Source organism: Jaculus jaculus, chromosome 4, assembly GCF_020740685.1.
Source record: "Jaculus jaculus isolate mJacJac1 chromosome 4, mJacJac1.mat.Y.cur, whole genome shotgun sequence".
Lineage (NCBI taxonomy): Eukaryota > Metazoa > Chordata > Mammalia > Rodentia > Dipodidae > Jaculus > Jaculus jaculus.
Window position 1 is genome coordinate 19,675,644 of NC_059105.1, and position 286,290 is coordinate 19,961,933.

General features: G+C 47.6%; 4 protein-coding genes, 2 non-coding genes and 1 pseudogene across 11 annotated transcripts in view; all 7 read left to right on the forward strand.

The window, feature by feature from the left end:
- The first annotated feature begins 2,433 nt into the window (after nucleotides 1–2,433).
- On the forward strand, nucleotides 2,434–130,977 carry Inpp5d (inositol polyphosphate-5-phosphatase D). The gene is made up of 27 exons (XM_045148158.1): nucleotides 2,434–2,657; nucleotides 22,423–22,486; nucleotides 59,713–59,863; nucleotides 62,610–62,781; nucleotides 68,816–68,956; nucleotides 80,125–80,212; nucleotides 86,422–86,502; nucleotides 86,626–86,697; nucleotides 88,023–88,146; nucleotides 99,481–99,587; nucleotides 103,619–103,721; nucleotides 105,678–105,874; nucleotides 106,531–106,648; nucleotides 108,048–108,144; nucleotides 108,776–108,914; nucleotides 110,357–110,465; nucleotides 110,644–110,732; nucleotides 112,683–112,764; nucleotides 114,045–114,134; nucleotides 116,265–116,378; nucleotides 117,503–117,585; nucleotides 121,723–121,810; nucleotides 122,707–122,856; nucleotides 123,858–123,954; nucleotides 125,376–125,651; nucleotides 127,311–127,911; nucleotides 129,743–130,977. The coding sequence occupies exons 1-27, from the start codon at nucleotides 2,515–2,517 to the stop codon at nucleotides 129,743–129,745; spliced, it is 3,579 nt and encodes a 1,192-aa protein (XP_045004093.1). The 5' UTR covers nucleotides 2,434–2,514; the 3' UTR covers nucleotides 129,746–130,977.
- A 31,744-nt stretch (nucleotides 130,978–162,721) lies between these two features.
- On the forward strand, nucleotides 162,722–203,324 carry Atg16l1 (autophagy related 16 like 1). Of its 3 annotated transcripts, XM_004662262.2 has the most exons (19): nucleotides 162,722–162,871; nucleotides 167,124–167,217; nucleotides 174,613–174,718; nucleotides 175,317–175,390; nucleotides 176,003–176,254; nucleotides 181,756–181,821; nucleotides 184,414–184,500; nucleotides 185,107–185,163; nucleotides 185,378–185,428; nucleotides 186,067–186,169; nucleotides 189,445–189,550; nucleotides 190,303–190,373; nucleotides 192,224–192,295; nucleotides 195,873–195,993; nucleotides 196,236–196,341; nucleotides 200,347–200,496; nucleotides 200,584–200,631; nucleotides 201,210–201,311; nucleotides 201,963–203,324. In XM_004662262.2, the coding sequence occupies exons 1-19, from the start codon at nucleotides 162,757–162,759 to the stop codon at nucleotides 202,054–202,056; spliced, it is 1,875 nt and encodes a 624-aa protein (XP_004662319.1). In that variant the 5' UTR covers nucleotides 162,722–162,756; the 3' UTR covers nucleotides 202,057–203,324. The 3 variants fall into 3 exon arrangements, with proteins under 3 accessions (XP_004662319.1, XP_004662320.1, XP_004662321.1); XM_004662263.2 differs by lacking the exon at nucleotides 185,378–185,428; XM_004662264.2 differs by lacking the exons at nucleotides 185,107–185,163; nucleotides 185,378–185,428.
- LOC123460533 lies at nucleotides 187,199–187,471 on the forward strand. The gene has a single exon (XR_006637077.1).
- Nucleotides 194,227–194,488, forward strand: LOC123460532. Its single transcript, XR_006637076.1, has one exon.
- LOC101615753 lies at nucleotides 202,941–211,281 on the forward strand (annotated as a pseudogene).
- A 2,787-nt stretch (nucleotides 211,282–214,068) lies between these two features.
- On the forward strand, nucleotides 214,069–257,881 carry Sag (S-antigen visual arrestin). Its single transcript, XM_045148352.1, has 15 exons — nucleotides 214,069–214,134; nucleotides 218,022–218,082; nucleotides 222,466–222,510; nucleotides 224,778–224,971; nucleotides 228,516–228,575; nucleotides 230,326–230,402; nucleotides 233,037–233,172; nucleotides 234,893–234,977; nucleotides 241,856–241,928; nucleotides 246,116–246,253; nucleotides 249,159–249,236; nucleotides 251,318–251,341; nucleotides 254,174–254,229; nucleotides 256,948–256,957; nucleotides 257,630–257,881. Exons 1-15 carry the CDS (start codon nucleotides 214,069–214,071, stop codon nucleotides 257,739–257,741), a joined length of 1,215 nt encoding a protein of 404 aa, XP_045004287.1. The 3' UTR covers nucleotides 257,742–257,881.
- Nucleotides 257,882–268,753: 10,872 nt separating this feature from the next.
- Dgkd (diacylglycerol kinase delta) overlaps nucleotides 268,754–286,290 on the forward strand; it is a 102,906-nt gene continuing 85,369 nt past the window's right edge. For 3 of the 4 annotated variants that reach the window (XM_045147125.1, XM_045147126.1, XM_045147127.1), the window contains exon 1: nucleotides 268,754–268,909. In XM_045147125.1, coding sequence (XP_045003060.1) covers nucleotides 268,754–268,909 — 156 coding nt within the window. The remainder of the gene's footprint in view (nucleotides 268,910–286,290) is intronic. The other variant, XM_045147128.1, reaches the window with a different exon arrangement.

The following is a 286,290-nucleotide window of genomic DNA, read 5'->3' on the forward strand; positions in this document are numbered from 1 at the left end:
TTTTTAACACACTTTAATTGGATTATTGATAGAGACAAGAACTTGCACAAGCTCCACCCATCATCAGGGCGTCTCTGGTAGAGATGTTGGAGTTTTCTGGAATCTGGGGGTCAAGGGCAGGGGATAAAGAAGTTGGCCACGTTCATGGCTCAGGCTTGTGCGTAGGGAAGGAAGTGAAGTTGGGGCAGGGCTTGAAGAACAGGGAGCCGTGATATGTCATGTGTGGGTCAAGCAATCTCGTTGAGTTCAAAGGTGACTATGGTGGGAAGGAAACCTGGGAGATGGAGTGTTTGATTAGTTAGACTGCTCACCACTGTGACAGAATGCCAGGCACAAACAGCTTAAAGAAGGAAGGTGAACTGTGGCTACATTTTCTGACGTGTTAGTCTATCAGGCCAGGAAGGTGCAGCAGAGCGAGCGGTCTACCTCGTACTGGTGGTATGTTGGAGGAGCTTTTTATGTTGAACAGGAAGCAGAGAAAAGGGATACAGGAAGGGGCCAGGCTGAGATAAAACCCCTAAGGGCATGCCCCAGTGACCTACTTCCTTTAACTAGTCCATACCTTTCACCATCTCCCAATAATGCCAGGATAATATGAATCTATTAAGGGATTAACACATTCATTAGGTCAGAACAGAGTGATCGGACTCTGGAAATACCCTTGCAGACACAGGTGTGCTTTTTCTGATCTTAGGGGTTCCTTTAAATCCAATCTAATTGAAAATCACATCCCATCACAGGGCTGGGAAGCTGAGGAGTGTGGAGGGAAGCTATCTATATCAGTGGGACTGTCGTGAGGAGTCACTTGAGATGAACTGGTCAAGGCACAAAGGGGCCAAGTTTGTGTTGTGTCTAGAACCGTTTGGTAAACACTGGAGACTTCCAGGCTGGAGTCAATGAAGGAATCACCAGAGGCCTGCAGGGAAGCAAGGAGAAGCCGCAAGATGCACACTAGTGCTTGGGCTAGGCGGAGATTCCCTACAGAGAAGATGGGCTAGGTGTTATGTTTACGCTGGGCCTGTTACAGAGCGGCCTTTTTAGGGCTCAGCTGGCTGGAGCAGGTCAGGTTGTGGAAGTCAGCTCTTGTCACCATTGGGTCCTGCCATTTGGCTCAGGACCCAGTGGGCTCGTGGGAAGCCATCTTGACAAAAAAAAAAAAAAAAAAAAAGCCTTGGCTCACTCTGTGACCCCCTCCCATGCCTGGCCTGTAGGCTGTGGAGACCCCGTTCTGAGTTGATCCTTGTGGAGCTCAAAACCCCCACACACCAGGTCCACTTTCAGGGCCACGCCTGCAAGTTAAGAGAAGAGGAAACCGAGGCTGAGTGAGATAAGCAGCTTGCTCAAGCTCCCACAGCTCCAGTGTGGGGGAGCTGTTGGGCTACAAGTTCACTGTCATGTCTCTGGGGACAAGGCTTGGCTGCTGGGGTGGAAGACACACCTTCTGCGGCAGGCCAGCATTTGCCCCTTCGTCTTTGGTGGGCCCAACCTGAGGGCACCCAGCTCTGGGATCCAAGAGACAGCGCCTGCCTTAGACCCTTCAGACTTCTCCTGGCACTGAATGATGGCCTCTGTCTGAGCAGTGGACAAGATGTGGCCATGCCCAGCCACAGAGGGGCAAAAATCTGATTGCAGTGCAGAACTTGGGAACAAATGGCACTGAAGTCACCAGCTTGCCCTTTGAGGATGTGTCTTCTCAGAGCTTGCTTCCCAAGTGCCTGTGAGGGGTCCAGAGGAAACGTTCAGGCTGCATGGGGGCCGTAAGGTTCGTATCCCCAGCCCTTCAGGCTCCCTGCACGTCTGCAGAGCAGGGAAAGGAAGTAAGTGCTGCCCCTGGAGCCTGAGAAGCCCTTGGAGTAAAACCCAGTCACCCCTGACCCCTTGGCATCCTCGGGGCTGGTAGCCAGGGTCCTCCAGCACCCAGGTGTGGGTCTGGAGTCACAAGTCTCCAGCGTAGGAAGGGAGAAGGAGCGACTATGCCTCCTCCATTTTGTTTTGCTCTGGGGACAGACCTTGGTCTAATTTGAGGAGATCTGTTTCCTGGTTATGGTGGGGGTGGCGTACAGTTGGAAGGCCCAAGGACTGCCCATGCTGGCATCAACATAGGCTTCCTAGTGACCACTCCTTTGGCCCATCCACACTCGGTAGAAGCCAGTTGTGAACCCTGACACTAAAGCAGCCGATGCTTTCCCCGGGCACAACTTTGGCTGATGCTGGAAGCTTCTGGAAGCTGAGGGCCACTCAGAGGCCAGCGAGGGAGAGGGCAGGGTGGGCACACCGAGGCTTGGCCCCAGTAGGAAGGTAGCTGACGCCAGCCCCCACTCCCTTGGTTTCTGTAATGAGGAAGTTCTCCACAGCTCGGTTTCCTTTCCCTCACTGAGCGCCTGAAACAGGAAGTCAGTCAGTTAAGCTGGTGGCAGCCGCAGAGGTGACAGGCTGCGGGTCTCGCAGGGCCCTCGGCCACCCGGGCGACAAGCCAGCGCTGGGGGTTGTGGCCAAATCCCGCCCAGAAGAACCATGTCCACCATGGTCCCCGGCTGGAACCACGGTAATATCACCCGCTCGAAGGCGGAGGAGCTACTCTCCAGGACGGGCAAGGACGGGAGCTTCCTCGTGCGTGCCAGCGAGTCCATCCCGCGGGCACACGCGCTCTGTGTGCTGTGAGTACCTCGCCCTCGGGCCGCCTTCCGAGCCCCAGATCACGGAGGGGAAAGCTAGCCAGAGGCCTGGCACTGGGCTGGGGGTTTTATGTCACGGGATGGCATGACCTGGCTGGCACACTGCCATTCTGCGTGGTCCATCTGAGGCCCGCCTTGGGCCTTGGCCCTGGCCCTGGAGGAAACCTGTGTCATGGCGGTGGTCTCGGAGCCTGCTACCTCTCAGAGCCACTCTGGGTCTGACCCACGTTGCAGCCCTCTGTGAGCTGCATTGCAGGCTGGTGGGGAGCCTTGCTTGGGCTTCTGGGTTAGAAGGAAATCTGGACTCTTGAGCTTCCTAGGAAGCTCGGGGATGTGGCATAGAGGGTGTGTTAGAAATCAACTTGATCAGCGCAGGTGTTGGTCAAAAATGCCCAGTGAGAAGCGAAAGTGCCAAGAGGGAACCCTTCCCACGCCCAGGCTATGTAGGTCCTATAGGTCCATTTGGGGACCCAAGTCCGAGGTGAAATTAGTAAAGAAAGGGCTTTCAGTTCATCCAGAAGTTGCATTCTGAGCCCTGAGAACAGAGGGAGCCACCACACAGCTGGTCTTTCTCCCTTGGGCCTTTCTCCCTCCTCGGCACTCAGCTGTGTCCCCACACATCTGGACTTCTCCTCCCGTCAGCTCTCCCCACGGCCTGGCTGGAGGACGTTGCTGAATGAGCCGGTTGTCCTAACAACAGAGGCACAGGCCATTTGCTGGAGATTCCCTTTTAATACCCAGCCCATTCCACATTAGTGGGAGGTCTTGGCCCTGCAGCCCTGTGATCTGTCCACATCTTGGTTCCAGTCGTGAGCAGGGCTGGGCCACAGTTAGGAAGGGTGTGTCTCCTCACACGTCTCAGGTAGCGTCCTTGGGCTGGTAGCAAGGTCCCACTGAGGAGCCAGAGCCGCTCTCTCCAGGCAGGAGGGAAGTGGGTGACTGGCCATAGATGGCTCTCGGTTCTGACTCACCCTGGGAACTGCTGTGCAAGGCGTTTGTGGGCTAGTTTCATCTTCAAGAGCTCAGCTCTTGTGAACACCTTGACCCACACATGAGAAAACTGAGGCCTGCACAGGTTAAGCAAGTGATGGTAATCAAGGTTAAGGTCATCTGCCCCCAGAGACTACTAACTGGGCTGCCCACCCCCTCCTGTGTCCAGTCAAGCTGGGCATGTGATGGGACTGGTATAGAAGCAAGAGAGCCATTACATTTACAGAGTTAGCTAGGTACCAGAGACCAGCCCAGATGCGCTCCTGGCTCACCATTCCACGCTGGTGGACTGAGCTGCTAGCTTCCTTTTCTCAGGAGAAGGGCTGCAGGTGTTCAGGACATCCCTAAGGCAATGTCCATGGAGACCAACCAATGAAGGGTCCTAAAGCGGCAGGACGCTTCAGCATTTCACAAGTTTAGCTTGACTCCACTGGCCCATGTGCGTTTTTCACCCTGCTCCAGTGTGACCTTAGCCAATGAAGATTCTGGTAGGAGTTGGCTATGTGGGCTGACAGCCTTTAGTGCCCTATAAAAGTATGTCCTTCCTGCATTGTTTCTGGTACTAACAGAGAACCAAGGCCTAGGGTGTGTTTGAGTTACAGATAATACATCTTGAGAGAGGGCTCTCTTATTTAAGGCTGGGAACAAGATCTTGGAGTCTGGGGCCAGATCAGGAAGAGTCCAAGCCTGAGGGGCCTTGCAGGACCTCTAAGTGGACAGACTCTAACTTTGTGTTCCTTCCACCCCCCACCCGCCACCACCCCTGCCTTGTCTGCCCAGAGTTCCCACGGAGCCAAGGTGGTGTGCAGAGCTGCACCCTAGGGAGGTGTACGTGATGGTCCCCAACGATGGTCACTACCTTATCAGCCCAGGCCTTAATTCTCACCAACCTCCCAGAACCTACCCCAGGCTCAAGGGTCTCCTTTGCATCCTGCTCTGCTGTGGGGACCCACCCTTTCTGCAGGGCCAGGCTCTTTTGTAGACCATGGGACACCCAAGACCACCACACTCTCCTCTGCTTATTCCTCATCCACCACCCTGGTGTAAGAAATAGAACATCTTCTAGCACCAAGAAATGTGTGTGTGTTTTTTTTTTTTTTAAAAAAAAAGTAAAATGTTATTTTTTAATTTGAGAAATCATTAGGAGCCAGTCCTTTAATACAAAGAGACTTAACTTCCTGTAAAACAAAGCCCACATCCTTACTTTCTCCGCCGCCTGTGGATGGTGGGGTCCGGCCCCCACCACTCTGCCCCCACCAGTGTCCGGACCCCTGGCAGTGAAGATCAAGGCGTCAGCGTCAGGGACGAGATGGGGTATGGGGCTGGAGAGCTTTCTGAGGTTCTGGAAGTGACAGGTTTGACACATTAGCTGTCTCTCTGGACAGCAGCCAGCGTATGAGGATACTGGGTCTTGTAGCTGTGGGTTGCGGTCCTTAGTAAGCCTGTTTAATAGTGAACAAGGGCTGTGAAGACAGCCACACGGCCCATCTGCTCTGGAGCATGCGCTGGAGAAGGACCTCACTACCTGCTCCACATGGCACCTGAAACTCTTCTGCCTAGTCCCCTGAGACTTCATCCCTGTCCCTTCTGGTGGGTGAGGGACAGTGACAGGACTTCCACCTGCTAGTTTAGGTGTGTTTGGAGCTTCAGGAAGAGCACACCCTTGTCAGGAGGGCCTTCCTGCTAGAGAATTTGACTAGGTACAACTGCGGGAGGGGGAAAGACCATGCAGAAAGACAAGGCAACAATTCAGTGCTACCCACGTGACTTAGGAGCACAACACATTCGCCCCACGCCTTGCTTTTTATTTCCTCGAGAGAGGTCAGCCCTGTCACCTACCAGGAAGGCTTTGATCTTGCCTCAGCCACTCAGAAAGCCTTGCTTCGGGGGAACTTGGACTGGCATCTGGGGCCCAGAGTGCTGGCCTAATGAGACCCCAGCAAGAGAACGGCACTGTTAAAATCCAGCCGTTTCAGCAGCAGAAGGGCCGTGGGCTCCTCGGAACGAAGCCTATGTCATCTTCACTGGTCCCTACTCAGATCCCTGTGCTCCAGGAAGCCTGTGGGCCCTGAAAGTGACATCGGCCATGGTGGACAGAGACTACCAGGCTTGGACCCTCCTCCCCTGCTGAATAGGGCCAGCATGGTCACCCAGTACTGCATTCTGCAGATGCCTTCCAGGATGGGCCAGCCAAATGGTCTCCTCCTGCCCAAGCTTCACAGAGCTAGAACTGTGGCCCAATATTATTGGGGTGTAACCTCTCTGCTCCCTGAAGTAGCAGATGGAGCCCATAATCAATAAGATCAGTTGGCTCCAGTCCACAGGGGAGGTGTTCCCCCTAATCTGCTCTGGAGATGTCTAGCCTTTCTCTCATGGAGCCTGTGTCTGGCTTTGGTCTGCCTTACGGATGGTTTCCCTAAGCGCACGGCATTTCACAGCACAGCCTGGCTTGATGGTGGGATCAGGCTCTGACCCAGGGACAGGCCACGAGATAGCCTGGGCTCAGTGACCCCATCAATATAGCATGAAGAAGCACAGGACATTTACCACAGAAACCTACCACCCCTCCAAGAAGGCACTCTGCTAGTTTGGAAGAAATCATATGACCATCCAAATAGCAGAAGGTGCGCTTAGCGCTTAGAGTTTACCAAGTGTCACCAGCCGCTTTAAGCTCTTCACACACAGTGACTCCACTGTGACATTCAGAGGAAGTACTACCTTTCTCACAGATGGGGAAACTGAGACACAGAGAGATGGTGGCCCATTCCAAGTTTATAGGACTAACAAATGGCAGGGTCAAGACGTCCACTCACACTCTTCTTAGTAGGACAGTCAGAAGTAGGTGGGGGTCAAAGGCCTGAAACACCAAAGAAGGGACTTGGGGAGGCAGACAAGTCCATCTCAGGGATGCATGTACCGTACCGTGGGGGAGCGGGGTGCGTGGGCTGATATCTTCCTTCCTCCAACCTCCTTCTGTAAAATATCCACAGCTCATTAATGACTTTTCTGCAAATGTAGGAAGGTACTGTTTTCCATATCTGGTATTGACCGCAAGTAGCTGGAGGCCCACAGGTGTCTCAAGTCAGCTTGACGTAAGAAGACAGGCCAGGGCTCTGGGGAGATGGCTCTGTGGGTAAGAGTGCTTATTGTGCAAGCACAAAGACTTGAGTTTGATCCCCAGCACCCATGTAAAGAGCCAGGTGTGGCCATGGAAGCTCCAGTGAGGAGGTAGGCCGAGGCAGGAGAATTGCTGGGACTTGCTAATAAGCCAGTGTAGCTGAAAAAAATGAAGAGCTCCAGGTTCCATGAGAGATTGTCACAAGGAAATCAGGCAGAGGAGCAGTAAGGAGACACCCATCTCCCTCTGGCACACACACACGAACATGCACACAAAAAAAAAGAAAGAAAAATAACGGGCCATTATCTAAGGATGGCTCTCTTGGGGTTTGCTTCTGTCCCCAACACCAGGAGGAAGCTCTGTGACCATAAAGATCTATGCAGTCCACTCAATTGTCTTATCAGTGTGAAGTGACTCAGAATGACTCTGTCACAGCTGAGTGTCTCTGGGCTTTCTGTGCCCATGGTCAGCATCCTGGGAACCATCATCCAGGTATGTGGCAGACACTCAGGTGCCTTTCACATGTTGGCCTATCTGATAGGCTAAAGTCACCGGCTCATGGACATCAGTTCTCACTTGAATGATCCCATCTCTCTGGGACATGAAGTCCAGTGTCTTGGCGAGCTGTGGTCTCCAGCAAGGCCCACCTCCCTGCCCCAGAGATGCAGTGAAAGGAACTCTGCTACTGCTCCACAATTCACAGCAAGCCTTGGGGTCCTGGGGAGCAGAGCTGTGGAGCTGCCCAGATCCGATGTGCTACGTTGGCAAGATGCTAGCCTTCCTGACAACCCAGAATCCATTCATTGGGCTATAGTTCTATAATTGAAGCATAATTCACATACAGAGAGTTGGCCTTCCGCGCTCTAATGGACCACTCAGTGGGCTCTAGAACAGTCAGGGTGTTGTGCACCCAGAACCATTGTCTGACTTGAGAGCATTTTCGCTGTTCCCCAACGACTCTGTGAACCCTGAGCAATCACTCTCCACTCTCCCTCCCCTAATCTCTGGAAACAACGAATCTCCTTTCCATCTCTGACTCTGGGCATTCTGTGCATGTGGATTTATATGACATGTGGCTACTGGTGCCTAGGTTTGTTCACTTGGCAGAATGCTGTCAAGGTCATCTGCGCTGTAGCACGAATCAGTCCTTTGGGTGGCTCACTAGTAACCACACCTGGTTTATCTAGTCAGCAGTTCAGGGACATTGGGTTGCTTATGTTTTTTGGCTGTTGAGAACAATGCTGCTGTGAATATCTATGAACAAATCTCGGAGTGGATGCACGGTTGCAGTCGTCTTGAGGATGAAGCTCGGAGTGGAACGTGGGTCACATAGAATGCGTTTCGCGTTTTGGGAACTGCTAGACTGTGGTCAGCAGTGGTACCCTTCACCGTCCCACCAGCCAGAAGTGACGGGTCCAGTGATCCACGTTCTCACCAACACTGATGATCATCTGCCTTTTGTTTGCTTGCTTTTATTTTCACTCCCTTTTTTTTTTGGCTGGACATATGTGTGTGTGTGCATGTGTGTGCGAGTCAGCATACAGGAGCCATGACGCATGTGTGGAGGTCAGAGGACAGCTCTCGGCATCAGTCCTTACCTTGACTGAGGTGGCATTTCTTGTGCCCTGCCTGCCTTCCCCCAACGCTTTACACAGTGCCGCCATTACAGACGCTGGAGTCACAGAACCGACCTCTCGTCGATCCAAACAGGGATCCCACTTGCACAGCAGGGCCTTTGCCCACCGAGCCTTCTCCCGAGCCCTGGGTTTCAAAATGGATATGTTTGTATTTATTTAATTTAGAGAGATAAAGGGGCAAACAGAAGGGGAGTATGGGCACACTAGGGTCTCCTATAACTCAAACTCCAGACGCGTGTGCCACTTTATGTTTCTGGATTTCAGCCCAGTACTAATGAATCAAATCCCGGCCATCAAGTATTTTTGTCTGTTTGTTTTGGTTGATTTTGTTTTTGAGACTGAGCTCATATAACTTAAGCTGGCCTTGAACTCATTATACAGTCAACGCTGGCTTGAATTCCTGATCCTCCTGCCTCGGTCTCCCCACCGCCATGATTACAGGTGTGCACCACCACACGCGTCTGGCTCTGTCTTTTTATTTGTAATCATCCCAGTGGCTGTGAAGTGGTATCTTACTGTGGTTTTGACTTGACACCATAACAGTTAATGACGCTGAGTCTTTTTACATGCTCACTCGGTGTTTATGCATCTTCTTTGGAGGGCTGTCTATCCATAGCTAAAAAGCAAGGTTGAGGAGAGAAAAGTAAGGGGATAGGAGTACTGTGAACAGCCTGAGACCAGGCACATAGCAGGTACTCACTGAATGCATTCTTTATGCCAAAATACTGCTTATGTTATTTTATCTTATTTGTTATTTATTTATTTATTTTGGTTTTTCGAGGTAGGGTCTCACTCTAGCTCAGGCTAACCTGAAATTCACTCTGTAGTCTCAGGGTGGCTTTGAACTCATAGCGATCCTCCTACCTCTGCCTCCCGAGTGCTGGGATTAAAGGCGTGCGCCACCACACCCGGTATAATTTTATTTTTAATATGTATATGTGTACATGTTAGTCATACATGTGTATGCATGTTCACATGTGTGTGTGTGCATGTATGTGTGTGCACACATAGGCATACACATGTGTATAGGCCAGAGGACAACCTTGTATACCATCCATCTCTTTGTGAGAAAGTGTCTCTCATTGGCTTAGAATTCACAAATTAGGAAGGACTGGCTGTCCAGTGAGTTCCAGGGATCCACTTGCTTCTGCCTCCCCAGATCTGCGATTATGGGTCTGCACCACCATACTTGGCATTAAGATTTTTAAAAATTTATTTACTTATTTATTTGCAAGCAGAGAAAGAGATAAAAGAGACAGACAGAGAGAACGGGCCACCAGAGTCTCCAGCAGCTGCAAACAGCTCTGGAAGCATGCGCCACTTTGTGCATCTGGCTTTACGTGGATATTGGGAATTCAAACCTAGGTCATTAGGCTTTGCAGCCAAGCACCCTCACCACTAAACCATCTCTCCAGACCCCACACTTGGCATTTCTACGTGGGCTCTGGGAGTCAAATTCAGGTCCCGTGCTTACTGACTGAGCAGTCTCCCAGGCCCACTGGCCGTAAAAAGTGACTAGTGACATCTGTGACGCAGAGGCAGAAAGAACGTGTCTGTGAAGAAAGCCCCACAGCAGGAGAGGAGAGGAGAGGAGAGCAGTGTCGCTTCGGGGACTTCCTGAAGGCCTCGGGAGACGCGGAGCTGTTGTGGGGGGCTCCTCAGAGGAAGTGCTCAGCAAGATTGAGACAGGAAGAGGACTTGAATGATGCACGCAGGAATGACCAGTGATAGCTGGGCCCAGGGCTGAGCACTGAGAAGCCTGAGGGGGAGAGAGCCCAGTGTAACCAGGGAGGATAGGGAGAAAATCAAGAGGAGAGCCACACCGGCACAACCTTTTGAGGATGAGAGGGCAGAATCCCATGGCTCTGTAAAAGCTTGCCAGCAGCAAAACTGCATGTCTGGTGGGTGGGGAGCCCCGTATAAACAGTGGCAGCAGGCTCCCGCCGTGTGGGCAAAGAGGTGGGGAGAAGGAGGCTGTGGATTCCCCAGGGTCCAAGTCTGACTCTGCCATCTTGTGAAGTCATCTCTGCTCCTTGCACACAAATTCCATCGTATTACTATAGCCCAATAGTCATATTTTTTTCATTTTTCTTATTTGAGAGAGAGAGAGAGAGAGAATGGGCATCCAGGGCTTTCAACCACTGCACGTGAACTCCAGATACATGCGCCACCTTGTGCATCTGGCTTACATGGGTCCTAGGGAATTGAACCTGGGTTCTTTGGCTTTGCAGGCGAGCGCCTTAACTGCTAAGCCATCCCTCCAGCCCCAGGTCTAGTTATAAACCACATTGTGGAAGACTGACCAAAGGACTGGCTGGGCCAGCACCTGTTCTGCAAAGAGGAGGTGCTCACTGGCTGCAGGTGGATGTAGGAATAGACGGAGCCTCTAACAAATGGTGCAGCCTTCTTTTAGGTGACATAAAAATGGTACTGGCTGGGTGTGGTAGCACATGCATGCTTATAATCCCACCACTTGGGTATTTGGTGCAAGAGGATCACTATGTTTTTCAGGCCAGCCACTCTCCCCCTGTCTCTCAAAAACTATTAAGCATAAAGTACAAAGTATATAGAAAAAATCATCAATGTTATATCTTCTCATTTTGTCTCTCCATATATGTATACAATCTGTATTTCATATATACATATTATAAAGACATCTTACTACAGTCTGAGTTTTCCAGTGGCAACATTATTATTTTTTTTTTTTTTGCACTGAGCTAGAATTTATTCCCTGACACCAGACCTCACAGATGTACTGAATTCTATGACATGACACGCCATGCTTTGTTGAAATGATTCTTCTGTTGTCAGACATTTGTGTTATCCACAAGGTCTTCTTGTTATAAACATGACTGCCATTTAGATGTTTGGGCAGAAATATGATACACACTGCTGATTATAGACTCCCAGGGGTGAAGTGATTGGATCACAGAACAGGCCCCTGTTTAGGCTCTTGATACAGCAGGGCAGAGCTATCCAGGAGTTTTGTTCCAATGTATGGCCCTGGTGAGCAGTGAAGATGGTGCGTGTCCTCCTCATTCCCACACCCTGTTCTACATGCCCAAAGTCACAAGGTCAAGGTGGCTGGGCTCATTTTGATCTATATTCACTTACGCTGAGCTTATTGGACAGGCCTGTTGGCATTCAGACTTCCTCTTTGAGAATGGCCTTGTCGTTTTTTTCTAACACTTTTCTTTTATAAGCACTGTATAAAGCTGAGACGGAAAAGTGCCATGTGTTCCAGGGAGGCTTGGGCTACAGAGGGAGTTCCAGGCCAGCCTGGGCTAAAACAAACAAAGAAAAGGCTGGTGATATAGCTCATGCGTCAAGTGCTTCCCTCATATACCCAAGTGCTTGGGTTCAATCCCCAGGTTCACCAAAGGAAAAAATAAAAAAGTAAGGTTGTGGGAGTTATGTGACCTGATTGCATACGTGGCTTGGATCTCATTCATTGCAGTTATTTTCACTGTCATTCATTCATCTTCATGCTCTGTATTTTTTGACATGGAAGGTTTATATGTTTTTGCAAAATCTACACATCTTCTTGTGTGATGTCTTTTGTTTTTCAGTGCAAGAATCCCCACCCCTGCACATAGAAATCCCTTGCTTCTTCCTGTGGGTTGCAGGAGGTTCAGGATTGGGCCTTTGTAGCTAATCAGTTCAGGCTAAGGTATGAAACTCCAACTGTTTATCTAAATACATCAAGCCCTGGCCACATTTGGAAACCTGGACTAAGAGGACCTATGTGGTACTTGTTGGGTGCACTAATGGACGAATGGGTGTCATATGCTTATCATGGTGTAATAGATACAGACAGATGAAATGGTCATGGACTATTGATTCTGGGGTCAAGTTTGTTTTCCATTAGAACCCTTTGATCTTGCTAGAATTAATTTAATGAATGGCAAATGGTAAAGATTTAGGCATATTTTCTCAAGTAATCATTTTTCTCAAAACCTCTTACTAAATAATTTATTCCTTTCCTTTTCCTTGTCCTATACACTTAAGTGTCTCTCCTTTGCCTGTTTACCTGCTCCAAGGATGCCTTTTTATACCAGTATCAGTACAAATGCACTGCAACTGTTTAACAAAATGTCCTAGGAGTTTCAGATCTGTCATGTCCAAGTACTCTTTCAGGTGAACGAGACGGTCATGTGAAGTTGGAGAAAGTTTACTATTGTGGCCTCAATTGAAATGGCATAAAATCCAAATATAATTTGTCAGCTTGGTGTTTCATTATCTTATTGTGTTAGCTCTGTGAAGTTACGTCTCACTGTGGCTTCTTCATGTCCTGTTACAGCTGTGAATGGTACCCCAAATTACTGGCTCATGTTAATCAAGTTCCTATGGGGAATTTTACGAATTCATCTTTGATTCTGTCACTTTGACCATTCCTCATTATTTCAAATTATCTTTCAGCTACTTATTTGGTTTTTCTTCACGTGTGTGTGTGTGTGTGTGTGTGTGTGTGTGTGTGTGTGTGTGTGCACATGCATGCCACAGTGTGGGTGGAGGTGAGAAGACTACTTTCTGGTGCACACCACATTTTTGAGCAAGGTCTCTCTCTCCTCACTGTTGTGGGTCACTGATGAACTCACCGTGAGCATCTAGGAAATTCCTCTGTCTTCACTGCCCATTTCGACACCAGCATTCTGGGGTTACAGAAGCCTGCCATGGCTTCCAGCTTCCTATGTGGGATCCTGGGAGTATCAAACTTGGGCACTCAGGCTTGGCTGGCAAGGGCTTTATCCACTAAGCCATTTCCCTAGGCCCAGTTTGTTTATTCTCGATAGCCCTTCACATTTTTTAATGTATTTATATGAGAGAGAGAGAGAGAATGAGAGAGAGAGAGAGGAGAGAGCGCACCCCAGGGCCTCCAGCTGCTGCAAGTGAATTCCAGACATGTGCCACTGTGTGCATCTGGCTTACGTGGATCCAATGGCTAAGCCATCTTGCCAGCTCCCTAATAGACCTTCATATTTTATAATTGACAAATCACGATCATTGTGTGGTTTCCTTCCACATACTTACAACTCCTATTCATTTTATACCTTATTATATTGGCAAGTTTTTCTAAAATAATACAGTGGGAAACATTGGGGGAAGAAAACATATACCTTAGGGAGAAGCATCTGGTTTTTGAAAAATTTTTTTAAAATGGCAAAGCCACTTTTCAGAACGTTTCTAGAGATAACCATTTAGTGCTTACTTCCACTCTTTTTTTTTTGTGTTGGTTTAGTCTTGTTTTCATCTCATGTCACATTTGCCCCATTATAATTTGCAGAGAATTTATCCACTGATGGAGGTTTTCAAGTTTTCTGGCACACAGTTCTGCATGGTTTTGTATTATATAATGGTAAAATTTCTCTTATTACTGCTGTTACCTTCCTTTATTCATTCCTCATTTTGTGCATAATAGGCAGGATCCCAGCAGGAAATAGTTGGTATATTCAAAAGAGGTGAGAAGCAAACTGGCAAGCTACCCCCACCTCCTGGACTTAAAGAAGCAAAGGAGGGAGGGCTGTCACCGGAGCCTGGCACAGCCCCGGCTGTAGAACAGGTCAACTGGCTTAGCTGTGACCTCCAGAGTAGAAACACAGTTCCAGCCACCCCACAGGGGCAGCAACAGGTGGGGTGGGAAGGACAAATAGTAACTGCTCCCACTTTCACCTTCCTTTGGCTGAGGCTGGGTGAAGTGCTCTGTACTTCTTGTACACAGGGCAGGTGGGAAAGAGTGGATGGATCTAGATTGCCCGAAGGACGAAGGAGTCGGCCCAGCTCATTCAGTACCTGTTTCTTTCCCTTAGTGTCCTTGTCAGGGGCTCAGCCATTGAGCTTTCTGCTTTCCAAGCCACAGACTTGGAATATTGGGGAACTTAACTCATCATAAATATTATCTGATTTTTGAAAATATTTTTTTAAATGACAAAGACACTTTTCAAAGTATTTGTAGAGATAACTACTTAGTGCTTACTTCCATTTTTTTGTATTAATTTAGTCTTGTTTTCAACTCATGTCGCATTTGCTCCATTTTAATTTGCAGAGAACAATCTGGGGTTTTCAAGTTTTCTGTTATACAATTACACCACTGAATTACATCCAGAGACTATTTTATTTTTAATTTTTTTCATTTTTATTTATTTATTTGAGAGCGACAGACAGAGAGAGAAAGAGGCAGATAGAGAGAGAATGGGCATGCCAGGGCCTCCAGCCACTAGAAATGAACTCCAGATGTGTGTGTCCCCTTGTGTATCTGGCTAATGTGGGTCCTAGGGAAGTAAGCCTTGAATCGGGGTCCTTAGGCTTCACAGGCAAGCACTTAACCACTAAGCCATCTCTCCAGCGGCCCCCCCCCCCACAGACTATTTTTTTAAGTAAAAAAATAAAAAAAAAAACCAAAAAAAACCTCTGAGCTGGGTGTGGTGGGTTCACACCCATAATCCTGTGCCGTGAGATACTGAGGCAAGAAGATTGCTACAAATTTGAGGCCAGCCAGGGATACACAATAAGACTATCTCAAAAATACAAAACCAGGGCTGGAGAGATGGCTAAGCGGTTCAGGCGTTTGCCTACAAAGCCAAAGGACCTCAGTTCAATTTCCCAGGACTCAGGTAAGCCAGACCCTACCTTAAAAGATGATGGAGACCTGTCTTCCATATATACATTTTTTTAAGGTAGGGTCTTGCTGCAGCCTAGGCTGACCTGGAATTTACTCTGTAGTCTCAGTGTGACCTCAAACTCATAGCAGTCCTCCTACCTCTGCCTTTCGAGTGCTGGGATTACCATATATATGTATTTTTTAACCTCCCCTTCATTAAAATTTTTTTTTGTTTATTTGTATTTATTTGAGAGTGATAGACATAGAGAGAAAGAGGCAGACAGAGAGAGAGAGAGATAATGGGCGTGCCAAGGCCTCAAGCCACTGCAAACGAACTCCAGACACGTGCGCCCCCTCGTGCATCTGGCTAACATGGGTCCTGGGGAATTGAGCCTCGAATTGGGGTTCTTAAGCTTCACAGGCAAGCGCTTAACCACTAAGCCTTCTCTCTAGCCCCTCCCCTTCATTTTAGAACCTGTCTTTTCCTTCTCTGTGACATTCCTCTTCCTTCTCGGTAACTTCCCCGGTACATAGCTCTTGTTTCTTACTCCTGCTGTACATTCAATTCCGCTCTCAGCCCCGCACTTCCTCTTCAGACTGGTTCTCTTCACCCCCTTTTATTCCATTTCTACAATGTGTTCTTCATTTTTTAGACACAGTGGTCTCTCTTACCTCTGCAGAGTTCGCAAATAGAACAGCTCCCTGTGTTTTATTGAAATAATACTTCTATGAAGATGACTCTTTCACGTCCTTAGGTGCCCAAGTTCCCTTAGCAAACAAAAAAGAACCAGCAGGGATGGTGTTGCAGTCAGGTCCGCATTGCTGATAGAAATCACCCAACCAAGAGCAGCTTGTGGGTAAAATAAGAGGTTTATTTTGGCTTACAGGCTCAAGGGGAAGCTCCATGATGGCAGGGGAAAACAATGGCATGAGCAGAGGGTGGACATCACCCCCTGGCCAACATCAGGTGGACAATAGCAACAGGAGAATGTGCCAAACACTGGCATGGGGAAACTGGCTATAACACCCATTAGCCTGCCCCCAGCCATACACCACCTCCAGGAGGTGCCAATTCCCAAATCTCCATCAGCTGGGAACCTAGCGTTCAGAACACCTAAGTTTATGGGGGACACCGGAGTCAAACCACCACAGATGGGAAAGAGAAATCCCTGAGCCAAGACCCAGGTGGCAGCGGGGTGGGTGGCAAGGCAGTGCTGTGACACACAGGTGGTGGCTCCCTTCCAGGGGTTCCCTCTGAGCTCTTTGGTTCCTATGGCCGTAGGACAAGGAGAGACCCCTGACGCCCTGAGCAGCTCTTCCTGCCTGTCGTCCCCCTACTTCTCACCCGGTGGCCACGGCCCTCTCTTGCTTCCTCTCTTCTGAATGTACCCAAGTTAGCAACTCATGACCTCTGTTGGCTTGTCAATCTTAACTTTTAAATGTTAATTAATTTGCCTTGCTGGGATTCTTTGGGTTTGGAGTGGTGGGTATTGAACACCATTGCTTCTTCAAGGCTGTTGTACATTATCTCTTATTTCTGTGTTAGCCCAAATGGTTTATATTTCTATTTATTGTGGGAAGGGGACAGGGTCACTTTGTAGCCCAGGCTGGCCTTGAATTTTCTGTCCTTCTGCCTCAGCCTCCCCTGTACTACAATTACAGGTGTGTACCATCATGCCAGATTCCAAAAGCCTTTTTAAAAATTTTACAGAGAGAGAAAGAGAGAATTGGCATGCCAGGGCCTCAGCCACTGCAATCCAATTCCAGATGCTTGTGCCACCTAGTGGTCATATGTGACCTTACTTTGCTTCACCTTTGTGCATATGGCTTTTGTGGGATCTGGAGAGTTGAACATGGATCCTTAGGCTTCATAGGTAAGTGCCTTAACTAATAAGCCATCTCTCCAGCCCCCAAAAGGCTTTTTGATTGCAGACTTTTTGGTTCACCCCATCTTGACTATCTCTTATCCATCTCCTTCAAAATTATGCAACAAGTATCCAAGGAAAAGAGAAGAGACACACAAACATTACAAATTACAAGTGAGGGCTGGAGAGATGGCTTAGCAGTTAAGGTGTTTGCCTGCAAAGCCTAAGGACCTAAGTTTGATTCTCCAGTACTCATGTAAATCCATATGCACAAGAGGGTACATACATCTGGAGTCTGTTTGCAGTGGCAAGAGGCCCTGGCACACCCATTCTCTCTCCTTCTCTCTCTTTCTCTCCCTGCCTCTTCCTCTCTCTGGCAAATAAATATATTTTAAAAAAAGAAATTACAAGTGATACCTAATAAGATTCATGCAGGGATTTAGAGATAATCCCAGGGCTTTGTAGGCAGATCAGCAGCATGAGCCAGAGGCACTGGTGATGGACTTGAGTTTCTGAGTTTGATTTCTCTGCCTCTCTGGGAAATTGTCAAGGCAAAGGACATTGCTCAGTGGGGTTGGCAGTGTTTGTCTGGCTAGAAATCCTCATGCATTGATAGTGCCACAGACCTCAAAGAACAAGTCGGACACCTCCCTATCTTCTACTCCTAAGGGCCTGCCCTCTTCGAGTACAGCACACCTTCCAGTGCTGCTTCTGGGTTATCGACAGATGCCCTCCCTGCCCCCCACAAGGCACCTTCACACCTCCTTCCCTGCTGGGTACATTTTCTCCTTCTTCTCCTCCTCTTCCTCCTCTATCTCCTCCTCTTCCTCCAGGCTCAGCGCAGGGCCGGTGGCTGTCACTCAGCACCAGTGAAGGAAGTCATGTGAGAATTCTGCTCCAAGGCCCCCTCCATGTAAGAATGGAAATGTCATTTGGTAGCAGGAGGAAGTTCTGTCACCCTGACTAGACCCTGACCGAGGAGACTGGAATTAACCTGAAATGGAGCCTAGGGACACGGGAGTCACTACAAAGAACTGTGAAGGGCTGATGGAATGTGTTGTCCAGACTGTTCTACAGAGACACTTTCCAAACACTATTCAGTGTTTCTTTTCAACATCCGTTTTTATTTTGCAGAGCTGGGTATCAAACCCAGGGCTTCTTACCTGCTAAACCAGCTCTCTACCACTCTGCCCTCGACATGTAGCCTGAAATATTTTGCATGTCTGTGTGTGTACAGAAATATGCTAAGCATGCACACGTTCATGTATATCTTATATACATACACATGTGAACAGAAGCATATGTTTCATGCCTATGTGTATGAGTTGTGCTGTACACATGTATGTGTGTGATGTATGGGCACATGTGTTCTGTGTAGAAGCATGTGTGTATATGGATACGTGTGTGCTGTGTGGGAACATATGGCTGTATGAAGGACCAGGATGGGATAGGTAGGAGAGTCCAGCCTCCCTGTGGAGTCCTCAGCAGCCCCTGGAGCCCTTGTGGACCACTGTTCTCCTGAAGGTGATGGTCACGATGTTGTATGCATACCTAACATGACTCTCCAGAGGTAGCGCTTAGATCCTGCACTGGCCAGGAGGCAGGGTCAGCTGAGATGTTCCTGTTGTATTGGCTAATTATTTTGGTATCTTAGTAATAATGGGGCTGTTTCTTTGTTTCAGTGTTTCTAGAACATCCTTGAAAAAGCCAGGCAGGTTTGTCTGCCATACTTGATTATACTGGGGAGAAGGGGGATGACTTTCCTGTTAGGCGTGGCCACTTCTGTGACTCCCTCCTCTCTTCCTGTCTGTCAGCTTGTGTTTGGGGCTGGCTCATTGGAGCTCTTCCCTGAGTGGCGGCCTGAGCCAGGGAGAGCTGTTCTCACCCTCTCATCTATGCTTATCTGTGGGAGGAAGTGTCAGAGCTCTTGGCAGATAAGCCCCAGCCAGGGTGGAGCTGGCCTCTAGTGTTCCTATGCTCTGCTCAGTGGATGAAGCTGGGAGCCTTGGAGATGCAATGAAGAGGGTTTTGAGCATTCTCTGTGTCCCAGAGATATCTCTGGGAGGGGAGGTAACGATTGGTTGTGGTACCAAGTTGGGCTCTGGAGATAGGATAGTGGGGAGAAAGATGGGGCTAAGCAGTGTGGGTAACAGGAGCCTACCTGTGGGGATGATGAGTCCGGAAACAGTGCCCCAAATTGTCTTGAAGCATCCCTTGTTTCAGAGCCCTAAAATAAAAGGCTATAAAATTGGCTACAGAAAATTGTGAGCCTTCTATGCAGCTACAAAAAGGAAACAGCAAACCCTACTAAAATAAACAACTCCAAAAATGTGTTGCAGCATATATCAGTTTTATAAGTAAGCAAATGATGATATTTTCTTTTTCTCTTTTTCCTTTTATTTACCTGACAGAGTAAGAGGGGGAGAGAGAGAAGAGAACGGACATGCCAGGGCCTCCAACCACTGCAAATAAACTCCAGGCACATGTGTCACTATGTGAATCTGGCTTATGTGGGTCCTGGGGAATCAAACCTGGGTCCTTAGGCTTCATAGGCAAATGCTTTAAATGCTAAGCCATCTCTCCAGCCTCATATTTTCTTTTAAAAGCAAGACAAAGACATGAAAAGGAATTCAGAGAAACAACTAAACATGACACCATGTTGGGCCGTTCTCATAAAGAAAGGCAAAAACAAAAGCCCTTTCAAATGCATGGAGATGAAGAAGTGTGATGAACCAGGGAGCAGGGTGTGGGGAATAGACACACTCATATCCGGTTGGTTGGTTAGTTGGAGAAAAAAATATCACACCGGCTCACTGGATGGCAGTTGGTACTGTCTATCAAAACATAAAAGGCTAGTCAGGCGTGGTGGTTCATGCCTGGCATCTCAGCCCTTGGGAGGCTGAGCCAGTAGAACTGCCTTGAATTTGAGGCCAGCCTGGGCACATAGAAATTGTGTGTGTGTGTGTGTGTGTGTGTGTGTGTGTGCGCAAATAACAGCAGGTAAGCATGGCATTATCATCTCTGTTTTACTGATGGGAAAACCAATATGAGAAATTCATTCACAAACATAAAGATGTAAAAACAGAGATATTCACTCCAGCTTTATTTACAGTGGCAAATGGTAAAAATAACACCTGTCCATCAACAGGGCCTGGTCAGACACATGGCCATATGTTATAGATCCCAGAGGGAAAGGTAATAATGGAAATAAACCAGCTCTTTCAGCTGATGTGGAAAACCTCTAAGATGTATATATTTAATGTTATTTTTATTTAGAGAGGGAGGGGCAGATGAGAGAGAGAGAGAGCATGAAAGCAAAAGGATGCTCTAGGGCCTCCAGCTGCTACGAATGAACTCCAGAAGCATGCGCCACCTTATGCATCTGGCTTACATGGGCCCTGGGGAATTGAACCTGTGTCCTTTGGCTTTGCAGGCAAGTGCCTTAACTGCTAAGCCATCTCTCCAGCCCTAAAATAAATATATTCTTTATTTATTTATGTACTTGAAAGAGAAGGGGGAGAGAGGCAAAGGCAGAGAGATAGAGAGAGGGAAGGGGGAGGTAGAGAATGGGTGCATCAGGGCCTCCAGCCACTGCAAACAAACTCCAGATGCATGCACCCCCTTGTGCATCTGGCTTTGTGTGGCTATTGGGAAAGTGAACCTGGGTCCTTTAGCTTTTCTGGCAGCCATCTTAACTGTGAAGCCATCTCTCCAGCCCCCTCTAAGATTTTTTTTAAAATGAAAAAGGTAAACTTCAGAACAATACAGAGAAAATTATCTGAAATGCATTTCAGAAGGCTATGCATGGGCTGGGGAGAAGGCTCGGAGGATAAGAGCACTTGCGACACAAGCCTGAGGACACAGGCGGCCTGAGACAGGCTCAGTCTGGTTCTGAGCACCACGGCCAGGAGCTGGATGAGGCTGTCCATGTGATCTTGTGGGAAAGAGAATTGCTGGGTCTTGCTGGTCAGCCAATCCAATACACAACGGCAGTGCTGGATTCAGTGACAGACTCGAAGAGATGCGTGGACGGGCAAAGAGATTCGAGGAGGACACTCGACGTTCTCTGGCCCCTGCACGAGTGCTCATGGCGTGCTTGTGTCTGTGTGCAAAAGGGTATGCTGTACATGCAGCACAGTACACGGAACACGCACACGAAAAATAAATAACAAAAAGATAAGCATATATAATCGTATATGTGTGTGTGTTTATGAGAGTGTGCATGAGAGAGAGCAAGACAGAGCAAGAGAGAGAGAGAATTGGTGCACCAGGCCGTCTAGCCACTGCCATCGAGCTCCAGATGTGGTCGCCCCCTTGTGCACACGTGTGACCTCGTGTGCATGCATCACCTTGTGCATCCGGCTTATGTGGGCTCTGGGGAGTCGATCTGGGTCCTTAGGCTTCTCAGGCAGGTGCCTTAACCACTAAGCCATCTCTTCAGCCTGTTATGTGTGTGCTTAATATACTTTACAGATGTGAATAGTAAATCTAATAAATGAGACTATAAAACTGGGTAAGGAGGCATTTATTTTCCATTTCATATCTTTCTGTGAGACAGGGTCTCCTGTAGCCCAGGATGGCACTGAACTCACCGAGTAGCCAGGAATCATGTGCACCCCAAGTTGAAGAAGGTCGACATAGGTGTAGTGGGTGAGAGAAGAGTTCAGAAGATGTAAGGAAGACCAAATGGTCTTGGTGTTTCCTAAAACTACTCCAGATTGTAAGGCTCCACTGTGGGGCCCGTGGTCTCTCATGATCACCAGCAGATTCCAGTGGCAATGCAGGCTGTCAGACTCCAGACAAGTTGGAGGGCCCTCACCAATGCTCCCCTCCCACAGTGAACTCTGCCTGAACAACTCCTTCCTCTCAGAGAGTGTAGGAGAATAAAAAGGACCCAGGGATTCCTGATCCAGAGAAAACAGAGCTCGTAGAAAGAGAAGGAAACCCGAGGTACCCAGCACTTCCTCTTGAGAAATAAGCTCAAGACTCCCCACCCCATACTGAGGTCACTGTGAGCCTTAGGAGACAGAGGCCAACCTCAGGGAGAAGGAAGGGCTAGGGCAAGGTGTCTAGGAGAGGGCTCTGTGGGGAGGATGGGAGCTCGGCAGGAGAGTGCAGGGGAAGCCTCACGTTGGCCAGTGAGGCAGGTGCACTCCCTCTGCAGCATATCTGAGAGCCAATCACCTTGACCTCACCTTGGAATCTTACTTATTCAAACATTCCCTCTTGCTCTATTCTCTTAACCAACATGGCAGCTAAGAGGCCGAGGAAGCCCTTCTAGATGGTGGACACATTTAGACCAAACTCCATAACTATTGAGCCCTGAAGTAAATGGCATGCCTGTGCCCACTCATTGAGTGCTAATTGGTTGGCACACAGTGGCTGCTGCCAGGACTGTGGGGAATCGGGCTCAGCTCCCTCCTGGAGCACCACCAGCTCTGGCGTTTAGAGACATTAGGCTCCCCAAGGAGCCCAGACCGCCCCATTACAAGGCACCTGGCTGTTCCTATATTCTAATGAGTTCTTTGATCTCTTCCAGGTACCGGAATTGCGTTTACACTTACAGAATCTTACCCAATGACGATGACAAATTAACTGTGCAGGTAAGTGCCTGCCCTGGCCGAGAAAGTGAAGGAAAGGAAGAAAACAGTGTACAGCCCCTGACAGAGACTGCTCTTGTCCCCGAAGCCTATGGATTGGGCTAAGTGGTAAACTATGATCCTCCACCATGGTCCTACTTCATGACAGAAGGGAGCAGACATGCCAGCAAACACTGGCTCCATTGCTAGAGAGGGCCATGGTGGTGAAGGTTGCCCAGAGATGAAGAGGGCCCAGGGACTGTAGCTCAGCCCATTATTTTCCTTGGCTCTCTCAAACCAATGACTGCTAGTGTCCATGGGAAGACAAAACGAAGGTGCACTTGTGGGGTGGGGGGGTTGGAAGATTAACATGAGACAATCCCGTCCCTTGTAGACCCTCTGCTGCTGGACATCTGCTTCCCCCACGTACGTTCTAAATACACAGAACTTACTGCTGAATTTTGAAAAGAAAAAATATAATTGGTGTCAATCCAAGCCTGAGTGCACCACCTTACACAGTTTGTGTGACAGATACCAGGGCGTTCTTTGCCCACAGTGCGTGACAGCTGACTGGTGTGGAAGGCAGGGAGGCTATTTTTACCTAGCTGCATTAAGGGCATGTGGGGCTGTGAGGTACCAAAGAGGCAATAGTCTTGGTGGCCTCCATGGGACTGGTATATGTGTGTGTGTTGTGAAGTTCTCAGGGGCCATAGAAAGAGCCCTGTTGCAGTCAGGTTCTCATTGCTGGTAGAAATCACCCAACCAAGAGTGGCTTGTGGGAAAAAGAGGTTTATTTTGGCTTACAGGCTCGAGGGGAAGCTCCACAATGGCAGGGAAAACAATGGCATGAGCAGAGGGTGGACATCACCTCCTGGCCAACATCAGGTGGACAATAGGAACAAAAGAGTGTGCCAAACACTGGCATAGGGAAACTGTTTATAACACCCATAAGCCTGCCCCCAACAATACACTGCCTCCAGGAAGCTTTAATTTCCAATTGCCATCAGATGGGGAACCTAACACCCAGAACAACTAATTTTATGGGGGACACCTGAATCAAACCACCACATTCCGCCCTAGCCCCCATAAACTGATATTCATACATGTTGTAAAATACAATGCATTCAGTTCAACTTAAAAGTCCCCATAGTTTTTATCAATCCCAATGATGTTCAAACATCCCCATAGTCCAAGATCTTTTAACTGAGCCACAATAACAAAAACTTTCCCCCAAATCTCATTATGGCACAGAATAAAACATTCACACTGCACAAGATGGCATTGGACATAGCAAAAAAATATTCATCCAACACAAGATTTAAAATAACCAGGGAAAACATCAAACTCTGTAGCTTCAAGTCCAACAATTCTAGCCAGTGACAAATCTCCAAGTCCGATAATTCTAACCAGCAACAAGTCTATGGTATATCAATTCCACACCTCCAGCTAGGCTACTCACAGTCCTGGAAAACTTCATTGGGGCCAGCAGCTTTCCTTAGCAGCCATCTCATGGTCCTGGCATCTCCACTGGGTCTCCACTGCAACCCACGGTTCATCCTCATGGCCCCACGGGGTCTCCATGCAGGCATCCAGCAAACCTGCTTCACACTGCCCATGGCCATTTTCAAAACACAAGACCGTGTTGCAAACTCAATGACCCTCTTTTACCTGAATTACTTATACTCCACAATACCAGGTAGGGTACCAATTTGCTAATCCAGGGGTAATAAAGCAGACTTTGAAGAACAAGACACCCCTTGAGCACTCAGGCCCCTTCAAAAGAGTCTACATTCTTCCTGTTGCCCCAGTGCAAGTCAGATGGCCCAATCTCAAAGGTTGTAATCTCTCAATTGCAGCTGACTGGGCAGCAATTCACCCAAAGATTTATTTCCTGTGCCATATCCCTCTGTTCACATCAGTTCATTTCTATGCAAAGCAACCCTGAACAACTTCCCAGGACATGGGCATAATAGCAAGCTTCTCACACAAACTGCTAACCTAGTCCAAGCAAAGCTCTTTCTCACCCTCATAAGCCAAACTTCACAGTCCATAGTTCTTACTACGTTCAGGTCTTTCAACTCTGTCCAGAATAGTCCATCAAGCTGTACTTACAGCACTGCAAGACGTCTCTTAGGCCAAGGTTTCAATCCTTCCATATTCCTCTTGAAAATCAGCTCCAAAAGGCCGAAGCCACACAGTCAGGCATCCAGCAGCAACCCCACTCTCGGTACCAATCTACTGTTGCAGTCAGGTTCACATTGCTGGTAGAAATCACCCAACCAAGTGCAGCTTGTGGGAAAAGAGGTTTATGTTGGCTTATAGACTCAAGGGGAAGCTCCACAATGGCAGGGGGAAATGATGGCATGAGCAGAGGGTGAACATCACCCCCTGGCCAACATAAGGTGGACAGTAGCAACAGGAGAGTGTGCCAAACACTGGCATGGGGAAACTGGCTATGACACCCATAAGCCTGCCCCCAACAATACACTGCCTCCAGGAGGCTTTAATTTCCAATTGCCATTAGCTGGGGAACCTAACATCCAGAACACCTAAGTTTATGGGGGACACCTGACTCTAACCACCACAAGCCCCCACCAACAAGTGGCATGGGTCTGAGCAGAGCAGCCAAAGCAGACAAGCATTTGGATGCCATGTCATAGAGGACCAGTGACACAGTCTGTAGAGCGTAGCTGAAAAGAAAGTGGAAGTGGGTGGGGCACAGCACAGGGACAGCTTCTAAAACTTGAAGAGAATGGATTCATTTTCAAGAATGTACTAGGGCTGTAGCGATGGCTTAGCAGTTAGGGTCCTTGCCGGTCCTAAGGATCCAGGTTCGATTCCCCAGTACCCAAGTAAGCCAGCTGCACACGGTGGTGCATGCGTCTGGAGTTCGTTGCAGTGGCTAGAGGCCCTGGCACATCCATTCCTTCTCTCTATCTGCTTCTTTCTGTCTCACAGTCTCAAATGAATAAATAAAACATTTTTAAAAAAAAGAATGAATGAATGAGCTGGTATACTCAGAGCTATGTGTGTGCAAGGGCCTGACAATGGGCAAGTCCCTAGGGCCTCAGTTCCCCAACATGTGTCAAGAGGGAGAAGTTATGTGCAGCCACAATGCCTCTTGGGGTAACTAATTATGGAGCTCAAAAGGAGTCATGTCCACCGGTCACTTGTTGCGGAGCATGAGACCATAATGGGTTTGGCCCACCCCGGGGGTGGCAGAGCTGCTTCTAAGGGCCAGGTGGGCTGGTGCAGGCTCCAAGGGCGAGGCCAGTGCACACTTGGGCAGAATTGTTCCGCCTGACAACCCAGAGCATCATCTGCCTTCTCTCTCCATGTGCATGAGCACTCAAATGGAAAGAGGATCTGCTGGGAGGTCTCTGGCCAGCCTGGGGACCATCTGTCCCAATCTAGTCCTTGGTGGAAGTCACCAGGACAGGTGTGAGTACATCTAAGTAAACTGTCCTTTCAAATGCCTAGGAAGGTGTTTGTCATCAAGAATAGGTCCTCATCTGCCAAGGGCATGGTTGGTCCAAGAGACACCTGTTTGAACAAGCAGCTTCTGTTGTCGCTACTGTTTTTGTTTTGGGGGATGAGGGCAGTTACAAGGTAGGATCGCACTCTAGCCCAGGCTGACCTGGAATTCACTATGTAGTCTTGGGCTGGCCTTGAACTCATGCCGATCTTCCTATCTCTGCCTCCCGAATGCTGAGATTAAAGGTGTACTGGCTGGTCTCTACTGGGTTTTTTTTTCCGGGGCAGGGGGTGTTTGAGGTAGCGTCTCGCTCTAACCCAGGCTGACCTGGAATTCACTACGTAGTCTCAGGGTGGCCTCGAACTCACGGCGATCCTCCTACCTCTGCCTCCCGAGTGCTGGGATCAAAGGCGTGCGCCACCACACCCGGCTTCGCTTCTGCTTTGATCAATTTGAGGACTGTGAATTTTCCCTGGTGGCTTAATGGCCTTCACAGGTGGCCTCCTGCTAGGAGTCTCAACTCTGTTGAGTTAAAAGTTGGTCAGTGCTTTTGATCTTTCTTTCCCCCTTTGTGGTTTTGTCGATCCTTTTAAAGTGAAGAAAACTTTACGTATGACTAGAAAAGATGTAACTTGTGGCTTCTTGTCTAGGGCCTGTGCCCACAGTTGATAAACCTGTAGGCTGCATCTGTCTGGAGTCTGGCCCACACTGTCTTCACACTCTTGCTATGGTGGCTTCCTGTGACCTGTGAATCGCCACAGGCCCCAAACATCCCTGGAACCCAGAGCCTCGGCAGCTTGGGGTGGGGGGGATCGGCTCTTTGTGACTGGGAGAGGGGTGGCTGGCATGGCGGAGGGAGGAGGAGCAAAGAGCGCGAAGGTTCTCAGGGCCCTCGGGCCTTGGCACTGGAGCTTAGGTCCCTGGCCGGGCTTCTCCTCCATGACTCAGCTCTTCTCTGTGGCTCACTGCTCTCTTCCTCACAGCCTCCCTTCTTGGGTCCCAGTCCCCAGAGGGAGTCAGACTGGCTCGGCATACTGCCTTTCTCCGCCTGGCCCTGTCACAGGCCACTGGTCCATTTGGAAGCAGGTGCATCCCCACTACTGGGAGATGGGGACAGAGCATGGCCTCCCAAGGCCACCTCAGCTTAGGGAAGTGGGCTTTACTCTGTAGGCCTTGGTATCTGTGTCTGTGTGGATCGCAAGAGCCTGCAGGACTAGGAAGCCATTGTAAAGCAAGTCTTTAAACTCAGAGAACTTTCTGGACTAAGCCCACATGGCCATCCTCTGGGTGTTATATGAGGCGGGAAGGAGGTGGATTGCTCAGCCCTTCAAACCCCAGGTTCCCACAGCCAGAGAGAGGTCCCGTGAAAGCTCAGGCTCCTCTCCCGAGTTGGAAGGGGAAGTGACTCTCCACTCAAGGAAGTGGCACCCATCTTGGGCCACTGACTTCAGAGTGAGTTGTTCAACGGCTATTGTCATTTGAAATACCCTACCCTTGCTCCCTGGGGACTAAGGAAGGATCTCAGGAAGGACATGTAGTCCTGAGAGGCAGCTATAACACAATGGGGCTAGACCACAGGGTTCTGAGCAGCCTTTAGAAGGGCCATGGCTATGAATGGCCACATCAGGGCCATTGTGGAAATGAAGGAGAAGTCATTGCTGCATCCTACAGCCCTGCACCCTCACTCCCTGCCCAATACCCTTCCTTCCAAGAAGAAAGCAGAAACAGCCACTGCTTGGAGCCCCATCATATGGACCATCTCAAGGAACTTCCTGTCTCTACTGAGGCTGGCAGTATATACAGGATATAGATTATCAGGGCAAGAGCATGGAGGGCTTTCATGCTCATTCAAGTGACCAGGGACTTCCAGCTGATCTCTCCCATAGACTCTACTCTTTCCCGACTCAGAAGAAAACCCCAGTGCCTTAAGCCAACCATAAGCTCTATACATCAGGCTCCCGACTCCAGTTCCTGGTCCCTATGGTAGCTGCCACATTGCTCTGAGAAGCGCTGTTTCTGAAAAGAGAACAAGTCAGCGTTCTAAGAGCAGGTCATCACAAGCGTCTAGGAGGGTGAACGGTTGAGCCCTTGTTATGAGGTTCAGGAAGCGGGTGGCAGCTGTTATTGTTCTGAGCGGTCACCAAGTGAAGTAAAGATTCCGTCTGCGCCGCCGGGCAAAGGATGTGGCTCGAACACACACTTCCTGAATTTGCTCAAGACAGGGAGCAAACCAGGCTCAGAGGACATAAGCTAGAGAGGCCAGGGCCACCGACTGAGTGGGGGCAAGGGACGTCTTTATATCACAACAGCCTTGTTATATGGCCCTGAATTTTTATCTTGTTTATTATTTCTGTCTGCTGCAAACATAGACAGGTCAATTTCCTAAGGGTCCAATTAGCTCCAATGATCTTTCGTGTTTGAAAGAGAAATGGATGGGTGTAAAATGCTCAGGACCAAGTTTTCCCACATTCTGTAGAGATGCGGTTCCACTGCCTTTGAGAATTCAGAAGGGCAGTCTCAAAGTCAGACCCAAGGCGCACTTTGTATACTTTGCAGCTGGTGGGGAGTTTCTTTCCATCTCGGTCACTTCCCGTTCCTGCCTAATGCCTGCCCATGTTCATCTTGTTCACTTTGCACTCAGATCTTTCTTGGACTCAGAGATTCGTTCTTCTGTTTAGATATTTTGTTCCAGCTCATCTAATTTCTCTTCTAGAACCTCTGAGAAAGCCAAGTCCCCTTGTTTGCTAGCCTTTCTGGGGTACCCTTGCTCTGATGACCAAGCAGTCCTCACCTCTCTTCTTGTTTGCATCTGCAGAGGAATCTCATTCTTTCCCGGGTGATTTGGAGACTTCTGGAAAGAGTGTCCGTGCTACTTTCCTTCTCTCCTGTCCTCCTTTACTTCCTATTTCCCAAGCTGGCTTGTCACTGCTTCTCCTTGTTCAGAGCCTTCTGGTATACCTTGCTGTTGCTGGTGGGTTTGTTTCCTTCCTCTGTTGCCGTGCATGGTGCTGACACTCCTTCATATCATGCGGCTGATGGATTTAGACTAGGGAATAAGATGCAGTTGTGATCAGTGAGCTGTGAAGGGAAATGTTCTGTGGGTCTCTGTCTTAGAAACAGACACAAAGATGAAATGGCCTGCTTTCTACCTATTAGGATATGATACCTGGAGCTGCCGCTGCCATTGAAACCATGAGGAGAGGTAGCTGGGGAGTGAGGCTGACATGCAGATGGCAGAGGAGAAAAACGAGAAGGTCCTGGCTCCTTGAATAATGCCATGGAATTAGATAAACAGAACTAGCTAGGCCGGGAGCTACTCAGTCTCTTAACTTCCTGTTTGGTGAGATAATTCTGTCCAAGCACTTGAGTTAGGGTCTCTGATGCCTGAAGCTAAAAGTATCCTGACATACAGATGTCTGCTGTACTCGAGGGTAATTTCAAAGTAGAGAATGTAAACCTTAAACCGACATTAAGTTTCACTGTACCAAAAGCCCACCCATCCTCCATGATCTGACATACAAGTAGCCCCTAGTGCTTCATGGTCATGGGCCAGGGCCATGTTGCTAGGCTATTGCCAGACATTCCTAAGGAATTTTCCTTGTGTCATACATCCTTGGGTTCAATTATCCTTTTCTCCAACTCTAACCAGAAAGGGCACAGGACCAATCATTAGATCAGCAACCTCTGGGCACTGGAAGGTATCTCGATTTCTTGCATTTTGCCAAATAATTAAATTTTTCATCTCAGCTTCACTGCTTGAGAACAGGACCTCTGAACACAGTAGTGCCTTTCCCCTAAGGAAATGGCCTCCTCCTGATAAGCCTGGCTGGCTCACTGCACAAAAGCAGCCTCCTCTCCCTCCACCTGCGGTGTGACTGTTCAACTGGCTGTCATCACTCATTTCTTGTCTGTCTATCTGAGAACTCCTCCTAGCATGTAGTGAGTGCTCAGTGAATAGTGACTGGCAAGGCTTGGGAGATAACTCAGTCCACAAGCACGAGAGTCTGAGAGCAGATCCCCAGAAGACGCACTAAGGAAGCTGACGCAGCCGTGTGCCTATAATCCCAGGGCTGGGGGAGGTGGAGACGAGAGGATCCCAGGGCTTGCTGGCCAGCGTGTCTAGATGAGCATCCACCGAGCTTGACTTAAAGTCTCCAGCACTATTTTTAAGATGCCAAACATACTGCAGATTCTAAAGGTACCGTTTAGAGAAACATTGACGTGAACAGTTCCCCCAGAAGGGAAGCATCTCATTGTCACGGGATTTTACTTGTTTCATGTTTTCAATCTGAATGTCCTTATCCTCGCTTAACCCATTCCTTGGAGAAAAAGCAGAGGTAAGTATTGAGCTGCAGCAATCCTTCCCAGTCCAAAATAAGATAAACTTAATTTAAATTTAAAAATGAAATAGGAGCTGGAGAGATGGCTTAGCAGTTAAGGCACTTGTCTGCAATGCCAAAAGACTCATATTCGATTCCCTAAGGCCCATGTAAGCCAGATGCTCAAGATGACACATGCATCTGGAGTTAGTTTGCAGCAGCTGGAGGCCCAGGTGTACCCATTCTCTCTGTCTTTCATTCTCTCTCTCTTCTGCCTCTTTCTCTCTTTCTCAAATAAATTGATTAAATTTTTTAATTTAAAAATTAAAAAAAAATAGTCAAGTGTGGTGACACACACCTTTAATCCCAGCACTCAAGAGGCCGAGGTAGAATGATCCCTGAGTTCAAAGCTAACCTGAGCTACAGAGTGAGCTCTGTATCAGCCTGGACTAGACTGAGATCCTGCCTCAAAAACAAAACAAAACAAAACAAGAAGAACAAAATATAAAATAAAAAGTTAGACAATAGGAACATAGTGGTCTATCGGGCTGTGTGAAGGACTTAATGACATAGTCTGGAACTCATTATGTGGCTTTCAGTTCATTAATTTCTCTTGTGTTTCTTCTAATGCTCCCATTTTTATCTTTAGGTCGAGATTATTTCACTTATCCTTCATTCAGCCAGCAGGACTTAACTAAGCCCTTTAGGTGCAAAGCATCTGGTGAGGGGTGGAAAGGGCTGGAGAGACAATATTCGGGAGCATCCACAGCTGCCTGGGGTCTGCAGATGGCAAGGGCTGGGCTCAGGGTGGACTAGCCAGTGGAGGTGGAGGAGAGGGGGTGCTGTTGGGAGCCTCCTCCTCCTCCTCCTTCCACATTCCACATTTCCCTTTAAAGTGGCCTTCTTCTGCCAGTGCAACATCCCCTTGACTGTTTCCATTTCCTCTTTTTTGCTCACCCAAGCCAAAGTTCTGTCTTTAATATGCACCTTAAGGGGAGGGATTCGGGGTGTGGCTCAGTGGTAGAGCACTTCCCTAGTATGTGTAAGGCCCTGGGCTGGATTCTTACCACCACAACCACCAAAAGAGAGGGGTAAAAAAAGAGCATCTTTTAAGTTACTCCCCTTTAAGAATAGAATTTAGTAGGCTTGGTTATAGACAGCAATGGCACAGGCTCCTCAGCAATAGAGCCTGCCCTCACCGCCATGGTCCAAATCCTTCATGGCTCCACTGGTCTTGGGATGTCAGAGCTGCCATTTCTGCATTGCCAGAGCCTGGGACATGGGGTAGGCGTCTTTATCTTTAATCATACCCTTGACTGGCACTTCTTTCCAGCCTGCTTGTTTTCTCGTTGTAAAAGTCTCCAGGTAGGCTGGGAGATGGGAGGGATGGTTGGCAGGCAGGAGGATGTGCCTGGTCCTGGGAGCCAACCCAGAGAGGAGAGAAGCTGCCCCCTGTGGGGCCGCATCCAGGGCAGCTGACAGCTCTTCATTCCAGACTCAGTCCAGGCTGGACTTACTGCAGAGACATGGGTCCTGAACACCCCACCTTAGGAATCTTGCTGAATACCATTAGGGAAGGGGGGACCATAGAAGATTAGAATCAATGGCTCACTCGCCTCCTTTCAAAGACAAAGGCATAGAGTTTGTTGTGCCACAAGTTACTCTGTTTACTCGGTCACCTGGCTGATATTTGTTGAGCAATTGCTGCACACAGGCGTCTTGGTCTCAGCTCTGGGAGGGCTTCTTTCCTCGTGGTGGAGAGATAAAAAGTAAGCACGTTGAGAGATCATTAACGTACTTGAAATGACAGCTTCCCCATCTGGTCCCACAGATGCCCCTGTCCCCACCGCAGAACCTATAAATATGCTGTCACATGGCACGGGGGAGTTAAGGTTGCTGATGTGCTGACCAGAGGTGGGGAGAGAGTCCCGTGTAGTCTGTGGTCCTGGTGTAACCTCAGGATCATCTCAGAGGAGGGGAGGAGGGCATGCCATTGTGAGACAGCCCTGACCAACAATTTTGGCTTTGAGGGAAGGGAACACCAGCCAAGGAGTTCAGGAGGTCCTTAAATACAGGAAATGGCAAGAAAAGGGATTTTCCCCTGGGCCTCCAGAAGGGGTCCAGACCTGCCCACACTTTGATCTCAGCCTGGCCTGTGAAGGTCAGTTTTGGACTTCAGTCTTGCAGAACTGCAAGATAGTACAATGTATGTTATTAACTAATTTTACCGTTGTGTGCATGCATGCACATGTTCCTGTGAGTTCAGGTGTGTGTGTGCCATAACACATGTGTGGAGATCAGCAGTTCCTTGCCATCCCCCTTATTTGAGGAAGGGTCTTTCATTGTTCACCATTGCATGCAACCAGGTTAGTGGGCCTGCCTCCCATCTTGCTGTAGATGTGCTGGGATTACAGAGTCAAGTCATCATGTCTGGCTTTGCCTGGGTTCTAGGGATCCTAACTTGGGTCCTTGCGCTTGTGTGGCAAGTGCTTTTGCCAGTGAGCAATCTCCCCAACCCAAACGTGTATTCTTTCCACCCACTGAGTTAGAGCAGTGGTAGGAAATGAATACAAGGCTGACGGCGGTAAGAGAGGACAATGGAGAGTGACCATTGGGACAGGCCATGATTTCAGACAGGAGGCTGGGCGGCGGCTCTGAGGAGTGATGTTGGGGTACACAGCCATTTGGGGATCTGGGGATACAGGTGCTAGCAGATGCAAAGATCCTGGGGTAAGACAGAGCTTGGTGCTGATAGGGGTATCTGTCTCCTCAACGTGGGCCTTTGAGAGTGGAGAGTCATTCTACTGCTTGGATTCCCAAGCAGCAGCTGGAATCTGTCTTGAAATCATCTGAATAGCCTTTAATCTATGTGTTAGAATGTGGGTCTTCTCTACTTCCAGGCATGGATTATGTCTCTGTGTCCTGTCCTCTCTGGGTGAGACACTTAGACCTATTCTTAGGACTTTAATGAATAGCATCTGCCAGAGACATTTGGACTTTGAAAAACACATTTCTCCAGTCCCAGAGTTGAGAGGACTGCAGATATAACTAGCTGGCAAAGTTCTTGCAAGGGGTGCAGGAAGCCCCAAGTTTAACACCCAGTGCCACACAAACTCAGTGTGGTGGCACTTCCCTGTAATCCCAACACTTGGGAGGTAGAGCAGGGAGGAAATTTACAGTCTTCCCCAGCTATATAGTGAGTCTAAGGCTGGTCTGGGCCACATGAGACCCTGTCTAAAGAAAAACAAAACTTGAGAACCTCTTTCCTCCAGCCTCTAGAGACAAATATGGCCGGGATGCAGCGTGGACACTTTGAGCTGTCTGCCTCCCAGGGTTTCTTGAAAGAGCAGGAATGAAAGGGGTCTGGGAACTCACCCTCTCTTGATTAATCTCTTTGTAAAAAATACCTTGCTGTTCATCTTCTAACTAATTCAGCATCTGGGAGAAAGATTTCTCTAGACAAAGTGCACCTGTGCCACAACCCAGAGGGCTGAGGCTGGCAGCTGAGAGGTCTGTGGGCACCGAGTGCTAAGCGGAGGTAATACTTCAAAGCCACACCGAATGACTCCTCTGCCCATGTCCGGTTCTCCACCAGACACAGAGCAAGCGAGACTCACCTGAGTTCTTGAGACGTCTTTAACTCAGGGGAAGGTGGGGGACAGGCATGGTAGCAGATGGGGGGAGGTATTTGGGGAGCACAGAGAGGGAGTAGCCTTTCCATACAGCCTGCTAGAGGGGCTGGCTGGATAAGCCATACATTTCCTCCATTTGACAGGATCTCTTTTCATGGTGGAAGTTCCCAGAAGATCTATAAATGTGGGGGTTGGGGATAACCTGGGGAATTGCCCAACACTCCCTGGTTTCTAGGCTGAATAACCCATGAAGTAGGGACTGTGCCTGTGAGCTTGACTGTCATATATCCACTGCCCCCTGTTCTCTATTAATATCAAATGGATAGATGGATGGATGGGTGTGGTAGATCTCCAAGCTGAATCATTCTGACCTTTAGAATCTATTCAGGGGTTGGAGAAGTTGCTCAGTGGTTAAAGGGACTTGCTTGCAAAGCCTGATGGCCCATGTAAAGTGGCACATGTGTCTGGAGTTTGTTTGCATTAGCAAGAGGCTCTGGTGCTGCTATTTCTCTCTCACTCTCTCTCTCTCCCTTCCTTTACAAATAAACAAACATACTTTCACAAATGAATCTAGTCAGAACATTTGGCTGCATCACTGGCTGGACACAGGTTCCCAGTAGGGTCACTTTGGGCCTTGTTTAAGCAGGATGATGGCTCACATACCCAAAACTCTTGTCTGGCTCCATCTCTGGGGCCAAACATAGTGGTTGTGAAGCCAAGTCCAGAAGCCAAAGAGACTTGGAGCAGGGCTCGCCTTCTACCCCAGGACCCAGGCCATGGGCAGCTCCATAACTACGGAAGTCCAGGGTACCCTGACCTTGACAGCTGTTTGAAAGGCTCCCGCTCTGTCACTTGTCAGTTTAATGAACTAAAGAAAGTGTTACCTTACTTTGTCACCCTGCATTTAAGTCAGAATGACACCCTCTCCCGGGACTAAATGAAATATTGTATCCCAAGTGCTTAGTTAAGGCTCAATAGATGGGAGCTATGGCAACAGGGATGAAATGGTAGGCCCCAGATGAAGTGATGGGATCCTCTTCCGACCCCTCTGTGCCCTCGGGCTCTCTTACTGCTGCCCAGTGGGAGCAGACAGCAGCCTCGTCCCGTCTCTGCCCCTGCTCCTGCCCGTGTCTTCCCAAGTGTTCAAAGCCCACTCTGTGAGCAGGCATAGGACAGTTTTCCTGGAGAGATCCCCATGCAGACAAAATCTACTAGAAACAACAAACAATGCGGCCAGAGGCCTCAGCATCCCCAGGCCCCTCTAAACAAGACCCAAGGCCCTCTCAAGCGGCTAGGCTTCCACCCTGGCCGCGTTTGTTTACGCAGAGACACGGCTTTGTTTTGGCTTGGTTTTATAAATGGAATTACGCCATGCATTTCATTCTGTAATTTGCTTTCTTCTCAACCTGTCTTTGAGATCAGTCCAAGTCACTGCGCACACCCCTGTGCTGTCTGGGGCCTGGGAGGCCTTTCCTCCTTTCCGGTGCTGCAGGGAGGGGGGCCTGCCCGCGGCCCGGCACACCCACGGCTTTTCTCCAGGAAGAAATGCACCTGCATTGACAGAACGCATATGTTTATTGTAGATTGTGACAAATCATCTTGTCTTGTCGGTGGCCCTCCCACCAAAGCCCCCCACCATCTCTGTCCTGGGTCCTGGGTGCTGCTACCAGTGCCTGTCAGTTTCACCAAACAATGGGTGGAACATCCATTTTCAGGATCTGGTTTGCATTTCTCTCATTAGAGATAACAATAGGCCTATTTTCATATGTGCATTCTCCATTTGCATTGCTTTTCTTGTGATCTTATGACTTGCCGTTTATTGGTTTATTTTTGTCGGTATTTTCCCTCCCCCCACCCCCCCCCCCACCCCCCCCACCCCCGCCTCACCATTTCCTTATGTATTTAGTACTTGTCTGTTTGGGAGAGGCCAGGGTGGCCTCAAATTCAGGACTCAGTGGAGGGTGGGCTTGGGTTACTTTTCCTCCTGTCTCTGACCGCTAGTGCCGGAATTACAGGGGAAGAGTCCGAGCCTACTCTTAGTACTTTTTCCTTTAAAAAAGAAATCTTTCTTGGGGCTGAAAAATAGCACAGTGGTTAAAGGTATTTGTCTGTAAAGTCTGACAGTCTGGGTTCACTTCCACAGCTTCCACATAAAGCCAGATGCACAAAGTGCTGAATGCGTCTGGAGTTCATTTGCAGTGGCAGGAGGCCCTGGTGCGCCCATTCTCTCTCTCTCTCTCTCTCTCTCTCTCTCTCTCTCTCTCTCTCTCTGTCCAATAAAAATATTTTTATAACTTTCTTAAAAAATAAGAATAGGGGGTGCTGGAGAGATGGCCTAGTGGTTAAGTACTTGCCTGTGAAGCCTAAGGACCCCTGTTCAAGGCTCGATTTCCAAGTACCCACGTAAGCCAGATGTACAAGGTGGTGCATGCATCTGGAGTTTGTTTGCAATGGCTGGAGGGCCTGGCATGCCCATTCTCTCTCTTTGGCTGTCACTCTCAAATAAATAAATAAAAAATAAGCCAAAAAATAAGAATAGGGCTGGGCATGGTGGCATATGCCTTTAATCCCAGCATTTAGGAGGCAGATGTAGGAGGATCACTGTCAGTTCAAGGCCACCCTGAGGCTACATACTGAATTCTAGGTCAGCCTGAGCTAGAATGAGGCCCTACTTCATAAAACCAAAAAATTAAAAAAAAAAAAAAAAAAAGAACAGGCCTAGAGAGATGGCTTAGTGGTTAAGTGCTTGCCCGTGAAGCCTAAGGACCCTGGTTCGAGGCTCCATTCCCCAGTGCCCACATAAGCCAGATGTACAAGATCGTATATGCATCTGGAGTTCGTTTGCAGTGGCTGGAGGCCCTGGTGTGCCCATTCTCTCTCCCTCTCTCTCTCTCTCTCTCTCTCTCTCTCTCTCTCTCTCTGCCTCTTTCTCTGTCTGTCACTCTCAAATAAATAAATAAAAATAAACAATTTTTTTTAAGAATAAAAAATCTTTCTGAGCCTGGGAGATGCTCAGTTGGTAAAGCACTTGCCATGTAAGCATGAGGACCTGAGCCTGGATCCCCAGCACCCATGTAGAAGCCAGTGTGTTGGCACGTACCTGTAGCATCAATTTTGAGAGGTGGAGGCAGAAGGATCCCTAGGCTAGCTGACTAAGCAGTCCAGCTGGATTGGGGCGCTCCAGGTTCAGCGAGAGATCCTGTCTCAAAAAATAAGGGGTACGCCTGGGGATGGCTCAGCAGATAAGGCACTTGTTAGCAAAGTCTGAGAGCCTGGGTTCAACTCCCCAGGAGTCACACGTAGCTAAAGCCAGATGCACAAAGGGGAGCATGTACTTAGAGTTAATAAGTAAATAACTAAGGTGGGCAGCAATTGTGGGAGATACCCAACATTCACCCCTGTCCTCTCCTGGCACCTCCTCTACGCATGTAGGAGAATATGCACTCACATATGCACATGCAACAAAATGAATTAATCTTTCCAGTTTACAAAAATAGCTTCATATGTTTATAATTAATTTTTCTTTGGTTAGTTATGCTGTAAATATTTTTTCCAACTTGCCATTCTTTCTTTTGGAGGTAGGGTTTCATTCTAGTCCAGGTTGACCTGGAATTCACTATGTAGTCTCGGGGTGGCCTCGAATTTATGGTGATCCTCCTTCCTCTGCCTCCTGAGTGCTGGGATTAAAGGCGTGCGCCATCATGCCCGGCCCATTCTATCTTTAAAAAAAAAAGAAAAGAGGAGAAGAAAAAAGAAGACATTACATATGGACTATTCTGCCTTGTGGAGACATGAAGCATTTATGTAGTCAGCTATTTTCATTCATGGATTCTGTGTCTGGTGACTCACCCATTTCAATATTATTTACCCAGAGAAAATACTATTTTTTATTTTCTGGCACTTTCATCACATGCTTTTATGTTTAGTTCTTTATTTTGACATTTGATATAAAATAAGGAAAATAACTCCCTCCTAGCGGCTCAGCAGCCTCAGATCATACATAACCCCTCCCAGCCCCTCTGACTCCAAGCCTATCGTACCACGTGCTGGTTCCAGCACAGTCCTAATCTAGCTAAGGACGCTTCACTCAGCCCCACTGATTGATTACTCTCTTCTTCGGTGAGTTGCAATGACTGTGACTGTACTGGGTTTTCCTAAGTGGTGACTAAGTGACCATTTATTGTTCTCTGCATTTCTTCATAACCCTCTTGCCAAGTTCACGGCACACTTTACATGGAATCCTACGTAACTACACTGTGTGGACAGGTCAGTCTGAAGCTGACCCATGAGAGCACGGAGGACGGTTTAGCCTGTGTGAGGCCCTGGCCTCCAACCCCAGCACCAAAAAAAGGCAGTCCACTGAGCCCGTAGATTTAAGGTCGCGGCCTCTCATTTGCATGTATTCAGATTTTGCTCATTTCTCTTCCGTGCTGCCTCCATCCAGTTCTTTTGCCTGTCCTGCTGTTGGGTGTAAGGAAGCTTTAGTTACTTTTGCAAACAGGACAGTGGTGTTTGCTGATTAAGTTTTACAGGAGTTTATGAAAATTAAGGTCTCTGTGGGTGGTTGTAGGGATCTCCAGAATTCTCTCATTAGTTTTGGTGTCCTTGAATTCAATCCTGGTTTAAAAAAAAAAAAATGTATGGGAGAGAGAAAGAGTATTAGTGCATTAGGGTCTCCAGCCACTGCAATCGAGCTCCAGACTTGTGTGCCATCTTGTGCACATGCGCAAATTTGAGAATGCGTCACCTTGTGTGTCTGGCTTACATGGAATCTGAGGAGTCAAACATGGGTCCTTAGGCTTAATAGGCAAGAGCCTTAACGGCTAAGCCATCTCATACCTCAAGGCTATTCTACTCATTTACATCAGATGCAAAAAATGATCCAATTTGTGAGGCAAGCAAGCATACACTGGCCTTCTACTACACAAATAAAATACAAGAGAAAAAGCCAGGCATGGTGGTGTGTGCCTTCAATCCCAGCAATGGGGAGACAGAATTAAGAGATCAAGGCCAGCCTGAGACTCCATAGTGAATTCCAGGTCAGCCTGGGCTAGAGTGAGACCTTACCTTGAAAAACATGTGTGTGTGTGTGTGTGTGTGTGTGTGTGTGTGTGTGTATCTCAAACTTAGCTGACTTGACCTGTTCTCAGGGCACATATGCTCGTTCCTAGACTACTGCTGGCTTTGCCTCTTCTCCCAAGCAGTTCTGTTTAAAAAATTATGTTTGGGGCTGGAGAGATGGCTTAGTGATTAAGGCGTTTGCCTGCAAAGCCAAAGGACCCAGGTTTGATTCCCCAGGACCCACGTAAGCCAGATGCACAAGGTGGTACATGCACCTGGAGTTTGTTTGCAGTGGCTGGTGGCCCTGGAGTGCCCATTCTCTCTGTAAAATCAATAAATAAAAATAGGATAAAAATATTTTTTTAAAAAAGCAATAGCTTCACCTTCAAAAAATTATCTTTGTGGGCTGGGGAGATGGCTTGGTGTTTCAAGGCACTTGTTTGCAAAGCCTGCTTGGATTTGATTCCCCTGCCCCCACATAAAGCCAAATGCACAAACATCCGGTGTTCGTTTGCAACGAGTAGTAAGAGACGCTGGCGCACCCATACACACACACACATGTGTAAATAAATAAATGATATTACTTTTATCTTTTGGTAGAATCTCACTCTAGCCTAGGTTGACCTGGAACTCACTCTGCAGCTCAGACTGGCCTCAGACTAATGATGATCCTCTTACCTCAGCCTCCTAAGCACTGGGATTACAGGTGTGCACCACTACACCTGACCAATGAATAATTTTGTGTATGTGTGAGTGCTGGTTCATGCACGCCAACGGCACACGTGGGGGCCCGGGGACAAGGCCAAGTGTCAGTTCCTGCCCTCCACCTTGCTTGAAACAGGGTCTCCTTGTTGCTCATTGCTGTGAACACCAGTCTGGACTCACAGACTTCCAGAATTCTCTCATCTCCACCTCCCACCTGGCCACAGAAGAGCTGGGACCATAGACACTCACTATTGCATCCCATTTCATGTGGGTTCTGGGGTTCGGAACTCAGGTCAGCATGCTTGTGCAGTGAGCCTTTTATCCACTGAGTCTTCAGGCTTTGGTAACCTGATCTAGACTCCTGCTCTGGAGGGGCAGACGCCCACTGAACTGTAAGCTGCAGAATAATCCACTTTTACTCGTTGTGAAAGTCACCACTTCCCTGGTCTGCCCTCAGACATCTAGGCCCCTGCCCTTGGTGTCCCCTGGCCCTTCCCAGTCCCCTCGGTTGAGCGCTGTGGCGCAGAGTTCTTGTTCTTTGCCCGGGATGAACGTGCAGTAGCAGCAGCAAGTGTGACTGTAGCTCTTCTCTGCCTGGGCCTTTGGTCCCAGGTTGTAGGGGGCCTCACTCAGTTCCTCAGAACAGCAGGAGACTTCAACGGTGACTTTCAGTTCCTCTGAGGGTTGATGTTTACCCGAGCTGTCATCTCTGTTACCTAACGGTGTTTCTGTCTCCCAGAGGTCCGGGTTGGGCCCTGCTGGGTAGCTGGAAGGCCCACATTTGTCGTGACAGCCTGCCAAGCAGAACCCTTTGTTCTTGTCCATTTCCGGTGTCTCTCGGCCTCAGACAATCCCACCAAAGCAGGTTGGATACTTCCTGTTTTGATCTGGGTATTTGTATTCTTTGAGTGAGAGTAATGTTTGTCCTCACTGAACACCCTTTGGCCCCCACGGTGGCCCAAGGATCACTAACTGTTCTGTGGCCACCGTACCCCTTCCCAGTCCAACACACTTTCTGGATGCCAGGCAATGCCGGGGGGAAAGGCGGGCAGGAGCTCAGCCCGCAGGTGATGTTGTCCAGCTGGGCAGATATCACTCTCTAGAACATACAGTGGCAAACACTTGATGTCCAGTTTGCCAGGCAAGAAAACAGTGCGCTGATTTGTCCCATCTGCCGACTTCTGTGGTGTCAATATTCCCACCGAAGTGGCCGCTGCACTGGACAGCAAGCTCTTGGGGTTTCTGGGGAATCAGGATTTGAGCCCGTGGGAGCCAGAACCAGCAACCATGTGCTACGTGGTAGAAAGGCCAATCCCGGAGCTCTGGCCAGGTCAGGCTGTGGACTGTGGGTGTCTTTACCAGAGACTTCATGGCTTGCTGGGGGTGAGGCAGGTTCATACTCACTTCCATTTGACATAGAGCCTTTCTTTGAGCCAGTCCCCAAACCCTTATTCCCCAGTTTTCATGCCTCTTTCACTTGCCGAACTTGCAGTCACAGGCAAATGTCCTGCTCCTCTGAGCTTCTGTTTATTTGCCTGGAGAGTGGGAGGTGACCACCCAGAGCTCCAAGGTCATGGTTCCCACTGCACAGCTAGGTCTTAGAACCTGTTATTCATGGGTGAGGAAATTAACGGAGCCCTAGACAATGATCGTATTCCATGTGATGCAATCAGTCGGTGGCTGTTACTTTCTTTCTTGTTGCTGTGACCAATACCTGAAGAGAGGCAACCTCAGGAAAGAAGGGTCCGCCTTGGCTCATGGCTTGAGGGGACACAGTTCGTCATGGTGGTGGGAGTGTGAGGCAGCTGATCACACTAGGTCTACAGTCAGGAAACCGAGAGAGATGCATGCTGGTGTTCAGCTGGCTTCCTCCTTTTCCCTTTTTTTTCTGTATTTTTTTTTATGAGAGAGAGAAGTGCCACACCAGGGCCTCCAGCCACTGCAGTCGAACTCCAGATGTGTGTGCCATCTTGTGTACATGTGTGACCTTGCATGATTGTGTCACCTTGTGTGTCTGGCTCACATGGGATCTGGAGAGTTGAATCTGGGTCCTTAGACCTCACAGGCAAGCGTCTCTCCAGCCCCCTTTTCCAACTTTTTGTCTCTCTCTCTTTTTTAAGATATATTTTTAATTTATTTATTTGAGAGAGCGAGAGAGAGAGAGAGAGAGAGAGAGAGAGTAGCCACTGCAAGTGAGCTCCAGATGCATGCGCCACCATTTGCATCTGGCTTACCTGGGTCCTGGGGAATCAAACCAGGGTCTTTAGACTTTGCAGCCAAATACCTTACCCTCTAAGCCATCTCTCCGCCTCCCTTTCTCCATTTTTATTCAGTTCAGGATCCCAGCATGGACTGGGGAAATGTTCTCGTGCTCAGGGTGAGTCTTCTCTCCTCAGCAGACACCTCTGAAAATGTCCTCATAAAGTCTTCCTAGAGCTGTGCCTCCTGGGGCTGCCTCACTCCTGCAAGGTGACAATGAAGATTAACCATTACAATGATGGAGTTAAGACCGGGAACTATAGCCAGCATAATGCTTAAAAAACAAACAAACGAATATTCACACACACTAAGCAATCTGCAACTTCATCTTACAAGCCTTGGTTTTCACCTTCTCTTGAAAGTTTTACAATCCTGGCAGCTCTGGGCCTTTGTTTTCTCACAACCTATAACTGGAGCTCAATTGAGGTGGTCCCTTGAGGGATATTTCTCCACGTGTCCCAGTCACCACCTCTCCCTACTGATCACACCTTACCTGTCCCGTGCATTACAACCTTCAGATATTGAACACTTTCCCCAGGTCACTATGCTGCTTGTTTTTTGACAACTTCTTCCTCTGTGTTTTAATATTTAAATATTTATTTGCAAGCAGAGAGAGACAGAATGGTATGCCAGAGTCTCTTATTACTGCCAATGAACTCCAGATGGATGGTCCACTTTGTGCACCTGGATTTATGTGGGTACTGGAGAATAGAACCCGAGCCTGCAAGCTTTGCAGATTAGTGCCTTTAACTGCTGAGTCATCTCCCCAGCCCTGTATTTTTTTTAGTTACCTATATTTATGCATAGGGTCTCACTCTGTAGCCCAGGATGGCCTAGAGCTCACTATGTAGATCAGACTGGCCTCAAACCGGCAGTAATGTTCATGTGTGCATGTATTTTTTGACTGGAGTGGTATCATAGCTCTCGTTCTGTTTTCTACCTTTCATCCACATTGCTACATACACATCAAGTCCTTGCTTCCTGCCTCTGGGCACTCCCCGTGCACGACACACCTCACCTGCCCAGTCTCCCAAGGACATGCACTCAAGCTCCCTTCCAACAAACAACTAACCTCTGCTACCTCAGCCCAGCCCACGACAGTGATCCACACAGCCCAGCCCAAACCCCATAAGGAAACAGCATGTGCATTGCACCTTAGAGCTTGTCCTGTAGAGGCTCAGGGCTGGGGTCTTGCACATACTCCAGGCACTTGGCTCTCATGGGTGGTCAGTAACAAAGAACCCTCAGGTCTGCTCAGGAGCTCCCAAGGAGTGAGGGAACTACGGTGCCCACTAAATCACATGTAAGGACCCGGCAGTCATAAGAAGGCATAGATCCAGGATTAAGGATGCCACTCGGTGGTAGAACACTTGCCCAGCATACATGAGCCCTGAGTCTCGTGCTAAACACCACCAGAATCCCAGTACTTTGTACGTGCTCTGCCCTTGGTGAGATTCCCTTTCTGCTCTGCCAACTCCATCCTTTGCAGCTCATCTAGTGCTGCTGCTTTGATGAATACTTCTGTGCCCACCAGGCTAAGTGTCAGTATTAGTTACTTTTATGATACTTATAGCCAAATTCCTGACAGAATCAATTTAAGGAAGGAAAGGCTTAGCTTCTCATGGTTTCTTGTTATCCCTAGCCACCACGGTGGTGAAGGCAGAGCTCTGTCTGCAGGGAGGAACATGAGACTGGGCTACTCACATCCTTGAAGACTTGGAAATAGTTGCAACCTTCAAAGGCCCATCCCTAGTAATGTAATTCTGCCAGCTGGGCTGCACCTTATAAAGGTTCTACAACCTCCTAAAACAGAGCCACCAGTCTGGGAACAAACACTCCCAGCATGAGTCTGGGAAGAACATTTTAAACTTAGCTGTAATAGTCCCCTAACAGTGCTAGGCTTCCCAAAGCTGTTCTCTCAAGCCATTGCCCCCTGCCATGCTTTTTTTTATATAATAACTCTTTTTAAATATATTTTATTTATTTACTTGAGAGGGAGAAAGAGGCAGAGAGAGAGGGAGAGAGAGTGGAGTAGTTTGCAAACAAACTCCAGACGCATGCACCACCTTGTGCATCTGGCTTACATGGGTCCTGAGAGTCGAACCAGGGGCCCTTGGCTTTGCAGGCAAATACCTTAACCACTAAGCCATCTCTCCAGCCCCCACCCCCTGCCATTATTTACTTGCCTAGGGTATCCACTGGTTCTTGTGTGCTATAAGGGCCAGTTAGTGCTTATAGGCAGTCTGCTAACATGTTAAGCAGCCAGCTCTGGTCTCCTCTAACCAACCTCAGGTGCAGAAGGGGAGTGTGGATGGTATGGAAAGACAGTGACTTCTGGGAAGTTGGAATGAATGTGTAGAACTTGGAGATTTGTCCCTAGAGGCAGTCCTGGTGATAAAACAACCCATGTACCATTGGGCCGAATCTCTCACAACCTCGGCCTTCTCAGCACTAACAGGAGATGTTGTGTAGGTTCAATAAGAGAAAGACCTGTGGGGAAAGGTCATTCTTCCTCATCACATTTGTATCTGTCAGCACTTTGCTCCATAACAGACAACTCTCAAACTCTTCATACGTCAACAGTGAACACTAGTTTTCCACTCCTGGGTTGGCAGCTGTGGTCGGCTGACCTATCGCGGCTGGTTTCTGCTCTCTGCTGGGTCGGATCGGACCCCAGGCTTCTAGTCAGGTCTGGGTTTGCTCCTCATGTCTTCTTGGCCCAGGCTGAAGGGTATCTCTTCCCCATCATTATGGACTGAGAGGTTTCATGGCAGGAAGCCACAGGGCAGAAGCAGGAGGCAGTCCCATTGTAACTGTAGTCAGGATGCAGAGAACGATGGATGCTGGTGCTAAGCTATCTTACATTCTCCTCTTCCATCAACCTGAGACCTCAGCACATGGAATTGTACCACCCACATTCAGGTTCTTTCTGCTATAGTCAAACCTTTCTGGAAACGCCATCTTAGACACACTGAGAGGTGTGTTTCCATGGTGATTCAAAATTTACAAGGTTTGTGAGGGCGGGGGAGCATCAAGCACAGACCCATTGTGCTCTGAGCTCAGAACTGACATATTTGCCCACATTGCATTGGCCAGCACAAGTCACATGACCAAGCCCAGAACTGGTGGGACAAAGAGGTAGGTCCCTCACGTTCTAGTGAAAGTTGCTGCAAAGCCCTGGGGTAAGGATGCGGCTGCAAAGTTGTATGACAGAGATGGTCGGCTCTGCCGCAGCCCCCTGTCTCACATGAGCCCTCGGAATGGTGGCCTTCCTGGGATGCTGGTATGAAGCAAAGCGTCTAGTTGTCAGCTGTGACTCCAGTGACAAGACACCCATCTAGTCCCAATGTGCTAGTTACTTCTCTTGTCACTAAGATAAAATACCCAACAAAAGCAACTTCAGGGCTGGAGAGATGGCTTAGCAGTTAAGCGCTTGCCTGTGAAGCCTAAGGACCCCGGTTCGAGGCTCGATTCCCCAGGACCCACGTTAGCCAGATGCACAAGGGGGCGCACGCGTCTGGAGTTCGTTTGCAGTGGCTGGAGGCCCTGGCACACCTTCTCTCTCTCTCTCTCTCTCTCTCTCTCTCTCTCTCTCTCTCTCTCTCTCTCTTTCTCTCTCTATCTCTCTCAAATGAATAAATAAAAATTGAAAAAAAAATTAAAGTGTGTGTGGGGGGAGGGAGGGTATTACCATGGGATATTTTTTATAATCATGGAAAATGCTAATAAAAATTGTGACAAGAAAAAAAAAGCAACTTCAGGAAGGAGGGATTTATTCTGGCTCACAGTTTAAGGGTACAGCCCATCATGGTGGGGAAGTCATGGTGGCAGGGGAGGGAGGCAGCTGGTGACATGGCATCTAAAGTCAGGAAGCAGAGAACGATGAGTGTGGATGCTTAGATCTTTTGATCTCTTTTGTTCAGTGAGACCTCAGCCCATGAAATGGCCCTGCCCACATTTAGTGGGTCCTCCCTTCTCAATTAACCCAATCTAGAAGCTTTCTCACAGACATCCCGGAGGTTTGTTCCCACTGTGACTCTGAATCCCATCAAGTTGACAACCAAGATTAACCATCACACCCAGGGTCCTCACTGTGGACCTGGGGCTCCTCCATGAGGGTGCCTCTGCAGAAATACCCAGCCCACATGCTGACTGAGAGCAATGCCGTCCCTGGTCCCCTTGTTCTTAGCACAGTGACACTGCCAGAAATGCCACACAAAGCATCTAGAGCTGTCATTTCAGTACCAGCCAGGGTTGTCACTTTTCTATCCCCTTGCCTGAAGCTCCTTTGATGCAAGGAGTTCAAAGTACTTCATAGATGTGCTCTCGAAACTGCTTAAGCCTCTGAGAAAACCTGGGACTTACTCCCATGGCACAGATATGAGAGAGTGAAGGGCAGAGATTCGGGGGCCATATGATCTCAGCATCCTAGTGGGGAGCAGAGCCCATGGGTGATTAAAAACTAACAAGTCCACGTCAATGTCAACATCTGCCTCTATCTACACGGAAGATTAGGAGCCAGGCATGGTGGCACATGCCTTTAATCCCAGCACTTGGGAGGCAGAGGTAGGAGGATCACCATGAGTTCGAGGCCACCCTGAGACTACATAGTGAATTCCAGGTCAGTCTGGGCTAGAGTGAGACCCTACCTCAAAAAAAAAAAAAAAAAAAAAAAAGTTAAAAATAAAGATTAGGAACCTGCCAGATCAGCCTAGACTTTAGCTCTGAGAATCAAACAACAGGGGTGGATTGAGACACAGTACAGAGACTGCTAAGGGTGCTGGCACAGCCCATGCCAAGTCTTCCCAGGAAGTCATCCCAAAAGGACAAGTGAAAAGCTAATGAGCCCAGCTTTATGGAGTGGGAGCTGGTTGCAATAAGGAAGAGAAAGAACCCAAAGTGCTGGCTGGGGACAAGGCAGAACCCACGCCTGCCGGTACCAGTGGCAGGATGACCAGACTTGAGCAGCTTGGTGTTCCTTGGGTACATGAGGCAGGAGCAATGATGTTTGCTGGCTCGCCCTGTGGGGTGGGGCCGGGGCAAGCTTAGCAGTCCATGTTGAACTTCATACTTCTCCTGGAGAGCTATGTATCTGGCCCTTCGGCACATGTGCTACTTTCAGGGAGCCTGACAGTGGTTTTCAAGTTCCCTAGATCTGTGCATTGAGAATTCTGACACAGGGTAGGCTAGCCAAGACAGGACTGGGCCCAGAGAAGCAAATGACAGCCCACTCTTCTTACTTTTAGCCCCCCAAGAGCCCAACTTCTGTCCCAGGTGGCTGAAGATGGGGCCAGTCCAGGCTCTAATTCAAAAACTAAGGACAGGGCTGGAGAGATTGCTTAGTGGTTAAGGCATTTGTCTGAAAAGCCAAAGGACCTATGTTCGATTCCCCACATAAGCCAGATGCACAGGGTGGCACATGTATCTGGAGTTCATTTGCAGTGGCTGGAGGTCCTGGCATGCCCATTCTCTCCCTCTCTCTCCCCCACCCTTTCTCTCTTGCTCTCTCAACTAAATTAATTAATTAATTTAAAAAAAACTGATAACAGGCAAAAAAAAAAAAAAAAAGCTCCTAGGGCCTGGGGAGCCTGTGTTCTCCTCCTGCCTCTATGCCTCCCCTCCATGTGCCAGTCATAGCTCACAATGCCCCAAGTCCCATGAACCCATGCAGCCAGCCACCACCATGAGCTATGGCCACTCAAGTTCCCTGCAGCCTGCCCAGGGGGCCAGAAATGGGCCTTCTCGGAAGCTCCCTGGGAGAGTTCTGAGACATCCCAAAAGAGCCGCTCCACAGTCCTTCCTCTCTGTCAGCTCCTACTGTGCGGGTCTCCCATGGGCAAGACCACCTGAAGATGCTCCCACTGGCCCTCTCAGGAACACTGAAGTCCCTGTCCCAGCCCAGGGCACAGAGAGCGCACAGCCCAGCGCAAGGCTCCATGCCATCCACCTGTGGCCCAGAAACTGATTCAAGCCCACAGGGTCTGGGGGAGAAGAGAGCCTTGTCCACTGTCCACTGTCCACACGGACTCCCAGTTCTCTGCCTGCTCTGCCTGGCCTTCTCTCGCTCCACTCCTTGCTCCTGAATGGTGGGACCTGGCTCCACCACCCCCGACAGTTGTCCATGACACCTTGATTCTCCAGCCCCAGCCCAACACTTATGCTGACGAGGACGCAGTCCTTCCTCCCTTGGGCAATCCCAACAATTCTGCAAGTGAGAAAGTAACCTGCACTTTCCAGACGCCTGCCTTGGGCTGTCACCCCCTCACCTCCATCCACTCACGCGGCGCCACCAGATTCCCTGGGGTTGTGTTATATCCTTGGTGCATTTATATTACTGTGCTTAACAGAGCACTGTAGATGTTTCCAGGGTAGCTGCAGAGAATGGTTTTCTGTGTTTAAAAAAAAAAACGAAAACCCAAAACCTTGGCACTTTTAGACAAGATCCTTTGAAAGCTCTCTCCTGTGTATACACGTGTGCAGTAATGTGCATGCCAGCAAATGTGCATGCTAATTAAATGAGCTAGGTTACATAAGCTCATGCTAAGGACCTTTTTATCACTGTGTGTAGCCAAAAAAAAAAAAAAAAAAAAAAAAAAAAAAAAACCACAAAACAAAACAGTGTTTGCATGTAACCAACAAGACAGACCATTTCCAGCCAGGCTGTCTTTTTTTTTTTTAGAATTTTTTATTTTGAAAGTAATTTGAATTAGAAACATTTTCAAAGTATTTTTATTTACTTTATTTTACTTGTAAGCAGAAAAATAACAGAGAGAGAGAGAGTGCACAAGAATGGGTGTCTGACCACTGCAAATGAACTCCAAATGCAAGGGTAATTTTCTATGTCTGGCTTTATGTGGGTACTGGGGAATCAAACCCAGGCCATCAGGCTTTGCAGCAAATGCCTTAACCACTGAATGAACTTCCAAGCCCCGATTTAAGAATAGTACAAAGGGGCTGGAGGGATTGCTTAGTGGTTAAGGTGCTTGCTTACAAAACCAAAGGACCCAGGTTCCATTCCCCAGTACCCACATAAGCCAGATACACAAGGTGGCGCATGCCTCTGGAGTTCATTTGCAATGGCTGGATGCCCTGATGTGCCCATTTTCTCTCTGTGTACCTCTTTCTCTAAAATAAATAAATAAAAATAATTTTTAAAAAGACTAGTACAGCCGGTCGTGGTGGCGCACGCCTTTAATCCCAGCACTTGGGAGGCAGAGGTAGGAGGATCACCATGAGTTTGAGGCCACCCTGAGACTCCATAGAGAATTCCAGGTCAGCCTGGGCTAGAGTGAGACCCTGCCTTGAAACCCCCTCCCCCCCAGAAAAAACTAGTACAAAGAATCCTGTATTCCATCCACTCACCCACTCACTCTGTCCCATGTTTTAGGGGATCATGTTTTTTCTTATTACTGTTGCTATTTTCCCACAAGCAAATGCCTTTAACCTGCTGGGTTGCCTCTCCCCAGCCCCTCACTATAGCTATTTTTCTGAATCACTGGGGAATAAGTTCCTGGAAATACCCCTTTATTCCTAAGGCTTCGAGGAGCTCATCCTAAGCCATTAAGAACTCTCCTCCATAGCCCATCTAGCCATCAAGATCAGGAAGGTAGTGCTGATAAAATACCATCGTCCAATCCTGAAGCACCATTCAAATTTTCTCCCACAGCAATATAAAAATGTACTATTCATATATTTATGTAAATTGCATCTAAGTTTCCTTCTTCAAGGCCAATGTCCAATCTAGAATTACATGTGATATATCACAGTCATATCCCTTTAGTGACCTTGAATTGGGCATAGTGCCTTGTGTTTTCTTTTTCCTGACTTTGATATTTTTATAAATTTTTTTTTTTTGAGATAGGGTCTCACTGCAGCCCAGGCTAACCTGGAATTCACTATGTAGTCTCAGGCTGCCCTCAAACTCACAATAATCCTCCTAACTCTCAAGTATTGGGGTTAAAGATGTCTGACACTGGGCTGGAGAGATGGCTTAGCACTAAGCACTTGCCTGTGAAGCCTAAGGACCCCAGTTCGAGGCTTGATTCTCCAGGACCCACATTAACCAGATGCACAAGGGGGCACATGCTTCTGGAGTTCATTTACAATGGCTGGAAGCCCTGGCGCACCCATTCTCTCTCTATATATATATCTGCCTCTCTCTCTCTCTCTCTCTTTGTCACTCTCAAATAAATAAATAAAAAATGAACAAAAACAATTTTTAAAAAAGGTGTGTGACCCTTTGTCTGGCCAGAAATTGCCTCTTGATTTGGTGTTTCCAGGAGTTTCTTCATGACTGAATCTGGCTTTGCATTTTCAGCAGGACTCCCCAGCAGTAATGCTGGGCCTGTGCCTTGTCCCAGGAGGCACACGGGGTCACTTTACCCTAATATTGATGGGTGAACTTTGAGCATGGGGTTAAGATGGTGTCTGCCAGGTTTCCTCTTTGTAAGATCACTACAGATGTTTTTCCCTTTAAATTAATAACTGTTATTCATTCAAGGCCTTCATTGTTTCCCTTCCTTCCTCCATCCCTGACTTCTAGTCCTGTGGATTGAATCTAGGATCTCACACACACAAGGAAGCATGCAAGCTCCAGGAGAGCCTGGACTACATGAGACCCTGTTTTCAAAAAGTAACTGAAGGTGTGCGTGGTGATACACGCTTGTAGTCCCACCACTTGAGAGGCTGAAGCAGGAGGAACTCAAGTTTGAGGCAAGCCTACGCTACATAGTAAGACCCTGTCTTAAATAATAAACTAACAAGGACTGAGTTCAATTCCCCAGGACCCACATAAGCCAGATGCACAAGGGGGGGCGCATGCATCTGGAGTTCATTTGCAATGGCTGGAGGCCCTGATGCATCCATTCTCTCTCCCTCTCTCTCTCAAATTAATAAGTAAAAATAAAAATATTTTTAATGAAATATTTTTTAATCATTTTTATTTATTTATTTGAGAGTGACAGACAGAGAAAGAGGCAGAGAGAGAGAGAGATTGAGAATGAATGGGCGTGCCAGGGCCTCCAGCCACTGCAACCGAACTCCAGATGCGTGCGTCCCCTTGCTCATCTGGATGAGGTGGGTCCTGGGGAATTGAGCCTCAAACCGGGGTCCTTAGGCTTCACAGGCAAGTTCTTAACCGCTAAGCCATCTCTCCAGCCCTATTTTTAAAATAATAAACAAACAATAGAGTAATAAATACACTAGGGAGCAAAACTCAGGGGCCTAGTGCCTAATATATGTAAAGCCCTACATTTGATCCCCACCAACCACTGCAAGAATTAAGATTTAAAAATGTATAAAATTAAAATACAGCTGGGTGTGGTGGCGCACGCCTTTAATCCCAGCACTTGGGAGCAGAGGTAGGAGGATCATTGTGAGTTCAAGGCCACCCTGAGACTACATAGTGATTCCAGGCTAGAGCGAGACACTACCTTGAAAAAAAAATTTTTTTTTTTAAATATAGCTGGGCATGGTGACACACACCTTTAACCCTAGCACTCAAGAGACAGAGGTGGGAGGATTACTGTGAATTTGAGGCCAGCCTGTCAGTACAGAATGAGTCTGGGTCAGCCTGTATTAGAGTGAGAACCTACCTTGAACCCCACCCCCTCAAAACTAAAAGATATAAAATATAATTCAACTTAACTACAATATAGCTGTCGCATGCTGTTGTTACCTGTTGTTTGGTTGGCTCAAAACAATGTAGCAGTCAGGGATGGTTGGGCTCATAAATGTCAAACACACATGCATTTCATAAATGTGCTTCCAAACACTGACTGCTTCTGTCTATCATTCCTTCAACAGTTATTAGATGGCACTCCACCTGAAGTGATTTTTCCCTTCTTTTGTTGATGTTGGAATAGGCTCACAAACTCTTTGTGCTGGATGGATCATGGCTGATTTCGTTATTCATTCTGATGTCCGCATTATGCCTACTTCTCCCTCCCCCTGTCCTTTCAGTAAGCTTCTGGCTTTTTTTTAGAGGAATTGTCATCATGTTTCAAGCATTTCTTTGCTGCTTTAGGGCCACAGATACTGCAGAGTTTATAGGGACGCTACAATAGGCCATTTCTTCTACAAGAAGCCCTGGGACTTTCCGGTGACGAGTGTTTAGCAGCCAAGATCTGGACGTTAGGTCTGTTCGTCCCTGCAGAGTGGCGCTGCCACCAGAGCCTCTCTCAGCAGGCAGGGGCAGAAAAGACGTGCGTGTGCATTCACCTCATGCCTGGTTTACCTTCACATTAAGAACGCTGAGTTCAAGCCGGGCGTGGTGGCGCACGCCTTTAATCCCAGCACTTGGGAGACAGAGGTAGGAGGATCGCTGAGAGTTCGAGGCCACCCTGAGACTCCATAGTGAATCCCAGGTCAGCCTGGGCTAGAGTAAGACCCTACCTCGAAAAACTGAAGAAAAAAAAGGAACACTGAGTTCACACTGTTTCTTCCAACTTGAATCCAAAGTTAGAGTTCCCTTAGCTCTCCACTGCGTTGTACTTGCAGCTCCTTCCTCTAACAGTGATAGTCTGAACTGGACTCTTCCCCACGAACTGAATGACTTGCTTATTTCCTACTAGCTCCAGTCTCTCATGCCGCTGGCCCCTCTGGCCTGGCCACCCCCAGTGGCTACAAGCTCTGGCCATTTCTCAACCTCGGCCTCCACTAGCTTTGTTCCTTTCTGCATCCCAACCAGACACCAGACCCCAGCCTCAGCAGCTGGCTCTGGCTACTCTAAAGGCAGGGCACCAGTGAAACATTCTAACAAAAAGAGAAAAAGGAGCCCAGGAATGTTGGCCATACTTGTAATCCCAGAACTTGGGAGGCTAAGGCAGGAGGATCTCAAGTTCAGGGTGAGCCTGGACTACATAGTGAGATTCTGCCTCAAAAATGAAACAAAACAGGGGCTGGAGAGATGGCTTAGCGGTTAAGGCACATGCCTGTAAAGCCTAAGGACCCCGGTTCCATTCTCCAGTTCCACTTAAGCCAGATGCACAAGGTGGTGCATGCGTCTGGAGTTCGTTTGCAGTGGCTAGAGGCCCCAGCGCACCCATTCTCATTCTCTCTCTCCCTCTCTTTGTCTCTGGTAAATAAGTAATCAAAAGAAATTAAACAAAACAAACAACAAGAAATGGAGAGAAGAGGGAGAGCAAGCTATCTTTTAAGCAGGGTTCCCTAGTGGAGGTACCATTCTAGAGCTTATGGCTAAAGAGGGATTCCTGAGTCAAAAAGGCCTCAGAAAATCTTCCCAACCTGAGCTCCCCTCCCCCATCCTGCCCACCTCTTAGCTGGCACTGATACAAACCAAGTTTCTGAAGCCAGAGATGCGGGTGGCACCCTCCTTGGGTTCCTCTCATTGACCAGACCTCTTGGTGTGTTGGTAAGAGGTACAGCTGTCCCTGCCCTGGCTCTATCCCTGCCTCTCCCTCCTTCCTCTACCGCCCCTCCTTAATTCAAGAACCACCATGGAGGAAGGGGTCCTCAGCATTGACACTTGCTATACATTGAAGTCTAAGTGGTATTACAGTGTCCGTCTGGCTGGGTATGGTGGCAATGCTGTAATCCCAGCACTCAGGAGGACAATGCATTTAAATACAGCCTGGGCTATACAGTGAGATCTTATATCGTAAAAGTAAATAAAAGGCGGCGCGGGGGAGGAACAGCTCAGTGGATAAAATGCTTGCCTTGCGAGCATGAGGACCTGAGTTTGATCCTCAGAACCCACAAAGTGCCGGGCGTGGTGGCACAAGCCTGTAATCCAGGCGCTGGGGTGTGGAGACAGGGGCAATCCCTGCAGCTTACTGGCCAGCCAGCCCGTGTAGTCTAAGTGTGAGCTCCAGGCCAAGGAGAGACCCTGTCGCACAAAGAGGTGCATGGTGCTCTGGAGGGTAACACGTGAGGTTGTGCCCCGGCCTCCACACACATGCACATTCATGTGCACAAACGTCCCCCTAACACACGTGGCCTCACACGTATAAAAGTAGACATAGATGTGTGCACACAGATACACATGCAAAACATTAAGAAAATAATTTTCAACCTTATCACGCCACATACCTACTACACACCCCAGCTCTCTCAACTCATTCTCAGAAAGAAAGAAAAAAAAATCCAAACATTGTCCAGGCCACAGAGACCCTGATCTCTCTGTCTCCCCTGTCTTCACCCTCACTGAGCCTGTGATTCTTAAGAAGGGGTTAGGGCAAGAGAAGGCTGTTAATGGTTAAGAAAAACCTAGTAGGAGATGCAGAGATGGGAGAGGGCACAGGCGGGCTCAGAAAGCATGGTCCCACCCACATTGAAAACCACACAGAAGGGGCAGACAGGGCGGCCCAGTGCATGTCCTGCTGAGTAGCTCAAAGCAGAAATAACCCAGTGGGCGAAAAACTATTCTAGAAGGTTCCAGAATGCAAAGACCAGTCCTGGACAGCCAAGTTCCACAGTGCCTTGAGCCCTCCCCGGCCGGCAGTACTCTCTGCCTTCCCTGTGGGCTGTATCTGAGGCTCAGTACAGCCCCCTCAACCAGGGCTGAAGCTAGTACGCACCGACCTCACCATCACCATCTTCCCAGGGGTCTACAGGCCAGGGGTCTCTGTGTGGGAAGCAGAAATTGTACCAGCAGCCACCCCATCCGCCTCTTTCCAAAAGCCAAGTGTCTCTTATCACACCCCACCCCCACCCCCGGCTTAAGTCCCCTCCACTGGCTTTCTCACAGAACTTGAACAAAATGCTTTCGTACAGCAGGACCATGAGCGAGGATTTTTGGGTTGGCTTCTTTCCACTCCTACAGTTTGCCATCATTTATAAAATTTCCTTCATTCTCTGAGGCAAGGGTGTCGTGTAACCCACACTGGCCTCGAACGTGCTACGTAGCCGAGGATGCATCTGTACTAGGAATCCTCCTGCCTCCACCTCCTGAGGTCCGGCTCTGGGTACGCCTTTCATCTCAAATGAGAGCTGGCGGAACCTTCAAGAGTGACTGCCCGGTGCCCCCGCTCCCTGCTTGGCCATGTCCGGCTTCCTCCCCTGCGCTGCTCCCATTTCAGTTCTGCATTCAGGGGTGGCAGAGGAGAGGGTGCTGCAGTTAGAGTCACAGCCTAGGAAGCTGCAGCCTGGCCATGGCTCTTCCTCCCCCAGAAGGTGTCCGGTGAGTCAGCCTCAGGCCTGTATCTGGAGGAGCAGCCCACAGTCTTGATACCATCTGTCCTTTGTCTCAGAGAACCCAGCAGCCTCCTCTTCCTTGACCACTAAGGCTGTGGGTGGAACCTTGTCCCTAGCTTTGCACCTTCAAGAATATTCCTTCCTTGTGTGTATGGGGACCCAAAGGACGCTGGGTGAAGGCACAGCTGACAAATGCGCCTCTCTGCCTTCCTCTATCCCTTCAACAGTGAGGTCTATTTTGTGCCACATGTGCCTCTCCTGGAACATTGGCAGGCCTGTCATTATGTGTCAAACCTTTCCACTCAGGAAGGAGACTTGGGGACTGTAGGACTGAGCCTAACAAGGTCTTTTTCCCCCAGCGGTTTAAGAGCCTGTGGAGGAGGCAGGCACAAAAATATAACCTGAGACTGGATGCGCTGTTCATTCTGAGCTGAGCTCCTTGGATTGCTGACTTCAGAGGCTTGTAGAAATGATCTTTCTGGATACTCTGCATAGACCTCTAGAGTTTTATTTAGTTTTTAAAATTTTTATTTGTATTTTTATTTATTTGTTTGACAGAGAGAAAGAGGGGGAGAGAGAGAGAATATGGGTGTACCAGGTCTTCCAGCCACTGCAAACAAACTCCAGATGCATGTGCCCCATTGTGCATCTGGCTTATGTGGGTCCTGAGGAATCGAACCTGGGCACTTTGGCTTTGTCAGCAAGTGCCTTAACCACCAAGCCATCTTTCCATCTGACCTCGTGATATTAATAGCAGGCAAGAGATGAGATTGGCATTTGGTTTCACAGTCAGAACTAGCCCCTACCTCATTTTTATTTTCTGGGTGACTTTTGATTCTGAACATACAGTAATGTCTAGTCTGTTATCAAGCAAATCCCAAGGGGGGTCTGCCCTGTGCCTGGGACCCCCAGTTCACAAGCTTATTTACTTAAAGTAGGATAAGCTTGGGTTGCAGGGATTGCTCAGTGGGTAAAGGTACTTGCTTGCAAACCCTGCAGGCCCAGATCCGACTCCCCAGTACTCATGTAAAGCCAGATGCACAAAGTGGTATGTGTGTCTGGAGTTCATTTACGATGGCAAGAAGCCCTGACTCTCTTTCTCTTTCTCTTTTTCTCCCTCTCTCCTCTCTCTCTCTCTCTCTTTCTCAAATAAATAAATAATAAGGTAGAACATGCCTGGACTAAGGACAGAGGTCGGTGGAAGTGTTTGCCTAGCACATGCAAGGTTTCCAGTTCTATTCCTGGCACCACAAGAATTAAATTAAAAAATAAAAGCTGTGGTGGTTTGATTCGGGCATCCTCCACAGACTTATGTGCTCTGAGTGCTTGATTTCCAGCTCATTGCAGCTTGGGAACTGGAACCTTGTTGGAGGTATGTTGGGGTGGGCTTCCGGGTGTTATAGCCAGCTTCCCCTCTTGCCAGAGTTTGGTGCTCTCCTACCACTGTTGTTCAACTGGTGTTGGCCAGGAGGTGATGTCCACCCTCTGCTCATGCCACGATTTCCCCTGCCATCGTGGAGCTTCCCTTGAGTCTTCAAGACAAAATAAACATTGTCCTCCCACAAGCTGCTTTTGGTCAGGTACTCTTTGCCAACAATGTGAAGGTAGCCACAACAAAAACCATAGAAAATGCTCATGTTCATTTTGTGTGTGTGTGTGTGTGTTTGCCCAAATCAAGCCATCACCTGCTCTAGTTATCGACTAAAGAGAGGAAGAACTCGTCCATGGCAAGCCGGAGAGTCGGCAGAACAGGAATCCCACTGTCTGTGGGCAACACTTCCTGGGGAGTCTGTAAATAACTCGGGGATCATATTAGCAGCGCACAGCTAACGTGGGGATTTCAGGGTCCTTTCTCAGTTTCAAAATGACTGCATACCTCTTTTCAGGAAGCTGGTACTGCAGAATGGGGAACAAAGTCTGGCACCCTGGACGTTAAGAACCCAGGGCCAATTGTCGCTGGTGGGAAATGTGGCCAGTGCCCTCCTGGCCTGAGCCTCATAGCCCATGCCACACACAGGCCTGCTTTCCCACTGCTCATTTTCTGCTTGCCTGCATATCATTCACCCCCAACCCCCCGGCTTCCCACTGGATTTGGCCAGTGGGAGCCCCAGCAGGATGACGGGAGAGCGGGAGGAGGGAGAGGACCTACTGATCTTACTCTGTCCCTGTGAGATGCTGTGGACCCCACCCAGAGGCCTTCACTTCTCCTGGGTGCCTTCCCTGTGTTCTAGTCCTGTCCTCCCTTAGGCTAAGTAACTCCTCTCTGCCACTAGCTCTGGGGCTCTACCACCCTTCTTCCTACGAAATTCTCCCCAAACTTCGGTTTAATATGACATCTACTTCCTGCCAGGACTCTGATCAGTGCATATGACAACGTGCTTGTTCACATTTTGACCTAGTTGAAAAGGTCCCACCTTCAGGATGGCTACAGGAGGAGGAGCTGCTCCCTCCTCCCCACTGTTTCTCTGTATCCCTAGTCTCGAGCCCACAAAAGGTCCCCCAGCCATCTTTCCTCCTGGCTCCAAATTCCTACCTGCCGTCCTGACCAGGGTAGTAACCCAGGGCACTGCTAGCTGTTAAGCATCTCCCATTGCCAGGCAGCCTCTCTGCTTGCTCAGTACACATCATATTCATTCATTGTTGCTTTTTCTTCATGTTTCATATCTCTGAGGGTAAACATGTCTGTGTTCCATACAGTCACATAGTTGGGGTTTCAGCGTTTTAATGTTAAATAAAACAGTGTGCATCTCAGCACTGGAGCCTCCTAAACCCCCAAGTCACATGTACTTTCATGTATATGCGCCTCAGACAACCTCCCAACTGAGACTCCCTCTCCAAATTGAGCATGAGTCAGTCCACCTTAACTTTCTTTGGATATTCTCGCAGCCCTTTCCATATACCTCACAGCATGTCATCCATTAGCCGTAAGTTCTTTGACAGGGTGGAACTGCTTTCACTGAATTGAGTTCACAGGTCTTGCATCTTGTCAAATTATTTTTGTTATTCTGTTCTTGCTTGCTTTTGAACCTACCGAAGGAGCTCTTGGGGAATCCTGGCTGTCGCTGCAGCCCAGGTGTTCTGTGTTTAATGATGCTTGAAAGAGACTGCTCAATGTGGGGCTCTGGAAAAACAAGGGAAATTATGGAAAAAGAAGAAACAGACTCTTGTTAATCTTTATTTACTCAAACAGCTTGAGCCATACAACAGAGAGTGAGAGAGAGAGAGAGAGACCCTATGTATAGATTTGCATGTGTGCAGTGCATCTGCCCACAAGTACGCTTTGGAGAGAGATGAGGAGACATGGAGAGCCCAGGTGGACAATCTGAGTCCCAGGTGAATGTCTCACAGGTGTGTTCATGCAGAAGGCTGTTATGTGTACAATCTGGATTCTATCAGCCGGGGCCAGGCTCGGGGATAGGTCTGGGATCTATGGGTCCTGGTCCTGATGTCTGACTTGGTCCCATTCACCTGTGATCCTGGAGCCACGAGGCCCAGCCTTTGCCCTGCCCCTGTCCCAAGACCTCAAGCTAGTAAGATGACAGGAGTTGGGCTGGAGAAATGGCTCAGTGATTAAGGTACTTGACTGCAAAGCCTAATGACCAGGGTTTGATTCCCCAGCAGCCATGTAAAACCAGGTGCACAAAATGACACACACATCTGGAATTCATTTGCAGAGACCCTCATGCACTTATTCTCTCTCTCTCTCTCTCTCTCTCTCTCTCTCTCTCTCTTTCTCTCTCTGTCCCTGCTTGCAAATAAAATATGTAAGTTTTTGTAAAAAAAAAAAAAAAAAAAAAAAGAAGAAGAAGAAGAAGAAGAAGAAGACAGTGCATCCAGACATGATGGTTACACCTGTAATCCCAGCACTTAGAAGGTGGAGGCAGGAGGATTGCCATGAGTCTGAGGCCAGCCTGGACTACATAGTGAGTTCCAGGTCAGCCAGAGCTACATAGCAAAACCCTGTTTCAAATAAACAAGTAAACAAACAGAAGCAAAGCTGGGACCATAACTCAGTGGTAGAACACTTGTTCAGCACGTGTGAGGCCCTTGGTCTGACTCCCCAGCACCATAAAAATAAATAGGTAAACCATCTGGAGCTGGGAGCATCTGCCCGTGGTTGGGGCTGTGGTTTGCAGGTGCAAGCTGGGATTCAGTCCTCAACACCCAAAATAAAGTAAATAATTTTTAGAAATGGAATTTGTGAGGGAAAAAAATAGTAACTCTCCCTACCCCCACCTCACCCCAGCACCCCCCCCCAGGAAAACACAAATTATTGAAAACAGATCTCTTGGGGCTATGGGATTATAGATGATTTCTTTTTGTAGAGAACCTATAAATTTTCTAATTGTGAATAATAGTATATGAGAATATACTATTTGTATAGCAAAATACTTATGAAAATAAAGTTTTTTTTTTTTTAATTAGGCTGAAAAAAAGAGGCCAGTCTTTAAACTGTCCCTACTTGCGCCTTTACAAAGGACCTTGGGGAGCTGTGGGTTACAGGATGGGAGGCGTGGGTGGAGGACCCAGGCTTTTTCTGGATCACAGTCACTCCCAGACTCTTTGGTCCCTGCTGCAGGTGGCCTTTGTGGCTAGGTGACATTCTAGTCAGCTGAAATGTGCTCTGTCTGGGGCTTCTGTCCTCAGGCCTCCGAAGGTGTCCCCATGAGGTTCTTCACGAAGTTGGACCAGCTCATTGAGTTTTACAAGAAGGAAAACATGGGGCTGGTGACCCATCTGCAGTACCCCGTACCGCTGGAGGAGGAGGACGCAGTGGACGAGGCGGAGGAGGACACGGGTAGGAAGGGGAGAGGGGCATTCTCTGGGACCTTGCCCTCCTACCCCACAAGCGCCTGTGGGTTAGAGGGTCCGTCTGGGATTGGAGAGGTTGGGCAGGGTGGTGGTTAGTTGGGGACACAGGCTCTGGGGTCAGATCCAGGCCAACTGGTCCCTGCTCTCCAGCCTACTGCCTTTGTGTCTTTGGGGGAGTTCCTTAGCTTCTGTGAAAGGGAGAGTACAGTTGGCGTGACATCTGCCTCTCACGATGTCACAGGGATCAAGTGAGTGCACAAATACAGTGCCTAGAGCCAGTATACGGCCAGCGTTCAATAAATACAGCTGCCATCGTTTTTGTGGTGAGGACAGCTCAGGAAGTTGGTACACCTATGTGGAAGGATTAGAAAGGTTATTTCTTCACATATCGTTGTTGAAAAGGGCTACAAAGGGCTGTGGGGTAGTTCAGTCAGCAAGGTGCAAGGCAAGCATGAGTTTGGTCCACAGTGCTCACGCAAACATGGTGGGCTTGTCATCTCAGCGCTAGGGAGAAGGAGACAAGGGGGCTCCAGGGGGGAGAGACCCTGTCTCACCAAAGATAGATGGATCCTGAAGGTTGTTCTGTGGCCTCCACACACATGTGCACACATGTACCCATGCACTGACATGCATGTACCTGTACATATGTGTACACATGCACTCACACACATGCACCTGTACACAAACAAATAAACAAAAAAGGTGGGGGAACGAAGCCAGGTGCATGCAACTTGAAATCCCAGCACTCGGGAGGCAGAAGTAGGAGGAACGCCGTGAGTTCGAGGTCACCCTGAGACTACATAGTGAATTCCAGGTCAGCCTGGGCCAGAGTGAGACCCTACCTCAAAAAACAAAAACAAAACAACAACAACAACAAAAAAAAATAGTGAGACCCTAGCAGGTCTTTAAAGTGTATGACGAGAGGGGAGGGGAGGAATGAGACAAGAATATGGCTCTTTAAAAAAAAAAAAGATACAGCTCTTAAAAATCTGTGGGAAAAAAATGTAGCTTCAAAAGTCTTGTGAGGCACAAACAGCCCTTTCTACAATGGAGGAGAATACCCACAGAGAAAGTCCCAGGGAGACAATTGTGCAGAACAAAAGCTGTGTGGTGGGGCACACCTCTTCTCTGGAAGGTTCCTTCCCAACGGAAGTCCACAAGACATTTGCCTGAGCCTATCAGTGGGTGAGGTTTCTTCCCACAGGCTCCCTTAGACTGCCAACGCTGAGGTTCCTGCCTGCTTGTCCCTGGTGCACATCTGCTAGATACATGCAGGGCACCCTATTTCCCATTCCTATAGGCTGGCATGAGTCACCTGCAACCTGCTTCCTGCCTCCCTTGAGACCCCCTTGTCATGGTTACTGAGCTTAGGCACCCTGTCAGAGGGCAGACTGGACAGCCACCTCACCAGCCCTGGAGGGGTAGCAAGGACCTCAGCTCCATGAAGGCCAAAGTGGACTCAAACAGGTCACTTCCCTCCTTACCTCCTGGTTTGAATGAACAGGGTCAGGAAGGTCCAGCTGTGGCTATAGCCAAAGTCACAGCTGACATAGCCACGTGTGAGTCCATGTCACTCACACGTGTCCCAGCTGTCTCCAGGGACCTCAGGTCACACGATGGCCTTGGCCTTGACCTGGAAGAAACTTTCCTGCAGACGTGCCCTCTACACTTTACCTTCCTCTGGGCAAGCTCTCCTGCCAGCTATGGCCTGAGATGCTGCTGTCAGGAACAAACTATGCCCCCAGCCAGACTTCCTGTAAGGCTGCATAGAGAACCCCAGTCTCATGACCCCAGGCTCCACTTCCCCAAAATGAAGCTCCCCGTGATTGATCAGACCCTGGAACAAAGTGACATTCGGCCCCCAGAAGGTGTCTGATCTGACTCAGGGTTTCTTCAAGGGTATGCGGTTGCCAGGGCTCCGAACTGTCTTCAGGACCCAAGGGAGAGAGGAAGTGAAGGGCTTGTTCATGAAAGAGGAAGTCAGGTCCCACCTGGAGAGAGAAGGGGGGCTGTGGCTGGCCAGAGTGGTCGCTAGGGGTGGGGAGGGCTGGCCAGGGAGCCCTGGACTCAGTGACCTTTGCCTTTTTGTGGTATACATTGAAAGAAATTCAAAGGGTTGAACAAAGGTCACATTGGGTCAAATTCAAGAATTTAACATTTCAGGTCTCTGAATAGAGGGAGACACCCCCCCCCCCACTTTCTTTCTAAATTTGTCACAGACGGTCTAAGCAAAAGAGAAAGGAAGTCTGAGGCTTGAGAGAAAGTGCAGAGAGAGAGGTCAAGTCAAGAAGAGGAGGCAATTGGCTGGGCCTGACTCCCTGGCCTTGGTACTTCTCTAGGCCCTTGGTTCCACTCTGGAGACTGACTTCTACCTGGTCCGCATGACACACTTGCCTTGCTCCCTGAAATCCAGACCAGCCGTCCTGCTGCCAGGATGCTATGGTCTGTCCAAGGTCAGCAGCTCTGCAGGTCCCCCTGCCCCTGGGACCTGCTGGGGCCACCTGACGCCAGTAGGTGTTTGTTGAGTTTTGCAGTGGGACTGACATGGAGTGAGGCCCCAAACTGAAGGATCGTGAAACCAGGTCTTCTGCAAGAGGCTCCCTGTCTGGTCAGGAAAACCTACAAGGACATGAGGAGAAACCTTTTCAGACAGGCATAGCCCAGGACCTCACAGGGCTGCAGAGGAATTACACACACAGCATCCTCACCAACGACATTCATTTCATGTGCAGAAAATACCATGTCCCCACCGGAGCTGCCGCCCAGAAACATCCCCACGACTGCTGGGCTCTGTGAGGCCAAAGAGCTTCCTCTGGCAGCGGAGAGCCCCCGAGCCCCCGAGGTCAGCCGGCCCAGTCTTTCGGAGACACTCTTTCAGCGGCTGCAGAACATGGATACCAGTGGGTGAGTCCCCACCTGAAGGGTCACCTGGGAGGTTGGTCCGTGCCCAGCGCCCAGTACTCAGGCATACCCAGGCTCAAATACTGAGGAGCATGCTGGCTTTCAGCCCTTGGGGATGATGGTTTTATTCCTGTGCAAAGGAAATTGTCTTCATTTCTATTTATTGCATTAATACCAATATTGGGGGCTGGGGAGATGGCTCAGCAGTTAAAAGTGCTTGCTTGCAAACTCTGCTAGCCTGGGTTCAATTCCCTAGTACCCACGTAAAGCCAGACACACACAGTAGCACATGCATCTGGAGTTTGTAGCCACAGAAGGACTTGGTGTGTTCCCCCATTCTCATTGTCTCTCTCTCTCTCTCATAAATAATTTCTAAAAATGGCAAGATTGAAAGACAGTTTCTATGTTAATTGCCCTGTCCCCCACCTGCCCCACAAGCCCAAATGGTTGTTTGCTTATTTTTCTATGTGGGCTTTAATGGTTTTCTTTCCAAGTTTTATGATCTCCTTATATATTAACCCTTTGTCATCATCTTTATGGGGGAAAACTCTGTCTTCTCATTTGTTGCATGCTCTTTAAGCGTTTTGGGGATGATTTTACATGACAAGTTTTGGGTCCTTCAGAAGCGTCTCAGGCATTCTCGTGGTGAGGGCAAAGTCACTGTGAGCTGGGGACAGACAGGGTTTGGTGGGCTGAGTGTTCGCCTGCCCTGTGGGAAGCTCCGGTGGTGCCCCTGGTGGCGTGTGCCTGAAATCCCAGCCCGCCAGAAGTAGAGGCAGAAGGATCAGAAGTTCAAAGCCATCCTGCATTACATAGGGAATTCCAGGCCAGCCTTGGATACATGAAACTGTCTTGAAAAGAACATTGCTTTATGCTGGGTTGGAGAGATGGCTCAGCAGTTAAAGGTGCTTGCTTGCAAAGTCTAACGGCCCAGTCTCGATTCCCTAATACCAGCTTAAAATCAAATGCACAAAGTGGTGCATGTGTCTGGAATTCATTTGCAGTGGAAGTAGACCCTGGTGCACCCATTCTCTCTCTATCTGCCTCTTTCTTTTTGTCTCTCTCTCCAATAAATACATAATTTTTAATTGTTTTATGTTTAGAAAAGTCACTGTCACTCTGTGATCAGACAGCACCTCTCCTGTCCTAGTCACCAATAGTCCTCAAGCATTTTCCACGGCCACGGCTGCTCACCTAAGAGGTTAGGCTTGCTTGGTGTTCTGCATTCCATCAGTGTAGTGCGAGGAACCACTTCCTTTCACAGGCACACCCCGGGGCTCAAAAGGGAGGGGCCCCAGGGCCCAGGAAGTCCAGCACAAGTGTCCAGTACTCTCACCACCACCGCTCCTGATTCCTGTTGGACCCCACAAGGAGACCACAGATTTGGGGCTTCTTTAGTAGAGAGCACAGAGATAAATGGCATTATTCACAAGAGGGCCATAAGTTGGTAGGGGAAAGGCTGGCCTCCAAAAGCAGGAGGCCAGGCAGTACATGGTCCCTGAGGCCACGTGGTGGAGGAGATCAGGCAGCCCAGGCTGAGCAAGAGGAGACAAGTTGGCCTCCAGGGTTGGAAACATGCAGACACAAATAGGCTAGAGCTGTCATTGTGCACTGACCATTTTTGTCCCTGCTGACCTGAGTGTCCTCGGAGCTGGCATGAGGTCAATTGGTCACATCCAGAGTCATGAGTCGCATGTGGGAGGAGCTTGCTTCAAGCGGGAGGAGAGTCCCTGGCCCCTACACTACATTCCGCATACCTTAGAGGGTCTCAACTTCTGTGTTCACTTCTTGCCCCCATGATCGCCCTTAACCCCCCAGCCGCAGACACAGCTCCTTGATACCAAACACGGACACGGAAGGAAACAGAGTACGTTTAAGTCAGAGCTCTGCCAGGTGTGATGGCCCTTGGGAGGCTGAGGCAGGAGAATCACTGGATTCAGTCCAGCTGGACTATAGAGTGAGCCCTTGCCTCCAACAAACAAGAACCAAGTCAGAAGCATTTAACATGGAAATTTTATAGAGGTCGGGTGGGAGGAGGGCATAGCAGGAGCTGCTCAGTGCTGCGACCTGGGTCCAAGATGCCAGACGTGCGTCTCTCCCTCCCCGGCCACCGTCAGTCTTTCTCTGCCCATCCAACTAGAAGCCAAGGGCCAAGAGAGCCCTGAGCTTGCCCTGTGTGCTCTGATGCCCAAAACTTGAGAGACTAGAGAAAGGGAGAGAGATCTTGAATAAATAAATGGAAGCTTGTCCCTAACTCACCAGACTCAGCCCTGACAAGGCTAACAAATTTCTGTCCACTTTGCCTGGGAGACCTCCTCTCAGCTCTGCGGGTCACCAGGTCCTTGGAATCCTTCTTCCTTGTCTGAAGCCAGGGTTGCTGCTCCTAGGGACCCTCCTGATGTCGTAACGCGAGATGGAGCTGCCCAGGCACACAGGTGCAGGCTGACACACGTGTCCGTGCTCCCTCTTGGCAGGCCCGTCCACCTTAGGTCAGGGGACTGTGCAACACGTCCACCTCCTCATGTTGGACCTGAAGGAAACAAGCTGGCAAAGGCACCTCTGGCCTCCCTGGCATTGACGGCCTTACCCCAGTGCCTGTCTCTCCCAAGCCCAGTCATGTGGTGGGAGTGGGCTCTGGAATGATGTTCTCTACCACAGCTCTGCTCCAGAATTCTAGAGAAATATATCCTTAGTCCCTTGATGAATTTTCCAGAAGTTAAACACAGCCTGACTGTCTATCAGAAACACCTCCACAGACCTGAGCACACAGCCTGAGCAGGAGAGATCCTGCACTATAAAATTTATCAGCGAGACCTCTATAAACTTGCCAGGGGGAGCCAGTCTGGACCTGATCTAGACCCATAAGCAGCTTGCGGCCTCCCTGCTCCCTCGGGAAGAGGCCAGAGCACTGTCTCTAGGGGATGGTCTGGACAGTGTCATCTGGTCAGCATGACACTTCTTTGTGGTCACATGAAGTCTGAGGTGCCATCATTCTAGTACTTCACACTTCTCCTCCAGGGTTTGACCCTGGGTTCCAGGATCTGACCCCACATGAAGCCTGCACTTCGCCAGCTTGCTGATGTTGTCTCCTAGTTCTGGGGAAGATGGTCTGCAGAAGATGGCACACTGGAGAGCGGAGCTCGTTGCCTTACAGATCAGGGAGCTTTGCATCCCCGTCTCCAGGGCGGGGTGGTGGCAGTAGCAGTAATAGGGTGTCCTGCTAGGCCCATGCGTGTCTCTAGAGCCCCGTACATTGACTGCCTGACTTAGAGAAGACAATCACATCTAATTCGTGTGCTGGACGAATCGATTCATTAGAACACCTTCCTTTCCATACACTAATCATCAACAAGCAAAGCAGGGCTGGAGGGATGGCTTAGCAGTTAAGACACTTGCCTGCAAAGCCAAAGGACCCAGGTTCAATTCCCCAGGACCCACTTTAGCCTGATGCCGGGCGTGGTGGTGCACGCCTTTAATCCCAGCACTCGGGAGGCAGAGGTAGGAGGTTCACCGTGAGTTCAAGGCCACCTTGAGACTACATGGTGAGTTCCAGGTCAGCCTGGACTAGAGAGAGACCCTACCTCGAAAAACCAAAAAAAAAAAAAAAAAAGTAAATCATTTGGGGGGAGTTGAGAGACAAGTTCCCCCAGCTCCGCAAAAGATAATAATCATGGGGCTGGAGCTGCATCCTCAACTGGGAAGATGAACTTGAAGCCACCAGGTCAGTCACCTGCCCTCTATCTTGGCCACACAAAGGGGACACCTGAAGAGACACGGAAATACCAGCTGCTGACATTGCCACCTAGATACACCTACCAGCTCTTCTCTGGGCACACTGGGTTGCTTCAGCCTTACTAGTGCTGGCATGATAGCCACGCACCACCATGCCCAGCTTGTCTGTGTGGTCAGTGACAGGGCTGGGGATGTGGGACCCGATGGTATCTGTCCAGGTGCCTCCACTTTGCCATCCCTGACCTGGCCCAGTCCCTTTCTTAAAATTTTATGTATTTATTTAGGCTGGAGAGATGGCTTAGCGGTTAAACGCTTGCCTGTGAGGCCTAAGGACCCCAGTTCAAGGCTCGATTCTCCAGGACCCACGTTAGCCAGATGCACAAGGGGGCGCACGCATCTGGAGTTTGTTTGCAGTGGCCAGAGGCCCTGGCATGCCCATTCTGTCTCTCTCTCTATCTGCCTCTATCTCTCTGTCCGTCGCTTTCAAATAAATAAAAATAAACAAAAAAATTATGTATCTATTTATTTATTTGAGAGAGGGAAAGAGGTAGATAGAGAGATTGAGAATGGGCACGCCAGGGCCTCCAGCCACTGCAAATGAACTCCAGACACATGTGCCACCTTGTGCATCTGGTTTATGTGGGTCCTGGAGAATTGAACCGAGGTCCTTTGGCTCTGCAGGCAAGTGCCTTAACTCTTAAGCCATCTCTTAAGCCCCAGCCCAGTCCCTTTAATTAAAAAAAAAAAAAAGATGGAACATATACTGATCTATCAAAAGACAGTGCCCAGGCTGGATCCTACCACTGTGGTCACCCAAGATGTGGTAAGAACGCCACATCTCATCTCCCAGCAGCTTTCTGTCTGGGGGGACTTCTGAGCCTTAGTTCCCATGATAGTCAGATATTTCCTGAGCATGACATCCTAGACACTGTGTAGAGTTTACTGCACTTAACGTCCATGCCTGGGGGAAATGGAAATCTCAGGAGATGAAACAATGGGTGTTTAGTTCCACTGACAGCGACAGTCACCATCCTGTAGCAACCTCTGAACAGCGAGGGCCGTGGAGCTCGTTGGCAAACAGCACAAAGACGCCAGGAGCTGCCAGTACTAGTAAGGCCGAAGCAACACCACAGAGTTCAAGGCTAGACAGAGAGAAACCCCTTTCTCAAACTACCCCCAGCAAACAAAACGGGGAGCTCATCACACAGAGACTTTACCACAAAGCCCGGGGTGACTTCAAACCTTCTACAATGTGGTGTCTAGGTAGCTTCTGACTGAGAATTTGGACTTGGCATGAGGGCCAAAGCTACCTGTTATCTGCAGACCGGATGGTCTTCCTAGCCCCTTGGACTCCGGCTGAATGAGAAAGGAAAATAGGGTTCTTCCTTCTCGTCTGTCTTCCTTCCTTTCTTTCTTTCTTCCTTATTTTTTGTTTCTGGTTTTTCAAGGTAGAGTCTCACTCTAGCCCAGGCTGACCTGGATGGAATTCACTATGTAGTCTCAGGGGGGCCTTCAACTCACAGAGATCCTTGTACCTCTGCCTCTCGAGTGCTGGGATTACAGGCGTGAGCCACTAAGCCCAGTCCCTTCTTTCTTTATTTATTATGTTTATATTTATTTATTTATCTAAGAGGGGGACAGGTAGAACTGGATGCACCAGGGCCTCCAGACACTGCAAATGATGCGTGCACTATCTTGTGCATCTGGCTTACGTGGGTCCTGGGGAATCAAAGTTGGTCCTTGGGCTTTGCAGACAAGTGCCTTAACCACTAAACCATCTCTCTAGCACCCCTTCTTGTTAAAAAAAAATTTGATTTACCAATTTGAAAGAGAGAGAGAGAGAAAGAGAAAGAGGCAGATAGAAAGAGAATGGACATGCCCGGGCCTCCTGCTACTGAAAAGGAACTCTACACACATGCACCATTTTGTGCATGTGGCTTTCCATGGGTACTAAGGAATTGAACCCAGGCCATCAGGCTCTATAAGCAAGCACCCTTAACCACTGAGCCACATCTTCGGCCCTCTGTCTCCCCTTTAAAGGTCAATCACCTCCATCCCCAGCCCTATCACTTCCTTCCCACAGCACCCAAAATTGTTCATCCCAAGAGAATCACTCCTTCACTGAGTTGCTCTGGTCTACCCTTCCGCCTCTGTAGAACCACCCAGGAGACCTTGGCACTGGTCTCAAGCAGGAGCAAATCTCACTCAGAAACTCTGAATGGTTAACTTGTCATGGTTGGTGTGACTGGTGATGGCCAAAAGGAGCAGGTGAAGCAGGTTTCTTTTTCTCCTTTGCATTTTCCAGGCTTCCAGAAGAACATCTGAAAGCCATCCAAGACTATTTGAGCAATCAGCTCACCCTGGACTCTGACTTCCTGAAGACAGGCTCCAGCAACCTTCCTCACTTGAAGAAGCTGACCTCGCTGCTCTGCAAAGAGCTTCACGGGTAACAGAGGCCCCTGGGTACTGGCAGTCAGTGGAGGCGGGATGGCAGGAGCTACATGGTATATCAGACAGTGGATAAATGGTGCCTGGGGGGACAGGGTGGCCACAGCAAGAGAACGTGCCTATTAGAGTGACCCTGGGCTCACCTGTCTCCTCAGATGTCTCTGCTGCACTAGCAGTAATTGGACTGTGGCTGTAGCTCAGAAAGCTCTGTGATTGTTTGCAGCTCTTGTTTTTATAGAAGCTGGGCTGTAATTTGTGTGTAGAGAGGTACTGGGTTTTACGCCAGGTAAATGCTCTACCAATAAGCTACAGACACACACACCCCCAGCCTGTTCTGTTTTTTTTTTTAATTTTTATTTATTTACTTTTTTTTGCCAGACATGGTGGCACATGCCTTTAATCCCAGCACTTGGGAGGCAGAGGGGTAGGAGGATTGTTGAGAGTTCAAAGCCACCCTGAGACTACACAGTGAATTCCAGGTCAGCCTGAGCTAGTGTGAGACCTTACCTCGAAAAATAAATTTTTTTAGTCATTTATTTGAGAGAGTGTGGGGTGAGAGAGAGAGAGAGAGAGAGAGAAAGGCAGATAGAGAGCGAGCATATGAACACGTCAGGGCCTTCGGCCACTGCAAATGAACTCCAGACACATGTGTCGCCTTGTGCTTCTGGCTTACGTGGGTCCTGGGGATTTGAACCTGGGTCCTTTGGCTGTGCAGGCAAGTGGCTTAGCCACTAAGTCACCTCTCCAGTCCCTGTTCTGTTTTCTAACTGAAGTTAATTTGAGGCCACTGGCTCTGGGAAGGCAGAAGGCGGGCGGAGGCCACGCCCACTCTTCCTCACGTGCTCGGGAGCTGGCCCCTTAGGCTTCTGCTGCAGCTCTTCCTGGTGGCTGCTGCCAGGACATCCAAAGCACGGCAAACACCAACAAGCAATCAATCAGGCTGTGCTTTTCTGCGTGGGTGATGATGGCTCAAGGTTTCCGGCAGCAGCAATTTTTAAGGAAGATGATTCATGAGAGCTTCAATTTTCCAATGTTTAATTCATTGAATAACTTCACTGGTAAAAATTCTGATTATTTTTGATTCTTTTGACTTTACATCTTTTAATTTCATTAACCTTAAAATGAACTCCAAACAGAACTAATCTTTCATTGTTTGAAGTGAACAAGAAAGTCTGATGTGCCACTTGAGGAATTAGCAAGAATATTTAAATGCTTAAAGCTTGGGGTGGGAAAGCGTTCCAAAGCATCTAAGGGAAGTCAGGAGGAGCCCAGACAAATTCCTCACGCACAAAGGGTCACACGTTGGCTGGAAAGACATTCACACCCACCGGTTTTGCAGCCTGTGCTTTTTGGGTTTTCATGCACCTGTGGAAGTTTCAAGCGTCTCTTGTCAGTCTCTCAGTGGCTGGATCAATCTTACCTTAGTTAATATTCAGAAAAGAACCTTTTTCCTCATCAGTAATCAAATTCAACTTTGCCTTGAGAGGCTCTTAAAAGCACGGCAGTGCATTTGCTAAATTTGACAAATGGTGTCTTTGACAAATTGAGCAGTCATCAAACTGGCCAGTCACTAATTTCAGTGAATTGGCTCCCAGTTGATGGCACTCTAAAGCCAAGATGAGGCAGAGCTATCATTTTCATAAGGCTCCATGGTATTTTATTCCATTCGACACTGCTGTTACAAATCATTTGTCACCAGGGGACAAGACACACAAATTTCACTTTCATTTCTAAAAACATTTCATGACAGATGATAATAAGATACTATTTCCACACAGACATAGACCTGACCTTTGTCCCATCCTTGTTGAAAAGAAAATATGTTTTTAAGTCTCTACTGGGCTTCTCCAGAATTCCCTCAGACACTTCTGCCCATTGGCACCATCCCTAAATGCTGTGTGGCGTCACCTCATTGCCACGGTGACAGAAGCTTCCCTAAATTTCCTTCTTTTCTGCCACATTGTGCTGCATAAAAACTTCCTCCAGCATCCAGCTGTTCCATGCCTCTACTCAACAGTTAATTTCAAGTTCACTGGAATGTTCTAGATTCCCCTGCACACTTTTCTTCACTTCCGTAGATCAAGTGACAGCCAGACGTGGAGATGTGATTGAACTGTGTGGTGGGGTTTAAAAAAATCTTAGATCACAACAGACTTGGTTGCACAATCCCTGGCATCCCTGCAGATGCTGTGCTGTGAAATCATAAACAAACAACTGTGGTTTCAACAGCATTGATTTCAACAAGCATATTTCATTCATCCATCCATTCACTCACTCACTCACTTAACCTTTAACAAACATGATGTGAGGGCCTCTCAGCTGAGTCCTGTTCTGAGTGCTAAGGCACAACAAAGATGAGTCAGTGTACAGAAAACTGCAAATTAGCCATAGACAGATGTTCTAGCAGGTAAAAGCTTAAATTCTTTTCTAATTTAAATTTTTTCTTTCCTCCCCCCCCCCCTTCTTGAGACAGGGTCTTCTTAATAAGTAGACTAGTCTTGAACTCTCTGCCTTAGCTACCCTAGGCCTGGGCATGTAATGGGGAAATTGGGGTCCTGGGGTGCTTCCTGGAGCCCCAAGCCCTGAGTTCATATCTGCAAACTAACTGAAGAATCGGCAATTCCAGATTCAAGCAAATGAGTTTTAAAATACCACATTTTATTCAGATTTTACAAAGGAGTATGGAAAAGGGAAGGCTGAGGGGTGAAGGGAAACAAAGTGGGGAGAAGAGACATTCATCACTGTGGAGCCCAAAAGCCCATGTGGGCCACATGTAGCTGAGGAGTCTATGTGACCAGATAGGGATCTGGGGAAAAATGTGTGGAAAAACAAAGAGAAAAGAAAGTTCAAGGAACTCCTGCCATGTAGGGAACTGAAGAGGATGAAGAACCCATGTAGAGAGTCAGGGCTACAGTTGGAAGTCCCCAAGTGATCAGAGAGCCAGAGAGCCTGCCCTCCCCTTGCAAAGGTATTTATGACCTTAGGGAACCAGAGGGCCAGGTTAGGACTAGGGGCTGTCTCAGGAAGAGCTTAGCTTAATTTGACTAACCGCAATGTTTAAATCCTATGAAATTCCTCCCTCCCAGGAGTGTGTGGAAAAACAGTTCTTCAGAACTAGGCAAGAGATTAAAAACAATTTTCCTACCCTTTTTTACCTTCAGGGGGCCAGTCACCCTAACTCTACCCCCTTCAGGCATACAGGTATGTACCACCATACCCAGCTTAAAAATACATTTTCTGAAAAGGAATAGAAGGATACTACCTTAAGAATGTAACATGTGCCAGATGTGGAGGCACATGCCTTTAATCCCAGTACTCAGGAGGCAGAGGTAGAAGGATTGCCTTGAGTTTGAGGCCACCCTGAGACTACATAGTGAATTCCAGGTCAGCCTGGACTAGAGTGAAACCCTACCTTGAAAAACCAAAATAAATAAATTTTAAAAAAGTAACACATGAAGCCTGCTGTGGTGGCTTGCACCTGTAATCCTAATACTTAGGAGGCTGAGGTAGGAGGATCACAGTGAATTCAATGCCAACCTGGGCTACAGAGTGAGTTCCGGATCAGTCTGGGCTACAGTGAGTCCTGCCTCAAAAAAAAAAAAGAAGGGGCTGGAGCGATGGCTCAGCACTTAAAGGCATTTGCTTGCAAAGTCTGCTAGACCAGGTTTGCTTTGCCTAGCACCCACATAAACCTAGATACAAAGTGGCATGTGCATCTGTGACCTCAGCACACCTGCCATAGTGTGAGTTGGTGTCAGGAGACCCCAAAGCTTGTGGACCAGACTCCTTTGCATTGGCAAGAGATTTGGTGTCACAGAAAGGAGAGCGGAGACACAAGATGGCCCTCTGACTGCCACACATGCACAGTGGCACAAATGCACCCCCCCACACACACACACGTGCAATACATGATTTTTATTAAAGAATGCAGCATGTAGCCAAGCACAGTAGCTGTAATCCCAGCAGTTGAGAGGCAGAGGCTGCAGCATTGCTGACAGCTCAAGATCTGCATGATACTGGGAAGCTGGATGTTTTTGAAAGCCACAGAGCCGTTCTTGGCTCTTGGTTGGGCTAGCTCAGGATTTAGGGTGCTAGATGCTCACAACCACACAAAACATCCACTGAGTCATGAGCCATCAGGTTCTTGTTCAGAGAATGACGTTTACAGACTGTTGCAGTCAGGTTCGCGTTGCTGGTAGAAATCACCCAACCAAGAGCAGCTTGTGAGGAAAAAGAAAAAAAAAGAGGTTTATTTTGGCTTAAAGACTTGAAGGAGAAGCTCCATGATGGCAGGGGGAAATGATGGCATGAGCAGAAGGTGGACATCACCCCCTGGCCAACACAAGGTGGACAATAGCAACAGGAGAGTGTGCCAAACACTGGCAAGGAGAAACTGGCTGTAAGTTCACCCCCAACAATACACTGCCTCTGGGAGGCGTTAATTCCCAAATCTCCATCAGCTGAGAACCTAGCATTCAGAACACCTAAGTTTATGGGGGACACCTGAATCAAACCACCACACAAACCATAAAGGGTTAAGTTTAGAAAGACTTTATTACAGAGCTGCAGTAGTCAGCTCCATGCTGCTGGGGTGACCCTCCAAACTAGACTCAGTTTATGGTGGTAATGGCATTGATTTCAGGCTTACAGATCCAGGGGAAGTTCCATAATGGCAGAAGAAGCTGATCTCCTTTACCAAATCCACACAAAACCATGGCCAGCACCACGAGCAAGCACACTCTGGGAGCCCCAGACCGAGCTCAACGCTCTACATACCTTAGGCTGGAGTTCCGATCCACCCCCAGTGACACCTTAGGGCTATACTCCAGGATCCTCCCACAGTGACACCTCTTCTAGCCAGGCAGCTGGAAATCCAAGCTACAAGCTTTAATAAAACATCTGAGTCTATTGGGGGACATAAACTCAGACTACCCCAAGAGCTTATAGAGCTGAAGAGATGGGAAGAAGATAGCTCCTGCTAGGATGCAGGAGGGGGTTCCCAAAAATGGGAAAGTCCACCTAGAGGCCCAGATTGGGGTCTTTTGTTTGTTTGCTTTTTGAGGTAGGGTCTTGCTCTAGTCCAGGCTGACCTGGAACTCTGGAATTCAGTATATAGTCTCAGAGAGGCCCGGAACTCATGGCAATCCTCCTACCTCTGCCAACCAAGAGCTGGGATTAAAGGTGTGCGCCACCAGGGGTCTTTATGGGAGTTTACTGGGTGGCAGCTGAACTGTTGGTCCAGCCCAATGCCAGGTGTCTTAGGTATTGCCAGATTTTCAGGAAACAGGGTGACCTCATCTCTTAATTTTCTCTTGGGGAAAAGTAAGAGAAAAGAAAAAGCAGATTGATCCCTTCCAGTCCAGCCTCTAGTAGAGCGGTGGCTGCAAGGAACTCCTGTAGGGAGAAGAAAACAAAGATAACTCAAATTTTCCCCTTACAGGCTCAAGGACATTCCTCACTTCTGCTTTCAGGCTCTGTCAACCCTAAACTATCTCCATAAAGTACTACATAGAGTTAATTCTAGGCCAACCAGGGCTATATCGGGAGACCTTGTCTCAAAACATACATGCACGCATGCACGCATGCATGCATGAGCAGGTGCAATGGAGGGGCTGTGGCTCGAGCTCAGTAGGTAGAATGCTTCTCATCCTCCTTGCCACATAAACCTACATGCTGATGCAGACCTGTAATCCCAGCACTGGTGAGTTGGACACAGGAAGATTACAAGTTCAAGGTCATCCTCAACTACATTGCAAGTTCAAGGATAGCCTGAGATACATCTGACCCTGTCTCAAAGAAAATAAAATGCAACATGTGCCAAAGCAAAATCCATTATACTTGACAAGAAAACATGACATCATCTCTTAAAACTGTTTTTTCTTTGATAGTCTTGCTATGTATGTAGCCCAGGCTGGGCTGGAAACACTGGAGCCTCCCACACACAGTCCCTTGAACATTTTAATAAAAGAACAGAAGTGTTGTTTCTCACCCATTTGCTACTATGTGAGACTTTTCTTTTCTTTTTTTTTTTTGTTTTTTGTTTTTTGTTTTTTGTTTTTTGTTTTTCGAGGTAGGGTCTCACTCTGGCCCAGGCTGACCTGGAATTCACCATGTAGTCTCAGGGTGGCCTCAAACTCACGGCGATCCTCCTACCTCTGCCTCCCAAGTGCTGGGATTAAATGCATGCGCCACCATGCCCAGCTTATGTGAGACTTTTTTTAAACTCTAAATTTAAACATGTATGTATTATGTGTCCATAGACTATGTAAGCACATAATGCATGCTAAGAAAAAGAGGCAAAACACAGGGAAACAAAATCAAAGGAAAAGGTGGGCCTTCCCTCTGAGATTGGAGTCCTGGACTCAAAGGTTCTTGATGTGGTAGAAAGAGGTTGAATGGGAATCTTGGGAAATTAACATGCAGAGAACTAACAAAAGCTTGCTCTCCCTCTGAAATGTGCAGCAGAGAACTTAAGCCTTTCCGAGCAGTCCCTGCACAAGACCCACCAGAGGACCCCACCCTCTTTTTTAGTGCCCTTGGTGTTGCAGGTCTGTGTTCAGGATTGGTACCCCTAAGTTGCTGACCCAAGGCTGGACAAGCTTTCCTGGCACTCTGTGGCCAGTTACTTCCACTGAGCCGCACCCCCACCATGTCAATTTCAAAACCAGTAAGCTAAAAAGCCATCTTTGTATGCCTGAGTTACCAAAATATATTCAAATGCAACATTGCCCAGTACACCAGGAGCTCTGGATTTTTAAACGAATGAATGGAATGGGATCTGAAAACAAATTGTGTCAGGTACAAGAAGAGATGATACTATGGTTGCCCAAGGGAGCTGTGGGTAAAGGACTCCTTGGGTGCAATGGGATACAAATGCCCAGCTCCACTGCATAGGAACAAGAAAGCTTTTGGGCTTGGGAGATAACAAGGCAGTTAAGACACTTGCCTGCAAAGCCTAAGGACCTGAGTTCAATTCCCCAGTACAAATGTAAAGCCAGATGCACAAGGTGGCTCATGCATCTGAGGTTCTTCTGCAGTAGCTAGAGGCCCTGGTACACCATTCTATCTATATCCCTTTTTCTCTCTCTCACGTTCTCTCAAATAAATAAATAGAAAGTTCTAGATGAGATAGGGAATTAAATATCTATAACTACTGCAAGAAAACACCTCATATGTAATCTAGTCTGCAAAAAAATAATTTAAAATTTTTATCTTTATTTATTTGAGAGAAAAAGAGGCAAAGAGAAAGGGAGAGAGAGAATGGTAACACCAGGGCCTCCAGCTGCTGTAAACAAAGTCCAGATGCATGTGCCACCTTGTGTGTCTGGCTTACATGGGTCCTGGGGAATCGAACCCAGGTCCTTTGGCTTTGCAGGCGAATACCTTAACAGCTAAGCCATCTCTCCAGCCCAAGAAAATAATTTAAAATGAGCAAATAATTACTCCCAAGTAAATACTAATGATAGATTTCCAACTATACTACAAAAAGAATTTCTGAAGAGCCAGGCGTGGTGGTGCATGCCTTTAATCCCAGTACTCGGGAGGCAGAGATAGGAGGATCTCCGTGAGTTCAAGGCCACCCTGAGACTACATGATGAATTCCAGGTCAGCATAGGCTAGAGCAAGATCCTACCTCAGAAATCCAAAAAAAGAAGAATTTCTAGAAGGACTGAGGAAATAGATAAAGCTCAGTGGATAAAGTGCTTGCCGCACAGCTCTGATATCTGAGTTTGGATCCCAGACCTGTAAAAGCTGGAAGCCGCGGCAGACGTCTGTCATTCCAGTATGGTAATGGCAAGACAGGAGGCTGAGACAGGAGGATTTCCCAGAAGTTCCTAAAGCAGTGAACAGTGAGAGGCCCTGCCTCAAATGAGGTGGAAGGTGAGGACCTACGCAAAGGTGTCCTCTGACCTCCACACATACACCAAATTAATTGATTGGTTTTTAAAGAAATTACTAGAGATGATAGAGGAATATAAACCACTTTCTAATAGTATCTAGAATAAAAATGTACTACATGGAAAGTATAGCACTTAGATTAAGTGAAGAGCAGAGCAGCGCCAAGGAGATGGTTCAGTCAGGAAAAGTGCACACTTTCGTAAGCGTGACGGTCTGAGTTCGATCCCCAGAACCCATGTAAAAATGCCAGGGATGGTGGCATGTGCTTGTAATCTCAAAACTGGGGACACAGAGACAAGCAGGTTCTTAGACTAACTGGCATCCAGTACAACTTAATTTATGAGCTCTAAGCCAATGATCAGTCCTGTCTCAAAAAGGGGTAGACAGTGCCTGAGGAGGACAACACCCGAAGTTGTCCTCTGGCCTCCACACACACTCACAGAAATGTGCATCCACATGCAGACATATATACACACAAACACAGCAATACATAGTATGTAGCCACACACACACACACACACACACACACATCTCCTTCAAAATTCCCAACAGAAAGTTGGCAAAGGAAATTAACAGTTTATTTAAAGAGAAATACAGTAGAAATCAACCACAGAAAAATACTTAATGGCATTAGAAATTTAAAATAGGCAGGCCTACCCAGAGCCCCGCACATTAAAAAAGAGAAAAAATGCTGGGTGTGGTGGCTTATGCCTTTAATTCCAGCACTTGGGAGGCAGAGCTAGGAAGATCGCTGTGAGTTCAAGGCCACCCTGAGACTACATAGTGAATTCCAGGTTAGCCTGGACCAGAGTGAGACCCTGCCTCGAAAAACCAAAATAAAAATAAAACAGAGACAACACATGGGGTTGGAGTATAACTCAGTGGTTAAAGGAAAATGCTTGTAAAGCCTGATGGACCAAGTTAGATTCCCCAGTACTCACATAAATCTAGACCCACAAAGTGGCACATATGTCTGGAGTTGAATTGAAGCAGTTTCTCTCTCTCTCTCATAAATGAATAAAAATTTATTTAAAAGACAAAACAAGGCTGGAGAGATAACTCAGCAGTTAAGGTGCTTGCCTGTAATGCCCAACCGCCCAAATTCAGTTCCCCAGTACACACATAAAGCCAGATGCTAAAAGTCATGCATACATCTGGAGTTCATTTGCAGTGGCTGGAGACCCTGGCACTTTCATTTCCGTTCATTCATTCATTCACTCATTCATTCATTTATTCTCTCTCTTTCTGTCCTTTCAAACAAATAAAACATATTTTGAAAAGAGAAAACCTCTCTCTCTGTGTCTCTCTCACTCTCCCTAAAATAAAAAGAAATAAATTTTTAAAATTTAAAAAAAGGGGGTTGCTGGAGAGATGGTTTAGCAGTTACAGCACTTGCCTGTGAAGCCTAAGGACCCATGTTCATTTCTCCAGATCCCACTTAAGCCAGACACACAAAAGTGAGGCAAGTGCAAGGTCACACATGCCCACTAGGTGGTGCAAGCATCTGGAGTTCTACTGCAGTGGCTGAGGCCTGACATGCCAATTCTCTCTCTCTCTCCCTCTCTCTCACTTGCTTGATCTCTGTAAAATAAAAATAAATAAATAAATATAATTTTTTAAAAAAAGAGAAAAAACAAGAAAGTGATTAAAACAATGTGGATAAGGGCTGGAGGGATGGCTTAGCAGTAAGGCGCTTGCTTGTGAAGCCCAAGGACCCATGTTCGACTCTTCAGATCCCACATAAGCCAGATGCACAAAAGGTGAGGCAAGCACAAGGTCACACATGCCCATCATGCCCATGCCCACTAGGTGGCACAAGCATCTGGCATTGGATTACGGTGGCTGAGACCCTGGCACACCAATTCTCTCTCTCTCTCAAAAAACAACAACAACAACAAAAAAAACCAAACAATGTGGATATGTGGATGAAATACTGCACAGGCATTTCTGAACAGTGCTGGTGGCCTGTTCAAGGGCTGGCAGTATTGATTCTAACTTTATAGTTGGAAATAAGAAGAGCAACACAAACAAAGCTGCCGAGAACAGTCTTTATTTATAACAACAAAATTCTCAAAATAACTCAAATAGCCAGTAACCAGTTTTGGCACGTTCACTTGACAGAATATTTTGAAACTGTTAGAATATTAAACATGGAAAAACATGGATAGTTCTTGATGAAATAATAAGTTAAAAAAATTCTAATTTAAAATTGCCCATCATAAAAGAAAAAAAATAAGAGCTCAAGAGGCTTATGCCAATGAGATGCTAACAGAAAGGGGACCCAGAGAATTCACACAGCCCCCAGTGTTGGAGCTGTCTCTACGCTTGACACCATTCATCTGCTGTCATACCCAAATCCAAAGACCCTGTCCCCAGCACCTGGAAATCACATGTTTTTAAAATATATTTTTTAAAATTTATTTGCAAGCAGAGAAGAGGGAGAGAGAATGGGTGTGCCGGGGCTTCCTTCCCTTCAGACGAACCCCAGGCACATGCATCGCTTTGTACATCTGGCTCTACGTAGGTCCTGCAGAATTGAACCCAAGCCATCAGGATTTGCAAGCAACCTCCTTTAACCACTGACCCATCTTTCCAGCCCAGAAATTGCATATTTATTTAAAATGTAGCTTCCAGGCTGGAGAGCTGGCTCAGCAATTGGTTAGGGCACTTGCCTGCAAAGCCTAACAACCAGAGTTCAATTCCCCAGGACCCACGTAAGTCAGATGCACAAAGTGGAGCATGTGTCCAGAGTTTGTTTGCAGGGGCAGGAGGCCCTGGTGAATCCCTCTCAATCCATCTCTCTGCCTCTCTTCTATCTCTCTCTGATTGCAAACAAATAAATAAATATTTTAAAATAAAATGTAGTTTCCAGACCAGATCACATTGGAGCCCAGACACTTGCGTTTTTAAATAAGGTATATGAATGTTTCCTACAAGCACTAAAAATTGGGAACCAGGGATTCCTAAGGGATTTCAAAGGAGTCTTGTAATCCAGATTCAAATTTTCTACGGGCTACAGAATGTCATAAGGCAAAGTGAATTTGTTTTTGTACACTCACTCCAGTCTGCTCCTGATGCCAAGGGTTGGGGCGTGGGTGGGTGGGCCGGTGTGGGCTGGCTGGCTGGTCTTTGCCCGGGCTTGCCTTTCTGGGATGTATGACCTGATTTGTCAGACAGGGGTGTGACTTTGTCTCCTGCTGGTGCCTGCACAGCCTTGGACGCTCCTTCTTGTCTCCACTAACCTTTGAACTTCACCTTGTCCACCAGGGAAGTTGTCCGGACCCTGCCATCCCTGGAGTCGCTGCAGAAGTTGTTTGACCAGCAGCTCTCCCCCAGCCTCCGTCCACGACCTCAGGTAGAGTCTTGAGTTAGAAAGATGAAATGAATGTACCAGGAAGGGAGGATGAGCTAGCTCGTGTCCCCGGGGCTCGAAGGGAAAATGGTAACGCTGCCCACGCATGTTTGTTGGGATGTGGGTTGGTAGGACGGAATCTCCAGCATCCTGACCTCCCAGAAACGTGTTTCCTGCTACCAGCTTCTGATTTGCCATTATAGGATTTTGAATTATGCACCCATCAGCCAAACTGCCTACTTGGTGTCGAGTAAAGAGGCAAGCAGGACCCATTCCCATCAGTTCTCATCAGGACCTTAAAGAAAACGAAAATATGAGACACCAAAGTTCTTCAGACATTTGATCCCAGGAGAAACAAGATGACAGTGTCCCTTCCTCATCTATGCTCACTGCAGGGAAGGGAGCTAAGGTCAAATTCTCCATTACAAATAGATTTGCAGGCTGGAGAGACAGCTTAGCAGTTAAAGGCTTGGCTGTGAAGCCTAAGGACCCCGGTTTGAGGCTCGATTCCCCATGACCCACGTTAGCCAGATGCACAAGGGGGCGGAGTTTGTTTGCAGTGGCTTGAAGCCCTGGCATGCCCATTCTTTCTCTCTCTCCCTTCTTTCCATGTCTGTTGCTCTCAAATAAATAAATAAAAATACACCAAAAAATTGAAAAAAAAAATAGATGTGCACCAAGTATGGTAGTGTACACCTTTAATCCTGGCACTCGGGAGGCAGAGGTAGGAAGATCACTGTGAGTTCTATGCCAGCCTGAGAGTTCATAGTGAATTTCAGGTCAGTCTGGGCTAGAGTGAGACCCTATCTTTAAAAAAAAAAAAAAAAAAAAAAAGGTGTGTGTTTAAAAAATAAATAGATAAATAAACAGAGTCCTTGACAAAGTTTTTAAAAAATCAAAATGATAGGGCTGAAGAGGTGGCTTAGTGGTTAAGGCGTTTGCCCACAAAGCCAACGGACCCAAGTTTGATTCCCCAGAACTCACATAAGCCACTGCACAAGGTGTACATAGAGTTTGTTTGCAGTGGCTGGAGACCCTGGCGTGCTCATTTTTTTTCTCTCTCTCATAAATAAAAAAGTAAATAAAAAACATTTCTAAGTCAAAATAAAAGTTAAGGGGCTGGAGAGATGGCTTAGCGGTTAAGCGCTTGCCTGTGAAGCCTAAGGACCCCGGTTCGAGGCTCGGTTCCCCAGGTCCCACGTTAGCCAGATGCACAAGGGGGCGCACGTGTCTGGAGGTCGTTTGCAGAGGCTGGAAGCCCTGGCGCGCCCATTCTCTTTCTTCCTCTATCTGTCTTTCTCTCTGTGTCTGTCGCTCTCAAATAAATAAATAAATAAAAATTAAAAAAAAATAAAAGTTAAGGCCCAGCTCCCTGTATTGCAGCCTTGTTACTGAAAGTAAAATCCATAATGGGAGAGCTGTTGGGCCAAATAAAAACCATAATTGGAGAGCTGTCGGGCCAGATGGAAAGAGAGAGGGAGGGCAGTACCTCCAAAGAAAATATAATTTAGCTGGCCGTGGTGGTGCACACCTTGAATCCCAGGAATTGGGAGGCAGAAGTAGGAGGATTGCCTTGAGTTCAAGGCCACCTTAAGACTACATAGTGAATTCCAGGTCAGCCTGAGCCACAGCAAGACCCTACCTTGAAAAACCAAAACAAAAAAAAAAAAAAAAGGAAAAAGAAGAAAATATAATTTGTGGGCTGAAGAGATGGCTTAGCAGTTAAGGCATTTGCTTGTGAAGCCAAAGGACCCGGGTTTGATTCCCCAGGACTCACATACGCCAGATGCACAGGGGAAGCGTGTGTCTGGAATTTGTTTGTAGTGGCTGGAGGCCCTGGTGTGCCCATTTTCCCTTTCTCCCCCTCACTCTCTGCCTCTCTCTCTCTTTCTCTCTCAAATAAATAAATATTTAATAAAAAGAGAGAAAAGCGAAAAAAAGAAAATATAACTTGCCACGAATATCAGGGATGACCAATAAATATGGGGAATATCTGCAACTCCATTTAGGAGGGCCCCCAGCAGAATGGGGACATGGTGCCAACACATGAGGTAAAAGGGAAAAAAGACAAAGAGGAGGTGAAGGGCCATGCTAGAGTCTTCCTATGCACAGCGCCCAGCACGCTGATCTTACCTGGTGCCAAACCAGGCAGATGGTGGGGGCGGGGGATGGCAGAGAATTCAGCACCACTGCCTCACTAATGGAGGAGGCTGTAGATCTGTCTTGTTTACAAAAGAACATCTTTTTCAGAGCTGTTCCCCAGTCTGCGGTTTCTCTGAATAGCCATCTTGAAATATGCCAAAGAAGAACATTCTGAGGTGGCCTATTTTGGTCTTCCACAGTGTTTTTACAGAGAAAATATATTTGTGTTCCATTTATAAAGCTGAAAAAAAAATTGTCAGGAAAGATTTTTTTTTTTTTTTTGCTTTCTTTGGAGTGAATGATGAGTTAATTTCTAAGAAAGCAAAAGCAAATCAAAACAAAACAGGGGCTCTGCCAAACACCAGGGTTTAGGTCCTTTGAATGGGCGCGCATACCCCCAAATCTTTGAAGTGGATGAAGAGAGACCGGACCTCCAGAGATGGGCCCATGGCAACCAGGGAGAGGGTGCTACCCACTTCTAGTTTGTGCAGAGCAGTGAGAGGATGGCAACAGACCTAGGGTAGAGAGCGTGTTGTCTGAAGAAAAGCAGAGAATGCTAGTGTGTGTGTGTGTGTGTGTGTGATGTGTACATGTGTTCACATGTTCATATATGCATATGGACATACATGGAGATCAAAGACCAACATGTGGAGCCTTAGTCATTCTCCTTACATTTTAAAATTTATTTTATTTATTTAAATGTTTTGTTTATTTGAGAGAGAAAGGCAGATAGAGAGAGAAAAAAAATAAAAGGCACATAGAGAGAGAGTGGGTACGCCAGGGCCTCAAAGTACTGTAAATGAATTCCAGACACATGTGCTGCCTTGTATATCTGGCTTATGTGGGTCCTGAGGAATCGAACCTGGGTCCTTAGGCTTTGCAGGCAAGCACCTTAACTGCTAAGCCATCTCTCCAGCCCAACCTCCTTACTTTTTGAGGCAGGGCTTCTTGCTGAGCCTAGACCTCATCAATTCCACTAGACTAGATAGTTATTGAGTCCCAGAGATTCCCTGTCTCTGCCTTCCAATGCTGAGGTTACAGGTTGAAGCCATCCCAACCTAGCATTTCACATGAGTACTGGGGATCTGAACTCAGGTCCTCATGCTTGAGCTGCAAGCACTTTACCTACTGAGCTATCTCCCCAGCCCAAAAAAACTCATTCTTTTTTTCTTCTTTGGGTGTGTTGTTGTTTTTGTTTTTGAGGTAGAGTCTCACTCTAGCTCAGGCTGACCTGGAATTCACTATGTAGTCTCAGGATGGCCTCAAACTCAGGGTGATCCTCCTACTTCTGCCTCCCGAGTGCTCGGATTAAAGACGTGCACCACCACGGCTGGCAAGAATGTCATTCTTGATGGGCCTTCAGACTTACAGTGGGAGGTAGCAACCCAAGTGTGGGAGCAGGGGAAAGATGGCCTGCTCCCACTGGTCTGAGCTCACCATCTCACCCCCACCTGGTCCTCTCTTCTCTCATCTGTACACTGGGGATTCAATAGTCTGTGTGGTGGGGACAGGAAAGGAGCAAGGATGACTGGGACTTGGCATCTGGCAGAAGGCTGGCTCTTGCCAGTGCCGTGCCCTTCCCCTTGGTTAGGCAAAGGAACCCTACGAGGAAGTATAAAATGGAACATGGTCAAAGAGGTTGCTGGCCTGGGTGGTCACCTGAACCAGCCCTGTGAAGAGGGAGACTCCACAGAGCCTGCAAACCCCTTTGGAAGTACAGCTAAAGCCAGGCCTAGTGACACGGGCCCGTAATCCTAGATACTCGAGGGGCCAGGCACGGGGACCAAGAGTTCAGGGTCTGCCTGGGCTACATAGTGAGTTCCAGGCCAGCCGGGACAACTCACTAAGACTTTAATCCAAAATAAATAGCTAAGTGTTGGAGAGATGGCTCAGTGGTTAAAGGAGCATGCTTGCAAAGCTTGACAGCCTGGGTCTGATTCCCCTGTACCTACCTAAAGCTAGACCCACAAAGTGGTGCCTGCATCTAGAGTTTATTTTGCAGCAGCAGAGGCCCTAGCATGTCTATATTCTCTCTCTCTCAAATAAATAAATAATAAATAACTTTAAAAAATAGTTAAAAGAAGCCGGGCGTGGTGGTGCACGCCTTTAATCCCAGCACTTGGGAGGCAGAGGTAGGAGGATCGCCGAGAGTTCTAGACCACCCTGAGAATACAGAGTGAATGCCAGGTCAGCCTAGACCAGAGTGAGACCCTACCTTGAAAAACCAAAAAGAAGTTAAAAGAGGGCTGGGGTTGTAGTCCACTGGTAGAGTCCTTGCCAAGCATGGGTGATACCCTAGGTTCAATCCTCAGGACCATACTGAATTAGTTTCCTTTCCTGTTTTGGGGGCAAAATACCTAATAAAAATCAGTTTAAGGGCTGGAGAGATGGCTTAGTGGTTAAGGCATTTGCCTGCGAAGCCAAAGGACCCAGGCTCAATGCCCCAGGACCCATGTAAGCCAGATGCACAAGGGGCACATGCGTCTGGAGTTCATTTGCAGTACGGCTGGAGGCCCTGGAGTGCCCATTCTGTCTCTGTCTTTGTCTCTCCTCTCTCTCTCTCCGTCTGCTTGCAAATAAATAAATTTAAATTTAAAAGTCAGTTTAAGGGAGGTGGGGCTTATTTTGCCTTATACTTTGGAGTTACAGTCCATCATGGCAGGAAAGCCGTGACAGCGGGGTTGGTCGCATTGTGTCTGTAGTCAGGAAGCAGGGAGCAGTGGATGCACGCACCTGTCATCCCAGCACTTGGGAGGCTGAGGCAGAAAGATTGCAGGCTTGAGGCCAGTCTGGGCTACACAGCAAGACCCTGTCTCAACCAAACAGAAATCAAAACAAACCAGCCAGAAAACCAAAAGCAAATGTGCCCTAGCTGACCCAGCGAGCAAGGGGTGTGGGAAAGGGGCATCACTCACTTGGTAGTAACTCTCCATCCTGCTTGGTGTTCAAGCTAGCCATACACATGTCTGATCTGCTGGTCCTGCTCATAGAGGCAGGGATGGTGCTTGGTAACTGTGGCTCCTCCACCAGGGCAACCTGTATAGCATAGAGCAGATGTTTTATTGCTTATTTTAATTTTAGTTTTTCTTTTCACAGTATTGGGGATTGAACTGGGGCCTCACTCCTGTTAGGCAAGTGTTCTACCACCAAGCTGTACCCACAGCCTTGTAACTGTTTATTCTGTAAATAAATGCTGGAGATCCTGAACTTGTTGTCAGGCAGACAGGGTACCTACCAATCCTGCCCTGCTATTCATTAGCTGTGTGACTTCACAGAAATGCCCTCAGGTCTCTGGGTCCCTGTGTACACTAAACAAGTCCACGCAGCCCCTTGATTGGCTGGACAGTGTCCTAAGTCCTAGTGATGTACCGCTGAACGCAGTGTTTGTTCTTGGTCCCAGTTCTCAGAGAACCTATGTTCTAGCAGAGGAAACATACGGTGTAGTCATGGTGGTAGGAGATAGAGTGGAATGGTTTGATACAGATGACTGGGTGGTTGTTTGAGCTACAGCGTCCACTGGGGGGGGGGGGGGAGGTCTGAGACCTGAGAGATAATGTACCCTTCCCAGGAGAAATCCAAGTCGCTGGATATTCCTTGACAAGGGTAGCTCGAGGCAGATGAGTGGTGAGGTTGGGAAAGGCTCAGAGTGGAACATCAGAGCATTCAGCACCTTCAGAGGCCGGGGATGGAGCTTGGATGATGTTCTCCATGCTGGAGAAATCTACCGGCGAGGGTTTGAAGCAGTGGGGATAGAGAAATTTGGGAACTGGAGCAAGAACACCAGTGCAGGAGATGTGGGAAGGTAAGAAGGTGGTGATCGAGGCAGCCCTAGAGTTTTAAGCAACTGAGTGGGTGAGGTGAGACGTGCTGCAGGAGAGTGGAGTTGGAGGGAAGAAGTGAAGATCTATTTTTCGGCCATGAAGACTTGGAGGTATACACACGGTGCCCTCATCTGCAGAGGCAGGAATAATGGAACTTGTGGGGTTGTTTGAAAGATGCCAACAGAGGCAGCATGGAGGGCGCTCAGTGCCCAGCCATGGCTCACGTGTGCCCTTGGGCTCATCCCCCAGGTGTCCAGCGAAGCCAGTCCCATCAACATGGTGGCCAAGCTCAGCCAGCTGACCAGTCTGCTGTCCTCCATCGAAGATAAGGTATTTGGTGGTGGGGTCCCCTGCAGCTCCGCATGGCTGTGTTGTGGTCCCCGCTCTGCAACATGCATGCCTAGATCCCAGGCTCTGCATCCACTGACTCCAACCCGTCACTGCTGCCCACAGGTCAAGGCCTTGCTTCACGAGGGTTCCGAGTCTCCCCACCGCCGTTCCCTCATCCCTCCAGTCACCTTTGAGGTAAGTGACTAGGGCCATGGAGCCTACATTGAAGATCCACCGTGTGGCATCTTAGCCCCTGTGGAACAAGGTTTTGATTTGGCCTGTAAAAAAAAAAGGGGCAAGGAACCCAGTGGCAGGAAATGCCAGTCAGTGGTGCCTGAAATCATCCATGAAGTCCCTCCATGAGGAGGTTGTGAGGGAAGTGCTTGTTAATCCAAGATGGTATAAATTCTGTCCTTGAAATGGGGTAATGAGAGGAAGCTGCTCGCTGGTTAAAAGCACTTGCTAGGGAAGCCTTGAGCCTGGAGTTTAGATCCCCAGAATCCACATAAAGCTGGAAGAAAGTGTCTGCAATCCCAAGGTACCTAGGACCACGGGAGGTGGAGCCAGGAGAATCCCAAAGCTTGAGGGGCCAGCTAGTCTGGTATTCACAGCAGCAAGCAAGAAACACCCTGTCTCCGAGCAAGGAGGAGGGCAAGGACCTATGCTCCACGTCTGCCCTCTGCCCTCCGCATGAGGGCCGTGGCCCATGCACACCCATACACACATATGCCACATAGGCGCAATGGGAACAGTGAGTGACACCCAACTAACTGGGGGCCCCGGAACTGCTGAGCCATCTCTCCAGGGTCTTGCCCTGCATCTGGAACTCACTAATTTGGTTAGACTTGCTCGTCAGGGAGCCTCGGGGCTCTTCCTATCTCCGCCTCCCCACCGCTGGGATGCCAGGCCCTAACCACCATGCTATTAGAAGGGTGCTGGGTCTCCGAACTCAGGTCCTCATGCTTACTAAGCAAGCACTTTACCAGCAGAGCTGTCGCTTTGACCCCCTTTTCTGTGTTTTTATTTTTAAGACAGGCTCTCATGATGCCCAGACTAGTCTTTAATTTCTGATCCTCCTGCCTCCGTCTCCAAGTGCACCACCATGCCCAGTGTAGATTGCCATCCTCTGAACATGCCTGGGCTGGTGTCTCCTTCCTAATTATCAGTAAATGTTCAATTAGCAGTTGTAACAAGGGCCAGCAGTGTGAATCTCTTACTAAATGCTTTCTGGAATAGATGACACATCAGATTCGTGAGTGTCATCGCACTATCAATGAATGAGCCATTTTCTACCCATTCATCTGTTTCCTGCACCAGGCATGCGCGGGGACAGCTGGGATGCACAGTGGGAGAGTTGGGTACAGCTGAGTGTGAACCGTTTCCCAGGGTGCCATGAAACGCACATGTGTGAGGTTGGGGCAAAAGAGGCCACGAGGCAGTAGGCCGATGGCCCAAGACACTCCATTCGGCACAAAAGCCCAGCCAGAAAGCCAATGAGCCCCATCTTTTCCTCTGCGAAGGTGAAATCGGAGTCACTGGGGATTCCTCAGAAAATGCATCTCAAGGTGGATGTCGAGTCTGGGAAACTGATCATTAAGAAGTCCAAGGATGGTTCTGAGGACAAGTTCTACAGCCACAAGAAAAGTAAGTCCCCCCACCCCACCCCCGGGCCCAGGCTCTGCTCTGCGGGAGCTCCTTGCACGACCAGCGAGTGAACGTCCGATCAGTGCGGACTGTCAGGGCAACATCTCGCCAGGCATGCTCCCCACTTTCTGAGGCTGGTCCAGGTCCTGAGTGTCCCATGCTGCCATCCTGCCCATGGAATCCCTGCCCTGCTCCAAGGACACCTCTCAGGCCTCCCCGACAGACTCTGCCCCATCCCTGGAAGGGAGCCTCCATGTCACCTGTCATAACTTGGAATAGTGGGTGCACAAGTTTGTGCATGACTGTGTCTCCCCCCACACCAACCACGAGCAGCATTCTGAGCCACCTGGCCCTCACCATGCCTGTTGTAGGCCCCGCACTGATGTAACATGGTCATGACGCAGCCGCTGGCGCCACCCTTAGCAAAACACCGATTCTAATTGGCTCTAAAGATGTGATCCTTGTGACCAAACCCTGCAGATTCACACCCGAGCTCGGCCATGTCATAGCTCTGTGACCTGGGTCCACTCCTCTGGGCCTCAGTGTCCTCTTTTCTGAAACAGAGACAAGAAGGGCTGGGTGACTGACACGGGGGAACATCCCAGCATACAGCAGTGGCCCTGAGGCCATGGGCTCCGCGCCACTGCGGCTGTGCCTGGCATGCTGTCTAACATGCACGTGTACCAGGGGAACTGTCTGCACCACACACTGTGGGCAGGGCACAGGATCTAGGACAGCAAGTGGGACCCATATGGTTCCTGCCCACATGGAATTTTTATTCTGGTACCTTAAGTAGAGGATAAATACTCAGATAATTGTATTGGTGCGGTCGTTTCAGCCCCTCAGAGGCGCTATGAAGAAGAGAGCACGTGATGGGTAGAGAGGCAGACAGGGTGGGCTGGCCCCTCTGAGAAATGGGACATGAGCTGAGATTTCAGGATGAGAAGTGACCAGGCAGAGAGGGGCCTGAGGGAAGAGCATGCCAGGTGTGCAAACACCAAGAGGGGGCACAACAGGGGTCTGGAAAAGGACCCAAAGGGGGTCTTGAGGATGGGGGTGGGGACAGTAGTGGAGGGCAAGGTGAGTGCTAGACTGCAGCCTCCTGGGTATGACAACATTTTATTTATTATTATTATTATTATTGGTTTGGCAAAGTAGGGTCTCACTCTAGCCCAGGCTGGCCTGGAATTAGGTGGATCACCATGAGTTCGAGGCCATCCTGAGACTACATAGTGAATTCCAGGTCAGCCTAGACTAGAGTGAGACCCTACTTTGAAAAACCAAAACTAAATAAATAAATAAAATATTTAAAAAAAAAATAGAAGCGTGGTATGGTGGATGGAAGGATCGAGATCATGCAGGGGAGAAATGGTCTCTTTCTACCATCTGGAGTTGGTGGCAGAAACCAGGCCAGATTGCTAAGAGAAAAGTAAATGGATTCATTTCCTATAAGGTTTTCTGAGTCATGGGAGCCCTCATAGGGAAGTGAGGCCCGGAAGGAAGAGGGCTTGAGCAGTGATGTGGGCCTGGTCTGCGGAAGGGAGGAGAGCTCAAAGATTGAGGACAGCAGGGCTGTGAGCTTTGTGGGGCAGGGCAAGGAGCTCCTCCAGGCCTGGACACTCAAGGCCCTCTCCGATGGCTTTGTCCTGGGAGCTCTTCCCTCCAGGTATGGGCAGGGCTCCTGTCACATGAAGATCATATCACCTGCTCAGGGGAAGGTCACAGAGTCCTTCCTGAACCTCCTGTCCCCTTTCATTTCTCACATTCTTTCAACTTAAAGCTATCCTATAAGTCCAATTGTCATGTTTTGGGGCAGTGGGTCCTAAGCCCCAGTCAGTGGCCAGCACAGTGAGGTGTCAGCAGCCCAGGAGTGATTCCCAGCGGGGCCACTAGTGATTTAGGTCTGGTGCCCTCAATTCCCTCTTCTGGGGCTTCTGTGAGGCTTAAAAAGTGATCATCAAGGTACATGGCACCTGGCATCAAGGGAATGCTTGGTACAGCACACCAATGTACCCCACTGCACATGTACCCGCTCTTCAGAGTGTAGGTAGGATAGCGGATGTTTTTTTGCAATGAGTGGCACACCGTTATCCATGATTATGAGGTATTGCCCACTGGAGTGAGTTGAGCCCATGGGCATCGAGGCTTCTCTGGCCTGCTGGTTACCATTTCATCCATCTTTGTCTGCTTATGGAAGTCAAGGATGCGTGACATCACAGAGCATCCACTGCCTGCGCACCTGCCACAGAGCAGGTGCAAAGGAGACGGATCTAGACACTTAGGGAAGATGCACTCTGTGCAGAAAATAATCAGATATGAACTAACAATGTGCCAGATGCTGGAGAGATGGCTCAGCGGCTAAGGTGCTTGCCTGCAAAACCGAAGGACCTGAGTTCGATTTCCTAGTACCCATGTAAAGCCAGATGCACAAGGTGGTGCGTGCGTCTGGAGTTCATTTACAGAGGCTGGAGGCCCTGGGATGCCCATTCTCTCCCACCTGCTCTAATAAATAAATAAAATATTTTTTAAAAAGAATTTGCCAGAGCAATAAAGTCTCTGGTAGGAGTTTAAATAGGAAGACAGGTGATCATGAGTCAAGACCTCCCAAGAATATATCATTTGAGCCCAGAGCTGAGTGGGAAGAAATCACTGGCTGTGCAAAGACCAGGGACAGAGTCTCTGGGTAGGTGCCGAGGTGGGTCAAATTGAGCATGGTGAATATGGAAGCTGGGACATCAGGGAGCAGAGGATGGACAAGCGTGGGGTTGCACTAAGTTCCCACTGGAAAGTTCTGAGCAGGAGTGTGGCCTGATTCCCCTTGCTATGCTGAGCAGAAATTTTGAAAGGGGAGAAAATGAGGATGGGGACCAGTGAGGAGTCTATGACAATAGTCAGACAGGAAGTGGTGGGTTGGGTTAGGGAGATATGAACAAAGTAAGACTGTTAAAAAATAAAGAGCCAAAGCCAGGTGTGGTGACAGATTCCTTTAATTCTAACACTCGGGAGGCAGAGATAGGAGGATCGCTGTGGGTTCAAGGCCAGTCTGGGACTACAGAGTGAGCTCCAGGTCAGCCTGAGCTATAGTGAGACCCTACCTCAAAAAAAAAAAAAAAAAAAAAAAGACAAAAAGTGAAGAACCAGTAAAGCCTGTTTGTGGGAGGGATGGGTAGGGGCAATGGGACAGATGTGAGAAGAGCTTCTGGTTTTATTTATCTGATATGGGAAAGTGGGCCACTTACTGATCAAATAGGCTGTCACATCCTGGAAGTAGCCAGTGTCCCGTAAACAGATGCCAAGAAAAACTAGAAGTTCAGAGGAAAGGCAGTTTGGGAAGTCCTGGCACATCTGGTTGGCTGTGGTGGGACTCATGGCGTGGAATGTTGGGACACTTGCTGCTGCTGGTGGTGAAGGTGCTGATGAGATCCCCAAACATGCATGATGTCCACCCACCATTTCTGCTCAGTGAGACTCCTGCTTGAGGCAGCGTTGGCGCCACCTCCCTTCCAGATGGCAACAGTGAGACACAAAGAGAATGGGGGATAAAATGGAAGAAATAACTAGAGAGCAGATGGGTAGCAGTAACCAACTTATGGAAAAACAAAACTTGGGCTGGGGAGATGGCTTTGCGGTTAAGATGCTTGCCTGCGAAGCCTTAGGACCCATGTTTGACTCTCCAGGTCACACATAAGCCAGATGTACAAGGTGACTCAAGAGCACAAGGGCTCACATGCCTACAAGGTGGCACACGTATCTGAGTTCAATTATAGTGGCTGGAGGCCCTGGCATGCCAATTCTCATTCTCTCTCTCTCTCTCTCCTTCTCTTGCGCTCTCTCTCTCTCTCTCTCTCTCTCATAAAAAAGAAAACGACTTTCAGCATGCGATAGACACAACAGACACCTGATATCTCACATAACTCACGATGGGCACGAGGGGTCCCTGGAAGTGACAGTGGGCCACACAAGCAAACCAGATGGAATTTGTTACAGAGTGGTACCTACCAGATCTCGCTACTCCACACAGCCAGGGGCTTCTCGACCAGTCTGGCAGGAAGCTGAGTGTCTGCTGTCTTGAAGAGGTGAAGGACTGGAGAGGGACAGGAAATCTTAAAGAAAAATAACTTAAGAACTATGGCTTTCGAATGCAGAGAGCCCAGCCTTCCTTCCTACGTGCTGCTGTAGGAGGTTGGGAAACTTACGCAGCCCGGGGGCCAAGGGGAAACAATACTGCCATCGAATGTTTCCCCGTAAGTCAGCCCATGAGATCACCCAACAGAAAAGTCGTGGTCAGACACCACGGACACCGTGACAGTGCAAACAAGGGTCAGCCAGGCGTGGGGGACCCAGGAAGAACTGGACTGTGGACCAGCTCTAAGTTCAAATACCATGGGCTTGTCTATGTGTGGGCTTTTAAAATATATTTTGTTTTATTTATTTATGTGTGTGTGTGTGTGTGAGAGAGAGAGAGAGAGAGAATGGGCATGTTAGGGCCTCCAACCTCTGCAAATGAACTCCAGACACATGTGCCACCTTGTGCATCTGGCTTACATGGGTCCTGGGGTCTCAAACCTAGGTCCTTAGGCTTCGTAGCAACCGTCTTAACCACTAAAAAATCTCTCCAGCCCATGTGTGGGTCCTTTGAGACAGGGTCTTAATGTGTAATCTAGACTGGCATCTCACTGTGTAGCCCAGGCCAGCCTTGAACTGGCAGTGATCCTCCTGTCTCAGCTTCCCAAGTGCTGAAATAACAGGTATTACCAAACCTAGCTGCCATCGTGGTTTGTTTTTGTTTGATGAGATTTTTCAAGGCAGGGCCTCACTCTAGCCTAGGCTGACCTGGTATTCACTCTGTAGCCCCAGGCTGGTCTCAAATTCACAGTGACCCTCCTACCTCTGTCTCCTGCCACACCCAGCTCATAGTGACTTAAATTATGAGACACAAGGACTTCATCAACCAGGAGAAATAGCCACAACATATCAAGTATCTACTTGATATGAAAGGCTATTTGGCAAAATGATATAAATGGCATACTTCATTTATTTTTTGAGACAAGGGCTCAATATGTAGGTAAGGCTGGCTTCAAATTCACCATCCTCCTGCCTTGGCCTCCTAAATGCCAAGATTAGACATGCACCACAATACTCATCCTAGAATTATGTTTATTTTTAAAGATATTTTCATTTATCTGTGAGCAGAGAGATAGAGAGGATGGGCATGCCAGGGCCTCTTGTTCTGCAAACTCCGGACACATGTGCCACTTTGTGCATCTAGCTTTATGTGGGCACTGGGAAATCAAACTCAGGCCAGCAGGCTCTGTAAGCAAGAGCCTTTAACTGCTCAGCCCTTACGCTTCTCATTAAAAACATGGGTGCTTAATTTGAACCATGCTTTATTTACACTTAATACTTTAAACTAATGGGGTGTAGGTTGCTTATGTAATGTTAGAAAAGTTCAAGAAACTAATTAAGAAAGGATCTCGTGATGACTTCTATTTATCCTTCATACTTTTCGCTCATTTTTCCTGGGTCCCAGTGGCACAAAAAACAGTCTTGGTCCTTTCCTGGGCTGTAGCCAATGGGAAGGGAAGACAGCTTTAAATGAGGGTCCCAGCATTGTGGATGGTGCCACACGAAGAACCAGCATTGACTGCTTCAGACCTGCAACGCCAGCCATTTCTCAAGTCCACCTCGTAATTGCAGACCAGGTCATCCTGACAACACCAGCTCACAGAGCTGTAATGATGGCTTCTTTACTGGAGCCTGTCTTTTTGGTGGGGATGGCTTGGGATTTCATGTCTTGGTTTCCCTCAGGGTCTGACTCTTCTGAGCTGGCAACAGGGGAGGTTCAGTGGGGCACTGAAGCGAAGAGGAATAAAAAGACAAAACCCATGGGGGAAGTAACGTGGATAAAAATTAGACCAGGAGGTAAAAAACAGAAGGGAATGAGCAAAAAAAGGAAACAGAAGGGAAGAAGGACAACTTGGGGAAACTGAGGCAGGAGGATCAGGAGCTCAAGACCAGCCTTGGCTACATGAGAACCCATCTTTAAAAAGGTTTTTTAATTTAATAAAAAGAAATATTAAAAATAAAAACTCAAAAAGGGATGGAGATATAGCTCAGTGATAATGTATAGTACCTATTATGTACAAGGCCCTAAGTTCAAGACCCACTGCCTAAAATAAAATAAAACTTCAGTAGAGGGCCAGAGAGATGGCTTAGTGGTTAAAGTGATTGTCTGTGAAGCCTAAGGACACTGGCTCAATTCCCCAGGACCCACATAAGCCAGATGCACAAGGGGGCGCACGCATGTGGAATTCATTTGCAGTAGCTAGAGGCCCTGGTGCACCCATTCTCTCTCTCTCTCTCTCCCTCTCTCAGTTTCTCTCTCTCTCATAAATAAATAAAATATATTTAAAAACCTCAGTGGAGGGGTAGAAAAACAAAGTTGAGGAAAACTTTCAGAAGGTAGAATAAGAAGACAATTTATGGTAGGAAATAAGAGCAGTGGTGGGTTTTGCTTTGGGGGGGGTGGTAGGAGACAGAATCTCACTGTGTAACCCAGGCTGACCTGGAACTTTCTTTTTTTTTGGCTTTTTGAGGTAGGGTCTCACTCTAGCCCAGGCTGACCTGGAATTCACTATGTAGTCTCAGGCTGGCCTCAAACTCACGGCGATCCTCCTACCTCTGCCTCCCGAGTGAGGGGTTAAAGGCGTGTGCCACCATGCCCGGCTCTGAAGCTTTCTATGTAGTCTAGGATGGCTCCTACCTCAGTTTCCAGAGAGCTGGGATTACAAATGTGCATGAGTACCAGGCTAGTTGGCTCATGCCAAAAATAAATGTCAATAAAAGAAAAGCGGGAAGCAGAAAGTTCACCAAAGAATTCAAGCAAATGTCTTGCTGAAGGCGCACGTTTCCAGGTTGAGACTTTCCCCAGTGCTCTGCACAGCAGAGAAGGGACATCGAGCATGGGGATGTCTCACAGCACCGGGCTCAAAGGTAAAGCCCTACGAACTTCCAGGACAAGGACGCATCACAGGCTGCTTGAAGGGCCCCAGGCTCCGGGATGTGTGCAGAGAACCCACAGGACTCGGCAGGTGAACACATTCGTGGCTGTGACTTACTCAACTCAAAGGACTCAAAGCAAAACCAGCCAAAGGAAAAGACCACATGGGCCGAAGTCTGGATACTTTCATGAGCTTCTGAGAGCTCTCTGGGTGGTCACATCTGATGGACGCACTCAGTCCCCTAAGCAGTTGTGACAAAAAAGTCTACCGGAGACTCTCATTAGAGTCTCATTGCCCAAGGTTTGATTTGCAGTTTTGCACGACCTTGTGCATGCCAGCCAAGCACTCTAGCCCTGAGCCACACCCCCAGTTCCGTGGTTTTAACTGGGGGCTGGTCACATCATCAACAGCCTCCGCCTGGCAGGTGCCCACAGCCAGCCTCCCAGAAGGAAGAGAGAGACTGTCACATTGCACAGTCCACATAGGTGCCATGAGCACTCATCAGTTCTGGCAAGGCGGGGACCCTTCTGAAGCCCAAGTTCCCAGATGCCATCAGCAGGACAGCCTTGCAAGCAAGCCCTTCTAGGGAGAAATCGCGTGGCTGCTGTGTTAATGCTCCTTCACACAGGTGAATCAAAGCATCATTTTATACCCGTGATTATGTAAATTAGAGATGATGGAACAGGGTGTTCAGAGTTGAGAAAAGATTATTTCACATTTTCAAACTCTGCTAGTTAAATGGGAGGTGGGATTCTCAAACACACAAGGTCTCCGAAACTTCATTGCCCAATACAGCAATGGAGGAAAGGTCACACACAATACCTGATTCAAACTACACTAGAACCGTAGTGACAAAAACAGCATGGTCTTGGCACAAAAACAGGCACAGACCCATGCAATGGAATCGAGGACCCAGAAATAAACCTACGTGGCTACAAGCTATCTGATTGTTGATAAAGTTTTCCAAAACACAGTGGAGGTAAGACTTAAATGGTACTGGGAAACTGGATATGCACATTCAGAAAACGAAAAAGACTCCTATCTCTCACCTTGTGCAAAAAAGAACTCAAAAAGGGTCAAAGACCTTGATGTAAGGCCTGAAACTTTGAAATGACTAAGGGAAAACTGGGAGGATGCTTCCAGATTGAAGGACAGGCAAGGACCTTCTGAGCAGACTCCAGTAGCTCGGGATGTGCTAGCAAGAACTGACCAGCGGTGAGCACGGAACAATCAAGCCTCTTCACAGCAAATGAATCTGTTCAGAGTGGAGAGAGAGCCTACAGAAAGGGGGAAATCTTTGCTATCTGTACATATGGCTGGGATTGGAATCCAGAATATATAAAGAACTAAAATAAAAAAAATAGTAATCCCAAAAAAAAGAAAAGAAAAAAAAATTAAAAAAAAATAGTAATCCAATCAGTGAGTGGGCAAATCAATTCACTGGTCAATTTAAAAAGAAGTACAACTAAACAATAAATACATGAAAAGATTGTCAACATCCCTGTCTGAAAAATGCAAATCAAAAATGCACTGAGGCTGGGCGTGGTGGTGCACGCCTTTAATCCCAGCACTTGGGAGGCAAAGGTAGGGGATCTCCATGAGTTCGAGGCCACCCTGAGACTACATAGTGAGTTCCAGGTCAGCCTGAGCTAGACTGAGACCCTACCTCAAAAAAAAAAAAAAAATGCACTGAGATTCTCGATGGATATCTTCAAGAAACCAAAGGAGGAGGGAACCCATGCACACTCTTGGTGGGAATGTGACTGTCACAGGCATGTGGAAATCAGTATGGAGGTTCCTCAAAAAAAATTGGAAGGAAAAAAACTCTGCCATATGGTCCAGTTCTAACACTGAAGGACTGAAAGTCAGCAATGGTAGAGAAAGCCACATACCTGTATTTATCATGGCATTTTCATGATCTCCAAGCATAGACTTGGTCTAGGTGCCCATCGACATATGGATAAAGGAAAACAAAACATATATCCATACACACACACACGCGTGTGCGCGCACGCATGTGCGTGCACAACAGAGTGTAATTCAGCCATAAAAAAATGAAATATGTGCAAGAAAATGGTTGGAGGTGGAGGTCATCGTGTTATGTGAAAAACTAAACATCCCATGTTCTCTCTCATGCAGAATTGAGAGAGAGAAATAGGAGAACTGTTAAGAGGATTGGGAGAGCGGAAGGAGGGTAATGAGCATGAATTTGATAAGATCAAAGTATGTTCTGTGCATGTCTGAAGGTGTCATAGGGAAGACCATTATGTTGTGCAATTAATATTTGCTAATAAAAGATATGTTGAAAACTTATTACCCAGTCTTCCTTTCTGGGAAAGCTACTGAAGATGTTACTTCAACAAAGAAAAGGTTAAACAGGGAAAGAGAATGACAAGGAGCCTGTGAAACAAGCCCCACAAGCGACACGTAGCAGGACTCTGAGAGGCCCGGGAAAGTACTCAGTGGGACAAAGACAGCGACAGAAATGCTGAGTCACGTAGAAAGTGAGTTACAAGGGGCTGAGGAGATGGCTCAACAATTAAAGCACTTGCTTGCAAAGCCTGATGACCCAGACTAAATTCTCCAGTACCCCCATAAAGCCAGATGCACAAAATGGCTAAAGCCAAAGACCCTGGCATGCCCATAATATCTTTTGTCTCCTCTCCTCTTCTCTTGTCTCCTTCCTCTCCTTTTCTTTCCTCCTCTCCTCTCCCCTTCCCCCTCTCTCAAATAAACAAGTAAATTTTAAAAATTAAAAAAAAGAGAGAGATTTTCAAACTGGTCAGAGCGTTTGAAGTAATGAAAACATGTGGCATGGGGCCAGGGTCAGAGCTCAGCGTGTGTGAGGCACCGAGTGAGCCCCCAGCACCACAGGAAGAGGAAGAGGAGGCAGAGGAGAAAAGACCTGGCAATCACACAATTATCAACTCAGGAAAATAAAGAGCAACTTTTCTAGAAAAGCAACAGGACTGGTTTGTCAGAGGCCTCCCCACAGCCCTAGCAAACGACCAAGTATCAGCAAAAGTAAGATGCGGGCATTGGAAAGATGGCGGAGAAACTGAAACCATGCACTGGGTTGGAGTAAGAAGGGAGGTTGGACTGGGTGTATGAAAAAGAGCCAAGCCTCCATCTCCCATAGTGGAAGCCAATGTGTAATAGCAATAGTTAAAATGGAACCTTCAGGGAATGGCAAGCTGAACATCATTGGGGAGTGTGTGTGTGTAACATGGAGGAGGGCTTCAAGAGAAACCATTAGAGGAGTTGGAATCGGCTGCCTTCAGTAAGCAGGGCATTGGAGGGAGCTGGAGGAGAGGGGTAAATTGGTAACAAAAATCTTACTGGGGCTAGAGAGATGGCTTAGCGGTTAAGGCCCTTGCCTGTGAAGCCTAAGGACCCAGGTTCAATTCCCCAGTACCCATGTAAACCAGCTGCACATGGTGGCGCATGTGTTTGGAGTTCATTTGCAAAGGCTAGAGGCCCTGACTCACCCATTCTCTCTCTCTCTCAAGCTCCCCCTCTCAAATAAATAAAAATTTAAAAATATTTAAAATCTTACTGAACAGTTTGACTCAACTGTTGATGAAAATGAAAACTAAACTGTTCTATTAAATTGATGTACATTAAAAACTAAAGCGGGGCTGGAGAGATGGCTTAGTGGTTAAGCACTTGCTTGTGAAGCCTAAGGACCCCGGTTCAAGGCTCGATTCCCCAGGTCCCACATTAGCCAGATGCACAAGGGGGTGCACGTATCTGGAGTTTGTTTGCAGTGGCTGGAGGCCCTGGCGCACCCATTCCCCACTCTCTCTCTCTGTGTTGCTCTCAATTAAATAAATTTAAAAAAAAAAAAAGAGGGAAGGAGAGGGTCAGTGGAGTTGCAAAGAGGGGGAAGGTAAAAAGATGGGTGGAGGGCTGGAGAGATGGCTTAGCGGTTAAGCGCTTGCCTGTGAAGCCTAAGGACCCTGGTTCGAGGCTCGGTTCCCCAGGTCCCACGTTAGCCAGATGCACAAGGGGGTGCACGCGGCTGGAGTTCGTTTGCAGTGGCTGGAAGCCCTGGCGCGCCCATTCTCTCTCCCCCCCTCTATCTGTCTTTCTCTCTGTGTCTGTTGCTCTCAAATAAATAAATAAAAAAATAAATAAATAAAAAATAAAAAATAAAAAAAAAGATAGGTGGACAGACGGTCTCGCTACCTTGCTCTGGGTACCACAGTCCCCACGTGTGCCTTTGGGGCTTGGCGTGGGGGTCGGAAGGGCAGGTACCTGGAACACGGTGGATAGTTGGACATCCTGATGAGGGAGCAGATGAATAGCTGAGTGAGCTTCTGTTTTTCTCAAGTCCTGCAGCTGATCAAGTCCCAGAAGTTTCTGAACAAGCTGGTGATTCTGGTGGAGACAGAGAAGGAGAAGACTCTGCGGAAGGAATACGTGTTTGCTGACTCTAAAGTGAGTGCAACGGGCCTTTTGCTTTCTTCCCTTGCCTTTTCTAAATGTGTGTGTGCGTGTTCATGCATGTGGAAGCCAGAGGACACCTCAGGTGCTCTTCCTCAGGAAGGAACGCTGTCCACTTGTTTGAGACAAAGGCTCTCATTGGCCTGGAGCGCAATTAGGCCAGACTGGCAGGTCACAGAGATCCCCTGTCTCCACCTCCATAGTCGGCCTTGGAATTACAAGCATGTGCCACCAAGCCCAGCATTTTCACATGGTCTCGGGGGATGGAACTCGGACCTCATGCATGTGAGGTGAGCACTTTACCAGTTGTGCTATCTCTCTTGCCCAGTGATGACAGACTCCTAAAATGGGCCATTGTGATGTGCTAAGGGGGCCACGCATCGTGCCGTCAGTTCCCTCTCTGCTCCACTGTCTCCAGCCGAGAGTAGACCCTCTCCGTCACCTGTGCTTCACCCAGTGCCAACCTGGCTCAGAGGCTCTCTGTTATCTGGGCTGGACGTGGGAGTTTTCATCTTGCAAGAGTGTACCTGCCAGTACTGGCTGCTGGAGGAAGAGACACTAGGAACCAGGGGAAAACCCCAGGTGGGCCTCTGTGCAGCCAGAGACAGGTTTTGCTGGCCTGGATCATACCTCAGAAATTCCAGCAATGGGCTGGAGAGATGGCTTAGCGGTTAAGTGCTTGCCTGTGAAGCCTAAGGACCCTGGTTCAAGGCTTGATTCCCCAGGACCCACGTTAGCCAGATGCACAAGGGGGGCGCATGCATCTGGAATTTGTCTACAGTGGCTGGAAGCCCTGGCGCACCCATTCTCCCTCTCTCTCTCTGCCTCTTTCTCTGTCGCTCTCAAATAAATAAATAAAAATAAACCAAAAAAATTAAAAAAAAAAAAAAAGAAATTCCAGCAATGGGCTGAAACCTCACATCAGCACCTTGCGGTCCATATTGCTCCACGGCGCTCACACAAGGCAGTAAAAATGGCTCAGAGAATCACATGTAGCTAACTCGACATGCCAGGCACTGGGAGCAAGGGCAAGGGAAGAGGGCACCCAGCGCAGGCTTATAAAGATAGTCCCACCACGTGCCCAGCCTGATCCTACTTCCACCTGTCCTGGGGATGAGTGTCAGGGTACAGTGGTAGACATTGGCTGTGATGAGATCTGGGGGTGCCACAGCTGGCAGGAACAATAGAATGGGGAGCAGACAGGGGCTAGGAGGTAGGGAGAAAGCTCACTTGGCTGAGCAGCACTCTGGGTACAGGATCATGATTCCAGAAAACAGTTAGCTCTGCCCCAACGCTGCAGACTTGGAGTGGTTCAGACACTGACTCCTGCACCATCCCCATCGAAAGGCAGGTTTCAACAAAGGGCCATCATTAAGCCCTGGGGACTGGTGTCTTCAGAGCGAGGACTATTGACACGGCAGTCAGGAGGCTAAATTGGCTGAAATTGCTGACTTTGTACACCTGAGACAGTCAAACATGAGGCCTTTCATGGAGGAGAAATTGCAATTTCATGTGTCTTCACTTAAAGTCAGCCCACCTACCGATTGTCGCCTAAGAGAGGGACAAGTCAGCCTCGTGACCCACTCTGGACCCAGGAAAAAAAGAATAAGGAAACAGGACTGAGGTAGCTCTCCTCTATGCTCGCTTGTTTTTACTTAGCTTCTTTAAGTTTTCTTTCAACACATCACCTGTTCTCATCAGTGAAAATGTAGCAAACACAACAGAAATTTAAAATAAAAGTACCCACGGCTGGAGAGATTGACTCCGCAGTGAAAGGCACTTGTTTGCAAAGCCTGATGGCCTGGGTTTGATTCCCCCAGCACCCATATAAAGCCAGATGCACAAAGTGATGTGTGCCTCTGGAATTCATTTGCAGTGGCAAGAGGCTGTGGCACGCCCATTCTCACTGTGTCTCCCTCTCCCTCTCTTTCTCTCTCTCTCTCTCTCTCTCTCTCTCTCTCTCTGTGTGTGTGTGTGTGTGTGTGTGTGTGTGTGTGTGTGTGTGTATGTGTGTGTGTCTGTGAGTGTGTGTGTGTGTCTCAAATAAATAAATAATTTTTTTTCAAAAAGCACCCATTTACCACTAGTTAACTCTGGATTAGACCCTTGGTTTTTGGATTTTTTTTGACAACTTCCATAATTACAGACAATAAACCATGATAATTCCCTCCTCCCCCCACTTTCCCCTTTGCAACTCCACTCTCCATCATACTCCTTCTGCCTCTCAATCTGTCTTTTATTTTGATGTCATCATCTTTTCTTCCTAATTTGATGGTCTTGTGTAGGTAGTGTCAGGCACTGTGAGGTCATGGATATCCAGGCCATTTTGTGTCTGGAGGAGCACATTGTAAGCAGTCCTACCCTTCCTTTGGCTCTTACATTCTTTCTACCACCTCTTCCACAATGGACCCTGAGCCTTGTAAGGTGTAATAGAGATGTTTCAGTGCTGAGCACTTCTCTGTCAGTTCTCAGCACCATGGTGCCTTCTAAGTCATCCCAAGTTCACTGCCATCTGAACAGAGAAGCTTTTCTAACCAAAAGTGAAAGTAGCATTAATATATGGGTGTGAACATTAAGAGAAGTGCTTACCGGGAAGTTAGTATATACATTTAGCCACACACCAACAGGTGTTATACTCCTAGGGCTCATGACTTCCCCTGTCATAGGTTTTCAGTATCAGGCAAGTATTCCCTCTAGTAGAGCGTGCCTCCAGTTCAATCAGAAAGCAGTTGGTTTCCCCCATAACAGACATGCCCCTATTGCACCTATTGACTCATTTGGCCTGGCTGGCCAAACTTAAGGCTTGCAGTGTCCACTGTTGTTTATCTCCACTGGTGATTTCTCTCTTTCCCATAGAATTGCATGCGGGGTAGCTTTTTCCAGCTTTCTTTCAGCTAGTCTACATGGAGGAAGTTTTCAGCTCAGCTCCAGCAGGATTTCTCCGTGACCTTGAAACCCAAGTGTGTGAAGTCTTCAGCAATAGGGTCTTAACCATCTATTCCTAAAGGGACACCAAGAGCCTTGGCAATGGTCTATAATGTTTTGGGGGCATCATGGACCTCTCTGACCAACAACTCAATGGAAGGTATCCCATCCCTGGCACTGAAAATTTTTCTAGTAACAATCTCTATCTTCTCAGTGTGCCATTGTCCAAAAATTAGGTTTTCATATGACTTATCCATACCCTCTTAGATTTTGATTAGCCCTGCTTTTGCCCTTCCTTTACTCAGTCTCTTCCCCTGACCTCACTTAGGCCTTTCCACCCCCTAATAATAAGCTTTACTTACATATATACAATACCATCCCCTTAAGGTTTTGGATTCCTGAGGCAGGCTCTTGCTATACAGCTCTGGCTGGCCTGGCACTCACTAGTAGTCCTATCTGGCCTTGGACTCATGAGAATCCACCTTCCTCAGCTTTTCATGCACTGGGATTAAAGGCGTGAGTCACCATCCCTGGTTAGATGATTTTTAAAAAATAAAAATGTAGAGATGCCATTTATACCAACCATGTTTGCCACGAAGCTTTTCACACTTAAGAGACTATATCACAGCCACCTCTTTATGGATATTTCTGCACCATAATTTTAAGATGTTGTGGTATTCTCACTTATGGATGGTCCACAATACAATTATTCATGAGTCCCTTACAGTTGGACGTGCTCTGGTGACGTGATACTGTGATATCTTTGTGCAGCTCCTGATTTTTATCTTTGAGTCACATCCTTTCTGGGTCTGAGAAGCCACTTGCTCTTTTCTTTGGATGCATGCCTCCAGGTGGCCATCCTGCAGGGTTAAACTGACTTACACTCCCTTCAGTCAATGGAACATGCTAACTTTAAATAAGGGCATACAACCTTTCAGGTTGTACCATATGAAGGGGCCAATGTTTGGCAGTTTTGGGTGTACAAAGTCAAAGGACCAAGTCCTTTGCATGTTGTAATGTGCGGGGTGGAGGCCCTTTGTCACAGGGTGTAATGTGCAGGGTTGGAGACCCTTGTCAGTGTGTCTGTCCTTCCTCCCCAGAAGAGAGAAGGCTTCTGCCAGCTCCTGCAGCAGATGAAGAATAAGCACTCAGAGCGGCCTGAGCCTGACATGATCACCATCTTCATCGGCACCTGGAACATGGGTGAGCCCCTTCTGGTCTGCCTTCCTGCCTGTGCATGTGCAGACGGTGTGAGGGGAAGACAGCTGTCCTGCCAGGTCCCGGGCTCCATCCCATCTGTACAGCCTCCTTCAGAAAATTCCACCTGAGATGATGAACATAGAGAAATGAGCTCCCAGACCAATGAACCCAAAGAGTAGCCACAGTGGGGAGCCCCCAGTCTGGAAGAAAGAAATCCAACTCTGATTTATCTCTAGAGTGAGACAGATCAGCAGATGGATAGATGGATGGATGGATGGATAGAGGATGCCCAGTTGAGTTTGAATAGCATATAAATAACAGACAAGTTTTTAGTATACATGCTTAGCTAGAAATCAATGCCTAGAGTATATGCTGATGTGTTTATATACTAAGCTTATAAATACACTAAATAATTAGCTTGGCATGGTGGCACACACCCTTAATTCCATCACTTGGGAGGCAGAGGTAGGAGGATCGCCATGAGTTTGAGGCCACCCTGAGACTCCATAGCGAATTCCAGGTCAGCCTGGGCTAGAGCCACACCCTACCTCAAAAAACAAAAAATAATAAATAAATACACTAAATAATTTAGTATAAGTAATCACCTAGAAATAAACGCTAAGATATGAAATATGTATATTGGAGGCTAAATATACATAGTTCTATGTTAGCATATATTGATATGCTAAAGATGTGCATTGTGAGTTATGAATTATACCGAATAATATTTTGGTTTAAGTATTCAGCTAGAAATAAATAGAAGATGTCCAGTAAATCTGAAGCTCAGATAAAAAGCGGTCGCATGGGGCATATTATTCTAAAGCACTCATTTGTCAGAAATTCACCCTTACTGGGTATCTTAGTCTCTTATGGCCCTCAGGGGTTAATGCATGCGGCACAGGGACCTCTCTATTTTCCCACTCTTGGCAGAGAGCTGTTTTGGTTCGGGCCAGGCCATCAGGGCACCTCGGGGGACATCATTGCACAAGGGCAAGGGCGCTCTTTCCACAGAAGACATGTGGGAAGAGCCTGCTGGGGCTTTGCTACAGAGGGCAGGGTGGGAGGGTGACCTCAATGGTGACCCCAGTACTGCTGTGCCACTGGGAGCCCTGGGGAAGCAGAACTGAGCACTGATTGATCCTCTAACCCTATGCTTCTGACCCCGTGAGTTGAGACGCATCCATTTGAAGGAGGAAATAAGAATTTTCTCATCCTGGGCTGGAGAGATTGCTCAGTGGTTAAGGCACTTGCTTACAAAGCTTAACAACCTGGGTTCAGTTCCCCAATACACACATAAAACTGAATCCACAAAGTGGAACGTATGTCTGGAGTTCATTTGTAGTGGCTGGAAGCCACTCTCTGTTTCTCTTCTCTTTGTCTCTCTCTCTCTCTCTCTCTCTGCTTGCAAGTAGATAAATAAATAAAATATTTTTTAAAAAAAATTTACTCATTCTTCAGGGCATTGCCTTAATGGAATTGCTTTGACTCACAGTTCAAAATAAGGGGTGCAGGAATAGAGGAGGGACACATTCTCCCTTGAACATCTGCTCATCTCAGCTCTGGGCTGGTATGTCTTTTCCAAGAAGCCTTTGTGGCCTTCCTGCAGCAGGACAGCAGCCTCCAACCTGAGTTGTCAACTCACTTGGCCTACTCACCACCTGAGTGACAGGGCCACACTTCACGTGTTACTACCGCCCCTCCACCTAGAATACGTCATCCTGTTCCATTGGTTCTGGTCTCCTAGAGGTGTTTCTGTTCTGGAAAACTTCATGTTTCCTTTACAACGACATTCACTGAGCTCTGACTGCAGCTGGCATTGTGGTCATATTGGCAGTGGAGATATTTGCCTCGCTGGTGTTGCATTACCATGTTCCCCTTCCCTCCCCCATTTTGAAACCCCCTGATGTCCTTAACCTGACATGCCTTTGACTCACTCAGTGTTGGGTTTTGCTGTTAAAGGTAACGCCCCCCCTCCCAAGAAGATCACGTCCTGGTTTCTCTCCAAGGGCCAGGGAAAGACGAGGGATGACTCTGCCGACTACATCCCCCATGACATCTACGTGATCGGCACGCAGGAGGACCCCCTGGGGGAGAAGGAGTGGCTGGAGATACTCAGACACTCCCTGCAAGAAGTCACCAGCATGACTTTTAAAACCGTGAGCAGCTGGCCGTGTCCGGGGTGGGGAGGTAGTGAGCTTTGCCAGGCACCTCAGCCATCAGTCGCCTCTCCACACCCAAAGATGTCTGAGAGCTCCGTGGTCCCACACTGTCACAGCCAGAGAGGTACAAGCCCGGGTTATGTTCCCAAATTGCTGGGGTCACTGGGATAGCCCAGAAGGTGTCTGAGTCCTCCGCCTTCCCCTACTCCAGCTTGGAGGAGGTAATCTTTCCTCTTCTGGTGGCACCAGTTCTTCTCTCTGAGGCGCTCTGTCTGTTTGTTGGACATCAATAAAGATTACAGACAGGGGCTGGAGAGATGGCTTGGCAGTTAAGCACTTGCCTGTGAAGCCTAAGGACCAGGGCTCGAGGCTCGATTCCCCAGGACCCACGTTAGCCAGAAGCATAAGGGGGCACACGTGTCTGGAGTTCGTTTTCAGTGGCTGGAGGCCCTGGCGTGACCATTCTCTCTCTCTCTCTCTCTGCCTCTTTCTCTCTCTCTCTCTCTATCGATCTCAAATAAATAAATAAAAATAAAAAATAAAAGATGATTACAGACAGGGTTCTCCACTAAGAGCAAGGGCCAGGAATATCGTGCTCTGGGTCCCAACCCTGCACGTCAGCAGGGTGCCACAGCCTTGTCCCGCCCTGCCAGGTGGCCATCCACACGCTCTGGAACATCCGCATCGTGGTCCTGGCCAAGCCGGAGCATGAGAATCGCATCAGTCACATCTGCACGGACAGTGTGAAGACGGGCATTGCAAACGCCCTGGGTGAGTGGGAAGGAAGGTCAGCCCAGTCCTCAACCTCAGCCTCCTCCTTACCCTTCCCCGGGAAGCCCCAGGATGTCCCCAGACTAAACCCTGACAGTACCGTCTTGGAATCGTTCAGTCCTGGGCAAACCCAGATGATTGGTTCCCTTGGCTAAAACTTGCCCAGGGTCTATAACAGCTCTGGAGAGATGGCGATGATGGAGATGCTGTGTAGGTCTGCAGGGGCTCCTGGGCTTCCAGATATGACAAGCCCCCAGATGACATCAGTGCCCATGAATTCAGGGACCCCACTCTCAGCAAGAACCTAGCACAGGGGTTTGGCAAACAAGTGCTGGAAAGGGCCAGATGATGACTGCCTCAGGCTTTGAGGGCCTCATGCAATTGCCCATGTCTGCCACTATCACCTGAAAGCTGTATGGTCCACAGGATACATGAATGAGCAGCTGTGGACCAGAGACTTGCCTCACAAGCACAGGCTTGAGTTGGCCCCAGGCTACCAGCCCAGTCTAGATGCCATGCGCCAGGTCAGAGTTGGAAATGATACCAGCACTGACTCGCTGGGTGCAGAAAAGAGAGATGGGCAGATGTGTGAGAGTGTGAATGTGTGGGTGTCAGCGACCAGCCTGGGGGCAACGCGACACTGGAAGCGTGTGTTTGTTTGTGAATCTACGTGAGTGCCAGCCCATATTAAGTGTGCACGCTATCTGTGGACGTGTGCTTATGGACACATGAGTACACATGCCTATTTTGTGAGCGTGTGAGAGCCCATGGATTTGTTTCAGCATGTGCATGGGAATGCCCAAGTACGTGAATACAAATTCAGGGCCGTGGGAGGAGTCCCAGCGAGGCCAGTGGGTTCTGACCACTGAAGCTGGAGATAGGATAAGGTCTCACGGAAAACAGGAAGTAAGATTGTTCCATTTGAACGTGACAAGCTCTGGGCTTTTATACTGATAAATGTCCAACTGTCTGTATCTACACCCACTCATCCCTCTTTCCTTCCTGCCACAGTGGCTATGTGGGCCTGGCTTGCCTTGTTAGGAGCCAATGTCCTGCTACCCAGAACTCCCCTGCAAGGATTTCAGCCCTTTCGGGGCCTCCTACCTCTCCCACTGGCCCCTTCCCACAGCATTGCAAATTACATGTCCCTGTCTGCCTGGTACGGTGACCACAGCAGCTCCCTTCTCTACCTGGAGAGAACCCTAAGGCTGCCAGGAGACACGTGCTTGTCCCTGGTGTGTCCCACCCCGAGTGACCTGACTGCCTTCTTCTCTCGGTCCTCCTCCTAACCTGCTTCTCTCTCACACTCCTTAATACCGTTAATATCCCATGTCCCGCCTCAATCTCCTGCAAGCCTGTCTGTTTGATATCTGATTCTTCTCCTTCTTCCCTCCCTTAGGGAACAAGGGAGCTGTGGGGGTGTCGTTCATGTTCAATGGGACCTCCTTGGGGTTTGTCAACAGCCATTTGACTTCCGGAAGTGAAAAGAAGCTCAGGTAATGGGAGTCACTGTGGGCGGGTTCTTGGCCCAGGCAGGGTTCATGACCTGCTCAGCCCTGGCATTGAACCTCTGGGTCTCTGTGGCCTGTACCAGGACAACTGTAGCATGCCAGGCGCCTCGGATATATCTAGAGGACAGAAATGAACGACTTTTGAGCCTTTAACATAATAGACCTCCAAAGTCTGCCCCATTTCTAAAGGCAAAAACCTCACCCATTGGGGGCATTCTTACAGATCAAAGCCCATATTGGCCGGCCGTGGTGGCATACACCTTTCATCCCAGCACTTGGGAGACAGTGGCTGGAGCATCGCTGTGACTTTGAGGCCAGCCTGAGACTAAATAGTAAATTCCAGGTCAGCCTAGGCTAGAGTCAGACCCTACCTCGAAAACAAACAAAAATATGTCTGCTGGTGACCCGTTCATGATGACAGTTTCCCCTTCCCTGCTTGGGTAGATTCCTGCCCAGCTCGGTGTTCCCAGTTGGGCCTGTCCAGCACACTCAGGTAACCACTGTAGCAGGGTGACTGTCTCACGTCCCCACATGTTCCCCCTGACTTCCTGCCATGATGGAGTGAGGTGCCAGTGTCTCTCACTCCACGTCCCACACTCTTGTTTCCTTGCATCAGGCGAAACCAAAATTACATGAACATCCTGCGGTTCCTGGCCCTGGGAGACAAGAAGCTGAGTTCCTTTAACATTACTCACCGCTTCACCCATCTCTTCTGGCTTGGGGATCTCAACTACCGGGTGGAGCTGCCCACCTGGGTAAGGAGGGTCTGCCTTGGCTGGGGTTGCAGGGGACAGAAGGGTTAGGTCTGAGCAGACAGTCATAGAAAGGACCACCCCTTGGTGCTGGGACAGAAGCTCCCCTCGGAAGCTCTATGGGGTGCCCATCGCTGGGCCTCGCCCTTTCTGGACCCTTCCCCTTTGTCTGCTTCCCCTCAGCTGCTGTGGGTGCCCCTCCCGCCACCATTGCTCAGCCCCTCCGCTTGCCAGGGTCAGGAAAAGCAGGAGTTTGGGGGTGGGCGACTCACTTGTCTCAACAAATCATGGGGCTGCAGCGGATTGAATGCATCTCTCGCCTGCCTGTGGGAAGGGGTGACCACAAGATGAGTCTGGAACCCACATGGCTGTTTCTGCTGCTCCTGAACACAGAGGCAAGGGACAAGAGTATAGCCACGCCGAGCCTTCACTGTCCCCCTGCCCCACTGGGTAGATTCCCGCCCAGCTCTGCGTTCCCACTTGGGCCCCTCAGGCACGTTCAGGTTACAGCTGTAGAAAAGTGAGTCTCACAGACCCCCATGTTCCCTCTGACTTCCTGCCATGATGGAGCGAGGAGCATGTCCCTTCTGCCTAGAGATGGTCAACTCCCTGTCTCACCCCTGCTAAGGGACCTTAAAGATGTTTGCACTGTGGTCCCGTGAGGAACAATGGAAACAAATCAGGAAGTGACCTGACTTTATACACAGGGACATCAAGGGGTTATGACAACTGCAGAGAGTTAATTATATGTCATTGATGTTTAGGACTGAACCCAGACCACACACACACACACACACACACACACACACACACACCAGGGGTCTTTCCACGTGACCCCATGCCCCTCAACCACCTCTGGGCCTTTGGTCACCGCTGCAGCTCTCTGGACTGAGCAGGCGGGAGCATCTATGACCAGAGTGGCTGGTGCCCCACCACCCCTTCCTCACAAGAGGGCCCTGGGAAGCATCTGTCTCCCCTGGGAATGAGTGTGTGCACCGGGTGCATGAACAAGGCTCACAGCCTCACCCTCGCCAGGAAAAGGACATAGTACCTGGCTCAGGTCACCCAGGAAGAGGCAGGAGGAAGAGCCACATGACCCCACGTCCCACCAGTGAGGCGCTGACCCTGGGAGTTAGACCAGCTAGGATCAGGGAGGCCATTGTTTGGAGATTCCAGAGCAGGGCTTCCCCTCTCTCATGGGCTAACAGCCAGCGGTCCCTGTCCTCAAAAAGACAGCCAGGGGAAGCCAGGGAGATGTTCTGCCTGTCTCGCGAAGGACTGCACACAGTGCTACCAAAGCCATGTGCAGAAACAACAGGTCCGTAGGCAAATTTGGAATAGCTGGGAACTCGGTTGCTGTGATGATGGTGCACCAGGAAGCAGCTGCGCAGCTCCCAGGCCCACAGGGCCCCAGGTCGGGGTCTGACTGGGCGTCCTGCTTCCAGGAGGCAGAGGCCATCATCCAGAAGATCAAGCAGCAGCAGTATGTGGAGCTGCTGAGCCACGACCAGCTGCTGATGGAGAGGAAAGCTCAGAAGGTCTTCCTGCACTTTGGTGAGGAAGGCTATCTCTCTCTCTCTCTCTCCCCGCCCCCCCTCTCTCTCTCCCTTCCCCACTGTCTTCTCTCTCCTCAGGTGTCCCAACAGAGGAAGGGCTGGGTGTACCCAGGAGGCAAGGAGGCAGAGGTGAGTCAGAGAGCCCAAACTAAAAGAAAGCTGAATGTCTCTTTCAGAGGAAGAGGAAATCACCTTTGCTCCCACCTACCGATTCGAAAGACTGACCCGTGACAAGTACGCCTACACAAAGCAAAAAGCAACCGGGGTAAGTCCTTCCCGGCGCCTCTGCAGCCCCACTCCCCACCCTCCCTGCTCACTCCACTCCTCTGGTGTCTGTTCCCAGAAAGCACCCTCCATCACCGGGTAACCACAGCAAAAGCATCAGATTTCAGGGCTAGGGAGATGGCTCAGTGGGGAGGAGTGCTTGGGGTACGGGCAGGAGGACCTGAGTTCAATTCCCATGTCAAAAGCCCAACATGGGGCTGGAGAGATGGCTTAGCGGTTAAACGCTTGCCTGTGAAGCCTAAGGACCCCGGTTCGAGGCTCAGTTCCCCAGGTCCCACGTTAGCCAGATGCACAAGGGGGCGCACGCGTCTGGAGTTCGTTTGCAGAGGCTGGAAGCCCTGGCGCGCCCATTCTCTCTCTCTCCCTCTATCTGTCTTTCTCTCTGTGTCTGTCACTCTCAAATAAATAAATAAATAAAAATTAAAAAAAAAAAAAGCCCAACATGGTGTTTCTGGACAAGCTTCCAAACTCCAGGCACAGTCATGCAGGAAGGGATTTATTGAAGCTTACAGATAAAGGGGAAGTTCTGTAATGGCAGAAGAAGCTGGCCTCCTTTCACAGGCCCATGCAGAGAGAACAAGAAAAGGGCCCACCATCAGCACAGCAGACACACTTCAGCAACCCCAGACCGAGCTCCAGTGCTTTGCATCTTCAGCTGGGAATTCCAGATCCATCCCCACACCTTAGAGCTGTGCCTTAGGGTCTGCCCACAGTGACACCTCCTCCAGGATAAATCATAAGCTGAAATTAACTCCTGAATCCATGGAGGGGGCATCCATTGTCTGCAGCATGGAGACAAGAGAATCACTAGGGCTCCGTGGTCAGCTGGTGAAGGACTCTGTCTTAGGGAAATAAGGTGGAAGAGTAATAGAAAATGCCTAATGTCCTCTTCTGACCTCCATACACACGCATGCATCATATGTGCACATGCATGTCAAGACAATTAGAGCACTGGAGAGATGGCTTAGTGGTTAAGGCGCTTGCCTGAGAAGCCTGGGAACCCATGTTTGACTCTCCAGGTCCCACATAAGCGAGACGCTCAAGGTGACACAAGAGGACAAGGTGGAAATGGGTCTGGAGTCTGATTGCAGTGGCTGGAGGCCCTGGTGCACCATTCTCTCTGTGGGTCTCTCTTCTCTGTATCGCTAGTTGAAAATAAATAAAGAAAAACATTTTTAGGGCTGAAGAGATGGCTTAGCAGTTAAGGTGCAGTTAAGGATCTAGGTTCAATTTCCCAAGACCCATGTAAGTCAGATGCACAAGTTGGCACATGTGTCTGGAGTTCATTTGCAGTGGCTAAAGGCCGTGACGCACCCATTCTCTCTTTCTATCTGCCTCTCTCTCTCTCTCTAAAATAAAATAAAGTTTAAAGGGACATTTAGAAAAAAAGCCAGGCATGGTGGTGCATTCCTTTAATCCCAGCACTCAGGAGGCAGAGGTAGGAGGATCACTGTGATTTTGAGGCTACCCTGAGACTACATAGTCAATTCCAGGTCAGCCTGGGCTAGAACAAGACCCTAATTCAAAACACCTTAAAAAATAAATTAAAAATAAGCCATTTAAAAGGAAATTCTGGGAATTGGAGAGATTTCTCAGTGGTTAAGGTACTTGCCTGCAAAGCCTAATGACCTGGGTTTGATTCCGCAGTACCCAAGTAAGCCAGATGCACAAAGTGCTGCACACGGCTTGAGTTCATTCACAGTGGCTGAAGGCACTGGCATGCCCAAACTCACTATCTATATATCTATCTATCTGTCTGTCTGTCTATCTATCTGCTTAGTAATGCATAAAATATTATTTTAAAATTCCATAAAGCTTCAAGAACAGATGTATTTGAAGGTTGCAGACACCACCAGTTAATCTATACTTTATATTTTCTTATTTCTGAAAAGCAGTGGGCACCGTACAAAGCTGTGGTTTTCATTTCCAGATAAAGTACAACCTGCCATCCTGGTGCGACCGTGTGCTCTGGAAATCTTACCCCCTGGTGCACGTGGTATGTCAGTCCTATGGTGAGTGGGACACCGGGGGGGGGGGGGGAGCCAGACAGGTTGGGGACCTGAGTCTGTGTGTCTATAAAAGAACCCTCAGAAGCCCTACTCAGACAACCTGGAAGAGTTCGTGGTTCCCGTCCACCTTGGACTGTTCCATGACGGGAAGCCCTGCTCAGGGTAACATTGGAATCATGGAGTTCTTTTAAGAAAAATTGATCCTAGCTGGGCGTGGTGGCGCATGCCTTTAATCCCAGCACTCGGGAGGCAGAGGTAGGAGGATCGCGGAGAGTTCGAGGCCACCCTGAGACTACATAGTGAATTCCAGGTCAGCCTGAGCCAGAGTGAGACCCTACCTGGAAAAAAAAAAAAAAAATCGATCCTTACTTGTTTTTCTGTTTTTGTTTTTCTGCAAGCAGAGAGAGAGAAAATGGGTGCACAGAGCTTCCTGCCACTGCAAACAAACTCCGGATGCATGTACTACTTTGTGCATCTGACTTTATGTGGGTACTAGGTGAATCAAACCCAGGCCTTCAGGCTTTGCAAGCAAGTGCCTTTAACCGCTGAGCAATCTCTCCAGCCCCACCTTCATTTCTTTAAAAAAAAAAAAGAGCACAAAACAGGGGCTAGAGAGAGATGGCTTAGCATTAAGGCACTCACTTGAAAAGCCTAAGGACCTGGGTTTGATTCCCCAGTACCCATGTACAGAAGACCACACACATTTACAGAACTGAGACCCACGGTATTTCTGAAGCATCACAAATTCCCTGACAGTGGCATCCAAAGATCACCCTGGTCCCACAGTGAGCAACTCACAAGCCAGAGACCCCTGATGTTCAGCCCATGACCCTGGCTGGGCCTAGCCAGCTAGGAACCCAGTCCTGCCCCTCCAAGAGTTAGGAAATGGGCCAGAGGGTCACTGTGATTTTGAGGCTACCCTGAGACTACATAGTCAATTCCAGGTCAGCCTGGGCTAGAACAAGACCCTACTTCAAAAAACTTTAAAAAATAGATTAAAAATAAGCCATAAAAATAAGCTGAATCTGGACAGCTCATCTCTGCCACTTGTCAACTTGACACTCTGGGCAGGGGCTCCTCAGATACGGGTTGGCTGGCTGGCTGTCAGCAGGGATGGTTGAGATGGTGGTAACTCGGGACCCAGTGGCTAGTGGCTTCGTGGCCTCCTGGACTCAGGGTTCCCAAGTGCAGGTCTCGGCCTTCCTTTCTCTGGGTTTGCAGTGCATAGCTTGGCCAGAAGCATTTCTTCTTCGCTACTAAGAACCGCCTTCCCCTCCCTGCAGGCAGTACCAGCGACATCATGACAAGCGACCACAGCCCCGTCTTTGCCACCTTCGAAGCAGGGGTCACCTCCCAGTTTGTCTCCAAGAACGGTAAGCAGTGGGCAGCCCCAGCTCTGTTGTCCTCAATGAGGGGCTCTCTGGTTGCTGCAATTAGTTGTCAGTGCTGGATGGAGGCTCTTCCTCCCTACAGGCTCACAGGTACTCAGTTTCCAGCTCACATCACAATTCCAGCCCATTTCTTGCTCAGCTTGGCTTTTTGAAACTCATTTTGGTGTTGCCAAAAAAAAAAAGTGGGTAAATCAATGTTTGCTAAGGTGCGGGGCTGCACATCCAGATAAACAACCAAGTGCAGTAGTTTCCCACTATGCATGATGGCGTATTTTATTTAATCACATTTAAGTTTAAAAACTGAGTCTAATTAAAGAAAATATTAAGCTGGACATGGTGGTGCACACCTTTAATCCCAGCACTCGGGAGGCAGAGGTAGGAGGATCGCTGTGAGTTCGAGGCCACCCTGAGACTATATAGTGAATTCCAGGACAGCTTGGACTAGAGCGAGACACTACCTCAAAAAACCAAAAAAAAAAAAAGGAAAATATTAAGTAAATGTTAATGTGGATGTATGGGAAGTGGGCATGGTGAAGAGGGTGGCGGTGGGGTGTGGATGGCCGAGTCTCGAGAAACACTAGAGTCAACGATACCTAGAACTGCAGAGAAGTGTTTTAAATTGCCCAGCCCAGCTGTGGTTGCTAGGTTACCCTGGTCTCAGCAGGGACCAGGCATTCCTGGTAACAAGTCCATCCAGCCCGCAGTCTGGGTGATCAGGGAGCCACGTTGTCATCCCCTCTGCCCACTCCCTACTTCTGGGTAGCAGATGGCTTAGCTCATTGAGGAAGGCTGAGTATGGAGGACCCAGATAGGTCTCCAAAAGGCAGGCGAGACTGTAGGCTGGACCACTGTCACGCTCTTCCCCATCACTGGATCGCCTACCTGTGGGCCTGGAAATGTGATCTCTCTTCTCCACCCATCTTGATCCCTCTCCTGTCTCCATCCCAGGTGTGGCCACAGTGCTTTTCTAGAACACTCCCGGCCTCTAGGTTCCACTTCAACCCCTCCTACCCCAAGATCCTTAAAAGGGTAATTCCTATCACCTCCCCACTGTCACTGAGCGGGGCGTCATTTCCCCAGACTCTGAGACAGAACAGATCTGGGTGTTGTGTCTCTGAGCCCATGTACAAACTCTTTGTCAGAACTAGTGGGGAGTGGGCTGAGGAGATGGCTCAGTGCCTAAAGAGTTTTGCCTCATGGACATGAGGACCAGGGTCTGGTCCCCCAGCATGCTCACGAGTGCCAGGTAGGGGCGGAGGCCCACCTATAATCCCAAGGCTTGGAAGGCAGAGCACGAATCCCCAGCACAAGCTGGCTAGCTAGACGAGCTCCCTCAGCGAGCTCTGGGTTCAAGCGAGGGACTGTGCCTCAGTAGATACAGAGCAGTCAACGAAGATAGCCAATGTCAACCTCTGGTTTCCACGCACCTGTGCATGTGTGACTACACACTCACGTGTGCCCACATGCATATATACATATACACACATATGCACACACACATACAAAAACAAGTAATAGAAGTAGTGGAGAAAAATAGGTGTAGTGGTTCATGCCTGTAATCCCAGTACTTGAGAGGCTGAGGCAGGAAGATCAAAAGGTCAAGGGCAGTCTTGGCCAAATAGTGAGTTCCAGGCCAGCCTGGGCTACATAGTGACACTTGTTCAAAAGAAAGGAGGGAGGGAGGAAGGGAGGAAGGGAGGGGAGGAAAGGGAGGAAAGGAGAATGGGGAGGGGAGAGGAGGGAAGGGAAGATAAGAATGGAAACAGAACTAGTGGAGGGTTGCACAGTTTGATGGGGGGCGGGGGTCCCAAGGTCACAGAATTTTGGTGCCAAAGCTAAGACAGAGGCTCTCTTACCTCTACTCTGTCTGTTTGGTGCCTCACGTGGCCAGCCTGTGGCTGACCAGAGCGGCGGTGACCGTCCCCAAGGAAGCTCAGCTTAGGTGGCCGGCCACATCGTGCTCCTTCAAGGGGAACTTCCCCTCCACCTGGCTCTCCGTGCCCTTGCCCTGTAAGAGGACCTCAGCATGGGAAGCAGGCACCCAGAAGAAAGTGAAAGGCCCTCAGAGAAGGTGTCACTGCCCACCTAAAGCCCGTGTCTCCTCCGTCCCAGGCCCCGGCACCGTGGGCAGTCAAGGACAGATTGAGTTCCTCACCTGCTATGCCACCCTGAAGACCAAGTCCCAGACCAAGTTCTACCTGGAATTCCACTCGAGCTGCTTGGAGAGTAAGTCACTCAGAAAAGCCTTCCTTTACACGAGTGGGGCCTGGCATGCAGTGACCGCCAGCTCCCCGTCTCCCTGATCCTCTGCATGGCCTGGACCGCTGCCCTAGAGTTTGGGGTGACTACTAATATTCTTAACCTCTCTGACCCTGTGGGTAGCTGGCTCCTCTCCATACCCTTGGGGTAGACTGTAGCCCACTTGAGTTTCCCCAAGCCAGATTCTCACTCAGCCAAAGCCCTGGGAAAGGTTCCAGAACTCCGGAGATAGAGCAGATCCCCAACATCTGCCCACGCACCTTCATTGCCCTGTTCCCTCTTGCTCTTCCCACATTCCGGGCCCTTCCTTAGGTGGGCCACAGGGTCGGGAGGCAAGCTAAGAATGGACAGTCTCATCCCAGGTGCAACAGTGAGTGCTGTGTTTAGAAAACACTCTTCCTACTTGAAATGTCCTCTGAAGCTCTTCCATACCAGATGCCTGCATGGTCACCAGTTCTCGCTGGGATGAGCTGGAGAGTGGCAAGGAACATATTCTGCATGGATGGGATGTCACCAGAACTCAGGAGGCCCATTAGTTACAATTTTTACCTGTACACCTTCCTTCTCCAGCCCAGCCAGGCCCAGGGCTGCGGATGGCCCAGCCTTCAGTACAAAGTCCCCAAACCCTAGCTCAGTGGGCAGGGTCAAAGCAATGCCAGTAAGAATAGGGGTGTGTGTGTGTGTTTAAGAAGCTCTCCAGACATTTGCATAGATTTCTATGGAAACAGCATATTAGGGAGCCTAAATTAGATTTTCAAAAGGCTGCTATCTTGAGTGGCGTGGGAGAGCCCGACATGTTTCCCAATCTTCTTGCCTGTGATGTGATGATTTCTTTGGGCCTGGGTTGTTGAGAAGAGGAGGGGGAATCTCTTGGATTTTCCTAAAATAACTTGACCGTTGTCAGCAGACGACCATCCCCTGCACAAAGCAGAACCCCAACAAGTCTCTGGCACCTAAACTGTGCTGAGGTCCCAGAGACTTCACGGAGGGGGCCAGCTTCCGTTGTCAGGATCTGGGAGCAACCCCGGGGAGACTTTTCGTTTTGGTCCTTGCTCTGTCGTCTGCAAATCAGGCTTCTTATTCTCCAATAGGTTTTGTCAAGAGTCAGGAAGGAGAAAATGAAGAAGGAAGTGATGGAGAGCTGGTAGTGAGGTTTGGCGAGACCCTTCCCAAGGTAATTCGAGAAGAGAACATGGGCTGGAGAGATGGTTCATTGGTTAAGGCACGTGCCCGCCAAGCCTGATGACCTGAGCTCTATTCCCCAGTACCCACATCAAGCCAGATGCATAGAGTGACGCATGCTTCTAGAGTCCATTTGCAGTGCCTAGAGGCTTTGGCATGGCCTCTCTCTCCTCTCCTCTCGTCTTCTCTCTCTCTGTAAAGAAATAAATAATTTAAAAAAGAAGAACAGAACATGCCCAGGGAGAAGGCTGTAGAAATAGTGGTCAAGGGCTGAGCTGCAACATGTCTGCCCAGAGGGAACAGCAATCCCAGAGCAAGGCCAAAGAAACAGGCTCAGGGGCACCTACTCACAGCTGCTGAGGGCACACTGCCCAGCACTGATATGACCGCCACAGTCCTAAGTGGATTGCAGCCCTCAGTACATCCATCCACTGGCTTGTTGCGTCAGGTGAAGGTTTGGAGAGAAGCCCAGGGCTCCCTGGTTTTGGTTTTCCTTTGTTTTATTTCCAGGAAGAGTCTTTTGTAGTGCAGACTGGCCTCAGACTCACAGTGTAGCCCAGAACGACCTTGAATTCCTTGTTCTCCTGCTCCTACCTCCCAAGTATTGGGGGTCACAGGCCTGTGCCACCTTGCCTTGCTCCCTAACTGTCCTCTGAAGCAGGAAGCCCTGGGCCCGTGGAGGAGGCAGGGGCAGCTGAGTACCGAGTAGAATGGCAAACACACCGACCTGTAGTGGAACACATTTGCCCTTATTGTGAAAAGAGGTTTGCTCCTGGGATCCCAAACGGACAGCAGAAGTGTTTGCTGTCTCGGGATACAAGCTTTTTGGGTGCTCAGATGTAGATGCTGGGTACAGGGTAGAGTGGGACCCTACTGCTCTCACATCTCAAGAAGCGGGTACAAAGAAGGGAGTAGATCTGTCATGGGGTGCTCATAGGAGGTTTTCTCAGAGGTGACACTCATAGTGAGTTGTAAAGAATGACCTCGGGCTGGACAGATGGCTTAGCAGTTAAGCACTTGCCTGTGAAGCCTAAGGACCCCGGTTCGAGGCTCGGTTCCCCAGGACCCATGTTAGCCAGATGCACAAGGGCACATGTGTCTGGAGTTCGTTCGCTCTCGCTCTCAAATAAATAAATAAAAACAAAAAGAAAAAAAAAAAGAATGACCTGTCATCCCAACACTCTGTGGAGACAAGAGGACCATAAGTTTGAAGCCAGCCTGGGCTACACAGGGAGACTTCTATCTAAGAAATGGATGTAAGTAGATACAAGTGAAGTTGTTGCTTCTATTGTGGCAGTGATAAAACAGCTGACAAAAGCAACTTGAGGAAAGGTTTGTGTTGGCTCACAGTTCAGGAATATAGGCCGTCATGGTGGCAGAAGCTTGAGGCAGCTGGTCAGGGATGCAGCCTCAATTAGGAGCCAGCCAGCAATGAATGCTGGTGCTCAGCGCACTTCCTTTTTAGTCAGTCCAGGATCGCTGGCCCACAGAATGGTACCACCCACAGTTAGCATGGGTCTTCCCACCTCATTAACCCAGTGTAGAAATCCCTTCACTGACATGCCCAGAGGTTTGTTTCCACTGTGATTCTAAATCCCACAACTTGTCAAGATTAACTATCACAAGGACCTTAAGCAGGTGGAGGCACACAGCTTCCCCTGGGGTTGGAGCCACTCACTGGCAGGGCACCACGTCTAGGCTTCCCACCCTGGCAATAGACACTGATCGGAACCAGCCCTTGGCTGCACAGGGAGGCCATGTTGCACGTGAGCCCAGACCCTCCTGATTCAGGTCCCAACTACTTAGGGCCCTCAGCCAGGTCATATGGCTGATTGGAGACAATCATTCTTGGGACATCTCAAGCCCTGAGCTCTTAGGGCTCTGCACTCCAAAGAGATATTGGTATCCAGTCGAACTGGATGCCATCCTCTTACTGCTCCTCATAACTGCTTCCACATAGGACCTGAAGCATTCCCTCCTTTGGTGACATTTGGAAAGACACCAGCATCCTGGTCCACATAGCATGTCCATCGAGGATGTCATCTCCCACCACTCCCCACAATTTTAACTGTCCGATTCCTGCCACTCCTCTGTCCTCTCCCCTCTGGACCACTGCCACCTCTGAGAGTCTCCACACCTCCTGTCTTCCTGCTGACGGACCTTTCTGCAGCGCCCCTCTTTACCAGGTTGAACCCCTGGTGCCCAGCTCCCCACCTCATCCTTACACCTCAGGAGCTGGTATCCACTCTCTTCCCAGAACCTTCACCCCACCTCTGTGACATCGTCTCCATGAATCCCCACTGTGGTGCCTCCACGGTGGCTTGGTCCTTTAGAGACAGTCAGTAATTCAGAAGTCTGTCACCACACTGAAGTTGCCACCTAGCCCCAAAGTCAGATGTCACTATCTCTCTGTCATGTGACTTTTCCTGGAGAGTTGTGGGGGGTGACAAATATCTGTTCACCTTAAATAGGGCACCAATAACAGACCAAAAAATAATAATCATTCCATCCAAGTCCAGTTTGATGAGCCAATGAGTTTATTAGGCTGACTTGCAGAAACATGGGTGAGGGGTGGGTTACAGGATGTGGGTGACACTCAAACAGCTATACCACTGGAGAAGAGTTCCACTCCTGCATGGGTGGTGACCTGACATCTGGATAGATGATATCTTCCACTTTAAGTGACCTTCTCCCCTCCCAACACCCTGTGTGGCTGGGAAGAATTACATGCAGCTGCAAGGCAGGTGCAGGAGGAAGGGAGAGGCTGGAATCTAATGACCTTCCTCGACCCCTTCTCCTATGAGAGAACATCAGCAGGCAGGATCTTGTGAGAGCCTCCCATAGGTCATCACAGCCGCTCAGATGAGATGGGAACGGCTGTATGCCCTGTGAATAGCATTCCACAACACTGTCACTGAGTCAAGTGGTTGTTGTAGCCCTGGAACCCCACACTGCCTCAGAGCGCTCAGTGAAATTTCCAGACACTGCTTCTGGAACTTTCTCGATAGACAAATTAGTGAGTCCATCCTGATGTTTGTGATGGCACTTGGAACCCTTCATCAGTGGCCTTCTGGTAACTGCAAGAGAAGGCAAGCGACAGCCACAGGGTGTGACCTTGAGTTTGGCTCTTCTGTGGTGGAGACATCCAAGGGAACAACCTGAAATTCACTCATGGAAAATCACAGCCAGCCCGTAGGGCCAGTGTGTGCAGATGCCCCCCTCCACGGACGGACGCCCTTGCCAGCGAGGCTCGGGAACACTCGGCATTGCAAAGGCCACCGTCAGTCTCCCCAGCCAGCCTGGCGGGGCTTCCCTGAACAACTGCTCTCGTGCTTTCTTCCTTCCTTTCTGTTTCTTTCCTTCTTGCCCTCCCTCAGTCTCTCTCTCTCTTCTTCATTCTCCCTTCTTCATTCGTTTTGTTTGTTCTGAAACGGAATCTTGCTATGGAGCCCTGGCTGGCCAGAAACTTGCTATGTAGAGCAGGCTAACTTGCAGTGACCCTCCTGCTTCCCCCTCCTACGTGCTGGTATGATAGGGATGCACCACCACGCCTAACAGTGTCAGTAGTAGTGATTGTGCAATTGGGAGTTGACACTAAACCCTTATGATTCTAAGCTAGGTGAAATCTCTGCCTTTAAACTGTACCCCTAGCATCTCTGAGCAATTTCTGGAAGTTGGGCACAGGGCTAGGAGATGGGAGTCTGTCATTTGCCAAACCATATCTCTAGCAACCCACAGGGCACTTCAGGCTCAACTGAGGGCTGTGCTGCAAGGGGGCACATCTCCCAGATGGGGCCAGGCCCATGGTGCCGGCTCTGATGCAGCTGCGGACTTAAGAGGGTCCCAAGGGGAAGGATGCAGCTTCCGGATCCAGACCTGACTCCCAGTCGGCTCCTGGAATACACAGAGGAAGAAAGGGAGTCCATGGACATGAGGCCTGGGGAGCAGGGACGTTGTCCCCCACTTGGCTGGACAGAGTGTATAAATGGGCTTCTGCGTGTTCTCGGGGGCACTGAGAGCTGAGGTTTGAGTCTGGTTACAAAAACATCTTCCGTTCTGGTTTCCCTCGCACTCCGCCATCCGCCTACCTACCCCACCTGCGGGCTGTGACGCGGCGCCTCCTCCGTAGCTGAAGCCCATCATCTCAGACCCCGAGTACCTGCTGGACCAGCACATCCTGATCAGCATCAAGTCCTCTGACAGCGATGAGTCCTACGGTAAGCGGCCAGGACAGGTACCACACCTGCCCGCTGCCTGCAGCCTCTGAAGCGAGGGGGACCGTGGCGTCCTTCTGGGAAAGCCTCTGCCGCTCCCCATCCTGTCCCGCTGCTGCCTTTTCGCCCCGTCCCAGGGCTGTCAAAGGGGCATTACCTAGTAGGTCAATGCTCCTGCCCCTTGGGCTTCTGGGCACTACTGCTTCCCTCCCTCTTAGCCTTCCTGGGCATGGTGTCGATGTTGTTTGATTTGATCCCGACCAGACCTTTAAAAGCCAGTATTGTTCCCTAGTGAGTAAATGAGTAAACTGAGGCTCAGAGAGGTCAGCTGACTTGCCCGGGTCACACAGAGAGTCATCAGCTGGGCCATGACTTGTCCTGGGCATGCTGTGCCACCGGGCCTCTCCCGTGTCCCCAGCTCCTCAGCACGCGGCGCATTGCTGCAGACCCACCCTGCTAACGGGTCAGCTCCCCTGTGGCTTCCTTTTCATTTTAGGCGTGTTCTTTGTGCAGACCTTTGAGCCTTACCTAGGCTCTTACCTGCTCATTTGGGGTTTTGTTGTTGTTGTTGTTGTTTTACTGTTTGTTTTGTTTTGCCTTGGGAAGTGATTCCTACGGCAATCAGATTAGGACTCGGTTCTGTTTCTCTGATAGATTTTTGAAGATTTAACTTTTCTTTTCCCATTAATCCCCAGGGAGTTCCTTTTACTATGAGGCTTGAGACATTTGCCCCAAATTGCTATAAGCAGTTTGATCGAAAGGGCTTATCAACTAGTCCCTGCCTGGATGACTGATGGAGGGACTGTCTTCCAGGGGTTAGAGGTGAATCTCCAGGCAGGCTTCCTGTGTGACCCACGCATGCCAGGTCTTGATGTCGCTGTCCTCTTTCCTCTTCCCAGGTGAAGGCTGTGTTGCCCTTCGGTTGGAGGCCACAGAGACCCAGCTGCCCATCTACACACCTCTCACCCACCACGGGGAGATGACCGGCCACTTCCGGGGGGAAATTAAGCTGCAGACTTCACAGGGCAAGAAGAGAGAGAAGCTCTACGGTAGGCCGTCCTCCCTCTGCTCTCCATAGGTGCTGCCACTGAGGGACCAGCGTGCGCTCTCATCAAAGCCCCCACTCTTCTGTCTGCTGTGCCCTCAGAACAGAACCTAGTTGGGAAGTCTCTCAGGCAGCTGAGCGTAGTGGCATACACCACTAATCCTGGGACTCGGGATGCTGAGGCAGGAGGATTATGTCCTGGAGGCCAGCCTAGGCTATATAGTGAGCCCTATCTTTAATAAGGAAAAAAGGGGGGGGAAAAGACCTGTTTCTCACAACAGCCCTGTCGTCCTTGCCTGGCAGGTGGGAAACTGAGGCACAAAGAGGCTAGCTAGGTGACTGGGTGAAGGCTACATAGCCAGGAAGCGGCTAGGCCAAGGGGCAAGTACAGGTCGTTCAGGCCGCACAGGAGTTGGGCAGTCTGATAGGTGCTGTTGTGGAGACAGTGGGATCTGAATTGACTCCATGAGGAGGGGCTCCCCAGTCAGGCAAGGCCTCAGTCCACTGAAGGTGCTGCCTCTGGGCACAGGTCTTTCTGTTCCCTGTGGAAGCTGTTTCTCTCCAGTGGAAGTGTGGACTCTGAGCTGAGAGTCACATGCCAGAGTCAGAAATGAAACTGGAGTCCCAGCTCCCCTTGAAACCCAGAGAGCACATTAGCTTTGAGTACCGAGTGCTCCTGGGCTGCCTGGGTATGTTTGTTGTGTTCTGATCCGACAAAGAAAGATTCTCCTGTGTCGTTCCTGGTTGAGACCAGCAAGCTGGAAACATTTCATGACATGACTGTGTCACAGGTACCGTTTTCCTCCTTCTGGAGCCATGGCAGGCATAAGCAGTCGATCACTGAGCCAGAGGATTCTGAAGCCTGGGAATATTGCTTAAAACACCTCCCACAGTAACCACGATTTATTGCTTAGCTTTGGCCTAAGTGGATACCACTTCGCCACCCCCGGACCAAATTCCAGGGACTGAGCCCTCACGTAATCTTTCCTGGCCCTTCTCTTCCAGACTTCGTGAAGACAGAGCGTGACGAATCCATCGGAGCCAAGTGCCTAAAGAGCCTCACCAGCCATGACCCGATGAGGCAGTGGGAGCCTAGCATCAGGTAGACCAGAAACGGCAGCGCATACTGCAAACTAGCTGGGCAGGCCAGGGCCCAGGGTGGGTGCACAGTAAGGCTTAGGTCGGGGAAGAAGGGGTGCTTTGGCCCAGGGGAGCCACTCTCCTGCCCTCGGCTCTGCATCTGGAGCACAAACCCCTGTTACTGGGCGCCCAGCATGCCTGTGTGTGGCAAAGCCTGGGTTGGAAAGTTCACTTCCCCGCCCCAGCATTCACCGACTCCTGTGTCAGAGACACCAGGGTAAATTCGGTACAGTCCCCCAGCCCAGGAGCTCACTGCCAACTGGTGGAAGGATGTGCTGTCCGTGAGGAAGCAACTATGGGTGACTGAGTGATTCCAAGGCAGCGAAGACTTGTCCTGTCTCCCAGGAGGCTGTGAGGATGGGGCCTTCAGCAGTTACGGTTCCCAATCTCAGACTAACAGGGAGTTGTGGGGAGGGGGTAGATGCATCCAGTTTATTCTGTTCAGAGACTGAAGTGGAAATAACCCAGACATAATTTATCTTAGTAGAAGACAGCAGCTCCCAATATCAGGATTGTCTCTGCTTCATTATGTGGCCTGGAGTTCTAGAATCAAGGTGGTGAGGGCTCTGGCCTTGGCCAGCTCGCCTGCTAAGGATACAGACGCACCTATGCCACTGTGCCCTTCCAGCCCTCACCTCCACTGCACTCAGCAACTCCCATGGCTAGCCCGTTCCTTGGCCGTGGCATGGACATGATGGTGTCTCTTGTAGTCTTCCCTTCCTACCCCTCCAGAGACTGCAGCCCAGCTCTAGGATGTCTCCTACCTCCACCATCAGATTTCTTCTCCCACGGTGATTGGTAGTAGCAGGAATTGATGGGTGGCGTGAGAAAAGACCAAGGAAGGCTGCAGAGGATCTGCAGAACTCTGCTAAGTCAGTCCTCCTGGGATTTTGCCTGGCATAGCAGCAGTGTGGCTGGGCTGCCTCATCCACACCTGGTCTGACTATCCCTGTTGGCACCTCCAGCCTTGACCTCTGTGACCTCACACTCATCTTGCCATACTGATGAACGTCCAAACTGACATGTCCTCATGGACTCTATCCAGAAATGCTCCTCCTTGCCGCCTCTCTGACATCAGGCGTGTCTGTGTGTGTCTCACATCCAGTGTGAGTTCCGTGAGAACAGAGACCGTGGCTGCCTCGCGCGTGACCGTTCTCCCCACTCCTGGCCCCAGGGCTGGTGTTCACCTGGCTCCCAGTAACTAATCACGTTACACCCATGCGTGCGTGCGTGAGTGAGTGAATGAATGAGTGAATCCACTGCCCCAGAAATGAAGGCACTGAGGGAGATGGCATGAGGAACACAAAGACCTCAGAGGACACGATCCCCAAGCTAATGTCAACCGAGGAAAGAGGCCTGAGGGGTTGCTGTGTCTTCCTGCAGGGCCCCTGCCTGTGGTGTCCCCAGCCTTTCTGAGATCATCAACCCCAACTACATGGGCATGGGGCCCTTCGGACAGCCCACGCTCGGGAAACCCACCCTGTCCCCAGACCAGCAGCCCACAGCCTGGAGCTATGACCAACCGCCCAAGGACTCCTCCCTGGGACCTGGCAGGGGAGAAGGACCTCTGACCCCTCCGTCCCAGCCACCCTTGTCACCAAAGAAGTTTTCATCGTCTACAGCCAACCGATGTCCCTGCCCCCGGATGCAGGAGACAAGGTCAGTATCTCCTCTGTTAAGTCGGCCTGCACTCACAGCGCCCCAGGGGTTCCCCTGCATGGCAGCCTCAGTCCGCTTTGCCCACTGCTTTAAGCTTCAGCTAACTGGTTGGCACAACTAGATTTTAAAGGGGGCTGGGGCTGGGAGGTTGAGGACCCTGCCAAGGAAAGCAACGTCCTGTAAAAACTACATTTTGTGAAAAAGACATTGCTAAAACCAGTGGCTCTCGGGCCTGAGTCCACAGAGGCCCCTGTGGAACAGGGGTGGGGATTTCTAAGCAGAAACTTCTCCAACCTCAAATGTCCCTCTGTTTCCTCAACAATGAGAGTCTCTGTTCTCCAGTCTCTTGTGCTGGTGATAATTGGAGAAGCAAAGTCCTTTTCATAGGAATGGACTCTGTCCCCTGGATACTGGTTTACTTATCTAACTATGATCCCCATACAGGACTAGACTGTTTGTTACCTGTGGTCAGGGCACTAAAACTCTTGAACTTGACATGGTCTTCTCCACCTTCCCCTAAAGGCAGCAGAAGTGGACCTCCTGGAGTGAAAAAGACTTCTGGTCTCCCTCCCCCCGGCCCTGCCCCTACTCTGCCAAGAGCCCCTCCTCTCAGATCCTCAGGCCAGCCTGGAGTAGACATTTTTGAAAACTCCAGACACGGGCAGAAGGGGGCAAGATCGAGGGCCATAAGTCCTTCAAAGCCTCTACATTACTAAATAGGCAGTGACCTCCATTTCCCCACTTCAGAAAGAAATGACCTGCGCCCCGAGGTCTCATCTCCCTGGCCATGAGAGCAGGCACCACGTGAACAGTGCTTCCCACACAGGCCCCCTTTAGCTAGAAAGTGAAATCGTTTCCCATCCCTCCCGCTCCTAAACTGCTCAGCGGGAAGTCACCTCCAGTGAGGGCTGTGACAAGTTAGAAAACGGGCAAAAGAAGGCAGCTCTCCTGTCCCTTGGGTTGTGGCCTGGACTTCTTTCTCTGCCCATGGCTCCAGTGGGCGGGTTTTCATGCCAGTGACCTTTGCCTGCCTGGGGTCCCTCTGATTTGCCCCAGCTGTTGTTCCCTCCTGCTGTGAGTGACTGTCTCGGGGTTTGCTGACATAGCACAGATGGTCAGCGGTCCTCTGCAAAGCTTCCATTCCCCGTGGCAGCCACACACATGAGAGGCCAGAGTGGGATTGCTCCAGTGGAGAGGCAGTGAGGGTCTTGGGGTGGGGGGAGCCAGGAGAGGCATCTGTCAGCACTGAGGGAAGCGATGGCTTCTCTGCTGAGGATGGGGTTCGTACTGGGCACCATGTAAGTTGGCCCATCCCCTTCTGCAAAACCTGTGGGGGTATCCCCTTTGCTCACAGATGCCCTGGTAGGAATGCGGGCAGGGGGAAGGTGGAAAGGGTGCCAGGCCAGACCTCTAGGGATGTGGAATAACACAGTACCATCTAAAACTATCAAGGTGATGTTCATGCAGAGTGAACCACTTCCAAGTGAACAGTTGCATGGCGTTCAGTATGTTTACAGTGTCATGCGCTTGTACCTCGCTCTAGAATATTCTAACCTCAGAATGGCAGTAGAGTCATGAAGTATCCACTTCCCAGGTCCCGTCTTCTCAACCAGTTTCCTCCCCTCTGCCCTCCTTCCTCTCCCTCCCTCGTGTTTCCAGGCCTGGTGACCTGGGGAAGAGCCCCACCGAGGCGTTGCTTCAGGAGGACGCGCCACTGACAAAACCGGAGATGTTTGAAAACCCTCTGTACGGGTCCATGAGCTGCTTCCCGAAGCTGGTGCCCAGGAAGGAGCAGGAGTCCCCCAAGATGCCGCGGAAGGAAGCACCCCCCTGTCCAGAGCCTGGGATCTCCTCTCCCAGCATCCTGCTCACCAAAGCCCAAGAGGCCGAGGGCAGCAAGGGGACAGGCAAGCAGGCCCCCGTGTCCGCGTTCGGCCCCACGCCCAGGGTCCGCTCCTTCACCTGCTCGTCCTCCGCCGAAGGCAGGCCCTCCAGTGGGGACAAGGGCCCAGGGAAACCCAAGGCTCCGGCCAGCTCTCCAGCCCCGGTGCCGGCCAAGAGGCCCATCAAGCCTTCCAGATCAGAAGTAAGCCCACAGACAACGCCCAGCCCCGCGCCACGGCCACCCCTGCCTGTCAAGAGCCCGGCCGTCCTGCAGCTGCAGTACTCGAAGGGCCGAGACTACCGCGACAACACGGAGCTGCCCCACCACGGCAAGCCCCGGCCCGAGGAGGGGCTGCTCGGCAGGACCGCGATGCAGGTGTGGTGGCCCACGCGGGCTCGTGTCCGTGCAAGGGCGTGCGTGCGCGTGCATGCAAGTGTAGTTGTCCTGGGGAGGGCTGGACTCCAGGCTTGAACTCGGCCTTTTGTCTGCACCTGCATCCATAACCCTACACTGCCTGGGTCATGGAGGTGTTCTTGTTTTTTTTTTAAAAAAAAAAAATTGGGCTGGAGAGATGGCTTAGCGGTTAAGCGCTTGCCTGTGAAGCCTAGGGACCCCGGTTCGAGGCTCGATTTCCCAGGACCCACGTTAGCCAGATGCGCAAGGGGGCGCACGCGTCTGGAGTTCGTTTACAGTGGCTGGAGGCCCTGGCGCGCCCATTCTCTCTATCTGCCCCTCTCTCTCTCCCTCTCTCTCTTTATCTCTCTCTTTCTCTTTCTCTCTCTGTGCCTCTTTCTCCCTCTGTCTGTTGCTCTCAAATAAATAAATAAATAAAAATTAAAAATAATTAAAAATAATAATAATTATATATAATAATAATTAAAAATAAGAAAAAAAGTACAAATCTGGTTTTACCTTTTAAAAAAAATTACTTATTTGAGAGAGAGAGTAGGAGGGCCAGGGCCTGTTGCCACTGCAAACGAACTCTGGTCGCATGAGCCACTTTGTATGTCTCTTGTATGTCTTGCTTTCCACGGGTACTAGGGAATTGAACTGGGGCCGTCATGCTTTGCAAGCGAGTGCCTTTAACCGTAGAGCCATCTCTCCAGCCTTCTGCAGTGATTCTTGGAAGGGAAGGAGGAGGCGCTGTGGATAAACGCCTAGCACTGTGAAGAAAAGGAATCTAGATCATTTATATTTCATTCTTATCCTCAGCATGTGCACTTCAGGTGGTCCTAGTGTTTTAGAGACTTCACACAGAACACGTCTTTCCTATGAAACAGGCTTCTGCTTGAACAAAACTAACAGCGACTAAGACAGCTTAGACTGGACACGGTGTTATACACATACAATTACAGCACTCTGGAGGTTGAGGCAGGAGGATTAGGAATTCACGGCCAGCCTGGGCTATATAGTGAGACCCTATTTCAAAAAGAAAAGAAAAGAAAATTAATGACACATGCCTTTAATCCCAGCACTTGGGAAGCAGAGGTAGGTGGATCGCTATGAGTTCGAGGCCACCCTGAGACTACGTAATGAATTACAGGTCAGCCTGGACTAGAGCAACACCCTACCTCGAAAAAAAAAATTTTTTAAGTTAAATAATAAATTAAAGCCATACAGAGCCTGGGAGCTGAGGGTGAGCTCAGTGGTAGGACACATGCGAAGCCCTCGACTGAATCCCCAGCAGCAAAAAGAAAAGAACAGATTCTGGAACCAAACTGTTAGTTAGATTTTTCAATCACTTCTTTGTTTTGCAGTGCTGGGGATCCAACCCAGGGCCTTGTGTGTGCCAGGAAAGTGCTGTACCACAGAGTACACCCCCAGACATGTGTTGGATTTAAATCCTATGCCTCTGCTTCCCGGTTCTATGCCTGGGAGCCTCAGTTTATTGATCTGTAAAGCAGGGCGGCTGCTGATGCCTGCCTTATAAATTTATAGGGAGAAATAAGTTGTGTCATATACTATCACTGTCTATTGTGATTTTGTAGTGATAACTCCTGCTCAGCATCTCATGTATATGACTCATATCTATCATTAAGTTCATATATATTGTATGAGCTAGGATATATTTAAAGTATTTAGGATAGTGTGGGTTGGCTCTTCATTGTCAAAAAAAAACCCAAAAAAACCTGACCTGTCCTCCAGAGCTCAGTGTGGCCTGGAGAGAGGGAGGCCCGGAGATAACCCTTCTGTTCTTATCCTACAGTGAAGCCCTTGGTGAGCCGCCCGCGATGGGAGCCCGGAGGAGCAGTGCAAAGCTGGCCTCAGCCTCTCTGGGGACCTCCTGCTGCATCCTCTTACCTGACTTCTGGTGTAAGGCTGTGACTCTTCCAGCCAAAGAAGCGTGCTGGCTGTGACCCCGGGCCAGAAGAGGTGCTGAGGCTAGATGGAAAACACACACCAGCTGGCAACAGACAGCCGACCTGAGCTTCAGGATTTGGGACCCCAGGACCTTGCTCTGTCTGGTTGCCATTTTGAAGAGAGGGACTGAGGTGCTCATCAGAAGGTAGAGATGTGAATAATAATAATATTAATAATAATAATAATGCCACACAGGAGGTACACTAGCCCTGTGCCACAGGCTGTGTTAAGTGCCTTATAAACACTTGCCAGGATGACGTCCTGAGCTGACGTTCCAGCCGATCTGAACAATGTGCCCTGGGGGCTTGAGATGAAGCATTAAGAAGGCCAGTGACCCCCTGACTGAATCAGGCCCAGCTACGGGGACCTGAAGACTCTATATGGCTGATCTAGGGCACAAGGAACCTGGCCGTGCCCAGTTTTCAGCGAAGGCCGAGGTCCTGGCCCAGCCCGCCTGGGGAGCGGGACTCTGCTTGCTTTCTGTCAGCTTTTGAGGTTACAGGAACTGGAGCGTCAGCTCCAAACTGCCTAGTGACAAAATCGAGCCTCAGGCAGAGCAGGCCCCTGTCAAGTCCACATGCCACGCTCCTAATCCATGCCTTGCCACTGGGGTTAGGCAGCTGCCCCCGGTCCTGGGTCCCACCCCCAACAGTTCTGTCGTATCTCTACGTGCTAAGGGAGAGCCTCTGCTGCTGCTCCTGAGGACTGAACTCTTAGCCCGCTGCCGGCGGTGAGTGGGAAGCTGGGTCCCAGGCTCTCAAAATAGCACAGCCTTTTCTGCCCAAGCTCGGTGGTATTCAACCTGCATCCTTGGTTACCAGCAGAATACAATGGTAATGCTGTTTCTTGGTGGGTTTGTTTGTTTGTTTGTTTATGGCTTGGGTGTTTTTGTTGTTGTTGTTTTTTCTTATTTGGAGGTAGGGTCTCACTCTAGCCGAGGTTGACCCTGTGTTGCTTTTATGACATGAGAGAATTAGTGCAAGAAACCAAACCCAGAGGTGTGTTCAAGAGCAGGAGAGCAGGCAGATAGCCTATGCGCCCCAGGCTGTGTGACCAATAAATTGTGCCTTTCTCACCTGGTTCCCGACCATGCGGCATGCTCCCCTGCCACCCAGGGCCACAGTTCTTTTCTAAGTGGATTAATTGCAGGGGAAAAGCGGCAGAGGGGGGCAGCTGAGGGTCCTAGTGGTGATGAGAAAACAAGACCCCCAGCAGACGGAACTGCGGAGCCAGCGTGAAGTTGGACGCGGGAGGAGACAAGGGTACACGTGACCCCTTCTACGCGCGCGTGCACGCACCCTGCAGCCACCCAACTCCCACAAGCACCCCGGACTCCCGAGCCCCACAGTTTATAAGCTCTTCCCAGCTTTCATAAGTGTTGATTGCCCCGGGGACAGTAGACACAAGCGCACAGCCCTTGGGTCCATGGGCTTACACACAAGTCAGGGATAGGCTGGGGCCCAGACACCCCAAACAGATCCTGCTTGCAGGGTGCCATCGCCAGTGGTGCCATTCCTGCCACCGGGGGCTGTTTAGCACCTACCCTGCTCATGTACTGCAGGCACGAGCTCCAAGGAAAGGTGTTCTCAACAGCCACCAAGACAGCCATGCATGGGCTGGAGACATGGCTTAGCGGTTAAGGCACTTGCCTGCAGAGCCAAAGGACCCAGGTTCAGTTCTCTAGGACCCATGTGAGCCAGATACACAAGGTGGTGCCTGCATCTGGAAGAGGCCCTGTTGCATCCATTCTCTCTCTCAAATAAATAAATGAATAAAAATAAATTTAAAAGAAAGAAAGCAAGCATCCACCGCCTGCCATGGCGGCCTTTGTGAAGCGGCAGGGATAGGGCTGATCTCACGCTTGGACCCCAGCTCTTCACCCTGTTCCGAAGCATGAAGACCCTTACCTTTCCCTTCCTGGTCTCCACGCACAGCCTGACACCCCCCCCCCCCAGGCCCTAGCAATCTGACCCAGTAGACCAAGGGCCAAGGTAGAGAGAGGGACATGTGGGCATACCCTGACCTTCATGCAGCCACCGTTTCCCATCGTCGCCCCACAGTCGAAGACCGGACCCGTGCGAAGCTGCCTGCTGCCAGGGTAAACTGGCTTTCTCCACGAGGCGCCCGCAGCCACTCACCCCCAGGGACGACGATGAGAAGAGTCCTCGGCATGGATGCCAGGGCTCACCCCCATCATGTCAGCAGGTCCCCAGGAGAAGAGCAGAGGAACGGCCGCGTGGGGCATACCTGTGTTTTTTTTTTTTCAAATTTTTATTTATTTATTTATTTGAGAGCGACAGACACAGAGAGAAAGACAGATAGAGGGAGAGAGAGAGAATGGGCGCGCCAGGGCTTCCAGCCTCTGCAAACGAACTCCAGACGCGTGCGCCCCTTGTGCATCTGGCTAACGTGGGACCTGGGGAACCGAGCCTCAAACCGGGGTCCTTAGGCTTCACGGGAAAGCGCTTAACCGCTAAGCCATCTCTCCAGCCCCACACCTGTGTTTTTTGTCTCTAGTCACCTGAGGAGATGCAATTGTCCCTGTCCCTGTTCCGCCACAGTAAAAGGCGGCTGTCTCAAGGGCCTGGCTTCACGGTGGCTGAACAACTGGGGGCCCCTAATGTCCAGACCTGGAAGCACTGCAACTGACTTTGCATTTTTGTACTTCTCACAGCTCAGCCTTGCACCTACCCCCTCGTTCCCTGGCTGCTATTCCCCTGGGGGCCACTCTAGCAAGCTCTCTCCTTTCCTGATAATTCTGCCCCACAGGAGCCATTTCTTCCTTCTAGGGCAGGGGGAGGGGGAGGCAGACACTGCCTTTCCTAATGACCTCCATTTTCTTTACCAAGCTCTCGAACCAAGACGTCACATCAACTAACAAGCTTCCCTCTAAAGTCCTCCATTCCTAAGGTGTCTGTCACCACCCCCACAAAGCTGTAGACTGGCAGTCACATTTACTTTTTGTTTTTTTCTTTTCATTGTTTTTTAAATTTTTTATTTATTTATTTGAGAGAGAGAGAAAAGAGAGGCAGAGAGAGGGAGAGAAAGAATGGGTGCACCAGGGCCTCCAGCCACTGTAAACAAACTCCAGATGCATGTGCCACCTTGTACATCTGGCTTACGAGGGTCCTGGGGATGCAAACCTGGGTCCTTTAGCTTTGCTGGCAAATGCCTTAACCGCTAAGCCATCTCTCCAGCCCTCTTTTGGGTTTTTTCAAGGTAGGGGGTCTTGCTGTAGCCAGGCCTCGAAATCACAGAGATCCTCCTACCTCACCTTCCCAAGCACTGGGATTAAAGGTGTGTACCACCACACCTGGCATGTTTGCCTTTTTGTTATTCTTTATGTGTGGAGGAGGGTGGATATGTGGACTCAGAGGAGGCATCTGTGCTCCCCCTTATCTGAGACAGGGTCTGTGGCCTCTGCAAAGAAGTCAGGCTTGCATGTTTCCCATTCTCCTGGCTCTGCCTGCAACTGTCATAGGTGTCCTTGGATCACAGGTGCATGACCATGACTTTACATACATGCACTCAGCTTTGCACGGGTGCTGAGGAATTAAATCCCAGGCCAGCAGGTTTTGTAAGCAAGTGCCTTTAACTGCTGAGCCATCTTCTCAGTCCATTTACTTTGAAAAAAAAAAAAAAGGTTTTTTTGCACAGTTATGTGAAGCTAGTTGAGGACCCCAGGTTTCCTGTTGTCATAACCATGGTCTCTGGCATCAAGACGTGGGCATCTCAATACCAAGCCATGCCCCACAGGGCTGCTGCTGCGCCACCATGCCACCTGTGGGAAGGCCAACCCCTTTGCTCTTCCTCCCTCCAAGGTTTCTGCTTTCCCATGCCATGCCTTGCCACCCATACAAGGGAAATTAGTGAGTCATTGAGAAAAGCTCTCTCCCACAGCTACCTTCCTTAACCTCAGCCTACCAGGTCTGTCTTTGTTTGTCCTTAAAATAGCTCCTTTCTCTCTGCAAACTAATTTCCATGGAGACCCAGTTATGGAAAGGCCAGAAGCTTTCTGCAAGGCAGCGAGCTCACTCCCAGCCTTCACTCCAACAGAGAGACCCTTTTATGATGCAAATTTCTGGTCTCACCCCCCGCAGATATCCCTCAAGGTCCCATTTTGGGAAATCTGTGCAAGGAGGCAGTGTGGACAGTCTCCCTCAGGTTACGCTCTGGCTGGTGGCTGTTCTGAGCTCTAAGCTCAGTCCTCCTTCAGCTCACGGCTGAGCCATGCATGGGGGTCTTCATGGGAGGGGTGTCAGGCCCGGTGTACCTAGCTTGGGTTCTCCACCACCCACCCAGCTGCAAACGTGCTGCACCTGGGAAGCTATTGGGCAGGCAGAATGGGTTTAAATACCTTGTCTTTTACTTCCTGAAAATACAGTCTTGTAAGGCCATGTAGCCTTTAGGAGCTTCAGTGCCCTTTCTGTAAAATGGGCAAGTGGCCTGCCTGGGTAGCTCTAAGAATCCAGGGAGCTCAGGTTGACCTGGCATGGTGCCTGGTGGTAGGGGTCATTGAAGGTTGCCCCCTTCCATCCTCAGAAGACAAGACAGCATGAGAGCGCATTGTGGATATTATCCCTCCAGGGGTTCTGGGGGAGGTGTCCTGCTGAGCCTTGGAGACTGCAGCCACTTCCCAGGAGGTAAAACCTCTCCAGTGTGGGCAGGAGCATGAGTCATCCTCTACGCCAGAAATCATGGGACAAGCAAAGGCTGTGAAAAACCCTGAAGACCAGGGGCTACATGTGGCCAGGGGGACTAGACAGAGCCAGGAAGACTAGGAGAGGTCAGATAGACTAATCAAGACCGAGGAAGGACTAGTTGGAACTGGAGGACTACTTAAGACTGGGAGATCTAGTTGAAACCAGGCGGGCTAGGTCAGGCCAAAAGGACTAGTGAAACCAGGCGGGCTAGTCGAGCACAACTACTTCTCACAACAGGAAGCCACTTGAGGCCAAGTAAGGGGAGGTTGCAAATGAGGCCAAGTGGGCTGGTTGAAGTCAAGGAGGGGTGAGCTCAGGTTGGAGCACCAGTTACAACCAGGAGGACAGGTAAGTGCAGGGCACTGGTTGGGTTCTCTAGCCATAGACCAAGTGGCTTAGATGATCTGAGCCAATGCGAGTAGACCTGAGGCCCGGGAAATGTTCCAAAGTAGACCTTCATTGGACAGCCGTAAACCCACTAGCCAATGCAGCAGCTCAGTGTTCCACAGCCTTCCAGGACACCTGTCCTTACTGACACTCAACTCCTGCTTCTCCCTCTTGCGCTCACCAAGTCAATGACTCAGTCCTGTTTCCTTCTGGAGGGAGCAAGGAGACATACGGCTCCGGAGCAGATGGTGGCCTATTGCACTCTGTGTGTTGGGAGGTCAAGGTCAAGAATCCAGTGAGGCAAGTGAGGTGTCAGGGTGCAAAATGAATGGGCATCACTCTTCTTTGACCTTGAACTGACCCAAATCTCAAAATCCCCAGCCCTGCACCTGTTCTGTGGCCCCCTAAACCTGGTCCTGCAGAGCAGTGGAGAGGTGAGAGCTGGAGACCAGGAGAATGACTTGCCTTGAGCAAGACTGACACACCTTCACAGGGTCTGGAAAGAGAAAGACGGGGTGGAGGTGTTAGTAAAAGAGCTGTCCTCTATATTGGGTGAAAATTTATATTCTTTTACCTATCTTTCTTCCTCTTTTTCACTCTCTCCTTCCTTTTTTTATTTTTGTTTGTTTGTTTGTCTTTAGGGTTTTTTTGAAACAGGGTCTCATTGACTGGCTTGGAACTCACTAGGTAGCCCAGGCTAATCTCAAACTCATGGCAATCCTACTGCTACAACCTCCCAGGTGCTGGGATTATAGGCATGAGTCACTACCCCCAGATCTGGAGTTATGTTTTTGTTTTGTTTTTCAAGGTAGGGTCTCACTCTAGCCCAGGCTGACCTGGAACTCACTATGTATCCTCAGGATGGCCTTGAACTCACGGAGATCCTCCTACCTCTGCCTCTCAAGAGCTGGGATATAAAAGTGTGCACCACCACGCCCGGCTTTGTTTTCTTTTTTACATTTTTACTGGGAACTTTCATATATGAACATACTTTAATTTAGTCTTGGTACCATCATATTACCCTCTCTTGTCCCCTCCCCATTCTACATTCCACTGAGGACCCTTCTCTCTCAAAGAAATCCTTTCTGTATTTCATTGTCTCATTCCTTTTGTTCTCCATCTTCTATGTCAATACATTGATGGACTCAGGACAGTGCAGGTCTCGTGGGGGTTATCAATAACCACCGTGGGATCATGAACACACCAGTCGGTTCAATTTGGGAAGCCAGTGCTTCATTGTTTGTATGCCTTCTCACCCTGTGGCTCTTACATTCTCTTTTTTCTTCTTTTTTTGGGGGGAGGGGGATTTTGAGGGAGGGTCTCACTCTGGTCCAGGCTGGCCTGGAATTAACTACGTAGTCTCAGAGTGGCCTCGAATTCACAGCGATCCTCCTACCTCTACCTCCCAAGTGCTAGAATTAAAGGTGTGCACCACCACATCAGGCTACCCTTACATTCTTTCTGCCTCCTCTTCTGCAATGCTTCCCGAGACTTGGAAGGTGTGTTAGAAATCTCCTTTCATGTTAAGCTCTCAACAGCCTCTTATGTTCTGCTTTGATGAGTTTGGAGTCTCCTCAGTATCTACCACCATCCCCCTGGAGAAAGTTCTCAGGCTAGCAGTGAGAGCAGAATTTCTATTCATTCTGACATTTCCTGAGCCCTGGTGAATGAGATAAAGAGTGCGTGTCCAGTGCTAGGCACTCAGCTTCCTCTTGTTGTTTTGATGAGTCTTGAGTCTCCCTAGTATTTGCCACCATCTGTAAAAAGTTGGTTCTCTACCAAAAGTGAAAACAGCCATAATCAAAGAGAATAAACATATACAATTGGAAGGTATTTTTTTATTTGCAAGCAGAGAGATACAGAGGGAGAGACAGAGAGATAGAACAGGCATGCCAGAGCCTCTAGCTACTGCAAATGAACTCCAGAATGCATGCGCCACTTTGTGCATCTGGCTTACACGGGTACTGGGGAATTGAAGCCAGGTTACTAGGCTTTTCAGGCAAGCACCTTAACCGCTGAGCCATTTCTGTAGCCCTGGAAGGCTTTTTGATGATATAGCACCTCCACTTAGCCATAGCACAGTGGAGGCTTCCCTCTAGGGTCAGTCCCAGGCATGAATGCCCTCCCAATGAAGGGACCTCATATCCAATCAAAGAGCAGTTGAATACCCCCATAACTTATTTGTCGCTATTGTATCCATGGGTATATCTTGCCTGGCTGGTTGGTTTTGCAGCTTGAAGGATGCACGGCTCCGACTATTGATGACTTTTGTCCCTTGGCAGTTCACGTAGCACTTTCCAGCACTATGATCGCCAGCCAGCAGGGAGATGGCTTCTATCTCAGTTCCAGCTTGATTTCTCAATGTCCCGTGACTGTAGCCTGTCACAAGTGAGAACTGCCATAGGTCTTACCATCTAGTTTGGGTAGTTAGCCAAGTGTTTTGGCAATAACCTGCATTGTTTTGGGGCCCGCACAGGCCTCACTGACCAACAGCTCACTGTGATAGTGAGGAGTTGATCGTCTCTGATATTGGGATTTACCTGCAATAACTTATGGCTTCAGGAAAAAGCTTTCTCTGCCCCAGCAGGGCACTTCCACCCAAACTATCTCCCTCTTTCTCTCACTCTGAAAACATTTTAAAGAAACTTATATCTTTTTATTTTTATTTATTTGAGGAGACAGAGATGCAGATAAGAAAGAGAGAAAGAATGGGCATGCCAGGGCCTTCAGCTGCTGTAAAAGAAATTCAGACGCATGTGCCACCTTGCGCATCTGACTTACATAGGTCCTAGGGAATTGAACCCAAGCCCTTAGGCTTCACAGGCAAGCGCCTTAACCACTAAGCCATCTCTCCAGCCCAGTTATGTCTTTTAATTATATAACAAATAGGTTAATATAGTACTTATTCATCCTATCTTTAGTTTTGTGTCTCTCTCCCCCTGCTAACCCTCCCTTTTCCCTGCCCCCGTTTAGATCTTTCTACCTAAGCTATGGAGGGCTTCTGAAATCCCACGACACTGGTGGTGAGTTGGGAAGCGAAGGCCAGAGAATTTCCAGGAAGCTCCAGGGAAGCACAGGAAAGAAAGAATAGCAAACAAAAAACTCCCAGTGTGGGACTGGAGAGATGGCTTAGTGGTTAAGTGCTTGCCTGTGAAGCCTAAAGACCCTGGCTTGAGGCTCATATTCCCCAGGACCCACGTAAGATGCACAAGGGGATACATGCATCTGCAGTTCCTTTGCAGTGGCTGGAGGCCCTGTCGTGCCCATTCTCTATCTATCTGCCTCTTTCCCTCTCTCTCTCTGTTTGTCACTCTCAAAAAAAAAAAAAAAAACCTCAAGAGTGTGAAACCCAGCCTCAAATGAGGTGGACGGCAAGGACCAACCCAAAAGTTTAGTCCTCCATATGCATCTTGTGATGGTGCACACCTGCACGCATGCTCTCACACACACATACACACACACACATGCAAATGATAATTTTTTTAAAAATTAAAAGCCAATATATCTAAGGGTATATTAGAATTTAGAATGTCATAATGTCCATGATTATAAAAGAATCCAGGAGCTAGAAAGACCCTAACCCAAAAATGCAGGTGCCCAGCAAAGTGGCCGTGGCAGTGGTAAAAGCAACGCTGAGGGAAGATTTGGTCCAGGCTGGATGGACAGTTGGAGACACCATCAAAGGTGTCCACATCCTTGTTGTCCTGTAAGAGGGAAAAGAAGAAAAGCTGGGTATCTTCAGGGAATCCTCTCTGCTTTCCTGGTGAGTCACAGGACACATGCCATCAACCTCAGACAGACCTCTGAGAACCACTGCCAATACTCCGCATTCCTCTCCCCTATGTGGGTCACGAGGGCTTAGGGGACCCACCTGGAGGAAGTATACTCTGCACTGTGGACACAAGAGGGGTGGGCTGCTCCCCAGCTAGGTTTGGGGCAGCCTGGAGGTCACAGGTGCATAGAGAGGGATTCCGGAACAGAAAGCCCCCTAGGGTTTCTGTGGGTGAGCTGGGCAGTGTTCTTCAAAAGACACTACAGTGTCCTAAGTGAGAAATAACAGCCAATTCCACTCCCATGTACTTAGAGTATTGAGAGGACAGAAAACACCCGACCAAGAGCAGCTTGTGGGACAAAGGTTTATTTTGGCTTACAGACTCGAGGGGAAGTTCCTTGATGGCAGGGAAAATGGTGGCATGAGCAACATCACCCACTGGCCAACATCAGGACAACAGGAGCAGAAGAGTGTTCCAAACATTGGCAAGGGGAAACTGGCTATAACACCCTTAAGCCCACCCCCAACAATACACTGCCTCCAGCAGGTGTTAATTCCCAAATCTCCATCAGCTGGGCACCTAGCATTCAGAACACCTAAGTTTATGGGGAACACCTGAGTCAAACCACCGCAAAGGAGGAGTAAAATGTCTTTGGGGTGGCTGTCCACTAGGAAGCAGTGTCTGTCCCATGACAAAAGCTATAAGAAGTTCCCTCTTGATTCTCTTTGGAAATAGGAAACCAAAAATGGTAAGCAGATGATGGAGGTCTTTTTAAAAAAGTATTTTTATAGGCTGGGTGTGGTGGCACATGCCTTTAATCCCAACATTTGGGAGGCAGCGGTAGGAGGATTGCCATGAGTTTGAGGCCATCCTGAGACTACATAGTGAATTCCAGGTCAGCCTGAGCTAGAGTGAGACCCTACCTTGAAAAACCAAAAAAAAAAAAAAAAAAAAAAAAAAGAATATATATATATTCTTTTTCATATATATATATATATATATGAAATTTTATTTATTTACTCATTTGAGAGAGACTGAAAATGGGCACGCCAGGGCCTCCAGCCACTGTGAATGAACTCCAGATGCATCTGCCCCCTTGTGCACCTAGCTTATGTGGGTCCTGGGGAATCTAACCTGAGTCCTTAGGCTTCATAGGCAAATACCACAACCACTAAGCCATCTCTCCAGCCCCTGTGGAGGTCTTTTTATGGTAGTAGAATTAAAACAAATGTGCCTGACTCTTTACAGAATGTAAGAAACTCAGTAATCAATGATGGTGTGTGGGCGATCGTGATGAGAAAATCAGAAGGAAAAAAACCTGGTGTTGAGCCTCTTAGATGCAGATTCCTTCTGGCCTATAATCCCAGCACTGGAGAGAATAGGACCAGCCAGGGTCTACAAAGAAAAGCCTGTCAAAAAATGTCCAAAATAAAAAAGACAGGGTCTCATTTTGTATACCCTGGCTGCCTCATCCTCTCCAAGGTAGGAGGATTGCCATGAGTTCAAGACCAGCCTGGACTCCAGAGTGAGCTCCAAATCAGCCTGAGCTAGAGTGCCTTAAAAATATAAAGTGATAATATGATGGAGAATGGAATTTCAAAGGGGAAAGTGCGGGGGGGGGGGAGAGGGAGGGTATTACCATGGGATATTTTTTATAATCATGGAAAATGTTAATAAAAATTGTGAAAAGAAAAAAATATATATATAATGAGGCTGGAGGGATGGCTTAGCAGTTAAGGAACATGCCTGCAAAGCCAAAGGACCCAGGTTCGATTCCCCAGGACCCATGTAAGCTAGATATACAGGGGGCACACACATCTGGAGTTCTTTTGCAGTGGCTGGAAGCCCTGGCACACCCATTCTCTCTCTTTCTCCCTCTCTCTCTCTCCCTCTCTTTCTCCATCAAATAAATAAATAAATAAAATATACATACATATATATATATACATATATATGTATATATACATATATACATATATATGTATATATATATGATGCACCAGGCATGGTGGTGCATGCCTTTAATCCCAGCACTCAAGAGTCAGAGGTTGGAAGGACCGCCATGAGTTCAAGGCCACCCTGAGAATAGTGAGACCCTACCTCAAAAAAACAAAAAAAGTAAATAAAAAATCAATTAAAATAAAATAAAAAAGAAAAGAAAGAAAGATAGAGAGAAGGAAGGGAGGGAGGAGGGAAAGGCTCCTCTACCTGTGGGCTATAGTACCCCACAGTTTGGGGTCCTAGACTGAACAAAAAGGAGAAAATGAGCTGAGCTCCAGCGCTCCCCTCTCCCTACTTCCTGACTGTGGGTTGGATGTGACCAGCTGCTGCCACACCTTCCCTGCCGTCATGGACTGTAACCTGAACCATCAGATGAAATAAGCCCTTTCGCCCCTTCCGCCCCTTCAACTGAGTTTTGTCCCACTCCCTGGACACCATTAATGAAAGGCCATGAGTAAGGCAGACTTCACTGAGAATTCTGGGCGATGGTCCTTTACTCTACCATAGAGTACACAGCCACCAACACGCAAGTGGCTGTTGCACCCTTTGTTCTGAACATTCATTAGCCTTCTGAACACTAGAAATTCCTCTCTGGGGCTGGAGAGACGGCTCAGTGATTAAAGACGTTTGCTTGCAAAGCCTAACATCATGGGTTTGGTTCCCCAGTACCTATGTAAAGCCAGAGGCATAAAGTGGAGCATGCATTTAGAGTTTGTTTGCAGTGTCTGCAGACCCTGGTGCTCCCATATTCTCTCTCTCTCTTTCTCTCTCTCCCATTCTGTTTGCAAAGAAATAAATGGAAATTCATTCTCTGAGCTCCCTCACCACCTGTACTTTCCCACCCTTTCTGTCCTGAGACGTCTCTACCGTCTTTCCGCATGGCCCATGCTGGCTCGGCTTTGAAGTTCATCCTTCACAAGACCTATGGCCCTTAAGCTGTCCTGTTATAAGACAGTTGGTTTTTTCTCTGCAAACTTCCACTACCAGCTTTTAAATCCATGATTTCTCCCTGCTACATGTACATACACCATCGCGCATTCTGGCTCCCTTTGCTCCTAAACAAAGCAACAGAGCTCAGATCCAAACTAGCAGCACCTGCTTTTCCAGGCACTGATGTGAACCAGAGCCTTTGAAGCATCAAGCCGTGGCTATTGTTACTAAAGTCTCGTTCCCGTCCCAAGTGCCTGATTCTTTCCACTGATGATATATATTAATCCCTTCCTACATGCTAGGTGCACAATATTGATCATATTACATGCACAACTGTTCCTCGGGAGCATTTTTCTGACGGCTGCTAAAGTGGATATGAATACGCTCCAAACACCTCCATGCTGATGTAGACAGCACCACCTTCTGGCCACTTGAAGAAACACAAGCCTGACTACACGCTTAAGGCTGGTCATCTAGGGCCCCTAAACAGATGATCTAAAACTGGGCAGCTTAAAACTATCACATGTCATGTTCCCCACTCAGATTCCTGGGGTATGCTTGAAGGACAGAGCTGTGACCATCTTAAGGCTCATCCATTCACAACTGTTCACAAATCTGGAATGATGCTGGCTGTCTGCTGAAGCTTCAGGTGGGCTGGGCAGTTGTTGGAAAACCTAGAGCGACTCTCTTGTGGGATTTCTGGTTTCCTCATTACATAATTCCAGGGAGGGGAGGGAAAGAAAGAGAGATGGAAAGAAGGAGAGAAGGAGGGAAAGAGGGAGGCAGAGAGAAAGATGGAGGGATAGACAGAGAGAAACCAGGTAGAAGCCATATCACATGTTCCGACCAAGGTCTCACGATCACTCCCAACATTTTCCATCACAAACAAGCCCATATTTAAAGGGTTTGGCATGTAAAGGCGAGGGGGAGATATTAGTCTTTACCTTTTGATAAGCAAAATCTCAAAGGACTTGCAGGCATGTTTGAAAATACCATTGCCTCAGAAAGAAATGTGGATAGAAGCTGAAATTTTTCCTGGTGGGTAGGAGGAGGAGGAAAATCACTCCAAAGTATTGACAGGAAGTTTATTTAAAATCCTCATTGCGGGCTGGAGAGATGACTTACTGGTTAAGTACTTGCCTGTGAAGCCTAAGGTCGAGGCTCGATTCTCCAGGACCCATGTAGCCAGATGCACAAGGGGGTGCATGCATCTGGAGTTCATTTGCAGTAGCTGGAGGCCCTGGTACACACCTATTCTCTCTCTCTCTCTCCCTCTCTCTCTCTCTTTCTCTCTGCCTCGTTCTCTCCATCTGTCACTCTCAAATAAATAAATATAAATAAATCAAATTCTCATTGCTCGTTTCTCTCCTAAAGAAGCACAGGCTCACACTTGATGGCAGCCCAGCTTCTCTCTGCTCCCCGCTTTCCATCAACCCTCCCTTACTTTCCTCTCTGTCTAGCTTATACAGTCCCTGTTTCATAAAGTGAAATTTAGACTCTCACTTGTACACCTTCTCCAGGGTCCCTCAATGATTAAGCCAACAAGTCTTTCCTCCTCAGGAAAGTGGGAGGGGCAGGCTGTCACTCTTGAACGTTTTCCATGTGAGTAAGCCCATCTATACACGTATATATTTTTAAAATAAACAAAAATCGTTTTAAATTAGCAATTACAGTTACACATTAGACATCTTTGCATGTAACCCATGAATGTGAAGGCATGCATCTAGATGGAGAGGACACGAGGCACCAGGGAAGACACCTGCCATGGGAGTGGGGGTGCACGCTTGAAACCCCAGCACTCAGGAAGGAAGGAGGAGGATCAGGAGTTCACAGCAAGTTTGAGGCCAGCCTAGGCTACATGCAACTCTTTCTCAAAAAGAAAAAGAAGGGGGTGGGACAATGACTCAGTGGTTAAAGACTCTTGTTTTCAAAGCCTGCCAGCCCAGGTTCAATTCCCCAGCCGAATACGAAATGTGTGCAAGTGTTGCAGTCAGTTTCTCGTGGCTGGACCAAGCACCCAACCAGAACCAGCTTATAGGAAGCTTACAGATTCCAGGGGAGCCCCATCACCACTGGGAGGAGAAGCTGCCTCACTTCCATAGATCCAAGCAGAGAGGCACTGTGCAGAGGGCCAGGGACCCTGAGTAGTGATGCCACCCTTAGGAACTATGCTGCAAGCCAGAGCTCACTGAGAAGAGCAGAGATTGCATGGAGAGGAAGTGGGGGGGGATAGAAAAATAAGCCAACATAACCTGCTACAAAAATGAATATGATCATATTTGATGGCAACTCCTTCAAACAGGACATACACTGGGAATAGATGGGGACGGGGGATGTGTGGAGGACAAGTGTCCAAACAATTAAGGAAATAACAGTAACAGCAATTGGCATGGCAGTCGTTCTTAATTACATGAGCTGACAAAGTGGAATTCCTGGCATGCCTTACCCCAAAGTCATTTATATTTGGCTTGGAAAGCAGAGTGGTTTTTATAGCAGATTTTTCTAATTATGTTTTGCCTTATGTTAATACGAAGATTTTATACCTCAAGTAAATACCACCTGATCACAAAACAGCAGGGCCCAGAAGTACATTGCACGAAGGGTGGCAGCCTGGCTGGGCTTTCGCAATTGGCTGCTGAGACATCAAGGAGGCTTGTGCCCCTACTGTGGGGGCTGCTCTCTCCAGCACATTTGTAAAGGCTGTGAGTGCTGCTACTCCATCTCCCGGGATCCGGGCTTCCTCAAAATAATGACGCTCAGCTGGGCATGGGGAGGCACTGACCCTAATACCAGCTGCAAGGAGGCACAGGCAGAAGGGTCACAAGCTTAAGGACAGTCTGGGATACAGAGAAAGTTCAAGGCCTGCTGCGGACTGGCAAAGCCGAGACCACCAGTCTGAGGGAGAACAGGGCCTTGGGAGGTAGGCAAGGAGTCAGTGAAGTGATAAACAGACACACAGGTGAATGTATCTGAGTGTACTTTACTGAAGTAGAGCATCAGGTTATATACAATTCTGGCTGCATAAGCTTAGCCTTTGTTTATTTAAGCGGTACAATGTCTATGAATAGCCTGTTCCAGGAGAGGCACAAATACATAGAGCAAAGATTACAATCACAAATTTAATAGTTAATATCTCACCAAAATCAGTGTTAGACAGTCAGTGGTTACAAATGACGTTTGGTTTTTAGCCTGCTTCAAGCATCAAGTATTTTTAACAAAAGTTCTAACAGGGCAACTTCATAACTCTAGTTTATTTTCTTCCTTGAACCATGCCATAAAAAGGTAAACAAGCACCAAGGTGGCTTCGACCTAGCAAGTCTGTTCACAAAAGTTAAAGATTACCAAGAAGCATGCTTCCCACCATTGTTTACTAGCATATCCCTATTCCTATACACTCCTGTATAGGGTAATGGTTCATCAATTGATTCTGGTCCCCGGAATTCTGACTATGGCTTGAAACAATAGCGGGGTCTTTGGAGGAAGCGTCACACCATCAGGTGACTCAATTTTTTGGAAACTTGCTCCATATCTAATTTTTTTAAAAATATTTTATTTATTTATTCATTTGAGAGCAATAGACAGAGAGAAAGAGGCAGATAGAGAGAATGGGCGCGCCGGGGCCTCCAGCTACTGCAAAAAAACTCCAGACACATGCAACCCTTGTGCTTCTGGCTAACGTGGGTCCTGGGGAATCAAGCCTTGAACCAGGGTCCTTAGGCTTCACAGGCAAGGGCTCAACCGCTAAGCCATCGCTCCAGCCCATACTTCTGTTTTTCATCTTAGAAAGCTGACCTTGGCTTTCACAGTCAGACGGGAGGGCTTCTGTGACGCATGCACGATGACTCTGAGCGGGATACATGTGTCTCCTTGTCTGTTCAGATTGATTCTGGTTCCGTGTTGGGGACCAGCGAGCTTTGGTTTGGGGCTGCATTGGGCCTGTAGACCTGAGTACAGCAGCAGGAATAGGTCCCCCCGTCAGCCTTGGGGTTCTCCTGAGGGTCCCACACGGTCAAGGTGTGGAGATTGGGAAAGAAGAGTACGTTTCGGAGGGCATGCAGAGGGCACTGAGCAAATACTGAGCATGTGTGTGCTCCATGGTGCCCCCCCCCCCGTCCTCCTTTCCCACAGGAACTCTTAGTGCGGCTGCGGCACCCGTGCACGAACATGTGGATCCAGAGCACCAACATGCCCATCGACGTGCTCCATATCTAATTTTTACTAAATGGCGAAAGAACATCATGCTGCTGTCATATGTCAGGAGCAGAACAGTAGTAATGAAGAAACCAGCTATTAGAGAGCAACAAAAGGCACTACAAGCCTGGAGAATGCACATCCTTCCAGGAGGCGTTCTTCCTTAAAGCTTTCGCCTCGGCCTGGTGAACAAGTCACGCAGACTCCACTGGAATTGGCGTGGCAAAGGCCAACCCATGCAATGTAGTGAGACCTTGTCTAAAAATACAAAGTGCAGGCTAGAGAGATGACTTAGCAGTTAAGGCCCTTGCCTGCGAAGCCTAAGGATGCATGTTTGAATCTCCAGGTCCCACATTGCCAGATGCACAGTGACACAGCATACAATATTGGCACATGCACCCCAAGTGGGCACACACATCTGGCTGGAGTTAGTCATAGCAAAAAAAGCCCTGGTGCACCCATTTTCTCTCTCGCGCTCTGTCTCTTTCTCAAAAAAAAAAATAAATAAATAAATAAATACAGCTGGGCATGATGACACATGCCATTAATCCCATCACTTAGGAGGTGAGGTAGGAGGATTGCCACGAGTTTAAGGCCACCCTGAGACTACATAGTGAATTCAGGTCAGCCTGGGCTACAGTGAGACCCTACCTTGAGAAACAAAAAACAAAACAAACAAAAAATAAATAAATACAAAGTGTAGGCAGGGGGGAGGCAGGAGGCTGAGGATGTGCCTCAGTGGCAAAGCATTTGCCTCTCATGCCTGAGGCCCTGCGTTCAATCCCCAGTGCCAGAGCAAAGCCACTTAAGCTCAGCTATGCAGACAAGTCACTGGGAAGCCTGCTAACATGCAGGTTCCTAAGGCTCTGCCAAGATGGCTAATCCTTCTGGTCTAGGGGTACCTGGGAAGCCTTCTAGATCCTTCTGGTGCCCATGACCAGGACATCCCATTTAGAGAAATGTCATCCAAAGGATTGGACACACGAGTCATACTCGAGGTAAAATGGTCTATCAGGCAGAATCGGAGAATGCGAGCCAGAGCTGGGTTCAGACCACAACCTCAACCTTAATTAAGGTCATTGAGGCATGTGACCGTCTCTGAGTGTCACTGGCATGAAGAGTCATAGATTGGAAGTAATGATCCCAAAGTGAAAAATCAGGGGCTGGAGAGATGGCTTAGTGGTTAAGCGCTTGCCTGTGAAGCCTAAGTACTCTGGTTCGAGGCTCGATTTCCCAGGACCCACGTAAGCCAAATGCACAAGGGGGTGCACACATCTGGAGTTTGTTTGCAGTGGCTGGAGGCCCTCATGTGCCCCCCCCCCTTTCCCTCTCTCTCTCTCTCTCTCTCTGCCTCTTTCTCTGTCTGTCTGTTGTTTCAAATAAATAAATAAAAACAATTTTTTTAAATCAGGTTAAGACAGAGTGGCTTTCATCACTGTGCTAGAAGAGTGTATGCAGAGCCCTCCTCCAGGTGGTCAGGAGTGGTGCAGGGGGCAAAGCTCTCTCCATGCATGGTGATTGGCTCTGTGAGTCCCATGGGGTCAGCACCCGCAAACAGTAGCTCTGTTTCCCTGTGCGTCACTGAGCTGTCTCAAGAACCTACTTTTCAGAGCCCAGACTTTTAAAAAAATATTTTATTTTTATTTAGTTAGTTATTTGACAGAGGGAGAGGGAGAGGAAGAGAGAGAATGGACATACCAGGGACTGTAGCAACTGCAAACAAACTCCAGATGCACGTACCCCTTGTGCATATGGCTAATGTGGGTCCTGGGGAATCAAACCTGGGCCTTTTGGCTTTGTAGGCAAACACCTTAGCCGCTAAGCCATCCCTCCCAGCCTAGAGCCCACACTTTTTAAGTGTCCTGGTTCCTTTGTTATTCATCCCGCAGCAGGTGGACAGCAGGCTTTTCTTCCATCCTCCCTTGTCGTTGGCACCGTACCATTCAACAATATGGTGTTAACAAAAAATATTAAAACTAGCTGTCTTACATTTTTGACTCTTGTTCATAATGTTGCATAATGAAAAGGAAAATCTTTCCCACAGTCCCAGTGGTGCAGAAACATTTAGAAATGACTCTAAATATAGACTCCCAGATGACAGAGAGGTTGTTTTATGTCATTCTATGATTTCTTTTTCACAGCATGTTCTGTGTGCTGGAATAAAAAAGTTTAACGAAGTCAGAATGCTAAATTTAAAGGACCCTTTGCTCTTTGCTCGCTGCAAAACACATTGTGTTGCCATTTAACTTGCTGTACATCTTAGTGTCAGACCCTAGACAGCAGCAAAGCCAAAAGCAGAATGGGACCCTAGTGAAAGCACCAGGCCGGGTTCTCCGGCACATGCCTCTCCTAACCTGTCAGGCACTGACTGACGGTGAACACATGTACAGTTTCCAATTGCTCCTCTTCCAACCCCTAATTGGACATAAGTGTATGATAATATATGGCTTAAAAGATTTGATATTTTGCACTGTGGAATCACTAATCCTAGATGACATATAATTACCTTCCAACCAGCATCAGAATGTTGGTTGTTAAAGAGAATAAAATATAACCACAAGCTGTTCCATGCAGGCTATTCAAAACACTTACTTGTAAGTCAGGTACAAAATCACAGTAACCTGTAAAAGCCCGGTCTCAAACAGCTCTAGTGGGGTTCAGAGCTTCTGTATATTACCTGGGAGGATATTACCTGGGAGGAACACCATTCAAGCCATAGCACATGAATTCTGTAATTACCCAGGAATGAAGCTTTGGAAAAATGCAAATGGAAAGCTTTTCTAAACGGAAGACAGAAAGTTCTATGAGGAAATGCTTCTAGCCCCTTTCTCTTTCATGAAGAATTGGATGGTTTGTCACAAAGTCAGCATGTGGGGTTGCCTGCCCTTAGATGGAGGCCTAGTAAATTCTGTGCCTATTGAGTTTGGTTCCATAGTGGCTTGGGCAGAAACTTATGGGGACACATACCCATCATACCAAGGCTTCCCTGTTGTTTAGAGGACACAGTAGGCAAGCTCTGGCCTTGGGTTTTGAGTGTAATGCCCCCCAAATTTCATGTGTTGAAAGTTTGGACCCCAATATGGCCCTGATGTGACAGGTCACTGTAGGTCTGGCTAAGCCTTTGGGAACCTTTCCATAGAAAACCCTCAACCTTCCAGCCCAGAGGGAACCAGATGGTCTGAAGGTGAGGCTTCCCCTTGCCAGCAACAAGCATATATAACATTTAATTTGATTGTCAATTTTACCTGATTAAGAACTGCCTAGCCAGATGTGGTGGCCCATGTATTTAATCCCAGTACTTAGGAGGCAGAGATAGGAGGATCACTGTGAGTTCAAAGCTGCCCTGAGACTACATAGTTAATTCCAGGTCAGCCTGGGCTAGAATAAGACCAACCAAAAAAAAAAACAAAACTGTCTAGGAGGAGATTTAGGAGATGGGTCAGCAATTAAAAAGGTACTTTCTGGGGCTGGAGGGATGGCTTAGTGGTTAAAGCATTTGCCTGCAAGGCCGAAGGATCCAGGTTCAATTCCCCAGGACCCATGTTAGCCAGATGCACAAGGGGGTGCATGTGTCTGGAGTCTGTTTGCAGAGGCTGAAGGCCCTGGCATGCCCATTCTCTCTCCCTCTCCCTCTCCCTCTCCTTGTTCCTCTCCCTCTCCCTCTCCCTCTCCCTCTCCCTCTCCCTCTCCCTCCCTCCCTCCCTCTTTCTCTGTCTGTCGCTCTCAAATAAAATAAAATAAAATACAACAAAATAAAATAAAATAAAAAGGAAGGCCATTGTGGGCATGTACTTGGGGGCTCTTTCTTATCCTGGCTCCTTTCTATATGTGGTAGCTTGAATGTGTGTCCCCCATAAAGCCAGGTGTTTTACTAAGCTTGTAACTTGGGTCTCCAGCTATCTGGCCAGAGGAGGTGTCACTGGGGGCAGATCCTGGGGTCCAGCTCAAAGGTGCATCTGGGGACAGATCTGAATTCCAGCCCAAAGGTATGAGGAGAGGTGTGACTCTGGGGGTTCTGCTTGCTGCTTTGGGGTGTTTGCTGGCTGGTGGTGATTGCTGTGTTCGCTTGGATGAGATCCAGCTTCTGCCATCCATAGAACTTCCCCTGGATTCTGTAAGCATGACTGACATAAATCCCTTCCTCTCATAAAACCATGCTTGGTTGTATGTTCCTCCCAGTATTGTGGAGCTGTCTACAATGTTGTATGGCCCTTTCCTCTCCTGCCTGTCCACCAAGAAGTGAAAAGGTGCCTCTGCCACAAGTCCCTACCACTGTCATGTTCTAACCAAGTACATGTGGCCAAAAGACCATAGACTTAGCCATTTGGGAATTCTACCACTGAACCACCAAGGCAACAGACTGAACCATTGGAAACCTCAAGCCAAAATAAATATTTCCTCCATTCAGCTGCTTTTCTCAGGTGTTCAGTCACAGCAACATAAAAACTTAATACATTTGGACCATTGAAATGTGAAGTCTACTGGGGGATTCTGGAAAAGATTTTTAACATCTTGAGAGAAAGCCCACTTCTTGATAGCATTTTCTGATTTGAATGTGATATAGTCACTTGATGACTGTCCCAGCAAGGTGTCATCACTAAGAAAGGCATAGAAGGGCTGGAGAGATGGCTTGTCAGTTAAAGGTATGTGCTTGCTTGCAAAGCAAAGTTTGATTCCCCAGTACCCGCATAGCTAGATGCATACACAAAGTGGCACATGCATCTGGATTTTGTTTGTAGTAGCAAGAGGCCCTGGCATGTGCTCTGGCGCCCTCTCTCTCCCTCCCTCCCTCCCTCCCTCCCTCCCTCCCTCTCTCTCTCTCTCTCTCTCTCTCTCTCTCTCTCTCTTTCCCCTTCCATAAATAAATGAAATGTTTTAAAAAAAAAATGGAAGGGCATAGTTGAGAGATGGAAGAGCCAGGTCCTCAGTGGCATGGCACAGTCCACCCACTATACCCTCAATCAATCTGAAAACTGCCCTACTTTGGGATTCTGTTAGCTGAAATAGTAAATATCTGTAAGAATTAACTCGAGGCACCACCAGTTCATCTCCTATAAAGTGTGACAGTAAATGTTTTAGGCCTTGTAAGCTAAAAGTCAGTATCTAGAAACACTTCTTCCCCAGATGCTAATAGTCTTTTGACAGTTAAAGACACAGTGGTCGTTACCTTCTCATTGCCAGGACAAAGCACCTGACCAAGATGTTGGCTTATTTTGGCTTACAGCTTCATGATGGTGGGGAAGCATGGCCTGAGCAGAGGATGGATACCACCTCGGCCACAGCAGGTGGAAACAACAGTAGGAGAGGAAGCCAAACACTGGCAAGGGGAGCTGGCTATAACGCCCCTAAACCAGCCCCAGCCCCAACATCACACCTACTCCAGCAAAATTCCACCTCCTAAGTTGTCATTAGTGGAGAACAAGCATTCAAAATACATGGATTTCTGGGGTACTAAAACTTTCCTTCATCAGGGATCCAAACACAACCAGATGGCTGTCTGGGTTTGGCTGGTAGGCCATATTTTGCTGACTCACGTTAAGTCACCCGTTGAGGACTTGGCTGCTCATGGCCGTGGCGAGTCTGGTTCAACCAGGAGTCAATCTACTGGCTGAGGACTGCTCACTCCACTTCCCACTGCAGAGCAGTCCACTGGGGCTCACGTTCACAAACCTGCAGACTGTGGCTTCCTCGGACTTGCTGACAGAAGGGTGTGTTTTCCTTCTTCCTGTCCTCTTCTACTTTAAGGCTAAAGCAATGATGGTCAGTAAAACTGGCCTTCTCTAATGGAGACTTTTTTTGGAGACAAAAGTAAGTTTCATGGTTCTGAGATGGACCACAAGCTCTTCCACTAAGCCAGATCTAAGTCCTAAGAAATATATTTTTACACCCTTAAAAAGGCCCAGGGAAATCACTGGCAAGAATCAAAGGGCTACCCAGGTGGGGTGACACATGCCTTTAATCCCAGCACTCAGAAGGCAGAGGTAGGAGGATCGACATGAGTTCGAGGCCACCCTGAGACTTTTGACAGTTAAAGACACAGTGGTCGTTACCTTCTCGTCACCAGGACAAAGCACCTGACCAAGATGTTGGCTTATTTTGGCTTACATTATCGCTGTGACATAGTGAATTCCAGATCAACCTGGGCCAGAGTGAGACCCTACCTTGAAAAACCAAAAGAAAAAGAAAAGAAAGAAAAAAAGAATCAAAGGGCTGGATCCTTCCCAAACTTCCTCACTACCCACTTCCTGTCCAGACCATAAAGGTTTCTTCCTCTTCTTTCTAAAACACAATCCCCTGAGAAAATGGATGAAACAGAGAATGGTGGGGTCATGGTTGACACAAAAGAGATAGAGCCTTGAAGGGAAAGAGGTAAAGTGAATGGAGAAAGAGAGAGAGAGAGAGACTGATTATGTACTTTACAGGATGTGGGCAACTCCACCCAGCAGGTATGAATCAATAGTGTGCACATCCAAGGTCAAGGGAAAGGCCAGACCCACAGCAGATCGCGAGAGTAGATTGTAAAGATCAGAGGAGCCACTCTTTATTCTACTTCCGTGTGGGCTCTGTAAGTACAGGGCTGGAGCACTTGAAGCAGAGGGAAGAGTAAACATTCCCAGGATTGCATGTGCCTCACAGGGGCTATCGCCTGAGGCTCATGTGTAGGGAGGAAGGAACTTGAAGAGGTGTTTGGACTCTGCCTCCATGAGGACATTGATCCTGTTACTGAAGGAGTGGGTCTCACACTGTTCTCCCTCCATCATGTGACACTTCTGCTGGGTTATGATGAAGTAAAAAGGTCCTCACCAGTCAGTCTCCTGATCTTGGATATTTCAGCCTCCAGAACCATGAGCCAAATACATTTCTGTACATTATGAATTACCCAGTCTCAGATATTCTGTTATAGTAGCACACAATTCATGGAGACCATATGCTAGAACCTTCTATCCTGAGCTGGACTACCCATACTTCCAGGAGAACAAGGGTGATGCTAGGGTCACCTTAGTAACTGGATATGCCACTTGCCCTTGCGTACTCTTTGACAAAGTTAGAGGACATGCAGGAATTTCTAAGAAATAGTGAGCATAGCTGGGCATGTTGGCACACGCCTTTAATCCCAGCACTCGGGAGGCAGAGGTAGACTGATCACCGCGAGTTCAAGGCCACCCTGACAGTACATAGTGAGTTCCAAGTCAGCCTGGGCTAGAGTGAGACCCTACCTTGAAAAAAACAACAAAAAAAAAATGAAAAAGGGGAAAAAGAAAAGAAATATTGAGCATGGGGCTGGAGAGATGGCTTAGCAGTTAAGACACTTGCCTATGAAGCCTAATGACCCAGGTTCAATTCCCCAATATCCATGTAAGCCAAATGCATAAGGTGATGCATGTGTCTGGAGTCTGTTTACAGTGGCTGGAGGCCCTGGAGCACCCATATTCTCATTCTATCTCTCCTTCTCCCTCTCTCTCTCTCCATGTGTAATAAATAACTAAAAATAAAATGTTAAAAAGAATACAGAAGAAGACACATTGGCAGATGGAACGGTCAGAACTGGTCCTATCTCCATAGGATGCTGTGTCCCTGGACTATTCTTCATTGTGCCTCTGTTTGTCAGGCTTCCCATCGCTGTGACAAATACCTGAGAGGAACACTTTAAGGGAGGAAGGGTTTACTGTGGCTTGTGATTTTAGAGGTTTCAGCCCATCATGGCAGAGATGGTGTGGCATAGCAGAGCAGCTCACATCACAGCAGCCATGAAAGGGGGTAGGGACAGAGAGTGAATTCATATGCTGACTGGCTTCCTCTCCCTTCCCCACTTTTGAAAATATGTTTAATTTAATTTACTTATTTATTTTGGTTTTTTGAGGTAGGGTCTCACTCTAGCCCAGGCTGACCTGGAACTCATTAAGTAGTCTCAGGGTGGCCTTGAACTCACAGCGATCCTCCTACCTCTGCCTCCTGAGTGCTGGGATTAAAGGTGTGTGCCACCACACCCAGCCTAATATTTTTATTTATTTGCAAGAAGAGATAAGTAGAGAGAAGAGAGACAGACACAGGGAATAGGTGCACCAGGACCTGCAAATGAACTCCAGATGCATGGTGCTATTTTGTGCATCTGGCTTTACGTGGGTACTGGGAAACTGAACCTGAGTTGTCAGGCTTTGTAGGCAAGTGCCATAACTGCTACGCCATACCTCCAGTCCCCTCCTTCCCCCTTTGATCCCATCCAAGCCCCTAGCTTATTGGACTATGCCAGTCATATTCAGGATGGGCCATGCCCCGTTAATCTTCTCTGTAAATCCCTTCAGAGACTCGCTCAAAATGTGTTTTGTTAATCTAGGCATCTCTCAATCCAGTCCCGCTGACAATCAAGATTCTCTGTCATTTTGAGCATTATGATTTACAAAGAAGCTCAACAAATTGCTGTTTCAACCTTGAGATTTTTCAAAGACAAAATGTCAACTTGCACTTGAGCTGAGAGCTATGTCTCAATACATGCAGCTTTATTTTATTTTTATTTTGTTTATTTTTATTTATTTGAGAGCAACAGACAGAGAGTAAGAGGGAGAGAGAGAGAGAGAATGAGAATGGGTGCACCAGGGCCTCCAGCCACTGCAAATGAACTCCAGACGCATGCACCCCCTTGTGCATCAGGCTAACGTGGGTCCCAGGGAATTGAGCCTCGAACCAGGGTCCTTAGGCTTCACAGGCAAGCGCTTAACTGCTAAGCCATCTCTGCAGCCCACATGCAGCTTTTTAAGTATTTGTTTCCAAAATCATAATCCCATTCTACTGCCACACTTTCTGGTTCTTACACAAGAATATGGTATTGGTGCAACACCCTGCAGAGCTATAAATATCTCATGACTCATTTGAACAACCCATGTTGAGAGAAGTGGTATTCCTTCACAATCTGCCTAGGCGGAATAAGAAAATAGTTCCAACATATGGAACAGTATTTTCTAATATTCTAGGTTATTCTCATCTCCCTAATAATAACTTTTAGTTTACAATTTTAAAAAATTTCCACATCTCTCTTACCAAGTTGGGCTTAGTGGCTCACACCCATAATCCCAGCACTCAGGATGCTAGGGTAGGAGGATTGCTGTGAGTTTCAGGTCAGCTTGGGCAAGAATGAGACCCTGAATTAAAAAAAAAAAAAAAACTAACTCAGACTTACTTTAGAGTTGTAATACTGCTTGGCTGACTGGCACCAATAGTAAGGACAAATATCTGTACTGAAAATTTTACTACAGTTAAGAAGCTTTACCTAAAAATGCCTGTTGTCGTCAGGTTCACATTGCTGGCAGAAATCACCCAACCAAGAGCAGCTTGTGGGAAAAAAGGTTTATTTTGGTTTACAGACTCGAAGGGAAGCTCCACAATGGCAGGGGAAAACAATGGCATGAGCAGAGGGTGGATATCACCCCCTAGCCAGCATAAGATGGACAATACCAACAGGAGTGTGTGCCACACACTGGCATGTGGAAACTGGCTATAACACCCATCAGCCTACCCCCACAAAACACCACCTCCAAGAGGCTTTCATTTCCAATTGCCATCAGCTGGGGAGACTAGCATTTAGAATACCTAAGTTTATGGGGGACACCTGAATCAAACCACCACAATGCCTTATTGGTATTTCCAGTTTTTCTCTAAAGGCATACATCCATTTCCCACCATTCGTGTCTTGAAGGCCTTGGAGTTAAAGGTCTGGTCACATGACACATGCTGTCTAGTTACAATCAAACCAGATCAATCCAGTTTTAAGATTAGACAGAAAAAAAAAAAAAAAAGATTAGACAGAAACTTGATTTGAACATTGAGTTCAGTTTCTTCCTTTCAGAACAGGGAGATGAAAGGGAACCAGCCACCCCGTTGTCTTGCTGTATTTTCCCCAAGATGCTCTGTGCTGCTTTACTGTGCCCACCACTTCATCAATTGGAACTAACAATTCTTCACCAGGACTCTTCAACTAAACTGCAGTCAGTTCTGCAGGGTGGATCCAATATTCCTACCTTTATTTACAATTCTCACATGAGTGGAATCTACACATTTAAATCCATCAGCTAAAATATATTAAATCAAAATTCAAGATATTCTGAATAAGACATATGAAAACCTACTTTTTTTGGATAATGGCACATTCAGAAGCCATGGATTGTTACTAAAAATTTTTCAGTACCAGGGATGGGATACCTTCCAGTGAGTTGTTGGCCAGGGAGGTCCCTGTTGCCTCCAAAACATTACAGGGTATTGCCAAGGCCCTTGGTTTCCCACCAGAAACAGATGGTAAGCCAGGCCAAATGAGCCAATGGGTGTAATAATGGCATGTCTATTATGGGGAAAACCAGCCACTCTTTAATTGGACTGGAGACCTGCTCCACAGAAGAAGAATACATGCTTGGTACTTAAAGCCTAGTCAAAAGCCTATAGCTGGGGAGGTCATGAGCACTAGGGGCGTAATGCCTGCTGTTGTCTGGCTAAATGCATATATTATGTCCACAAAACTGTTCTAAACACTTGTTATGTTTATACTCATATGTTAGTGCTATTCTCACTTTGGGATAGAGAAGCTTCTCTTTTCAGATGACAGTGACCACTGGGGTAACTCAAAAGTCACCATAGTGCTGAGAAGAAATGATGGAATGTTCAGTGCTGAGACATCTCTATTACACCTTCCCAGACTCAGGATCCATAGTGGAAGAGGCAGTAGAAAAAAACTGTAAGAGTCAAAGGAAGGGTAGGCCTGCTTACAATACAACTTTCCAGACACAAAATGACCTTGATATTCATGCCTGGCACTACCTACACAAAACCTTCGTAATAGGAGGAAAAGATGATGACATCAAAACAAAAGAGAGACTAATTGGAAGGGGGAAGGAATTCAATGGAGGGTGGATTTTAGAAGGGAAATGGAGGTAAATTATCATGGTTTATTGTCTTTACTTTTGGAAGCTGTCAATAAAAAGTTTAAAAATAAAATAAAACTAGGATTGGTGACACACACCTGTAGTCCTATCACTCAGGAGGCTGAAGCAGTGGTAAGATGGCCATGAATTCCAGGCCTGCCTGGCTAGAGTGAGACCTGCCTCAGCAAACAAACAAGTATGAAATTTGAGTGTTAACATGGACATGGACATGACTTTCAAGGGTTCTATGTGCAGAGATTCTTTACAATAAAAACTCCCTTCAGAATGCATGAAGATGCAAAATCAAACACTAAGAGAGTAAAGAAAAACCCAAGAGGGTAAACAATCAAGTGGTAAATGCCTATAAGAGAGCCCCATTACTGTCATATAAAAATAGGACATTTGGAGGGACCATTGGTGTGTGTGTGAAACCCTATGTAAGGTGGTTTCTTGACTATTGTTAAATTTACTCTAGCCAATACTAGGGTTAAACAGTACACAGTTAACACAGTAACATGATTAATTTGATTGATTTCCATTGTCAGTAATATGTTTTAGAAAACAGCTGAAAAGGAATAGAAATAAAACTTAAGAAGTTTCAAAAAGAGGAACTATGTTTTAGAAGAAGAATACATTCAGGGGGAGATGGCTCAGTGGATAAAAGCACTTGTTGCAGAAGTGTGGGGACCTAGGTTCATATCCCCAGAACCCACGTAAAACTTGTCATGTTAGTACATGTCTGTAATCCCAGCACTCTCGTGGTGAGATGAAAGGTGAGACAAGACAATCCCAAAAGCTCTCAGGCTAGCTAGCCTGGCATAGGATGCAGCTAACAACAGAGATTGTCTCAAACAAGGTGGAAGGTGAGGACGAGCATCCAATCTTGTCCCTTGACTGTCATGTGCAGTGGCCTGTACGTGTGCACGCGTGCGCGCGCACACACACACACACACACACACACACACACACACACACACACGATATACGCAAGAGGAATGAAAGAGAACTGAAGTCCTTGGTACTGGTGTGTTTCATATTCTTTACCACCATAAATAACACAATCAGATCTCCTCTAAAGAGAAGGCTCCCAGAGGCCAGGTCCAAGTTTGGAGTGCCTTTTGACTCCCTGGAAATGTTCATCCCTAAGCTTGATCCACTAGGACTGAACTGTGCCTACTTTCTGATTAAAAAAAAGAGAGAGAGAAGGAAATTATGAAGACAGAAATGGCAAGGGAAATCAAATCATGTGAAGGCTGGATCCAGAACATCTCCAAGCCAGAGTGTAGCTAAGGGTATCACAGATGAGATGAAGGTGAGAATCTTCTGGAAGCTTTCAGCAGGGGAAATGCTGCTGTAGAAAAGCAACTATGCTAAAGCTGATGGTGCTCTGTTTCACAGGAACTAGACTTTCACTGAGTGCTTTGATAAGTGGTGCCCCATCCACACTTCCTGTGAACAAATCTGTGCTGATTACCATATTGCCACTAGAATCTTAAGATGTTCTACATTTATCTCACAGCCATTCTGGGTGGTCAGAAGGCATGTCACAGACACTGCTCCCAAGCAAAGCAAACTGAATCCTGCAGACGCTCGGTGTTTACTATAACAGAGAAATGCTCTTCCACTCACCTGTCAGCAGAATATTCAGACAGCCTTATTTCATCCTGCTTCTTACAACTCATCTCTGGTTCAGCCATGTTCCTCAGAGCCTGTGAACACATCAAGGCTACATCACTGCCTATTGGCTAACTGCCAGAATGCTCTACTTATTGACTAAAATACAAATGAATTACATATTATTTAAAATTATTCTCTCATCCTGTGTTGCAGCACATACCTGAAATTCTAGCACTCAGGAGACTGAGTCAGGTGGATTGAGAGTTAGCCTGGACTATAACAGGACTTTGTCTCTAAAAAAAATAAAATAAACATTATCTGTTCTACAGATTCTCTTCAAGCTAAGCTGCAATGCCAGTTGGACCAGAGACTAGAGTAGGGAGGGGTGTGGGAATAGATACTGGAGTCCATCGAGTGTAGTTGAACCTACACTGCTGCCTCTCCAGGCATGTTCAAGCAAAGTACTTACCTTCTCTGTGCCTCTGAGTCCTTATCTGTAAATGAGGGTGAGAATACTAGTCACAGGAACAAGAATTGAGTAAGGGCATTGTGAAGAGTAAATGAGTAACGATATATGAAATATTCTGAACAGCATATGGCTCAAAGTTCTGCGGAAGTATCACTACTTATTAGTTACTCCCCCATAGACCTATCCCCCTGGCAAGTAAATGGTCTTATCAATAAACACGTGTCCACTGATAGAACTTTTCCAGCACACACACACATACTACATGTATAATGTGTCCAGTTATAAAATGCATATGAGGAACATTTAGAAATATCAAACACTTAGGAGGCTAAGGCCAAAGGATCAGGAGTTCAAGGCAAGCCTCCGCTACATACTATTTGAGGCCAACTTGGGCTACATGAGATCTTGTTCAAAAAAAAAAAAAAAGGAGGGTTGGAGATATGGCTTAATGGTTAAGGTGCTTTCTCGCAAAGCCTAAGGACCCATGTTTGACTCTTCAGATCCTATATAAGCCAGATGCACAAGGGGACACAAATGCACAAGGCCGCACATGTGCACAAGGTGGTGCACGCATCTGGAGTTGATTACAGTGGCTGCAGGCCCTGGTGCACCAATTCTCTCTTGCACTCGCTCACTCACTCACTTGTTCGATTGCATAAAAAAAGGCCAATCTGTTGGCCTTGCCTCAAATAAAAAGGAGGAGGAGGGAGAAAATACAAGCCACTTCCCAGAGAATTCTGGTTACTATTTTCACATACTCCACTTACTTTTAAGCAATGTTTACTGAGTGCATAACAGTTCAAAGAGCTTCAGGCACTTGTGGGACAAATAATGAGCAAAATTAGATGGAATTTATGGCCTAATGTGGGGAGACAGGCCTTAATTTACTTGCAAGGAGAGAGAGAGTATGGGCATGCCAGGGCCTCTAGCCACTGCAAATGAACTCCAAATGCACGTGCCACTTTGTGCCTCTGGCTTACATGGGTACTGGAGAATTAAACCCAAGACATTAGGGTCTACAGGCAAGGGCCTTAACTACTAAGCCCCAAATAATGATATAAATACAAATACCTATGAAACTGAAAATGTGGCAGATGCTATAAAGGAGGTACCTTTGAAAGGGATCTGACCTGGTTGTGAAGGTCTTCTGTCTTTGGGAAGTGACTACTGAGCTGAGAATTAACTCCAAGAAGTCAGAAGGGAGGCATGTGGCCAATACCCATAGTGAATCCAAAGGCCCTTCACAGTGAGGAAACCGTGAGTAGAAAGCAGGAAGAGGGTTCAGGGGGCACTACGTAAACTGTGAGTTTGGAAGAAGGGTTCGGGGTGTGCTATGAGCTGTGACTTTGGTAAACGGAAGATACAGCAGAGTTTAGCATACTAGTTTAGTAATTATTCTTCATTCAACAAATATAGATTACTTCTTAGGTTCAGAGCACAGTGGCAGGTACAGGACTGTATTCCCAGCCAGTCCAGTTTGAGGCAAGAATATTAGGTTGAAGGTAGACATGGGTGGTAAAGTAGAAGAGCGTCCCAGAAGACAGGCCAAGCCCTGTTCCTGTTTATACAACCTGTAAAGCTATTGTAAAACCCTGGCCCCAGATTTCATGAGAACGCTTCGATTTTCTTAAACAACAATCATGGGACCTTGAGCAGTCTCATAAAAGTTAGAAACTTGACAACTAAGAAGCTAGAACACTTGGCAGTTGTGTCATGCTCCCTTGAGACTTCAGATAAATTTCTTACTATATAAAAAAATTTAAGGGCTAGAGAGATGGCTTCACGGCTAAGATGCTTGCCTGTGAAGACTAAGTACCCAGGTTTGATTCTCCAAGACCTATGTAAGCCAGATGTACAAGGTGGGGTATGTTTATGGAGTTTGTTTGCAGTGGCTAGAGGCCCTGGCATGCCCATTCTGTTTCTCTCTCTGCCTCTTTCTCTCTCTCAAAAATAAAATATATATTTTTAATTGGGAAGAAAAGGTGGGCGTGGTGGTGCACGCCTTTAATCCCAGCACTCGGGTGGCAGAGGTAGGAGGATCACCACGAGTTTGAGGCCAGCCTGAGACTACATAGTGAATTCCAGGCTAGCCAGAGGTAGACTGAGACACTACCACGAAAAACAAAACAAAGCAAAACAAAACAAAGAGAAAAAAAAACCCTACAGCTCCAGGTCCCTTTCCAATCACGGGGGGAAAAAAATACCCTAAAAGAGGGATCCTGTTCACCGTGATTTGGGATGGGGAGTCACCTTACACATGAATTGTGCCACCACTTCATATATATTCATAAAACATTTTAAAAAAACTCCCCATCACAGGGCTGGAGAGATTGATCAACGGTTAAGGTCCTTGCCTGTGATGCCTAAAGACCCAGGCTCAATTCTCCAGGTCTTGTGTAAGCCAGATGCACAGGGTATCACATGTGTCTGGAGTTTGCAGTGCCAAGAGACCCTGACATGCCCATTCTCTTTCTCCCTCCCTCTCTCTCTCTAATAAACAAATCAATAAATAAATCCCCATCACAGACTCCTTTAGAAAGTCTCTGCTTCAATTGTCTCCAGATTGTACTCCCCCATTTTAAGAAGACAAGAAATGACAGGCTGGAGAGATGGTTTAGTGATTAAGGCTCTTGACTGCAAAGCCAAAGGACTCAGGTTCGATTCCCCAGGACCCACATAAGTCAGATGCACAAGGTGGCACACGTGTAAGGAGTCAGTTTGCAGTGGCTGGATGCCCTGGAGCCCATTCTCTCTATCTGCCTCTTTCCTACTCTCTTAAAAATATAGAAATAAAAAATATTTTTAGGGGCTGGAGAGATGGCTTAGCGGTTAATGCACTTGCCTGCAAAGCCAAAGGATCCAGGTTTGACTTCCTGGGACCCACGTAAGACAGATGCACAAGGGGGCGCATGCATCAGGACTTTGTTTGCAGTGGCTGGAGGCCCTGGTAAGCCCATTCTCTCTCTTTCTTTCTACCTGCCTATTTCCATCTCTCTCTCTCAAATAAATAAATTAAAATAAAAACAAATCTTTAAAAAAAATTTAAAAGCTTCATATAAATAAATATTTTTAAAAAGAAGATAAGGAATTAGAGGAGAAAAGAGGATGGTCTGAGCCCAAGAGTTTGAGGCCAATTTAGGACTGCCAAACCCCCACCACGGAAAAAAAAAAAAAAAAAAAAAAAAGCAAGTCAGTTGAATGCCCCATGCTTAAGCATCCAGGCTTTGGGAAGGTCTCCGAAGGACAGCCTTAGGCCTGCTATGTGCTAAACACAGTAATAATTACATGACGTAGTTTTTTTTTTTCTTTTAATCCTCAGCATAACCCTGTTAAGCAGGTATCATTATCGCCCCTATTTTACAGGTTTGACAGCTAATGTTTAGGAGGGGTTGTCACTCAACCACAGCCGCCCAGCTATTGCGTAGGGCGTGGCCCCCACTTGTGCTTCTAGGCTAAGGAAACGAAAAAAAAAAAAAAAGGCCAACCAAGAAAGAAAATATGAAAATATATAGACGTAGCAAATGAAAACGTATGCAGGTGAGAAGCGCAGACCCCTTCGACCAGCCCCGGACGTCACGCGTCACCGGCACTTCCGGCTTGGAGATGGCGTCACTAGGCTGCGCCCCGCGCCGGCTGCCGACGCGCGTCTGCGTGCGGCCTGCCACCCCGGCTGAGGAGGCAGGCCTTCCGGCCCTCTCACAGCCACTTCCGGCGGGGACCGGAAGAGCGTCCCGGATGGCCTCGGGGGTGGCCCGTGCGTGGAGCTGAGCTCTGCGTCCGCCGGCCCTCCCGCGCCCGCTGCTCTGCCCATGCCGGGGCCTGCGGCCGCCAGCGCCCTCTCGGATCGGCGGCCCTGAGGCGTCGGGGCCGCGTTCGCCGCCATGTCGTCGGGCCTGCGCGCCGCAGACTTCCCCCGCTGGAAGCGCCACATCGCGGAGGAGCTGAGGCGCCGGGACCGGCTGCAGAGGCAGGCGTTCGAGGAGATCATCGTGCAGTGTGAGCGGCGGCCGGGGGCGGAACGTGGCCGGGCGGAGGCGCGGGGCCGCGGGGACAGCTGGAGGCCCAGCCCCGGCGCCGCACGCCGGCCCGCGCGCACGCGCACGCACCGCGGTCCCGCAGCCCCGCGCCTGCCCTGTCGGGGTTCGTGAATCTCGGCGGGGCTCTCACGGTGCTCAGACGCTTAGTCAGGCTCCCGAAACATGAGCTGTTTATTCGCACGAGGAAACTGAGGCCCACAGATGAAGTGACGTCTTTGGGGTCGCACTGCAATTGACGGTGGGGCTTGGGAATAGAATCTAGGTTTGGGGCACTTTTAGATTTCTCTTCCTGCTGAATCTGAAGCAATGGCCCTTTGTCTTCTCCTGCGCTTCTGCTTGTAAATGGGGAAAATGGGAGGCTGTCACTGTAGTGATAACTCCTTGTATTCTATTTCAGTAGCACGGGATGCCCTTAAAGCATCATGAGCTCACAGTTACATAAATTCGTTTCTTTTAAAAATACATTTACTTAGTTATTTACAAGCAGAAAGAGAAGAGAGAGACAGGGGGAATGGGCACGCCAGGACCTCCAACCACTGCAAATAAACTCCAGATGCTTGCGCCACTTTGTGCTTCTGGCTTTACGTGGACCCTGAGGAGTTGAACCCCAGTTGTTAGGCTTTGCCTTAACTACTGACCCATCTCTCTGGCCCATAAATTCAGTTCCTGATGCTTGCTTTTTAATGGTAATACACTCTGAAAGCCAAATTGGGTTGTGGGCCTAACAACCCCCTTACTAATCTTTCCTCTTAGTCTGCTTTGATGCCTCTATAAAATGGAGATGAATCTTACTCTTCCTGCTTCCTAAAGCAGTGCTACATATGAAGTGCCTTGAACGCCTTCCTTATAGTAACGTAGGAGTGTAAGGTGCTGGTCATCTCACAGATACCAAGTGAACATTTCTTCACTTGAACACTGGTCATGATGGGCAGGAGAGTGTAGAGTGTCAGAACTTGCAGTCAGAAGTGCAGAGACTTGTGTCTTTCATTAGCACTACACAAGCTAAGTAGAGCCTGCCTGAGGGACTGGGAGGGCCACTAACAGTGAAGGTTGGCCAATCCACTTTGCTTGTTTAAATCATTTTAGGCCAGAGGACTGTTAATTCCAGGAGATCATTTCCAGTTTGACTGTGAAACTCCCCTCATTGTAGCCTTCTCAAGTCAGTCAAGTTTTGACCCTCCACCTATCCTGTGTTCCCGGTTTAGTCCCTGTATAAACCTAAGGAAAAAGATCAGATAAGCCAGCGTGGTGGTGCACACTTTTAATCCCAGCACTCCGGAGGCAGAGGTAGGAAGACAGCTGTGAGTTCAAGGCCACCCTGAGACTACATAGTGAATTCTCTGTCAGCCTGAGCTAGGGGGATGCCTTACCTCGAAAAACCAAAAAAAAAAAAAAAGAGAGAGAGAGAGAGAGGGAGAAAGAGAGACCTGTTACCGTCAGGATACCAACTGTGATAGAGCCCTTTGGCCCTGCTTTTTGTTCTTGTTTGTTTTTTGAGGCAGGTCTCGCTCTAGCCCCCATGTTTTATTTTCTGAGCCAGGGTCTTACATAACTCAGACTGGCCTACACTTGAGATCTTCCTTCAGCCTTCCCAGTGCTGCAGTTACAGACATGCCCTTCTGCACCTGGCTCTGGTCTTTTTTTTTTTTTTTAATGTGTTTTATTTATTCATTCATTTGAGAGAGAGAAAGAGGCAAAGAGGATGTGTACATCAGGGCCTCCAGCTACTGTAAACAAACTCCAGACATGTGCATCTGGCTTATGTGGGTCTTGGAGAATTGGACCGGCATCCTTTGGCTTTGAAGGCAAACACTTTAACCGCTAAGCCATCTCTCCAGCCCTGACTCTGGTCTTTTGACATGGTGGACCTGTCTCTTCAGTCCTCCTTTCATCAAGTGAGAAAACTTCCCTTGGGTTGTGAGGAGAGCTGTTCTGGTGCCCAGCCCAAGGCCTTGAGCATGCTAAACAAGATGTCTGCCACTGAGCTACATCCTCAGCCCCCAAAAGTACTGAGTCTCATCTTTTGGGGATGTAGTATGTTAGTTACTAGGGCTCAAACCCAGGACCTTGTGCATGCCAGGCATGTGCTCTACCATAACTACATTTATTTTTGAGGTAGGATCTCACTCTAGCCCAGGCTGTCCTGGAATTCACTATGTAGTCTCAGGGTGGTCTGGAACTCTTGGAGATCCTCCTACCTCTGCATCCCAAGTGCTAGGATTAAAGGCATGTGCCACCACTTCTAGCTAGAAAATTCATTTTCTTTCTTAAAGTATTCCTTCCATTGTTCTGTGTGACATTTCCCAACCAGTTGCCTGAGCCAAAAGCCTTAGAGTGGTCTTTGAGGTTATTTCCAGTTCAGATCTGTTCGTGTAATTGCCTGTTATTACAATCTCTTATTTCATTGCCAGTTTAAAAAAAAAAAAAAAGATTGTAAATGTCCTGCTTTTCCTCTGTTGGCTCCAACCTGTATTCAAACTCACTTGTCAGACAACTCTAGTTTTCAGTTTGCTTTGACCACCATCTTTAAAACCTAACTCAGAGCCCAGTGTCTTGTCATACAGCTTTAATCCCAACACTAGGGAGGCAGAGGTAGGGGAATCACTGTGCATCCAAGGCCATCCTGGGAACTAGAGTGAGCTCCAGATCAGCCATGGCTTAGGGTGAGACCCTATCTTTTTTTTTTTTTAATTTTATTTATTTATTTATTTGAGAGTGACAGACACAGAGAGAAAGACAGATAGAGGGAGAGAGAGAATGGACGCGCCAGGGCTTCCAGCCTCTGCAAACGAACTCCAGACGCGTGCGCCCCCTTGTGCATCTGGCTAACGTGGGACCTGGAGAACCAAGCCTCGAACCGGGGTCCTTAGGCTTCACAGGCAAGCGCTTAACCGCTAAGCCATCTCTCCAGCCCGAGACCCTATCTTGAAAGAAAAGAAAACAAAACTCAGGTGTGGCCGCCTATGGAGCCATTCTTCCCTATACCTGTGAATAACTGACCACATTCATCTGAACTCCTTGGTGTTAAGACCCCTCATTCAGTTCTTATATGCATAGTGCCCTGATAAAAGTAGTTAAGGGCTAGGGAGATGGCTTGGTAGTTAAAGGCTCATGCTACCAAAGTCTGCCTTCCCCAGTGTACAGAGTAACATATGGCACGTGCACCTAGAGTTCATTTGCATGGGCCACAGGCCCTGGTGTGCTCATGTTTGCACTTGTCTCTCTCCTCGCATAAAATTAAACAGCCTGCATGGTGACTCACGCCTTTAATCCCAGCATTTAGGAGGCAGAGGTAGGAGTATCACTGTGAGTTCGAGACCAACCTAAGCTACATAATGACTTCCAGGTCAGCCTGTGCTGGCGCGAGACCCTGCCTAAAACAAACAAAAAAAAATTAAATTCATCAAAGTTAAGTTCTATGATACTTAAAGGTGCATAGTATTTCAGTTTGCCATGGAGTTTTAATGTTTTGTTCAAGTTCCCAGGGTACTACTTTGGAAGTAGACAGCAATTTCAAATCCCTTTTGTAAGGGATATTTTTAGTTTATTTATTTATTTGAGAGAGAAAGAGGCAGAGAAACTGGGCACACCGAGACCTCTAGCCATTGCAAACGGACTTCAGACACATGTTGGTTTACATAGGTGCATGGGAATCAAACCTGGGTCCATAGGCTTTGCAGTTTTCTTATATATTTTTGCAAGGAGAGGGAGAGAATGGCATTTTCAAATACAGTTTGTTTTTGCTGTTTCCCATCCCTTCTCCTGCTCCTCTTTCCCCCAGTCCCCCCCCCCCCCGGTATTTTCTTTCTGTTTACATGACACAGGTATCTTTTTGCCATCCCTCTTACCTCTTTTAAGCTTATCTCTTTATAGTCATGTTTGGTTACAGTTCTGTGTTTATAGGTTTTATCCACACTCCCCTCATACAGTCTTCCTGATATTACAGCTTAGGGCCTGTATATCAGCAGGTTTGTCTGTAAGGTTACTGTGTCTGGGCTTCCCAATCTGAGGCTGAGAGGCATCTGAGGAATGTATGTTTCTCTACTGCTACAATGTGTAATAAAAACTACATCTTTCTTTGATACCTGGACTTTGTACATGTCTAGGATGTCTGGTACTTTTTTGGTCCAAAGGTCTTTATAATATAATATAGATATATGGTACAATAATTAATTTTAATTTCTGAACCTTTTTCTTTTGTGTATATATAGATAACAAGTTGCTGGAAAAATCAGATCTTCATTCAGTGTTGGCCCAGAAACTACAAGCAGAAAAGCATGACATACCAAACAGGCACGAGATCAGGTACTCCAAAACAAATCTGTTACTTGTGTCTCCTTGTTTGAAATTTGTCTTGGTTTCACTTCTTAACTTTTTTTATTGACAACTTCCATGACAATAAATCATGATAATTCCCTCCCCTCCCCCACTTTCCCCTTCACAAATCTACTCTATCATATCTCTTCTGTCCCTCAATTAGTCTCTTTTATTTTGATGTCACATCTTTTCCTCCTATTATGAGGGTCTTGTGAAGGGAGTACTTGGCACTGTGAGGTCATGGATATTGAGGCCAATTTCTGTCTGAACAATTGCATTGTAAGCAGTCTTGCCCTTTTTTTTTTTTTTTTTTTTGGTTTGGTTTTTCGAGGTAGGGTCTCACTCTAGCCCAGGCTGACCTGGTCACTATGGAGTCTCAGGATGGCCTCGAACTCATGTTGATCCTCCTACCTCTGCCTCCTGAGTGCTGGGATTAAAGGCATGCACCTCCACATCTGGCTTTGTGCTGCCCTTCTTTGGCTCTTGCATTCTTCCTGCCACCTCTTCCACTATGGACCCTTGGCAGGTATGATAGAGATGTTTCAGTGCTGAGCTCCTCCATCACTTCTCAGCACTAGGGTGCCTTTGGGTCATCCCAAGGTCACTACCATCTCAAAAGAGAAGCTTCTCTAACCAAAAGTGGGAGTAGTGTTAATACATGGGTATGAACATTAAGAAAAGTGCTTACAGGGCAGTTTGGTGAGCATAATATATGCATTTAGCCAGACAAGAACAGGTGTTACAGTCCTAGGGCTCATGACCTCCCCCGCCATATACTTTTGATTCGGTTTTCAGTTCCAGGCATGTATTCCCTCCCATGGAGCAGGCCTCTAGTCCAATTAGAGGACAGTTGGTTTCCCACGTAACAGACATGCCACTATTGCACCTATTTGGTCATTTGGCCTGACTGGCCAAACTTAAGGCTTGCAGTGTCCACTGTTTTCACTGATGATGACTTCTTTCTCCCATAGGGCTGCATGCAGAGTAGCTTTTTCCAGCTTTCTGTCAGCTGGTATACAGGGAGAAGGTTTCAGCTCAGGTCCAGCAAGATTTCTCAGTGACCTTGCCGTCCATGTATGTGGAGTCTTCAACAATAGGGTCTTAACATCTATTTCTGGTGGGAAACCAAGAGCCTTGGCAGTGGCCTGTAATGTTGGGGGGCATCAGAGACCACCCTGGCCAACAACTCACTGGAAGGTATCTCATCCCTGGCACTGAAATTTTTCTAGTAACAGTCTACGGCTTCTGGGTGTGCCATTATCCAAAAATGTAGGTGTAGGAGACAGCTTCAGGTTCACTGAGATGAACTTTCAGACCAGGCACAGTTTTGGAGGAAGGGTTATTTATTGAAGCTTACAGACCCAGGGGAAGTACCATAATGGCAGAAGAAACTGGCCTGCTTTCCCAGGACCAAGCAGAGAGAGAGGAAGCACAAGCCAAAAACCATACTGCACAGCACACTTCAAGAACTCCAGCTAGGCACACTTTGCATATCTTTACATTGAAACCTGATACCCACCATCACACCTTAAGATCTGCCTCTGGGCAGGTGGCTGCAGATGCAAGCTACAAACAAATAAAAAGCTGAATATATTGGGGTCCATCTATTCAAACCACCACAGTAGGTTTCCATGTATGGATTTTTTGTTTATTTTCATTTATTTATTTGAAAGCAACAGATAGACAAAGAGGCAGAGAGAGCTAGAATGGGTGTGCCAGGGCATCCAGCCACTGCAAATGAACTTCAGATGCATTTGCCCCCTTGTGCAACTGGTTTACATGGGTCCTGGGGAATCGAGCCTCAAACCAGGTCCTTAGGCTTCACAGGCAAGCGCTTAACCACTAAGCCATCTCTCTAACACCCATGTATGGTTTTTTCATAAAATCGTGAATTTTGATGAACCTTCCCCTCACCCTTCTATTACTCAGTCTCTTCACATGACCTCACTTAGACCATTGTATTCCCAGTAATCTACTCATCTGCTTACATATATATACTGCCATCCCCACCAGGCATGGTGGCACACACTTTTAATCCCAGCACTTAGGAGGCAGAGGTAGGAGGATTTCCATGAGTTCAAGTCCACCCTGAGACTACATAGTGAACTCCAGGTCAGTGTGGGCTAGAGCAAGACCCTACCTCAAAAAATAATAATGCTAATAATATCATCCCTTTAAGTCCTCCCCTCTCCTTGTCCCTTATCGTTCTTTTCTTGCTTACTGGCCTCTGCTACTGATTTTTACTCCAGCTGACATACAAATCTAAACATGTGTAGCTAGGATCCACATATGAAAGAGAGCATGCTTGCAGCCGGGTGTGGTAGCACACACCTTTTATCCCAGCACTTAGGAGGCAGAGGTAGGGGGATTGCCATGAGTTCGAGGCCACCCTGAGACTCCATAATGAATTCCAGGTCAGCCTGGGTTAGAGTGAGACTCTACCTTGAAAAACCAAAAAGAAAGGTATTTGAAACAGAACATGCAGTGTTTGGCTTTCTGATCCTGGGTTACCTCATGTAGAATAATCCTTTCCAGATCCATCCATTTCCCTGCACATTTTATAATCTTGTGTTTTTAGGATGGGATCTTGCTCTAGTCCAGGTTGGCCTCAGCAGTCTTCCTACCTCAGCTCAGGGAGAAGGATCACAGGAAAGTCTAAGACACTCCTCAGTTGTCACTTCTCTTAAAAGTAATTAAAAGCCCATTCACATGGTAACCCTGTGTTAGGTTCTCTTCATCCCTCCAGGTTTCACTTTTGAATTATCAGGAATGGTCAAGTTCCTGAGTAGATTTAGAGCCTTGTTACTATAGGGTTGACTAGCAAATAAACACAAATTACTTCTCATACAGTAGAGGTCTATTTTATCCTGTTAGCCTGGGAGCTTTCATCAGCAGATTTTGAAAGAAAATCAGGTTGCAGTAGACCTTTTTTTTTTTTTTTTTTTGTTCATTTTTTATTTATTTATTTGAGAGCGACAGACATAGAGAGAAAGACAGATAGAGGGAGAGGGAGAGAATGGGCGCGCCAGGGCCTCCAGCCACTGCAAACGAACTCCAGACGCGTGCGCCCCCTTGTGCATCTGGCTAACGTGGGACCTGGGGAACCGAGCCTCGAACCGGGGTCCTTAGGCTTCACAGGCAAGCGCTTAACCGCTAAGCCAGCTCTCCAGCCCCTGCAGTAGACTTTTAATGTTTTTCCAAGAACTAAATTGGGAAAATCACTGCACCTTAAAACAGGAGAGTCTTGAACCAAACACATGTGCACACCCTGTGGAGTGTTTGGGCTGCTTTCTGGGCCATTTATGTGTGTGTATTATTTATTAGATCATTACCAAGAAGAAAACCTGAAATCCACACTTCATAGCAGCATAAATGTTCTGTAGTTCTGTCCTCTTCCCATATTGTTCATGGCATTTGGGCATTTAGTAGAAACAGTGCCCATTATTGCTTTAAAATATGTATGCTTTTTGTACATTGGCACTTAGCACTTACTAATCAAGGTTTAAAGAAACAGACATGGTAGATGTGGCCTGCCATTTGCTCCTGTGGATGTATCCACCTATCATCCATCTGCGTAGTAATGAGGCAGGAGGAAAAATCCCAGAGCAAAGGTGATTATTCCAGCCTAGATTTTGATTTGCTTAGTAACAATTCGGGAGATCCTGCGTAGCTGTGACCCTAGGAGACCTTCTGCAGTGCTTAAGATATTCATTACGATGCTGTGGTCACTGTTAGTTGTAGGTGATGAAACTATCATGTCCAGTTGAATTCAGTCAACTGAAAACTTAAAAGATTTGCTTTCTGTATGGTTGGCTTTTGATGACTGTATTCCTGTATCTGTCAGCAAACTGATTTGCTTGGGAATGAAATAATATAGACAATTCTTTGAGTTGTCTGAATTTTACTAGTACAGTCATTTAACTGGAAGCCTCTCCTTTTCCACAAACATCCATCAAAGCCTGTCCTCATGGCTGCCTTGATTCTACTAATGGTATCCTCATTTCCACAAGTCATTGAGGTTCCTTTTTCCCTTGGAATCCTGCCTTTCACATGCCACTCACTCACCCAGGCCCTTGGGTCTTTACCCCGTGGTCTCATAATTCTGACCCTGCATTTCCATTTATTTTGCCATCCCCTTTCTGTCATTCTTGGACATTCAGTCTCAGTCACTTTAGGCTTATGACTTTAGTGTGGCTAGGCATAAGAGATGCGGGGGTGAGGGCTGGCGGGATGGCTTAGCGGTTAAGGCATTTGCCTGCAAAGCCAAAGGACCTAGGTTCGATTTCCCAGGTCCCACGTTAGCCAGATGCACAAGTGGGTGCACATATCTGGAGTTCGTTTGTAGTGGCTGGAGGCCCTATTGTGCCCATTCTCATTCTCTCTCCCCCTCTTTCTCTGTCAGATAAATAAATAAATAAAAATATTTTTTTAAAAAGATGTGGGGGTGAGAAAGCTGTAGTCCATTTTGGAGAGATAGAAGCTAAGGGGGAGACTAGTGCAACAGAGAGTTTGAGTGTTCACAGAATGTGGACCTCTGATCGCTTTCTTGCTTCCTTAGCTTTCCTTAGGCCCTGCCCAATGCATCTAATTTACCTTATACTTCTGTACATTACACGACAGTTATCAGATTCGCTGCTTAAGTGTTTTCAGCACTTTGCCTATAGACTAAAGTCAGACTCTAGCCTAGGAATGGCTTTCCCTGTGTGGTTTCTAGATCCATAGCTGCATTTGCTAGAAATGCAGGTTCTTGGCCCCAATCCCTACTGTGTCAGAATTTTGTCTTGAGTACTAAACTTGGGAGTTCTAAACTTTGTTGTTCAGAGGTCTTGTGAAAACCAGCATTCCCATCACCTGAGAGCTGGCTTTATTGTGGATAAAAAGTTGCTGGTGGTGCTGAGCAGTGGAATGGCCTATAGCCTTGCCTTGTCTCCTAGGAGTTCTGACGAGTACTATGCCTTAAGGTCCCTTGATGTCTAGGAGGCTAGTCTACTCATAAATGCCCTCTGCTGAGGTTCTTGACTGCAGCCACCAGTCCCAGAAAATCGCACTAGCGACACTCTTTTTTAAATTTTTCGAGGCAAGGTCTCACTCTAGTCCAAGCTGACCTGGAATTCACTATGTTGTCTCAGGGTGGCCTTGAACTCATGGCGATCCTCTTACCTCTGCCTCCCAAGTGCTGGGATTAAAGGCGTGCGCCACCACGCCTGGCTCGTGACATTCTTGAACTTGAACTAGAACCATTCTTGTCCAGGAGAGTAATTTTTTATTTTCTTCCATTGTTTTTATCTCCAGCGCCAGGTACTGCGTCTCATGTTGTTTCCTAGTGCTTTGCATTTAAGTGAGAACATTGGTGAGGTGCTGTCTCATTGCTCTCCGAGTAATTGAAGGGTGGTTTTGTGACTACAAAGCCTTCCATTTTCTAGTCTGCTGAATTCTACATTCTGGGTTAAGAATTAAGAATTGCCCAGTTGCCCCAAAGTGTAAGATGAATGAACATGTATGCTTAGGTATATGATAAATTCATATAGAAGTGGAGGGTAGCTGGGTGTGATGGTACATGCCATTAATCCTAGCACTTGGGAAGCAGTGTTAGGAGGACCACTGTGAGTTCAAGTGTAGCCTGGGCTAGAGTGAGACACTGCCTGGAAAATACAGGAAAAAAAGAAAAAGTGGAGGATAGAATTAGGAGGAGTTATGCTGTTCCTCCCCCTTCCCTTATTTATTTACTTTAAAAAAGTTTTTCTTATATAGTGGCATGGAATGGGCCTCTCTCCCCTTTTCTTCTACATGTGGGTGTTCCAGTTAGCACCCTGCCTTCTTTTCATCTGTGCTCTTTGCCCAGGCCATCATAATGCCCCTCTGCAGCTCCCACTAAGACCCTTTTCCTAAACCGTAAGTCCACAGTTCTCATGGTCATACCAAAATTGGAGTCCCGGGGATCTCTGAGCTGTTACAGATGCTATCCAGAAAAAACAAAGAGCTAGACCCTGACAGTGGTTGTGAAGCTACCTGGAGCAGAGCCAAGTAGAAGTTGGCAAGTGTGTGTAATCACTACTCCCCCCACCTCCCTGCCCCAAAGCTACTAGCTTTTTTCATGAGCTTTGTGGAAGGGAAATGTTTTGAGATAAGAGAGCTGTCATAGGAGAAATAGTTGTTGCTTCAGGGTTATTTGGCCTTACATCTAGAAAGTGTGTCTATAAACAGAGATTGGTGGCCCTAGAGGTCTGCTATGATGGGATTTAAGTTTTTGCCTGAAGTTGTTAACTTATTAACTTCCCTTATCTCTTCCCCCTCTACCCTCCCACCTTTGTAAATATAAACTGTCTTCTCTTTAACTTGGACTGCCCTTTTGAGGACAGTATGCAAATACCTGACCAAATTTCTAAAACTGGATTAACTGTTGAGTTGGCCTGAGTTCATCCTGCTGCTGCGGGAGCGTTTGTTTGTGGGTTTCTACCTGTGAGCCTTCATCTGGGATGTCCACAGCAGAACCCCTAGGTTTCATCCTCCCCCAGTCTTGCTGTGCACTGAATGATTCCTCTCCTTCACCACTTGGACAGTTCCAAGCCCCCAAGTCATCCTTAACTCCTGTCTCTTTCATTCTCCACCCAAGATCAAGGGAAATTTGCAGGTAAACTCAGCCATCTGCACGACACCACCATAGTATGAGGCATCTTCTTTAGTCTGGGTTCCCTGTTTTCTGTCCCTACACCACCATCCCAACTCAACAGCTAGTCAGAACCCTCCAGCCAGAGCCCCTAGGGCCTGGAAGTCCCACCATAATCTCCTCACCTCCTGGGCCTCAGCTCTCACTCCTCTGCACTCATGCTGTGCCTCGTCCCACACCTGCAGCTCACTGGACCCTCTAATCAGAGGGTCCTTTCTTGGGTGGGGTTGGGCACAAGTCTTGTTATTCAACAGGACCTTGTCACTCTGTTCCCCTCCTTTGTTTGCATTTTCTCTGCAACATGTGTTGTCACACATTTCATCGTCTGTTGTCCATCTGCTCTTGATTGTCAGAGCAAGAGAACAGCTCTGTACTTTTGCTTCTTTTCAGCACTAGCAGTGCCTGGCACAGGGCTGGCATGCAAGTGGATGGGCTCATTAGCAGCTCCACTCACCTACACTTTCTTGGAACTTGTTCCTGATTTGACTGGTTGAGGTTGAGCCTAGTATGCTATCCTGTGTGCCCCACATCTGCTGCCCACTCCAGTGGCACATGGTTTTCCACTGTCCCAGACACTAATAGTTTGTTGGCTCTGTTAGTATGTGCAGGTTTGACATTCTGGAGTTACTGTTTAATGGCCTAGTTGCACAAGTTTGGAGTCTGATTTTTTTTCACCCCCCCCCTTTTTTGCCTTGATGTGGCTGGTGGTGATTTAGTCCTGGACATGATGGTGCCCGGAATGACAGTCAGCTACAAGAAATGGCCCAGCTGAGGATTAAACACCAAGAAGAACTGACTGAATTACACAAAAAACGTGGGGAGGTAAGGATAGCCCATCTGACCACCTGTCTGCTACTCCTTGGGGTCCTGTGGGGGAAGGAAGGAGACAAGAGTATTCACTTCTTGAGAATATTCAGCAGTTTGGCCAAATTCAGCATTACAAGTTCCATGAGTAGAGTGTAGAAAATCAAAGGAAACCACAAGCAACATGAGCCCTGCTCGCAAGAAGCCAGCCATGGTAGGAGAGAAGTGGTAGAGAAGCCCTCAGGAAAAAAGTTTACTGCTTGGTACTCTGAAAGTCTTCTTGATGGTTCATGAGTCTTTGAATGTAAACCCTAAAATCGCAGAAAATCATTGAGGTGAGTGCTTACTCTGCCTGCTGGTTCTGAGGTAGAGGGTAAGCAGTGTGCTTAGCAGGAACCCAGTGGGCACCTAGGATACTTCCGTTGATCACCACCTCCCTCGGAGGGGAGCTGCAGGTAGTTCTTGAGCCTTGTGCCCTCTCTCTGCCAGCTGTTGCTTCCTTCCCAACTCCATAGGCACTTCAACTTTCTAGAGAATTAAGGAACAGTCACCTACCTGTGGTTGCCAGGAGAGATCCTGAAGTCTCTTATTTATGTGAGTCTTCTTTATCTCCCAGTTAGCTCAGTTGGTGATTGACCTGAATAACCAAATGCAGCAGAAGGACAGGGAGATGCAGATGAATGAAGCAAAGTGAGTAGAGACTGGGTCTCCTCGGGGCCTGGCGGTTGGGTCACACAACCTGTTTGGCTGTACTCCCATGAGCGGGCAAGTGGTGGCTATACTGCACTCAGCCAAAACTGTATTGCAGCATATGTAGCCTGGGTGCTTTTCTAGGAAAAACAGGAATAGTTGCTCTTGCAAATGAGTGCTCCAGAGACAGTCACAGTTTTTCATAGCCACTGTATATAGGCATGTTGTCATCTGGTGGTAGAAGTGGGGACAGATGATACATGGTGCATTTGTGAACAGGATCAGTGTTGATTAGGGAGAATTCTGGTAGACAAGAAGTTGGGCCTTATGTGTGTCGGGGGAGAGGATTACAAGTCCTTTAACCACTCTGCAAGTACCCAGAGCTTCCCCTTCAAGTCCTGCTTTCCTAAAAGCTGCTAGTAGTCTTGACTAGTCTTTTGTGATTAGAAGGCGCCTTAGCCTGGGTGTTAGTAATAGAATCTTTTCTGCACAGCATGGGGCTAGGAGTGCTGCTGCTGCCCAGGCTCACCCAGGTAGCACTTGGCCATGCACTCTGGCTGTGCTGCAGGACTTTACTGATGGATGGCTCTTCCTCTCATGTGGTGCATTCAGAATTGCAGAGTGTCTACAGACCATCTCTGACCTAGAGACAGAGTGCTTGGATCTGCGCACCAAACTGCAGGACCTCGAGATCGCCAACCAGACGCTGAAGGATGAATATGACGCCCTGCAGATCACTTTTACTGCCCTGGAGGAGAAACTAAGGAAAACCACTGAGGAGAACCAGGAGCTGGTCACCAGGTGGATGGCTGAGAAGGCCCAGGAAGCCAATCGCCTCAATGCAGAGAATGAGAAGGACTCCAGGTGGGCTGTGTGGGTTAGGGGAGCGAAACTTACTTCTGTGAAAAGAAAAACAAGCCTGGCAGTCTTTTAACTGTGGGGTGGTGGAAGTGTATGGGACCAGAAAACTAACATAATTAGAAATGGTGGCAGTAGGAATCAGAGAAATTTGCACTTAGAGAAATCTGCACTTTGCATTTGCGGCTAGAGAAACACGTCCTAGAAGAGCACAAACCCTCTGTCACATCAGATGTGGAACTATGTAACCATTCATTAGTCCTATTCCACACAGGCTAGATTAAAGCCCTTAAGTTGAGAACAAAACTTCTCATAAGAACACTTCTCTGGGGCCTGGGGAGATGGCTCACCAGTTACCGACACTTGCTTATAAAGCCTGCCAGCCAGGGTTCAAGTCCCACACACATAAGCCAGATACCAAATAAACACAAGCATCTGGTGTTTATTTGCAATGGTAAGAGGTCTTGGTGTACCTGCATATGTATAATTTTTTTTTAAATATTTTTATTTATTTGCAAGAAGAGAGAGAGAGAAAAAGAATGGGCACACAGCCACTGCAGACAAACTCCAGACACATGTGCTACTTTCTGCACCTGGCTTACGTGGATTCTGGGGAATCAAATCTGGGTCCTTTGGCTTTGCAGGCAAACACCTTAACTGCTAAGCCATATCTCCAGTCCTATAAAAAAGAATTTATGCCTAGTGTGATGGTGCATACCTTTAATCCCAGTACTTAGGAGGCAGAGGTAGGAGGGAGGATCACTGTGAATTTGAGGCCAGCCTGAGACTACATAGTGAATTCCAGGCCAGCAAGAAAGCCATTTATATTACACATTAGTAACTTGGGTCTTTGTGGTAAAAAAGTGTTTAGAACACACTTGCACACATAGATAATCCATGGTCAATAGTCCATTATACTACAGGACTCCTATTTAAACCAGCAAGACAATACTTAAAAGACATCTGTGTTGACATTCTGGCCAACTGACAGGTATCTGACACTGAGAATCTCTTAAGTTCTACACTAAACAATGAAAAAATAAAGTGGGAAGTGTTCTTTTAAAATAATTGTCCTAAATACACAGCACAAAACATAGGTAGTTCATAAAAACAGCAGTGGCTGTTGTCAGTGAAGATGACAGAAAGGAGTTTGTGTTAGAAAGTAGGCGTTCTGGGGCTGGAGAGATGGCTTAGTGGTTAAGGCATTACCAGAGATGCCAAAGGACCCAGGTTTGAGTCCCCAGTACCCATGTAAAGCCAGATGCACAAGGTGGCTCCTGTGGCTAGAGGTCCTGACACACCCATTCTCTCTCTTCTCTCCATTTCTCTCTACTGACAAATCAACAAATAAACTTACTAGAAAGAAGAAAGCAAGCAAGCAGGTGTTCTAGAATAAGCCCTACCTCGAAAAAGCAAGAAAGAAAGGAAGGAAAGACGGAAAGAAAGAAGGAAAACAGGTGTTCTAGAAGCATGTGACAACATCTCCTGGTGGACTCCTGCGCACAAGCAGGAGTCTGACAAATGTCACTACGTGGTGATGACACATATTTATAGTGGTGGGAGGTAGAGGAAGATCTTCACATTAAATTCTGATATAAGCACACAGTGGGATTTTTGTTTATTTACTTACTTATTATTTGAGAGAGAATGATAGAAAGAAGCAGATAGGAGATTGGGTGCACCAGGATCTCTAGCCACTGCACACAGACTCCAGATACATGTGCCATCTTGTGCAACTGGTTCTGTGTAGGTACCTGGAAATGGAACCTGGGTCCTTTAGCTTTCCTGACAAGCACCTTAACCATTGAGCCATCTCTTCAGCCCCCACAATAGAATTTTAAATTTTAGTTTATTTTCATTTATTTATTTAAGAGCAACAGACAGAGAAAGAGGCAGAGAGAGAGAGAAAGAATGGGCGCGCCAAGGCCTCCAGCCACTCCCACTGCACTGAACTCCAGACGCATGCGCCCCCTTGTACATCTGGCTAACTTGGGTGCTGGGGAATTGAGCCTCAAACCGGGGTCCTTAGGCTTAACAGGCAAGTGCTTAACTGCTAAGCCATCTCTCCAGCCTGGAAATTTTATAACATGAGAAAATACTGTAGCATGAAATGTACTCATACTATATAATCACAGCTTTCATGTGCTTTTAAAATAGACTGGAAAATTACATTGTTATTGTGGGTGATGAGGTGCTGATTTTGTTTACTCATTTTGTAGTTTATGCATTTTCTAACTTCCTCAAGTTTTCTTTTTTGTGGTTCTGGAGAACTAATCTAAGTCCTTGCACATGGGAGTCAACCATTCTACTGCTGAGCTACATCCAAGACCTTGAAATTTCTATTAAGAAAAAAATAAGCTGTTCTTTTTGCATCATTGCTGTTTTACACTGAATTTTGTTGTTGTTTTATTTTTGTCTTGGTTCTTTGAGACAGAATCTTATGTAGCCCATAGGGCCTCAAAATATGTAGCCAAGGATGATGTTGAACTCCTGACCTTTCTGCCTTTGCCTCCTAAGTGCTGGGATTATAGACCCACACCATCATACTTGACTTACAGTGACTTGTTAAATGGTTTGGCTTTTATCATAGCATTTTGGAGTTGTGTGAGTGTGGTGAAGAACCCTGAGTTAGCTAGGTGTCACCAGGTAACCCAAGCACCATGGCTGAAAGCATGCGAGGAGGAGTCTGGGGAGGTGTGCCATCCTGCTGAGGAGCCTGATCATCACAAGGAGAGTAGACTTTGTAACAGGCAACAACAGTCTATACTTGCTGTTATTTCTTCTTCCTCCCTTGCAGTGTCTTCGAGGGATGATGCCCTTGGAAGTGACATGGTTGATTACAGGGGTTGGGGAGCCTGGGGGCAGTCCTCTATAAGCCATCCCTCATATACTTCCAGTCAGTCCCCCACTTTGTATCTTTCTGTATTAACTTTTGTTGGCTTGGGTTGTACCAGAGCACAGTGCCTGAAAAAAGCTGTTGATCTTCTGCCTCCTGTAGCCAACTGTATGTTCACACAGTGCAACCCAGTGGCTACCATGTAAGATGTACTCAGGGGACATCTGCAGTGCCAGGTGTCCTTCTAACCACCGCTGACAAAGACCTGGCTGCAGGTCCTGTGTGCTTCTCCCTGTCAGGGTTTATTTTTGTTATTTTTTTTTTTTTTTTTTTTTTTTGAGGTTGGGTCTCACTCTAGCCCAGACTGACCTGTTAGTCTCAGGCTGGCCTCAAACTCATAGTGAGCCTCCTACCTCTGCTTCCTAAAAGCTGTGATTAAAGGCATGTGCCACCATACCTGGCCAGGTTTTCATCCTCACCTGAAGTTACAGAACGGAGTGGACTTCAGATGGCCTGCCATATTTCTTTCCTATAGAATAGTGTTACTTGTACCCATGCCCAGGCAGTTACTTTGATCAGTTGTACTTTTTGATGATTTGTCCTTAGAAGCATATTTAATCGTTTACTGAAGTATGGAGCTTAATGCACTCTTTCAGTCTGCAACCTTATTCCTTTCTAAGATTCTGATAACTTACAGGACTTTTCCACATTTGAGGAGAGGCTTAAAAGAAATTTTATACTGTTCTTAACTGGAGCTCACAGGCAGTGCTAGAATTGTAGGTTTGGGGGACGGGGAGACTTCTCATAGAAGTGAAAATGCCAAGAAAGGGAAAATGAGACCACCATGGTAAAAAAAACTAGGAGTTCCTGTATTTAGAATTTGGGAAGGTAGAAACAAATGATTCTGAGAGGGGCAGGTGGTGATGAATCTGCTGACCACTTTAACAGTTTTCCAAAGCCTGTACATCCAGTTTTAGTAAATTAACTATTTTTTTTATTTTTTATTTTTTGGTTTATTTTTATGTATTTATTTGAGAGCGACAGACAGAGAAAGAGGCAAAGAGAAAGAATGGGCACGCCAGGGCTTCCAGCCACTGCAGACGATTTCCAGATGCGTGTGCCCCCTTGTGCATCTGGCTAACATGGGTCCTGGGGAATCGAGCCTCGAACCGGGGTCCTTAGGCTTCACAGGCAAGCGCTTAACCGCTAACCCATCTCTCCACCCCCAGTAAATTACTATTAAATACTTTCTGACAATGCCTCACTTTCCTCATTTGTGCAGTGGGAATAATGAAACAGGCGGTCCCTGGAATCAGTTCTTCCACATCTGTGGATTATTTCAATAAGAAATCCAGGTTGGGGGGAGGAGGCTGGAGAGCTGGTTCAGTGGTTAAGGTGCTTGCCTGCAAAGCCTAAGGACCCAGGTTGAATTCCCCAGTACCCGTATAAATCCAGATGTGCAAGGTGGCACATGCATCTGAACTTGATTTTCAGTGGCTAGAGACCCTGGCTTGTCCATTACTCTCTAGTGCTCAAATAAACAAAATACAAAATTTAAAAAAAGGAAAAAGAAATCTGGGTTGGGCTAAGCATGGTGACCACTGTAGGAGGGTTTCTAGTTCTGGACCAACCCAGGCATATCTTGAAGCTTGAACTGAGCATTTTTAATTCCCATCATTATTCCCTGAGCAATACAGTATAGGAAGCATTTGTGTGGCACTTAAATTATATTAGACATCATAAGTCATCCTGAGATAGTTTTAAGTATACGGGAGAATGCACTTCCATTATATGCAAGTCCCATGTATGGCATTAAAGGACTCGCTCATCCATGGCTTGTAATATCCATTGTGGAGGTTGTCCTAGAACGAATCCCCCTCGTCTGTAAGGGAGCAGTTGTACTTACAGTATTGTTAGGGGCCAGGTGTGGTGGTGCATGCCTTTAATTCCAGCACTCGGGAGGCAGAGGTAGGAGGATTGCCATGAGTTCGAGGCCACCCTGAGACTCCATAGTGAATTCCAGGTCAGCCTGGACTAGAGTGAAACCCTGACTCGAAAAACCAAAAAAAAAAAGTATTGTTAGAATTAAGTGAATTAAGATCTGTAAAATTATTAAATAGTCCCAAGTATAAATAAGGCTTAGGGATGTCTTTGACCTATATTTTGTGCCATTTGTAGGTTAATGTAATGTATAGAACTGCAGAAGGCAAAGTCGTGGCCCTGACCACACCCCCAGGATAAACTGGAACACTTAAAAAAATACTTATTTGCATGAGTGTATGTGCACATGTGCATATTCCAGGGTCTCTTTGCCAGTAATGAATGCCTGTCTAGTTTTATGTGGGTGACTGGGGACTGGAACCCTGGGCAGGCAGGTAGGCTTTGTCAGCAAGCATCTTTAAGCTCTTCCATCACCCCAGCCCCCAGAAGCACTTTCTGCCCCTGAAGACCAGCCTTCTTTGCTAGTTCTCCACTTCCTCCAGTCCTAATCTGCCGGCTTTATACTTGGAACATTTTTATAATGGAAAGCTTCACCAGTGTTGTTGGTAACTTTGGTCATGGATGCTGTTATTTTAAATGCATGGAATATTCATATGTGTTTTCAGGGAAAAACAGTGCTTTCCATAAAAGCAGGTAAAAATGGTGGGCGTTTGCTTTTCTTTGCAAACAGGAGGCGACAAGCACGGCTACAGAAAGAGCTTGCGGAAGCAGCAAAGGAGCCTCTGCCCGTGGAACAGTAAGTACTGAGAAAAGAATCAGAACCACAGTGCTGATTGTCTGTATTCAAATACTTTTTTGTGTTCTTATTTCTATAAAGCCACTTAAGCGGTAAAGTTAAAAGCAGAAAATAAAAACATTTAATTCTGCCACCACTTAGAAACCAACAGGCATATATTATCCCTTTAGTTATATATATTTTTTCCCTTTTTTTTTTTTTTTTTCGAGGTAGGGTCTCACTCTAGCCCAGGCTGACCTGGAATTCACTATGTAGTCTCAGGGTGGTCTCGAACTCACGGCGATCCTCCTACCTCTGCCTCCCAAGTGCCTGGGATTAAAGGCGTGCACCACAACGCCCGGCATACATTTTATTTATATATTTATTTTATAGCTCATTGCATTTATAACTAATTACTGGAAATGGTCTTTAGCCACATTTCAGATTAATTTATTTGGGATAGATTCTTAAAAACAAAATAGGCCAGGCATGGTGGCACATGCCCTTAATCCCAGCAATTGGGAGGCCAAGATAGTAGGATCATTATGAGTTCAGGACTAGCCTGAGACTACAGAATAAATTCCATGTTAGCCTGAACTACAGGGAGACCCTACCTTGAACAACAACAAAAGTAATATGTTGGCTCAAAACTTAAACATATTGCAAATTACTTTCCACAAATTGTTCCTGTTTACAGTCATCTGCTGAGTGAGGTCTTGACTTCCTGCATACAGAGCAACCTTACTGTTTCCTGTTGACACTTTGGCCTGCCTCTAATAGGACCTGTTGTCCAGTAATATGGAATGGGGGTTCTGTCTCTTACTCTTCGGTCTTTTGGTTTGTGACTTTAAGAGAAAGTTTGTCCAAATCTTTGAGACATAGGTCAGATCTCTTTGAGCAGAAGTAATTGAGTCATTTCAGCTTTTTCTGGTCTGCCTATAAGTTGAGATGGGACCTCTTCCTGGGATTCAAAGTTGTTTTAAGTGGTAACGTGTTTTGTTTTGTTTTTTCCAAGATAGCCCCCCCCCCTCACCCTTTCCTACTAAGCAGGTCTTGTGTAGTTAGTGTCAGCCACTTATGTTCATGAATGCCATGGCTAATTTGTGCAGTCCTCCCTTCCTTTGGCTTATAGTCTTTTTTCTTTTTTTTAATTTGAGAGAGAGAGAATGGACACACCAGGCCCTCCAGCCACTGCAAACAAACTAAAGGCTTGTGCCACTTTGTACATCTGGCTTACATGGATACTAGGGAATTGAACCTGGGTCCTTGGGCTTTGCAGGCAAGTGCCTTAACCACTAAACCATCTCTCCAGCCAAGATAGTGTCTCATTTTAAAGCTCGGGAGGCATTCGCCAACACATCTTAGAAAAAGGTTCTCATACAAAACCTTTTTTCTGTGTGTGTGTATACACCTGCGCTCTCAGATGTAGAAAACTGATCTTGATGTATTTTTCTCCAAAGCCACAAAGTAAATAATTGATCTAGAAATGAGATTTGGTTCCTTTCAGGAAAAAAAAGAATGAAAGAAAATGTCATTTTGTCTGCTTCCTGTTTGCTAATGTAACCAAGTGACTTGTAAGACAGGATTAAAATGAGTCCAACATCCTGCTCACTATCACATAGGAAAGGCTTGTAACCTAGGGGAGCCAGCTCTTCTCTATACTCCTGAGAGAGTGGAATTTTTGGTCAAAGACTTTCCCTTTGGCTGTCACTTGCAGGACATCTTTGAAGTTGGAAGAGTTGGGAGATCTGGTCCTTCCTGGGATCCTGGGCCCGTGTCACTCCAGGCACTTTAGGACCATCAGAACTCTTCAAGCAGCGTAGGCCGGTGCATATTGGCTCCTCTTGCCATCTTTCTGGTTCTCAGCCTGTTGTTGAGCACAGGTGATTCTAACAAACCTAGATCTGTGAAAGACAGCCAAGAGGGAAGTCAGGCACAGCCATATTCTCATTTTCTATATCCTGGCCAAGAATGTGGGACAATTGTGCGTGTTTCTAGAATAAATAAAGGAAAACAAATTGACCTTGATGTGGTTTAACTTGCTTAATATATGATATTCACATAATCCAGGCAATCATGGGAAAGGAAAAATCTTACTTTCAAGTTCTAGCAGTTCAAACAGCAGCTAATGAAGCCTTATTTTCCCCCCATCTGGGAAGACTAGCTCATTAGGACTTCCTTAAAACCAAAGTAATTACTTGTCTGTCCTGCTATAAGGAAAGACTTTAGCCTATGCAAATGTAGGTGAAGGGGAATTGGAGAAGTGCTTACATCCTTGAAGATAAACAGCAACAAAAGAACATGTTGCTGAGACTGGATGTTATCATCTGAAGTGCTGGCATCAGAAGCACCAAGTATTTAACAGTAAGCATGAGCTACATGGAGTCAAAAGCACATTGTGTTTAGATCTTGCTTTTGAAAGTTACTCTCAGTTCGCATTTATAGACTTGAACAAGCTAAATGTTACATAGTCTTCAAAACTGACAAAAGTTCCTTTTTCTCTTACCATGTGACATAGGTAGTCTGTGACAGGAGAACAATGCTGGCCTTTACAGAAGTGCTTCATCACAGAGCTTCTGTGACAGAATGAGAGTCTCTTACATCTCTTTCCAGGGATGATGACATTGAAGTCATTGTGGATGAGACCTCAGATCACACAGAAGAGACCTCCCCCGTGCGAGCCATCAGCAGAACAGCCACGTGAGTGGACGGGCTGGACGGGAAAAGAGAGTGTTTCCATCAGTGTGACAGCCCATGGGTAGACATTACAAAACCTACTTAGTTGTGCCCAGGACCCCAAGTTCCTGTGGTAGGTCACCGGCCTCTTCTATACCATAGAGGCCCCATTTTTCTCATTACCTCCACCTGATGAGGGAAGAAGAGAGGGAAGCAGAGCACAGCTTGGCCTCATGTTTCAAAACCAAACAGATGGAGCTGCTTCCTAGAAGATGGACTCAGGGACTTTTGTCTTTAATGTTCTAAAGCTGGGATAAGAGAATGGGGGGGAGAATGGTTACTAATATCCAGAAACTATTGGGTCAGTTAGACAAATTACTTGTTTAAGGCTTCCTTTTCAGGGAAATTAATTTATTCTAGGGAACCTTGTTTCTTTTAAAACTTCTAAGCTGGGTTTCCCCTTCTACCTTCCCACTATTTCCTGGTGGTTCAAATACTGTGTGGAGTTTCTCTTGGCTGGGTTGGGAACTGAATGGAAAGCACACTCCCCAGGTACCTGTTGTTTTGGGCTGTTGTGATTTCAGGACAAAATGTTTCTAAGGTTTAAACCTATCCTCCCCTCCTCTTTAGTAAGCGACTCTCGCAGCCTGCTGGAGGCCTTCTGGATTCTATCACTAATATCTTTGGGTAGGTTAGAAGACCTTCACCTTTCCTTTTTAAAATGTGTAAATATACCTGAGCATATGTACGTGATTTATTATTTTAATTGTACACCAGATTTTCAGTGGTGCAGGGAATACAGATGCCTTAATTCCTGCTTTTCATTTAGCTTTTTCCCTTTTTTCTGCAACTTCCTTTCTCTTAATCTTGCTGCGTGCTGATCTCTGGCCTTTCCCTTTAGTCTGTCCGAGTCTCCCCTTTTGGGACACCATTCTTCTTCTGATGCTGCCAGGTGAACATATTACCCTCTCTCAGCCCAGCATGTGAGTGTGGGTTGTTGGTAATCACGCTGATCACGCTGTACCACCTGCTGTCATCCAATGTCCACATGCTAACCAGGGCGCTTTGCATGCTCCTGGGAATGAAAGCTAGTAGTCCTGGAGCTGGGCGGTCAGGTTGAGTTCCTCATACTGCCATCGCGTTCTCAGCGCTCTTCCTCTCAGCATGTGTTTGTGCCTCGGTCACAAGTATCGGCTGAGGGTGACTGTAACCGCGCATAGAAGCCATCTTGAAACTGTGCTTCAAAGATACGGGAGATTTGCCTCTGTGCTAGCCGCTGTGTTAGATGAGAAAGTTTCCTAGCTGTTTACTGCAAGGGTAAGCAATTTATATTCAGGATTGCTTTTCAGTGCTGAGTACTGGAGTCCGTGAGTTAGCAGCGGAAGAGTGTGTGCTAGCACTTTGCTGTCATTTGAGTGAGGAGTCTTTTGGTTTTATGAATCCAGTGGTCTTGAGGGTCTAGAAAGGGGGGGAAGAGCTATTGACAAGGGAGGTTACTCAAATGAGGTCATGGTTGAGGCCTTTCTGGCAGCTTGGTGGACATTGTCCTGTGCAGCCCAGTCTTATGTCCACTTTTGTGTTACTCCTTAGGAGACGCTCTGTTTCTTCCATCCCAGTCCCCCAGGACAATGTGGAAACTCGCCCTGCTTCTGGTAAAGACGTAAGGGTGCCGACTACTGCCTTGTGTGTCTTTGTAAGTACACTTCCTGCCCATGTCCTCTGAGTCTGAATGGTAGTGTGGGCCTGCACTAATGGGTCCTTTCTGGACTGTGGCCAGGCTTTCCATTGTTGGCATACTTACATCAGGTCCTTCGGCCTGCCAGCTCTGTTGTCTGTGAGGGATTTGTATATCTACATTGGGAGGTTCAGGATGCAGAATTTGTACAGCCACCCTTTGTAACAGACTGGCAGCTTGAAGGGTGGGGCAAGGGGAAACGAGTGATAAATTTTCTGCAATTGGTATCACCACTTAGTTCTAGTTTAGAGGGAAATTTCTGGCTGTAACCTGTGTTGGAAGTCCAGAAGGGTCACTGCAGGTTTCAAAAATGTTAGCTGTGGGGACTGGGGAAATGGCTTAGCGGTTATGGCATTGCCTGCAAAACCTAAAGACTCGGGTTCAGTTCCTCAGGACCCATGTAAGTCAGATGCACAAGGGGCACATGTGTCTGGAGTTCGTGTGTAGTGGCTAGAAGCCCTGATGTGCCCATTCTCTCTCTCTCTCTCTGTGTCTTTTTCATACATACATAAAATATTTTTTTAAAAAATACCGTAGCTGTGACCTCAACCACTAAGAACCTGTGACACAGCCCTGGGTAGAAGCCACTTTAATATTAGAACTGTTGCTTAGCATTCTAAGCTGAGTACTTACAATAACAGATCATCTTTGTCCTAACTGGGTAGATGAACAGAAGTTGACTTGGTCTGAGGAAATACGAGCTGCCTTTCTTATGGCTGTCAAGAGCACTGGAGAGGTGGAGGGACAGCATGCAGAGCAGAGCTGGGAGTTGGTCTGAGTCTGGGATTGGGGGCGGGGCAGGACTTGTGGCTTAAAAAGTCTGCTTTCAGAGCAAGGAAAGACACATGGAGGGGTTTCAGTAGTAGAACTTAGGTTGTAATAAGTAGGTTTTATGTCCTGATCTGGAGGAGGAGTTGGACTGGGGAATGGCAAGGCCCTTACCCCCCAGCTCCTGTGATTCCTTAATGGGCCTGGGCACCTGGCAGAGGTCAGTGATGATTGGTAAAAGGTCTGATTGCACTGAATGTCACAGCGCCGTCTCGTCACTCAACTCCCAGCAGCCCGTTTTCTTTTTCCTAGCACATTTAAGTCATGTGTGGGAGGGTAGGGCAGCTGACAATGTAGGATTCTGTCGGCATGTGTTCCAAGAGTGCCTGGTTCTCAGCTGACTAATGTCCAACAGAGTCACTTACACAGGAGTCTTGGTGAGTGGCAGGCAGGGTGTGACAGTGCATGACCTCAGGTTTTCAATCTGAGACCTCTTTAGGAGAAAAGGTTTTTTTTTAAGTGGGGGTTAAATGCAGGTAAAAAGTTGGGTCACCTGTCACACAGATCTTCAGCAGCTGGACATAAGGGGAAAGGGAAGTCACTTCACCAACATGCTGGTTATTTCCCAGTCGGCTTCGTCCAGAAGTTGTTCTGTATCCACTTAACTTTCCTGTTAAGAGAAATTATAAGGCACTGGTCTTAATTCCTTCTTGCTCTTTCAAATAAGGTGTTTTTTGCCTGTTTCCTTCTCATTCAAGCATATGTCATTTTTTTAGCTCATATTTCCATATTGATACCACTCTCAGAAAGTTCCCTATGAAAAATTTTACATTCGTTCAAAATAACAGATAAACCAGGTGTGATGGCACATACCTTTAATCCCAGCACTTGGGAGGCAGAGGCAGGAGAATCAAATGAGTTTGAGGCCACTCTGAGACTACATATTGAATTCTAGGTCAGTCTGAACTACAATGAGACCATACCTCAAAAAAAAAAATATATATATATATAGGTAGATAGATAGATAGATATAGATATAGGTATAGATATATATACACACACACACATTCATTGATGTATTCAATTGGTTTCAAGCATAGTTTGGGATAACAAAAACCTCTTTTTGTAAATGAACAAGTTGAAGTTCCTGAGAGTTAAAAAGTAGACAGCCAGGCATGGTGGCACACGCCTTTAATCCCAGCACTTGGGAGGCAGAGGTTTGAGGATTGCTGTGAGTTCATGGCTACCCTGAGACTACACGATGAATTCCAGCTGGCCTGGGCTAGAGTGAGATCCTACCTAAAACAAAAACCAAAACCAAAAAAAAAAAAAACAAACCCTACACAGAGGTTACATGCTCAGGTTGTAATGTTTCCAGAAAGAACTATTTAGACTTTGAGGGCTGAGGAGGTAGCTCTTCAAGCCTTAGTGTCCATCTTGAGATCCTCAGGTGTCCATGTGTAAAGCCACTGTCCACAGCAGGCTTCTGTAATCCTGGTATACTGATAGCAAGGTGGGAGACAGAGAAAGGCAAACTTGCCAGAAGCTTTTGAATCAGCTAGCCTTGCAAGCTCAACAGTGAACAACAATGGAAGCAAAAGAGAAACCTTGGCCTGGTTGGCAAAGACTGAGTCCCAGAACTTGTCTTCTAACCTCCACATGCACTGTAGCACACTCACACACTTGAACACATACAGAAAAACAACTATGTGGAGTTTCATTGCAACACTGATGGGCTAGGTATACCTTTAATCCCAGCACTTGCCTAACAATAAAACATGGATAGATGTCTAACAACAGGAACTTTTAGCGGCTGTGTGCTATATGTTATTCAATACAACTTTTTTTTTCCTCCTGAGGTAGGGCCTCACTCTAGCTCAGGCTGACCTGGAATTCACTATATAGTCTCACGGTGGCCTCAAATTCATGGTGATGCTCCCACCTCTGACTCCCAAGTGCTGGGATTAAAAGTGTGTGCCATCATGCCCGTTCCTTTCTTTTGTTTTTAAATGGCCTCACTGTATAGCTGTGGCTACTAGCCTGAAACTTATGTAAACCATGGTGTCCTTAAACTTCTGGTACTCCATCCAACTCTGTCTCCCATGGACTGGGATTGCAAGTCTGCACCAGGCCTACCCAGCCAGTTTTATAATGTTTCTGAAAGGGTTGCACTGTATTTAAATAAGTACTAGAGTAGTGGCAGGCTCTTGTAACCCTAGTACTCGGGAGGCCAAGACAGAAGGATTACACATTCCAGGTCACACAGTGAGGTGCTATATCCAAATAAATAAATAAATGTCACTGGCTATAAAACTTAGGTGAATCTAGACTCTTAGAAGGGCTTGGGCTATTCATGATGAATTCAGCTCTGTTTAAGGTCTCTCATGTTCTGCATTTGGAGTGGGTGCATGTCTTGGGCTTGTGGGTGATTGTGATTAGGCTTGAAACAAAGCATTGTATTGCAGGATGCACATGATGGAGAGGTCAATGCTGTTCAGTTCAGCCCAGGTTCCCGATTACTGGCCACTGGAGGCATGGATAGGAGAGTTAAACTTTGGGAAGTATTTGGAGGTAAGAGCCCATTGGAGTCTATAGAAAGAAGCTAGGTTACTGCTTTCTTTTGATGTTTGTTAAAATAAGAGCAACCTATTAATCCCTTTGGTTAGACTAAATTGATTGCTGGTGAAACACCACACCTGTCTTTCCTGTCCTTTGATTGTCTGGAAGGTGACTCAGCAGTTGGATACCTTGTTCTTACAGCCTGTTGAAGCCTATGAAAATGTGTTTTTCCCAGTGGCACGATGTTAAAATGAATGATGAATGAAGCTGTTATAAAATAAAGGCCTATCATAAATCCCTAGATATGTTCCCCTGCACAAAAAAAAAGTGTCCCTGCGCAAAAAAAAAAAAAAGTGTACATAAGTAAAATTTAAGCATATGTTATGCTCCTGTTATATTATTGATATTAACTTGAAACAACAAAATACATTATTCCTTGGTCCGTAAAACCCCTCTTGGGAGAGTAGAGGGATGAACAGGGTGCTTTTGGCTGCGCTGGTGAGGGAAGAATTGGCAGTCAGTTGTTATTCCAGGATGAGGTCAGATTTTCATGGATTATGAAATTTTTAGTCAAAGATCAATGTATGTAAACTAGAAAAGTTTACTGAGAAATAATGTGTTTGTTACATTGTTTCTCTTGCTGTTGCTTGATTCTGCAGAGATGGAGGAAAGCTCCTTTTTTGGCCTTGTGATTGGTTTTCACTGTATTTCAATGCTCATTAAACCCGTTTATTGACTTCTCTTTTAAAAACTTTTTAATACAGATAAATGTGAATTCAAGGGTTCTCTGTCTGGCAGTAATGCAGGAATTACCAGCATTGAATTTGATAGTGCAGTAAGTATCTAGTATTGATGACTTTAGAGGTTTTAAAACAATGTGAGGAAACTTGAAATGTGAAAGAAAAACTTACCTGTTCTCTGTATTTTAAGTCAGGTCCATGTTAAAGAAAAGTAGAACTATTGGTTAGGATTCTGATTTATGGGGATAGTCAGTACACTCAATTCCATTTCATAGTCATATCTTGTGTGTGTGTGCTTCTAGGGCCAGTGTGATGCCTACTTTCAAGGGATTCTCATTTAAGAGTGATGGGGAGGCTGGAAAGATGGCTTAGTGGTTAAAGTGCTTGCTTGCCTACAAAGCCTAAGAACTCATGTTCAAATCTCCAGATCCCACATAAGCCAGATACAAGCACGCAGTGTTGCACATGTTCACAAGGGGGCACGTGTGTCTGGAGTTCATTCACAGCACCTAAAGGCCCTGGCCCACCCATTCTCTCTCTCTCTCTCTCTGCCTCTTTCTCTCCCCCCCCCCAAAAAAAGTTGCTTAACAATAATAATAAAATAAGAGAGTGACGGGAAAGCATGGGCTTGCATGTCAGTATTAGGGTGATACAGGGAGCCGCTCACTCGAGGATTAGAGAACAAAGTAAGCCATTGCAGCAAACCTGGAGGTAATAAAGGCCCAATGTCAACAATGGGGCAGAGGAAGGAGAGAGGAGGGCTGGAACCGGACGGGCACAGTAGCTAGATGAGGTCCTGTAGTGTGTGCATGTATAGGAGTCCTCTCGCTGTTATTTTAGCTTCTTTTAGAACAGCCACGCAAACTTGATTTGGGACTGATAAAGAATGGACTGGAAAATTAGGTGACTGTGAGTTCAGACTAGGCTACTAAGAAGGTGTTTGTAGTCTTGAGAGTTTTGGGGGTCAGACCCAGGTCGTACAATCCAGGTGTTCTACTGCTGAGCTGTATCCTTGACCCTGAGAGGTTTATAAACATGGCGAGCATTCAGTTCTGGGATAGCTGGCAGTGTTCAGGACTTGAGCGGAAGGGATAGTTCTGCCATGGCCTGTGCAAACCCAGGTCAGGCTGAAGTGTGGTGCTGAAGAAGAGGGAGGAGCTAACAGACATGGGGCTGGACGGTTTCAGAGAGGAGAGGCCAGCAGACATGGGATGGACGGTCTCAGGATTTGGGGAGGAAACAAGGGATGCATAGGCATGCCTCTAGGCTTTCTGGCTCAGAGTCAGAAATTGCAGAGCATTCCTATTGGTGAAGAAAGGTAGTGAGGCATGTCACATGAAAACAAGAACATGGAAGGGGTATTATTTTAAAAGAAAAAGTGACCAGGGGAGGCCGAGTTCCATTTTGAAGGCAAAGATGTCTATCCCATTCAAGTGATGTCAGATAAGCCCAGAGAAAGATCTCAACTTGAGGGAGATTGGAGAGTAGCAGCTCACTGCTGTATTTGAGAAAAAGAGAAAGATGACGGGCGTGGTGGCACATGCCTTTAATACCAGCACATGGGGGCAGAGGTGGGAGGGTCACCGAGAGAGTGAGGCCACACTGAGACTACATAGTGAATATCAGGTCAGCCTGAGCTAGTGTGAGACACTGGGGGTGGGGGGGGGGGGCGGACAAGATTTGAAAGAAAGAGAAAAATGCAGAGAGAGGATGGATGCTCCAGGGCTTCAGCCACCACAAACAAACTAGATGCATGTGCCACCTTGTGTATCTGGCTTATGTGGGGTCCTGGGGAATTGGACCTGGGTCCATTGGCTTTGCAGGCAAGCATCTTAACCACTAAGCCATCTCTCCAGCCCTACATACTTTTCCTGAACCTGATAATTGGGTAATTTATCATGGGAACTAAATTTTGCTAAAAGTTAGTTTTCTTCTTTTCCTGTAGGGAGCTTACCTCTTAGCAGCTTCAAATGATTTTGCGAGCAGAATCTGGACTGTGGATGATTATCGGTTGCGGGTAAGATCAGTTGAAAGCTGGTGTAATGCAAAGTGTATGTGCAGGTGGCCCTGGCATGCCCAATCTCTCCCCCCCTGTCTCTTTCTCACCCCCCCCCACTCAAAAATAAATATTTTTAAGAGGGGGGTGTTTTTTATATAACAAAGGTAAGTGAATGCACTTAGGAGCCAATCCTTCTATTATTAAAAATGAGCTGATGCCATGCCTTGTTAAAAAAAAAAAAAAAAAAAAAGCAACCTAAAGATTATACTTAAAGAACCAGCAAGTAAAGATTTCTTCAAAGCAATTAGATCTTTTTTAAAGTAGTTATTTTCCTATGAGTGGGTTAGCAGAAAAAAGCTATGTGCTCATGAATATTCATTGAGCATCATTTGTGACAGTGACAGTAATGTCTGCTGACCATGTTAAGTTGTCTCAGCACTGGAGTGCTGAAAGACCGCTGAAGCTGGCCTTAGTGGCTCAAGGCTATATTCGTAACAGTCCAGAAGCTGAAGCGGGAATACTGGTACGAGTTTTAGGCCAACCTGGGCTAGTGGGAGACCTTCCCTCAGGGTAACAAACAAGACATTTTGGTGCTGGAAAGACGGTTCAGTGGTTAAGGGCACTTGCTTTCAAAGCCTGGTAGACCAGAGTTAATTCCCCAGTACCCAAATGAAACCAGGTGCCTGCTCCTCCCCCCTCCTTACAAACTAATAAACAAAAATTTTATTTTATTTTATTTTTTTTTTTTTTTAGTTTTTCAAGGTAGGGTTTCTCTCTAGCCCAGGCTGACCTGGAATTTACTGTATAATCTCAGGGTAGTCTTGAACTCACAGCAATCCTCTTACCTCTGCTTTCCAAGTGCTGGGATTAAAGGCGTGAGCCACCACACTTGGCTCTTTGTTTTGGTTTTTGTTTTTCAAGAAAAGTATTTTATAGTACACAATTGATGCTATTTTGTTCCTAATAAAATAGTGAAGAGATTATTCCTCATACACAGGACCCCACAGCCCATGCATTGCTGTCCATCCTGAAAAACTGCCTATGTCATAAGGGTGAAGGAGGATCCGGTGAACTGTTAGGCAGAGTATAATTATGAAATGGTGAACATATGCCTTTAGAACATGCGAAGATGAGTGTTTATTGAGAGCGACGACTCCTCCCTGTGCTGTGGAATGTGGCATTATCCAGCGGGTAGTGGGTATGCACAGCTTTGGGTTTTGAATAGAAAGTTATTTTGTTGAGAATATAATTGACATTGCTTGAGAAATGTCTGCCCATGTTTTGGCTTTCCCTGTGATGGGTACAGATCAGAGGATTTCTGCTGGGTGGGGTTGGTGCCCATGCTCTTTATTCACTGTACCCTGCTAGAGCTTTCTTGATCTTACCATTTGGTTCTAGTTTCAGACATTTATACCTGTGGAGCTGGTGAGTCTTAGAATCCATGCAAACTTCTCTCATTGAAAATTTGTAGTTCCAGAAAAAAAAGAGAGAGAGAAAGGAAGGAAAGAAGGAAGAAGAGAGAAAGAGAGTCAGAAAGAAAGAGAGAGAGAGAGAGAAACAAAAAAAAAAACTCACAAATCGATGCATTTACCAAATAAATTGGTCGGGACACAGGTAGGCAGATTACAGCATAACAGGGAAGTCTGCTATAGGTTTCAGAGACATCTGATAATATTCTTAGCTTTTAAGTTGGTGGAAGCTAGTGGCTTATCAGGAATGCATTTTAAAGATTTTGATAATTAAAAAGTTAGGTCAGACAGAACTGGGTAATGATTGGCTATTAACGAGACTAATAATAACCTAAGATAATTTGGCTCCTGGTATAGTTTGAGTTTTTGGGTTCAAGGGACTTGTAAAGACATTCTTTGCTTAATTAGAAAACATTAGTAAATACTTTCTCAACCCCTGGGGTTTTGTACTTAACAGAAGTTGGTCCCACCTGGAAAAGAGGTCAGTGATGAATAGTAAAAGGTCTGACTGCCCAGGTCCTCTCCCAGCATCATGTGTTCCCCAGCCACCTCTCTCCCATCAGGCTCGAGATAGTGCTGCGATGGGCAGAAACAGTGGTTGACACATAGCAATGCCCACATTCTGTGTTCCCTGATGAGCCCAGGGAAGAGCCCGTGGTTGGCATGCAACAGCTTAGTCACAAGGGGATTTGAGTGCTGGGAGTGCTGGTGTGGCAGTGATCTGACATTGCAAGCTGAGACCTCTTATTCTAAACACCCTGGGGGTAATTGTTTATGGAGTTCTAGTCTTTCCTTTGGTAAATTATGTCTGCTTAGAACTGGCTTTCAGTGGCACAGATAAAACCCAGGCTTTTAGGGCTAGAGAGATAGCTTGGGAGTTAAGTGCTTGCCCGTGAAGCCTAAGGACCCCGGTTCAAGGCTCGATTCCCCAGGACCCACGTTAGCCAGATGCACAAGGGGGCGCACATGTCTAGAGTTCATTTGCAGTCTCTGTCACTCTCAAATAAATAAATAAATAATAATAAAAGAAATTTAAAAAAAAACACCCATGCTTTTAAATTTTGAGCCAGATGTGGTGGTACATGCTAGTAATCCTAGTACTTGAGGGTAGAATCAGGAGTCCAGAGTCAGCCTGGGCTACATGAGGACCATGTCTTAACAAAACAAGGTAGAATTTAACAAATTCAAATTTGATATAATGAAGACTTTTAAGAAAAGAATATAGGTAGGTGTGTCTATACTTAGAGCTAATTTTAAAAGCATCCCACCCCCCTTTTTTTAAGATGGAAGAGTCTGTGAAGCCTGATGCTTATAATGTTGGATTTGTATTTAATGTTATTCTTAGAAGAAAATTTAGCCTTTCATTTCTACCACACACACCCAAAGTATTGGAGATTGAACCTAGGGCCTCAGGTGTGCTAGGCAAATGCTCTACCCACTAAACTATATCCCCAGCTGTCCTCTTTTTCTTGAGACAGTTTTACTATGTTGCCCAGGCTGGTCTTGAACATCAGACTCCAGGGATCCTCCTTCTCAGTCTCCCAAGTCCTGGGATTACACTTGTGCCACCATGTTTGTCTTTCTCTTGTTTTGATACCAGTGTTGGCTTTCCATTGCTATTGTGAAGGAAAAGGACCTGAGATAAAACGAAATACCTGAGATAAGCAACTTAAAAGAAGATAGGGTTGTTTGGGCCTGTGGTGGCAGACTGGTTCCTGTGAAGTAGAGAGCAAGCCAGGATGGTTCCAGGGTCTCCAATCCTCTTCAGGGGCATGTCCCCAATGCCTTATCCTCTCCTGCTGGACCACAAGCCTAGACCTAGCCTTTTAACACCTGAGCTTTTGGGAGCACTCGAGGTCTAAGCTATAGCAATACCTCATCTCTAGGCAACACCAAAGACAGTTCTGCAGCTTTCTCAAAGCTCATCCAAGTGCTTCATCTGAACCATGCGGTCTGTAGTCAAGGTTGGGTGAGTGATGCTGGGCTTGGCCTGCTTCATTTCCCCTTTGCCTTTTGGTCATGTGATGAGTCCTGGCTGAACTTCAGGCCTGTCAAGACTTGCTCTGGAGGATTGGCATGGGCTAGGTAGTGCCCAAGGCTCACCTTGGCTATGTTTTCTCTCCTAGCACACACTCACAGGCCACAGTGGGAAAGTGCTTTCTGCTAAGTTCCTGCTGGACAATGCACGAATAGTCTCAGGAAGTCATGACCGGACCCTCAAGCTCTGGGATCTACGCAGCAAAGTCTGTGAGGAAATTCAGTCTCTCTGTGTGTGTATTAGGGTGGGCGGACATTAGCTGTGGAATCACATCAGAGCCTTCATTTTGTGTGATACAGTTTTAAACCCTGGGTTCTGTTTCTGATGTTTTATACTTGAGCTTTTGTTTAAATTGGTGTTTCAGCTGGTTCAGTGGTAATAGTGTGGCAGCATTGTGTTTGTACATAGCCTTTCCCCTGCCTCTGATTAATGATGTTTGGTTTTCTTTCAGGCATAAAGACAGTGTTTGCAGGATCTAGTTGCAATGATATTGTCTGCACAGAGCAATGTGTGATGAGTGGACATTTTGACAAGAAAATTCGTTTCTGGGATATCCGGTATGACACCCAAGAGCTGAGGTGGGGGGAGTCCAGGCAAGAGTTCACATGTAGGATGCTTTGTATGTGTATGTGTGGCATTCTTTTTTTTTTTTTTTTTTTTTAAAGAAAGCAGAGAGAACAGGCTCCTCTGGGAGGAGGAGATTCCAGACCTGGAAAATCTACCTCCCCACTGGGAGCTTGGACTTTTTTTTTTTTTTTTAATTTTTTTTGTTCATTTTTTATTTATTTATTTGAGAGCAACAGACACAGAGAGAAAGACAGATAGAGGGAGAGAGAATGGGCACGCCAGGGCTTCCAGCCACTGCAAACGTACTCCAGACGCGTGCGCCCCCTTGTGCATCTGGCTAACGTGGGACCTGGGGAACCGAGCCTCGAACTGGGGTCCATAGGCTTCATAGGCGAGCGCTTAACCGCTAAGCCATCTCTCCAGCCCATGTGTGGCATTCTTAAGGCACCTATATTTTACTTTAATATTACTTATTAGAGAGAGAGAGAGAGATTATGGGTATACCAGGTCCTCTAGCCACAGCAGAACACCAGACACATGTGCCACCTTGTACATCTGGTTTACATGGTACTGGGAAATCAAACCTGGGTCCTTTGGTTTTGCTGGCATGCATCTTAACCATTAAACCATCTTCCAGCCTACCTGTATCTTTTTTAAAAAATATTTTTTAGAAGCCAGGCGTGGTGGCGCATGCCTTTAATCCCAGCACTCGGGAGGCAGAGATAGGAGGATTGCTGTGAGTTCGAGGCCATCCTGAGGCTCCATAGTGAATTCCAAGTCAGCCTGGGCTAGAGTGAGACCCTACCTCGAAAACCAAAATATATATATATATTTTAGGACTAGAAAGATGGATTAGCAGTTAAGGCACTTGCCTGCAAAGCCTAAGGACCCATGTTCAACTCTGCAGGTCCCACATAAGCCAGACTCAAATGTGGCATAAGAGCACAGGTTGCACATGCGCACAAGGTGGTGCACAGGTGTCACAAACATCAGGAGTTCAATTTCAGTGGCTGGAGGCCCTGGCATGCCAGTTTTCTCTTTCTCTCCTCTCACATTAAAACAATAAGAAAAAGGCCAGTCTGTTGGGTTTGCCTCATAAAAAACTTTAGCCAGGCACATCTTTAATCCCAGCACTGGGAGAGATAGAGGTAGGAGAATCACCATGAGTTCAAGGCCACCCTGAGACTGTATAGTGAATTCCAGGTCAGCCTGTGCTAGAGTGAGACCCTATAGCAAAAAATAAATTAATTAATTAATTAAAAAAATGTGTGTGTGTGTGTATAATTTTTTTTTATTTTTATTTTTTGAGAGAGAGAGAAAGAAAAAAGAGAGAAAGAGGCAGAGAGTGAGAATGTATGTGCCAAGAGCCTGTAGCCACTACAAATTTCAGATGGATGTGCATCTGGCTTACATGGGTACTGGGTCCTTAAGCTTCTCAGTCAGGCACCCTAACCACTAAGCCATCCCTGCTGCCCTAAAAACTATATTTTTATTTATTGATTTGAGAGAGAGAAGATAAAAGCAGACAAGGAGAGAGGAAGTATGGGTGTGCCCAGGACCTCCTGCCACTGCAAATGAATTCCAGATGCATGTGCCACTTAGTGCATCTGGCTTTTTGTGGGTACTGGGAAATTGAACCCAGTCTATCTTTAATTGCTGAGCCATCTCTTCAGCCCAACACCTATATCTAAATTGTGCTATTCCTTACCACAAAGTAGTCTAATAGGTAATGAGTGGATGCAACAAGATTCTCACCTTATCTTATACAGTTTAAAATGAAAAAGGAGTACAGAACAAGTCAGTAAGGAGTGGTGTAGTAGAGAAGGATGCCTTTGTCCAAGGATGGAGAAGTGGATGAGCTTTATGTTTCAGAGAAGCCATTCAAAGATACACCCTGCTCAAACAGCTTCTGTGGCTGTCATGCAGAATGGGCCAATGAGATCAGTAAGGGTGAGTGGGACCAAATGTCTTGCACCTTAAGCTGTTGGACACCGAGAAAAAAAAAATGACTTTGAGTCTAATGACTTATTTTTAGGCCACTTTTAGAGGGCATATTGGGATAAATTGAAAACAAAATGTTGATGAGGATCTGAGTTTATATAAGAAGGGGACAGTAAGAGATGGCTGGTGATCTTGATGGATAGAGGGCACCTGGAGCCATAGCCCACATGGCTGGCCTGTGAGGTGTGTGAAAAGTGGGAGAGGAAGAGGACAAAGGGCAGGGCTTCAGATGAGTGAGATGCAGCATGTTCCAGAGGCCTCACAGGATGCTTCTAGCTACTAGGCCCACTTTAAGCTGTGCTTATAATCTTGGGCTGTTGTCCCTTTTTTGAGGCAAGTCTGACATACTGGCCTTTGTTGAGAGAGAGAGAATTGGTGCATCAGGACCTCAGCCACTGAACTTGCACTCCAGATGCTTGCGCCACCTAGTGGGCATGCATGACCGACCTTGTGCTTGCCTCACCTTTTGTGTGTTTGGCTTACCTGGGATCTGGAGAGAGATCAAACATGGGTCATTAGGCTTCATAGGCAAGTGCCTTAATCGCTAAGCCATCTCTACATCCTCTGTCTTCATTTTTAATCCTGAAATTTGGCCTTAAAACATGAAATTTTAGCCCAGGCATAGTGATGCATGCTTTTAATCCCAGTATTTGGGAGACATGTAGAAGGGTCGCTGTGACTGTGAGGCCAACCTGAAACTACATAGTGATTTCCAGGTTAGCCTGTGCTAGAATGAGACCCTACCTTGAAAAATAAATGAAATTTTAGAGTAGAACTGGATCTTACAAGTCCATTAAGGCCCACCCCTTAATAAAACCCCAAATCTCAAGGGAAAGGAGTTGGGCCACATATTTTAACAGCATTGAGATAAATCCCTTCTTAGTTAACCTATCAAAAAAGTTCATTGAAAAGTTAAAGCAAAATCATTTCACAAGTGGTCAGCACCTCCTTTAACTGTCACCAGCAAGAGATCTATTAGATGACCTGTGATCTGGAGCACAAAAGAGGGCTGGGAAAGAAGCAACGGAGGTACACACACAGTGATCACTGCCCTGAGGTCCCCAGTTCCATGTCTAGAGCAGCTATGCCCGCAGTGGACAGACTCAGCTGAGTGTAGAAGGTTCACTGTGAGAGACTCCCAGGCCCACACAAGTAGGTTCTTTGCCAGCCTTGTACAGAGGGTAAAATTATACCATTAAAGTTGTACTAATTGGGGGCTCATAGCTAGAACACATGCTTAGCATTCCTGTGAGGCTGTAGATTCAAACCCTAGCACCAAAGAAAGTAAAAAGAAGTAATACTAATTGGTTAGTGGCCCCTGTTTGCTCTTGCTATCAGAAGTTGAGAGAGATGATGATTTTGTTCTAAAAGTGGGCAAGAAAATTCCTAACCAGATTCTTAAGTTCTGGTACTGTAAGGAAAGTGTAAGAGAAAAGCAAAAGAGAACACTGGACTTGATCTCTACAGACTGTTTATGGAGAGAAGCAGCGAGGGGCCTCAGCCTTCCTCCAGGATGAAGGCTGAACCACTGAGCCAGACTGGGGTTCAAACTTATCAGGAGGATCCTGAGAAACAGACTAATAGGTGCCATTGATAAGGAAGCCATAGCTGTTTGTGTCCTTGTTCAGAATAGGCTTCTTTAGCCAGGAATGTCTAAGTGAGGAGACTCAGATGGTCCCTGGTCCTTCAAGGCCATCTAGGATAAGGGGAGTACATCAATCAGGGAAGGTGTCAGACTTAATAAGGCTGAATACCTCTGTTACTTCTTTATTGCCTGCTAGTGTTAGGGATAGTTATTAAATCTTTAGTTCCCTCTAGTTTTCAGTACCCTTTGGTTACTTAAAATTATATAGTTTGGAAAGTAATGTGGTCATTATGAGCCTGGGAACACACTACTGCATAGATAGCAACATCTTCTCTGACTTAACATCCTATTTAACTAGAGATGTTTTGTCCATTTATGTTAGATTTCTTGGTCTTTTTATCTGTCTTAGGTCAGAAAGTGTGGTCCGAGAGATGGAACTGTTGGGGAAGATTACTGCCCTGGACTTAAACCCAGAGAGGACTGAGCTGCTGAGCTGCTCCCGTGATGACCTGCTGAAAGTCATTGATCTCCGGACAAATGCTGTGAAGCAGACATTCAGGTAGTAGCCCAGACCCAGTCCTGGCTGCTATGTGCTGCTGGGTGAGTGTGCTAGGCTGCCGGGTAACGTGTCTGCTGTTTGTTTTAGTGCACCTGGATTCAAGTGCGGCTCTGACTGGACTCGAGTTGTGTTCAGGTTAGTAGCTGTGGCCCACCCCCTGCTTAGTTTATCTTGACAGTTATTACCTGGACACTTGAATATTAGAGAAGTAAAACATAATTTGCCCAGTGTCTCGCCTAGAGATTGTAAGAATGAGTCTGCTTGTCATGTTGTAAGTCACTCCAGTGTGTCTATCCTTTGTGGTGCTCCTTTGTGAGTATGTGAGCAAAGGTGCAGTGGGTCAAAAATGATTGGCTGGATGCTTGGTTCTGAGGGGGCTGCCAGCGTCTCCTTTCCATCCACCCATTTAAGCGACACACTTTAAGGGAGGGGCAAGGGTCCTCTGCCTGCTCTTCTGAGCCACAGGAGCCACTCCATGGGGGGAACTTCAGCTGCTAGCAGGCTGGCTTTGGTGCCCTCTGTGCTGTATGAGTCTAGGTGGTTCCAAGCTCCAGGGTGCTGTGGCCACTGCTCTTCAATAGCCATGTGAACTAGAAGGGTGGGGAAGCAGATTTGGCTGTGGTGCCCTGGGATGCCAGGTCCTGCTGTGTGAGTGCACAGGGTCATTCATGACAAGGACCCATAGCTCTTGCTCCCTTCACTGTCTTCCCCAGCCCTGATGGCAGTTACGTGGCAGCAGGCTCGGCCGAGGGCGCTCTCTATGTCTGGAGCGTGCTCACAGGGAAGGTGGAGAAGGTTCTTTCCAAACAGCACAGGTAAGGGGCACCCGTCATCACACATCCCCAAGAGTGTGAGCAGAGCCCATGACTCATCCCAGAGATGTTTTCTTTGGGCTTGAACTTCAGTGGGGCCTGGTGGGGGGGGAGGGGTGCTCCCCCAACTCCTGCAGGGATGGCTGAGCAAGATTTGTAGGGACAGTCTTCACTCAGCAGTACAGCCGACCACACTGGCTGCAGGTACAGCCATTGAACCTTAGCACTGTGTAAAGGGCCAGAAAACCCTTCCCTACCATTCCTCTTCTACTCATTCCTTCATCTCTTCCTCCCCCTTTCTTGACTCCCCTTTTTGTTAATAAATACGCAGATTCTAATCCCTCCTACACGTGCCACCTTTCCCTTCTACCAGTTAGGCAGTTCTGAGTCCACTTTTTGTTCGCTTGTGCTGCCTACCAAAGTCCACTGCTAATTCAAATGCAGGTGCAGGCTCTACAGCTTCATGAACAGCTCTTCCTGCTTCTCAGTGCTGCTCCTTGGTGTGAACCAGATATGGCTGGGCTATCAAAGGGATAAACACTGCCACATAGGACAGCTTTCTTAGCGTTGCTCCCTGCTGTGGGCAGGAATGGCTTTCTGCATGTCTGGCCAGGTAGGAGCTGACTGAAATTTTCTTCTGATCTTTCCTTAAAGCTCCTCCATCAATGCGGTAGCATGGGCCCCCTCTGGCTTGCATGTCGTCAGTGTGGACAAAGGAAGCAAAGCTGTGCTGTGGGCACAACCTTGAGGCCTCCCCCCCCCCTCAGGAACAGCACAGGACCCCCACAGCACTGTCCAGGAAGTGGTGTTATAGAGAAGAGCTGGAGCCATGTGGTGCCGAGGTCCTCCCATGACATTTGACAGAGGTCTCGGAAGAGCCTGGAAGAACCAACACTGACCCGACCTGACTCTGCATTCCCAGCAGAAGTTCGGGTGTTGTCAGTTCAGTTCAGGTGGAAAACACTACTAGCTCTGGGCTTCCACACCTCATTAGGGAGCACAGGACCCCTGCTGAGTGGCCCACTGGACACAGTGCCAAGGACAACCCACGCATCAGGCATTGGCTCCCCTGTGTTGCTTCTGTCCTCCAAAGTCTGTTGTGGCCTGGTGCACACCTCCTTGTCATGGAGACTCAACTGCAGCACTGCGTCAGCAGAAGCCAAACACAGGGCCCTATCTTGACATCAGGGGCCGGGGGGTGGAGGGTGCTTCTATACTGGGTGTGATCTCGTCTCACTGCTGAAATTTCTCCCATCTCTTCACTTCCCTGGAACTCCCAGAATTTTCATGCATCTATCTATTTCTTGGTCAAGAAATCTTGATTTGGTTTAAACAAAAAACTTTTTTTTTTTTTTGTTTTGTTTTTCGAGGTAGGATCTCACTCTAGCACAGGCTGACCTGAAATTCATTCTGTATTCTCAGGGTGGCCTCAAACTCACAGCGATCCTCCTACCTCTGTGCCTCCCAAGTGCTGAGATTAAAGGCATGCACTGCAGTGCTCTGCTAAACAAAATTTTTTTAAGAGTAGAGGGTGCGTGCCAACCTTTGCCAGTGAGTGAGTGTGTGCCACATTCTGCTGGTGACAGGAGTGGGAGTAGTTGAATCCAGCCTGTGCCCCTGTGGCAGGCCCGCATGCAGCGGCCCCCGCGCTCTACTCGGGAAGCCCAGTCCAGGGACCGAGTGTGATGAGGCCGGGACAGCATTGTCTTCACTGTTGTACCTGTGTCCATGGTCTGAGCGCTACGCCTGCGTGTCTACAACACCTCGGTCTCCTCACCATTTAATTTGCACTTTATTTTTCCCCCACACTTGTTCTCTGGACAGAAGGGATATGAGTGCTAGAACGGGAAGGGTGAGGCAGCCTTACCTCTGACTTTCCTGCCTACAACTCCCTTCTTACTTGGCTGTCAGAGCTTGTGTTGAGGGAAGGCCAGGGCACATCTTATTTATTTAATTATGTGGCCCAACAACTTGATTGTAAATAAAAAAATAAAATTCTGTTATATGCTTTACAAATTCCTTTGCTGCTTGGGATTTTTTTTTTTTTTTTCTTTATCCTTGAGAAACAAGAAGGAAACAAACTGTTTTGCTTTTCTGGTACAGAGCCTTGTCTTTCTGGTAGCTAGCTTTATCGGGTTTGCTGAGATGAGATCTCACTGTGTCTGTAGTCCAGGCTGGCTGTTAGACTTCCCAGTGATCACCCTGCCTCCGCCCCTTAAGCACTGGGACGGCCCGGTCATGCTGTCACCCGGCAGGCACCTAGGGCTTGTAAAGAAGGGCTAGAGTCTTGTTTGTCCTCACTCTGCAGGTGGCCCCATCCCTCATATTGCCACTCCCTGTGGAAATACAAGTGTTTGAACAAAGGGAAAACGGAAGATGTGTTTAGGTGAAGATGGTGAAGGAAGTGCTAACTCCTTATATTGCAGGCAAGAAGTTTTGTTTTTCGTTTTATCAAAAAATAGAAAAGGGGCTGGAGAGATGGCTTAGCGGTGAAGGTGTTTGCCTGCAAATCCAAAGGACCCTGGTTTGATACCCCAGGACCCACATAAGCTAGACACACAGGGGCTGCATGCATCTGGAATTCGTTTGCAGTGGCTGGAGGCCCAACATGCCCATTTTCTCTGTCTCTTTCTCAGAAATAAACAAATAAAAATAATTGTTAAGCAGAAAAGAAGGGCTTGGGAGATGGCTCAGTGGATAAAGGGCTTCTTGCTGTGCACTGTTTGGATCCTCAGCAACCATGTAGGTGCTGGATAGGCATGGCAGCCCACCTGTCATCCCAGCATTTAAGAAGCAGAGCCAGGGGGTTCCTGTGGCACACTGGCCAGCTAGACTGGTCACATGAGAGAGGCCCTGCCTCAGAAACAGCAAGAAGTGATCAGCCTCTGGCCTACACACAGATGCAAATGCACATGTAAATGCATGCAGACTATATATGTGTGCACACCTTTAGCAAAAAGGGATTAAAGGTGTGCACCACCACACCCAGCACCAAGTAGACTTTTAATGCTAACTAGAAACTGATTATCTATAATCATTGTATATCAAAAGCAACTCTGAAAAGTAAAAAACTGAATAAAATTTCTAATACCATTTTCATCATTGCATCTGTCAGCTACAGAGCATTACCATGTATAGAGAGTTCATAGAAACATTTTCCATTTACAAATACTGAGTTTAATGATCCAGTGAATAGAGGCCCTAAATCTAATGTTGCCTTCTGTGAATCATACTAGTTTTGTACCATATGCCACCAACCTAGGCATCAGTAGGCTTGGAGGCCATTGGGCATGGAGCCACCTCACTTCAGGCCTGAGCCTCATCTCTCATTTCTAAGCATCACAGTTTTCCCTCCTCAAGACTTAGAATAGCACAGGAAAGGGAGGAGGCTTCCAGAGACACGGGGACTTTGCTGAGGTCCATGAAGTTCTTCTTGGTCAAAAGAATAGAATCTGGGGCTTCCGGTTAAGATGGAAGCTTAGGAACCACACCAAAGCAGCCTAGGGGAGAAAAAGGCAAAGAATACCCAGCAAAATACACACTTTTGCTAAAAAGTGAGGTGTATAAGAAAAAACAGCAGCAGAGAAGTAGGAGAGATCCAGAGCCTGCACAGGCAGGCCTAAGCAGCTCCGGCAGTGGCAGATCCAACTCCAGCAGCAGTATCAGCGGCGGCTACAGCATCGGGGGCTCCAGCAGCGGCGGTGCCAGGTCTGTGGGGCCACAGCTGCCAGGCTCAGCTCGCCCCACAGGAAAAGCCAGTGCCCAGCTCCAGAAAACAGAACAGCGGTCCAGCAATCCAGCCAGCCTACTTGAACCCACAGGGCACCAAAGGGGGATGCAAGCAGAGCGCAGGATAACTGAGACCAAAATCATCCAAAAAGGTAACTGGGATTGCACCAGGGAAGGGTCTCACTTGGTCACAAGCTGACTTGGAACCCTCAGCAGACCAGAAATCTTAACCTGTTTGTTGATAGTGGATCTGGTGGTTATAATACCTACTCTTGCATAAACACTTGGTGCCGTTTTTCACTGAATGTAAAAATGTACATTGTTTAGTTAAATTTTAGAATCTATCTGTATTTTGTTCCACTCAGCCTACTTGAATACTCCCATAGCAGGCAAACCCAACCCCTAGGAACACCTTTGTAGATACTCTGAGAGTCTTTAAGAGCCACACTTAACACCTTAAGCTCCTACTCTGAAGATATATAACATCAGAACGATAGATACAGCTAAGAATACCCAGCTAACTAGAAAATCCACGCATTAACTTAATTCAAGATGGAAAAATATATACATTATAACACAAGAAACACTAAAAGTCAAGACAATATAAATCTACCAAAAAGTGTTAATGCATCAGAAATGACCTCCAGTGAGAACAAGTTAGAGGAAATGCCTGAGAAAGATTTCAAAAGAATGATTGTAAATATGTTCAAAGAAGTCAAAGAAGAAATCAAAGAGGAAATCAAAGAAGACATAGGACACCAATTTAATGAAATAAAGAAGTCAGTACAAGACATAAATAAGGAAATAGAAATAATAAAGAAAAACCAGGCAGAACTACTAGCAATGAAGAACACAGTTAATGAAATTTAAAAAAAAACAAAACACTTTATAAAATCTTACCAGTAGAATGGATGAAGGAGAGGACAGAATAAGTTAGAAGACCAGGTGGCAGATCTAATACAGTCCAACAAAGAGAAAGACAAACTAATAGAAAAGTATGAATGGGAATTTCAAGATATTTGGAACACTATGAAAAGATCAAACAAGAATTCAGGGCATAGTAGAAGGAAAAGAATTTCACTCCAAAGGCATAGTAGGCATCTTCAACAAATCATAGAAGAAAACGTCCCCCAAATAGGGAAAGAGGTGCCAATGCACATACAGGAAGCCTTTAGAACACCAGCCAGACAAAACCAGGAAAGAACCTCTCCTCACCATATTATAATCAAACTTCCAAACACACAGTCCAAAGAAAAAATATTGAAAGCAGTTAGAGAGAAAAATCAAGTTACCTACAAAGGCAAGCCCATCAGGATTACAGCAGATTACTCACACAAACTTTAAAAGCCAGAAGGGCTTGGAGTGATGTATTCCAAGTTCTGAAAGATAACAACTGTCAACCAAGGTTACATTATCCTGCAAAGCTATCCATTCAAATAGATGGAGAAATAAAGACATTCCACGACAAAAGCAAGCTAAAGGAGTATTTGAAGACAAAACCAGCTCTACAGAAAATACTTGATAGAATCCTCCATGCTGAAGAAAAGGAAAAGCACATATATAAGGAACCTGGAAAAAACAAGCAATACTCAAATACTAGTTAACACAAGAGAGCAAAGGTAGAACTGGAACTACAAAAAAAAAAAAAAAGCAAACATAAATACCTTTCAATAATATCTCTTAATATCAACAGCCTCAATGCCCCAACCAAAAGACAGGTTTGCAGACTGGGTTAAAAAGCAGAATCCTACAATTTGTTGTCTCCAAGAAACTCACCTTTCTACAAAGGATGGACATTATCTTAGGGTGAAAGGTTGGAAAACATGTTTCAAGCAAATGGGCCTAGAAAAGAAGCAGGGGTTGCTATCCTAATACCTGACAAGGTAGACTTCAGTCCAATGTTAGTCAAGAAAGATAAGGAAGGTCACTTTATATTGATTAAGGGCACACTCCAGCAGGAGGACATTACAATCCTAAACATATATGCACCTAACATAGGGGCTCCCAAATTCATCAAACAAGCACTATTAGAACTAAGGTCACAGATAACACCAAACAGTGGTAGTGGGGGACTTCAACACCCCACTCTCATCAATTGACAGGTCATCCCGGGAAAAAATAAACAGAGGCCTCTGGACTAAATGAGGTCATAGGAAGAATGGACCTAACATATATACAGGACATTTCATCCAAATGCTGCAGAATATACATTCTTTTCAGCAGCACATGGAACATTCTCTAAAATAGACTATATATTAGGACACAAAGCAAATCTTAACAAATTCAGGAAAATTGAAATAATTCCTTGCATTCCATCTGACCACAATGGAATCAAACTACAAATCAATAGCCAGAAAGGCTATAGAGCATACACAAAATCATGGAAACTAAACAATACACTACTAAATGATGAATGGGTCAATGAAGGAAATCAAAAAATTTATAGAGTCAAACGATAATGAGAACACAACATACCAAAATCTCTGGGACACAATGAAGGCAGTTCTAAGAGGTAAATTTATAGCCTTAAGTGCCTATATTAAGAAATTAGAAAGGTCGCAAGTAAATGACCTAATGCTTCACCTTAAAGCCTTGGAAAAAGAAGAACAAGGCAAACCAAAAATCAGTAGATGGGAAGAAATAATAAAGATTAGGGCAGAAATTAATGAAATAGAAACAAAGAAAAAAATCCAAAGAACCAATGAAACAAAGAGTTGGTTCTTTGAAAGGATAAACAAGATTGATAAACCCTTAGCAAATCTGACCAAAAGAAAGAGAGAAGAGACACAAATTAATAAAATTAGAGATGAAAAAGGCAACATCACAACAGATACCAGAGAAATTTTAAAAATCATAGGGACGTACTATAAAAACATGAAAATCTGAAAGAAATGGATGATTTCCATGATTTATATGACCTACCTAAATTAAATCAAGATGAGATTAATCACTTTAATAGACCTATAACAAGTATGGAGATCCAAGCAGTTATCAAAAATCTCCCAAATAAAAAAAGTCCAGGCCTAGATGGATTCACTGCTGAATTTTACCAGACCTCCAGGGAAGAACTAACGTCATTGCTTCTTAAGCTTTTCCATAAAATAGAAAAAGAAGGAATCCTACCAAACTCCTACGAAGCCAGCATCACCCTGATACCAAAACCAGGCAAAGATAGAACAAAAAAAGAAAATTACAGACCAATCACCCTCATGAACATACATGCAAAAATTCTCAACAAAATATTGGCAAACAGAATATAAGAATATATCAGAAAGATCATTCACTCGGGCCAAGTAGGCTCTATACCAGAGATGCAGGGATGGTTCAACATACACAAATCAATAAATGTAATACATTATATAAATGGACTGAAGGACAAAAATCATATGATCATGTCATTAAATGCAGAAAAAGCAGTTGACAAAGTCCAACATCCCTTCATGATAAAAGTCCTACAGAGACTAGGAATAAAAGGATCATATCTCAATATAATAAAGGCTATTTATGACAAGCCTACAGCCAACATATTACTAAATGGGGAAAAACTGGAAGCTTTTCCACCAAAATCAGGAACAAGACAAGGGTGTCCACTGTCCCCACTTTTATTTACTATATTAGTCTTAGCCATAGCGATAAGGCAAGAGACGCACATAAAAGAGGTACAAATTGGAAAAGAAGTGATCAAGTTATCATTATTTGCAGATGACATGATTCTATATATAAAAGACCCTAAAGACTCTACCAGCAAACTGTTAGAGCTGATAAATACCTATAGCCACGTAGCAGGATACAAAATAAATACACAGAAATCAGTAGCATTCCTATATGCTAACAACAAACGCACAAAGAATGAAATCAGAGAATCACTCCCATTCACAATTGCATCAAAGAAAATAAAGTACCTTGGAATAAACCTAACCAAGGAAGTAAAGGATCTCTACAGTGAAAACTATAAAACACTCAAGTGAGAAATTGCAGAAGACACTAGGAAATGGAGAAGCATCCCTTGTTTCTGGATTGGAAGAATTAATATTGTGAAAATGGCAATCTTACCAAAAGCAATCTACACATTTAATGCAATCCCCAACGGCATTTTTCACGGAAATACAAAAAACTATCCAAAATGAATAGAATCCGAGTTCTACCTCTGGCTGAGGGGAGACATGACACTCCAATCTGTCCCAGAGATCGAAACATCACAATGCTGTCCTGTTGCTTACAGGTCTCTACTGTTAAGCTCACCCATGGTTCTGAGCTCCAACTCAAAAGACAACTTTCTTCCTCTTGTCCATCTCCTTTCTCCCCGATGCTGCCAAGCTTTTCATCCTGCCTGCCCTCATACCTAATTTATTTATTTATCATTAGAGACAGAGAGAGTATAAGAATGGGTGTGCCGGAGCCTCCAGCCACTGCAAACGAACTCCAGACACATGTGCCACTTTGTGCATCTGGCTTACATGAGACCTGGAAAATTGAACCAGGGTACTTAGGTTTCCCAGGCAGGTGCCTTAACTGCTAAGCCATCTCTCCAGCCCCCTAATTTTTTAATTAAAATAAAATATGGGTTGGAGAGATGACTTAGCAGTTAAGGCACTTGCCTGCAAAACCAAAGGACCCAGGTCTGATTCCCTAGGACCCACATAAACAGATGCCCAAGATAGTGCGGTGTCTGGAGTTCATTTGCAATGACTGGAGACCCTGCTGTGCCCATTCATTCCCTCTGTCTCTCACACTCACTACTCTCCCCCTCTTCTCCCCCTTCCTCAAATAAATAGAAAATTTAAAAATTAATAAAATGGATATTATCTCTTTTATTAATTTATTTTTATCTTTTCACAATTTTTATTAACATTTTCCATGATTATAAAAATTATCCCATGGTAATACCCACTCCTCCCACACTTTCCCCTTTGAAATTCCATTCTCCATCATATTATCTCCCCATCTCAATCATTTTACTTACATATGGATATTATCTCTTAGCAATTAAAATTAGCCTGTATCACTATAGGCAAAATATATGTATATCTCAGATGAACCAAGGCCCATAAGTCATGTAAAAGAATCATTACATATTGCCTAATCCTGAAAATAATCTCTTCAAGTTACCTAGTTTGCCTAGAAAAGGGCAGTTTAGAAATTTTCTAAACATGTAATAGAAGAATATTTGAACAATTTAATTATTTGGGCGGGGTTATCTTGCTTGTAAATCCTGTGCTAGTTTTTATTAGCCTCAGTTTCAAATTAATATTTGAAAATGTTTTCAGTGGATTTATATTCACAAGGTCATTTCCCAATCCAGTATGATAAGATGCCTTATTCATTTTTTTGTTTTGAAACAGGGTCTCACCCAGACTGACTGTGTATCCAAGCTGCCTTTGAACTCACACCAATCCACCTGCCTCAGCCTCCTGAGTGTGGGGATGTTTGGGGTAAGTCACTGTGCCTAGTCAGGCCTTACTTATTTTTTTTTTTTTTTTTTCTGAGAGGTAGGGTCTCACTCTAGCCCAGGCTGACCTGGAATTCAGGATGGCCTCAAGCTCACGGTGATCCTCCTACCTCTCTGCCTCCCAAGTGCTGGGATTAAAGGCGTGCGCCACCACGCCCAGCTTCAGACCTTATTCTTAACGCACATGCTGTGCATGCATTGTCCCCTGTCATACATGTAAAGCCCCTCTTACAAGTGTCATCAGTGCCCAAGGAGTCTGGCACAGCAGTGGTTCTGTGTCCCACGCCATCATTCGCAGTATTGCCCCCACGGGCCACCAGCACACAGTGGGGTTCCACCAGCAGTGGGAAGAAAAGGCCAGGGAAGAGTTCCAGGGGCATCGTGTGGGCCAATGGGTGACCGTGCGCACCCAGGATGTGCGCCGCAGTGGCTTCGGTGTGAACCACGTGGCTGACTCTGTCTTCCTAGACATCCCATCACCCTGGGAGGCTGTGGGTCATGCCTGGGATGCCCTCAAGGTTGAAGGTGGATGCTTCTGCTCCTTCTCGCCATGCACTGAGCAGGTGCAACGCACATGCCAGGCACTGGCAGCCCAGGGCTTCACAGAGCTGAGCACCCTGGAGGTGCTGCCCCCAAGTCTATAGCGTGCGCACCGTTAGCCTGCTCCTGCCTGACCTAGGGGCCAGTATGAGTCCTGATGCAAGCCCGTTTCGCAGCGGCACACCCATGAAAGAGACTGTGGGCCACACTGGCTACCTGACATTAGCCACCAAGACCCCAGGCTACTGTGCCTGAGTAGAGGTCCATGAGGCTGGCAGGGAGGCCAGAGGCTGCCTTCTCCGGTCAGCAGCTCTTGCTTCCTTGGAGCCAGGGAGGAGGGTGGCGCTGATGGAAATGCGTTCTTCATCTTCTAGGGAGGAAGTCTCCACCCTGTCACTGCCTGGCTCAAGCTCTGTCCTGGCAGTTGTCTGTTACCAACATGAAGTCTGCAGTGAAATAATAATAATAATAATGATGATGATGATGATGATGATGATGAAATAAATTAAATTTTAAAAAGAGCCAAATATGGCTCCTGATGTTACCAGAAGGGAGAGAGGGACAAAGCCTTGAGGCTGACCTTTCTCCTTGACCTTTTTGCTTACATAATGCCTGAGGAGCTTAATCAGGTCTGTTGTTCTTGAATATCCCCATCCTGATGTCCAGGAGGAGAGGGATAAGCAGTCTATTTCCAGAACCCAAAGAGGTTTAGGATAAAAAAAAAAAAAAAAAAAAAAAAAAGCAGCTTCCGGTTAGCCTCACTTCCTTCCACTGCACCGCCCCAGGCCAGCTGGACAGGTCGTGGATCTGGGACCCTCTGAGAGGAGACTGGGGCTTCTGCTTAATGCGCAGAACTGCTGAACCAGCCAGTACGCCATCTCGCTAATCCAATCTCTGCTCCTTAAATCAGATTTGGCCTCACACTGTGGTCTCAGGGCCGAGATCCTCAGCAGATCCCCTACAAATTCCCCACGGGTCAGCTGGGGTCCTCACCCTTGGCCCTGGGCTGTCGTCTGGTAGGCTACCATCAGCTGCCTCAGAGCAGGGCCTGGCTGCTCAGCCTTTGAGCACACGGCATCCTCTCCTGACCTCCCACGCCATCCCATCTGGTTGGTGAGAAATCACAAGGTATGTGACCACTAAACCCAAGCCTTGTCACAAAGCAGAGTGGGCGCAAGGAGGGACAGATACGTTCCTGTATGCAGGCGATCCGGGTTTGCCTTCTCTATGGCTGCTACAAGATTTCATTTAGAAGGGAAACTTGGGCTGGAGAGATGGCTTAGCAGTTAAGGAGCTCACTTGCAAAGCCAAAGGATCCCGGTTCAATTCTCCAGGACCCATGTAAGCCAGCTGCACAAGGGGGGGGGGCATATGCAGTTCGTTTGCAGTGACTGGAGGCCCTGGTGCAACCATTCTCTCTCTCTCTCCCTCTCTCTCTCTTAAATAAATAAATAAAAATAAAATACAGTATAAAAGGAAACTTGCAAGGCATTTCACCCCCACTGTGAGAAGGCTTTGGAATTGTCTTCCAGACTGGGGAGAGGGGACAGAAACAGTAGGGGAAAGAAAGCAGAGCTTGGCAGGAACTGTGGGGGATCGCATAAACTCTTGACAACTGCACTGGGAAGCAGTTATGCTATCAAACGATTCAGGAACATTTCTGTGCACTGACCCTAAGACACAGTGATGAAGGTCAGAAGTGGTGCACACCTTACCGTCCTGGCACTCAGGAGGCTGAGGCAGGAGGATCAATAGCTTTGAGGTTGGCCTGGGTGACACCCTGTCTCCAGAGAAAGAGGGTCAGAAGGAGGATCTAGTCATGATCAAACTTCTTGTGCTATTATTTTGAGATAGGATCTTACTACATAGCCCTGGTGGGTCTGGAACTCACTAAACTCTTAGCGCTGCTGGCTCTACCCTCAGAACGCTGGAGTTAAACCATGATAGAATGTTAGTCAACCTTACCAATGTGTGACACTGAAGTTTCTTTTCTTTTTTTTTTTTTTGGTATCAAGGTAGGGTCTCATTGTAGCCCAAGCTGACCTGGAATTCACTACATAGTCTCAGGGTGGCTCCTAAGTGCTGGAATTAAAGGTGTCACCATGCCTGATGACACTGAAGTTTAAATGGAAAAATCAAAACTCTATAGGAATCCAGCTGGTGAGATTTACTGAGATGTTTGAAGCTTACTGAGAAAAGAGGACACACTTTAAATGCTTAGCAGTGAGGTTCAAGCTAAGCAAAGAGTTCTTTTTTTTGTTTGTTTGTTTTGTTTTTTTGAGGTAGAGTCTCACCCTAGCCCAGGCTGACCTGGAATTCACTATGTAGTCTCAGGGTGGCCTCGAACTTACAGTGATTCTCTTGCCTCTGCATCCCCAGTGCATTGAAGGCATGCACCACCACACTCAGCAAGAGTTTGCTTTTAAAAATATGTTTTTTAAATTTATTTTTTAAAAATCTTTTAAATTTTTTTTTATTTATGAGAGAGAGAAAGAGGCAGACACAGAGGATGGGCACACTAGGGCCTCCAGCCACTGCAAATGAACTCCAGATGTAAGCGCCCCCTTGTTCATGTGGCTTATGTGGGTCCTGGGGAATTGAACCTGGGTCCTTTGGCTTTGCAGGCAAGTGCCTTCCTTATCTGCTAAGCCATTCCTCCAGCCCTTATTTATTTATTTAGTTGCAGGCAGACAGAGAGAAAGAGGGAGGAGGAGAGAGTAGGTGCATGCTAGGGCCTCTTGCTGCTGCAAAGTCCAGGTGTATGGGCCACTCCATTCATCTGGCCCTTCATGGGTGCTGGGGAATTGAACCTGGACCAAAAAGCTTTGTCAGCAAGCACCTGCAACTGCTGAGCCATCTCCACAGCCCAAGAACTTGTTTGTATCAAATATGGATGTTGGAATAGGAGAAAGGAAAGGTCCAGAGGATGTAAAGGCATCTCATGAGTAGACATTTTGCCTGGAATGTTCCTCCCCTTATGTTTGGGATCACTATACTTCCCCAGCCCTCCAAAACCTGACGTCTTCCCAAGTGACAGACAACATGGCCGCGAACGTGAAGAATGCTAAGTCCCATGTCATCTTCAAGAAGGTCTCCCGAGACAAATCGGTAAGTAACGCAGAAGTGAGCGGCTTCATGGGAATTATTGTAGCAGTAGTAGTAGTGGTAGTAATGATGATGATGATGATGATGATAACAATAAATAGAGCTTTTTCAAGTATAGCCATGATCAACATCTATAGCAGACAGATTCAAGTTCGCTGAGATGAACTTCCAGACCAGGCACAGTTATGGAGGAAGGGATTTATTGAAGCTCACAGATCCAGGGGAAGTTCCATAATGGCCAAAGAAGCTGGCCTGCCTTCACAGGTCCAAGCAGAGAGAGAAGCACAAGCCTAAAAGTCAAAAGCCACACAGCACAGCACACTTCATGAACTCCAGCTAGGTGCACTTTGCATATCTTTAGGTTGAAATCTGAAACCCACCACCTCACCTTAAGATCCAGCCAGTGACACAGCCTACAGCCAGGTGGCTGCAGAAGCAAACTACAAACAAATAAAAAACTGAATATATTAGGGGCCATCTATTCAAACCACCACAACATTAAACCCCTGTGAGGACCCAGGCAGCTCTAATGTAGAGTCTGTGTGATCAATGAGACATAAAGGGCTGAGGAACCTGAGACCACAGCCCCTCCTGCCTAATCAGACACCCTTTTGTCTATAGCAATGCCATCCTGATTATACCCGTCTCTCTGTGGAAATCCTTTGATCTTTGGAAAAAGAAACTTTGTTCTGTTTCTTTTCTGTTTGGCAGTATCAGTGATTGAATCTAGAGCCCAGCACATGCTAGGCAAGCACCCTCCCCCCACTTAGCTATATCTCCACCCTAGCTTTACTTTTTATTTTGAGACATGGTCTCACTAAGTTGCCCGAGATACCCTTAAACTTGTAATCCTCTAGCCTCAACTTCCTGAGAAGCTGAGACTACAGGCATATGTTGCCAAGCCTCACTTCGTGTTTCCTATGTTGACGTTCCTAGGGAACACAAAAGAGGGTCCATCAGTTAATGTCTCGCACAGTGGAGTCATTTCTGTGGTGCCCTCTGGATGTCCCAGACATGCTATGGCAGGCTTCAAAGCCAGCTCTCTGTGATTCTCCTATGACATGTTGGGCTGCTGGCAAGATGGCTGCCCAAGCTCCACATGGCTCCTCCCTTAACATCTATCGGTCTGTGACTTCTTAGGGTCTCTTAAGGTTCAGGAAAACTTTCCCAGAAGCTCTCCTGCCAACTTCCCTCTTCATGGGTTGGAACTGGGTCACCTGCCCACTCTGAGCCAATCACAGGCTAACCGCTCAGAAGGATCTTGAGTTTGAGGCCAGTCAAGGGGGAGGAGGAGAAGAGAGGAGGAGGAGAAGAGAGGAGGAGGAGAAGAGAGGAGAAGGAGAAGAGAGGAGGAGGGCTGGCTTCTTCTTAGCATGCTACCCCACGAGAATAGTGGATCTGAACAAGACCAGTGACTTGTGTCCAGGAGGAAGGGGGCATGGCTGTGAGTGGGCCCCAGGAGGCTCATCATCTTACAACATAGCCACCTCACTTCTCGACCCCCTGCCGTCCTTCCTCTTCTTGTCCGGGGCACAGAAGATTGTGCCTTTGCTCCCTCGGTGCTCAAAACAGCTTGTCTCCTGAAACTCCAGCCCACACTCCCTCCTTCCACCCACCTGCTTCCTCCCCGCCCGCCACTCCGTCCCTGCTCCCAGCCACAAAGGGGCCGCTGGCCTGGCTTTGCTGCCCACAGGAGCCTCAGCATTCTGTGTAAGACAAGGTTAGTTCCTGTTCCAGAGTGGCTCAGAGGAGGAAACCAAATGGTGTCATCAGAGTGCCCAGAGTGGCGTCTGCCGGATGCTTTAAATAGTCTATGACGAGTGTCTTTATGTCTGTATTGCCCGCTGCTGAAATGCTGTAGCATCGTCCTGGCTTCCTTAGTCCTGGGTCCTAAAGACTTCCCTGCCGTCAGCCTGCATCACCATCCAGTGACCATCCCCTCCTCCAGAGGAAGACCTACAGTTCCAGAAGCATTCACCCTGCTCTGACCCTGGCATGAGACCTCCACCCCACCCCCCAGAGCCCCAGTTCTGATGCCTGGCTGTGTGATATCTGTCCTTCTGACTCCACTCGAATAGAGTCTCCTCCAGAAAGTAGAGTTTTCCTCTTTCTCTTCCCTGCCCTCTGCCTACCTGTGCCCTGGAACTTTGCCCAAATCAAAACAAAGCAGAGAGCCGGCTGTGGTGGTGCACACCTTTAATCCCAGCACTCAGGAGGCAGAGGTAGGAGGATCACCATGAGTTCAAGGCCACCCTGAGACTCCATAGTGAATTCCAGGTCAGCCTGGGCTAGAGTGAGCCCCTACCTAGAACAAAAGAAAAGCAGAAACCTGGAGGGTCGTGTCTGCATCCCTCCGCAGTGCAGTGGGCCTCACCCTGTGCAGAATGAGAGGAGCGGCTGCCATGAGTGGAGATCTAGAGGCAGAGGCAAGCCCCGGCTAATCAGGCCCCAGCAAGCCAGCACTTGGTAAGCTGAGGCAGGAGAAGTGCTGCAAGTTACAGGTCAGCCTGGCGACAAAGTTAGTTCCAGATCAATCTGAGCTTCAGAGTGAGACCCTGTCTCAAAACAAGAACAAAGCGGCTGGGGAGATGGTGAAGCAGTTACAGACGCTTGCTTGCAAAGCCTGCCAGCCACCCACCAACAGTTGGACAGGCATTCATTTGCAATGGCAAAACCCCTCTCTCTCACACACACAAATAAGTTAAAAATAAAGAGCTGGAGTGATGGCTCAATGGGTAAGTGCACTTCCTGAACAAGCAAGGTGGAGAGGGGAGGGTCGGAAACAATATGGGGCTGGAGAGATGGCTTAGCAGTTAGGGCATTTGCCTGCAAAGCCAAAGGACCCCAGATGCAGTTCCCCAGGACCCACATAAACCAGGTGCACAAGGTGGCACATGCATCTGCAGTGGCTGAAAGCCCTGGCATGCCTAATCTCTCTCTCTCTCTCTCCCTCTCTGTCTATTTTCTCTCTCAAGTAAATAAATAAAACTTTTAAAAGGTTTATCATGTACCTGCATAGGAAGCCTATTTCCATAGGTGTAACTTTCTACTGCAGCATCACTTAACAAGGTTACCTGGTTGATAGTAGAGCTAGACTTGCTGGCAAAAAGAAGGAAAAACAGGGCTGGAAGGATCTCCCACATCCAAAGCAGATGGAAGGAGACTGAGAACAGAACACACCTTGCTCAAACTGCATCTCTGCCCGCAGCTGGGAGAGTAGAAAGCCCTCAAGTAGCTTCCAAGTCAGGTGGCTCCTCTTCTCAATAGAGGGCGGGGGGAGAAGGGGCTGGAGAGATGGCTTAGTGGTTAAGGCGCTTGCCTGCAAAGCCTAAGAACCCAGGTTCAATTCCCCAGGACCCACATAAGCCACATGCACAAGATGGTGCATGTATCTGGAGTTTGTTTACAGTCTATCTGGCTCTTTCACTCTCTTAAATTAACTAATTAATTAAAAACTTTTTAAAAAAATGGCTTGGGGGCTGGAGAGATGGCTTAGCAGTTAAGTGCTTGCCTGTGAAGCCTAAGGACCCCTGTTCAAGGCTCGATTTCCCAGGACCCATGTTAGCCAGATGCACAAGTGGGCACACACATCTGGAGTTTGTTTGCAGTGGCTGGAGGCCCTTGCATGCCCATTCTCTCTCTTTATCTGCCTCTTTCTCTTTGTTGCTCTCAAAAAAAAAAAAAAAAAAAAAACCTAAAAAAAAGGACTTGGAATTTAGCTCAGTGGTGGAAAAATGCTTGTCTTGTGTGGATGAGGCCCTGGGTTCAATTCCCCAGCATGGAGGAGGCAAGGAGGGGATACAAGGAGGACAAATGAAAAGATTTGGTGATGCCGACCTTTGTTAGCCATGTTCTTGGGCTATTTCAAGTGGACATGTGTCTCCCTGCAGGTGACCATCTACCTGGGGAAGAGAGACTACATAGACCATATCACCAAAGTAGAGCCTGTGGGTAAGTTAACATTCATGCTAGCTTCCCTGTGAGTTATGGGGCAACCGCCAGATCTTTTATTTAAAAAGAAGCTCTCGGAAACTGGACGTGGTGGCGCACGCCTTTAATCCCAGCACTCGGGAGGCAGAGGTGGAAGGATTACCGTGAGTTTGAGGCCACCCTAAGACTCCATAGCGTATTCCAGGTCAGCCTGGGCTAGAGTGAGACCCTACCTCGAAAAAACCAAATAAACAAACAAAACAAAAACCTAAAAATAAGCTCTCAGGCTGGAGAGATGGCTTAGTGGTTAAGGCCCTTCCTGCAAAGCCTAAGGACCCCGGTTCAATTCTCCAGGTTCCATGTAAGCCAGACACACATGGTGGTGCTTGCAGCTGGAGTTTGTTTGCAGTGGCTGGAGGCTCTGGCACTCCCATTCTGTGTCTCTCTCTCCCTCTCTCTCTATCTCTAAAAAATAAATAAATCTTTTAAAAAAAATAAAAAAACCTCTCTTTATCTGTTTGTCTCTCTCAAATAAATAAATAAAATATTTTAATTTATTTATTTGAGAGAGAGAAAGAAAGAGAGAGCATACCAGGGCCTCTAACCAATGAAAACGAACTCCAGATGCATGTGCCCCTTGTGCATCTGGCTTACGTGCTGGAGAGTTGAACCAGGATCCTTTGACTTTGCAGGCAAACACCTTAACAGCTAAGCCATGTCCAGCCCTAAATAAAAAAATGTTTTTAAGGCTGGAGAGATGGCTTAGCGGTTAAGCGCTTGCCTGTGAAGCCTAAGGACCCGATTCGAGGCTCGGTTCCCCAGGTCCCACATTAGCCAGATGCACAAGGGGGCGCACGCGTCTGGAGTTCGTTTGCAGAGGCTGGAAGCCCTGGCGCGCCCATTCTCTCTCTCCCTCTATCTGTCTTTCTCTCTGTGTCTGTTGCTCTCAAATAAATAAATAAAAAATATTTAAAAAATTTAAAAAAAAAATGTTTTTAAAGGGGAGCTAGGGGATGGCTCAGTGGTTAAAGGTATTTACTTGCAAAGCCTGCCAGCCAGGGTTCACTTTCCCAGTACCCATGTAGGGGCAGGTACACAAAGGGGTACATGCACCTGGAGTTCATTTACAGTGGCAAGAAGTCCTAGCGTGCCCATTCTCTCTCTCTCTCTTAAATAAATACAAAAAGTACATAAAAAGTCTGGCATCATGGTGCACGCCTTTAATCCCAGCACTCAGAAGGCGGAGGTAGAAGGATTGCTGTGAGTTTGAGGCCAGCCTGAGACTACATAGTGAATTCCAGGTCAATCTGGGCCAGAGAGAGCCCCTACCTCAAAAAACAAGGCAAAAAAAAGTATAAAATAAAAGATGAGGGCTGGAGAGATGGCTTAGTGGTTAAGCGCTTGCCTGTGAAGCCTGAGGACCCTGGTTCGAGGCTTGATTCTCCAAGACCCACGTTAGCCAAATGCACAAAGGGACGTACGCATCTGGAGTTCGTTTGCAATGGCTGGAGGCCCTGGTGTGCCCATTCTCTCTCTCTCTCTCTCTCTCTCTCTTTCTCTGTCTCTCTCTGTATCCATCACTTTCAAATAAATAAATAAAAATTAAAAAAATAAACAAAAAAATAAAAGATGAAGAAAATACATGAAGAAACATTATATCATAGACACATAGGTGTCAGATATATACTTGAGAAATGGTCAGAATCATTAGCCACAAGGGTACATAAATTAAAGCCACAAATGGATATTACATACTTATGAAGGTAGCCCAAATAAATGGGTATGGTGACTTGGGCCTGCAATCTCAGCTACTCGGGTGACTGAGGCAAGAGGATCTCAAGTTCAAGACCGGATTGGTTACTTATCAAGACCATGTCCTAAAATTAAATTTATTTTTAAAAAATATTTATTTATGGGCTGGAGAGATGCCTTAGCAGTTAAGCACTTGCCTGTGAAGCCTAAGGACCCTGGTCCAAGGCTCAATTCCCCAGGACCCACGTTAGCCAGATGCACAAGGGGGCGCACGCATCTGGAGTTTGTTTGCAGTGGCTGGAAGCCCTGGCATGCCCATTCTCTCCCTCTCTCTCTCTCTCTCTCTCTCTCTCTCTCTCTCTCTGCCTCTTTCTCTTTCTGTCTGTCACTCTCAAATAAATAAATAAACAAAATCATTATTTATTTGAAGTCAGGTATGGTGGCGCACGACTTTAATCCCAGCACCTGGGAGGCAGAGGTAGGAGGATCACTGTGAGTTCGAGGCCACCCTGAGACTACATAGTGAATTCCAGGTCAGCCTGGGCTAAAGTGAGACCCTACCTCAAAAAACCAAAAAAAATAATTACTTATTTGACAGAAGCATATATATATATATATATGGAGAGAGAGAGAGAGAGGGAGAGAACAGACACCAGGGCCTCTAGCTACTACTGCAAAGGAACTCCAGATGCATGTGCCTCTTTATGCATCTGGCTTACATGGGTACTGGAGAATTGAACCTGGGTCCTTAGGCTTTGCAGCCAAGTACCCTAACCACTAAACAATTTCTCCAGCCCAAATTTATTTTAATATTTTTTGTATTTTTTTGAGGTAGCATCTCACTCCAGTCCAGACTGACCTATAATTCACTATGTAATCTCAGAGTGGCCTCAAACACACAGCAATCCTCCTATCTCTGCCTCCTGAGTGCTGGGATTAAAGGCATGCACCAACATGCCAGCTATTTTAATTTTTTTTTTTTTTTTTGAGAGAGAGAGAAACAAACAGAGAAATAGAGTAAGTCCGGGCATGCCAGGGACTCTTGACACTGCAAATGAACTCCTTACACATGTGCCACTTTGTGCATCTGGCTTTACATTAGCACTGGGGAATCGAACCTAAGATGTCAGACTTTGCAAGCAAGTGCCTTTAACTGCTGAGCAATCTCTTCAGCCCCAAATTATTATTATCATTATTACTTACTTATTTGAGGGAGAGGCAGAGACACAGAGAGTGTATGGGGGCGCACGAGAGCCTCCAGCTACTGCAAACAAACCCCAGAAACTTGTGCCACCTTGTGCAGCTAGTTTATGTGGGCCCTGGGGCATGGAACCTGGGTTCTTTAGCTTTGCAGGCAAACACCTCAACCGCTAAGCCATTTCTCCAGCCCCCAAATTGAATTGTTTATAATTAATTTATTTTTTATTTTTTTTAAATAGTTTTTTTAAATTATTTATTTATTTGAGAGCGACAGACACACAGAGAAAGACAGATAGAGGGAGAGAGAGAATGGGCGCGCCAGGGCTTCCAGCCTCTGCAAACGAACTCCAGACGCATGCACCCCCTTGTGCATCTGGCTAACGTGGGACCTGGGGAACCGAGCCTCGAACGGGGTCCTTAGGCTTCACAGGCGAGCGCTTAACCGCTAAGCCATCTCTCCAGCCCAATTAATTTATTTTTTATTAACAACTTCCATGACCCAAATTAAATTTTTTAAAGGGCTGGGTTGTAGCTGATGTAGAGTACTTGCCTAACACATGTAAGAGCCTGAGCTTACTCTCCAGTACTGAAAGAAAGAAAGAAAGAAAGAAAGAAAGAAAGAAAGAAAGAAAGAAAGAAAGAAAGAAAGAAAGAAAGAAAGAAAGAAGGAAAGAAAGAAAGAAAGAGGGAGGAAGGGAGGAAGAAAGGAAGAGGAAGGAGGATGAGGAGGAGAGGGAGATAGGAGGTAAAGGAAGGGAAGGGAAGGGGGGAAGGGGAGAGGGAAGGGAAGGGAAGGGAAGGGAAGAAAACGGGAGGGGAGGGAAAGAAAAAGCTGTCCTGAAGGAGAGGCCCTGGCGATGGCAGCTGGCGAGGGCACCGAGGAGGGCTCGCTCCATGCTGGTGGGAATGCGCAGCAGTGCGGTCGCTTGGGCAAGCAGCTTGGCAGCTTCTTTGAGAGCTCCGCATACACTTCCCATACGACCCAGTAACAGCACCCGGGGGCATTGGCCCCACAGAAATGAAAACCACTATTTTGGGCATGATTGTTCCCAGCAGTGTTATGAGTAATAGCTCCAAAATAAAAAGAACCAGAATGTCCCCCAGACGGTGAGGAGTAGGTTAAACAAACCAAGGGGCATGTGGCACCGTGAACTACTACTTAGCAATCAAGAAGCCCGGGCAGCAAGCTGTGATGGCGCACACCCATGATCCCTCGTACTTGGGGGGGGGGGGTCAAAGCAGGGAGATGTTTCTGCTCATCCTCGGAGACCCACATAACAAGTTCAAGGCCAGCTTGGGCTACATGAAACCCTGTCTCAATTCCTCCCCCAACATAAGCAAAAGACCCCTACTGCATATAGCTTTGCCCAGCGATGGCTGGTGTCTTGAAGAGGCTGGTGTCTTGAAGATGGCTGGTGTCTTGCTCTTACTCTTGCTGTCTCTCTGGTTTAGATGGTGTTGTACTGGTGGATCCTGAGCTTGTGAAGGGAAAGAAAGGTGAGCGGGGCCCCTCAGCCTCCCTGGAGGGAAGGTCTGGTCTCCCAGCTGGCTGTGGGGCGTGGGGAGGTATTTGGGTGGGGAAAACATGCAGCTGGGAGGCAGGATTTATTTTTATTCTTCTTGAAGTGTTCTGAGCCGCACTGTGACCATGCCCTTGAGATTCTCAAGCAGTTACGACGCGTGTGGCAAGTCATTTGTGATGAGCAACAGTTGCATAAACTGAATTAGAACAGATTCAAACTATGCTCGTGATAATGTCGCTGACTCAGTTCCATTCTAAAAATGCCTTTTGAGTGGTTGCTACTGACAACCACAAGGAATTGTTCTAGACCCTGGATGATGTGCCCACTGGGCTATGTCAGGTGTGGGCTGCCAGCAGCACTGGGGGTAGGGGAAGCATGGTAGGAATGGACAGAAAATTGCAGCCTTCTGTTGTCCCTTGGGTACTCTGCTCTCTCTGGTTTGAGTCCCACTGTCCCCTGCCTTCCATCACATAGGGAGTCGGTGTCAGGAAAGGCCACTGCCTAGCGGATACAGGCAGAAATTCAGGTCCTCTGTGGGTCCTTCCTCATGTCTAATCACAAAGGAGAGGTTTGGGGTTGTCCAGTGGTTCTCTTGAGTGAGTGATGAGGGAACGTTGGCCTTAGAGTTGACATAAGGCTGGAGAGATGGCTTAGCAGTTAAGGTGCTTGCCTGAGCAGCCGAAGGATCCAGGTTCAATTCTCCAGGCCCCACATAAGCCAGATGCACAAGGTAGCACATACATATGGTGTTTGTTTGCAGTGGCTGGAGGCCCTGGTGTGCCCATTCTCTCCCTCCCTCTCTCTGTCTCGAACAAAAATAAAAATAAAAAAGGAAGTTTTAAAAAAAGAATTGGGAATCTGGGCGTGGTGGTGCACGCCTTTAATCCCAGCACTCGGCAGGCAGAGGTAGAAGGATCGCTGTGAGTTCGAGGCCACCCTGAGACTACATAGTAAATTCTAGGTCAGCCTGAGCCAGAGTGACACCCTACCTCAAAAAAACAAAAAAAAAAAAAAAAAAGAATTAGGGGCTGGAGAGATGGCTTAGCAGTTAAGCGCTTGCCTGTGAAACCTAAGGACCCTGGTTCGAGGCTCTATTCCCCAGGACGCACAGTAGCCAGATGCACAAGGAGGCGCATGCATCTGGAGTTCCTTTGCAGTGGCTGGAGGCCCTGGTGTGCCCATTCTCTCTGTCTCTCTACCTCTTTTCTCTCTCTGTTTGTTGCTCTTAAATAAATAAAAATAAATGGAAAAAATGACACAGACAAAATCCTAAACTAACAGCAACTGAGGACTTGAGACCTACTTCTAACATGCTTTACTAACACTTCCTGTCTTCGACAAACATGCTTATGAACTTTCACACATCGGGGCACAATTTCAGTTATTAATCATATAGGATTTTTTTGGTTTTGTTTTGTTTTCCAAGGTACAGTCTCACTCTAGCCCAGGTTGACCTAGAATTTACTATGTAGTCTTAGGGTGGCCTTGAACTCACAGTGATCCTCCTACCTCTGCCTCCCAAGTGCTGGGATTAAAGGCATGCTCCACCACACCCAGCTTTCATATAGGAGTTTTGAAAGTGGTAATTTAGAGAATGCTTCATAGGTGTGAGAGCAGTGTGCAAAAAAGGGTATAAGTGGAAACTTCTGAGGTTCGATTCCGACTCCCCCACTCCCACTGGCCCAGGCCCCTTTGGCTCTTCCCTCTGCAGCACAGTCTCTTTTGCTCTTAGCACTGTGTCTCTATTACTCTCTCCAGACATCCTGCCCTCTCTCACCCAAGCAAGTTAGCACCAGTTCAGACCCACCCCCAACCAACCCAACCAACCTTGGGGGACGTGGGGACCAAGAGGAGGGAGGGGGAGATGGAAGAAGCAATAGGGTCTGGTGGACCGCACATGTCCACCTCAGAAGTTTACCATCCTGGCCCACTAACGTGATTGGCAAGGGAGGTGCCTCCAAATCTTGCGACATCCTATAGGATAATGAACACGAGCCCTGGGAAGGAGCTGATGCTTCTTGAACACAAGCCCTGGGAAGGAGCTGATGCTTCCGAATGGATGGGCCGGCTGTGTAGTATGCTTCTCCCAGATCCCATCCCCGCCAGGCACTGAAGGCCGGAACCCTGGAGCTCTCAATGTGGTGTGGTCACCCTGCTGCCAGCTCATCCCAGCAGCAGTGGCCCAGGTAGATGAGGCACTTCCATTATAGGCCAAGTCCAACCTGTCTGATGGTCTTCCAGTGTACGTCACTCTGACCTGCGCCTTCCGCTACGGCCAGGAGGATATTGATGTGATTGGCCTGACCTTCCGCAGAGACCTGTACTTCTCTCGGGTCCAGGTCTACCCTCCTGTGGGGGCTGCGAGTGCCCTCACCCAACTTCAGGAGAGCCTCCTCAAGAAGCTGGGGGGCAACACGTACCCCTTTCTGCTCACGGTGAGTGCTCTCTATCGGGTTTCTCCCTGGCTTGGCTCCTCCTACAGCACCTTACAACAGGGAAAATGGGACCAAGAGAAGGGGACCCAAGGAGGCTTTCCCTCTCTGAGCCCGTAAATTACACCCTTGAAAGAAATGCTAGATTGCTGGCCTGTGATTGCCTTTTTTTTTTTTTTTCATGTCCTTAAAAATAGCCTCCCTGCCTTTAAAGGCACCATTGCAACCTGCCCTTTGGATATTTCCCTTCATTTGACCACCTAATTAGATGAGCACATGCTCTTTCTTCTCTGGCTATAAAAAGAAACTGGTAGGAATGTCCCTCAGATGGCCCCAGGGAGTTCTAAGCAGGCAATGTTCCCTATGGGAAAAGAGATTTTAGTGGACTGAGGGATACGTGCGTGTGTGTTGCATTGCTGGGACAATTGAGACATATCCCCCAGTCCTGAGATGCCAGTCTTTAGCCTTGTTCACAGCATGATAGGTCCTGGGGCTCCAACCCCTCACCTCCCCCAAGGCCCATGTCTCACCCGATGAAACTTGCATACTCTAACATCAGACAGGAGCTTGGTGTGGGGAACCTTCTGCGGCTTTCTTTGCTTAAATGTTTACTCATCTGGCTGGTATGCACTCCTCCAAAGTGATAGGATACACAGCCCTGTCCACGCCAGAGCACAGAGGGACCCTGAAAACCACGCCACATGACAGAAGCTGGCCACAAAAGGACAGAGCCCACTTATCCGAGGCCACAGCAACCGCAGGGTCACGTTTGTTTAGACAATGTACAAGGCAGAGTCCCGTGGCCTGTGGGGTGTGGGAGGACGGGAGGAGATTTAAGGTTCCCTGGGGTGGAGCTTCCTGGAGGCTGTTGAGAAGGTTCTGGAGATGGGATGTGGTGATTTCTGTAGGGCAGGTCAAGATAGCTAACAATGGTAAATTCGTTATTCTATTTTACCACAATTCTTTTACTAAACCTCTTTTAAAGAAAAATGGTCCTGTATGCCTTATGCACTTGTGCTGGAAATTCAAAGTGACATGACCTTTCAGTGACATGTCAGTGCGCATCAAAAACCTTTAAAAGTATGATCTTTTTAAATTTTATCTTTATTTATTTTAGAGAGAGAGAGACAAGGAGAGGGAGAATGGGAGCGCCAGGGCCTCTAGCCGCTGTAAATGATCTCCAGAAGCATGCACCACCTTGTGCATTTGGCTTACATGGGTCCTGGGGGATCGAACCGAGATGCGTTGGCTTTGCAGGCAAACACCTTAACCACTCAACCATGCCTCCAGCCCCAAAAGTATGATTTTTGAAGACCAAACCGGTCACTTAATGGCAGAGAATTTGACTAGCATGCACTCCTGGAATACAGGACTCCAGAGGCTGAGGCAAGAGAATTGAGAGTTTCAGGCCAGGGTAGGATAAATAGAGACTATCTCAAAAATAAATAAATGTGACTTTGACCTGACTTTTCCCTTTTCAGCAACATAGCACGTGAAATTAACTAGTTAAATTGGTGCTTTTCTTTTTTAAAAAAATTTTTTTTTATTATTGACAACGTCCATAATTATAGACAATAAAACATGATAATTCTTCCCCCCCACTTTCCCCTTCACAATTCCACCCTCCATCATATCCTTTTGCCCTCTTAATCAGTCTCTCTTTTATTTTAATGTTATCATCTTTTCCTCCTATTATGATGGTCTTATGTAGGTAGTGCCAAGCACTGTGAGGTCATGGATATCCAGGTCATCTTGTGTCTGGAAGTGTACATTGTAAACAGTCCTACCCTTCCTTTGGCTTTTAAATTCTTTTTGCTACCTCTTCCACAGTGGACCCTGAGCCTTGGAAGGTGTGATAGAGATATTTCAGTGCGGAGCACTCCTCTGTCACTTCTTCTCAGCACTATGGTACCTTCTGAGTCATCACAGCTTCTCTAACCAAAAGTGAGAGTAGCATTAAGAGAAGTACTTACTGGGCAGTTTGATGAGCATTATATATAAATATAACCAGACATAAGCAGGCGTTATAACCTTAGGGCTCATGACTACCCCTGTCATAGGTTTTCAGTGTCAGGCATGTATTCCCTCCCAGAGAGTGGGCAGACCTTCAGTTCAATTAGAGAATAGTTGGTTTTCCCCATAACAGACATGCCACTATTGCACCCATTGGGTCATATGGCCTGGCAGCCAAACTTAAGGCTTGCAGCTATTTCTTTTTTCTTCTTTGTTTTTTTTTGTTTTTTGAGGTAGGGTCTCATGCTAGCCCAGGGTGGCCTGAAATTCACTACATAGTCTCAGGGTGGCCTTGAACTCACAGCATTCCTCCTACCTCTGCCTCCCAAATGCTGGGATTAAAGGCATGTGCTACCACACCCAGCTGCTGCTACTTTTTTGCATTTTTTTTTCTTCTTCTTCTTTTTAAATTTTTTTTTTTTAATGAAAGAGAGAGACCATGAGAGAGAGAGAGAGAGAATTGATACACCAGGCCCTCTGGCCACTGTAGTCAGACTCCAGATCCCTATACCACCTTGTGTGTATGTCCGACCTTGTGTCACTTTGTGCAACTGACTTACATGGAATCTGGAGAGTTGAACATGGGTCCTTAGGCTTCTCAGGCAAGTACCTTAACCACTAAGCCATCTTTTCAGCCCTTTCTTTCTTCTTTTTTTTTTAATTTTTGTTTTGAGACAATCTCATGTAGCCCAGGCCAGCCTTGAACTCACCCTGTAGCTGAGGATGGCCTCAAACTTCTGCTCATTCTGCCCTACTTCCCATGTGCTGGAATTACAGGAGTATGTTACCACATTCAGTTTTATGCAGTGCTGGGGATTGAACTCAGGACTTTGTGCATGCTAAGCAAGCTATATAACCATTCTTGTGCTAATAAAGTATTTGAATAAGTCCAGGCATGGTGGCACACACCTTTAATCCCAGCACTTGGGAGGCTGAGGTAGGAGGATCATCATGAGTTAGAGGCCAGCCTAGGCTACAGAATGAATTCCAGATTAGCCTGAGCTTGAGTGAAAAATGAATGAATAATCATGGAAAATGCTAATAAATTTTTTAAAAAAATGAATGAATAAATAAATATTTGAAGAAGGATATTTATCATAGTATTGTTTATAATGGCAAAAAAACTAAACACCATATAAGTGCCCAACAAAGGAGAATGGCTACATTACATGTGCATTACAAAAGTGCAGAATTGTGTTTCATGGTCTGTAACATTGGTCCAGAAATGGTTCTAATTCTGAATAGAATAAGGGCTAAGAAAGTGAGTCATTGGACATAACATAGGACATGTTTGGTCCCATTGGACCTCATTTAGGCCCACTTCTGTAAGACATACCTCTGTGTAAACTTCAGCTGTGTGTCTGTGTGCATGGGGGAGACTTTTGGAAAGCTGCCCGTGAGCGTCAAGCAGGGCATCAAAGGTGCAGGTGAGTTAGGCCTTTTTGTGCGTCTTGCTCATCTCCACGCTCACCGTTACATGGTGAATGTATAACTGCCTCGGAGTGAGAAGGTTCCCTCTCTTGTTTCTCTCCAGTTTCCTGACTACCTGCCCTGCTCAGTGATGCTGCAGCCAGCTCCTCAAGATGTCGGGAAGGTGAGTTGGAGAAGGAATGCTGTGGGAAGTCCGCCATTCCTTCAATAGACTTGTGTTGTTTTGTTTACTTTCCTTTCAAGACAGGGTCTTACTATCAAACATGGCCTGGCCTTGAACTCAAAATCTTGTGCCCCACCCTCCTCAGTGCTGTTAGTATAAGGCCTTCACATAACACCTGATTCCTTCAATAGACTCCCTCCCTTCCTGCTTTCCTGCCCTCCAATTTTTAAAATTTTGATTGTAGTGATTTGAGAGAGAGAGCAAGTGAGCAAATGAGCATGGGAATACCAGAGCCCGTTGCTGCTGTAAAGAGACTTCAGATGCATGTTACTTTGTGTGTCTCTAGTTTTGTATGGGTACTGGGGAATCAAACTCAGGTCATCAGCTTTGCAAGCAAGTGTCTTTAACCACTGAGTCATCTCTCCAGACCTCTTGGTCTTTTTTAAAAACTATTTTTATTTATTTATTTATTTGAGAGAGAGAGATGGATATATAGAAAGAACTGGCACACTAGGACTTCTAGCCACTGCAAATGAACTCCAGACACATGTGCCACCTTGTGCATCTGGTACTGTAGAATGGAATCTGGGTCCTTAGGCTTTGCAGACAAGTGTCTTAACCACTGAGTAATCTCTCAGCGCCCCCACCCGTTTTGGGGAGGGCAAGGTCTCACTGTAGCCTATCTAACCTGGAACTCAGTCTAGGCTGGTATTAAATTCGTGATGATCCTCCTACCTCAGCCTCCTAAGTGCTGGAACTAAAGGCATATAGTCACCATACCCCACTTTTTCCTTCCTTGTTTTTTATTTGGTGGGGGGGAGTGATCTTGTAGAGTTGAGGCTGGCCTTGGAACTCTTGATCCTCCTACCTCCACCTCTCATGTGCTGGAATTATAGGCATGAGCCACCATGCCAGCCTTTCAATATCCTCTTAATACAGGTTTTTTTATCATGGAAAAATTCAAAATAATGTAGAGTCTGGTATAGAGTCCCCATAACCCTGTCTCTTATCTTCAGCACTTACCTGCGAGCATCCTGTGAACAAGAGACCCCACACATGTGCGCGCCCTCATGATCAGCACTTTCCCCTCTGGGCAGTAGGCAGAGGGCCAGCGAGCTGCCCACGGGCAGACTGAGGGCAGAGATGAGTCATGGTGTGTTGAACCTTTTGAGGGGAGTCAAAGGGCAAGAAAAATCACACACCTGGACTGGAGAGACTGATGGTCACTGGCAAATGAGTGTGTTCTACCCATACAGACTTCAAAGTTCTCTTTGCTTTTTGCAAATGAGGAGATTTTATGGTTTTTCTCTCATTAAAGAAAATGTGACCAGCTGCTGGCATTGTGCGCCATTGCTGCCCAACCATGCTTGGCTACAGCGCAGCCAACTGGGGTCAGGGTGTTTGCCTCCAGCAGGGCCTTTGGGGACACTGCTCCTGACCCTGTGAGCACTTATGTCCGTCCCCAGTGCTGTCCTCAGCTGGAAGTCCACACCGCATGCAGGGGAGTGCCCTCTGTGAGGACACCTAAGTGCCCAAGAGGGGCTGGGAACATGCAAAGACACACAGGGCACACTCTGCAGCCTCGGAGGGCTCTGGGCCCACAGCTCACTCAGCATGCTGGTGTCCCTGGTGGCATCAGTACGCCTCTATATCTAGGATGTGGCCATTTGTCTGCCCGAGGGAGGTGTGATCCTACATCTCAGCTCCTGGCAAGGAGAGGCTGACCTGTCCTCTTGTCTGTCTCCAACAGAGCTGCGGGGTTGACTTTGAGGTCAAAGCGTTTGCCACAGATGTGACAGATGGCGAAGAGGATAAGATCCCCAAGAAGTGAGAACGAAGTTGTGGGATTGGATGAGGGGTTGGGGACAGGAAGGGGAAGAAACCAGCCCACAGGCGTGGAGTAGTGGGGTCATGAAACTTCCTGGGGCCACAACAGTGAAGGACTGAGATGCTTACATGCAGGGTGGGGGTGGGGGCCAATGGCTTATCATAAGGGATATGATGCAAGAAATGACAATGAACTTGGCAGCATCAAAGCCCATGGAGGTCCTTAAGGCCTCTCAGGTCCCTTCTTTCATTTTTTTTTTTTTTTTTGCTTGCTTGATTGCTTGTTTGTTTGTTGAGAAAGAATATCTGTAGCCAACCACCACACCTAGCCATTTCCCTCTCCTCCTCTGTCTTTCTGTTTCATTTCAAGGTAGGGTCTCACTCCAGCTGGTACTCAGTAGTCCCAGGCTGGCCTCAAACTCACAATGATCCTCCTACCTCTGCCTCCCAAATGCTGGGATTAAAGGAGTGTGCCACCACGTCCAGCTATTTTATTCTTTAAAGTTTTTTTTTTTTTTTTTTCTGGGGCTGGAGGGATGGCTTAGTGGTTAAGGCGTTTGCAAAGCCAAAGGAAGCAGGTTCGATTGCCCAGGATCTACGTTAGCCAGATGCACAAGGGGGCGCATGCGTCTGGAGTTGGTTTGCAGTGGCTGGAGGCCCTGGTGTGCCCATTCTCTCTCTCTTCCTCTTTCTTTGTCAAATAAAGAAATAAATAAAAATAAAATATATTAAAAAAATTTTTTTTGCCAGGCGTGGTGGCACATGCCTCTAATCCCAGCACTTGGGAGGCAGAGGTAGAAGGATTGCCATGAGTTCAAGGCCACCCTGAGACTACATACTGAATTCCAGGTCAGCCTGGGCTAGAATGAGACCCTACCTCGAAAAACCAAAAGACAAACAATTTTTCACTGTGGTAAAATACACACAATATAAAGTTCACAATCTGAACCATTTTTAAGCATGTCACTCCATAGCATATGTGCACTCACAATATTGTATGACCTTCACTAAATCTGCTCAAACTGTGCAGCACTGTAATCAGACTCTGTCTCCAATGAGCTAAACTCCTATCTCTCACCTGTCCAGTACTCATGTTTCTTTTAATACCCAAGCAACACCCCCACTTCCACATCCATGCATCCTTTTCCATCTTCTCTTTCTGCTCAGCACATGTATCTCTTGGTGCTAGGGGTGTGTGTGTGTTGCTGTGATTCAAATCCATGACCTCATGCATGCCAGGCAAATGCTTTACCCCTGAATAATGTCTTCAGCTCCTCTCTTTCATTATTTATTTATTTATTTGTTTGTTTGATGTAGGGTCTCACTTTAGCCTGGAATTCACTGTGTAGTCTCAAGCTGGTCTTATACTCACGGCTATCCTCCTACCTCTGCCTTTTGAGAGCTAGGATTAAAGGCGTGCACCTTCACGCCTGACTAATTACTTATTTATTTATTTTCAAGGAAGGAGAGAAAGAGAGAGAATGGGTACACCAGAGCCATTGCAAATTAACTCCAGATATATGTGCTCCTTTGTGCATCTGGCTTTATGTGGGTACTGGGGAATTGAATCCTGGTTGTTAGGCATTTCAGGCAAGTGCCTTAACCACTGAACCATCTCTCCCACCCAATTTTATTTTATTTTATATGTATTTATAAGCAGAGAGAGCCTCTGGGTTTCTGATTTAATGTTTTTATTTTTGTTTGTATTTTTTATTTTGGTCTTTCAAGGTAGGGTTTCACTCTAGCTCGGGCTGACCTGGAATTCACTATGTAGTCTCAGGGTGGCCTTGAACTCATAGTGATCCTCCTACCTCTGCCTCCCAAGTGCTGGCTGGAGTTAAAGGCACCACCATGTCCGGCTTTGATTGTGTTTTTATTTTATCTTATTCACTCGAGAGAGCAAGACAGCTAGAGAGAGAAAGAATGGACGTGCCAGGGCTTCCAGCCATTGCGGACGAACTCCAGACACGTGTGCCCCCTTGTGCATCTGGCTTATGTGGGTCCTGGGGAGTCAAGCCTTGAACCAGGGTCCTTGGGCCTCACAGACAAGCACTTAACTGCTAAGCCATCTCTCCAGCCTGATTTGAGATTTTTTGATGTGTGCACTTGTCTTACCAAAGACCAGTGGGGGCTTCTCTCTGGCATCTACGAGTTTCCTGGCCATGGGATTCTGGCTCAGTTCCGCTACCTGTTATGAGTTCTTCCCTACTGAGAGGGTTTCATGTCCAGTCAGTTGGAGACAGTTAGTTACCCACAGAGGGTGTGTGCCACTACTGCACAAGTGTGTGCTTCTTGCTTGACTGGTTGGTTTCATAGCTTGCAGCGGGTCCCCTGCTGATTCACATCCAGCCCCGCTCCGGTGCTTGCAATACTTAGCAACACTGTGTCACAGTTGCATGGAGCTCTGAGGCCTGTCACATAAGGTGCCTGACACTGTGACACAACCTCACTTGAGAGGACAGAGCCTGATGGGATGGAAGGAGACCCTTGGGGGCATTGACCCAACACTCAGCTCCTGGAATCAGGGAGCGGTGGGCAGAGCGGGCCCTGCAGCTCCTTCCACGGCCCACGGGAGGCCGAGCTGAAGTGTCGCGTCGGGCGCTAAGCGGGGGACCTTGGACTTTCTCCCTGCAGGAGTTCTGTGCGGCTGCTGATCCGGAAAGTGCAGCACGCTCCGTCCGAGATGGGTCCCCAGCCCTGTGCCGAGGCGGCCTGGCAGTTCTTCATGTCTGACAAGCCCCTGCAGCTCTCAGTGTCCCTCAGCAAGGAGGTAACCCACCTTCTCACCGGGGCTCAAGCCTGTAGCTCACGGTTCCTGCTGCCTCACTGTGTGGGTCCCCTTGCTTCTGCCAAACTGAAAGCATCAGTGTTCGTAAAGCACTAATGCTTTTTGAAATTCGGAACTAGTCACCGCGACCTGCCGTGGCTGGCCTGGCACTGGTTGGCTTTCCCAGTACACTGTAGAGCTGGAGGGATGAGACACATACCTCCCCTTCCGGCCACCTGAGCGCTTCTCTGTGCCCCTGCCTCGGAGAATCCTGAATGCGCTGCTTCTAGACGTGCTGATCCACATTTCTCACTTCCTGGGAAAGTCCAGTTTCACAGAAACCACGCAGGCCAGCCAGGTCACACATGATGGCTGTGTCACACATGATGGCATCAACTAGGAGTGTCCTGGGGGTAAAAGGTGAAGGGCCAGTCTCAGGGAGAGAGCTATCAGTAAGTACTTGCCATGCAGGGATAAGGACATGTACCCCAGAACCCATGTTTACAGTATTCCAGGTATGGGGCTGAAGAAATGGCTTAGCAGTTAAGGCACTTTACTGCAAAGGACCTAGATTCCACTCCCCAGGACCCACCTAAGCCAGATGCACAAGGTGGCGCATGCGTCTGGAGTTTGTTTTCTGTGGCTGCAGGCCTTGGCATGCCCATCCTCTCCCTCTCTTTATCTGCCTCTCTTTTTTTTTAATAATAATTTTTTAAATTGGTTCATTTTTTATTGATTTGAGAGTGACAGAGAGGGAGAGAGGTAGATAGACAGACAGAGAAAGAATGGGTGCACCAGGACTTCCAGCCACTACAAATGAACTCCAGATTCGTGCACCCCCTTGTGCATCTGCCTAACGTGGGTTCTGGGGAATCGAGCCTTGAACCGGGGTCCTTAGGCTTCACAGGCAAGCGTTTAACCGCTAAGCCATCTCTCCAGCCCAATCTGCCTCTCTTTTAAATAAATAAGTAAAAAAATAAATATGCTGGCTGTGGTGGCACATGTCTTTGATCCCAGCACTTGGGAGGTAGAGGTAGGAGGATCGCCATGAGTTTGAGAGTACATAGTGAATTCCAGGTCAGCCTGGGCTAGAGTGAGACCCTACCAAAAAAAAAAAGCAAAACTAAAATTTCCCATGTGGCAGCCAGCACTTGTAAGCCCAGCCTGGAGAGGCAGAGACAGGTTCATCGCGGGGTTCTCTGACCAGCTAGTGTAGGCCACTAGGTGATTTTCGGCCAGCGAGAGACCCTGTGCAGCAAAGGTGACAGTGCCTGGGGAACGGCTTCCGAGGCTGTCCTCTGCTCTCCACAAGCACATACATTCACGTGCACATGCATGCACACATGCACAAGTGGCCAAGGCCACGTTGGAGTATTTGCACGTGCATGCGTGTGTTCACCTGGGGCTGGATAACCCAGGGTGCTGCTGGGAAGAGCTCTGACCACCGGCTTTCGCAGTGCTTCCTTTTATTTTGTTTGTTCCACCCCAAACCTCCTGATTGCATGCAAGGTCTCCCGGCATCATATGATGTCACCGCTCTACCGTCCTCCTCCGCCTCCTGCGAATGGGGAAGGAACATGTCCAGAGCCTTCTGGAAAAGAAACATCATTTATCATGTCATCTTCTCTGGTTGTTGTAAAGGGCTTGAGATGAGCCTAGAAAGCCCCTGGCCGCTGCCTCACTCCTCTCCGTTCTCCTCTCTCACTTACCTCTCTCTTTGCAGGTCTATTTCCATGGAGAACCCATCCCCGTGACTGTGACTGTGACCAACAACACAGAGAAGACGGTGAAGAAGATTAAAGTATTAGGTAGGACCCTTCTTCTCAAAACTGGAGGACAGGGTCTTCCAGATCCCCTCAGCCTGCTCCTATTTCCCAAGGGCCACTCGGCTGTAAGGCCCCACCCTCTGTGTCCTTTGAGCAGCCTGCTGTTCTGTTGTCATTGACACAGGACCTTAGTGGGAGAATGATCTTTTAGTTTTTAAATATTTTATTTATTTATGGGCACACCAGGGGCTCTAACCACTACAAACAAACTCCAGACACCATGTGCATCTGGCTTACATGAGTACTGGGGAATCAAACCCGAGTCCTTAGGCTTTGCAGGCAAGTGCCCTAACCATGAAACCATCTCTCCAGGCCAGGAGAATGATCTTAAAAGTCACTGCATTCAGGTTGGAGATATAGTTTAGTTGGAAGAGTGTCCAGCATGCATGAGGCCCTGAGTCGTATCGCCAGCACTCCGTAAGCCAGGCATGGTGGCCCATACTTGCAATGCTAGCACTGGGGAGGTGGAGGCAGGAGGATCAGGAATCCAAGGTCATCTTTGGCTCCATAGGAGGAGGCCAGCCTGAGCTACGCGAGATCCTATCTCAAAAACAACAAAAGGAGCTGGAGAGATGGCTTAGTGGTTAAGGTACTTGCCTATGAAGTCTAAAGACCCAGGTTTGATTATCCAGATCCCATGTAAGCCAGATGCACAAAGTGACTCATGCATCCGGACTTCGTTTGCAGTGGCTAGAGGCCCTGGTATGTCCATTCTTCTGCTCTCTCTTTCTCTCTTTTTCCCTCTCTCTCTAGTTAATAAGTAAAAATAAAATATTAAAAAAACAACAAAGCCGGGCGTGGTGGCACATACCTTTAATCCCAGCACTGGGGAGGCAGAGGGAGGAGGATTGCCATGAGTTCAAGGCTACCCTGAGACTACAGAGTGAATTCCAGCAGGTCAGCCTGAGCTAGAGTGAGACTCTGCCTCAAAAAAAAAAAAAAAAGAAAAAAAACAACAAAAGAAAAAATGCCATCACATTGACTACCGTACCCTCTTAGAAGTGTCTCTTTTTTAATTAATTAATGTATTTATTTACTAGAGAGAAAGAGAGAGAGAGGCAGATAGAGAGAATGGGCACACCAGGGCCTCCAGCCACTGCAAATGAACTCCAGACGCTTGTGCCAATGCACCTGGCTGATGTGGGTCCTGGGGAATTGAACCTGGGTCCTTTGGCTTTGCAGGCAAGTACCTTAGTCGCTAAGTCATCTCTCCCACCCAGAACTGTCTTTTGTCTTTGTTGACTTTGCCAACTTCTTCCCATGGTCATGCTTCCTGGAGGTGCTCCACTGAGCCTGGCCTCACATGACTCTGAGGGAGGAGCTTCCCCTTCGGGACCCGTGATATTTTTGGTTGATAAATACACTAGTGGGAAAGGCGCCAAAATGCAAACATCAGGCTTAGTTTGTGGGCTTATGCTACGGAAGGTGCCTGAATCCCAGTTGGCGGCAGCAGCTCTTGTCCACCTTCCCAGACCTTGGGAGACACTAAGGAGACGTCCCACATGGACATGGGTAGAACCACCTCACCCTGACAGTCATCTTGCGACCATCCAGTCCTCTCATGCTCTCCAGGGGAGGTGCTCCCTGCTTGCTGTTCCTGCCCATCTTAGCCTACGGGGCATCAATGGGCAGGTGTCACGCTGGGTGGGGTAGAGCATGTCTGTCCTGTCAGTACTCAGGAAGATCATGAGTTTGATGCCAACCTGGGTACCTTGTCTTTAAAAAAAACTTGAAAAAAAAATAATGGGGATGCAGGTGGGCTCCACAAAAGGAATGGAATGGATTAACCTGGGAAAGCAAATTCTGAGTTCAGCCTCCGACTCAAAGAAAACTGGTCAAGAAAAAAGGAGGCTGAGTATCACAGAGTGACCATTTGTCCCAGCTGTGCAGGACAGAGGAAATGGGAATTTTGGCGTTAAAATAGGGTGTATAGCTAGGCTAGTATTGTACATCTGTAATCCTAGCACATGGGAGGTGGAGGCAGGGGAGTTGAGTGTTTAAGGCCAATCTCAGCTACATAAGGGGTTTGAGGCCAGCCTAGGATACTTGAGACCCTGTATTGACAAAAAAAAAATAGGGCTGGAGAGATGGCTTAGTGGTTAAGCACTTGCCTGTAAAGCCTAAGGACCCCGGTTCGAGGCTTGATTCCCCAGGACTCACGTTAGCCAGATTCACAAGGGGGCACACACGTCTGGAGTTCCTTTGCAGTGGCTGGAAGCCCTGGCACACTCATTCTTTCTCTCTCTGCCTCTTTCTCTCTCTGTCACTCTCAAGCAAATAAAATAAACAAAAATAAATAAATAAAAATAAAATAGAACAAGCAAACTTATCCAGGCATGGTGGTGCATGCCTTTAATCCTGGCACTTGGGAGGCAGAGGTAGGAGGATCACCATGAGTTTGAGGACACCCTGAGACTACATAGTGAATTCCATGTCAGCCTGGACTAGAGAGAGACCCTACGTTGAAAATCAAACAAACAAAAAAAAACAATTTGGGATTTAGTTCATTTGGTCGAGTTCTTACCTGGCATATGTGGTTTTTTTTTTTTTAAATATTTTTTTTAATTTTTATTTATTTATTTATTTGAGAGCGACAGACACAGAGAGAAAGACAGATAGAGGGAGAGAGAGAATGGGCGCGCCAGGGCTTCCAGCCTCTGCAAACGAACTCCAGACGCGTGCGCCCCCTTGTGCATCTGGCTAACGTGGGACCTGGGGAACCGAGCCTCGAACCGGGGTCCTTAGGCTTCACAGGCAAGCGCTTAACCGCTAAGCCATCTCTCCAGCCCGCATATGTGGTTTTAATGTGTCCCCCGAAAGCTCATGTGTGGGAAATTTAATCTATTCATGTGAATAATATTTGGAGGTAGGACCATTGGGAGGTAATTAGGGTTCAATGTGGTTGTGCAGACAGGGCCCCAGTGGTGATAGTACTGGCCTGATAGGAAGAGGAAGAGAGACCAAACCACCGCTGACGCCCTGTTACCATATGGGTGCCCTCTTGCCCTCTTCCACGTTCTGAGGAAGCACACACCTCCCCCCACCAGATGCCAGTGCCTCAGTGTTCTTGTTTGCTTTCTTTTCTTTTCTTTTTTTTCCTTTTTTTTTTTTTTAATTCTTGGTTTTTCAAGGTAGGGTCTCACTCTAGCCCAGGCTAAACTGGAAGTCACTATGTAGTCTCAGGGTGGCCTTGAACCCCCGGAGAACCTCCTACCTCTGCCTCTGCTGGGATTAAAGGCATGCGCCACCACACCCGGCCTTGTTTGCTTTCTTTATTTATTTGCTTATTTTGAGAGAGAGAAAGGCAGATGGAGAGAGGATGGCACACCAGGGTCTCTAGCCACTGCAAATGAACTCCAGACACATGCACCACCTTGTGCCTTTGGCTTATGTGGGTCTGAACCTAGGTCCTTAGGCTTCACAGTAAGCATCTTAACCACTAAGCCATCCCTCCAAGCCCCCAGTACCACACTCTTGAACTTCCCAGCTTTCAGAGCCATGAGCATTAGACCTCTGTGCTTTATAAACTGTCTTGCCTGTGGTATTCAGCTGTAGCAACCGAAAATGGACTTGAGATACTATCAGACACCACTTCCCTCTTTCCTTTATGTCCATCATAGACCAAGTTCAGGAATATTGTTGCGTGTATATGAAAGAATTCTAGATTTTACTTATGCTTATATGCATTACTATTTATAGTTTTGTTTTACATTGTTTTAGCTCTTATGACTTTAGGTCATTGTGAAACCTGGATTGTTCAGCACATTATTTTTTAATGCCCAAGACCCTGGTGCACATAGTAGTGTGTGTCTGTTCAGTCAGATGGCCGTAACAAAACACCACAAGCTAGCTGGGTTATAAACTTACTTGTTCTGAGATATGATCTGACTATATAGCCCAGGCTTGCCTCAAACTTGTGATCTTCCTGCCTCTACCTCCCTAATACTGGTATTTATAAGTGTGCACCACTGTAACAACAAAGATTTCTTTCTCTCTCTCTCTTTTTTTTAAATTTTTTTATTTTTTGAGGTAGGGTCTCACTCTAGCCCAGGTTGACCTGGAACTCACTATGTAGTCTCAGGGTGGCCTCGAACTCATGGCAATCCTCCTAACTCTGCCTCCTGAGTGCTGGGATTAAAGGCGTGCGCCACCATGCCCAGCTTTAAATATTTATTTCTGACAGTTCTGGAGACTGGATTAACACTGGAAGATTCAGGTCTGATGAGGGCCTTGTTCCTCAAACAAGCTCTCTGGGACCTCTTTTTTATTACATACTTTAAAAAAGCAACTATTTTATTTATTTGAGAGAAAGAAAAAGAGACAGGGAGAGAGAGAGAGACAATTGGCATGCTAGGGCCTTTAGCTGCTGCAAACAAATTCCAGACACAGGCACCACTTTGTGCATCTGGCTTTCGTGGGTCCTGGGGAATCAGACCTGGGTCCTTTGGCTTTGCAGGGGAGCTACTTAACCACTAAGCAATCTCTCTAGTTCATCATTTTCATTTTTAAGAATTTATTTTTATTTATTTGAGAGAGAGAGAGAAAGAATGGGTGCACCAGGGCTTCCATCCTCTGCAAACAAACCCCAGATGTATGTGCTACCTTGTACATCTGGCTTTATGTGGGTCCTGAAGAATTAAACCTGGGTCCTTAGGCTTCACAGGCAAACACCTTAACTGCTAAGCCATCCCTCCAGCCCAGGAACCTCTTTTCATAGGGCCACTAATCCTGGTAATGAGTGGCCATTGCCAGGACCTAATTATGTCTCCAAAAAGCCCACTTTTTTTTTTTTTTTTTTTTGAGGTAGGGTCTCACTCTAGCCCAGGCTGACCTGGAATTCACTATGGAGTCTCAGGGTGACCTCAAACTCACAGCAATCCTCCTCCCACTGCCTCCCAAGTGCTGGGATTAAAGGTGTGTGCCACCATGCCCAGCTTCCCATCTCTCAATAATGCCACCCTGAGGTTAGGATTTTGTTTATAATTTTATTTTAAAAGTTCTAATATTTTTATTTTAGGGAGAGAGAGACAGAGAGAGACAGAGGGAGAGAGAGAGAATTGGTGTGCCAGGGCCCTAGCCACTACAATCAAACTCCAGACAATTGTGCTACCTAGTGGGCATGTGTGACCTTACGCTTGCCTCACCTCTGTATGTCTGGCTTATGTTGGCTCTGGAGAGTTGAACATGGGTCCTTAGGCTTCACGGGCAAGTGCCTTAACCACTAAGTCATCTCCCTAGCCCTAAAATATTTTTTTTTTAAATTTTATTTAATTATTTATTTGAGAACAACAGACAGACAGAGATAGAAAGAGGCAGATAGATAGAAAATGAGGGCACTATGCCATCCAGCCACTGCAAACGAACTCCAGATCTATGTGCTACCTTGTGCATCTGGCTTACATGGGTCCTGGGGAATCGAGCCTCAAATGGGGGTCCTTAGGCTTTATAGGCAAGCACTTAACCGCTAAGCCATCTCTCCAGCCCCATTTTTTTTTTTTAACAGAGGGAGTGAGGGTGAGTGAGTTTGGACACATCAGGACTTCTTGTCACTAAAAATGAATTCCAACCTGGGCTACATAGCCAAACTGTTTCAAATAAAAATAAAAACAACAAAATTGTTTCTCGGTTTTATGGATTGTCAGATCCATAAAGAAAGAAATCTGGGCTGGAGAGATGGCTTAGCGGTTAAGCGCTTGCCTGTGAAGCTTAAGGACCCTGGTTTGAGGCTCGGTTCCCCAGGTCCCACGTTAGCCAGATGCACAAGGGGGCACACACATCTGGAGTTCGTTTGCAGAGGCTGGAAGCCCTGGCGTGCCCATTCTCTCTCTCTCCCTCTATCTGTCTTTCTCTCTGTGTCTGTCACTCTCAAATAAATAAATAAATAATTTAAAAAAAAAAAAGAAAGAAATCTGTTGGATTTTCAGAAGCAAAATGCTTACTGTTGTCTGTAGACCGGGCTCTGTGTGAGTGCTCACTGCTGTCTACAGACGGGGATCAGACTCACAGAACTCCTCATGCTTCTGCCTCCTGCGTACGGGGACAGTAGGTGTGCGGTACCATGTCCACCTTGAAAGCTATTTCTGAATGATCATGGCTTCCCTATGTGACTATCAGCCCTATTTTACTAGTGGGGAAATTGAGGCTTAGAGGATCTATATAACACATTTTGGGGGGGGGGTTGAGGTAGGGTCTCACTCTACCCAGGCTGACCTGGAATTCACTATGTAGTCTCGGATGGCCTTGAACTCATGGCTATGTTCCTACCTCTGCCTCCCCAGTGCTGGGATTAAAGGTGTGCACCACCACACTTGGCCTGATCTAAATAATTTACTCCACAATTCATGGCTGAGCAGAGATTTGAACCCAAGATTCTGGTTGTAAGGTCCACTTTCCTGACTACCACTTTACATCTATGAACCCATCATAGCTGCTCCTGGCTGGCTTCTAGAAGGTTGGAGATTGAGGGTGGAAGGGATGATGCTCATTAAATAAGATCCAGGATGGTGGGAAGGGACTGGGTTTGGAGAAAGAAAACAAATGATGAGTTCTGGGATGCTGAAAGACCCTGTGCCTTTGGATGGGAACACCCCACCAGGATAGACCACAGACACGGGGGGCAGGAGGAGGGTCCTGGTGCCGTGTCTTGGAGCCTGGCTCATAGGTAGGAGTTGACCCAGCGCAGGTTATCAGTGAACAGAAATGGCCAGAGGCCAGACCTGGAAATCTGCAGCCTTTAAGCTGGGGCCTAAGAAAGCTGAAGTAGATTCAAATCTCCTGCTGTGTCCCCTGAAGGCCAGGAGGGACCCAGCTCAGGCATGAAGGGCCCGGCTGATCACCAGGCTGCTATCTTTCCTTTGCAGTGGAGCAAGTGGCCAACGTGGTTCTCTACTCCAGTGACTATTACGTCAAGCCGGTGGCCACCGAGGAAACACAGTAAGTAGAGGCTGCGGTTCCACTTCCTGGGCGGCCACTGTCATTGTCAAGTTCCTCTCTGGAAGAGGGAAGTAGAACGACCGCCCACCGGGCCCCAGCCTTCTGCTTCCTTCCCCTTCTCTCACTTCAAGGGCTGCAAAGTAGTGTCAGCTGTGGGTTTACCTCGTCCAGCTCACAGTCTGCGGCATCAGCCGGCACGGAGAATGGGGGAGCGGGGAGGAATGGGACCCCTGGGATGGTTGTTAGCAATGGTGGGCTCTTTCTGCTGCCCCTCCCCCACCCCTCCCCCCACCAAGCAGATGGCCCAGTGAGCTGTCAGCTCAGGGCAGGACTGAATCTTGGTTTTTGGGTTTTTTTTTTAATTTTTTTGTTTATTTTTATTTATTTATTTGAGAGTGACAGAGAGGAGGAGAGAGAGAGAATGGGCACGCCAGGGCTTCCAGCCACTGCAAATGAACTCCAGATGCATACGCCCCCTTGTGCATCTGGCTAACATGGGTCCTGGGGAATCGAGGCTCGAACCAGTGTCCTTAGGCTTCACAGGCGAGCATTAACCGCTAAGCCATCTCTGCAGCCCATTGTTTTGTTTTGATGTAGCGTCTTGCTATAGCCCAGGCTGACTTGGAACTTACTATAGTCCCAGGCTAGCCTTAAACTCACAGCAATCCTTCCTCTTACCTCTGCCTCCCAAGTGCTGGGATTAAAAGGCATGTACCACCATGCCTGGCTCAGGACTGTATCTTTTTTAAAAATTTTTTTAGATTAAAAAAAATTTTTTGTTTGTTTTTTATTTATTTATTTGAAAGCGACAGACAGACAGAAAGAGGCAAAGAGAGAGAGAGAGAGAGAATGGGAACTTGCGAGGGCCTCCAGCCACTGCAAACAAACTCCAGACGCATGTGCCCCCTTGTGTATCTGGCTAACATGGGTCCTGGAGAGTTGAGCCTCGAACCAGGGTCCTTAGGCTTCACAGGCAAGTGCTTAACCGCTAAGCCATCTCTCCAGACCTAGATTTTTATTTATTTATTAGAGACAGAGAGAGAGAAAGAATGGGTGCGCCAGGCCTCCAGCCACTGCAAGCAAACTCCAGACACATGTGCCACCTTGTGTATCTGGCTTATGTAGGACCTGGAGAATCAAACCCGAGCCTTTAAACTTCACAGGCAAGCACCTTAAACATTAAGTCATCTCTCCAGCCCAGAACTGTATCTTTTGATCATCTCTTTAATCTGAAAACCTGTACCGATGAACACTGAACTAGAAACACAGATCCATTCTCAGCCGGCTATGAATGACTTTTCTCCCCGAACTAACTTAAAATGCAAAGAGAATCCTGCCAAGGATCCTCTGTACGGGTGTAGGAGGCCTGCCAACTTTTGCTTTGTGCCAGGATGTCACACAGATTCATTTAATACACAGGTGGGGGCTTGTTATGCACCCTCCCCCAAAAGTCTTTTTCCCTTCGGCTGGCGTGTTCTGAGTACTGTTGTGTACAGGAAGGGAGGGGCTGGCAGTGAGGAGAGAAAACTGATTCACTCAGATGATATTATATATTTAAAAGGTAACGTTAGGGTAAGATATTATTTTAAATTCAGCCTTACACTGGAGCAAAGGCTCAGTAGTTAAAGCCTCTGCTTGCAAAACCTTTTGGCCCAGGTTCATGCCCAAGCCACCCATATAAAGCCAGATGGATTTTTGTTTGCAGCAGGGAGAACCCTGGTGTGTCCATGCACATATACACATGCATACACAACACACACACAAATGAACAAACAAATAAAAATATCAGCATTAAGTTTAGATCTGCTGTGGCAGGAGGCAGGGCAGAACCACACTTTATGGCTGTCTTCCTTATGGGCCTTTCCCATATTTTATATATATATATATATATATATATATATATATATGTATGTATGTATGTATGTTTGTTTGTTTGGTTTTTTTTTTTTTGGCTTTTAGAGGTAGGGTCTCACTCTGGCTCAGGCTGACCTGGAATTCACTATGTAGTCTCAGGGTGGCCTCGAACTCACGGTGATCCTCCTACCTCTGCCTCCCGAGTGCTGGGATTAAAAGCATGCGCCACCACGCCTGGCACCTTTCCCATATTTTAGGGCACATTCTTTTTATTTTATTTTTATTTATTTATTATTTTGATAGAGGAAGAAAGAGAATGAATGGGTACACCAGGGCATTCAGCCACTGCAAACAAGCTCCAGATATATGTGCCACCTTGTGTGTCTGGCTTATGTGGGTCCTAGGGAATTGAACCTGGGTCCTTTGGCTTTCCAGGCTAAGCCATCTCTCCAGTCCTAGGGCACATTCTTGGTCCTGGGGAATCTTGTTCTTGACTGGTATTCTGTTAGATACTCAGTAACAATGGGGCAAATGAGTTTTCTCCTGACGTATAATCCATCATCTGGATTTCTTTCAAACATTTGGATGCATTTTGGGCCAGTGATTCCCAGGAGACTAGAAACCCATTCTAAGATCCCCTGTGGGTGGGGAAGATGGGAGTGGAAGTCGGGCCGGCTCACGTTAGCAGGCCTGTGTCATCAGAGACAAATACCACGACAACAAGCTCAGTGAGGAAAGATTTATCTTGGCTCATAGTTTCGGAGGTTTCAGTCCATCATGGTGGGGTGGGCATAACCGAGCAGCTCACATCATGGTGGCCAGAACGTGGAGAGAGTGAGTGTGTGGAGTGGAAGATCTCTCTCTCCGCCCTCCCATTTGATTCCATCTAGGCTCCCAGCCTAAGGGCTGGTGCCGCCCCCATTCAGGATAGGTCTTCCCCCTTAGTTAATCCTCTCTAGAAAGATTCTCACAGACACCCAGAGATGTGCTTCACTAATCTCCTAGGCACTTCTCAATCCAATCCAGCTGATAAGATTAATTATTACACCCAATCTCGACGGGAGGCCCCTCACAAGGTCACAGAGCAGGAGAAACTGACCCAGACCCCCAAGCTCCTGAGGACCCTGGGGCCTTGTTACAGCCCTGCAGCAAGTTCTGCTTCAGTAACAGCCATCACTCCAGCCTTGGGGACCTCCTTCCTACATTGGTCCCTCTTGTGGAGCAGTGTCAGCATTTCTCGGCTCATGGCAGATTTCACATCACTGAAGTGGGAGGATGTGGGCCGCCTGGGCTCAAGCAGAATTGTACAAACAACTTCCTGTATCCACCAGAGACAGGAGGAGCCCCAGCTGTCTTAAACTTCTCAGGGACAGCAAACAGGGAAGTCCTTCCTGTGAGAGGCATTTTAGGCTTCCAGATGTCTCTGAATTCGTTCAGGAAGTGGTCCTGATGCTGGCTCCCTGACAGACTCTTCAGGCCACACCCAGCTGTGTATGAGGGTACAGGGTATGCCACTGGCATGCTGGGTTCTGTCAGCCAACAACTTGCAGCTATGTGACCATGACCATAGGGCTGGCGCAACATGCGGGGACAGCTGTTAGACAACCCTTGCTCCCGCCCTGGGACCGGCATGTGGACTGCAGAGCCAGGCTTCTCAGACGCTGCTTTGGGATCCCAGCAATGCTGTGTCCCCAGTTAGACCCCAGAACTGTGTCTTGACCCATGCTTCCTCCAATCTATCAGATGGTGGAAAAGCCCCAGTGGAAAAAGCTGTGTGCTGCTTTGAACCCAAACTAGCCTGGGTCTGTGTGGCCCACAGTGGACCTGTTCACCGTCAGTCACACACTGCCCTTCTAGGGACAGCTTTTGGCAATAGCAGCTTTTCCTTCATGGGCTGTTTGCTGATACCAAAGGCTCTGCTGCCCGCTGCGGGATTCATGAAGTCTCAGGAGACCTTTAGGCCAGTTTGTCTAATTTGGTTTTTGGTATTTTTGCTTTGTTGTCTGTGAGACCGAATGTCACTATGTAGCCCAGGCTGGCAATCCTCCAGCCTCAGTCTCCTGAGAGCTGGGATTACAGCATGTGCCACTATCTCTAGCTATTGGTCTTTTTTAACTTCACAGAACGTTTTAGGAGTTTAGCAATTGGGAGCAGACTGAGAGGGTTGCAGAAATGTCTCAGTCTTGCTCCCGGGCTCCTATGGCGTCTCCCTGACACCATGCCCCTCTGCCCAGCAAGAAAGCTGCAACCCAGGACACTGCTCCATGGCAAACCGGATGTTGCGTGCTCCATGGTGGCTTGTGTGGTTACAAGTCTCTCTGTTCTTTCTCAAGAGAAAAAATACCACCAAACAGCACTTTGACCAAGACGCTGACGCTGGTGCCCTTGCTGGCTAACAACCGAGAAAGGAGAGGCATCGCGCTGGATGGGAAGATCAAGCATGAAGACACAAACCTGGCCTCCAGCACCATGTGAGTGTGTGAGGCTGCCAATGGGCCATTGCTACAGGCTGGTGCTACTCTGCCCTCAAGGCATGCGTGCAGGGTCACCCGCAGGACGGGCTACCGTGGGCAGCACAGAGTGCGGAAGTGGGAGTTGCTCCCACCTCACATGATGTGGGCACAGCCTTGCACCAATCCCAGCGCCACTGGTCTGCCCTGTGGGTGGCCCTTGGCAAGTGCCTTGAGCTCTGAGAACCTCCTTTCTTCCTGTCTGTAAAGTGGGGTGATCACAGTTCCAAGCTCATCCACTCAGTGGGACAATCCACGTAAGGTGTGATGCCCAACACCCAGAGTGCGCTCCAGGAGCGCCAGCTCTGACTTCCAGAAGAATCACTAGTTTATGTGGTGTCCTGGGCACACAGACCGCTTCGTATAGGTGGGGCTCTCATTCACTGGTTTCCATTGGGAAAGGCGGGGTGGGGGGTGCGTCTTGATGGTTGCATGTGTGCCCCAGATCTCCTTGAATACAAACACTGACTTGCTGGCCAGGAATGGGAGAACCGCTGGCTGGAGTCACACAGGAAGTCTAGAAACAGTAAAACTTTAGGGTAACCCTCCCGGGACACTGCTATCCGCCTTCCCAGGCTTCCATTCCTGGGAGACTGTGGGCTGGTGAACTGAGGGTGTGGGGCAGGATCCAAGACCCACCTTGAGGCCCACTTGCTGCCTTTTCCCCATGGAATGTGCTGGAGGCTCCCTCTTGGCCCCACTGTGCACCTCAGAGATGGTACCAATAGGCAAGAGACTGGTGTCTCTGACCCATGTGAACCCAGCTCAAATTCTGTGAGACCAGCAGTGGGGACCTTTTAGAAAGAAGGTGAGAGTCAAAGGATTGTTTTAAAAAATATTTTTATGTTTTTATTTTCAAGCAGAGAGAGCTAAGAGAGAGAGAGAGAGAGAATGGGTGCAACAGAGCCTATTGCCACTATAACAAACACCAAATGAATGTACAAAGTGTGCATCTGGCTGTTCATAGGTACTGGAGAATTGAACTTGGCAACCAGGCTTTGTAAGCAAGCACTTTTCACCACTAAGCTATCTCTCCAGCCCTCTGATAAGTTTCCGTGTTATGAGTGTGCTGCTCATGAAGCCCAGGGAGAAAGCAAGAGGGAAACTGATGTTGTAGAACAATTGCAGGGTTGAAGGGTTCAATGACTCTGACAGCAACATTAGCGCTGCGTGCTGCCAAGGTACATCACAATAGCAGAGTGGCTTCTAAGCACGCACGTCTCTCCGCCTCACAGTCATTGGATGGGTAAGAAGGCTGTCACTTAGACCAGAACGAGGGCTTCATCCAGGGTCACCGGGTCAGTTAGTGGCAGAGCAAAGTGTACTCCTTGCTGACTCTCCTGCTCAGGAAGGGAACAGGGACAGAGCACGCAGGGAACTCTAGGGCATGTGCCACAGCATGTTCTCTTCCTGGTTGCTGGGCTCCATTTGGCACCAGGTAAAGAATCAGTGCCAGCAAAGGGCTGGGGTCCCAGCTCGGGCCTCTGATGTGTCTCCATCCAGTGGTTGAGGAGCAAAGCTCTTTAAGGAGCACTGTGGTCTTGGGATCACACGTTCCATCAGAAGACTCCCAGGGCTGGACATGGTTTGTGAGACTGAAGCACACCTAGCTGTGTCTCAGAACCCTGAGCTGCCCACATAACCTCTCTGTCCTCTGCCTCTGCCTCCCATTTTCAGGGTTCTCTACCATGATTTATGTCATGATTCACATTATCTTGGTTATTTTCTAATATCTTATTTTTATTTATTTATTTATTTGACAGAGAAAGAGAGAGAGAGAGAGAATGGGCACGTCAGGGTCTCCAGCCACTGCAAATGAACTCCAGATGGGTGCACCCCCTTGTGCATCTGGCTAACGTGGGTCCTGGGGGAATCGAACCTGGGTCCTTTGGCTTTGCAGGCAAATACCTTAACTGCTAAGCCATCCCTCCAGCCATCTTGGTTATTTTTTTTATGCCTTAATTCCTATTGTTGGACATCTTAAGTCCCCCCTACATTGGATCACGGGAGATAATAACTTGTGACAAAATGTCCACTGTGGTACATGTCAGATAGCGCATATGGCATGAGTGCTCACGAAGCTTGCAGTGAGAGTTCTGTCGAGGATGGTTATACTAAACTCTCTCAATATCTTAATATCAGCCACTCACTTAAGTGAGTTCTCCTTTCATGACCAGTGCAATGATGGCAACACTGGGTGCTGGGGACATTCTCGAACAATCATGATTCCACAACCTCGCTACTGTAGCGTGTCCATGTGCCTTTCATAGAACAGAGCAAAGAGGAAGGCAGCCTGGTGCTGCCTGGCTTTATACAGAAAGGGTTCATCACTAAGGTGTTGGGGGAGCAAAAGAAGGGGAGGAGGACCTTACGGGCAGGTTTGGGGTTGGTAAAAGCTCATCAGGCATAGCTGAGTAAAAGGTGGCCAAGTCAGCTCACAGATTATCTGCCAAGGCTGTAGCCTGGATACACTTCCTGGCTGCAGGGGACATATGCTACTGAGATATATCACCTGTGGGGGGGGCAAGCCTGGGGGAGAATTCCGGGCTGATGGGTGGCGGCCAGCTCAGGAAGAGGGAGGTGGCAGGAGGATAAGATCTACTGGGTGACCAGATTAAGTGCGTATCAGTGGAAGTCAAGCTCCGAGAAGGACAAGTGCTCTGCCCTCTGTGGATGCCATAGAGGAAGATGTCGGAGCCTTACTCCCTACTCCACAAGTGGGCAAAATCCTGTAGCCAGCATGGTGATGTTTGCTAGTTCTGAGACAGCACCTTCAGGACAGCAGTGCTGCAGAGGGAGGGAAAGGTCCCTAGATCAGCTCTGATTGTCTCTGCTCTCGTTGTCCTTCTCCTTTCTGTGTGGACAGCATCAAGGAGGGCATTGACCGCACTGTCCTGGGGATCCTGGTGTCATACCACATCAAGGTGAAGCTCACAGTGTCAGGGTAAGTGGCAGCTAGCTGGATCTGCCATCTTGGCCTTGGGCAGTTTGGATAGCTCCTCTCCTGGACAACTGGTGGGCAGACAGCAAGGGAGACCCATGGAGTCTACTGATTCCCGAGTGAGTGGATTTCATGCATGGTTCCGTATGCCAGCTTCCACAGTCCTTCTGGTGACAACACCCATCTGGAAAAGCAGGCTGAAGTATATGCACCATAGGACCGCTTAGCCAAGGGTACATTTTTATCCCAGTGAAGGTGACAGCAAGAATAAAAGTCAGCGTAGTTCTATATAGCAATTGCCCACTAAATCTTCCTTTATTCATGGTGGTGTGATGGCTCATGTCTTTAATCCCAATGCTTGGAAGATTGGGGTAAAAGGATCATGAGGCCTGGGCTATATAGACTCTGTCTCAAACAAAACAAAACAAAACAAACAAACAAACAAAAAAAAAAACCTAAGTAGAACATGGTAGCACATACCTATAATCCTAGTACCTGGAAGGTAGACAACCAAGGATCAGGAGTTCAAGGCTGCCCTCAGCTATATAAGGAGTTTAAGGTCAGCCTGGGCTACATGGGACCTTGTCTCAAAAACAATTTTTTTTTTAAAGCCTGCAGAGCTGGGTAATCCTGTTACTACACTGCAAGTTGGAGGCCACCCTGGCCTATATATCCTGGACCAACCAGGATTACAAAGGAGACCCGGCTTCATGCCAGGCATGGTGGCGCACGCCTTTAATCCCAGCACTCAGGAGGCAGAGGTAGGAGGATTGCCATGAGTTCAAGGTCACCCTGAGACTACATAGTGAATTCCAGGTCAGCCTGGGCCAGAGTGAGACCCTACCTCAAAAAAAAAAAAAAAAAAAAAGGAGACCTGGCTTCATACACACACACACACACACACGTTTATGTATTTCTTTATGTTTGAATCTTAGACACATCTAACAATCCTAAAGGAGAGAGGCCTTCCTTCTTTGAACATGATTTGACATAATCAGGAATCTCCTTTTGACACAAAAGTGCTGATAGTTAGAGTTCTAAGTAAACTGCTGTTTTTTTTCTTTTTCTTTCTTTTTTTTTTTTTTGGTTGAAATCAGTATCCTTAATCTCATTAAAAGAAAAAAACTTGAATTCTCATTTTCCTTCCAAGTTCCTTTGCCAAAGGCTCTGACCTTTTACCTTGATGGGCCGTTGTCAGCTTGGCCATCAAAGGCAAGTCCCCACACATGTCCCATATTGCTAAAGAGTTCTCCAAATTTTGCTCAGGGCAATAAAGAACCTGGGCCTGATTTGGACATCTTATCCGCTCAGTTCCTGCACTCCTTGTGTTTTCCAAACTGGATGGTGTTTCTGCCCTTTTCCCTCTGAGGAGCTAAAAACAGCCTGGAGTTTCATTTTATAGTCAAGAAAAGCAAATAGTTGGTCCTCCAAATCTTTGGGTTCCATATATGAGATTTCAACAAAGCACAGGTTGAAATTTTGGTGGGGGGGAATTGTGTCTAACCAAGACGTGTGCAGATTTTCATCATTTATTCCCCAAACAATGCAGTCTAATAACTGTATAGCCTTTATGTCGTATTGGGCATTGTGAGGGATTTAGAGACGTTAGAATGCAGAGGAAGATGTGTGAAGGTCAGACGCAAATCCTAGGTGGTTTTCTGGAAGAGACTTGAGCACCCACCAGGGATTCTGGAACCAATCCCCCATGGACACTGAGCGACAGGGACAGTTGTAAATAGCACTGCACCATGACCCCTGTGGCTGAGAAATTTTATTTCTTGCCTTCCGATTTTGGTTTTTAGACAAGAGTCCCAGTATGTAGCCCATACTGAGGGCGTAAATTTCAGTCCTGTTGCCTCAGCTGAGAAATTCTGATCTGTGCCCTATTTCTTGAACCCAAGGATCCCACTTCTTGAGTCATCCTCTGGGGAAAGAGAGGTGATCCGCAGAGAGACAGGGCTGAAGATGAGCTTTAAGGGAGGCAACCTGGAAAGTCACGCATTAGCACGAAGGAGATCTGAGGGTGGGTAGTGGTTGGTTGCGTTGGGGACAGTCACCACAGCTCTGCATTTTGTGCTTTCTAGCTTCCTGGGAGAGCTCACCTCCAGGTAAGCCTCTTCTCCTTCCTTCTGCACTCAGTTCCCAGTAAGTCAAGGACAATGAACCTGGGGCTCAGCACACTGATAAAGACTGGTTGGTGTTTGTGCTCTGGGGCTCCATGAGGGAGGGATACCCCCGTCTCTGGATGTGTCGTGAGATGCTCAGCCAGTAGGTGAGGCTGTAACTCATGTAACTCATAGGTAGGCCTTCACTTGGGCAAGGATACACACATGCACATGCACATGCATACGCACACCCCAGAAAACTGGCACACTCCATGAGACTACGTGTGTGCGTGGGTTACAATGCATATGAGTTTTATCATTTTAACCTTTTTTTTTTTTTTGAGGTAGGGTCTCACTCTAGCCCAGGCTGACCTGGAATTCACTATGGAGTCTCAGGGTGGCCTCAAACTCATGGCAGTCCTCCTACCTCTGCCTCCCAAGTGCTGGGATTAAAGCTTGGGCCACCACGTCCGGCCCACATCCAGCCTGTCTTTTTTTTTTTTTTTTAAATATATTTTATTTATTTGAGAGAGAGAGAGGCAGAAAGTGGGCACACCAAGGCCTCCAGCCACTGCAAATAAACTCCAGATGCATGCACCCCTTTGGGCATCTGGTTTACTTGGGTCCTGGAGAATTGAATTGGGGTCCTTTGGCTTGGCAGGCAAAGGCCTTAACCATCTCTCCAGCCCCATCTTAACCATTTTAAGTGCATAACTTTAGCACAATTAAATATATTTAACAATGTTTGCAACCACTGTCACTACCTAAGTTCAGAACACTTTTGTCATCTGAAAAGGAAACCACGTCCTTGCTGAGTAATCACTTCTACTTTCCTCAGCCCCTGGAAACCACTGACTAGCTTTTTACTAGTAGGTTCACTCCTCCGGGCTAGCACCTCTGAGTAGATGCTCACGGCCCAAGCCTAGCCTTGGTGACGGGCTTCGTCACTCAGTACAGTGCTTCCAAGGTCTGCCTCTGTCATGGCATGCGTAGTACTCATTCCTTCTTACGACGGGGTGATATTCCACCGTACAGATAGACTGCCTTTGTTTATTCATCTGTTGGTGTGAACACACAATCACAACTCTCATCTCAATGTGAATGAGAGCTAGTTTATTCTGGAGCCAAAGATGAATGACTACGACCCGGGAATACAGATTGTTCTAACATGGTGACAATCTTATGACCAAAGAAGTGGTAAATCAGCCAGGTGTGGTAGCACATGCCTTGAATCCCAGTACTTGGGAGGCAGAGGGAGGAGGATCGCCATGAGTTCCAGGCCACCCTGAGAGAGAGACTACATAGCGAATTCCAGGTCAGCCTGGCCTAGAAGACCCTACCTCAAAAAAAAAGTGGTAAATCAAGATATTTGTCAGATATATTGGTAGGAATATCAGGTAGGCAGGTTGTAGCAAAGCAGGGAGATCTATCTCCGCTGTAGGCCTCAGATGCTCTCTGATGACATTCCTAGCCTTTGGGTTGGTGGAAGCAAGCAGTCTGTTAATACGTTCCAAAGGGTTTACCTGACAGTCACAGTCACAGGATATTAAGTCTCTCTCCCTCCCTCCCTCCCTCCCTCCCTCCCTCCCTCCCTCCCTCCCTCCCTCCCTCCCTCCCTCCCTCCCTCTCTCTCTCTCTCTCTCTCTCTCTCTCTCTCTCTCACACACACACACACACACACACACACAGGCCATAAATAGCTACCAAGGGCTAAAGATAGCCCAAGATAGTTTGGCAACATTTCAGCTCTGCACAGCCAGACGCTCGAATGGGTCAACCAGCCTGGCAGAGTCTTCAACAAAGGCGCAGCTTGCTTGCTTGCTTGCTTCCTTGCTTGCTTCCTTGCTTCCTTCCTTCCTTCCTTCCTTCCTTTCTTCCCTGAGAACTTTAGTTCATTGTTTATACTTGGGTCGTTTCTACCTTTTGGTGACTGTGAATAATGACAAATGTCTTTGGAACCACGCACAGAAAACCAACAAGCACGGACATATTTGAGACAATCATTGACCTGACAGTCTTTTGTCCCGATCTTAGCATCTCTGTCCCTTACCTGGAACACAGGTGACATCTTCTCATCTACACCTGGTCTGCATCTGGGTCACTGTGAATAGGTCACGCTGGGTTGGCACCAGCACGTCCTGGGATGCAAGGATAGCTTCCGCTGCTCACCCCTTCTCCCACCTTTCCATTCCTCCTGCCTGTGGAATCCACTTCTGCTCTCCTTCCCTCCCTTTCCTGTAAATTCTAAGTGTCCCAAAGCCCTTTAGCTCCCTTTGGTGGAAGCTGCACCATCTCTCTGTTCTGCTCTTTGGCAAGAGAGTGAGTCTGTCCTCAACATGCCAGCCTCACGCAGATTTTAGTACGTTCAAATGTTGTGCTTTGCTACAAGGAATAATTATTAAAACTAACGCACCCCTCCGCTGGGAGTTACCTCCTCTCTCCCACAATGTCACGTCACTACAACTAATAACCAGGATACCAGGGATTTGAAAGCACTGTGGGCCGCAGCCAGGCCTGAGTGACGTTCCTGGACCACATTCCAGGGAATAATTTCAAATTCCTGCTTGACCACTTCCTGATTTCTGTTGTGTTGTGTTGTGTTTTGAATCCCGCTGAACTGTCTTTTAGCTTGGGCACGGGGATCTTTGGTGAATCTCTGCAGTCATGGCCTTTGCTGTGTAATTTGTAATTGTGTGTGTGCATGTGCGTGTGTGCATGTGTGCGTGTGTATGCATGTGCGTGCATGAATGCGTGTGCATGTGTGCATGTGCATGTGTGCACACTTACATGTGCAAGCGCACATTCTCACCAAGCTGCATTCTTTTCCTTATCCAGTGAAGTGGCCACTGAAGTACCTTTCCGCCTCATGCACCCCCAGCCCGAGGATCCAGGTCAGTCACGCCATTACCTGGGCCGTCTATCCATTCATTCACTATGGCAGACGTAGTACCCATTCCTTCCTGGTTTCTTTGACTCTGAGCATGGGAGTCACTGGGTGTTGTCCATGAGTGACCAGGTCATTCCAGAGAAGGGAGAGGTCCCCTGCTCAGTAAGGAACGTGGCTACCCCCTGTCCCAATGTGGAAGGTAGCACCCCTGCTCTTGGATGGGGACAACTGTGAGGTTTTATTGGGAGTGGTTTCAGAGCAGACACTCTGCTGTCGACAGACCTGGATTTAGATTCAGAGATGATTTAGGTGACAAATAGATGTAAGAGCCTGAAGCATCGCATTTTATTTAGAAGTCAATGGCCGCATGTTTCATTTGGAAGTGTTAGCAGGCAGTTAGAAGATGATGTATTTTTTAAAGAGGCAATTGTATTGAGACTACAGAAAATGCTAGAGAAACCTTGGCCACGGTTCTCAACACCTCAGTTCATCTGATAATAACTCCATTGGTTCCTGTGTGGATACAAGAGTCACACAAAGCCAGGTGTGGTGGCACACGCTTTTAATCCCAGCACTCGCCTTTAATCCTAGCACTCAGGAAGCAGAGGTAGGAAGATTGCCATGAGTTCGAGACCACCCTGAAACTATGTAACTACATAGTGAATTCCAGGTCAGCCTGGGTTAGAATGAGACCCTACCTCAAAAAACAAACAAACAAAAAACCCAAAACAAAACAAAAAACCCACAAGTTTGTTTACACTCAAAACCATTGCATTGTCACTGCCAAGAAGAGAAGTGGTTGGCATGTGAAGAGAGCTCAGATAAGCTTTCCAAAGAATAGGCATGGTGGCACACATGTAACCCCAACATTCAGGAAGCTGAGGTAGGAGGGTTGTAAATTCGAGACCAGCCCAGGCCACATAATATAGCAAGAGCCTGTCTCAAAAACAAAACAAAAACCCAGGCATGGTGGCACATGCCTTTAATCCCAGCACTTGGGAGGCTGAGGTAGGTGGATTGCCATGAGTTCGAGGCCACCCTAAGACTATATAGTGAATTCTAGGTCCATCTGGGCTAGAGTGAGACCCTACCTCGAAAGAAAAAATAATAAAATAAATAAAAGTTTAAAAATCTCAAAATATCCTTGCCAAGTATTTTATATTCAGACTCTCAAAGTATTTTGCCAAAAGCTTCCCTTGGGGGAAAATACAGCCTAGTTAAACATTTTTTATTCACTTATGCTTGCATCATTAAAATGCTATTTTTTACATTTATTTGGGGCTAATTAGGATTGTAATCCAGGAAAAACATAGGTTTAAACAGTCTTGAAAATTTTCTTCCCAAATATATCGCTCTCTTTCAGTTTTTCTTGCTTTTCTGTTTCTTTCTTTTCCTTCCTTCCTTCCTTCCTTCCTTCCTTCCTTCCTTCCTTCCTTCCTTCTTTCTTTCTCTCTCTCTCTCTATCTCTCTATCTCTTTTCTTTCTTTCTATCTATCTTTCTTTCTGTGTTGAGGACAGAGATCAAGGTTTTCCAGGTAGGGTTTCACGCTGGTCCAGGCTAACCTGAAATTCACTCTGTAGTCTCAGTGTGGTGTCAAACTCACAGTGATCCTCCTACCTCTGACTCCTGAGTGCTGGGATTAAAGGTTCAAGGCTCTATTCCCCAGTACCCATGTTAGCCAGATGCACGAGGTGGCACATGCATCTGGAGTTCATTTGCAGTGGCTGGAGCCCTGGCACGCCCATTCTCTCTATCTATCTGCCTCTTTCTCTCTTTGTTACTCTCAAATAAATAAATAAAAATAAACAAATAATTTAAAGAAAACCCCTGAGGGTCCTAGAGAGGTCCTTGGTCTTTAGTGTACACTCACTCTGGGATACTATCAAGTCCCAGGTGTCATTCTTTGAGAGCCTGATAGGATGTGCCTGAACCTGCATTCTCAGATTCCATGGTGACCCCCTGGCTTCCATGGCATCTGAAGAGCACTTGTGGAGAAATACTTTGAAAAGAAGAGCATCAGGAGGGGAGGGAAATTAGGGAAAGAGTTCTAGAGATGAGCTTGTGGCAGCTTCATTTCAGGAGAAGAGTTATAGCTGGGTGTATTGCTTGGCGTTCGAACACTTGCCTAGCTTGTGCCAGATCCCGAGGAGGTTTCCATCCCTGGGAACACTCACACATGAACACACACACACACACGGTTAGGTTTGCAGACAGAAGCAAAGAAGCAGAAATCATATGCAATGATATGAATTCTATGTCTCCAGGCCTCAGATTACAGTCACCTACAGGGAGATATTTTCCTAGTACCGTGACACAGAATCGTTGTGACCTCAAAAAGTAAAACCAGGACTGGTACCTCACACCTGTAATCCCAGCACTTATGAGGCTGAGGCAGGAAGATTGCCACAGTCTAAGCCTAGCATGGGCTACATACAAAGTGAGTGCCAGCCCACCCAGCGCAACCATAGCAAGATCCTGATTCAAAAGAAAGAAGTGGGAGAGGAACAGAAGAGGGTAATGGGGGTGTGCATATGTTCAAAAAATGGTATATATGTATGAAAATGTCATAGTGAAGCTCATTATTATGTATAATATATGTATGTCAATAAAAGCTAAATAAAGAATTTTTGCTAATATCTCTTCCCCTTGTTCTCCCCCTCTCTCCTCCAACCTCTCTCTCTCTCTCTCTCTGTCCTTCTCACTTTCATTTTGGGTGTGCAGCAAAAGAAAGGTGAGTCATTTGAATGCTGTCTCAGTGTCTCTGTGCTCGGCGATGTCTCTCCTGCACAAACCCTCCTGGAGTCTGTCCACATCTCCCTGTCCTTTGCTGTCAGGCTTCAGGCTTGTGCACATGCAGTTATGCAGTTATGCTGGGTGTGTCTTTTGTTCCATGGGTTTTTCTCGTATAAAAAGCCTTAATTGGGTATGGTGGCTGGCCCACTGGGAGAAGAAAACAAGAGGATCACCATCTCAAAACAAACAAAAAGAGAGAGAAGGAGAAGAGAGGGAGGGAAGGAGAGGAAAAAGGAGACTGAGAGAGAGAGAGAGAGAGAGAGAGAGACAGAGAAAATTAATAATAAAAATGAACCTAGAAGCCGTGTATGGTGACGCACACTTTTAATCACAGCACTTGGGAGGCAGAAGTAGGAGGATCACTGTGAGTTCAAGGCCAGCCTGAGATTACATAGTGAATTCCAGGTCAACCTGGGCTAGAGCGAGACCCTACCTAGAAAAACCCAAAAAAGAAAACAAAAAACAAAACAAAAAAAAAAAAAAAAAAAAAACAGGTCTTGGGCAAACACAGCTCCTTTACTGAAAAGGAAGATGAAAGGTCTTGTCTCACTCCTTCGTCTTCAGCGTCGAAGAGTGTGCGCTGATCAGCATGTCGTCTGCTTTCTCTTAGCATCCAGGACGAAAATTTGGTTTTTGAGGAGTTTGCTCGCCAAAATCTGAAAGATGTGGGAGAAAATGCCGAAGAGAAGCCGGCCAAGGAGGAGGCCGGCCCGGATGAGTGAAGGAGAGTTGGCTCAGATGCCAGCAAACAGCCTGTAGTTCCCGATGTCACAGGCCAAGTCCTTGTCAGCCTTCACGGTTATGCTACATACGAAAGTATGAACTTCCCTCCCAGAAATAAAGTGTGTCTGTGTGTCCCCTAGCTGTGAGTCAGGTTGTTTGGCTGGGGCACTGGGTGTATGTCACTGACGTAAGAAGCTACTGCCCTTTGGGTCCCTGGAGCCTGAGAGTGAGGGGTGACATCAAGCAAACAAAGGTCACCTTCCGTAGAATAGCTCAGTGCTGGCAAGAAAGCTGTTAGGCACCCTGCTTGCCCACTTGGGGCCTGTATTGTCTAGGACTTTCTAGGATTCTTACGGGGTCTAAACCCCTTCTCTGGAAACACATGGGGGTAGCTTTGATTTTCTGACTCACTCTAACTCCTGAGAGAACAGGGCAGAAAACAGGTGTAGGCAAAAATACCCTTGTGATTCCACTTTGGGTCCGAACCCTGCCTGAGCTCTGGGTTGTTGTTTAGATAAACTTTGACTGCGAACCTGCAGCCAGACATGGCTGACATTAGGTAGACAGGGCAGGAATGAAGCAGAGAGGCCCTAGCGTGGTCACAGAACCAAACTGAGCCACTATGCCTGCATGGGCAGAGGCCAGCCAGGCCCTGGGAGCTGGAGACCGCTGTCCAGTTGGCCAGACTGCTGTCCAGTTGGCCATCTACTCACCCAGCCTCTGTTGCCTGGGTCCTGGGCTTCAGGTGGTGGGAAGAGAATCCGGGTCAGCCTTGGCCAAGTTGGCCAACATCCCATGGTCCACAAGGCCAGGGCTCAGGCCTGGGGAAAGTCCACTGACCCAGAGGTCCTTCATGGCCAGACTGCTTCTTTGGGAAAGAGTGAGGCGAGGCTCAGGGTCAGGGAGCGAGAACACGCTAAGGTGGAGGATGGGAATGGGACCCTTCTAGACCACAGTACTTGAACTGGGGGCCAGTTGCCAATGCCACAGAGACTGGACACCTCTCTTGGCAGCCACCAAGGGGCTTGAGGTTGGGCACGGCTCTGGCCCATGCTTTTAGGGAGTGGGTAAGAGGAATCTGGAGATTTATGCATGGTTCGTTCAGTTCACTGGGGTAACTTACTAGTCACTTTTCTGTTGTGACAAAATGCCTGTCGAAAGCAACTTATGAGGCACCTCGGGAGGCTGAGGTAGAAGGGTCGTTATGAGTTCGAGGCCAGCTTGATCATCCTGGGCTAGAGCAAGACCCTATCCAACCTCCTGCCCCCAAATAAAAGCCACTTAAGGAAGGGAGGTCTATCTTCGCTCTTGGTTTGAAGGGGCAGCTGGGGGACCAGTGACTGGTCACATGGTATCTGTTGTCAGGAAGCAGACAGCAATGCTGGTGCTCAACTTTTGCTCTCTCTTTTTCTTTTTTTTATTCAGTATAGAACCTGAACCCGAGGCATGATGCTATCCACATTCAGGCTGACAATAACAGGACCTTTCTAGGCCATAGTACTTGAACGTCTCATTAGTTAACCATCTTTGGAACCACCCTCGATAGACATACCCAGAGGTGTGTCTCCTCCATGATTCTAAAATCCACTCAAGTTGACAAAGAAAATGAACCATCACAGAGTGTACCCTTGGATTGGGTTTCTGGGGCCAAGAGCAGCAGCGGAGGGCTGGACAAGACATGGGTTCCGGGTGCTTGAAGGCTCCAACATCTAGATTCCAGGCTGGTTTGTGCCTTAGGGCCTGGAATTTGAATGCGGGAGGCTCCACCCATAAACCTTGCCCCCAGACAAAGCAAGGTGTGGGCCTGTGTGTGAGGCACCCTGGTGCTGTCAGGGACTAGGTTCATTTCTGTAACCATAACAAGAATAGCAAAGGTAATACAAGTAGTAGATTGGTCCTTTAACCCGTGGGTGAATGGAGCAGATACAGTCTTGTTATTTTCTCTCGTGTTGAGAAAAACAGCTTGATACAGCCAGGTGTGGTGGCGCACGCCTTTAGTCCCAGCACTCTGGAGGCAAAGATAGGAGGATCACTGAGAGTTCGAGGCCACCCTGAGGCTACATAGTGAATTCCAGGTCAGCCTGGGCTAGAATGAGACTCTACCTCCAAAAACCAAAAAAAAAAAAAAAAAAAAAAACCCAAACAAAACAAAATTAAAAAAAACAACAAAAAAAGAGAGTTGATACCCTTCTCCACCCCTCTCAAGGTGCCCACACAGAGGAGTGGCATGCTTTTGGGGGAGCCCCAAGTTCTGTGCCCTCGTGAGCCCTTCCCCTGTCTTCTGCCACCGGGGCCCAGGCTGCAATGGTTAGCTGCTGCTGGAGCTCTGGGCCAGCCTCGGAGGGCTGGGACTGTGCCCTGCAGCGCCAGTTGGTTCCTGCATTGCTTGACCCCAGGACATCCTAAGTCAGGGTGGACATTAATGCGCGCGACCTTTGGAAGCAGAGTGGGTGGGACAGCCCGAACCCTGGAGACCAGAGGTCAGAACAGCCCTGGCCCTCCGAGTTATTTCCGTACTAAAACATCCGACGCAAGCCTCCAGGTGCTGGTTTGTTTATGGTCCGCAGCTGGCCCCGCTGCGGAGGGGTGGGGACAGGAAACGAACCGCCGGCTGCCCAGCGAGCCAGCGAGGGGGATGTGGAACCGTGGGTCAGCCCAGCCTGCCCGACTGTGGCGCTTGTTGCTGGCATGTGGATAAGGAAGTAAGAGTTGGTTTGGGGGACAGGTGCAGTGCTAGAAACAGTGTTCCCAGAGTAAGTGCCATTTGGACAAAATGGGTAGGGCTTGGAATAAACCTGTGCAGCCAGACTGCAGAAGCAAAGATTCCTGCTGTTCCAGTGTCTGCCTTATCCCAGGCTCTGCACACAGAATGTCAAATCACCCCAAGGGTGCTGGAAGCTGATACTGCCACCCACCGAGCTGGAGCCATAGCTCGGGGTTAAAAGGCAAGGCTTGCTGGCCTGGGTTCAATCCCCCAGTACCCACATGAAGCTAGATGCACAAAGTGGTGTGCGCATTTGGAGTTCATTTGCAATGGAGAGAGACTTTGGTGCTTCTCTCTCTCTCTCTCTCTCTCTCTCCTGGCAAATTTAATTTAATTTAATTTAAAAGGAGGGATGGAGAAATGGCTTAGCGATTGGGGCCTGTGAAGCTTGGGGACCCAGGTTTGATTTCCCAGTACCCACGTGAGCCAGGTGCATGGGATAGCAAATGCGTCTGGAGTTAGTTCATTTGCAGTGGCAGGAGGTCCTGGTGTGCCCATCACCCCTCCTCTCGCCTCTCTTCCTCATTCTCACTCTCTCAAATAAATAAATAAAATAAAATAAAATAAAATAAAATAAAATAAAATAAAATAAAATAAAATAAGAGAAACTGCCCAGCCAGGACTTGAATTCTGGTTTCTCTGTGTCTTATCATCAGAGCTGGGCCCACTGGGTGGTGCTGAGTGAGAGTAAGAGAGTTTGGAGGGCCAGGGAGGGGATTAAACAATGGCTACTCTTATGTTCTTTTCCTTTCTATGGAATTGTTCTTTTGGTTTTTGGTGTGTGTCTCGCACGTGTGGTGTGGTGTGGTGGTGTGTGTGCATGTATAGTGTATGCATGTCTGTGTGCAGAAGTCAGAGAAGACCGTCACATGTCCTCCCCTCGCAACTTCTGCATCGGCTTCGTTTCCTTGAGGCAGGGTCTCTCTGTGAATGTACAGACAGCCGACATTTTAAATTATTTTACTTTTATTTGTTTATTTGAGAGAAAGACGCAGGCAGACAGGGAGAGAGAGAGAGAATGGGCACGCCAGGGCCTCCAGCCACTGCAAACGAACTCCAGATGCGTATGCCACCTTGTGCATCTGGCTTTATGTGGGTCCTGGGGAATTGAACCAAGGTCCTTTGGCTTTGCAGGCAAGCGTCTTAACTGCTAAACCATCTCTCCAGCCCCACCTGACATTTTAAATCAGACGGACTGACTAGCAAGTCCTAGCCATCCCGCCTCCTCCCGTCTCTGCCCACCCCCACCAGGACTGTGGTTATTGGTGTGCGAGACTATGTCCGTTTTTTTTTTTTTTTTTTTAATGGAGGAAGGGATATTTATTGAAGCTTACAGGTCCAGGAGAAGTTCCATAATGGCAGAAGAAGCTGTATGCCCGGCTTTTTACATGGGTGCTGGGAATCAAATTCAGGCCTTCTCAGACCTTCACGCTTGTGTAGCAAGTGCTCACACGTGCTGAGTCATCTCCTCGGAATCTCCATTGAAACTTTTACCGACACGGCTGCACATTCACAGCGTGTAAGGAATGACAGAGAGACCCCCAAGAGATGGATGCCTTGCCTCGTGGTCATATTTGTAAGGCTGTATGAGTGTACTTTCACAGTCAGTGCTTACATTGGTGTTAGTACACCCCCCCATCTGACTCAGATTGCTCCATCTTCCCTCTTCTCCAGTGTGAAAATACTTTTCTGTAGTTTTTTTTTTTTTTTAATTTTAAATGTAATTAACTTCTTTTTGGGCTGTTGGACTTCCTGCTCTTTTGACATATTTTCCTGACACCCCGGCCCCCCCCGCATGTTGCTGGTCTAGCAGTTTAGTCCTGGGGTTGAATAGGGAATGTAGGGGTGGGAACATGTTTGCATTGTGGGAAGATCTTGCTTGTCACAAGGCCCTAGGTGTTAGGGACGCTGCATGTCACACAGTGTAAAGGTCCTGCTCAAAAGGTCAGTTGTGACCCTGCTTCCGGACAAAGAGGATTAATCCCATGTTTTCCAGGAGCTGGTGGTTCTTTCTGACAAGATCACACTTCTTCCTTGTCATGTCACAACGACGGATGTGGTTGGATGGGAAGCTTGTTATTACTGCCACCTTGATATGCCCTCCAGGTGGGGTGAACTCAGGGTGAGGCGGCGTATCATAGTTAGACATGATTCACAGTGTGACTCACTCAGGAAAGAGGCACCCGAGGGAATGTGCTCTTCCCTGGCCGCCTTGGGGGAGTTGATAGCTCAGCTCACAGATCTCCAAGGGAACAGTGCTTAGCATTCACCGGGGAACAAAGGGACTTCTTCACATGGCCAAAAAAATTCATGCCAGAGTTAGGTTTCTCTGTCTTTAGAGCATAGTGTAATTTTTATTTTATTTATTTGAGAGAGAGAGAAAGAGGCAGATAGAGAATGGGCGCTCAGGGGCTCCAGCCAGTGCAAACAAACTCCAGATGCATGCGCCCCTTTGTGCATCTGGCTTACGTGGGTCCTGGGGAGTTGAACCTAGGTCCTTTGGCTTTGCAGGCAAATACGTTAATGACTAAGCCACCTCTTCAGCCCCATAATGTAATTCTTATTGCTATCAATACTTTTGAGTACATATTTTATTTCAAGTAGTTTAGGATTTACAGAAAGCTAGCAAAGAGAAAGTCCCACACCATTTCCCCTATTATTAACATCTGACATTAGACCCGACTGACCCATTATTATTAAACTAAAGTCCATACTCTCTTCAGATTTCCTTAGCTTTTACCCAATGTCCTTTTCCTGTTCCAGGTTCCCATGTAGGCTCTCATGTGACAGTCTTCCTGTATCCCTGGCTCTTCTTGGCTGTGAGAGTCTTCAAGGCTTTCCTCTAATTGCAGACATCCTGCAGTCCAGCCCCAGCTCTACCTCCTAACTGTCATTGTTTGGCAATCACCGTGGCTCTAGAATGATGAATTCAGAAGTCTAGTTGTCCCACGCCTCCAACAGGTGTAGACAACCACACACCCAGCCCCTCAAGTCAAAGCCACTTTCTTCAAGTCCAGGTGCTCTTACCTAGTGACACCATTTACCCCAGAAGGTCCGGCATGAGTGGCACCCTGATGCCCCCTGCCCTCTATCTCTGCACAGTTGGTTCCCATTCTTCGCTATTTTGCTGTGTCTCTCATCGGTCACCCCTTAGATCTGGCTCAATCAGCACTCCCCGGATGGTGCAATCCTTTATAATGCTCTTTTGCTTCTGATCTTTGTACCTTGGTATCATTTTCTGCCCAGACACACAGGTTCTCTGCTATCCAAAGTCCTTCAGTGGCTCCTGGCTCTGGCGCCCAATGGGGCAAAGTCCTTGCTGCCAAGCCTGGTAGAGAGGCTGCTGGCTGCCTTTCCACTTGGCCATTGGCTCACTGGCATCCCTAGTCATCCTCTCAGCTCACTTGGTTGGCTCCTATTTTTTTTATGTTTTTTTCTAGAAGCTTCCCTCTTCCCTTTGCCTTTCTATCTAAATCTAACACTCCTGTTCCCTGACAGGATTCACGTTCTTTCTCTGCATATCCCTCAACCCTTTTGTACTCACCTACATCTTGCACTTACAATGCATAACACATACACACAAACACACACACATGCATGCATATATATTTTGTGGGGTGAGGGGGTAGTGCTGGGTGTGGAACCCAGGGCTAGGCAAGTACCCGACCACATCAGCTAACATCTATAGCCCCACATCACACTACTATATACTGATCTGATACAAAATACTCAATTCCATGGGAAGGTAAGCATCTTTCGTACCTGAAATAGTGCCTAAACTGCCAGGCTTAAACAGGAAGCTGAGATGAAGGTGTTGGTGGGTCTCTAAGCCCTCCCCCATGCCAACTGCTCACAGATGGTGGTGATCTTCTCCCTCTTTCTTAACATGGGCACTGCTCTGTGTGTGTCTGCATCCTAATTTTGTTAAAAAGACACTGTTAGCCGGGCGTGGGGGTGCGCGCCTTTAATACCAGCACTTGGGAGGCAGAGGTAGGAGGATCATCATGAGTTTGAGACCATCGTGAGACTACATAGTGAATTCCAGGTCAGCCTGGGCCAGAGTGAGACCCTACCTCGAAAAACCAAAGGAAAAAAAAGAAGACACTGGTCAGAATTGATTAGGGACTCCTGGTGATGACCTCTGTCCCTCATCTTCTTCTTTCTTCCTTCCTCATCTTCCTCCTTTAATTATTTATTAGTTATTTATTTTCGTGTGTGTGTGTGTATGTGTGTGTGCCAGGACCTCTTGCTGGCTATAGAATGAACAACAGATTTATGCATCAGTTTTTGTGTCTGATTTACATGGATGTCTTGGAAATTGGGCCAGCAGGTTTTGCCAGCTAGAACCTTCAATCACTGAGCCATCACCCCACCAGAACCCTTCCTCACTTTTTTTTTTTTTTTTTTTTGGTTTTTCGAGGTAGGGTCTCACTCTGGCTCAGGCTGACCTGGAATTCACTATGTAGTCTCAGGATGGCCTTGAACTCTCGGCGATCCTCCTACCTCTGCCTCCCGAGTGCTGGGATTAAGGGCGTGCGCCACCACGCCCGGCTCCTTCCTCACTTTTGAAACTATGTCTCACTCATAGCCCAGGCTGACCTTGAACTCTGCCTGCCTGTTGGGATTATAAGTGTCCCACCACATTTAACACTAGTAATAATAATTTAGTCATTTTTAAAAGACTCTCTTTACAAATACAGTCACATCCTGAAGGCCGGGCGGGGGGGGGGAGAAGCTAGGGCCTCAACACTGAATTTTTGTAGACTAGTTTCAGTCCACACAGTGCCTTTCTGTCCACTCTCTCTACTTCTAAGCTCCCATAGGCCTTTGCTTCCTGGGTGACTAACCCTGTAACACCAGGGGCCCGGGAATCACTTGGTCAGGGCTCACATTCTCTCTGGCATACTTTGGGAGCAGTGCCTGAGATGTCTCTGTTAGGGGTTTCCACTCCCACTGGCTCTGTGGGGCATGGCTGTAGGCCAGCATCTCACTGAGTGACACCAGGTGCTTAGTACTCAGGAGACGTCACTATCCTTGTGTGTTGCAGAACTTTCCAGTGATGGAAGTGTTCTGTTTTGTTACTGTCCACTGTGGTAACTGTCAAGCCACATGTGGCTGCTGATTACTTCAAATGTGGCTACTGTTATTGAGGAAGTGAAAAATTAAGCTTAGTTAATTGGAACATATTTACTTCTTTTGAGGGCTAGGGAAATGGCTCATCCGTTGCTTTTTACTTTTTACTTTTTTCTTTTTTTTTTTTTGTTTTTTTGAGGTAGGGTCTTGCTCTAGCTCAGGTTGACCTGGAATTCACTTTGTAGTCTCAGGGTGGCCTTGAATTTACATTGATCCTCCTACCTCTGTCTCCGGAGTGTGTGATTAAAGGCATGGGCCACCACACCTGGCAGTACTTATTTTGTTTTGAGATAGTGTTTTACACTGTAGCTCAGGTTGGCCTAGAACTTTATAGCTTAGGCTGGCCTTGAACTCACCGCTTTCCTACTTCAGCTGCCCTAGTACTGGGATTATAGGCAGGAGCCACGATGCCTGGATAGTTAATTGGAATTTAAATGCAGGTAGCTGCATGCGGGTAGAGGCTATAGCATAGACTGGTATGGCAGAGTGCACCCAGGGTTCTCTGGTCTGTTCTACACTATTCTTGCTTTAAATGGTCCTTTCACCCCTTGTGCTGAATGAGGTTATTCCCTTGGCTTCCACATCCTTGTGCTAGATATACGCCTGTGGGTGTTGGGCTTGTCCAGGAAGCATTACCCAGTGTAATGGAGGTCACTGGTCTATAGCAGCAGCCTTCTGAAAGAGCAAGGGGATACCTGGGCAGGCTCCTGCCGACTTGTGTTAGGACACCTAGGGGGAACAGTATGTCCTCCTGTGTGGCACCAAGTCCTTCTCCACCCTGATGTGCCACAATGCTCCCAAAACTCAGGTGACTGCACCTCCTGGTCACTTCTGCCTCTCTTCTGGATCCCACACCTCCCTCTGGAATTTTAGTTCGCTTATCTGTGTCAGCCCCACCCACCAGTTCAGAGTGGTCCCTTGTCCCAATACTTCAAAGCCTGGATCATAGGCCCCAGCTTTGTGACTCAATCAGACCCAACTTTAAATCCCTCCAGGGCTTCCTGCAGTCTCCAGGTCCTAGCAGAAAAGGCTAGCCCTTGATTTGGTCCATAAAATCTTATTTGACTTGCCAATCCCAGGCTCTATTTTTTTAAAATTATTTTTATTTATTTACTTGAGAGCAACACACACACAGAGAAAGAGGCGAAAGAGAGAGGAGAGAGAGAGAATGGGCACACCAGGGCCTCCAGCCACTGCAAACGAACTCCAGACGCCTGCGCCCCCTTGTGCATCTGGCTAAAGTGGGTCCTGGGGAATCAAGCCTCGAACTGGAGTCCTTAGGCTTCACAGGCAAGCGCTTAACCACTAAGCCATCTCTCCAGCCCTTTTTTTTTTGTTTTTTTTGAGGTAGGGTCTCACTCTAGCCCAGGCTGACCTGGAATTCACTATGGAGTCTCAGGGTGGCCTTGAACTCACAGCAATCCTCCTACCTCTGCCTTCCGAGTGCTGGGATTAAAGGTGTGCGCCACCACACCCAACCCAGGCTCCTATTAAAAAAATATATATTATACTAAGTGAGGTAACCCAGGCCCAGAAAGCCAAGTGTCGCATGTTCTCTCTCATATGTGGATCCTAGCTACAGGTGATTGGACTGCTGTGTGAGTAGGAAGAAAACTCAGTAGCAAAGGCCAATAAGCTAGAAAAGAGATATAAAGGGAAGAGAAAGGAAGGGAGGGGGGTACTTAATAGGGTGGTATTGTATATATGTAAGTAGAAGAATAGATTAATGGGGGTGAAAAGGCCCAAGTGAGGTCAGGGGAAGAGATTGAGTAAAGGAAAGGTGGCAGGAGGGCTAATCAAAATCTAAGAGGATATAAATAAGTCATATGGAAACATACTTTTTTGGACAATGCTTTTTGGACAATTGTTCCTAGAAAATTTTCAGTGCCAGGGATGGGATACCTTCCAGTTAGTTGTTGGCCAGGGAGGTCCCTGATGCCCCCAAACATTACAGGCTATTGTCGAGGCCCTTGGTTTCCTACCAGGAATAGATGGTAAGACCCTACTGCTGAAGACTCCACATACTTGGGCTGCAAGGCCACTGAGAAATCCTGCTGGAACTGAGCTGAAAACCTCCTCCATGTAGACCAGCTGACAGAAAGCTGCAAGCAGAGATAGAGAGAAGAGAGAAGAGAGACAAAGAGAATGGGCGTGCCAGGGCCTCCAGCTGCTCCAGATGCACTTTACATGGGTACTGGGGAATTGAACGCAGGTTGTTAAGAGTTTGTACGCAAGCACCTTAACCACTGAGCTATTTTTCCAGCCCTCCCCACCCGGTGCTCCTATCTTTTTAAAAAGAATTTATTATTATTTATTTGCGAGAGAGATAGAAAGAAAGGTAGAGATAGAAAGGGGGGGGGAGAGAGAGTGAGGGGGAGAGAGAGAGAGAGAGAGGGAGGGAGGGAGAGAGCGCGAATGGGCGTGCCAGAGCCTCTAGCTGCTGCAAATGAACTCCAGACACACATCTGGCTTACTGGGTCCTGGAGAACGGAACCTGGGTCCTTGGGCTTTGTAGGCAAGCGCCTTAACCGCAAGCCATCTCTCCAGTCGCAGGCTCCTATCTTTTCCTCCTTCAGAGGTCCAGCTTCATTTCTCTCGTTCTTCTTGCCCTCTGCACAGATCTGACCTCTGCCTGGAACACAGTTCTCCTGCAGAGGCAAGTCCTTGCATTGCCCATGTCTCTTCTTCAGCGACAGCTCTTCTTCCTGGCCCTGTAAGTCACATGCCTTCCCTCGCCAAACTGTTTAGCCAACGTAGTCCGGGGCCTCCTAGGGGTGGGTCACTCACACCCTGACGTGGAAGAGTAAGAAAAGCTTACCAAGGACCAAGAAGCACAAATTGTGACCCAAGAAGAAAAGTGACAGAAGGCGGAGGCGTGGGAAGGAGTCCAGCAGGAACTGCCTTCTAGGGGCCAGAGGGTCCTGGACTCCGCGCCTGCGCACACAGCGGAGTGTGCATATGTGTATGGTGCGGGGGGGGGGGGGGGGGGGGGGGAAGGGGACCGCAGGGGGCGGGTGCTCGCGAGGCCCCGCCCCATCTCGCCCCGCCCCCGAAAGGCCCCGCCCACCTCCCGCCCCGCCCCGCCCCCCGCGGCGCGCGCGCTGGCCGGGCAGCATGGCGGCGGCGGCGGGCGCCCCTCCGCCGGCTCCGCCGCAGCCTGCACCGCCGCCGCCGCCCGAGGAGTCGTCGGACAGCGAGCCCGAGGCGGAGCCGGGCTCCCCGCAGAAGCTCATCCGTAAGGTGTCCACGTCGGGCCAGATCCGTCAGAAGGTGAGCCGGCGGCGCGGCGCCGTGCTGCGGCCGGGCGCGCGCCCCTCACGCCACGGTCCCCGCCGAGGCCCGTGGCCCTGCCCGAGCGGCCGTCCAGGCCCGGCCCGGCCCGGCGCGGGGTTCCCGTGGGCGATGCTGCCGGCGCCGAGCGCCCCTCGGCCGCCACGGGCCGGAGTCCCGGCCGAGCGCGGGCCGGCGCGGTGGGGGCGCGGGTGGGCGCCGCGCGGGGCTCGGAGGGCCTCCGGGGAGCCCCCGCCGCCCGAGGACCCGGGGACACCGAGGCCTAGGGCCGCGACGGGGGAGGTGTGCTGCGCGTCCTGCCGCCGGACCGGCCGGGGGGGCTCCTGGCTGCACCCCGCCGCGGCCCGGGCTCTGCACATGGCTCAGCACCGGCGGGTGCCTTCCCGCAGACCTACCCGTGTGGTCCTCGCTAGTCGGTTCCCACCCGGGGGCGGGGGTCTTGCCTTCACCCCTGGGTCCCGAAGGGGAAGGGGTACGCGTCCAGTGGTCTCTTCTCCCTCCCTCCCGCCCTCGGGGAAGCCGGGACTGCGCACCCGCCGGGCACCGAACTCTCGGTGGAGAACTCCAGCTCTGGATCGGGTGCTGAAAGACGCAGGTCCTTTTTTTTTTTTTTTATTTGCAGGAGGAAAGTTGCACCCTTTGTTTTCCCTGTCTGGTTTCTGTTGCAAACTGCTTTTGTACGGTGAACCCTGTCTGTTGGAAGGGTTTCCTCAGGCAGGTGGCTGGACAGGTGGCCGAGAGCAGGTTGGATCCGTGGGGCAGCCCTTGCAGTTCCAGCTGGCACAGGCTTCCTCCTCCTGCTGCAGTGCGCTTTTCCTCTGGGACCAGTTAGTCCCTTTAGTGTGGGAACCATTTCTTGCTCTGTCTTCTGTTGCTTGGGATTAAGGACGTGGAAGTGCTGACATGTGGCAGACAGGCTTTGAAGTACCCCCGTTATTCGGCATGTGGGTGTTGGACACCTATGCTATTCTAGGTATAAGAATAATAGCCTTACTCACAATAGGGAGAGCAATTGTAGATAACAGTTCTTCATAGCTCTAGGCGCTTCAGGCGAGTTAATTTATTTTTCCCAGTGAGTCCAGTAGCAGCTCTTGTTCTGGTGTTCCGGGCTGGAAGTTAAAGTGGAGCAGTTAGACGACTTGCTGATAGTGTCACAGGTCGTGACACAGGAGGTGCAGTAGATCTGGGTTTGAACCTTTGGCGAGGATCCCACAGTGGAAGACAGCTTCTCCATCTTGGGGTTCCCTGTAGGTAGGCAGATGACACTTGAACAGGTTGCCTTGGAAGATTTGCCATTGCATGGAAAACTTTAGGTATACCTGGGAAGAATGCTCCATGGATCAGCTTGAATAGAATTTGGAAGAGGGTAGAAGGTCAGGACTGATTTTGAAGCACTGGCCTGTTTCAAGGTGGTTTATTATTTTTATTTTTTATTTTTGGCCTTGGACAAGAGAGCACCTCTGAAGACCATTCCAGGATGAGATGTGCCTCAAGAAGATGTCCAGGGAGCCCTGGGTGGCACTGATAGGAGTGTCTTCCCCTGGTGCTTGGTCTGCCCAGTGCAAGGTTGATCAGATCCTGTGACTGACAGGTGCGAAGGTCAAGACCGAGGTGGGAGAGAATTGGGTCCTCCTTTCTAGGGAGTTGGAAATTGTGTTGGTCAGGAGGTGTCTTCCCCCACCTCCTCTCCAGAAGAAAACAATAGCTGTTCTGGTTGAGGGGGAGTGCTGGTTACAGTGTTAAAAATACACCCGGAGGACTTGCCGTGCACATCTGTTGTACAGATAGCTAGCTTCAGGTCCATTTTCTTCTGGGTTGCTTGAGATTGTCAGAATGTGGGAACCGAAGTTTGTGCGTGCAGTGGAGCTCCCTTTTGTCGCAGAGAGGCCGTTCACAGAATTCTACTGGTAGATGAGGTATAGAAATAGGAATATCCAGTAATGTGGGCTGCCATTGGGCATCCCCGAAGGAACCAGAGCCCACTTTCACTGTTGGGCCAGAGGGCACTCAGTTATGGAAGCTGAGGCAGTGAGGCAACTTGGAGATGAGGCAATGTGCAGGAAACCACTGCCACCCTGCCCTGAGGGCCAAAGGGGAGACCACATCAGACTCCAGGGGCACCTGGCACCCTCGGCCCAGCCTTAGGCGGGCAGAGCTGCTGCTGTAAACATCCGGACCCCTCCTGCCTGGACACCCCGAGGGTCACCTCTGCCATTCGGAATAGAGTGAAACAGCCAGGGATGGATCTGAAGACCAGCTGGCCTGGGACCAGAGCTGTATGTATGGCAGGATTTCAAAATACTAGTCTAGTGCCAGCCAAAGCCGTCTTAATTTAGGGAGAGGCAAGATCCCTGGGGATCTAGTTAACTTGATTCTGGTGGAGGGTCTCTGGGTGGGGCCTTAGAATGTGCAGCTTTGGGGCGTGTGTGTGTGTGTGTGTGTGTGTGTGTGTGTGTGTGCATTGTATACTCGTGTATGGAGGCTAGAAGAAAAGCTTGGGTGTTTTCCTGAGGACAGTGACCATCCCTTTTTTTTTGAGACAAGCTCTTCCACTGAACACCAGTTTGGCTAGACTATCTAAGCCAGCAAGCCTGCCTCTGTCTCCCCAGCACTGGGATTATAGGTGTGCGCACCATAGCCAGCTTTTATGAGGGTGTTGAGCATCTGAACTCAGGTCCTCATGATTGTGTGGCAAGTGCTTTATCTACTGAGTCATTGCCCCGGCTCAGACCGTGCATTTCTAACAAGCTCCCAGAGATGATGGTGCTGGTCCAGGAAGCATAGTTTGAGAAGCAACACCTTAGGGTGTTCATGTAGAGGTGCCTTACCAAGCTTCAAGTGCAGTGCATCTTTATTTATTTATTTAATTTTTGAGGTAGGGTCTCAATCTAGCCTGGGCTGACCTGGAATTCACTCGGTATTCTCAGGGTGGCCTCAAACTCATGGTGATCCTCCTACCTCTGCCTCCTAAGTGCTGGTATTAAAGGCGTGTGCCCCCACGCCCAGCGTCAAGTGCATCTTTTAGTTATGAGGAGTTTGAAAAGCTTCCTCTGAGTTTTTAGTAAAGATAGGATGTGTGTAGTTGGGAATGGCCACTTACTAGGTTAGAGTTTCATGTCTGTCTGATGTTTCCATGTGTTTGAAACTGCCCCCAGCAAACACATGGCTTCATTTGTGTTTCCTGACCACAGTACACAGTCATGACTCCAGGACCACACAGCTAGAGTAGAAAAGAAAGTCGAGCTAATACACTGGTCAGTTAGTTCACTGGGACATTAGGTAGCATTTTGAAATTTGATTAAAGTAAGGTCTCGCCCTAGCCCAGCTGACCTGGAATTCACTCTGTAGTATTAGGCTGGCCTTGAACTCAGAATGATCCTCTTACCTCAGCCTCCCAAGTGCTGGGATTAAAGGCGTGTGCCACCATACCTGGCACGGTGTAATGTTTTGAAGATAGAGTTAAATTACACATTACTGAAAAAAGTTAACAGCATTTTGATATGAACATAGACATATTAGTACTTCTGATTTCAAATTTAAATATTCTTTTTGTTTTGTTTTATGAAATGAAGACTAGAAAAAATGAAGCAAAACGTTCAAGTTTAAAATATTTGAGGGCTGGCAGGCCGTGGTGGTGCATGCCTTTAATCCCAGCGCTTGGGAGGAAGAGGTAGGAGGATCACCATGAGTTCAAGGCCACCCTGAAATTCACTAACTACATAGTGAATTCCAGGTCAGCCTGGGCTAGAGTGAGACCCCACCTCAAAAAAAGCAAACAAACAAAAAAAAATATTTGAGGGCTGGAGAGATGGCTTAGTGGTTAAGGCACTTGCCTGTGAAGCCTGTGGATCCAGGTTTGATTCCCCAGTACCCATGTAAGCCAGATGCACATGGTGGCGCATGCATCTGGAGTGGCCAGAAGGCCCTGGCGTGTCCATTCTCTCTCACTTTCAAATAAATAAATGAAAGATTTGAAAACTCAGGTTTATGAAGTATAACTTGGTGTACCACCTAGCGCACTCATATAAACAGTACAGTTCAGTGGGCATGGTAACACACATCTGCAACCCTGGGTGCACAGGTGGCTGAGGCAGGAGGACCTGGATGTCTTAGCTACATAGTGGAGGCCCATCCTACAAAAACTGTGCTTATGAATGGTTTTCGTGTAGTCATAGTGTGCACCTGTCTCTGCAGTCATTTCAGAGCATTCTCATCACCCATTTCCTCCCAGCTTCCCCAGCCCTAGGCAACTACTCCTGTGGTTTCTGTCTGTATGTATTTGGCAGCTCTGGTCATTTTTTATAAATAGAATCATCTAGTAAGTTGTCTTGTGTGTTGTGTTGTTTTAGCACATTTACATTTTTTTTTTTTTTTGGTTTTTCGAGGTAGGGTTTCACTGTAGTCCAGGCTGACCTGGGATTTACTAGGTAGTCTCAGGGTGACCTCGAACTCATGGTGATCCTCCTCTGCCTGCAAAGTGCTGGGATTAAAGGCATGTGCCACCACGCCTGGCTTAAATTTTTTTATTTTTATTTTTTTAAATTATTTATTTATTTATTTGAGAGCGACAGACACAGAGAGAAAGACAGATAGAGGGAGAGAGAGAGAGAATGGGCGCGCCAGGGCTTCCAGCCTCTGCAAACGAACTCCAGACGCATGTGCCCCCTTGTGCATCTGGCTAACGTGGGACCTGGGGAACCGAGCCTCGAACCGGGGTCCTTAGGCTTCACAGGCAAGCGCTTAACTGCTAAGCCATCTCTCCAGCCCAAATTTTTTTTTCTTTATAAAAAATTTTTTTTTATTAACAACTTCCATGATTATAAAAAATATCCCATGGTTATACCCTCCCTCCCCCCACTTTCCCCTTTGAAACTCCACTCTCCCCATCTCAATCAGTCTCTCTTTTATTTTGATATCATGATCTTCTCCTCCTATTATGATGGTCTTATGTAGGCAGTGTCAGGCACTGTGAGGTCATGGATATCCAGGCCACTTTGTGTCTGGGTGGAGCACGTTGTAAGGAGTCCTACCCTTCCTTTGGCTCTTACATTCTTTCTGCCATCTCTTCCACATTAGACCTTGAGTCTTGGAAGGGGTGATAGAGATAATCAGTACTGAGCACTCCTGTCACTTCTTTCCAGCACCATGATGCCTTCTGGGTCATCCCAAGGTCAGTGCCATCTGAAAAGAGAAGATTCTCTACCAAAAGTGAGAGTAGCATTAATATAAGGGTATGAACAGTAAGAGAAGTGGTTGGTTACTGGGCAGTTTGATAAGCGTAGTATATACATTTAGCCAGACAGCAGCAGATGTTACACCCCTAGGGCTCATGACTATACCCCTGTTTTAAGTTTTGTGTATCAGGGATGTATTCCTTCCCATGGAGCAGGCCTCCAGTCCAATTAGAGGGCAGTTGGTTTCCACCATGACAGACATGCCACTATTGCACCCGTTGGCTCATTTGGCGTGGCTGGCCAAATATAAGGCTTGCAAAGTCCACTGTTGAGCATCTTCACTGGTGTTTTCTCTCTCTCCCATTGAACTGCATCTGGCTTAACATTTTATGTTAGCATACAGAGTGATGGGTTTCATTCTGGTACGCCAGTACATATACCTCATGGTACTTTCTTTATCACATTTTCAGGATCTTCTGTGTTACAGCATGTATCAGTACCACACTCCTTTTTATTACTTAATAACTAACCCTTTACTGTAAGGATTTGCTTCATCCTTTTGTATGTGTATTTGTATGTGGTGTGCATGAACATGGTGTGTATGTGTGTAGCTACATCTGCATGTATTTGCATGTCTGTGTGGAGGTCAGAGGTAGTCATTAGGTGTCTTGCTCTTTATTTATTTATTTATTTTTGTTTTTTCAAGGTAGGGTCTTGTAGCCCAGGCTGTCCCAGAATGCACTATCTAGTCTCAGGCTAGCCTTGAATTCACAGCGATCCTCCTACCTCTGCCTCCCAAGTACTGGGATTAAAGGTGTATGCCACCATACCTGGCAAAATAAATATATATTTATTTGAGAGAAAGAGGCAGAGAGCGAGCAAGAGAGAATGTGAATGGCGTGCTAGGGTCTCCAGCAGCTGGAAATGAGCTCCAGACGCATGTGCCACCTTGTGCATTGGGCTTATGGGGGTCTTAGGGAATCGAACCTGGGTCCTTTGGCTTTGCAGGCAAACACCTTAACTACTGAGCCATCTCTCCAGCCCTTGTTTGTTTATTTTGAGGTAGGGTCTCATTGTAGTCCAGGCTGATCTGGAATTCACTATGTAGTCCAAGGCTGGCCTCTGGCTCACAGCAGTCCTTGTAGCTCTGCCTCCTCAGTGCTGGGATTAAAGGTATGCACCTCCACGCCCAGCTGTGCTTACTTTTTTAAAAAAAAATTTTTATTTATTTTTTTTATTTATTGGAGAATTTATTTTTATTTATGAGACACACACACACACACACACACACACACACACACACACAGAAAGAGAGAGAGAATAGGTGCACCAGGGCCTCTAGCCACTGCAAACAAACTCCAGATGCTTGAGCCACCATGTACAGCTGGCTTCCATGGAACCTGGAGAATCGAACCTGGGTCCTTAGGCTTTGCAGGCAAGTGCCTTAACCGCTAAGCCATCTCTCCAACCCTTTGCTTACTTTTTGAGACAGGATTGCTCACTGAACCCAGAGCTTCACAGAATGAGCTAGACAAGCTAGGCAGTAAGCCCTGGGGATTGTCCGCCTCTCCAGCACTGGGATGACAGGCGCACACCAGCGTGCCAGGCATTTTCCTGGGTTCTAGGAATCTGAACTCAGCTCTTCATGCTTGACACAAAAACCACCTCCCCTGCCCCAGGATATGCTTCATTTTACTCATTCAACATTGTGGACATTTGGGTCACTTTTGCTCTTTGGATTTTTCGATAATGCGCTTGTGGACACTTGTTTATTTATTTATTTTTTAGTGACAGCTTCCATAATTATAGACAATAAGCCATGGTAATCCTCCTCCCCACTTTCCCTTTGCAACTCCACTCTCCATCATATCCCCTCCCCCTCTCAATCACTCTTTTATTTTGATGTCATGATCTTTTCCTTCTATTTTGATGGTCTTGTGTAGGTAGTGTCAGGCGCTGTGAGGTCATAGATATCCAGGCCATTTTGTGTGTGGAAGAGTACATTGTAAGGAGTCCTACCCTTCCTTTGGCTCTTACATTCTTTCTGCCACCCCTTCCGCAATGGACCCTGAGCCTTGGAAGGTGTGACAGAAATATTTCAGTGCTGATCACTCCTCTGTCACTTCTTCTCAGCACTCTGGTAACTTTTGAGTCATCCCAGTGGTTACTGCCATCTGAAAAGAGAAGCTTCTGTAACCAAAAGTTTGAGTAGCATTAATATGTGGGTATGAACATTAAGAGAAGTGCTTACTGGGCAGTTTGGTGTTTATTTATTAGAGAGAGAGAGGGAGGGAGGGAGGGAGGGAAGGAGGGGTAAAAAGAGAGAATACGGGGGCTGGAAATGTGGCTTAGCAGTTGAGAGAGAGAGAATAGGTATGCCAGGGCCTGTAGCCACTGCAAATGAACGCCAGATGCATGTGTCACTTTGTGCATTTGGCTTACATGGGTACTGGGGAATTGAACCTGGGTTGTTAGGCTTTGCCAGCAAGTCAAGTGCCTTAAGCACTAAGCTATCTCTCCAGCTCTGAAGGTTTTTTTTTTTTTTTTTTGAGATAGGATCCACTATGTAGGCCTGGTTGGTCTCAAATTCATAGAAGTCCTACTGCCTCTGCCTCCTGAATGCCAGGGTTACAGGTATTCCACCATGCTCAGCTTCATACTGGGATATTTTTTTTTATTGACAACTTCCATGATTTTAAACAATATACTATGGTAATTCCCCCCACTTTCCCCTTTGAAACTCCACTCTCCATCATATCCTCTCCCCCTCTCAATCAGTCTCTCTTTTATTTTGATGTCATGATCTTTTCCTCCTATTATGATGGTCTTGTGTAGGTAGTGTCAGGCATTGTGAGGTCTTGGATATCCGGGACATTTTGTGTCTGGAGGGAGCAAGTTATAAGGAGCCCTACTCTTCCTTTGTCTCTTACATTCTTTCAGCCACCTTTTTTTTCCCAGTGGACCCTGAGCCTTGGAAGGGGTGATAGAGATATTGCAGTGCTGAGTACTCCTCATAGTGGGGTATTTTAATGCCCTAGTCTCAAGTGGTATTTCAAAAAACAGTCTAAAAAATTGTAGAAGAATCAGCCGGGCGTGGTGGCGCATGCCTTTAATCCTAGTACTCGGGAGGCAGAGGTAGGAGGATCGCCGTGAGTTTGAGGCCACCCTGAGACTCCATAGTGAATTCCAGGTCAGCTTGGGCCAGAGTGAGACCCTACCTCAACAACAACAACAAAAAAAAAAAAAAAAAAAAAGAGAGAGAAAAAAAAATTGTGGAAGAGTCAAACAATATGAGTGCTAAACTTGACCTAATGGATATTCTAGAATCACATTTGTTAGAATTTACTGTGTGAGCTGGGCATAGTGGTGCACACCTTTAATCCCAGCACTCAGGAAGCAGAGGTAGGAGGATTGCCATGAGTTCGAGGCCACTCTGAGACTACAGAGTGAATTCCAGATCCTTACCTTGAAAAGCCAAAAAAAAAAAAAAAAAAGAGAGAGACCTTACTGTATGCTGTTGTGGATGGTGAGGGAAATCATGAGGCCACAGCCTCTATTGTTGTTGGGGGCGCAGGAGACATTTTCTTCAGTGGTGTAGCCACTGGTCACTTGAACATGCTCTGGCAAGTAACCTTACACACACACACCCAAGCAGAAGAGGGACTGGTTGGGAAGAAGGGGTTTGGTGGAAGGGGCACAGAGAGGTGGATACGAAAAGGTAATGGGAAGGGATAATGATCAAAATACATTAAATAGGCATGTAAAAATTGTCAGTTAAAGTAAAAAAAAAAATTTGCTATGTCCTAGCCACAAGTCAGGTCTTAGCAACTTCCACTGGACTGAAACTATGTAGATTATCGTCTCTAGTAACAGTGGAATTAAGCCAGGATTAATAAAAAGAAACTTCCAGATGTATTTGGGAATTTAGGCATCTATTTTTCAATATTGTATGAGTCAAAGAAAGCTAGAGTATATTTGGAGTTGAATGATAGCAAAAGGTGGCTAACATAGCTCCTATGGTAGCACATGCCTGTAATCTTTTAGCGCCTCCTGAGGCAGGAGGAGTACAAGTTTGAGGCCATCCGGGCCTACATAGTGAGACCCATTTCCAAAAACAAACAATCAACCAACCAAATAAGTAAACTAATAGGTTACATCTGAGGTCATGTTTAGAGGGAAATGTACATCATTAAATGCATATATTAAAAAAGAAGGCCTGCTGAAAGTTCATGAAAATTGGATGAGACTAACAACACATTGAATTCAATGACAATAGAATAAGGAAATACCTTTTTAAAAAAAGTATTCTATTATTTATTTATTTGAGAGAGAAGCGGGGGAGGGAGAAGGCGAGGGAGAGAATAGGTGCACCAGAGCTTCTAGCCACTGCAGGTGAACTCCAGATACATGAACCAACTTGTGCATCTGGCTTTATGTAGGTACTGGGGACTCAAGCCTGGGTCCTTTGGCTTTGTCATAAGTGCCTTAACTGCTAAGCCATCTCTCTCCAGCCCGGGTATATCTTTTAAAGGATTAATAAAAGGAGGAGGCGGAGGAAGAGGCAGGATTAGTTGGTAACAAGGTTTGTAAAGATCCTGTGGCTGGAGGTAGTTGAAATTGGGCTGGGGGTGTGTGCTGAAAGAAAGGTGTAGTTGTTATAGGTGCATGAGAAAGCAGGAGGCTGGAGAGCTGGCTTGGAAGTTGCATTGGGAGGTAAAGTCCCTCATAGGAGTCGGAGGGCAAAGGTCGCTCTAGCTGAGTCTTGGTTGTCTTAAGTGGATACTGCTGACCCTGTTGTGCGATAGTGGAAGCCTGGGCCAGAGTCATGACCTGGGGATGATGGAGAAAGTTACCTGGGTTTGAAAGTGACTTTGGAGGGCACTGTGCTGACTTACTATTGATGCTGGGGAAGAGGAGCTGGGCCATGGGTGGCTGGGGACCAGTGAGAACCAGTCTGGGGCTGTGCTCTGACCTGGTCTGATGCTTGATGGCTTGGACAGGCCTCTGTGCTCTCTCCCAGCTCAAATGGGGACGGTTCATCTCTGCCTGAGAGTGAGGTCAGGGTACCAGTGGGTCAGGACTGCTCAGAGGATATTTATGGCCTCTGGAAGTGGGCAGAGGAGAGCCTGGGAGGCCAGGGGGACAGGGGAGAGAAGCGCTGCAGAGAAGGCGAGGGTCAGTCCTCAGAGGGAGTGCGACATGCAGCATGTCTCATGTCCCTCAGCTGGTGTTGCCTTAGCGTGAGGACGCTTTTCTGTACAGCACCACCAGTGTCACATCTGAAATAAATGACACACGCTTTCAATTTTCCCATTTAAGCCCCAAGTGTCTTTGATGGCCTCCCTCTTGGGAACCAGGTACCAGTCAGATTTCCACACTGAACTGGTTAGTTCTCACTAGTTTCTTGACCCAGAGCAGCTCCTCCCCCCCCCCCCCCCCCCCCCCCCGCCCCCAGGAGACTGCCGGGAGAGACAAGGCAGTTGTCTTGTAAACCTTGTATCTGATTGTTTCCTTATGGGCTTTGATGTATTGTTCCTGTAGCCTCTGCTTCCTGTAACCTGGAAGTGAGAGGTCTGTGAGACTGTCAGAGTCAGCCTGGTGTTTTGGGCAGCTTTGGATATGGGATGTGCCAAACTCTGTCCTGTATCCTATAGGAGCCATCTCCTGCTAACTGTTCATCTAAGGTGTTATCACTAGATGTTTTCCTGCAGATGTGGGATCCTACCTTACAATTAGCAAGCCACCTGGGGGAATTGCACGTGGGCACCTGGTCATTGTGCAGCCTTGGTATAGCAGGTCCACTTCATTCTCCTGTTGGGTCTCTGTGGATTTTTTGGGGGGCACTTCTTTCTGTATGCAGAGTGGTTGATCTGCACTCTGCCCATGGACTGTGTGTGCATGTGTGTATGTGTGGGGGCCAGAGGGTAACTCTTCATGTCTTCTTCAGATGCTCTCCAACTTATTTTTTGTTTTCATATTTTATTTTATTTTGGTTTTTCGAGGTAGGGTCTCACTCTAGCCCAGGCTGACCTGGAACTCACGATGTGCTCTCAGGGTGGTCAAACTCATGGCGATCCTCCTACCTCTGCCTCCCAAGTACTGGGATTAAAGGCGTGTGCCACCACGCCTGGCTTTTGTTTGTATTTTTTGAAGTAGGGTCTTGGCCTAGCCCAGGCTGATGTGGAATTCACTATGTAGTCTCAGGCTGGCCTTGAACTCACAGCCATCCTCCTACCTCGAGTGTTGGGATTAAATTGTGTGCATCACCATGCCTGGAGTTCACCTTTCTTTTTGGGACTGGCTCTTTTCGCTGAGCCTAGAGCTCAGTAATTCTGCTGGACTAGCTGCTGATCCTCAGGGTGCTCCTTCTCCACCTCCCGAGTGCATACCACATGCCTAGCTTTGCTCTCATGTGGGTGCTGAGGGTCCCTGGCGGGCACTTTCCCCTAAGCCATCTCAGCCATTTCACTTCTGTTTACCCTGCGGCAGCATGCTGCTGCCGACACTTGGTGTATCGTTCGTGTTCCCCCGTGTCTCTGCCAGCTGGATTTTAATTCTGCTGTTGGGTGGTGATTTTTGTCTTTCAATTTCATCCTGTTCTCATTTTGGTACTCCCTGTCCTTTAAAAAATGCTTAATTTAATTTTTTTAATAACGGCAGTGTCTTCTTGCATGCTGAGGACGACAGAGGCACCTGTTCGCTCTTTGCGGTGCTGGGCACTGCACCTGCTAGGCGGCGCTGTTAGCACTGAGCCTCTTCTCCAGCCCAGTGAGCGTGCATTTTCCAAAATGCCTTCCATTTTCTACACTCATTGATTTCATATTGATGCATGTACCTTTTCTTCAGTCCCCACCTGCCCCATTTTGCTTTGACTTACTGGTCCTTGAGTGGTTTATGTTCCTGTCAGTCGAGTGCGGGCCTGCTGGGGGAGACGTGGAATGTATTTGGATTGGCCATAGGCTCGTTCTGAGCCGCAGGAGGGCACTGCCCCATTTTCTGTGTCCTGTGTAGACTGTGTATCCCTGAGTAGTGGGCGTTGAGCAGTCTTCTGTCTCCTACCTTGGGGTGGCTCTGCTCTGTTGTGTCTCAGAAGAGAGGGCTGAAATCGTGAACGGGAGGCCTGCCTCTAGCTTGAAGTCCACTCAATTACTGATGAATAGTGCTTTGTACTTGTGGAAAGATGGAAGAGGAGATCTACTTCCCGCTCCTTCCTCCCCTCCCTCTCCTTTTTCTCTCTTTTCTCTCATTACCGTGACTGAATAATAACTGGCAGTCAGCTTAAGGAGGGGTTTATTTTGGCTTATAGATCCGGATGGGCAGTAGAGCCCATCAAGGCTGCGAAGGCATGGTAACAGGAGAGGGGGACTGGCTGGTCACACTGTGTCCACAGTCAGGAAGCAGAGCGTGTGTAAGGAAGCAGGGCTCTGCTACAAAACCTCACAGCCTTTCCCTTTGACCGTTTCCTCCAGCAAGACTCCACCGCAGCCCTCCCAAACAGCTGCCATCTGGGCACCGCGTGTGCAGATGCCCGAGCCTGTGGGAACATTTCATAGTTAAACTGCACTTGTTGCCGAGGTCTTGATACTGAGGTCAAGCTGGACTTGAACTCACCGTTTTCCTGCTTTGGCTTCCCAAGCCCTGGGATTATAGGCCTGTTCTCCTGCTGCAGAAGCTTTTAATTTTAAGCAAGTCCAGTATTTTTCTTTTGTTGCTTGTGTTCATTGCCAAGCCAAGGTCAAGAAGCTGCAGTTCTCTGACTGCTTCAGTCCTTAGCTTCAGTCAGATCTGTTTTGAGTTCTCTCACTCTTTTTTGTTTTTCCCCTCTCGAGGTAGGGTCTCACTGTGGCCCAGGCTGACCTGGAATTCACTGTGTAGTCCAAGGGTAGCCTCGAACTCATGGTGATCCTCCTACCTCCGCCTCCTGAGTGCTGGGATTACAGTTGTATTCCCCTGTGTCAGGCTGTCAGAGGAATTACTTCTTCCAGTTATTATTACTATCGTTATTACTATTAGTAATTAAAATTACTTATTTGAGAGAGACAGAAAGGGAGAGAGGGAGGGAGAGAGAGAGAATGGGCATGCTAGGGCATCCAGCCACTGCAAATGGACTCCACATGCATGCACCACCTTGTGCATGTAGCCTGCATAGGTATTGGGGAATTGATCTTCAAACTGGGGTCCTTAGGCTTCATAGGCAAGTGCTTAACCGCTAAGCCATCTCTCCAGCCCACTATTAGTAATTTTGAGACAAGATCTCCCTCTGTAGTCCAGGCTGGCCTAGAACTAGTGCTTTGACTTTACTTGTAGAAATATTCTAATATTTTATTTTATTTTATTTATTTGACAAAGAGAAAGAGAGGGAGAGAGAGAATGGACACGCCAGGGCTCCAGCCATTGCAAATGAACTCTAGATGCATGCGCCGCCTTGTGCATCTGGTTTATGTGGGTCCTGGGGAGTTGAACCTGGGTCCTTCGGCTTTGCAGATAAACGTCTTGACTGCTAAGCCATCCTTCCAGCTCTACTTGTAGAAGTATTCTTATGGATGGTTAGGAGGCATTTATATGTTTAAAAGGAAATCTTGGCCCCTCAAATTTTATTGCCATAGAACTCTTCTAATTTCTAGAGAGACTTGATTCAGTTTTTTCATAGTTCAATAAGATGTGAAATAACACTAGTGTCATCCAACCTCGTGTGTCACACACCCCCCCCCCCCCCCCCCCGCCAGTTGCTCATGTCTGTGTCTGAGCACATCTTCCGAGGCTGGCCGAGGAGAGCCCCGGCAAGCAGTGTGCTTAGTCTGTGTGGCCGTGTTTGAGCTCACATCTTCTTCTGAGGCTGACAAGGGGAGCCCAGGGCTCCTGGTCTCCTTTCTCTGTGTGGCTGGGGTTTGTGCTTTCAGTGGAAAAATAGAACCTAGGGTGTCAGGACTGTGAGGTGTGTGTGATTGTCTAGTGGGCTTTTAAACTGTCTTACGTGATTATTCTATCTAAATATTTTGTATAAGCTGAAAATTTGCTATTTATAGAAACCTCTTGAAATGTGAGTTAATTCCAAGAAAATACACACTCTTGACCTAAAATTCCACCAGTGGGATCCTGTCCTTGGGAAATAATCTTTTCTGTTTGTTTTGTTCTTTTGAGACAGGGTCCTGGTTAATGGGGAACTCACTCTTTGCCCAAGTTGGCCTGAACTTGTGACAGTCCTCCTGTGTCTGCCTCCCGAGTGCTGGAATTACAGGTGTCTGTCACCACACGTAGCGGCAAAAATAACTTAAATATACAATAAAAGACATCATAAGTCGGGCATGGTGGCACACACCTTTAATGTCACTATTCAGGAGGCAGAGGTAGGAGGATTGTTGTGAGTTTGAGGCCAGCTTGAGAGTACATAGTGAATTCCAGGTTAGCCTGAACCAGAGCGAGACCCTACCTCACAAAACCAAAAAAAGGAAAAGAGAGAGAGAGACATAGACAACATGTTCATTGCACCATTATTGGGTATAAGAAGTTACAGGGCTGGAGAGATGGCTTAGCAGTTAAGGTGCTTGCCTGCAAAGCCTAAGGGCCCAGGTTTGATTCCCCAGAACCACATAAGCCAGATGCACAAAGTGGTACATGCATCAGGAGTTCATTTGCAGTGGCCTGGCACACTGTTTTTTTTCTCTCTCTTTCTCTCAATAAATAAAAATGATTTTTTTTTAAAGTTACAAACAGGTTGGGGTTGTGTGTCTCAGTGTTTGAGCACACACATACTCACCATGTGGGGTCCTTATCCAGGACCAAACCAAAACACAGGTTTCATACAACCTTAGTGTCCTTGTTCAAGTTTAAAACCCATTGTGTTTTTTTTTTTTTTTTTTGGTGTTTTTGTTTTTTTTTTGGTTTTTCGAGGTACGGTCTCACTCTGGTCTAGGCTGACCTGGAATTAACTCTGTAGTCTCAGGGTGGCCTTAAACTCACGGTTATTCTCCTACCTCTGCCTCCTGAGTGCTGGGATTAAAGGCGTGCGCCACCATGCCCGGCCCCATTGTGGTTTTTGATTCAGGTCACATGTCCCCCATAAACTTAGGCGTTCTGAATGCTAGGTTCCCGATTTAGGAATTAACACCTTCTGGGGGCAGTGTATTGTTGGGGGCGGGCTTATGGGTGTTATAGCCAGTTTCCCCTTGCCAGTGTTTGGCACATGCTCCTGTTCCTGTTGTCCACCTGATGTTGGCCAGGGGGTGATATCCACCCTCTGCTCATGCCATCGTTTTCACCGTGCCATTATGAAGCTTCCTCTTGAGTCTGTAAGCCAAAATAAACTCTTTTCCCTCCAAAGCTGCTCTTGGTCAGGTGATTTCTGCCAGCAATGCGAACCTGACTGCGGCGCCCATCAACCCTCTTCAGTTGACTGTCAGTGGATGAATGGCACGCTGGTCAGTACCAAGTGCTGGCCTGTGCTTGCAACATGTGTGGACTGTCTGTCTTCACCTTCACAACCATATGAAGGTTGTGACAAGATAGCACTCTGGTCTTAATCATACAGCTGGCAGGGTGTACTGGCAAGAGTGGGTGCCACCTGGTGTAGCCAGCTGTGCAGGTGATTGGAGGAATTGGGGATGGGGACAGTGTTCTGTGCTGTTGGGGCAAAAGAGAGGCAACACCATGCTTATAGAACACACGTTAGCTGTGTGCAAACAGTACTCCAGGGAAGACGGTGAAAGAGGGTTCCAGATTGATCCTGGGGCTTACGTTGGATTTGGGTTATTTTTAGCTTCCATCTGTTGTTCTGCATGTCTACAAGGAAGTGTCTATCTTGTGCAGACATGAAGTGTCCTTTAGTGAAGGTCTGGGTGGGGAGTGTGCTAAGTGTGGCTGCGGAGGGTGGTTTCCTCCTATGTAGGAAATGTCTGTCGTCTGCCTCCTCTCTGGAATGTTCTTAAACATAGCCAAAACTGTTGGATGAAAGCAGACTGAATTCAAGGAGCCAAATATACAACAAGGCACGATTTGTAAGAACATAGGGCTTAAATTTCACAATATCCTAATCAGTGTGCACATTGTATAGGACAACTTGGTTATGTTGCCCTTTGTGTAAACTTTTAACTCCTGTGTTGAAAATAAATCTACACTCATCTAAGCAGAGTTGAAGTTCTTGTTATAAATAAGGTCTCTTTTAGTTGCCCAGTCAATCATGTGATGAATGGGCACTGTCATTATGTCAGCATCTTTCAACATCTGAATACATAAAATAGGATTGGGCACAGAGAGATAAAATAAAAGTGATCTAGTCAAATATTGTTTGGAAAAGGTTATCAAGTCATTTTTTTTCAAGTATGAGAGAGGGAGAGGGGAAAGAGAGAATGGGCACTCCATGGCCTCCTGCTGTTTCAGACACAAACTCCAGATGCATAGTCCACTTTATGTATCTGGTTTTATGTGCTGTTATTTTATTTTTTATTTTTTGCAAGCAAGTGCCTTTAACCTCTGAGCCATCGCTTTAGCCCTTACCAAGTCATTTGAATATTACACAATCCCACTCTTCTGTTACCCACATACTTGAAAGAAAGTCTAGAAGGATGTTATCGGAGAATGTGAGCAGTTATTGTTAGCCAGGGCTAGACCCTGGGTGTTGGCAAGTAAATGGCAGCCCTTTGCCCTGCAGAAGTGTGACTGAGACCAGCAGAGGTCTGCAAAGTCGGCTTTCTCCATGGAGTCTGCCCTTGAATTTGACAGTGACACTGAAGTTCCTAGGGGGTATTGTTGTTGTAACCTCTCTGTGGCTTCTAACTCTGAGTTTCCAAGGCACCCCACATTTCTTTTGGCACTTTGACATACTTTCTGGAAATTTCCTAACAGGCCGATGTGGAGGGAGATGAGTTAATTATGCCAGGATATGTCGTTATGGTACTTGTCCTCACCCCCACCTTTTCTAAGCAGTTTTCCAAAGCAGATTCAGAGGTATTTCTTTCTCTCACCCTGTGAAGTATCCCATCTGCCCTGTGCAGCTTCCTTAAAGGCCATGGGTCCTGTCCCTTCCATCGTGGTGTTCCCAGCAGTGCTTGGCGTGTTGAGTGTTCAGTAAATATTTGCCAAAACCCAGTGACTTCATTCCACAGCTTCATGGGTTCAGATTTCATCCTGCAGCATTCCCAGTGGTGAGCCAAGTTCTTCCCATTAGTGGACCACAGTAGTGCTGTTTTT

Excerpts from the sequence above, each read along its gene's own strand:
- Inpp5d (XM_045148158.1), top strand. The coding sequence starts at position 2,515 with ATGTCCACCATGGTCCCCGGCTGGAACCACGGTAATATCACCCGCTCG. Across the intron at positions 117,586-121,722 it reads TTGGCGAGACCCTTCCCAAG|CTGAAGCCCATCATCTCAGA; the intron begins GTAATTCGAGAA and ends CCTCCTCCGTAG. Across the intron at positions 121,811-122,706 it reads TGACAGCGATGAGTCCTACG|GTGAAGGCTGTGTTGCCCTT; the intron begins GTAAGCGGCCAG and ends TCCTCTTCCCAG.
- Atg16l1 (XM_004662262.2), top strand. The coding sequence starts at position 162,757 with ATGTCGTCGGGCCTGCGCGCCGCAGACTTCCCCCGCTGGAAGCGCCAC. Across the intron at positions 167,218-174,612 it reads CCAAACAGGCACGAGATCAG|TCCTGGACATGATGGTGCCC; the intron begins GTACTCCAAAAC and ends GTGGTGATTTAG. Across the intron at positions 174,719-175,316 it reads TACACAAAAAACGTGGGGAG|TTAGCTCAGTTGGTGATTGA; the intron begins GTAAGGATAGCC and ends TTTATCTCCCAG.
- Sag (XM_045148352.1), top strand. The coding sequence starts at position 214,069 with ATGGCCGCGAACGTGAAGAATGCTAAGTCCCATGTCATCTTCAAGAAG. Across the intron at positions 222,511-224,777 it reads GCTTGTGAAGGGAAAGAAAG|TGTACGTCACTCTGACCTGC; the intron begins GTGAGCGGGGCC and ends ATGGTCTTCCAG. Across the intron at positions 230,403-233,036 it reads GAGGATAAGATCCCCAAGAA|GAGTTCTGTGCGGCTGCTGA; the intron begins GTGAGAACGAAG and ends TTCTCCCTGCAG.